Source organism: Phalacrocorax aristotelis, chromosome 4 (assembly GCF_949628215.1).
Source record: "Phalacrocorax aristotelis chromosome 4, bGulAri2.1, whole genome shotgun sequence".
NCBI lineage: Eukaryota > Metazoa > Chordata > Aves > Suliformes > Phalacrocoracidae > Phalacrocorax > Phalacrocorax aristotelis.
The window spans coordinates 29,414,768-29,703,125 of record NC_134279.1 but is presented as its reverse complement, the minus strand read 5'-3'; the positions used below and the strand labels follow the sequence as shown (position 1 = coordinate 29,703,125).

At 39.6% G+C, this 288,358-nt stretch overlaps 2 protein-coding genes and 1 long non-coding RNA gene across 11 annotated transcripts; 2 read left to right on the top strand and 1 right to left on the bottom strand.

The window, feature by feature from the left end:
- Positions 1–39,752: 39,752 nt before the first annotated feature.
- Positions 39,753–51,020, top strand: LOC142056925 (uncharacterized). Its single transcript, XR_012660477.1, has 3 exons — positions 39,753–39,971; positions 48,227–48,350; positions 50,783–51,020. It is a non-coding gene; the product is annotated as an uncharacterized LOC142056925 (long non-coding RNA).
- Positions 51,021–63,001: 11,981 nt separating this feature from the next.
- On the top strand, positions 63,002–166,876 carry RAP1GDS1 (Rap1 GTPase-GDP dissociation stimulator 1). 9 transcript variants are annotated; one of them, XM_075090785.1, is made up of 15 exons: positions 63,002–63,580; positions 100,998–101,108; positions 118,366–118,488; positions 123,132–123,257; positions 139,886–140,032; positions 148,119–148,247; positions 150,677–150,802; positions 154,362–154,505; positions 154,779–154,910; positions 155,310–155,444; positions 157,051–157,176; positions 158,171–158,310; positions 161,249–161,375; positions 162,735–162,863; positions 166,210–166,876. In XM_075090785.1, the coding sequence occupies exons 1-15, from the start codon at positions 63,577–63,579 to the stop codon at positions 166,335–166,337; spliced, it is 1,827 nt and encodes a 608-aa protein (XP_074946886.1). In that variant the 5' UTR covers positions 63,002–63,576; the 3' UTR covers positions 166,338–166,876. The 9 variants fall into 9 exon arrangements, with proteins under 9 accessions (XP_074946886.1, XP_074946894.1, XP_074946893.1 ...); XM_075090784.1 differs by having other exon boundaries at positions 63,360–63,580; positions 101,001–101,108; XM_075090789.1 differs by having other exon boundaries at positions 63,398–63,580; positions 101,001–101,108; positions 118,366–118,549.
- Positions 166,877–171,049: 4,173 nt separating this feature from the next.
- On the bottom strand, positions 171,050–259,478 carry TSPAN5 (tetraspanin 5). Its single transcript, XM_075090794.1, has 8 exons — positions 258,958–259,478; positions 194,001–194,051; positions 183,714–183,860; positions 181,630–181,800; positions 179,528–179,653; positions 176,318–176,365; positions 176,078–176,194; positions 171,050–175,527 (listed from the first exon to the last, which is right to left on the bottom strand). Exons 1-8 carry the CDS (start codon positions 259,036–259,038, stop codon positions 175,462–175,464), a joined length of 807 nt encoding a protein of 268 aa, XP_074946895.1. The 5' UTR covers positions 259,039–259,478; the 3' UTR covers positions 171,050–175,461.
- Between the last annotated feature and the right edge of the window lie 28,880 nt (positions 259,479–288,358).

Here is a 288,358-nt window from a genome sequence, read left to right as displayed (position 1 = left end):
AAAGACAAAAGTAGTTGAACTGCCATTAAGGAATGGAAGTTTTCCTACTATTCAGGAAGGATTGGGTAAAGTATTTAGACTGCCTGCATGAGGTCCAAGCTCCAATCATTATTAAGCCAACACATCTAAACAGTTTTTCAGTTTTTAGCACAGGTTAAATTGTCAAACTTTATTCTCTTGATAGTAAACCAATTTCTCATGCCTCTGCCATATTAATGTAAATACAGCCAGTGCTATGCTAAAATACTTTTAGAGCAGCAAGAGTCACAGGAGGGAACACCTCAGTTACGTTCAACTGAATGTAGTCTCTAACCACCAGGTGGTACAACTTAGCTAGCTCTACTTCGACAGGGAGCAACCAAGCTGCACTTAAGAGTAATACAAAAAGTGGCAAAAGCAGATTAATACCACTCTCCTATCTGCCCTGTCCAGAAACAACAGAAGTTATGTCTATGTCCTTTGGAGGATTGCTCCAGCAGCTGGTGAGTACTAAGGCATAATACTTAAAGACAAATTGGTCAAAGCCTCCCTACCTCCCAAACCAGACTAAAAGTTTAGAAGTGACAAAAATTTGCTATATTAGCATTACATACCACAGATTTTTCTTGGCCTCTGATATTGCAGTTTTTGAGAAGCCTTGATACAAAGTACAACATAGCTGCAGATACTAAAAGCTACTTCTATTAAGATTTCTTTATACAATCAACAATCTCTTCTTAAGAAATAACATAAAACAGTATTACAACAGTATTACCTTGTATCAATACTGCCTCAAATGAATTTAATCTCCAAAAAGCTCAACTAACTTGCATATTCTAATTAGTATCATGCTGAAAATAGTTAATGATGCTAAATTATAGCAATCTTTTTAAAAGGGTCAAATTTGTCAATCTGCATTTAAGCTATAAACATCAGGCATGAAAATGAATTGGTTTTGAAGGAACATTAATTCTGAAAGGTCCCACTTAAGAAAATTATTTCCTTGGGTAATTTTTTTATGTTTAATCAAGCCACCCAGTAAAGGATTATAACTGATAGCAAACTGCAGTGTTGTATCTCTCTTCGTATTGCTCTGAGCAGAACCCCCGTTTTCTTCCCTCAAGAGTTTTCACAGAGAAGACCCTTCATCAGACATAGTCTCCACAAGGAGCTATATAGGTACCTATAGGTATAGGTACACAATAAAGTATTGATTTAAAACTATGTTAAGACAAGATTGTTCCCTCACCGTTAAGTGATATTTTTATTAATGTGTAATTTTATGCCATCATAGATGTGTTCCCACAACAACAACTTCACAATATATAGATTGGCACCAGCAACTGCCCAGTACAAATTCTCATAAATTCCTAGGAGTGCTAGTTCATTAAAGACCTCTAGTTCATATACCCCCCACTTCCAGTGAACAAATAGCTGTCTTAAGAGGTCACCCCACTACCTGTTGAAATTCAAAAAGTTGATCCAGGAAAAAGAAAATCAAGCAGCCATACTGAATGATCCGCAACATAGCATTAATTTCTCAGCAAAATTCTACTTTTGCTCATGCTCTTCAGTTAATACTTATAATTTCATACTTTAAATGGCATAAGCAGCATGTTGATAAGTACATTAAATACTTGTATTGTACTTTTCACATTTTATCTAGGTACAAAATTAACTAAATCAAACAATGTTGCTGTGAAGAAAACATACAGTTACTTTTGTTTGGATAATATTTGGTCATGAACCTGATGGATTAGCCACTCCGGTTGCTGTCACGCAGAATACACTGTGGAGACAAATAGGGTCACAGGTTTCCACACAAGAAACATAATTTTTATTTTGTTTGTTTCTTTAAGATCATACAGTCAAAATGTTGCACTTCAACAAAAAAACAAACCAAACAAAAAAAACCCACACTGATATATGAAGTTCACTTCCCTTGACAGTATCTGTTCAGCACATGGATTTATCAATGTGAAAGAGTACCTATGAAAATTCATGTCACTGAAGATCATTTAGAAGCTGCTTGTAAATAAGCAAGTTCTACATATTAAAAGAAAAAGCAGTTTGAATCAAGACAAGATTTCAGGCAGGAACATGAATTCCACAAGAGTGTCTCATTAGGACGGTACAAAGAATAGGTAGCCTTGATAGCCGATGATAGAGGATTGGAGAGTGGGAGAAGATGGTCAGATAAGATCAGTCAGTACAATCATTGGCAGGAGATGTAATTTAATCTACCAAACATCTTCAGAGTACTATACCACAAATCTAATACACAGGGAACCTGAACTGAAACAGATCATCCTTGTACAGATTCAGGTAATTTTTTTGTCAGGAGGAGGAGTATTTAAACAGGAAAAAAAAGTTTTATGCAGATATGATTATTTTCAGGAAGCTGATAAAGAATTTTTCCCCATTTGAAGAAAAATAAGTCTGAATAACACCAAAATGCAATACAAAATTGTAAAAATAGGCAGAGTTCCACTCAGAACAATGATACAAACACTTCAAGAACACCAACCTCTGAAGCATATTTCTTGACCAAAAAGAGCATGAGATAAAAAAAAAATGCATAAACAAGTACAAGAAGATGAGCTATGCTGATGCATGGCAGATCAAACATATAAACATGACAGTGGTAGTTAATTTGCACATATAAGTGCTGTCACCTAACATATTATGTCACCCTTTCAAATCTGAGAGAGAACTCAATGAAACAATGATAGAAGAAATTCAATGGCAGCAAATAGTATTCATATAACATCTTTTTCAGGAGGTCTTGGGAGCAGGTACTTGTATAAACTGACAAATATCAGCGTACAAGATAAAGTCGTCAGACCACTTGCTTTCAAATAATCACCATCTGAAAATGACTAGTGTCTACTATTTACAAGGCAATAGAAAGCTCATTAATACATAATTGTTAGTTTTTGTAACTACATCCATTACAGTTTTACTGTTAATACTGATGCATTTCAGGTTCTATCAGGGGTCATTACAAAGCCTTTAGTTTGCCTCCAAATTCCTGTATCTATTTTTCAAATAATTGCTGGATATAAAGGCAAAATGTAGACTTTCTAAAAAATGTAGTTATTACTGTTGCTAATTCTATAGTGCATTAAAAAATGTTATGGTGATATAAACAATAATTAACAGAACTGTATTAAACAGTCATTTAAAAATCAGTGGTGCTGTCAAATACAGATATCTTTACAGACCAGGTGATTTTTCTATTTCTTAAACACTGAAAGGTAACTTTGCATTTGAACATGCCATTATGAAGCCACTGAAAAGTATTTATCAGTCCCTATCCCTTAACTACGAACAACCATGCTCCCTTTTCAGGTGCTAAATGTGAAATTGTTCATGTTGTCAACACAGTAGGAAAAAACTGCCATCCTTTCTAGTGTTATAAACACATCATAACATAAAGTCAGTGGCTTTAATCAACATAGAGAAGTTTCAAAAGAGCATATGCATTTTCACATATTCAAAGTTAAGCAGCAGAATGAAAATGACTCATGTAATTTTGGTCTACATCAGAAAAGCTGGCTGTTTTAAGAAAAAAACACAACAGTTTTTAATGAGAGAACAGAGGATCAGAGATGCATAAAGGATGGGTGCAAGAATGAAAAAGGTGTAATGCAGATTACCAAAAAAAATGAACAGAGGACAACAGCAGTGAGAGTGAACATGACTAGGAGTCAAAGTTGGCACATTTTAGGCTTGCAGACAGGTTAAAAAGCCCCTAAAACAAGCAGCAGAGCAATGCTAGAAAGGAAATTAATCATGTGCATTTCAGAACATGGTAGAGGATGTGCAATATATAGCACTGAGTTCACACAGAATGAGGAAGATAATAATGAAATAAAGAAAAAACACTTAGTGAACACTATCTACTCTGTACACCCTAAGGCAAGGTTCTGTGGAAAACATGGTGCCATCATGTAATTAAAGATTGTATCACAAACTATAGATACAACAAGGCCACACTGAGGCTACCTGCCCAATCTTAAATCAAAGCTTCTCAGACCATTTTAATGGCCTCTGTAAACAATATAAATACATACAAATATTCTAGACAGATGCTGTATATGATCTTTACTGCCAGGTAATGCGAGGTCACAAATACCTGGAACATGCTAACACAGTATGCTATTTCTCAAAACTTGAGAGGATGAATAAATTTTAGTATTTTCCTTAAGTTACAGCAACAAGCTTCTGTCACCTTTTTATCATGCACGACAGCAAAATATATCTCAACCGAAAAAAAATTTGATATTGCACTTCTCATGAGACAAAACTATTAATGCTCCCTTCCATGTGCCAAGCAGAATTAACTGTCATAAATCACCCCTACTGCAAGTAGAAAGCACATTTTTTTGTTTGCTGTCCAATTGTTGTATGTACAACTTCAAACATCACAGTTCTATCATTCATGAGTGTATTACTTCTGACAACCTCACTAATGGTATTTTTCACTAAATATATAAAAGCTATTCTATCCTAAAATCTAGTCAACAAAAGTTGTTTCTAGTTTTTAACCAAAGAAGATAACCACATTATTTTTATTTTTTTAAATACAAACAGAATAGACAATTCTTCTTACATGAAACGTAACTGAGGGAGATGATCATACCTTCCTAATGAGAACGGTCTCTGTTTGGTAGTAAAACAGGAACAAGCTCCAAAATACTTCTACCTTTAAATCCTGCTTCAAGTGTCACACCACTTACAAAGCAAATATTCACATACGTCGACATGGAATGAACATTTTCTAACAGAAATAAAAGTTTCACAGAAGTTTCATCAAAAAAATATGCTTCATAAAAAAATATTCTCTCAACACTAGAAAAAGAACTGGACAAAATTAGTATCTGTTCTAACTTATGAGGAGACAAACAATATACTTATTTAAATACAGCAAACAACTTCAAAGTGGATGACAACTTATTACAAAAAGCTAAAGAAACAAAAATCCTTTCATAAATCCTTTCATAATCATTAAAGTCCTTTTATAATAATTATGGTTAAATGATTTATCCAGTAAAGGAGAGAAAATACTTTGGGTTTTGGATTTTGTTTCGGGTTTGGGGTTTTTTTGATTGGTTTTTGCTTGGGCGTTTGTGGGGTTGGTTTTTTTTTGGCTGGAATTAGTTTGCCTCACAGTTATGAGTGCTTTAAATTATATTCAGCGACTAAAGCAATTTTCTCAAAGAAAAACAGTGGAATATCAATAATAATGCTGCTAACATTGAAGATACCTGCTTAACTACTCCAAAGTTTTGAAAGAAGGCAACCCATAGCAAATAATCAATGTTTATTTTTCAAAAATGTTTTCAACCATGGTGGCAGTGTAAACAGCAATGCTGAAGCTATAAGGAAACAAGGCTTTCACTTTCCTTTCCTGGCAACAGGATTATAAATGCATTTTATCTTCAGTCTTACTCCACAGAATTATTTCCAAAAAAATCTTAATTTATTTTGTACAGAAAATGTTCCAGTTGTAGAAAAAGAAACTGAGAGAGTGAAATTGTCACCTGGAGTTCTAGTGAAAACACTGATTAACAGCTCAGCATTGCTATATGTTATACTCTACCTTTTCTTTTTTTTTTTTATTAAATGGTCATCAGTAATTCAAGTCTCTGTTTTAGTCATACTTTCACGTTCTCAAAGCTGGTATCAGACAGAATAAATAACAATAAAAATAAAACCACTAAGTGTAAGCTAGCTAGTCCGAGGAAAAAGTCTAACATTATTAGATTTATCAGAAATGCCCCATTTCATTGAAGTAAATACGCATCTGTGTCCTGTATCGGACGACTTTGCCCGTCCTCCAGGTATGCCCGGAGGGCAATGTAGGCCATAATGACCCATCTGTTCAGTACTGGCAAGTTGCAAACTTCTAATGAAGACAGATGTGGGTCACCCTGTACAAGAAGGCTGCAGGGTGCTAATGAATCCACCTAATGGTCACTACCTGCCACTGCTGACTGATTGATGAGCAAAAGGGTTCAGCTTCAAAAGCAAAGACAAGTATTTCAGGTAATCATTAGTCTTACTAGGATATCCCTGTCACACTCCCTAATATGCACACGTACATTAGTGTTGTCTTCTCCCATTTAAAAAAAAAAAGGCTTCTATTTTTTTTCTTTGGAAAACCTGAAATAACCTGAACAGCTGAAACAAAGATCTTACAAGAAATTCATTACTTTCATTGCCCAGAGAAATAAAAGTTCCCAATATTCATGGTAATTTATAAACACACTACCTCTGACACTAACAGTAAAACCAAAATTCTAAAAGGAAATAGCTACCAGTGGAAAAACTCTACATTTACTCATACTTTCTAAATACGACAATCTGACAGCATATAGGAAGGAACTGTTTACTTTGAACTCCATTCACACAGACTACAAGTTAATTATTTTTTTTAATTTATTTTTTAAATAATGAATACCAGAGAAGCTAGTGAGGATTTGACTCAGGGAAGTCTCTCCAGAGAAAAAGGGAAAAAAAACAAAACCAAATCAAACCATCCTATAGTGAAAAATGTTATGACTTTGAGCTAGTGTGGGGTGAAACCTGCAGAGAACATTACCATCTGCCAGGATTCACCAGAATTTTGTTAATAAACAGCTGCAACAAAGCAAAGTCATGGCACTACCTAAAAGTATAAAGAAGTAAGAGGATGATACATAAAGTTAAAAACAGGAAGAACTATTTTTATGTAACAGCTTTTAAGAAGTGAATCTCTTGCTTTTACAATCAACTAATTTCTTTCCAAAACTCTACAAAAGAATCCACCAACTTAATTTCTGATATAACTCTACTAACAGGAAATAGAAAAACCAAATATACTAAGTGCTGCAAATCACCCACCGGGAAAGATTCTTTACCAGATATACCAGGTAAAGGTAGGTTAAAAAACCCAATCCTGTAGTAACTTTAAGCCAATAATATGCTGCATCAGTAGCCGGTCTCATAAAAATGAGCAAGACATCCTTCTCGAAGACATTTTATTCCTTGCCATGATCATCTGTTGAATAACTCTTAATATGTCCTGTAACCTCATTAAGCCTCTACATCCTTACCTGTAAAGCAAACATCAGGATCCCAGCACATTCATTTTGCAAGGCTCAGTACATTCATACAGGGGAAGATGGCAGGTAGGGAAGGGAGGCGCTGGCATTTTAGGAGAAAATGTATTTGAGAAGTAAGGAGTATGGTTACATCCTTATCCTAGGCTAAAAGTGAGCTTTTGGCTTGATAGAAGTAATGTAATTTTTATTATCCAAGTCATAACCTAGTAAAAACTCTCTAAGTTTCAATAAACAAAAGGTAACACTGAACAACTTTTAATTCTGAGTATTATAAGACAAAAACCAGCCTTTTCAACTTTGAAGCCAACACGTTATTTTTGAACAGAATTGGAAATAGTTGTTGTTAATCCTGGGTATGTATTGAACCTGCTTTTTAATCCATATTTTTAAAATCTATATAAAACTAATAAGTCAGTGACACTTGAAAAAAACTTACCTTGCATATAAGCAATGATTTCTAGTAAATATAAGAAAATTCATGCCTACTCTGTGGGGGTATAAATTGCAGTTTTGCCTAATATATGCCAAGAGACTCCAGTGTAAGTTACCTTTTCAAACAGATTTAAAGTCACAGATGATTTACTCTTGTTCCCAGAACTGAAATGATTAAGCAGCCTCAGCCTTTTGCCTGAGGCAACAGAAGCTCTTCAAGATCCAGTAACTCCAATCTATATGATCCTGAGAATCCCCTTTTGCATGAAGCTACTAACATTACATACAAGATGAAACTAACAATATGTGGTCAATTGATTTATAACAGATGCTTTCAGATGCTTTCACTGATGTATCCTATGAGAACAAACTAACAGTAGTGAGGTTACGGGGCAGGGGGGAAAACCCAAACCACAAACAAAACAAACCTCTGGGAGTGATGGGTACCAAACTTGGGTGAAGTGTAGCAAAAACAAAGTAGTTCTGTATTCATGGGATTATTCATAATGTCACAGGCAAACAAAAGCTATCACAGTCTAGAAATACACACTTAGCATATAAAAAGAAACTCAAGTGTTAGTATCATCATAACAGCATGTGTACAGAACATTCTGAAGGGGACTGCTTTGTTTTTCAGTTAGCTCACTTGCCTATTGAGGACCTGCAATTTATTAATAAGAAAGACTTACAATTCCAGTAAAATCTGGTTGTTAGGCACACAGTAATGTGTTCTATTTTTATCCATAATAACCACTTTCCCTTAAATGTGTAATTACGATTGAAAAAGTGTAGTACAGCTTTAAAAACTTATAGCCCATACAGAGAAGACTTTGTTAAAGATGACAGTGCACGGAAGTCCAACAGTGCCTACCAATTAAGTCCTCTCATCATCACACTTTTTTTAAAGGTCTTTTGGACGGGATCTCATTTCCCTATATATGCATGCTTCGCTCATGCATCATTCTGTTTGCAGAAAAGACAGACTCCTGAGTAAAATTTTTTTTAAAATGCTGTTGCATACTTAAATAGTGCAGCATGGCCATTAACAAGAAGGTTAGGATGCTCAGGAAAAAGTGCTGTTAGTATTTACAGGTTCAAATTAACTTGCAGACTGGTTTAAATGTGTAATTCTGAGGTAAAACTTGTGGATATTTTAAAAAAGAAGACTGATAAAAAGGTACCATTTTCAAAACACCTGACACATGGGTTCACACATCACCTGAAAACAAGTGATGGTTCAAAGGACACAGCTAGTGATCAGCTAGTTAGACATATGATGGGGGAGGAGAAAGTGCTCTAAGTCTTGCTTTATTTCTTCACATTCTACCCTCAAATCACACAGAAAAAAAAAAAAGTGTTGTACATTTCCTACCCTCTTACTCAAAGATACCCATCTTCACAGATCCAGAGGAATACAGCAGATCACCAACTTGTGTCAAATAGTAGCATAATATATCTACAAGGTACTAGTTTTTTCAACTATTTTTTTATTTTGAAAAAAATGAATCAGATATTTATCAGACTGGAAAAAGAGATGTCTCCAACACAGAGTCAGCAGTGGTGTTTTACTTAGTATATGAATATATTTTTAACCTCAGGATGTCCCAAATTTCATAGGACTACACATATGTTGGAAGTTCAATACATGCATACTTATACGTAAACAAAGTAATGAAATGGGAACTGAACTGACAACAAGCTTCAAGTTTTTAACAGTTTTCTATTAAGGAATTAAAGCTAATCAATTACAATGTCAGAATTTGCTTTTGGTTTTGCTATTGACAAAGTGTAGCACCCCTCAGCTGAAATGTTCTTTGTTTTCAAAAATAAAGGACTCTATTCTAGTAAAACCTTTCAGAAATATGAGTCTGAAAATAATCCAGCCAAAATCTACACAGAAAACATAAGTTGATCAAGTTTACAAGCTTGATTACAATAAAAACTCGTTCAAAAGAAGCATACTTACATAAATATGTGCTAGGCCAAAGATTTTTCTCTTGTGATCTTGATTGCAGATGGATTTAGAAATCACAATATTTCCTCTTTCTCTTCAGCAAGCTTTTGCATAGTTTACTAGAGTATGTCCTCTTTTGTTCTTTACCTTAACTAATACAGCTCAAATTCTTTTTTCTATCTACGAACATCGTCTAAATCTCTCATTAGTCTCATTGTTTTCCTCTAAACTGGCTCTAATTGGCCTCTGTATTTTTTACTCTAAATACGCTGGATGTAACACCATACTCCAGATCCAGTCTGCTCTGTGTAGCACAGCTAGCAACAATTATTTCATGTGTCTTGCAGGCTATACTTCTACATATGCATCCTAATATCGCATCTGGCTTTTCCCTTTTTCACAACAATGCTACAATTTTGACACACGTTCAGCTTAGAGATTGTTGTTCCTTGGCATTCTTCAAGGTATTCAGAACAAAGCTACCTAAAACCTATCAGTATTAAGGAAGAAATGAGAAGCTGACAGCACTTCTTCAAGCTGTGCACATTTTTGTTAATACTATATTAGCAGCACTAACAAGTGAAATCTGGGTCCCCAATCCGTTCTCTGAAATTATTCAAGAAAATGTTATTTTGCACTTGCTCACAGGGAGTTATTGCAAAAAAGTATCTTTAAAAGCCTAACTTCCTTAAGATAAAGTATCTTAATGATCCTAATATAATTGAAGAAACAGCTTTATGGACTCTTCACCACAAAATGGGAATGTAATAATTTTTAAAAAGTATCCAGATCAGTGCTTCACAGTCTTGGATCAACTCCTCTTCTTTTCTGAAATGGTATGAGCCCCTTGCTTCCTTTCCTACTTCCCAATTTTAAAAAAGCCTACACGTGGTTTTGAACTTATAAGCTACTTCACGAAGTACAGGTTCATAGCATTTAAGTACATATTTAACAATACAAAAAGTTGGCTATAAATACCTTAGGATCAGCAAACTGTTTGCACATTGATTGAAGTACCCACAATAAATTTCTGCAATAAAGATGTAGATACCTTCTTCACTGCATAACAATTACTTTCTTGCAATGCAAAGAAATCACTTATAACTAATTTTGGCATTTTATGAGGTATCTGTTGAAGCTTTATTTACATTTTGTATAGATACTAATACTTATTTTACCCAAGACTACACAGAAAACTTCTGGCATAACCAGCTTGCATGTCTCTGCTCTCTCAATCCTGCACATGGTTTCAGTGACCAAAGTCTGCAACAACCACTCGTTCCTCTACCTGAGGCACTAACTCTATTTATGGGGAAGGGCTCCGTGTAACTGGCTCTGTGGAACCAGACTGGTTTCGGCACAATACCAAAGCTAGCACCAAGCAAGTGGCACATTCAAAGATTTCACAGAATCACACAGAATCATAGGTGGGAAAGGACCTCAGGGACCATCTAGTCCAACCTTTCTAGGAAGAGCACAGTCTAGACAAGCGGCCCAGCACCCTGTCCAGCTGAATCTTAAGAGTGTCCAATGTGGCCGAATCAACCACTTCCCTGGGGAGATTATTCCAATGGTTGACTGTTCTCACTGTAAAAAAATTCCCTCTCATGTCCAATGGGAATCTCCCCAAGAGCAACTTGTGTCCATTCCACCACCACCCCCCTTGTCCTCTCCATGTGACTCCTTGTAAAAACGGAGTCTCCATCTTTTTTGTAGCTACCCCTTAAGTACTGGTACATGGTGATGAGATCCCATCTAAGCCTCCTTTTCTCAAGGCTGAACAAACCCAGTTCTCCCAGCCTATCCTCGTATGGCAGGCTGCCCAGTCCTTTGATCACCTTGATGGCCCTTCTCTGGACCCCTTCCAGCCTGTCCACACCCTTTTTGTATAGTGCAGACCAGAACTGTACGCAGTACTCCAGGTGTGGCCTGACAAGCACTGAGTGGAGCGGGATAATGACTTTTTTATCTCTGCTGGTGATGCCCTTTTTGATGCAACGCAGCATCCTGTTGGCCTTCTTGGCCACAGCAGCACACTGTTTGCTCATGTTGAGCTTTCTGCCCACCAGGACCCCCAGGTCCCTTTCCACAGAGGTGCTCTCCAGCCAAGTGGATCCCAGTCTGTGCTGCACTCCTGGATTATGTTTTCCCAGGTGCATGACCTTACACTTGTCCTTGTTGAACTTTATAAGGTTCTTGCTGGCCCACTCTTCCAGCCTATCCAGATCTTCCTACAGAGCAGCTCTCTCTTCCAGAGTGTCTACCTCCCCGCTCAATTTGGTGTCATCTGCAAACTTCATCAGGCTACACTTGATCCCCTTACCCAGATCACTTATGAAGATGTTGAATAACATTGGGCCCAATATTGATCCCTGGGGAACCCCACTTGTGACAGGTTGGCAGTTTGAAAAAGATCTATTTTCAGCTATTTTCACCCTTTGGGTGCGGCCTGTCAGCCAATTCCCCACCCACTGCACAGACCACTTGTCTAGGCCATAACGCATTAATTTCTCCAGGAGAAGGCTGTGGGGAACCGTATCAAAAGCCTTGGAGAAGTCCAGGTAGACAATGTCCACTGCCCGCCCCATGTCAACCAGGCAAGTCACTGTGTCATAGAAGGCCACCAGGTTTGTCAAGCACGATCTGCCCTTAGTGAAGCCATGTTGGCTTTTCCCAATCATGTGCTTCATTTGACTCGTGATGGCCCCCAGAGGAATTTGTTCCATAACTTCCCCAGGGATTGAAATAAGGCTGATGGGCCCATAGTTACCCGGATCCTCCCTCGAGCCCTTCTTGTAGATAGGGGTAACATTTACCTTCCTCCAGTCCTCTGGGACATCCCCCATTCTCCACGACTTCTCGAAGATTATGGAGAGTGCAGCAACCTACTGACAAGCTCTAACCTAGTATTTTACAAGACTCAGAAACTTTCAATTCAGCCACATCAGAAGGGGTCTTCACTGGGACAACACATTGTCTACTAAGCTCAATTCTAGGCTTTGAAACATGGTAGAGGTCTTCAAAGAAACGTTGTTTAATGTACAGGGTAACTACCCATGTCTTACTTAATTCTTCTTCAGAAGTACCTAGTCTATTTTTATTGAAGCTTAAAAAAAAGACAAGGCAATACATTTGCAACTATTTCACCTTAAAGAACTGAAGTAAGGCAGTTACTATAAGGCAGCAACCCCACTAGGATGCTACCAATCCTGTCATACACTGCAGGCCATCTTTGTTCCCTTTGATTTCTATTATTTTTCTATACTATGTCACAAGATCCTGTTTCATGGCACTACACAGCCCCCTGTTTCATCATGTAATCAATTGCAGTTGTACGTCATAACTTTATACTGAAGTACCAGAAGTGCAAATTTTCAGAAACATAGCAGATAAATACTTTGCATGTAAGAGCTGTACATATTCTTAGAACGGCAAAACATGTTGAAGTATATCCATAAGCCATTTATTTTGAAAGTCCTATTTACTTTAAAAAATAATCTTTTTTCTATTGGGAATGTATTAAAGAAAAAAAAATCTGTTGTCTGCTCTTTTTAAATACAACTGATTTCTTTTCAGGACATTAGTGTAAGCACAGAGAGCCAGACAAAGCAAGATGACGAGTGGATAGAAGGCACTGTAAAGCTTTGTATAGTTTGTATTTACTTGATTTTGTTATCTTTTCACTTTAAATATAAGCGAAATGAAATTTACAAGTCCTTCCATACTTTCAGAGATTTTTTTTTTCCTGCACTTTCAGAAAGACTGTTACAACTTTAGCTGTTGATAACTATTATTTCCCTCCCCAGCAGTCCTATTTTATTTTGCACCTGCTTTGGCTAAAAGATCCAGTTCCTTATAAAATTTGATTTTTTTTTCTTCCCCACCTTAAAAAGAGCAGTTCATGATGAAACAAGATTATCATACAGTAGCAGTAATCACTTTCTAAATTCAGGGACCAATCCTGCAAATGTCACTGCTACCTTTTATTTCTTACTCATAAAACTATTTATATGAATTTCTATATTAAAAAAAAGGAGGCAAGGGAAAATGACTGTTGACCATTAAAAAAAATAAATCAACTAAAATGCATCATACAGACATTATGCCAAAACCAAACATTCTAACCCCTGGAAATCCTAATTAAAGTGCAGCTTAAAATTAAAAAAAAAACCCAAAAACCAAACACAAAATATTTTAAGTCATTAAAACTCTCAATAAGGTCATTTAAAAAACCTTTGTCTTTCCCAGAAGGGATGCTATGACGAATACAGAGTTACAGCTGAACATTTGAACATTTGTGAACATAAATTAGCATGAGTTGATTATTAAAAACACTGCAATTTGCAGCCCGGTCTTTAGAGGAGAAAGTGGCCATGGTAACACTTGTAGGTATGTAATTCAATTCATCCTTTTGTGATCATTTTGAACTTATTAGTCACTCTTAACCAAATCTGACTAAGAACTTGCAGACTCATTGACATGAAATTCTCACCAGCTTTGTGAAAAGACTTCTGTGGAAAGGTATTGCTATGATTAATAGGCTGCATTGTAAACTCAAGTCTTATCAGAAATCTGTGGTTCCACAGGAAAGTAAGTGTTATGAATGCCTTTGCAATAGAAAAAGCATAAATTAGCATGTAATCTGGACACCAGCAAATCCAGTCCCAAAGCTCAGGGTTAAGTCTGGTTGCAAGACTAAGGTTTCCAGTTACTACACTGAATACCAGAACACAAGGCTGAGTTCAGCTAACTGTTCACATGACTTTCCCACACACGCCCTTTAACTGTATGTATCATGCTAGCTTAGGACAAAAAGATGTTTTTCACCTGGTCAGTTGTGCTTTCCAAACCTTAAAGAGCCAAGATCTCTTTAATGTAATTACAACACACTGTTCATCAACTTAAATTACTAGGATGTACTCTCAGTTTTAATTTTCACTTAACACATCTGTTAATTTTATTTTTACTATAATTTTTTATGCATTAGCACTTAACAGAAAACTGAAGAGAATATTGTCATCAGGCATTACATGTAATTTGAAAATGAAATAACATTCATCAATTCCTTATTGAACTTTATATGTAGAGAAAAAAAAAAAGCCCCCCTGCATTCTCTGTTCCTTCCAACATGCAAGAACACGGTCATCTTTTCCTTTTTCATCACTTCCTGCCTACAAACACCAGGGTTTTCCCTCCTTCCTGAATCTATCTAGTTTTCAGCATTGCTGCTTCTTCAGTAAAAGGAGTGCTAGGTCCTCTAAACTCTTTTCTACACCCTTCTGTGTATGTCATTGTTTTTGTATTCCTCTTATGTCAAGCTTTGCACACACAAGGAAGACTGAATTAGTTTATTAGGAGTTAAGGGATAAAGCATAAAAGAGCTAAGAAGGTACAATCTCATTTAGACCTCTTAGCACAGCACGCATCTGATCATATGCCAAGAGTACAGCTGCCTCCCACTAATGCAGTTCCACCCGTTCATGTCACCCCTTGGTCCTTTGGCCTTTGCGTGAGATAAGGTATTAACTTCCTCATTAATTATCACCTGGGAATATTCTAACTAAGAAACCTTGGTTCACAGTAAATATTTGCAAGACAACCTCATTATTTCAAGATAGCTCATCAGGCAGCCTTTGCGAGTTTATGCTATACTAAGACAAATAGTTTCAGGATATTTTGTGTAGTGATACAACAGTTTTAGTTATAATAGCTTTCAGTTGAAAGGTTGTGTGCTAAAAATATTTTTTTTTCCTCAGCTTTGTACCTACATACAAAGATTTTTAAAATTCATATGTCCCATAGCTATACTTAAACTTAAGTTCCTTGAATTCTAACAGAACTTTTCACAGGCACAAAAAATTGTTTGCAGCTTTCTCTCAAAACTATAAATGCTTCTGTCCTTTGATCCAGTTTAATGAAAATCCAATTAGTTACTTCTAGTGCTCACAATTTTGAGAAATGATGCTTGGTGTTCTCTTCTATCACTTAGCACCTCAAACTGATAGCATCTATCCCATTTACCTTATAATTCTTTATAGTGACACTGAGTGAAAGTAGAAAAACTATGAATATACAATGACAAGAGGGTTCACACCTAAAATGTTTTGCTGGAGACATGGAAAACTAGTCAAAAGAGAAAATGCAGTTGGATTTAGTAAAGCACTGATTTTTTAAAAATTTTAATTGCAATCTCTAAAAAATAAAAATATGTAAAGCAAATATAAAAAGAAAGCAGTTTTACATAAGAAAAAATATATAGAGAAGCTAAAGCAGTTGACTGTATCTTAAGCCTTCTCTCTGCATACGTGGCTAAAGGCTCCAAAATTATGCCATGTTATATGAAACACCTGAAATATTCCATTTATTCAGTTTAAAACATACTTTAAACCAAAAAATAGCACAGATAATTTATTCTAAAGTATATTTTGATGTATATTTATTGAATCTTGATGAATTCTGAGAGAAGTTACGAGTCATTTGATTTCAGTTTTGACATACCATTCCAAAAGTGCATTAAAATACTCAGGTTCACAATTTCTACAAAGTAGAAAAAGCTTAGACTCTTGAAGTATTTCACAGGATCTACAGTGAAGCAGGTGAGCAAAAAAAAAAAAAAGCTCATGAATTTTCATTCTTAATTAGTTCTTTTTCATTTTCAATACAAATTGCAGTGTTTTTTTCATCCTGCATATAAAAGCCTTACACCTGAAATCCAGGTATAAATTAGTTTTCAAATAGCAGGAAAAAGCTGAAATGCCATTACCTCCTTTTCTTCCTGTAATTACTCCATGGTACCATGGGATGAAGAGGTCATTTTTTTTCTCGCCTTCTTTTTTGTTGCTGATGTTTTCATAATGCAGTGCAGTTTCTCTTTAGAAAGTTAAAGGAAAGATTTATGAGTCTTCATTTTTAAATGCTTATCTAAATACATTTAGTGAAAGCCTATTCTCCTATTACAAACAGCTGCTGTTTGCAATAACTAATGAAAGCCTGGATAACTCACTAATGGGAGGGGTCCCATAATATTGTACAATTATGCTGTAAACCTAAAGAAGCAACACAAATCATAGAATCATTACGGTTGGAAGAGACCTATAGGATCATCATGTTTCAATAATGGCAAAATCATGTAGTTATTATCACAGAATGACTCTAACAACCACTCAATGGAAAAAAATAAAAAGCACACAGAAAAGACAACATACAATTTTTGAGATAAGTTACCCTAACACATGTAAAACAAAGCTTCAAGCGAGTTATGATGCTTTAATTATGAGACTTAACACTGAAATTAGACAAAATAGAACTATCTATATCACAAATTTTGAAAACTCTCTTGGTAGCAGCAACTCTCTAGAGGCCCCTTTTATGATTCATTTTAGGAAAAAGGCTTCAAAGGAAGTAACTTTAAATACACAAATAGTTTTTATGACCCCTTCAAATGACATTCCAGTAAGTCTGGTCAAGACACTGGAAAGGATTTAAACCATGACAGATGCTTGCACAGCAAATTAACACCAACCAGCCTACAGGTAACACATGCTGAAGTTTATTTTTAAAATTTCTCTCTCCAGCTTCTAATGAATTAACAGCTCTATCTGAAATCTTACACCCTAATCAGTTGATTACTTAAGTATACAGACATAAGTAATCTTTATTTTTAACTTTTGAATAAAGTTCCATAGACCGGGGCCTCTGAAGTACATGTAGAAAGAAACCCATCTGTTAGGGCACAAATATCAACACTTAACTGACAGTACAGAAAACAAAAGCACCTACAAGGCTTAAGAGCCTATGCCAGGAACAGGCAATTTAGGCATTTAAGGTAAGAATCACAAAGATGCAACGCTCTGCAGTCATAGGCTTAGAATTTACAGGCCAGAGTTACACACTTAAGTGCCTTTTATAACAAGCACAGATTGTTGCTTGCCTACAAACACAATTGACATCAGGCGCTATATTGATCAGACTGCTGCTTAAGCCAGCCAGCAGAGTCACTGAAAGAGATTCTAAAATCTTGCCCTTCCCAAACTTTTCATAAAAACTTCCTATTTCACTAAGTTTGAGAATTGAATGAACAATCTGAAACCTGAAGTATTTTTTGTTGTTGTTTTTAGAAGAAATTAGAGCCAGTAATTTATATTTGTAAGATACACAGAGGAGGAAGTAATGGTCATACCCACACTTTCTACTACCTTAATTAGCACTCGTACAGTAGTAGAAATATATAGTCTACAGTATCTTAATGAGCACCTCTACAGGAAGTTATAGACAGAAATTAGATGCCTTCCTGTTAACACAAGGCTATAAGCTCAACTACGTAAAATACTTCCCTACATCCTTTTTGACGATTAACCATTTGAAAATCAAGAGAAGGGGCTAAATTAAGGATTAGTTTGATAAAGATTGATTTTACTATTTACCTTGCACACATATCTCAGGATCTTAAATTCCATCATCACTTTGACCTTCACATCCCCAAAGAATTAATCCTTTTTCCATCAGTAACAAGCCTCACAGAGCACCTCTCCTAGCTTTGACTTGCTCAGGGACCTGCTTGACTGTATGCCATAGCGCATGGCTGTGAGTGGCCAAGGGGCTCAGGAGAGCTGAGCTGATTGATATTCAAGAATGCTCTCCTCAAAGCACATTCTAATGTGCAAAAAGGCTATCAAGTGTGGCAGAAGACCAGCCTGGATGAGTCGAAAGCTCAACCACGTTACTGAAATCAGACCATATTTTCTTACAAACCATCACGTGTAAAGTAAATTGGCTTTCAGTAAAATAAACCTTTAAAAACGTGTTCACTGCACTGAAACCATAGCAAAATTAATAACTGTAAGGATTATGTTTCCAGTGAAACAGCATAAATGTCTGCATATGTGAAAGGAAAGTCTTTATGAAGTATAAGAGTTCAGGAACAACAAGTGAGCCTGACTGCTGCAAACAGAAAGGCTAAAAACATAAGACAATCATAATACATTAGCATAATGCAGATAAAACTGAAAAAATTTAACAAACCAATTCTAAAGAATAAACATAATTTTGCGGTAAACAGATTAAAAAGTAAAATAAAATATCCTGGCACATTGTTATTTACTGAGTTACATCATATTACCCAGGTCCTAGCACTTCTTGAGGATTAAACTCAGTGTTTTCCAGCTAAATTACTAAAATGTATTCCTTTACATTTCAGGGCAGGTTAAGTAACAACCTAATGTAAAGGGAAGGGAATTAAGTCAAAGAATTTTCCAATTTCTTGGCCACATTTTTGCCCCATCTACAAACCCAGTTAAAATATACAATAGCTACCAGCCAAAAATAAAGTATAAACATTACTTACATGCTTGTAGTGAATCTTATACATAAGGGAATTTTTTGTTAGATATACCATAATTACAAGATAGACCACGCAGCGGTTTAATTTTATTACATTGCAAAGGCCTCCAAGCAGGTTTTCACCTCGTTTCCTCACTCACACAATCTCCACCCTCAACTCCCTCAGTCTCACTGTTCTCTACAAATAGCAGCCGTGAAGCTCACAATTCCATAATAACATTAGTTTGTTCCACTAACAACACTGTGATGGGTAATGCTGAAACTACAGTGAACAGCAACTTCAGTCATCAGCTAAGAGAGCTTTGAGGACTTACAACTCCAGTGCAGTCCTGCAGGTAGGAAGCTTGTGATTCCAGACAGTGTATTTCACTGGCGGTTGGGGGTGGTGGTGGGGTTAAAGTTTCTCATGTATTCATGTTAGATTTTTCACTTTAATTCCTATACAAAGCTGCTTCTTAAGTCATACACAACACATCAAGCAGAGCACAGATATCCCTCCCAGAGATGCAGTGATGACTGGCATAGAAAAGAAAGTACTGATTAATAATTTAGCTCCAAACTAAATGCTCCAAACAGAACACATAAAAATGGCAAATGTAACAGAATTCAGGTTATCGTTGTCCACACCAAGCAGTTACGGACCTCAGCACTACAACCCTGATCATTGGACCACTCATCTGTCCAATTACACTTTCTGCACACTTCTACACATTCATCTTTCAAGCTGTCAAAACACACATCCAGTTATGTTCTGTTCAGCAAATTTTATGGAATTTAGACCAGACGCAACAGTTCCATTTCATGTGAGGCATATAAAAATAAATCAAATTTTATGTTCATAGTTCATAGTATAATTTTGTTCTACTGTGTGCTCGTGTCATATTCTACCACCACCACCCCCCGCGCCATGTTGGGGCCTAAATTGCCAGTTTCCAACATTAATACATTTATCATATAATAGTCATGAGTTGTAAATGGCTGAAGGAAATGTATTAAGCTGCACAGAATGCATCTACTTTGACTAACAAAGGTCTGTAGAAATACCTGCTTTCACTTCATTACTAACTTTTCAGTTTCATGTTCAACTCTATGACTATGCAAATTCAGTCTAGACTATTAAAGGTCATCCTGTATTAGTTAAAATCACGCAAAACACTCAAACAGTAAACTATTGGAATTCATCGCAGTTTATAGGGTTTAGTATGAAAATCAATAGGCAGAGTACTTGAATCCACAAAGTTCAGTGCAAACCCTCAATTCCAAAACAAATATATTTTTATGATTAAAAAAAAAAGTGAACATGGGAGACTCCTAGTGAAGAACTAAGCAGGATTTGCATGTTCCCCAGCAAAAGCTGCTTTTGCTAGGATGGTACAAAGAAACATCAATTAAAAATACCTCACAGACATAATATTATCTCACCTACCCCAAATTACTCTCCCAATTGAATTATTACTTGCTTAAAGAATTAAAACCATCCTAAAAACACACCACACAAAAACTGAATTAACATGACCTGTTGGCTGAATGTGTCTTTAGAGATCAGAAAACAACCAGTTCAGCAAATACATTATATAACTAAAATGTCTCTAATTCTAAAGCCATCAACTTAATTCACAACAATTTTTTACATTATTTTTCCTTTGTTATGCACAAATAACTTCAGAATCACACACGTGTATCATCTCTAACCAGTGTATACATCCTCATGATAAAAATTCACAGGCTTACAATTTCTTTCTTAACATGTTACCTTTTCCTGGCAAGGAAGAAAAAAAGAAAATAAAAGTCTTCTTGCTTGTACGATTCATACGCCTTCACCATTTAAAGCAGTTTAAGACGATCATTATTATAAAGGAAGCTCAAGAGCTAAACTGAATTTTCAGAGTAAAAGGGTGACAGCACCATCATGTGGCTCTGTAAGGTACTATTTACTACTGGCTTAATACATGACAGAAAAAAATTATTATTGTCCAGATATGTACATAATGGACTTCTTAAAATTAGTTTAAATTGTGACAGATTAGATTCTGTAGAAATCTAATTTATTTTGAAATCTGTAATAAGGATAAGCATATTGAATTTTTTTATGTGGTTAATTTTGTGGAATTGCCTACTTTTTTATTATGATACTAATAAAGGAATAGCATGATATTATTATTAATAGAACAGAACATTTGCACAGCAGGAAAAGTCTTTTACATTCTAACCACACTGGTGGGGGCCTTCAGGAGTTGGACAGCCCTTATCTCCAACACCATCTATGATCTGGGAAAATCTTGAGCAGATAGCAGCCTCACATCAGTTATACTTAATTTCTTTGGCAGCTAAAAGCATGAGATGAACTCCAAACTGAATCCCACCCAGAGGAACATCAGCTGTAAAAAAAGAGAGGTCAGCTCATGTGTCTAGAGGAATGAGATTAAATTACCAATAATAAACTGCAAAAACATAAAGGCCTGATAAGGAGAGTAAAGTGTGCAGATTGTCATCTTACTAGGAGATGATTTAATATGTACGTTTTTGCTTCTGTTTCCTGGGGCAACACTTGACAAGTAAGTGAACTTTACACAGAACAAGAGTATTACGTCTAGAAACATATATTAAGCATATTAAACATTTTTAATACCATACTATTAGGTTTTGTGATAGTAAAAAAAGTATGTATTTCCATGAGGTATAAGATCTTTTATGTTTTGCAAATCCAAATTAAAAACAAAACCCAAAACAGAAAAGGCAAACGTAATCATTCTCTCATATTATGCAGATGCTGCTTTTTTGTAGATGTACCCTACTTACAGAGTAGTGAGCCTTACATGACTGAAAAAACATTTCAAAATTACGAGCAGCTTCAAATACCACAGGTGAATACACTGAAGAGTGAGGATTTTCTGATGAAAAACTGAAATCCTAAACAAAACACTAGATGTGACCTCTGCTTTTAAAACACTAGTCACACTATGTGGTCTTAAGGAAAATTATTTATTCCAACCCCTTGCTAATTCAAATGAGCATATGCTTCCAAATAAAAATAATACAAAAGAAAACTGGGCTATAGAAATACATCATCCAATCAGATCACTGGCATTTCTAGCCATATTCTAATATACACAGAAGAATGCTCAGCTCAGCACAATTTACTCCATTTACTGTAAAATTGAAAAGCAATTTTAACAGACATTTTTAACACAAAGAGATAATAATTTATATACTTAAACTTATGTACATAGTTGAGTATCTTGAACTGAAATCTCTGCTTACTAATCCCTACGAAGGTGTATATATACACACACACTATTAATCAACACCTCAATATCCAAAAGATCCTAGGCACCTCACAATCTCTAGACTGAACAGCCCAAAGACTGTAGGTTATATTATTAGGCATGATGCAGAAACTAAGAATAGAGATTTAGGGTTAAGAAAGAAACTGGTTACAGTAATTAGATCATATGGTTTCTCAGTTACGGTATATGCTCGTTATGACAACTCCATTTGAGTCAGGTTTTATGGCATGGTAACTCAATTCTTGAAGGCAAAACAAACGGAGTATATTCCTAAAAGGTCTGCTTGAGGAAAGATGGTACTTTGATCACTGTTTTTAAAATGGCATGCAGTAAGCAGTATTTTCAGTGTATGGAACCAGATCCTTAACAAGTAAAACATAATACAATTTAAATGCATCAAATCAGAACATGAAACTTAACATAGAATATTTTTTAAAAGTAGTGATATCTCCTTCTTTCTAAACTCACTAAATTTCTTTTTTTCTTCCCCTTGAAGGCAGGTATGATCTAATATAAAAATGTGAGAAAACAAGAACTAATAATAGTTCCCAGCAAGTGATGTGCATCAGTTGACAGTATGATTATGTATGCACCTGGATTAAGACAATATGAAACATAAGCTTCCAAAAGGAGAAATGACAAAAACAACAAATTGAGAAGTTCAGGAATATTATTAGTGACAAAACAGAGTTCACTATGGGACTCATTTGTGCTAAATATTGTGATTGCCTGAAACTTTCAAACTAGCCCACCATAAATTACATGTAAAGGCATGGGTGTTTTATGTTATTACTAAACTATAACTATGAGTTCTAAACATTTCTAAAATATATAAATGTTATTTTATTCTTCACCTTCATTTTAAACTACCAGGAAGCATTCATAAAGACTTGACATCTTATTCTGTTCAATTATACTAGTACCCTTTTTTTAACACACAATGAAACAAGTTAGACCATGATAAACTATACTTCTGAAATAGTAAAATTCAATATCTAAATATTTATAAATGTATATATATAAAGTGACTTATGGCCAACAGAAATGTTACAGTAATAAATTGCATTTGTAGAGATTAAAGCTACTCCCTTGTAAAGAAGACCCGGTTTAGTACACTTTTTCAAATTCAAACAATAAAAGTGTTGTCTTATATATACAGTCTTTAAAATCTGCAGTAAAACAATATAAATGGACTGTTACTTAACTTACTAACCTGTACATTATTCAGGTGAAGTATCCTATCTGTAATGGAATTAAAAAGCTTTTTAAAAATACTGACAAAGACTGAAGAATAAATTGATGCACTCTTAATAACTCTAAATCATCTAGCTCTTTATGCCAAGAAGTGTTGACAATACCAACTTCAAGGTCATTGTCAACTTGGTAAGTCATTAGCAAATAAAATATGGCTTAATTGGAGCAAACTCAGCAAGGAGCTGCATTATTTTAAGTGAACACTGCAATATAACTTGAAGAATTACTAATCGCCACTCCCGTTGACAATGAAATGGATGAAGAAGGTGCTTTGTAACTTTTTTCTATGACTTTCCCGTAATTAAATATGGAAATAGATTCTATGAAGAATTAAAAACCCCTGAGTGCATTAATTGAGGCACTAATGGACTGCCTTCCAGTGTTACAGCACACAGGTAGTTCCCAGCATGTTACCAACATTAGCTAATATATCAGTGTCAGACTCCAGCAGTAGCCTTTAGTATTGAATACCAAACTCTGTGAAGCAGATTTAGGCCGATTACACATGTTGTTTTAAAAGGATGTGTTTTTCATATTTGGAAGTAGTACCTGAAACTCTATGTGCATTGATGAAACAGCCTGAGTAAGACCTGAGATCCAGTCGCCTGAAGATGTATGCAGGTGTATTACGTACATACAATGCTTATGTAGTCTTTATAGCCATCTCACTAACCTCTAGCATAACAATTGTTAATGGTTTGGTCTTTATTTTTTAAAATAAAACACCTTTTAAAAATAACCTTATTTGCATACTTTTCATCTTTCCCAATACAATATATCACAAACTCCCTAACACAATTATACCATTGAGGGTTATAACATTTAAACTAAGGGAGTTCCTCTCAGCACAGGTCTCTTGATACTGCTGCTTGTTCAAACACTATTTTCTCACTTTATGACACAGAATTATTCACTTCCTCCAGCTCTCCCTCAAAACCATATTTTATGGGCAAGCAGCCCTAATCTGATGAGCTCCCTAGGTCCCAGCCTGATACACCAGTCCTTACACATTTTTAAAGCAACTGCCAATCTATCAAAGCATGGTAATACTCACCATAAAAGCAAGTGAAAATGAACAACTGGTTTTTAAAATTAACTCTGCGGTATTTATAGAGTAGATATGTTTGAATAATAAATAATGCAAATATTTCAGCTAATGCAATTTCTAATTGAAGACTTTGCAGATCTATATCTGTATCAGAGGGCCTAGCTCAGTAACACAACGCAAATTTGCGGCTATTCCTTGACATTACATGTGGGCACCAATCCACTAAAGCACTTCAGTATGTCCACAGCTTAAAATATGTAAGCAGTCCTACTGCAGTCAAATGCAACAGTTACATGTTAATAGTTAGATACGTAGTTAAGTGCTTTGCTGGACTGAGGCCTACATTTGTTTGACAGTGAAAATGTGCTTTGGGAATTCATTACTTATCTAAAATCTATGCCCATAGTAAGAAAAAAGCAGCAACTTGAGAAACCTTAGACAAGTGGATTGGGCTTTGAGGCACAACAAGGGAGCTCTGACCTAAAAGTAGTGGTTGTGTAAAACAGAATTAAAGATTCAAACCAACAATTACCACATATACTCTGTCACTTCTCTAGGGAAAAGACAAGGCCAAAACAGCTGTTGCAAGTGCTGAAAGAACACTCAAAATAGTTTATTATCCACTTAAGAACTTCTATATTGTATCTGTTTTTCATGTTGTTTCTTGTTATGCTGTTATATTTTAGCTTTGAAAACTCATTAAATTAAAGCTTATGTACTGTTTTTATTTAAGCAAATTTATATTGAATAAAAACATATAATCAGGCATTTGTTGCTAACAAGAAAGCACTGTCAAAACCCCAGAAGACAGAATTGTTTTCAGATTATTTGAAAGCCCTTTCTCTCCTGAGGATCATAATGCTTTAGTTTTATGTTGGTGGTCTGTGTCCCTGATACGCTTGATAGCTATTATTGCTCATATATATCCACATACAAAGTATTAACTGATCCCACTGATCCTGTAATAAGTATTAAGGGAAACATGCATTGGTGGCAGGTTTTCTGCTGTGAAGTATAACCTTGCAAACAAGTCCTTAGAACTAATGAAAAATTGCCCAATTCTAAGAAAACGAGGATGACAAGACTCAGACATGACTTCTACTCACAGCAGAATCAGAAAAATATCAAGAAAATTAAAATATTTTATTAAAACCAACAAATAGATACAGAACAAAAGGTCCAACATTCATTCATATGAATAGCCCCCAATGAATCACTTAAATGTTTTCCCCTCTAACCCTTAGTTTTGACTACTTTAAAAGTATGATCTCAAACTGTGACCAGTATTTCTATGCTGTACCCAAGTCCAAAACCTGACTAAACTAGGGCAATGAAATCTGAGATGACAAGAAAAAAAAAAAATCTACAAACAGAAACCAAGAGGAACTAGACAAACACAGACAAATCAAAACCACACAGGACCATACAACATCTCTATAACCTATTCATAAGAAAGAATGGTAGTTCGAGATTGGGCAATGACTGCTAAAATAATCTGCAGTAAGGAATGGACTTAGAAAAGTACTGAGCCACTCAAACACTGCTGTGGTTATGGGCCTGTTACTTAAATAGAAACTAATAATTACACTCTTGAAAGATGCCTATCTTCTCCCATGAGGGTGTTCATTATGTCCCTCAACAGACAGAGCCAAAGATCCTCTTTGTCCTCAAGTCTTACACTTTCCAACAAATTTAGGATAAAAATATAGGAGGCAAATTAAAGTTCTTAAATAGCCTTATGATTTTTTTATCCTTTTATGTAGGATAAGTACCTCAGAAGCAGCCAACCACCAGTCTTGAAAATAAATTAAATACCACCAGTCCTGAATATAAAATTAAATACCACCAGTACTGAATATAAATTAAATGAAAGCTGTCATGGTGAAAGATCAAGATATCTCAGTCTCTAGGACCCCAGATCTGACTGAAGCTTCCTGCTCTTCTTACCCAGTTTCTTTAAGCTCCATTGTACCAGTATTTGGTAATGTTTTTTTCCTATAACAACAGTAATAGTTGGTATTTACAAAGGAATTTGGTGGACAGTTCTGTACAGATGCAAAGAGTGAAATTCTTGTGCACTCACATCAGAATATGGAACAAAATAATTCAGTTGTTAGATTTTTAAGTGATGAAATGGTCGACATTCCTTAAAACATAAAAACATTTTAAATTCTCATGAAAAGCTGTCTTTTAGCACCACTAGTTAAATCTAGAATTCAACAAAAGTTTCTGAATAAATTATGTGAAAGAAATAAAAATTTTTAATAAAAACTGCAGTTGTACCTTCTGTGAGTTCTCTTGACCTTTTGACTCTTCCTTCTGAAAGCACACAGCATACAGGTAGCTAAAATACTATCTGAAATTGTCCAAATCCAGAAATCAGAATCTTACTTCAGACTGAAGTTCTCACATACCCAAACGCCTTTTCAGTATACCGTTTAATCTCCTTGCCTTAGTCCATTTGTATAAACTACAATAATTACAGATAACTACATAGATTCTACATATGGATACCTGTAGACTATTCATTTTGCTTAATCAGTGTTTAGAAAACATAATGCCTTGTATTTGTGCAACAGCATTCACAGAAAATGTGATTCCTAACAAAAATTCTGAATACTGAAGTGCTAGCATCAAATGCCTAGAAATGGCTGCAATCTGGATCAACTAAATGGCTCTGCTGCCCCCTAATGCATTACAGGGGAAAATAGTAATCAAAGAGAAGTGATGAATTAGTCTCTTTTTTTATTTTGGTTAATTACAAACTATAATTCGCTCTATGCAATTAGATTTGCTCAAGCATCCTCTTTGTCATAAATGCTATACATAGTTGATGTTGCTACTTCAGAATCATCTGTAATAAGGAACAGTGAACAGTATAGCTATTGAGGCTTTTCAAATGGAAGACATCTTTAATCTCTGATTTGTTTGAGAAGATATGACAGAAACATCAGAGACGACACTATTTATTACAACATTGTAAAAATTTACATCTCACAATACTAGAGTTATAAACCACGTGACAGAATTTGAATCTATCATGGCTCAGAATGGGTTTAAAGTAGAACCACTAATCTGTAGATCATGTCAATTAAAAAGAACATCTCTTCTTGCAATGTAGATTCAATAATAGGTAGCCTTTCAGCTCTAAAAGTGATTTAACAGTATGAACTTTTTTAAAAAAAGAATTCTTTGAATAAGCAGCAATTTGAGCTAGAACCAAAAAATGAAGGCAGCACAAGACGACTTTGGAGTAGAAATAAAATGGTAATCTACACACTTGGAAATTCGCATTTTTTTCCACAGATTGATCTAGACCCTTCAACCACTCCGTTAGCAGGAGTCACACAATTAAATTCCAAGTAGCTTTTGTGGAAAAAAAATTAAAACACCACTCTCCTGACCTACAACGGTACCCTTTAATTCAAAAGGCAAAACTGTCAAGAATGATGAGGAGATAAGCATTATAAACAGGAAATGCAAATACTGCAGCCAAAAAACTATCAGTAAGAAAAAGTGCTCAGCTGACAGATTTCTTTGCCAGATGCTTTAGATTTGGGACTCATTTTTAATATTAAAGTCACCAGATTTTACTGTAATATCTGACACAAAAATTACAAAAAACATAATTTATTAAGAGCCTGAAAACACAGCAGAACTATCAAAGCTGATTACTTTTTAAGTCATTGCTTTAGGAAAGTAACAAAATTATGATAAAATTTATTCAAGAATGTCTTTGATTCAACAGGTCTCACATACTGAAATCTTACATGAAATACTAGAACTTTGTTTACTGCAATAGTCCCCCTGTAGATTAGAAAGCACTGTCAAAGAACTGCATGACTTTAAAAGACAGTTTATGTATTTTATCTGTATTTTATGTACTTATTTATATTTTATATATTAATCCCCTTCTTATGAAGGAAATAAGGGGTGAGGATCTCTTTCCTTCAGATTTTTTTGCCAAAGAACGGGTAATTTATCTGAAATATTTGCAAATAAAAATGAAACAGTGACAAAGATGTATTTTTATGGTAGCATTCAGGTTATGTACCTTATTAGAATCACATTCTTTCAATTCAATTGTTTCTTGTGTGATTTTAAAAAAGTCATAGACATACTTGAATTCTTTGAATCGATTTTTTAATAGCCTTGTTATTTTACAAAAACAATGACTGCTAAAAAAAAAGCATAAGCAGGTTTCTCTGCAGCCTCTACACACTAACCCTCTCTAGTATTGCCTGCAGAATTGTTGTACACTTTTACATTACCTTTCTGTTCAAGCAGAAAAGAAAGCAATGACTCTTTCAGAGATACAGGTTTTTTGCCTAGTCTTTTAGCTAAAGTAGTGAAGCAGGTACTACATGAGACTTCACTGCATTAGTGTCCATATCCTCCACAAACATCCTACTATAGAGTCAGAAACCTAGTGGTACCAGTTCTATTTTTGTTATCCTAGAAGAAAATAGAACAGGACTATCTCTTCTGGTTCTTGGGGGTAAGGGTGTTTGTTTTATTTAAAAAAGAAAACCACTACATTGTTTTATCATTTTATCTTCAGTGATGTGGGAGTCATTAAAAAAAGTTACTTACATCTAATATCTGAATATAAGCTGGACCCAGTGTTATGTCTCTGAGGTGGGCAGTGTTTTTAAGAGTGCCATCCTCACCTTCCTCATATCCAAAAGCCTGACCAGGAGAAGGAATAGAGGGATCATCCTCCTTTCAGCACATTTTTATGGACTCTACAGCTCCCTCTAAAAAAAAAAAATATATTTTTTTTTAATTTATATATATACATTGTAAAATAGACTGTTCACACATGCTTACTCACAATAAATAAATTGAAAAATAGGTATCCAAACTGGATAACCCTGAAGTTTTTTCCAAAAAAGTGCGTTCTGCTTACTGTGGACAAAAGCTTGAATGTGCAAATATTCAATCTTTTTAGCACGTGGCATGGCTTAGCTTAGCTTTTCAGCATATTAGCATAACAAAACATTATCACAAGTGTTCTGTAAAATGCGTGAGCATTTTTTAAATAGGGAATTAACATTACACAGACATTTAAATCAGCATACCAGCTGACTATGCTCTTTAGACTCTCTCTGCTTTTTGCTATTTCTAGCCAACTCCATTGTAGGAGCTTGGTTATAGCTGCTAGGTCCTGGAGTAACTGCGTTGATCTCTTTGAAGCACTTCTCTTATCTGGCAGACTCTTGCCACCTTTGATGTTCTAAAATATATTTAAAAAAAAAAAAAAGAAAAACATCACCATAAATTAATTATTAACCCGATGACAATTTTATTAAAATAATTCTGATGCCTAGATGCATCTATTAAAAAAATTAATAATCTGTGGCCAGTAATATTAAAACACCGTAGATAATGATTAATTTTTTCAAAGTTGTTTCACTTTATTTCAATTAGGAAAAGTCATCACACGAAGCTAAAAAGCATTATTTCTCATATGCATCCTCCAATGAATTACTGTTTCTAAAATTCTGACATATTCTAGTCTGTATCTCAAAGAGTTTCAACAAAGTAAAATAATGAATAAAATTGTAGAGTAAAAACCAGAGGACAATTTCATTATTTACTCTATAATGGTAATGACCCTGCCATTGATGAAGACCTCGGCAAGCCAGGTTCTAAACAGCAATCTAATCAGTATCAGTTCCTTCAGTTCAAACATTTTAGTATCCTAAACACTTCAGTTATAACTGAGCTTTATGTACAGAAACCTCTGTACTTAAGTATATCAAACCAGAATAGACTGTGGTTTTCTTAATAACTAAGAAGCTACAGCATTTATTTATTCTTTTTAATATGGTTTTACAAATGAGCTTCAGGTAATTCTTAAAACAGTGGAGACAGCCTGTTGTAGAGGGAAGATGATTATATTTTCTCCTGACAAGAAAAATAATTACAAAAACAAGACTGAAATACTTTATTTCCTACTACTTTAAATGGGACACAAGACAAGAACTGCAAGGAAAACCTTAGGGATTTCCAGACAACTTCATTGTCAGTGCTACTACTACAACTATCAAACGTTGAAAATGCATTTTTCTGCATACTTTTAAAGTTAGCATCTTTACTAAATGTAAATTTTCAGATATAGCTTGCTTTATTTGTGACCAATGATATCTCACATCATAACACATTATTAATGCAGTGTTACGGCAGGTGTGATGGAAAACAGTGTAGCACAAGAATAAATTAACAGAAGTCCATAACACAATGTATCTCAGTTGAAATCTGAAGAAAAGATGCCATTCCGCAAAGCCTGTCATCTGCCAATTTTTGTAGCATATTGTTCTCACCACTACGCTCTCACAACAGACAGTGGTGATCCTCAGCTTCCACAATGAACCACCAACAATCAACGAGAAGTGCCAAACATAAGTGTCTTTTACATTTACATCACTAATTTCAAACTATTATGTCTAAAAACAGAGTAAAGGTTCTCATATGCAACATCATTACTTAATGAGTTATTAGATTTTTTCCATTATAATTTAAGCTGGAGGAAGATTCAGGAAAAAGAAGATAAATGAGGAAGAGCAGTGAAGACACTTTATGATATTCTACGAATGTGATTTTATCATTCTAGTACAAAATTTAATGCAAACAGCATCATCACCTTTTCCCACTTAGGAACATATATACCAGTCAGCCTGCCTTAAATGATTGTACAGTAAGGGAAAAAAAAACCACCCTAAATCTAAGTATACTACAACATATGCACCTATAATACGGATTTTTTTCATTGTCAGTTAGTCCCATGCTTTAAACAGTCTAATTCTTTCTGTAGTTGCATTGTTTTACATATTCTGTAGCTGTTAGTACTGCTACTACTTCAGAGTCATGCTATGCTCTTGGTGTATAAAGTTTACCACATTACACTTAAAAAGCTGAATACACATTTTTCTTCTTGACATAAGGACTTAATCATACACCTTAAGATGGGTTCTATTTCAAGTCATAAGCTTGGAGAGTAATAAGGAGTACTGCCTCAGGCAAACAGCATCCCAGACCAGCTTTCAGTAGCGAGACACACTGTTCCCACTCATTTATCTTTGCTAGCAGACAGGAAGAGTCAAAAATTCTCCCTGCAACGCCTAGAGGTACTCAAGAAAGCATTAGGAAGATCAGACTTCGATACTGCAAAGAGAACAGGATGCAATTGCAGCATTTTGTAGTGCAAGGATGAAGGAGTGAGAAGAACTTAAAGCACATCTCTTTCCACAGATTTCACGGGAGTCATGTCCAATTCTGATTTTTTTTTTATCCTGATCCCCACTTCAGGCTCCCTAGCTAACATACCAGCAGCCTATGTGGCACCAACTTAAAGCCACTGCCTCCCTCCAGCTTTGAGACCTCGCACAATTGCAACGGGCGGGTCAGGCTCCAGAGCAGGAGAGGGGGAAAGCACCATGCAGCAGCCATGGCACCCGCCTCCCCTGCTGCACCCACAGCAGTTGTACCAAAAAGTGTACAAACACCTGCTGCAGTCTTTGCCACATTTTGCTCCCATCACATAAAAAACACAAGAATGAGAATATTGGATCAAACTAAAAGTCCACCTTGTCCTGTATTACCATCTTCCTTGCTGATCTGCCGTAGAAAGGTAAGCATGCAGAAATCTTTCTCTTAATACTCACCGTCAGATTCCAGCAATCTACAGTTGAAGAACTTCCTACTAAAGTACATTTAATACCTCTTCAGAATTTATGCTTCCACGGGTTTGTCTGATCTTTGATCACATAACTATGTACCCTTTTGTTCTGAACATTGTGCTGGACAATTTCACATGATACCCCTCTTTTCTGCATTAGGAAGAAAAAAATAAATCAGTCACTTCTCATTCATCTGTCTATGAAAGTCAACACTACATAGATCAGAATTCTTCATCCTGGAAAAGATACAACCAAGATGACAGAAGTCTATCTAATGACTCCTTAAGAAAATGTCTTTTCTATCTATGATTATCCTTGTTGTCCTTCTTTGTATGTATTTTAATTTTACAATACACTTTCAGAAGAGGGGTAACCAGAACTTCAGGTAAAAATGAATCTGCAGGCAAACTATGGCATTTATGCAAGGGCATAATAAGGTTTTATGGTTTGTCTTCTATCCCTTTTCTAATAATCCCTAACAGCCTAGTTGCCTTTTTTTTTTTTTTTTTTTTTTGGATGACTGCTACTGTGCTTTGAGCTAGCATTTGCTTAGAATGAAGTGTTATAATTTTAAGTTCTCTCTCGTACCATAGGTAATTCAGTGTCCTTGGTTTTAATGGGGAAAATTAAGACTGGTTTTCCCAAGTGCATTTATCTGTACGAAATCTCACATGCCATTTTATTGCTCCATCATGCTGTATCATGAAGTCTTTCTAGAGCTCTTTATAACAAGATTTCATTTTTACTACTTTGAATCAATCAGTGCAGTGAGCAAACTTTACCACCTTGCTCATCCCTTTTTTCCAGATCACCTCCAGGGATATTAGATGGCAGAGACCCTAGAACAAATTCCTGTGAGACTCCCTTACACAGAAAAGCCAGCAATTATTTCTCATCTTGTTGTCTATTTGTTGACAGTTATTAAACCTTGATACATGGAAGTTCAATTTCTTTAAGCTCATTTGGTGAGTGACACCATTCAAAGCCTTTCTGCAAATCCTTGTATAATACATCAATTAAAAGAAAATTACTGCTTGTTTACTGGCCTTTTCAAAGGCCTCTAACAGGTTTGTAAGGCACCTTTTACAAGTTACACAGAGCCTTTCCCATTATATCAATCTCACCCACATGCATACAGCCCTGGCCTTTATCACATAAATTCCACCAAATGGCTTCATACACAAGTCAAACTTACTACCCCGACAGTTCCCAATGTTTCTGTTAAAACTCTTCAAAAATGTGTCATGTACCACCACCTGTTCTCTCAGTACTAACAAAACTGTAAGTAATAGTTTGCCCACCGTAGTCAGCCAGTGGTTTCATACGTAAGTATCATTAAAACTCTCTGCTCAAGGATCTTGGCAATTTCTTCTCCCAACAATACATTTCTAAGGAAGCTCTTTCAAAACTCATACAAAGAGAGACTGTACTGCTGGAGCCTCCTTAAGCTCCTTTCCAGCCAACATTCAGTATTCAGCTTTCAGCTTCCCCTGCCCCCACCACCCATGTCTTTGTTTTCTTTGGATAATCCTTTTATACCTGTAAAAGGATCAGCTGTTTGCCCTGTAACTTCACCAGCAGGCATCCTACCTGTGATGTGTTTGTACAAGGAATCTTAGTAGTTTCTATTTCTTTGAAAACTCATTCCTCGTAATAATTTTGACCTGCCCTATTGTGCTTTTAGATTTAATTTGTGAGTGTAAGGTTTCATCCTACTCTCGACACATTGTTTTACCTGGATTTTGTGTACTCTGATTCATTTTAATTGCTGTAGGATCCAGCTGATAGGTGATGGCCATTTCCCCTACAATTCTAGTATAATTTCTGTTAAAAGAGCCTACACCACTTGCAAGCATTTCACCCATTTGGCTGAGCCCTACCATTTCTTTGCGAAAAGCTTTATCATTCTATATAATTCCCCTTTTGGAAAATAAAACACACCACTTACTACTAGGGTTTTTTTCCTGTTCTTTCAAGAATGCTAAATTTAAAGTACTTTATGGCCACTCTTAGACTAGCTAGTCAGTAGTAACCTTCTGAAACATACCGCTCACAAGGTCAAAATTAGCTCTCCTCTTCTGCGGTCCATACATAATTTCTTTATTTTGTCTAAAAGACTGCTGGGCCACTCTGAGCACACTGCCAAGCCTGATGAGATCTCAGAACATAAAGTGTGGAGGGGTAACCAAAACCTTCTCCATAATTCTGTTTTTATGACCACAGCCCTCTTGATCTTCCTTGCTATGTCACCACTCCTACCAGTCTAGCATCGTATTTTGCTGCTGAGAGATGGCATTTCAGTTCAGTTTAAAATAGTTGTTGACAAAAAACAGCTTACTCGTGTGATATGACTTTAATGGGACAGAGGCAGGGGTACTTTGTTTGGATTAGGGGATTTGTTTTGTTTTACAAATTTCAACTAACACAAACTATGCTGTTGCTCTTAAAGAATTTGTATACTGACCAAGACCAGTTGATTGTTCCACCAATTTCTGGTACATTTTATCTCTCTAAAACCAAGCAGTCCAGTTCTCTTCCTATTTTTTACATCTAGAATACCTATTTAAAAAAAAATAATGAATACTTAGTTCAGCTGCCTATTTGCCTAATAAGTCTTATTACCATCTGTCCTATCTTTGAGGTTTTTGCAACTTCACTAACAAGAGGATATACCATGTTGACTTCTGCAATCTTGAACACATCACTTTTGCCCCTAGTCCTAGTTTAAACATTAGGGTCCTAATGCACAGTTGGGGTGTATGTTCTGATGGGAGGCATGCACACCTCAATGATAAGGCCCAACCATCTCCTGCTCTCTCTCACGCACGGATTAAGACAACATGATCCCAGATCTGCAAAATCTTCACACTCTTACATTTCTAGTTCAATAAACACAACATTGATCAACAAAAACAACTACTAAACATACCAAAAATAATGTCACTTCATTAAATTACAAGTTCTCTGTTTTGTTATTATTATTTAAAAATAAATAGATGTGTAAAATAGTCAAAATCTGCCCACCTTGGGAAGGTCTCTACCTTTGCTCTCATCATCTGAATTCACTTTTCTCTTTCCGAGGCAAGTATTTAACAAAACTAATGCACAATTCATACTTCTTTAGAAATTGTTCTCTCGTTAGTTCATGAGGGAGAGACATTTTTAGCTACAGCACAATCTGTAACTTCAAATGAGTAACATCTATGAAATATGACAACTATCTAAAAAGACTATGGCAAAACTGAGATTTTTAAACATCAGATAGCATTCACCTTCAGGGGCTACACTAAAAGAATCTTACTACAGAAAAAAGAAGAAACGAGAGGAAACAGGACACATGAGATTAAATTATAATAACAAATGGTATCTTCCTATATTTTTTTCCATTGTTGGCCAATTTACATGTAAGAAGAGGTTATTCTAATCAAATATTATAAGAATACTGCTGATTGTTGCCATCCTGAGAATAAGATTTCCAACTTTAGATAATAAAAGATGCATGGAGAGGGCTAATCTCCAACTTCACCCTCCACCTATTGTTTACCTCTAAAATTGTTACGGAACTTAAATATTTTAGAGTGAGATCGTTATGATCATGTACCCTAATAAATATGGTAAGTAGAAACCCTTGGATCAATACAAGCACACTGAAAAGAATTTTGAGATTGAATCTCTTTCTCTGTGAATAAAGCAATGCCTAAATGCTAATTTATTTTCAGCTGAGATTTTTTTTGTGCTCAGATGTGTTACTGTCTTCAGGGTCACTGGAGTAGTCCTCAATCTACTTACCACTTCATTTCTAAACTGCAGCAATGTTGAAGCAAAGGCAAAAGAAACCAAGAAAGTAATATACCATTATTCTGTATACATTTGACCATTGTTGAAATTTTCTTTCAGTAAGTCAAAGTAAAAAAGTTTAAAACTTTTAAAATTTATTTAAAGCAGTGTCATGGTTCAGCCCCAGTCAGCAACTAAACACCACACAGCCGCTCACTTACTCCCCCCACCCCTGTGGGATGGGGGAGAGAATCGGAAGGGTCAGAGAAAAAAAACTTGTGGGTTCAGATAAGAACAGTTTAATAATTAGAATAAAATAATAATGATAATAATATTGATTATGATAATAACAATAATGAGAAGATAATAAAAAGGAAAAGGGCCTGTCCCCAAGCCGCGATTGCTGCCTCCCTCCCCCAGCCAGCTCCTCCCAAGTAACACACTGGGCATGACGTTACATGATATGGAATATCCCCTTTGGCCAGTCTGAATCCGCTCTCTTAGCTGTGCCCCCTCCCCTCCCGGCTTCTTGTGCACCCAGCAGAGCATGGAAAGCTAGAAGAGTCCTTGACTAGTGCAAGCACTACCCAGCAACAGCCAAAATCTGTGTGTTATCAACATTGTTTTCATACCAAGTCCAAAGCACAGCACTATGCCAGCTGCAGTGAAGGAAAATAACTCTATCCCACCTAAAACCATGACAAGCAGAAATTTTTTTACCTAATCCTAAATATTGGTGTTACAGACTTAAGCATAAAACCACTTATAAACTTTATCTTTAATCCCACCATCACCAGAAAACAAAGAACACTATACTTTTAGAACAGCTTTCTAAGTAATCTGCCATAAAGGAGTTTAAAGGAGTACATAAAGTCATCGCATATCCTAGTAGTTGCAGATCTGAGGATAGGGAAAGGACTAATATTTATATCATTTGGTAATATTTTAGAAAGACATAGAGCTAGTTAATGCAGCCAAATAAAAAGTACATGTGCTACAAATGGATATATCATGTCATTGAAAAGTTCTGTAGTCATTTTAAGGCTTAGTGGAGATGGGAAAATTGAACTGGCTTCATACTATCATATTATTTATCTGCTAAACTACATCATCTTAGTCTTCATAATGAAAATTAGAAAACATTGTTACAAAGAAATATAAATACAGTAAAATACATTTACACCTCACTGTACACTAAATTCTATTGCAAATTAACTTCTGCTTTAGGCCATTCCAGAACTACTGAAATAATTTTTAACCTTAAAGAAAAGATGCTATTACCTCACTACTCAAAAAGGGCACACCTACTTCACAAGAGTGCAATCTAGCAGGGTGGGGGACATGCTTTTATGCTTTTTATGCAAAGCACAGTGACCTCCAAGCTAAGCTAAATGCCTAGGGCAACCCCATCAGAAGAATTGTGGCCAGCAGGTCGAGGGAGGTGATCCTGCCCCTCTACTCTGCTCTGGTGAGACCCCACCTGGAGCGCTGCGTCCAGCTCTGGAGCCCTCAGCACAGGAAGGACATGGACCTGTTGGAGCGGGTCCAGAGGAGGCCACAAAAATGCTCCGAGGACTGGAGCACCTCTCCTACGAGGACAGGCTGAGGGATTTGGCATTGTTCAGCCTGGAGAAGCGAAGGCTGCGGGGAAACCTTATTGCTGCCTTCCAGTACTTGAAGGGGGGCTACAGGAAGGGTGGGAGCAACCTCTTTAGCAAGGCCTGTTGTGACAGGACAAGGGGTAATAGTTTGAAACTAAAGGAGGGTAGATTTAGACTAGATACAAGAAAAAAACTTTTACAATGAGGGTAGCGAAGCACCGGAACAGGTTGCCCAGAGAGGTGATTGATGCCCCATCCCTGGAATCATTCAAGATCAGGCTGGACGGGGCTCTGAGCAACCTGATCCAGTTGACCAGGTCCCTGCCCGTGGCGGGGGGATTGGACTAGGTGACCTCTAGGTCCCTTCCAACCCAAACCATTCTGTGGTTCTGTGAACCTCGCCAAAGCACTGAGCACAGGTAACTGTACAGCTGAGAACTGCCCAGCATAGCACTACGTATTACAAACTCAAAGACTATACGATACAGACATCCCCCCAAATCCCCCGCTCTCCGCCGCCTTATCCCCTCTCCCGCTGACGGGTGACACGCATTACTGCTGCCTGACGCACCCGGTTACCCCGCCCAGCCCCCCGCGCCCGACAGCCCCGAGCGCCAGCCCTCGCTCTGCGCAGGCGCTGGTCACGGGCCTCAGGGGGCTGCCGTTGATGGCGGCCCTGGGCTGCCTCCCCCCACCCCGTTGGCCCCCGCCGCCTCCCCGGCCCGAGGCAGGAGGAGCCGCGCCCCCCGCAGCCATCGCGGCGGCCGCCGGGTGGCGCCTTCGTTCGCTGCTCCCGCCCCTCAGCGTCCCCGCGGTCGGGCCTTACGGTTTTGCGCTGAAGATCTCCACAGCGCGGCGTGGCAGGGGCTCCCGCAGCCTGCCCCGGCCCGGGCCGTAGCGGCTCTCCCCAGGCACCGAGCCAGGCTCGGCGGTGCCCGCTGCAGCCCCGTAAAGAAGCCGCTCCCTCCCGTTTCTGCGCTTCACGTTTTGAAGTGGTACTTGGCCTGCAGCAGAGCCTTATTCCACGTTCATCCTGCAGTAGCGGCTGCCACCATTCAGCCTCCTCATGCAGTCACAGTAAAGCAGAAACAAGTATGGGGACGGTGCTTTGAGCACAGAACGGCCTCCTCCTGTTTACTTTAATAGGTCTTACCTGGTTCTGTGTCCTCGTTAATGCCTATAGTAACAGTTGGAATCTCTCAGCTCAAGTACCCACATCCTACAGAAGCTGTAGGAGAGGTGAGGAGACAACACAGACTTTTGGAAGATAAGTAGCATGTCTCAGGCAGCAAAACTTTTGACTGCTAAGCCTCAAAAGAGGCTAAACTAGCCCCAGAATGATTATTGCTAATAATAATTATTAATTACATGTTGTGGTGTTTCCGTCGTTTGTTTCCCAAAAACTCTCAAGTGACAAAGGCTGATGACGTAACTTTTCACTCCCACACCAGTGACAGCTACATGCAGTTTCTTGCCTCACATCCACACGTAGCGCTGATTTCCAAAATGCTGATGACTGGCCCCAATGTTTGCTCTCGAAATGCAGCGCTCTTCAAACATGCCCTTTTTCTGCTTGGACCCCAGAAGCAGCTAGATGACTTGTTTCTTTGCACCAAGCTTACCACTAAAGAGTGCGGGTGGTTTCCTGAAGACAACTGATACCACATCTTCGTACATCCGCTCACACCATGGAGAAATGTAGGAAGACAATCGAAGGAGCACATTTTCTCCCTTGATGTGTGCATTCAGATGGGAGATGATACATCAGGTATTTCCGACTGCTGGAAAAGGGCAAGCATCGCTAAAGCAGTCACCTCCAAGTAGGGAATCATTCACACCCTATTTTTTTTCCATCAACCTACACCTTTTATTAGAATAGTATTTACTGAGGGCATATTAAGGTTCTGAGTCCCCTATTTAAACACACCTCAGCCTTTCTGGGAACACCTTTCTTACATTCACACAAAACTGGTGCAGATTCCTTGTGACCACAGCTAGCTGTGCAGGCAGCAAATTTAGCCTCCAACCTGAAAAAAACAAAAATCCAGTAATAAACCCGGAAGGATAAAATTCTCAATAGAATTATTTACACAAGGTTAAAAATATTTACTCGCCTTCATTCATACTCACAGCCAGAATTTCTTTATATGGTTTTCAACAATAGCTGTATAGAAGATTAAAAAAGAAACACACAACCACAAGAAATACTACAGAGGTAGCTGTAGATGGCGTATTTTCCTCAGGTTATATGCAGTGTGACTGAACTGTCCATTTCACCATTGCAAACATGATGCAGCAGAAAGCTTTCCCATTTCCAGTGCTTTCACCAAAGTATTTATAAATAATATTTTCAGGCTACTGCAGCTCTGAGATTAAACATATCCATACAGTTACTATCCACTCACTTGAAGAAATCATGCTTCATCAACCTCCATTCCAGAATTACATGCAATAAGGATCACTTTGAAAAGCTGCTACCAGTGGAAATCAGTAATGAAGCTCTTCTATCGTAAGTGATATTCTTCCTGTTTAGGTAGTATTCATGATTTTTATTGAGGTTACATATGTGAAATGGTAATGGAGCTCTCACATAAGCAAAGGCTTGAATATGCATGACGAGGATCAGAGTTCACCTGAGTATTGGCCTCTGATCCAGGACTGACAGTGACCTCTGTGCCAATAACTGCATTCAGTACACAGAAGTGTCTGCTTCTCTAATCATTTCTGGAGCAGGCTTCATGCAGCAAAAACTGCAAGATTCTGCTCTCTTCTTTTTCTGGTATCATCCTTATTTGAGCTGGATGTAGTCATATATTCCTATCTGAGGTTGGAAAGAAATTGCTGTAGTATAAAATCTTGTAAGGAGAGGAAGCCAATAAAAATAGATGTGTTTTACATCTCCAAAGAAAATTCAGAAGACTCACACAGGCATCCCCATAAGAAACAACTTCATAACATGAAACTAGCAGATAAGCAGTTTGTCAAAATACCAAAACAAAGAAGGGGCGGGGGGGTGGCGCAGAACCACAAACCAAAACACACCCTACATGTTTTTTGGGGTGGTTCACATGAGAAGATCCAGGCTTAAAATGCAGTATGAGAGACAGAGCCATTAGAGATGAAGGAAAGCTTCCTAGTGAAGAGAGTTTCATTAAATTTGTAGAAATTAAATAATGTAAATAGATATTTTTAAAATAAAAATATAAGTATTCAAAATTAAAAGCATTAAATATATTTAAAAGAAAAGAGATGCCAAAGCAGTGTGAAAAGGTGCTTTAAAATGCTGTGCTCCTATTTTTGACACACCTAAGATCATTCAGGCTCTGAAATTCATCTACTCTGAATTACACAATACAAAGATGCTGGCTAAAAATGATGTAGCAGTGAGAGAGCGCTACCTTTTAACAAAGGGCAGGGAGGGGGAAAGACAAGAAAAATGGGCTTATTACAACAGAAACAGTGAACAGAGAAGCTGAAGATCACCAAGAAGATAAATTATAAATGGTTTAAGATAATTTGGATGAAACAGTCCAGATTTCTAATCCCAGACCAGATGTCTTACCTTTGGAAATATTCCCAAGAGATGATTCTCCTTACCCTAGCATTTCTTTCTACATCCTGCTCCAAATTCTGCATCTGTTTCATTTTTCAAGCCTGTCATGTGAAAATATCTAACCACAGTTTTCCACTAGGGTTCTTTTTGCAGCTCAGACCTCACTCTGCTCACATTATCATCTTCCAATCTGCTGTGATATTTGTTGATTCATTTCCTTTCCCCATTTCAAAATATCTATACAGGTAGCAAGTTGCAGCTGAAACTGCTGCTACCAGCTGGGTTACTGCATGGACAAATTGTACATAAAGTGTTTGTCTGGAGAAAAGGAAACACTGGTCTGGCTGAGGACAGTTCTGATATAAAGACACACTTGTTCCAATGTTCTCCCTAGTTCCAGTACGGTCCTCTAATTCTTCATGCATGTTTTTCTGTTTGTCATTATTTATATATATTTCAGGTGCATCCAAAACACCAAATCCAGGGTTAAATCCTCAATGCAGTAAGTACAGTCCATACACATGAACATAAAGACTTCTGCAGATGAAGAAATGCCAATGCCATCAACGAAATAATTTTAAAAATAAAAATGTTGCATTGATTAATATGGTCCCAGATCTGCACTTCATACTGCCCCATTATGTTAGAAACAATTGCACAACATCCAAGACATGCCGTAGGTTGAGAAAGGTAGCATGTTGCATTACTTACTGAAGCTGAATATTGGATTTCTAAACTGGAAAAAAGCTAAAGAAGGAGGTTGGGGGTTTTCTTTGTTTTAAAGAAGAAGATATAAATAAAAGCATTATATTACAGCTGTGATTCAGGAGAATTTCTGAGCTTTCACACCATGCAATATAAACATTATATATTATAATTCTCCTCTCCAAAGGGGTGACTATTACCAACAAAATGCTTTGGAATGCATAAAGTTGTCTTTACTCTAACCACTTAGTATTTTCTGTTAAAATGGGTAGGGCATGCATCTATCTATCTTTGCTGTCAGTTAAGTGCCTCTTGATAGGAGCTGGTTAAAAGATGACTTTGTGAAGTATTACCATCTTTGGCTACAGAACATCATTATAGAAGGCTTGGTCCTTTGGAAACAAATTCCATCAGCTATCTCAAGAACAACAGTGAACGCTATAGGCCATGGATATATTTTTAGTAGTTCAAAGTTTCTAGCTCTACCCTCTATATTCAACCATGCATATGAAAGAAAGAATTACAGAGCTTTTTGCTATTCTCTCATCACACAAGCATTATTAGAAAATAAGTCTGTGACTATCAACCATGGGGCCTCTGATAAAAAGTACCGGACCTGGAGCTGTATTTAGTGGAAAAAAAAATGCTTAGTGGTGTCCAAGACTGCGGCAAGCAGACACTTCTCAAAACTACTTGAACCAGCATAATCTCCACAGCTAGAATTTAGTTGGTTCTATCTGTTGTTTTCCTTAGGAGCTGGACAAGTGAACATATACTGCTGATATAAATATAATCTCATCTGTAATATATTTTCCTTTGTTAATAAACTGGCAGCATTTTTTCACTTGGCAACTGAGAAACTTTTTTTCAAATTAAGTTCTATACTCTTACAGATCAGATAAAATGTATTCAAAAGGTGGTTTTTAAATATCACTATTTAGTATGTTAGAATTTATTAAAAATTTTTCATTATTATATGAAAAACAGCCATTTCAACAGAAAAAATGAATCTGTTTTGGCAAATACAACTATTACTGAGTTTTATTAAGCACAAAGAGGTTGACTAAGACCCACTGAAGTTTACCCTGGAGGCTACACGGATATAATATTTAAGGCTTCAGCAAGGTTGAATAGTAGAGGGGGAGGAGGAAGTTAGTCTCATCTCATTTATAATGCAATTAAGTGAAAAGCAAGTGTGATGAAATCAATGTGTAATTCCAAATTAATTGTTATAAATGAGACCAGGATCTGGCATCAACAGTTGCAAAAAAGCTGGTAACTGGATACAAAGTTTTTCAGTATTTGAATGCAGGAAAAGTAGTTGTTAGAGGTTAGCTTCCCCTTGACAACTGTTCAGCAGCTGGTGGGAACTGAGAGTGCTGTGTTCTTACTCCAGCTGCCAGTGAACAGCTGCCAGGCTCAGAAAAAAGCAGCATCACAAACTGACAGTGAGACAAGTCAGCAGATTCAGCAATATTATCCATACCCCGCACTGGCCAAAGCCATGTGGTTGCAGTTAGGATCACACCAGCCCTGAACTAACAAGCCCTCCTGATATTTCAGTGTTAGCCTCAGCTTGGGGCCACAGTGGTAGAGTCACATAACTTCTGGTTGTCTTTAAGAGCAAGGTGTGCTTCTCCAACATACGTTATGAGTATATATGGTACATGGGCCATTCTTGCCCTTCATCACCTTCCATCGTGATATCAGTGAAATATGTAGAGCATTTTGTTCATTAACCCTTCTGCTAAATGGGCATCCCCAAAGTCCTGGAAAACTGAATCTGTCTCACGCTAAATCTTGAGGTTACCAAACTGAGGCTTTAGTAAATCCAGCAAAATGGGCCTTTTCCTAGTAACTTCTTACTACTGGAGAAACTTAAACCTGTGGACAAGACGGGAGACAAAAGGAAAAAGACTTAAGCTTTCAGCTCCTCAGTGTTCTGGGCACACAGTGGTATCACTTCAATGCCACCCAAAATCCCATCCGTATTCAGAAGCAAAACGGATTGCTGAGGCTGAGCTTGGATGTCAGATGAGCTTCTACTACATTCACCAGCTGCAGGTTTGCCAGGCTACATCTTTCATCAGCCTATGCCTTTGACTCTCATGTTATGTGACCATTCACACCATCTCTATAGATAGCTATCAGAGCAGAATACCTGTGCTCTATGTTCACATTTTCCAGCTGAAAACAATAACCCAGACTCTAAAGCTGCAGAAAAATTAGGATCACCTCCTTTTAAAGGAAAAATTGGGATTTTGTCTCAGAACTGAAGCAGGCTGAATTCAGTATTGTTCACCAGGCCAAAAAATTCTCTTGCACAAGCCTGTGCAAATGCAAAGAAGAGCAAGAGTTTCCCCTACTAAAATAAGATCAAAGCATCCTACAACCTTTCTGTTTCAACTGTTGTGACTCTGAGGTGTTCTGTGGCACAAGAGCTTCCAATAACAGCTTGCCTAGTCATAGGTCAGTTTGGGAACATGATGACCCCTCCATGGCAGTGCGAGAAGAACAGGTGGGCTGAGGCAATGAATATATTTCCTTGAATAATATATATTATTGGAATGCTACTCTACAGCACCTACTTCTAGAATTCATACTTTGCTGGGTGTGCGTCCTGGACAATTGGAGTGAGATTTGTTCTCAGCCCTATACTTATCATTCTATTTTAGGAACTAAAAGGCTTATCCCTTCCTCCTTGCCTCATGAGTGGCTTTACGCAGCCTGTGGCCAGTTTCTATGGTAACTATAAGGACAGGTGGTAACGTACAGATGCCACATAGAACTGCACTTCCAGCAGAAGTCAGGAAGGGGTCAAGGCAAAAGGATGGATATATGCTTCTCAGCGCTTTTAGAAGTTGGATCTGCACCCCAGGGGTGAAGGGAAAACGAGGGTCAAAAGCTAAACACAAAGTCATTATGAGAAGGGGGGAAAAAAATCTTAAAAGATTGAAAACTCAGACCACAAAACTAAAAATCTAATTTGGAGTAGTAAGGTGGAAAGATGCGAACTATCTCCAGGAACAATATTTGCATCAGCAAAGGCTTGCTCTACAAAGACTCAGGCATATTGAAATAAGAAAGACATGCACAACTGGGGTTTTGTTAGGTTCTTCCCCTCTACTTGGTGCTGGATAAGTTTTTATTTAAATATAGCACTCATTATTAAACAGAAGCTTTTACTAAAATCCCACTGCTAATACCCTTTGGGATATTTGATAGCATGCCAGCTGTATTGTGAGCTCAGAAGGAAGCAATGTAGGCATTTTCAACAGCAGGCGCTATAGGCTCCAGAGTAGCATTCCCTAACCTCCCCCCCCCCGCGCACTCTAATATGCAGACAGTACTTCAGGAGACTCGTTTTCCTGTGGATTAGTCCTTCTCCCACCTCACTTATAAATGCTGGGCTTCTCATTCCCATTTGCAAGTCTGTAATGCCATTTGGTAATTCAGTCCTTAAGTACAGGCAAAAGTTATATTAGAAATTATTTGTGTGTTTGGGGGGAAGTTAACAGCAGAGAAACAGCAAGCCAGCACAACTTGCTTGTTTACTGTGGGGACAAAGGCTTGTGAGGCTCTAAAAGCTTTTGGTATGTTCTAGCTAGCAGACACACACACCTAATGGTAAAAGAGTCTCTACTAGTGCCGGCAGGAAAGTGGAAATTGCACTGGGGTGAATCTAGTGGAACGGCAAAAAGCTGACATTGTTCCTCTGAGCTCCTAGGTGGTGCCCTGCCCACACTCACTTCCATCCCCCCCACCCTTCCCCTGGAAAATAAAGTCTAAACCCTCCTTTTGTCTTTCAGTTTAGCCTATCTCTGTCCAACCAAACCACATTTCAATATTAACAAATATAGAAATAAAACTGTAATACACTGTGGATCTAACAGAACACTTGCCAAATAACATACTTTGCCATTCTACTCATATATATACATAAATTAAATGTAAATATGTCATATCCTCTTTTCCGCCTCTAGAAGTGTAAATTCTTCAGGGAATGGATTATTACAATGCATTTATGCAGTATCTAGCACCTTGATCTTAGCTAGGCTCTATATATGCTGCTAAAATACCTGCTTTGTAAACAAAGATAAAGACACAGCAGCGACAATGAATTTAAGATCTCTAACCCACATGCCTGATCTGCTGATGAAAAGGGAAAGGAATTTTTCTTGTTTTAAAACACACTTAGGTTAAATGTAAAATCTGAGGAATGACTGATTACTCCTATCAGCACTTTCCAGGAGTAAAGATTGTTCCTAAAATGCTAAGCAACATTGTGCCCTTCTATTGCTATGCTTGGAAAAACATATATAAATATATTACGTAAATATTCCCTCTGACATGAGAGCAAATTTTTACAAATATTTTCTGAATTATTTTTTCCTAGAAAATATATTTTTCAGGGTGCTTGACTTCATGTGATAAAAGCTTTTCTGGATTCTTCTGATTTTTTATTTCAATCTTAAACCATACCTACAGATATTGGCTTTGTTTCCCTTATTCAGTTTTCAATAAGATGTATGGATTTCTACAGACATCTTCACAAATATATAATAAAGCAGAACTAATTTCAATATTAAAAACCCCACAACAAAAAATTAAAAAGTCTTTTCAAATTCAAGCATAAAAAGACAGTAATTTTAAACATTGGGTAGAAAGGAGATGATACATTAATCCTGCAATGAAACATGAATTCATGCTCATGACTTCTTCTCTACTTCATGTTTACCTCTACTGATTTCTGGTTACCTTCTGAGTCTAATTTACCATGGACAACCACAGCTGCAACTAGCCTGTCTGAGTTTGTTTTCTTCTCCTTGAATTAATTTTTGCTTCCTCCCACTCATGCATTTGTGGCACAGGATCCCAGGCAAACACTTTTTGAGTTTTTAAGCTATCTTATTCAATAAAGTAATTTGACTGTCTCTTCCACTTAGCTTTTAGGAAGGATGGCTAGTCCATGCGTTACCTTCAGCAGAGCCCACAGTTGCTTCATAGCGCCTGCTCCCGCATAATGCGGTGTCCTCCCCTCCCTTGGAATTCTAGCCCATAACTACTAAATCGGTTAGCGAAATACGTACTGCTCTGATTCGTTTGGCCTTTTGCAAAACCTCTGGAAACTGAAAGGCTAGTGTGTAAGCCATGTGTATTGCATCACAGTTTATTGAATGTTCCTGCTTGCCTTAAAACCATAAAAGCCATCTGACAGGTATCCTATCCACTGTGTACAATATTTGTGTTAATGACCTCACACAGAACTTGCAGTTTTAGCTGCTGCACGTTCTTAAGTGCCCGAAGGCTATTTCAGCTTTGACCTTATACACAGTGAATCAGGGAGCCCTCAGATCCTTCAACACCTACTAGCTTCCTCTCCCATGTGGCTCCTTCCTCCTCTAAGTCACCAGAATGGATCTAGGCTTCCAGCAACCCCTTACACAACCTAACTTACCATCTCATCAGAGAAGTGAAAGCAGTCTTCAGCCTGCTCCCAAATAGAAAGTGAACTTTAGAGAAGAGGTTTTTCTAGGTTGGCACACATTCAGCAGAGCAATCATGGAATGACAGCTCATAAGTCTGGCTTTGCCTAAGCTAATTTCTCGTCACGTGCCTAAGCAGCACAGTCCTCAGGGCTCTATGCTGTGTAAAAGGCTTTACACATCAGGTGCAGTGCAAATGCATGCAGTCACCTTAGACCTAGCACTGCAAGAAGGCTAATAAGCTCTTTTTTAAAATCTTATTAATAGGGAAGTCTGATATTTGTGCGCCTGAGTTGCCTGGTAAGAGACAAGAGGGGACTTGGGCAAGGCTTCAAGCTTTGGCTCTTTGCCAACTGTGCAACGTTCCTAGGTCTCTATGTTGTGACCCTCAACACCCAAATTAGCCACATTTTTTCATTTGCAAAGTTATACTAGTTCTTTACTGCTCTCAGAAGTTGAGAGCAAAATGTGTTAGATATTATATTCTAGCATGCTGTTGACAGTTGAGCATGCCATCAAAAGAAACAGTAGTTACATTCACTTCCTTTTATTTGTCTGTTGACTTGAGGAAAGTGCTAGGATGACCTTTTCTTTTTTAAACCTACTTAGAATTAAATATTTGTAATCCAGAACCCCAAGTGCAATGAATAATTTAGTCAACAGAACTTTAGATACTGTTATAACATTTTGGATTCCTTCTGGCTAGATTTCCAACTATTTTATAAATTACTCTACTAGTCCAGGTATTAAAAAACATAAAGAACTGCAAGACTCTCTCAAGCAAGCCCATATCACATCAGTATTCATACAGACCAAGCACTCTCCTTTAGTATTCTCACTAGCACTTGTTTTGTCTTCTACTGGGGCTTTTAATCTTTAGCCTTAAATTCCAGTGAACAAGAAATTGGCACACTACCAATCTACTCTAGAATGCCTCAAGGGCTTTTGGCTATGTCAGGAACAAATGCCATCTCATACCCTTAACAGTTCAGATGAAATGTCTTTTTTCTTGCTTTCTAGTGCTAACATGTCTCTTGGCCAACCAAGATGGATGGGTAGTTCTAAGGTGCATATTACAGACTCATTTAGGCCGTGGATGATGAGATTTCTTTTCCTGCGGGTGAATTCTGCAGCACCCTCAGAGGTGAGTCACTTAAGCTGTCTACTGAAATCCCTCTTTTTGTCCATTACAGTCAAATAATCATCACAAGGAGTTTTCTCTTGAACAATAACATCATTTAAACTGAGGCAATCCAATTTCTTGCCTCTGCCTTCTGCAGATTATGAATAGGGTGTAAAATAGGAGCAAGATGGAAAAGTATCCTTTCTTACCTAAGTCCTTTTGATGTTTGAAACATCTTACCCAGAAAGCTAGCTCCTACTATGGCCTGAAATCTTTACTTTCTTTGTGAGCTAATTATGTAGTTCCTTCACCACTCCCAGCATCTTATCTCAGCATTTTCTAAGTTGGCCAGTAGTTTCCATGTCTCCTCCGTTTCCTGGAAAACTTTCTGGGTTAACAGTCAGGTCACTGAGCACCTCATCAATCTGTCTTACTCTTACAGATGGAGTGCTCAGTGATTTGGCTTCTACATTCTCTCAGACACTTAAACTGCATGTCTAACAGAGTTTTTATCTCCTCTGGCAAATCATCTAGTCCCTTCTGAGAGGCCTCCAATGCTATCTTATTTAGTTTTGCAAAATCTCTATTTTTTATGTTTCATTTCTTGGACTTACTTTAACATCTTTTGGTCACCTCCAACTGCACCCAGCACCTTCTGTTTGGGCTTACTGGGAATACTACCTTACAAATCTCCTTCCTGGAAATTCTCTGGCTTTGACACCAGCACATCAAAATTTCACCTACATCTAATGGAGAAAATTACAGGATCTCTATGTAGGTTGAATGCCCTGGATAGCACTTCTGTTGTTTCACATAGTGTAGCCCATAAAGGTTAGTGAAGAACACAGATGGGGTTAGCAAGGCCTACTGTTGTCCAAGTGTTAAATACCTGTATTCTATCTGTCATTAGCACAGTACCCAAGCAGCAGGCTAGCCGTGGAGGGCTTCAGCAGGCCAAGCTAATAGCCCAAATTTACTATGGTACATCAACACCCTCCTTACCTGCCAGTACCCTCTATTCTGGTAGCTGAGGAGTGTAGGAGTCATTACATGAGCTCTGCATCATGCCTGTGCTGTGATACTACTGTAAAGGCAGCTGTAGGGCTGCTTCATACCTCCTGTCTGGCACAAAGCAGCAGCTGCTCATCTGCAGAGCAGCATTTTTGTTTGGTGTCAGATGAATCTTGAGAAAAAAAAACAACCAACCAAGAAAACCCACAACACTGAACTGACAGCATACCCAGAAAGGAATGAAAATTGCACTAGTCCAAGGTCTAGCTCTTGTCCAGATGAGTCTGGATCAGTGCCTCAAAAATATTATTAGATTTTGGAAAAGACTGATTGAATTCTAGTTGCTCATTAGTCCTATAATACTACAAACTCCAAAGCATTCAAAACCTGAGGATCTTACGTTTCTGATATTGATAAATAGTTGCTTCTAGAATTGGCATGGATCAAATGACCACAGTTTCAGATTAACTGATGTGTTTGCTAATTGGCATCTATACCCAACAGTACATATAGAGACAATTTAGGTATTACCAAACTGGCAAATTAAGCATTAAACTGGCCTGAAGTTCAAGGACTGATTGAAAATTGAAGAAAGCAATAAACTTCCACCTTGTGTGACACTTACTTGTGCTCACAAGCACATCCATGTCCATCTTAAAATCAGTCAGGTACTTCAACTAGTCAGAAGGCTGTTGCAGTCTTATTTTTCTTTTAATTGAATAACTGCTTCTTCTTCTGTCCTGCATAAATTAATGAACAGGCTATAGTCCTGTGTCCAAATGCCATCCCTGATTTAATTCCATTTTTCTTCCTCCCTGATTTTTATCTCACCTCATAGAGAACCAACATGTGGTCTTCCAGCCTGCATTTTCAGGCTACACAGCAGGTCATACTCTACTTTTTAAAATGTGTACTCCATTTTCCTGTAAGGCAAAGTTGCATTTGCCTTTCCTGAACATGGGTAATTACACAGGGAGCTTACACAAGATCTAATGAGTAAGAGACATCTTACAGCTTGAAATTTCATGTTGGAAACAGATCGAGATACCTATGAGATGCTAAAGAGGAGGCATTATTAAGGATGTGTATATTTGACCACCTAACAGGAGACGAAGCCCTTGATTAATGCATATGTCCCTCTTAACTTGAAATATCTTAAACCCCACACTGTTTATGCAAAAGAAAAAAAGCAGATCCTTGATTACAGGCTAGACTGAAAGAAGTGCAAAACCCAGCCCATATTTATTGCCTTATTTCACTAAAATAGCAAGACTGAAAAGACTAAAGTAGTTGTTCTTTGCCACTTTCTGCTCATTTAGCCCTTTACTGCTAATGGATCAGGTTAATGCAAGTAGCCTCAGGAAGAATTTCATGCTGCATTTTGAAATTTTATGTATGATGTTTATTTACACTTGTTTTTCAATTCTTGCTTCTCCACACAGATTTTGTGCCACTTTAAGGACCAACTGCAGCAAGAGATAGAATCCTCCTGTGTATGTTTTTGTACTTATGCCAGGGCAACATCCAGTTCTAATAACCTTAATAAAAATTAATATTGGCAAAAGACTTACACTGAACTAGTAAATAATAAACTGTATTCGGTACTGACACAACTGAATTGTTACACAATTCTTCAACTTGCAACCATTGTTCATACCAAGACAATTACTTGATTTCAGCAATTACCTTCCAAGTGTTCTGAAAATTGTCTTCATTATCATTAGTACCAGAGTGCCTGGTATCTTTTAGATCATTTTCCGTCACAGTCCTAACTGTAGTATTCAAAGCATTTCCTCAGTGCTGTCTGAGGGCTGCAATTACACTCTGCCTGTGCCTAAAACCTCATGCCCAGTCCATTTAATTTCTCTGACGATCTCCTGTGAGGCATAGGTCTATTTCCCTCACTGAGCTCATTAGTATCTACTCCTGCTCCAGCAGGTAGATCTCAGACTTCCAGGGTCTTTTACTCGAAAGACTATTTTATTGGCAACTGTATACAAAGAAAAGGATTATTATGAATAAAAGATTAAAGGAAATCAGTGGTTATCGACTATTAAATAAAAGTAACAACTGCGTTGCCAGCAGAACTTTGTAGTGCAGATCTGACCTAAATGCTTGAACCAAATTCCAGAAAGAAAAGTGGGTTTACATGCTAGGAAGCAATTGATATAGTTAAACAATACCTATTTTACTGACACATTGATGTCTGCATAAAGGTGATTGCTACTGATAGCTACACATGTTTAAAGTATATCTTCCCCTTCCACGCTATAGATTTTATCAGCATGCCAGTTTTGTATTAAAAAATAAATCATATCTTTATTTACTAGATCAGGGTAACTACTCATAGCAGCACACAATGTTAGGATCTACTTTTTAAAGGTTTGGGTAAGATATAACTTAAATGAAGCACCTAGAAGGATCCCCCTTTCCCTCAGCTACAGAATACTATATTTTCCAAGATTTAATCATGCTGTGATAGTTATTGTGTCTCTGCCCAAAACAATAAGAAAATTCCTTCTGAGAGATATATCTGCATCTCAGTATATGTCCTTGATAAAACTTAAGCCTTTAGTGAGTTTTCCTCAATGAGATAAAATTCTATGTACATCTCAAAAGCATGGCATACTCTTGTGTTTAAGTGTTTGTTAGGTAGTATAAAATATGCAGCTGTCTCTGAATTGTGAAACACTACAAAAAGATCTCAGAGAGAAAGGGAAAATTCAGGTGCTAATTATGGGAATGGTACTAATTCATATAGGAAGAGGAATGACTCATCTTTTGTAAAAAATTATCTGAATGCACTCAGCCAATGCTGGCTTCATATCTGTCAGGCGTAGAGTATTTCTGGGAATCTAAAGAGCCTGACATTCCTGTCAGCTCCAACAACGTGTACTCTTAATTAAGATATGCATGCATCCATTGATGAAACATCATTCCTGTCAACTGATCTGAGGGCTCGTCCACAGAGGTAATCTATTCTGGAACACACAAGGGTGTGAATGTAACCTGTCCACACAGGGAGCTTGCATTGGACTGGTGTTCTATGGTAACTGTTTTATCATATCTTCCCTTCAGCCAAGGACAAATATGAAAACAACCGGTATTTTTCTGGGTTTTGTGAACTTGTATTAATATTTCACATCTCATTTACTTCTACCTCTCAATTTCAAAAAGATACTTTTTGTGGAACATCAGGAAAGAATGCAGCACTTACATAAAAAGCAAAGACAAAAATCATATGTTCCAATTAATTAAGACCCAATAGGTTTAGAACACTAATAGAAGAAGCAAGAACACAAAGAGAATGTTTAATGGCAAACATACATTACCTGTTATTACCATTATTAAATATGCAACACATTACCTGTAGTATTAACTTAACAAGCTTGCGAGAGAGTCGAGAGAGAGTCGAGAGAGAGTCGAGAGATCAGTACGCCGTTATTGAAATCAAAAGATTGGTAAGTTTTAATAGGAATTACATACAAAAAATTTGCTGAATCTGGATATGCAGGAGAGCTCACAAGCTCTGAATATTTGAAAGGTCATCCTTGAGACAGTTGCAGGCTAGCCTCCTATATGTCTTCTGCAGCCATTTATTTTAGATAGGTCCAAAGATCATTTACAGAATAAGAATCTTGTGTTTGTTTCCTAGAATATTTCTTATTCATTAAGCTCTGAGAAACGGAACACAAAAAATAGTTTGATAACCTGAACCTATAGGTCTGAATTTTCCTCAGAAGAAGAAAATTAAATGGAAATAGTGTATTGTCCCCATCCCTCCCAGTGTGGGTACTTCTACCTATAGCGCACATTCACTCTAAAATAGAAGCAGACAGCATAAAATGCCTGGAACGCAGTCTGTCTGTTCTTTTTCCTTTGTGATTATTTTCTTGCACTGTCTGTGATGTGATGCAAATGACAGTCTCAGTTTCAATCTGGAATTTCACTTTGGAAAGCCCGAGCATGACAAGTTAATTCTATTATACAGAACGTCTGCTGAACAGTTTGCAGAACTATGCTAACCAGTCCAAAATAGCACCTTTGATGTGTGCCTTTGCACAACAACCAGGCAATAGCCACCCCTTGCAAGGGGCCTACATTCAAGACCACCAAGAGCACTAGAACTGACCAAATACATACAATAAATATTATTTTGGTGAGTTATAGAAGGTAAAATTTAGATTGTTAAAGACTGGCCATCCTTGCCATCTTAATACTTAGCTCTACATTACATAGTGAAATAGCACAAGTTTTCTATAGATTTCAGTGGTTAGGAATAATTTCTTTTCCTCAGACTTGTTCATCACTGTTAATGTGGAACAGACTCTGCCCAGGGAGGCTGTGGAGTCTCCTTCCCTGGAGACATTCAAAACCCACCTGGACACGCTCCTGTGCCCCTGCTCTAGGTGTGCCTGCTCAAGCAGGGGGGTTGGACAAGATGATCTCCAGAGGTCCCTTCCAACCCCTACCGTTCTGTGATTCTGCGATTCTGTGTTTATCACATTTTTTCTATAGCTAACATACCTTACAGAAATTTCAAACTACATGCTGAAACATGATCACGTTTCTTACTAAACAGTTTTATACAAATGAAACTACCATAATTCAACATCTGCACTGAAGAATAGGAAACAAGATTATTCATGATTTTCAATAAAAACAAAAAAGTTCAAAGGCATGGTAATCACAAACAACAAGACATCAGTTGTACCATAATGCATGTACCCACATGCCTCATAAGCGCCCTGACGCTTAGCAATTACAACTTGCAATCTTCAGTAACGAGTTTAAAGCACTGCTATGTGAGATCCAATGGCAGATCTGTATGTCCACTCTTCCCTGAGCACATTGGTTAAACCACTTAGGATCATATAGACCACGTGTATCAGAAGATTTGTTTAAAAACCACAAACAAGCAAAAACCCCACAAACTTAGTTCTTCCACATTGTTTAAATTAGGAACTAATAAAGGGGGTGGAGAAAAACAGGAGCTGATGATTCATTCTGAACAGCACAGAAGCAAGTGAATTACCATCTTTTCCTCATAATCTCAAGATAACATCCCCAACCTTCAAGGTACAGCAAAGTTCCTTTTAAATAGGACTAAAAGGAGATAAGGCACCTGTGGTTGCAGGGCTTGGCAACTGTGAGAGGAGTAAAACTGATCCAGGTGAGGGCTCCATAGTGGGGCAGGACAAAAGAGATGGCTAGAAACATAGAAGCATTGATAAGTTTGATAGGAGAAAGAGTTTATAGTTTAATGTATTTAAATTTGGCATCTTATACTGGAATTATATGGTATACAATTTTAGTTTTTTCTCTCACATTCTAAAAAAATCAACAAGCAATTGTAACACATCATAAATGCAAATAAAAGTATTTTAATAAAGCATATTATTTTTGAAGATCAGTCATGCAGCTTTTGTACCCTCAGGTTAGTTGCATGCACCCAGGCTTTTCAAAGGATAAAAAAATCTCAAAACTTATTCTTCTCTTGTCCAAAAACACCCCATAAGATATAGCCTCTGTGTAAATAAAAGGTAACTTCACTGAGTTTATAATATAAACCAGCATGAAAGCAAATGTAAAAAAGCAAGCTCAATTTTATTCTTAGGCATATCACATCTGTTGGGATTATCTGCTTTGGTTTAATTGGAATTGTATCATTTTCACTGAAATACAAACACTGAAGAGCATGGCTAATTATCTTTTGATTTTCTATAATTTTATGGTGATGTCTTGTAAACCCAAAATCAATGTCTGCAATCCTGGAAAAGATTAGAAGTGTTCATTCTCCTTCCAGACAACATAATCCTGAGTCAGTAGAAATGCCTGGAAAGTTACAGTAGGTTGTAAGGACTCTATGAAGGGGTTACTTGAACTCATTTCCAATATAGAAAACGATAATTTTTCACATCACTGGCCAATTAAATGAGTTCAAAAAAAAACACCCTCTCATATCCTGGGGCAATGCAAATTCACAAGAAAAAAAAAATAGCACTCAGTCTTTGAAATCCAAAGTAGGAGATCAAAGGAGAACACATAACAATACCACAATGCAAATGAGTTTTTGCCTGGGAAATAAAAAGTTCTGCAAAAATGTCCACAACAGCAGAATTCCTAGAGCTCAGAGTTTTATAAAGCCAGTTATTAGGGTTTGACTCATCTTCTTTTTGATAACAGAAGGCTGACCCTTAGGAAGATATCTGTGCTCTTGGAGAAGCAGTCCCAGCTCCCCAAAGTTTGAAGCTTTGGAAGTGTTTAATTTCTGCTAAATACTGTATCTGAAATTCATGTGCTCATTTTGAAGTGATCTATCCTACCTGCCCTGCACAACACTAAATTCCCATTAAAATAAGAAGCATAAGGAACAGTAGAATTTTTCAGTCAGAGAATAAAGACCTGGATCCAAAAGCCTACAAGGAACCATAGTGCAATATCCCCTTACTTTAGGCGCTCTCACTGCGAGGTAAATATCCTCTATCTTAATAATGCTTCTAATTTGGTAGAGTAAGATATCAGGGGAAAGTATCAAATATCAAATATATCGCAGTGAAACTCTGAGGCAGAAGTTAGAGTTGTTGAAGATTCATGTTATTTATGTTTGTTCCCTCTTGTAAAATCACCCATGGACATTTTATTTTCAAGCCTTCCAATTTATCAGGGTAATATGCTATCAAAGCACTGATGACTAACTTTTCCCTTCTGAATAGTCCATTCACTAGCCACTGTTTGCTCTTACTTCCAGCTATTTTACGTAGATAAGCCATTTGTAATGCTGAATTTTGATAGCATCAGATCCCACAGGCATCTATGTATGAGCCCATATGGGATCTAGGAGGCTCAGCTTAGACTTCAGTGTACATTGATGTTGTCAGAATGCAGAGCTCTTGAAATTAACCCACGGTTCTCACTGTTAGTCCGGGAGGAGAGGCAGAGGTCACCTGGAGTTAGACAAGTGCGAAGAGAAAAGGAAAGAGGCTTCCCTACAGAATACTTATCCCTACAGAATCTCTCCGGAGAAGGTGAACTAGGAAAAATACAATGTATAGGGGACAATAAAAGAAAAAAAAAATAGATTAAGTTGTCTCTCTACATACTGATGTAGGCATAGCTCTCTGAGCAATTTTAAGCAAGTGTTTTGCATTAGAAAAGTTGCCAGATTTTTCAGACCTACATCTCCGTGTAATTTGCAGGTACAAAGCATACAGATTTGCACATACTTCATAGCACATGTGAATTACACTTCCAATTCCATTATTTTCATAAAATTAGCATGAATACACAGGCATACCCATAGGCCCTGCTCCAGCTAATCCCTGAATTATTAGCACGTCGCCAAGCAGCAGCAACTATAATGAGTGGCAGCAGCAAAGAAATGCCAGCCTTATCTTTCTGGGAGGAGCTCCAAAAGCTCCACGAGAAACTCGTCTTCACTAATGCAAACCCAAGAAAGGAGGGAAATGTGCTTTCACTAAGCAGCATTCTCACTGGGGCCTCTGCTTAGGACAACATTCACAGAAGCTTAGAAAACTTCCTATAATAAAACAGTCTAAAGATTCATGCAGGACAAACGTATCAAAGCAAACAGCTATTTTAACCATACTGGTTCATTACTTTTTATTATTCTTTAATTCTTTCCTGCTAATTGTATATTAATTAGGTTTGTGAAGAAAAAAAGTGTTTGAGGCCTGTTAGTTGAGAATACCAGAGATCTTTAACCGATTTAAAATGTTTTTACATTTAAAGCTTGGGTAGTTACCAGTTTCATACACACAGAAAAAGGACCATGTTGTGTCTAACCTCAAATGCAACCTCAGAAACAAAAACTGAGTAATGCAAAGCAGCAGTGAGATTACTTGAAACCTCTCCTTTCTCTTAAGTATCCCTGCAGTCCTTGCTATCAGGAATTGCAAGAAGCACAGCTGCAGTCAGCCCAGCAGCAAGAAGTTTAAGACTTCAAAGCTAATTTTTCAAAGGCCTCTCTGTTGTTGGCCCGCAAGAGACAACAGTGTTTGGGTTTCAATTTCAGAGGTCCTTATAACTAAAAATACTGAGACATGGGTACATATATGGGTGTCCCTGAATGCAGGCTAACATCAAGTAAGACTTTTTTATATAGAAACTATCAACGGGCAAATCACAGTATCATTTGGGGTGATAGGGAGGTCAGGGCCATAACCTAGAACTAGGAAAGGCATAGTAGAGAGTAATGGAAAACTGCCATTTAAATATGAAATGTCTTTATAAGGCTAAAGAAAACATACCTCTAAAAAAACCTTTCCTTTTAAAACATCCTTCTTTATATGCCCTCCCTCCCATCACCTCTCCCCCAGCTTCAGCTTGTGCCCTGTGATTGCAAGTCCTGTGCTGCTGCAGCCCTCCTCACCATGTCAAAAACCATTCAGAGTGCACCAAACCAGCGCTGCAGGCTCTGACTCCTACCTTCCCCATTCTCCCCCAAGGGAAATCGCTCCTGAGAGCAACCTCCATTGCCTGAAGATCAAGACATGTGGTAATTACCTTTGTTGCGATTTCCACCCCCACTTGTGCTGCTGTGGATAGAGTTCCCAGACATGACAAGTACCTGCAAGGTCTTGCAGTTTGTCACAATGCCTGACAAGCTAAATTAACAGCCATGGTGGGAAAAATATGCTAATGTATATACGCAGCACTAAAATAGGGCAATTTCAAATAAGCTCTAAGCTTCAGAATTGGAAAGCCTGATGAGTAAAAGCAGTATGCTAATACTGATTATTAGAAAAAGCATAGATCTAGCAGTTTTTAGAAGGAGAGCTATGACTGAACACAAGTGTACATGCTGCTTGTATGATACATGGGCTGCATCTATGCTAGTAAATGGTCATGCTCAGCATGCTCAGGAATGATCCCAAACATTGGGGGCACACCTGTACAGCTGCTGGAAAATGAGGTCTGAGTTTCATCATACAGACTCAGAATATGAGTCTGGCACAGACTTGCATCTGTCCCACAATATTCTTCACAGCAAGGAAAAGTGAAACTTTCCATTCTCGCACCTTCTTGTGTTGTGCCAGTTTTGAGGAACAACCCAGACTTTGGCCTAAAATGATGATGGAAATAATCCTTACGTGATCCAACAGTCTGGATTTGTACCTGGGGACAAGGTACAACTTGGACGCTGGGGAAAGTAAATAAATTTGTTTGGGCCTGGATTTTTTTTTTAACATGGACCAAACGTTACAAAGGCAAACAATAAGAAGTGGGGAACTGGGCTTAGTGACATTTTTCTAGTACTATTTTGTGAGAGAGTTAAAATTAGCACATCTCACAATTTTTGAGCTCTGCTTCTTCTCTATGTAGATTAATGCCCTTTTGGGGGAAAAGGGACATTAAGAAATGAGAAACTGACGCAAACATTGAGATATCAAGCTTTCTGTTGATGCAAATCCCAAGAAACCTGAAGAATCAAACATCTAGATTTAACTTACCAAGTAGCTACAGGCAGAGCAAAATGCTTCAACATCCTGAGAGTAGCTCTTGTGGGCATTTGAATGCATCAGAACTGCTATTCTGAAATTCTTAGCCTCAGTGAGCAAGCAAGCTTGCCAAGAGCTTGATACAATATTCAGAGAAGGTAACAGCCTCACTGCTGGTGCCTAGGTGCAGATTTTCCCTAATTCTAATTTTGGAAGAGACAGTCTTTCTCTAGACTTTATTCTTGATGCTACAATGTATGTATTTTTTACTGCTAATATAATTGTTGGTGCCTAGATTTCAACATTAAAAAAAGAAAAGAAGCAAACCTCATGACTAACAAAACTGAGACATTTGCTGATCCCTTCTTGAACACCAGCATCTTGATGGCCTGAAGCAGCACTTAGAGTTAATTGCTCCATCGTGCACCTTTTACACACACACAGGCAGACGCACACCCTGCCTTTGCTGTTATGCATTAATCACTTTCACAGCATAAGTTGCTATTCCAACCCCAACCTCCTGAGCTGCACCGTAGAAGGAAATACAAGGAAAAGAAGTTTGAGATTGAGCTGATCAGACCAGAGCTCATCATCTGTCTGAAAATTCAGTTTTCCTCTCAGATTTGCCCAACTGCGTGCTTTCAGCTATAGAAATCACAGATATTATTACAGGCTAAGTTTCTTGCAGTTTCTCAAATACAGTACAAGTTTTGAGAGCTTTGCTTTTTGAAAATTTGGGATTGAGAGACACACAAAACCCATGAGTTTCTCAGATTTCACTTTCCCAGGTCAGCCATTCTGGTATTTAAATTGCACTCACAGTTAGAAAGTTGTACCTTATGTCAAGGTTGGCGTTTTCTAATTTCAGCTTCCAGCACTTACCAGAAAAGCTTTATCATGAATACTTACACACCGGATACGGAAACGTGAATGAGTTATTATAGAACAAGGTCAGGTGTTCACTTCTGTATTAATAACTGCTCTTATCCCATGGAAAATGTGAGGCAGCTTACTCTCAGGGAGAAGAACATCAAGTGAGCCCTGGCAACACTCTTTCACTGTACACACTTTGTTTTCTTCCCATTCACGTATCACAGGAAGATCTCAAGAAGTAGCTTGAAGTTGTTTTCCATGTGCAAGTTCACAGATAGCCCTCCAAAATTTCCACCTCTAATTTTGCAAGAACTTAAATGTCTCAAGGTGCCAGGACTCAGAGGGTTGTCTGTGCCTCTAACAGGAAACAAGGGGTAAAGCGCTACCCACACTTCTGCTTTTTTTGCCCTTCCTTATGGAACAAGTTGTGACCGCCCATTCCCACCAGATGATCCAAATTCCATGAAGCTACAGTACCATATCATATTTCCCCATGTATCTGAGCAACCCAACATCCTCCTGTTGCTCATGTAGGTTTCTAACTTTGGTACAGAGGCGATTAAAAATATAGTCTTTACACACACCTTTGCACCAAATTAAATGATATAATGTATGCAAGAATACTTTCAAGGAGTTGCTCTGTCAGAGGTGAGGAGATGTGCTGAGAATTTGAAACTGATACAAGACACAAAAAAAAGAAAATTCATGAAGTAGTAAGCACTGGAAGGTCACTTTGGCCCAATTTTTCATTTTCTTGCAGGACATCAGACATAGCATTTGGGAGGGAAGAGACAGCTCTTGTTAATAACTTCGTAATTTCTGTAGGCTACAACTCCATTTTCACAGCTGCATTACAAGTGCAGAAGTGAGCAGCGATCTCATAAGCTGTTCTAAAGGACATTTTTATGAAAGAATCTTTCATTCTCTTCCCCACTACTGAAATTAAACCACCCCTGAAATCCACAGAATGTGCTTGTACAGGTTTCTTCTCAATTTCTATTGCAAATCTCACTGGTAACTTAATACGCTGCTTCTAGCTCCCAGTTTTCCTCAAGAACTTGTTTTTTAAATTCATTTTTTCCTTGTTGAATACATCAAGGGCATAATCATTTCATTGTTTTTAAATGAGATATTCTCACAGGCATCACTGCACACTTCACAGGTGCTAATCACCTTAAAAAAATCAGCACACTGATTTTGCATATTATCTTCTATAGAGTATTTAAAGCCTGAAGGCACAAAGCTCTTCCATATAGTCTCTTGGAGGTGGAAATTCCTCTCATGAATACTCCTCTCCCTTTTGCACTATACCACGAGTAGCCAGACATAGAGGATCTTGCATTAAACTGCAAGAACAGCAGGACTTCATTTGGATTTTTTTTTACAACCACCCCTTTGTTCTGTTGTAAACTTGCACCTAATTGAGATTGACAAAAATCACGGCCTCAGCTCCTTTAGAGTTTTTTCTTTCTCTCTTAGAATTCAATATTCAGTCAAAAGATCAAAAAGTCTCCCTAGTTTTGCACAGTTCTTTTGGATCCACTAGAAACAATTTTAATCAAAGATGTTCTGCAATGCCAGGACTCTGGCAATTTTTTGGAAAGCAGAACTCTTCAGAAGTCACTGTCCTCAAAATCCTCTGGAGCAGGTAGCAGTCTTACCTTCCCAGGTCTTGCAAAGACATATATGTGTGTGCATTTCATTTAGGACATGCAAGTAAATTGGTGAAATCCATGCAGTTTACAGATTGCTGATTTATCCCAGGTACCCAAGTGGGAAATAATATGGAATAATAGGTGGAACATCTCCTCCATGATCCCTCAGAGATGGATCAGTAAGAACAGTATTTCACCGCCTTTTTCCCCAGACAAATAGAGGAAACATTTAGGATGTGGTTATAGAGCCAAAACAAAATTTATTGCTGAAAGAAATAAGGAGGCAAAAACACAGGACAAAGATTAATTTCAGGCAAGATTTGAAAACAGGGGAAAGCAGAAAAATACAACCTTTCACCACTTAGACTCATTTAAGAATCCCTGTATTTTATTAGGTACTGAATTAGAGAAACCCTGCACTTAAAAAAACCAGTATGTGCTGGTTTGAATTTTCTGCAGTCACAGTGCAATGAACAGTAACAAAAGCATTTTAGTTGTCTATCCAGTGTAAAAACATGCTAATGTTCAGTATCATCTGGTCATAAAAATATATATATTCAGTGTCAAGTTCTGCATAGTGGGACAGTGGTTAACCCCATTGAAATGAATTGCAAAATTCCGCTGATGTCCTAAGGAAGGGGTTGGTGAATCATAGGGCTACATCAAAGCAAATGGACAAACCCCAGCATGTTCGTCTGTACTCCACAAAAGGGCTGACGAATTATTCTTTCCTTGTCATATCACGCTGCCCTTTTACAGGCATGAAGGCTCCCGGGAGCTCTTCCAGAGAGGAAACCCCTGGCAGCTGCTGACTGCTGGTGAAAGGGACTACTGGTGTCACTCGTGAAGCTGCTGTGGGGGCCAACTCACCCACAGCTTCTTTTTGCATGGCTCACCTGAATTGTTCCTGGCCTATCCATTTCTACACAGCAAGCGAGACCCTTCATCATACTCTTTGATCCTACTCTGCTTACACACACTTGAGGATTTAATCAGGTAAACCTGTGAATACATAAATACGGAAAGATTTGGAAAAACTGAAAATGCTACAAGAACCACTCAATTAATTTCAACCCGCCCCAAAATGGTTCCCAGTGAAAACGCTGTAATGAGGACTGTAACAGCAAGCAGTTCCTTCTTGTTCCCTGCCTTAGAGACTGAGTATCCCAGGGCAGAAAGGAGGGGGGAACACTGAATACAGAGATTTTTGTTGTTAAAAATGCCTTCCACACATAGTACCTTCTGCACGAGCCTTTCAGTTTTGGGTGTAAAACTCGTAACGTTGGTCTACAAAACGTACAGCAATGGGACTTCACCTGGTGGTTTCCTTCACCGATTCTTTTCCTCACACAGCCCACCTAAAAACCGCTTTTCCATCCAGCTTAATACCCGCCCCCCGCAAAGCGCTCGAGTCCATATTCTGAAATATGAATTTTAACGCCACGCTCCCCCTCTTTAAGCACCCCCTCTCTGGTAGCCGCTTGCACACCGACCCGGCGGCCGGGGGAGGGACCCCAGCGGGGACAGGGCCTTTGTAGCAACTCGGAAGAGCCCCGCGGCCCTGCTGCCGCCCGCCCCGGCCTCTAGCCCCGCTCTCCCTCCCCGGCCCCGACCGTAGGCCGCCGCCGAGGCGGCCCGCCTTCCGCGGAACGCTGAGGGGATGCCAGCACGGCGCAGGCACCCCTCCCGCCGCTGACACCTCGGCCCCTTCTCCCCGGGGGCCAGGACAGCTGCGGGGCGGCGGGAAAGGGGCAGTACGGCCTCAAGCGCCCGCAGCGCGAGGCGGGAGCCGTTACGCACGGCCCGACCGGCGCCCCGCAGCACCACGGCGCCCCCCGGCCCCTCGAACAAAGGAGGCCCGGGGCCGCGGCGAGGGGCGGGAGCCGCCGCTCCCCGCAGGGACGGGACCCGCCCTTCGGCTCTCTCCTTCCCGGCCGGGGGCGCTGCCGCCAGCCCCGCACCGCCTCCTGCCGCCGCCTCCCTCCCCCCGGCTGCCTGCCTGCCCGCCCTTCCCCGGCGGCAGCGGGCAGCGGCGGGGTGCCGCCGGGCGGGCGGGCTGGGCGGCGGGGTGTCTCCCAGGCGGCCTTGCCCGGATGTGCTACCCTGACTCATAGCCGCGCCGCACGCAGCCTCCGCGCCCGCCCCGCTCCCGCTCCCCCGCACACGCCTCCCGCGCCTCCCTCCGCGCCGGCGGAGAGGCGGCGGCAGCAGGAGGGGAAGGAGGACGAGGAAGGCCGCGGTGGCACCATGGGTAAGTCGCCTTAGCTCCGCGCTCTGTAGTCCCCCACCGCCGCCACCGCCCCTCGGCCCCCGGAGGCCGCCGACCGCCCGTCTCCGGCGGCTGGGGAGAGGCGACTGGTGCAACTTCCTCATCGGCCGCCTCAGCGCGGGAGGAGGGTCGGGGCGGCAGCGGGGCTCCGCCGAGCTCCCCTGCCCCTGCCCGGCCCGGCCCCGGCCCCTGCGGCGCAAAGTTTCCGCGGCTCCGGCGCTGCCGCCGCCCGGCCCCGCCCGCCGGCCCTGCCCCAGCCCGGCGCCCGCCCGCTCGGCCCCGTGGTGCTCCCGCACCGCGCTCGCGGTCCTGGGTCTGAATTCACAGCGGGCTTAGAGGAGAGAGGAATTCCGCGAGTGCCGAAGGGAGGTTCAGAGCAAGGAGTTACATAAGGCACCCCCAGGACGCTTTCCCAGTTACTGTTTGCATAATGGAGACAGTTGGGGTAATAGGTTTAGGAGATCGTCTTACGGTCTCCGTTCATTGTCCGTGGAAGACTCAAGGATCCTCGTATTTCTCCGGCTTTTAGAAAGAGCATTACTCAAGCCTACAAATGCAGCCATATTATCTCTGCCTTTTTTATCTTAAGATTGTAGATTAAGTAGTTTCACGCTGATCGCCGCTTGCATGGAGCTTCCAACAAATGCCGTGTGAATCTAGGAAGTATAGTATTTGATTCTTCTTTACAGAGTGCTCAATGAATTTCTCTCGCGTTCTCCACCTCTTCCTCTTGCACAAACTACAGCTCTCCTGCTATTAAACATCCACCGTAAAACAGATTTCCCAGAAATCTGGCTGTAACGTAGATCTCAGAGACGGGTAAGGAGTGCCCCCCTTGAGCTGCCAAAGACCCAGCCAGCTTGCCGAATGTGATGGTGGGATCTGGGTTGCAGATCCGAGGGCAAGGAGCTGTGGTTCGCAACCAGGGTGAGGAGGTGGCAGTTCCTGAATTCGGCTCAGGGGTTTGACATCAGCACTTCCTGTGGCTTCAGGTAAATCAGTAGTTTCTTTGCAGATTACACACATCCTTCACTTTTAACTAGAAGTTTCCATGGTGAGAAGCAGTTGCAGTGCCTCAGTTTTTCTGACTGTGAAATGAGGATAAGTACTTCTGTAACTCCTTTAAAGCAATGGAGAACCTTTGGAGAATGGTTCAAATTAGAAGCTGCCAGGGTCAGGCATGAGGAATAGCAGTCAGATTTTATCAGAATTAGGTAAAACCATAATGATGTAGAGAAGGTCTTTCCTTTCACGTGGGTGGAAAAGGCAAGACACCAGGGTTTAGTTTGCATATGTTTCCTGTCTCCGTTCACAAAGTAGGACTATTCATCTCATCATTCTGGTGGAAGTCTAGTTGTAGCTAACTGTTTTGACTTCCAAAAATAAAAACTTCAGGGTATCAGGTAAAAGCTGTTCAGAAAAGCTGGTGCAGAATGCGTGCAGCACTCCTTTTTAGGTGAGACTATGCTTCAGTTGCAGGCAAGTTTGTAAACAGTTTGAGAATCTGCTACAGCTTGCTGCATAAGTAAGAGTAGTTACAATTATTTTCAGGAATACTGAAATTATTTTCCTGATAGAATCTATCAGCACCCATCTTTAAAATCAAGGCAAAGGCTAAGTAGCCTCTGCAGCAGATCTTGTTGCTCCAAGGAGCAAGTGGCAAGACTGAAATCAGTTTCACCTTGGGTAGCAATGAATAATGACATTTCATGTTTAAGCTCATACACGCAGTGCACTAGCTTCCCTTATTCTGCTTACGGTATTCTTTTTGGTAATGCATTGCGTAAAAGCTGAAAATCCTTAGAATTAAATCAAGGATGAATTTGTTCTTCTTACAGCTTGTCTATCATTCCATAAATCATGCTCAACAAACAAGCATTTGTGGCAGAGACTGCAGTAACGTCTTACGGTTAAACATATGGTCTATTCTGTATTTATGAAGGTTGATATGGTATGAGCTGTTTCGTGTACTAATGATATAAAATGGAAGCCCAAGCAGGTATATTCTAATTCTAATCAAAAGATTTCTGTTGTTAAAAAGACTTCTTAGGTATGCGTGGATCTGCATTATCTTTACTGTATAGAAACATCTCTGCTGCCACTCTGGTTCCAAGTGTGTATTCCGCTGAAGACATTCTCATGGCAGTTGTTTCCTCCCAGAGGATAGTGATTTCCTCTCATGAATATCGGTTCTTTCCAAAATTATAATTTTTGTTGCTTGCGTTCATAGTTTTTAGAGTTCTGTCTGAGTACAGCTTAAACAACATTCAACTTTTGGCTTTGAAAGACAAGTTTCTTTAAGTACTCCTGGCAGTAGAGCTCTTTGAATACTTGAGATGACATGTGCACCACCAGTACTTTACTTGTGTTTTTATAAGAACAATTACAGATTTTTACTTTTCAGTTCTTAACGTAATCCTTCAGTTTCACAATGAATGGCCCCTTTCCCTAGTTAATTCTTGATTTTAACCTTGAAAAACACAGCTGGTATACTCATGCAAAAACACACTGTATCCAAGAAATTCTTTCCATTTTAGAGCAGTGGCCTGTGGAGGTTGTTGTAAGCAGGCTGCAGTTATTCCACAAACATAAATTAATGAAATAAAAATCAGGAATTTGGTTACATGTCGACCACTCAGCAGTAATCCATTGGCCCCAAAAGATGGAGAAACTCCACGTGTGAAAGTTTGTATGCAGAGTACAAGTCCTGATTGCAATTATTTTTTTTTTTTTTTATGGCACGTGTCGGTTTGTTTGAAGTGTTGATGTTATCGTCTGTAATAGTGAAAGCTCGTAAAAATATTCTTCCATTTTAAGAGTACTGGTTTTGTTGGCAGGAAATGGAAGGCAGCCTCTGCTCTGATAAAGATGAATACATACTTAGGTGCTTAGTTGGGCAACAAACTGCTAGACTCTTTTTACAATGCCTAGCAGTAACAGCACAATGACAAGATATATAAGGTACGCAGGCTATAACGTAGATGGATTTATTTAAGTGCTGTCCATTTAGCAACACTGGTGTCAGATCAAAGATTTATATTGCCCCTCTGCTCCTAATACACTCAATTTGTCTCCCAGTTTCCCTGAAGGATGACCACGTGCAATTATGTATCAAGTTTTGGGGTCAGCGTGGTCATTGTCAAACACCAAATGCACCCTGATCTGTGGTTCAGTTTGGAACAAGCCACTGCCTGTCCTCAGGACAGTGGTTCACGAAATAAAGGAGGCAGGTAGGTGTGAAGCTTCAGGCATGGCTGTGTGCGGTATTGCTTTTTGGGAAGTTAGGGGTAAACCTGCCTGCTTTTTGTTAAAAAATGTAATTGGTAGCCTCAGTCATGAGAGGAATGAAAGCTGATGAAAAAAAGTCTTCCATCTTGAGAGCTCTTTTGCTAGTTTTCTTACAAGGGATGCAAGTCAACCTAATAAACTGCTTAGAAAGAGATATGTCAGTTGCACAAGAAGATAATTTTTATTTCTTTTAAAGTTTTTGCTGAAACGATGAGACTTCTAACACCACCAGCATATTAGTTCTAGCCAGCTAGAAAACAGCAGGTTAAGCCAGTATAAAATGTTGTCTTAGCCTTTCCTAAAACTGAGACTGATTTTTGGCAAATGTCTTTAAAACACGAACACAGAGGAAACTGCTTTTAGACTGCATCTCTTTTGCTTCAGTAGTGTTCCTCAAAGTGTCCTGCTGGAGAGGTTAGGTTAGTTCTGACTGACCTTCCCTAATGAATACTGTTCCTGTGTTCGGGCCAATATTTGTGATCTTTTGTTATTACGTGAGACCGAAACCAACCAATTTTGTCTTTAGCCTTAGGTTAAAGGCTTCGTTCACAAGTATGTTTCCTGAGAACAGAATATTCAGAGGTAGTTTCAGAAGCCTGTGAGGAACATCTGGCTTTCTGTAGTGTCAAAATAGAAGTAAAAAGAGAAGAGGCAGAAGAACAGCTGAAACCTGAAGGAAACAAAGCGGTAATAATGGGAATGAGAAAGCTACCAAGACAAGAGACAAGAATAGAAGGGAACAAAAATCCCTTAAGGGAAATGCATGGAGGGAGAGAAATACTAGAAGCGGAGGACAGACAGGGATAATAGATGGATGAATGGAACAACAGAGAGCAGAAATAAAAGAGAAAGAAATGAGGAGTTCTACTCTGTGTGCCCCACCCTCCACCCTCCCCCCAAAAAAGGTTAAGAAAATAGTTGGGGTATAAATGTAAATAAAATCACATAATTTTTACCCTCTTTTTTTGTACTACTATTTGGCTGCTGCTGACAGCCCTTGAGAAGACTCATTATAATTTTCCATCTTCCTCAAGTACAGCTGATTTATTTCTAGAAGTTCTGAGAATTTAGTTATTTATAAATATGTAAAAAGAATAGATTAACATAAACTAGCATTTTTTTCAATGAAGGGGAAAATAATGTCATCACCATTTGACTAGAGAGAAAGCTATGAAGATTCATCAATGACATCTGTCAAGGAAGTTGGTTGTTATCCCCTCCTAACCCTGTCGCAGGATGTAGTTCATGCTTTAGGATGACAAAGGGACATTAGTGACCCAGTTACTTACATAAGAGAAAACCCACTTTCCAATGTCGACTAGTCCACCTGGGTCTGTTCACATGCTGTGTGTTCAAGAAAATGAGCACCCCTGCTGTCTTGATACTGTTGGAGGCATTACGTTTCAGATTCTAACTTGTTTCCAGATTAAAATAGATTAAGAACTACATCTAAACTTCTGGAAATTAGGGGTCTTAATGTTGATGTGTGTTTTCCAGCTAATGGAGAAGTTTTTTTTTAATGATAGTGTGGATTTTAATTAGACAAGAAGCTTTTGCTAGTAAGGGATTTTATAAGTAGCAGCTTTCACTGCAAGGACAATCTCCCAGGGCCTCTTTTTGTTAAATATGGTCTAGAAAATTGTTTGTATTTACAAATTTTAGTATAGTGGCAACCAAACGTAATTTGTTTTATTAGAATAAAATGATAGTTAAAAGCCACAGGCTTCTGAATGTTGAAGTTCATTTTTGTGGGAAAAAATAGCTGATGTGAATTAGAATTTACATGCACTCCAGATATGCCTAATAGAATTTGTAAACTCTCTGAAACAAATAGCTGCGGTTCAAGGAGCCTCAAAACTGTGCACGCAGCCTGGCAATGTTCGTTCAGCCTGGGAGTTGTGCGGTTCTAGTTTAGGGAGCTTTGAAGTTGTGCAGAAACCCTTGTGATCTCATACCGTTCTTACACTGTAGTTGAAGTTGATTACAAAGCTGGCACATATCCAGAAGAATTTGTCAAATCTATAAACCAGATAACTGCTGTTCGTTTAACTCCAGATAGAGGCCAGAATTTAGTGCAGGATGCTTTGGGACCTGCAATAAATACAGTATAGCTTACCTTTACAAATAGAAGTGTGTACTGGCAAGGCATGTGTCTTAGAAGTATCTCTGACTTGAAGCACTTTCAGATACATCTTCATGAATTCTGATAAATGTCAGGGAATAAATGTGTGTGTCTGAAGTAGCTGGAATTCAAAATATGCATAAATTTAGACAATATAGATGCTGTACAAAGTTGTGTTAAAAATTGCAGCTTAAAATAAATGAAGTGCTTTCATTTCCTGCTTTCCTTTTCTAGGTTAGGCACAAACCTCCTATAAAAATCACATTTTACACATTTAAAAATCAGGCAAAATAAAAAAAAAAAAGTATTTCCTTTGCAGAAGTATGATTAAGTGATCCATTTCAATATTAGGTCCTATTTTCCTCATATTTCACAGCTCTTACAAGCTTACTGCTTTCTAATCTTGTATTATAGGAACATCTGAGGCATAAGTCAATTCTGAGCTTTTATTAAAACACTGAGCTATTCATTGTGTTAGTGATAGCTCAGTGAGATTCATGAAAGTTAATCAGTGTTGTTTAAGTTCATCAGTTGGTTCCATCCACTGATACTTGCCAGCCTGATGGACACAATAATTTTGAAGAAATATGCAAAATTTGTGTATAACTTTAATTATTTGTTGACCCTTCCTATCAGTTGACTCAATTTGAGAAGTCCTTTCAGTATCTGATTAAATCCAGTTAAGCAGGTGCTTAAATTCACCAGAATTTAAGCCTTTGTTTCAGAGTTACTGGCTGTGCTCTGCAAATGTACTTTGGAGTAAGACTGGACGAGGACGGAGACTAGGTTAGAAGACCGAGAGTCATGGAGGAGAGCAGCTAAGCAGTACGGAATGGATGACCTGATGAGGACTGAACAAAACCTTGGAGAAATATGTCAGGGCTGTCAATGAACCTGTGGGGAACAGGCCTGTGTTCGGGAGGCCTGTGTTCAGGAGACCTGGGGAGGTGACAGCTTAGCATCTCCTGGTAGTCTTGAGTTTGCGTATCCACTGTCAGCCACTTGTGCATTCTTACCGCCTTCCTGATATACTAATATGGGAGCATCAGGGCACAAACCTTGCAGTTGAAAACCCTATCCTTATGGCGTTCTTCACATTTCAGTGAATGTCTTTACCTCTAGAATACATTAGTCCAAAAAAAAACCCAGATAGAACAGAATGCTCATCCTTCTCTTGTGCAGTGGTCATCTGTAGTTGGAAGGGAACTCTGTTATACCCAGCACTTTACAAACTCTGTTCTACCCCTTTTGCCCTTAATAATACCCAAACGGGAAACTAAAATAGTGTTGTACTATATACATTAATTCTGGGACAACGTTTTGTGGATGGAAGCTGAAAACTCTGCTAGCCTAGCTATTTAACATAAATATAACCATATTAATGGTCACCCATAAAATGTGACCACCTGCAAGCCTTTCTGGTCTCTAGGGTGAGTGGAGTGTTTGGCTGGGTAGGTCTGCGTGTTGCTGAGGGTGGCCTGCTCTCTGGCAGCTAGGAACTCCTTTTGGGAGTGTATTTAGAAACACTTCCTGTCCTTGACGTTGGACACAACAGTCCAGTGACTTAAACTAATGGGACTGTTTTAACATTTCTAGTTTTATTTGCAACCTTACAAGTACATGTCACTATTTACAGGGTCAGTAGTACACCTGTTCCCTTCTCTAGCCTTGCTAAGTTCACTCCTGTATCCCTTCTCTATGGATAAATTCCATCATGCTTGCAGTTGACAGCACCCAGTACCCTGCAGGCATAACTTGAGTTCAGTGCTGCCAAATAGCTACTTGTGCTACATGAAGGCTTTGGAACGATTTCCTTAAATCAAAATGCTGTTTTATCTTGACAGCAGGAGCAAAGCATGGGAAGAGAAAAGGGTTTTAAAACCAAAGCAGGATTGTACACATCTTTCTTATCTAAATCTTCCCTGTCCACAGAATGTTTAATTTACCCCTCCTGGGCTTCCAGAGGAACTGACTGAAGTCAGTCATCCGGTGTGCTTGGTAATAGCATCTTCATATCTCTGACCACTTCCTTCAGCAATCTTCCAATGTGCACGCTGGAGGTGACTGGATTGCTGGTCATGTTAGGATCCTGTTGCACAAATACTTAAGACACCCCTCCTGAATGCCAGTGAGCAGTTTAAGAGGAAATGCAGTGAGTGAATGTGACCATCAAGAGAAGTGGCAGCAGTAATGAACAGTTATGAGGTATTTCCACACACCTTTCTCTCTTTTCCCCCCCCTCACCTAAGTAACTAGTAGCCATTATTTTTCCTCCTTCCTCTCCTATGCTTATGTATTGAACTGATTTTAGGATCAGGATGTTATTAGATAGGGGGGAAATATTCTCAGGGAGAATATACAGATATGCTGGCTTCTGCTATATGGAATTAGGGGAAAAGCACGTAAATGTTGGCGATTGAGGGAAAGAGAGCATGTATGTAAGAGGTTGCTGACAGGCATTGAGCAGGTTCAGGGTTTTTGGGGTGTTTTCTTTTAAACCTTCACAATAAAAATTCTGTCACCTATTTACAGCAAGATAGTGCTTCAGTACAATCAGAGGTACGAATCAGTACATTTCCATGCAGCAGTGCCCAAAATACAGTGTGCGCTTTCCAGGCAAAACCCCACACTTCTCTAGCTGATGTTACAATGTACTGAGTTTCCATAAGTCTTTTCTATTTTACGTAAGAATCCTTTCTTACTCTTCGCACTCTCTTCCACAGCTATCCTATTCCTTCAGGCTTCTTTATTTCATTGCCCAGTTTTCTATAATGTCTTACTCCTGTCTACCTCCTCCTGTTCTTTTCCATCTTTCCTCCCATCTCCTACTCTCTCTCCTCCTTTGGTTCTGTCTATATTAATTAAATATCTGACAGCTTCTTCTGTCATCTACCCTTTCTACTATCTTTGTTAGGGAAAAAATTGAAAAACTGGTGCTCTACTTTCTAATTTCAAGAGCTGAAGTGATTTGGTTTTTTCTTCACTTAGATTTTAGTTATTTACAACCAGTTTAAAATCATGCTTCAGTTTTGTCTAGTGTACTTGTACAATAAGTTAGAATATGTGAAAAAATGTATCTTGTAGGAAGGAAATCATACAGAATTGGGCCCTATTCATCTAAATGCTATTTATACAGCATTCTTGTACCCACACAAAGCCCACACTGCGTACCACTGAAGTCAACTGGGATCCTACTTTTCCGATTCAGCTGTAGTACAACTTAAACTTTCCTGTTTTGGTGAAACCATGTAAAATGGCATGTGTCGCCCCATCCTTTCAGGGCATAGTAATATTGGCTCTCAGGTTTATAAAGTTGGGGGGAAAATAGCAGACATTGGACTGATTTTGACCATCGGAAGCACTGTTAAAATGTTTTCTATTCATAGGTATGATGCTATACTAACATACACCATCTGAAGGAACTTCAGCAATCTGGAGAAAGACAGACTTATATCCTGTGATAAAGAAAATAATTTGGTGAACTTCATTTTTTAAAAAAATTGATAGAACTATTTAGTTTATATAATTTGTTTTGTCAAAGAAAAAACCAGTTTAACATGGAGATCATAATATTAGAACATCCTCCTATAAAAGGAATAGTAAGCACGGTGTCATAAGCTATTAATATACATACAGTGACCTTTGTTCTGTCTTGTAGCAGCATAGGGAAAAAGAAAAATTGTGTTTTCATAAACTTTCAAACGTTTTCAGAAACTCACTTTGTAGCCATTAGATGATGGCTTTTGATGCCAGTGTTAGGAATCCTTCTTTGCAAGACTGCTACACATTATGCTTCTAATGACACGTGTATTAGAGTGTGGGCACCTAGTGCTCTGAAGGCAAGGATGGTGGAGAGAAATAAAAAGCAATTCAGTACACTACTTCAGAATGCATCTTCATCCCAGAAATTATCTGAAGTGCTTGTTTATCTTTATGAAGGCCATAACTTCTCCCTTTACGAGAAGGGTGAAGGCATCACAGTTCTTGGCTGTTGAGAACAAGGCAGAATTTAAGACTTATACAGTCTCTGTAAGAGTCTGGAAGAGTTCCTTTGTGAACATAAAATTTGAGTTCAGTGCATGTACCCAGTTCAAAACAGATGGCTGGAGAGAGAAATGCCCTAGGTAACACAGCACTTCATGTTAGCAAGGGGTGGACGGTTTTACTTTTTGTCTTTAAATTGATATTAGATAGGCTTTCTGATAAAAAGCAACAGCTATGGACTACTGGATTGTTTTTAGTCTACTTAGCTCTTCCAGTTCTGAACAGTGTTCTGTACTTCAGGGATCACAACAGCAAGGTCTCACTTGGAAGCCAGCATACTTAGCAACTATTTAAACCAAACTGCTTTCTTTTCTAAAATCAGAAATGGTCATCAACAAAACAGCATTTTTGGCTGTACATAAAGAACTTTCTGAATTTTTTGAAAGCTGGTTAATAAGCACATTTTACAAAATGAATTAATCTTTGGCAGGTTTTTTAAAACACAGGCTTTTCTGTTTGACCTTTTTTATGTCTTAAAAGATAAATAGATGAGCCTATTAATTTTATTTCCCGTTACACAAAATTTATTTTTTACAATCAGAAATATGCCGAGGAACACGCTTGCAGATTAAGATTAGACTCTGTTTGGGCAGACAGAGATGTAACTCTGAGATCGAGGATTAGATATCAATCTTTAAAATCCAGGAATTCTTGCAAGCTCCTGATTTTTTTTCTTCTTTCTTCTTCCCGGATTCATGAACTTCTTGCAAAAGCAGCCATTGTAATGATTTTGGTCACAATTTGGAATGAAAATATTTTTGTTTTAACAATTTTTGTTTTGACGCGTAATTGTTGGCCTCTCAAAGACCAGTCAGCATAGGTTTTTGATGGCTGCTATGGTTACTATATTTATAAAACAGTAAAAGCTTCTGTACTTAAGCTTTGGTCATGTAGGATGTGTTGGACTTCAGTGTTATTTTCTAACACTGTCGGAGGGTCAGTGCACATTTAGAAGCCAAATTCTGCTTGTTTACATGAGCATACTATTCTGCTCTGTATCTGCGTAACTAATTTGTCCCCAGAATTCAGCATAATATTTGCATCTTTTCATACTAGAATGAAACAGCAGAGGTTTCTACTGCTTCATCTAATGCAATCTAAGGGTAATGTGAAACCATTGGACAAGAAAGTCTGGTTGCTTTGACATGAAAGATCTTCATGCTCAACACAGAGCTTATAAAGAGGCATTAATTTGATGAAAGTAAAACTTATTATTCAGTGCTGAGACATGACTGCTTTAAATTGAATACAGCAAAATCTGGAATGACAGGTTTAAGCGTGTGTTGTAGTTTTAAATGACGCTGTATTGCAGTGCTTTAAGTGACCTGGTTGCAGAGCATTTAGAAAAGGTAATCTGTTGAAACCAGCTTTGCTGCTGAAGGCTCTGTGTAGTCAGATTATGGTTTCAGTTCCCCATTGCCCTGTATTATGCATAAAGTGACTGCAAATTTGATTTAAGATGGTAATTGGGCCCAAATTGTAGCTTTTATATTCTGTCTGGACATAAATGACCATAGGATAATGGGTAATAAAGTGATGGGTAATAAAATGATGCCCATGGTGCCTTCATATTTGAGATGACTTGAAGAAGTCTCGTTTTTAAATACTCATCATGGTTTAGTAGAATTAATGTTTTTAAGTTATGCATACATTTTTTGAGGCTGCAGTAGCTCACAGCTGTGGAAGCCAGGAAAAGCTGCAGATGTTTGGTACGCTGGAGAATTTGCGGCATAAGGGAATTAGGAGTTATATTCTCAAAAGACTAGTCGGTTCAGTGTATCACAATGTCAGACACAGATGAGGAAATCTGTCTTCTCATGCATTAGAGAGAAAAGGTAGATGTGCTGCCCATGGGTGACAGACAGTTACCAAAAAGATAAGAGCACTGAGCTCTATCATTTTAAAAAATTCCTCTTCAGAGGGATCTATAAACATCAGTTCACCTAAATAGCCATTTACGTGAGAGAGTGAAGGTAATGCTATGTTTAACTACATGAAAAGTGAAGCAGGGAAGTAAAACCAAACTTAAATTTAGTCCCCAGCAGCCTGTTTCTTTAAAAAAGTGGCAATAACAAGACCAAGACAGTAGATTGTAAAAAGATGTGTTCCTCTCTACTCCCATTCTCATGCAGGATTTAGAGTTCATGTATTGCAGAAGGCTCCTATTGACCCAGATAGGGAAATAGGAAATAAGTGAAAACCAGATTTTTACCTCGAACTCTGAAACGTGAAGGTAAAGAAGTAGCCTGACAAATGAAAGGCACGCTGTGCAAAAGAGATACTGGCTTGATATATGTGAAAACATTTGCTCCTGAAATGTGGTTTTGTAGTGTGACACTGCATCATTAAAAGAGATATCAAGGTGCAGAAGGTGCCGTAAGGACAGCTAGAATTAAAACCAGCATCTTCAAAGGCCTGTGTTCAGACCACAGCTCCTTATTCACCTCAGAATGTAAAGTTTCTGGGTATTTAGATAAATATTTCATTATATACATATCATCTCCTAACAGCTGATAGGCTGGGAAGTTTTTTTTTAATAGGCATGTGGAGAGTTAATACACTTGTGTAGTTCTACTAGTAAACAGTTCACAAAATTGCCTTATGTTCCATTTGTGTCATGTACACTCTCTTCTCACAAATTTTGACTTTTTTTAAAACCAGAATTCACATTTTTAATCTTTTTGTTTTCAGAGCTAGAAATAATTAATAATTGTTCCTCGGTATTAAAATATTGCTACAGAAAGCAAGCATCATTCAAGCTCTTCTTGTTTGCCTTTACAACTGAAGACCACAGTGGAAGGGAGTCCACCTTCTCTGATCTTCAAAGCTGTGCTCAGATCCTCCTGGAATAATATGAAGGACTTACCAAATGAAGATAATTTTGCATCATACTCGACAAGTTGCTTTTTACCCAATAGTAAGACTTAGCCTCCATGGTATTTTACAATCACAGTCTGTATTCTTGTATGAGGGAATTCAAGCAGTATCAAAAATACATACACTGCTGCATAAACGCAAGACAAGAATCTCACAAAAAAAAAATAACAGTACGTTAGCAAGAGAAAGGAGATAATTTTATACATACAAAGGAGTCCTTTCATACCTGTGTTTGAGGATTTTTCTTCCTGAGCCCCAAGCTGCTAAATGTTTTGTAGAACAAAAGGGTACTTACCTGTTTGAAAAGAAAAGGAAAAGATTTGTTACATAAGAGTTAGGTAGCAGAAATAGTCACATCAGGATTTCTCCAATCTGTGCGCTGCTAATTTTTAATAAGATCAAGCAGTTACATTTCTGTCACACAGCAAGACTTAGACATAACTGTAATATGCATGTCCTGCTTGGAGGCACCATAATAAGCCTTGTGGTAGAAACAGTGAAGGTGTTTTGAGCTGAAATTTGAACAGATTCATGGAACCATAGACGTACAAAATTGTCATTTGGAAGGATTTTGAAGGAGGACTGTTGCCAACACTAGAATCAAGTCAGCTGTGACTTTGTCTAGCTACTACCCAGAGCCTCTGTAGTCTTTGTAATGTCCCTTTAGGTAGCTGCAGGCCCCCTTAGCCTCCTCTTTGCCAGACTAAAGAAGCTCCCAACCTCCCCTTATGCGTCATGTGTTGTGGGCACATGCCCATCTTGGTAGCCCTGTCCTAGACTCTCTCCAGTTTTTCAGTATTCTTCTTGATCTGGGACACCCAGAACCAGACCAAGAATTTTGGGGCATGCAAATCCTTGCCAGGCATTGAGCAGAGCCTTGATCTGCTGGCCACACTCCTAATATAACCAATACAGTTTGCTTTATTTACCCTGAGGGCACGCGGCTGCCTCATGTTTTACTTGATATCCACTGTAACCCCCAGGTCTTTTTAACAGTTTGTTCCCAGCCTGCATTGGCTGATGGGGTTATTCTGCCTTAGCTGCAGAACTTGGTGCTTATCCTTGTTGAACTTCATGAGTCTTCTGTTGATCCAGTCCCCAGGTTTCTGAAAGGTGTCTCTGGATTGCTATTTGGTATGCCAGCTGTCCCCCCAAATTTTGTGTTGTCTGCGAAAGATTACAAATGCATATCTACCTTCAGGCTATACTGGTTTCAAAGACAAACTGCATACTCAAAATCCGCAGTTTAACCAGTTCACATAGGGCTGTGTGGACTCACATTTGACTTCTTGATACTAAGTAAAGCAGTGCTAAACACTTTATATCTGTGACTCTAGGAAAACTAAAAAAGTCTGTATACTTGAAAAAATGTCTAGGAGTTTTTGTTAGACTAGCATTGCAGCTGCAAGTGAACATGAGTTACTGGCAATCATTTAATGGAAGTGAGTAGAGGACGGCAAATCTTAATTTGTAGGCACCCAACACACTTAATGCAGCAGGATTACACTGATGATGAAATATGGGTTCTCAGGTGTAGCCTAAATGGGATTTCAGCTTTTTCTGTGCTACATTACTTACTTAGTTGATGAGCAATGCATTGAGATTGACTTGCAGGAGCAAGTAATGGAAAACCATTGGGTCCAAATCTCCCAGTCATTCTTGTGAGCGCCCTACTGAGCATGCCATAGCTCCCACCCTGCCTGCATGTCCAGTTTTTCAGCCTAAGCAGGGGACAGTGTGTACCTTAAGCTTTCTCTGACATGGAATACGATGAGCCAGAATGTGTACTTAGCTCTCCTGAGTCCCTCAGTTTAGTCACAGCCACAATCTGTCTGTCATGGCCCGTATCTGACTTAACTATAGAGGTAAAAACACCCCACCTAAATTAGGTTCATTTATCCCAACACATTGTGCTTTTACTTGTGTAGTATTATTATTATTGTTTTCAGCTTTGGTGATAGATGTTTATCAACTTGGAGCAAAAGGAAGCTTTTCCAAGGCAGATGAGTGTAAGCTAGCAGAGTTATTTGGTGGCATCTGCCACTGTTTTTATCCCTCTAGAGCTCCTATAGTGTAGACCTGAAATAGGACAATCAAAACTTATGCTCAACTAGATCAGAGAACAGTTCCTTTTGAGAGAGGCATTTAATGCTTCTCTAGTGGGACATAACTGCACTGTTTTTCAAGGGATTATCACAGTAGATTCTACTCACAGGGAAGATGAACTTCAGTATAAAAGGATGGCAATACACAGACATTTTCTGGGATATTTTAGATTTTTCAGTGCTAGTAGAGTTTGTTAGTTCCCTCCCTCTGGGCCCTTCCTGTAATCTTTCCCTTAGGGGAGTCCAGCTCTGATTACACATAGAAAGTGCTGACACAGAATAGGGGAGTGCTTAGTCTGAGAAGGCCCAATGTCTAGATGAGATGAAGAAGGAGCTGTGCATGTCCTGTCATCTGCTGGATTTATATGGGATTTGAAATTACCAGCAGTTGCCAAACTACTACTCATTGTACCTAGCTGCCTGTTTCAATGGGACATGAGAAAGGAGAAAGACTTCTTTTTGTCTTGTGCTTACAGCTGAAATACTAGCAATTTTCCTGATAAATATTGCTTTAAGGATCAGTTGCTGACTGTATTAATTAATATTACCTCAATAACATTCAATATGATGCTTTTGTGTGTTAATAAAATGGAGAGGAAGGATATTAAACCTGATAATGCTTTTTAAAATTTTTGTTCTTATATTCAGCTTCTGGAAGTAAATGGAATATGGCCGGCAACAAAGCTGCACTGATCAGCTGCCTGCTGATACAGAAGCATCCTGGTCTTTTCCTAATTTCATTAAAACCTCAGCATATCGACAACAGCTTTTGGCTTGTGCGTGATCCGCACATTTACTCTATGAAATGTATCTCTCAGGTTTCCCCCTGTAACCTGCAACAGTTTCTGACCTATTCTTTTCTCCACTTGACCTTCCTTCCACTTCTGAGGGACCAATTATAATTGAGAAAATGTTTCAGAAACAACATAATTGGAAAACTTAATAGGAGAGATTCTTCCCTCAACTGTGGTCTCTTTGTGGCTGGCATCTGTGGGAGTTACATATGCTGACCGAGAGGAATTTCCTTGGGGCAAACAGTATAAACATATGATATAGAGAGGACTGTGCTGTTTGTTAATGCTGGTGCAAGATGCCTAGTGGAGGATGGGCAAGGGCATGTTTCTGGAGTTTTTCAGACTATTGACAGACTGTTGCAAAGATTCTTAGTGTCTCTTGACTGTCAAGCAGTCCATAAATAACTCCTCAGTGCACTCAGTTATGCTAAAGGCTGCAGCATCCTCGCTACATGCAGGAGGTGGTCAGGAAATCACCTTTCAGAAAAATCATGCTGGGTTTTGACTTCTGGTCTCTGTGTCTCTGCCTTCTGAAGTGTCACCACATCTTTCAGCCCTAATAGCAAAAGGTCAGGCATTCGATCAGTAGCTCAGTCCTTCTAAGGGTCTGTCTAAGTTGGGTAGTTTACTGACATCATAGACCAGTGTAGCAGCACAACTGCAGTTAATAGTGATACGATTCTCTGCAACAATGATTGAAAGTGGCATAAAATAAATAACATGAATATCCTGAAATACTTACTGACTTACTGCAGTGGAAATTTCTCTGTAGACACGTGGTTAGAGACAGACTGCTTGACACATATGCTCTGGATTTTAGGTGCTGGTTCCCAGTGTGGCATTCAGAAACCTTAGCCAGGAGTTTTGGCTCTTGGAACGGTGCCTGGAAAATTCAGAGTAGGATCAACTACTGAGCTCAGCAGGAAGCCACCCATAATTAATATGCACACCATTTTCTGATCAGCAGAATTTCTGCCTTAAGCCCAGGGTCTGGAATTATTTCTTAGAAGTGGATGCTTGCACCTTTTCTATAAAAGCATAAACCTTCATTCCTCCTCCTTTTCAAATGTGAATGGAGGAAGGGGTGCCACTGGGTTACCTACCACCTTCACCTTCCGTGGGATAAGCACATGTTTATGCAGGAAAGAGAATAGTCCAGGCTTTTTCTCTGCCTGAAATTGAAGCTGTGCCTTCCAACAGACCAGAAAACCAGGCCTAATAGTGGTATGCGTTCATAGCCTATTAGTCAAGGCATGTTTTTTTAAAAGGTGGAGGTGTTTAGTTCCAGCATGTTTTCCTGTGACTGCTCATTTGTTTTATGCAATGACTATTTAATATAAAATATATCTCAATAGAAGATGTAGAAGGTATTTAAGTTCTCTCATGAAAAATACAAAAATCTGATTTGAATATGTTACTGGGAAATTGTATTTAAATCTTTTCAGGTAGAGGAGAGCATTTGGTTTGTTTTCATGTTTAGGTTAACATGCAAAAGGTGCTTTCACGTTTTTGACATCTACTTTCTGTTGGATGCTAGTGCCTTTCTCCAAGAATTCCTATGTTGCCTGTGTGTACAGGGCACATTCAAAGAAGGGCCAAGAAGAGTCTCTCCCTCAGAGATCCCGATAAGCCTAATGCATTAATTTGGTTAATAAGCTGCCTGAGAGGACTAGGAGAGTTCTGGATTTGGGCTTAAGCTGAAGGCATGTGGAACTTCAAAGGAAAAAATGTTAAATTTCTCCAGAATTTGTTGACAAGTGAATGGGACCATGGGAGGTAGGCTTCCTGTGTATAAACCTGATTTTTTTCTTTTCTCCCCTGTGATTTAAGGCTCAGTCAGGATCTGCTTTGTCATCAGAGGGATAAATGCCTTTGAGAGTACAGTAGACATTCTTATTTTGGGGGCCATAACATTTGCAACTGTATCCAATTGTTACAGAACCTTGCATCTCTTGTGAAACACATCCCAAGGACTTGTTTGCCCTCCCCATCTGCTCTTAGCTCTGCCCTTCATTCCTGAGACCTGCAGATTGTATGCAGAGCCTGACTCCTTTCAGTTTCTGTCAATATGACTTTTTACTTAGTCTGAAAGATGGTTATTAAGCAGTGAAAGCAAAGCACTCCTCCACTTTGCAACACACTCAGACCCTGCTTGTGAGGAAAACAAATGACTTGCAATTTAATGTAACAAGTGGCAGAAATAATTTGTCTTTAAAAATGTGTTTCTTTTTGGAAAAAAAAATCTTGATTGCCTTTTTTATTGAGCTTCCTACAAATACATGTCTTGGGAACATTTCACTTGTTTCTGGGATGTCCAAACACAGCTGATTGCAGAATGGAGAATTAATAGTTTAATTAAGAGTCATGAGATTGAAGACATATAAAGTAGCCTTTTCTTTTGGAGAGTTTTTTCTCCTGATTTGCACTGTCAGATTTTCTCCAAAAACATATTTTCAGAGGATATGTATTACGTCTTTTCACTCATTCAAATGTTCATCGTAGTGGTTTGAAGTAATACTTGAGGCCTATAACATTTGGATTATGATTTACCCAGCTGTGCATACGTACTGTAATGTGCTGCCTCAGAACATCAGTACTGTGTTTACTGCACTGTCACTGTTGTATAATTTTTACTAAATAAAGCTCTTAAATGCTGTGCAGAGGTTAATAATCGCTTATAACTGCAGCAGTCATGCAGACTACTAGTGGGTTTTGTGGAAAACTTTCTTTAAATTACGATTATAGTAAGCATTTCATACACCATTTTAATTTTGCCATGTGATTATGCAGTTTTGTGTCAGTCTTACATGAAAACTCAGTTGAATCCTTTTCCTCTGGAGAGCATCTGAGCCAATCCTACCACCACAGTGTTTTTATTGATGTTCTACATCCTATGCATTCTTAAGTGAGAACAAATAACTGCATTAATAGGTAAATATTTATCACTAGAGGGATTAACCACAGATGTCTACTAATCTTAGTAACACCAAGTTTAAGGAAGTACATGATACCTTTAAAAATAAACTCTAGAGTACATTTTGGCCCTAAAAGCTTATAGACAAATGATACTGACAGCCCAGTCTTCAAGTTACAATATGTGGGCACCACAGTCTGCCTACAAAGTGCATATTGTTGATTTGGGGCCATCTTAGTAATTTGTGCTAAACTGCTAAATTGAAGGACTAGTGGCATCAGACAACCTCACCAGCCCAGAAGCAGCGCTTTACAGGCTTGACTTAATTTCCTTTGTATCCTTCATTGACATTACAGAATATTAAAAGCCTCTATCTCCAAGGCATGAGGAGACTGTCATGCTGCTATCAGCCCTTCTATGGTTAAAGGAAATGTTTGAATTACAGGTTTTAACAACTGTGCTTTCAGGAGGAAAGGCACATTCTCATGTGATCATCTTTCCCCCTCTTCCTTCCTTGGGACAAAAATGTTTTGCCGAGAGTAACTTTAGTGGGAGAATACAGGCAAACAAGTACTTACCAGCATATGAATTTTTAATTGTCAGATGTTTGTAAATAAAGGGGTTTAGAGTCACGTATTAGATTTGCAACAATTCTCTTTCTAACAAACTTTCACTGAAAACCAAACAAAGCACAAATGGCAGGTCACTTCCATTATGAACTTCTCTGCACACATTCATCAAATTCAAACAGGGTATTTTCAGGGCTGAAAGCTTTCTTGCATAGTTTGTAATTATCATCTAGCTTGTAATTAAAAGTGGTGATTTTTTTTGTAATTTTGGGGAAAAATAAATAAAAACAAATTAAAAGGAAATTCTGAACGTTCTCTGGGGAGCAGCATAAACCACCATCAAGACTTCAAATCTAAGGAATGTGTGCCTTTTGGGTCATCATTTTGAAGTCCCCTAGTCTGACAAGATGCAGAGGCTGCAACTCAGCCTTCTGCTGGGATAGAAAATTGGGGGCAAACTGCATGCTTCCATAAAAAGGTAACTGTGGGGACAAGTGTAGTTGGTCAGCTGGTTTAGGATATGTATCTTGCTGTCAAGAAGGAAAATGGAACTTGCATGAGTGTTGTTGCATAACAGAATGTCTGATGTCTTTTTAATTGGGAATAGCTAAACTAATTTCATTTATGACTTTTTTTTTCTTTTGTTTTTAAGCTCTATTTTACCAGTGATGTATTATTTTATATTTATATCTCTATATAAGATGTAAAAAAATAGAATACAAAGTAACCTTTATAATTATATCAGAGTAAATATTTACTGTCCCTGCTGAGGTGTCGTTTAAGTGCGTTGTGCAAGCCCTCAGTCTTTCAATGTCTAGTGTTACATTCTGTGTCAGGCATCAGAGGTTTCTCACAGAGCTAACACATGGAGAGAACTATATCAGCACGGGACACCACGGTAGCAACTGCTATGGAGAAACTCAAGTCAATAGCTGGACCAGGAGAAAATGGGTTGCTAAGAGTTCTCTGATCAACCTTGAATTTAAAGGTAGCTGCTTGAAGATCCAGCAAACAAAACAATTTCTTGGCTTGGAAGAGGACTGTGATGAAATTCAAGTAAAGAAATTTAAGGAGCTTACCGTTCAGAAAGATGCACAAGGTCCAGACTTCCTCCTAGAATGGTATGCATTTGCTGGCAGGTACAACAATTTGTATCCCATAATCACATGCAAAAAGACAGTAGCAAAACAAAGAAAAGTTATTAACTGATAAAAATTTAAGATTTTAGACCAGGAGTACAAAAGCAGATTACATACAATGTTAATTTTTAATGACGATTTCATTTAATCTGCCAAGACACCTCTAAAAATTTAATGCTAAGTGAGTAATTATAGAACATGTGGAAACAGCATTATGTTCTTTTATTAGGTCTTTTATAGCCTTTCCTTAAAGCTTCACAGCTTTTCCTAGATTAGTCGCTATTTTTCCACTGCTCAGGCCTATTTTATTTTCTGTAGTAGATTGCTCTTTGGGTTCTAATCATATATGTTATGGCTTTGAAGATTGGAGTAACTAGTTTTAATTAAGGCCACAGCCAAGAGTTGAAAGAGAATGTTAAAGCAAAGATCTTTCTATTCATATCCTTTCCAAAACTCAATTTTGTTGGATTGCCCACAAATTAGTTAAAACAACAATTAAAATAGTCCATACTTTTACAGTTTTATTCCCTGTAGTATCTCATTACATGTTAGGACCTCCAAGTGTTTATGCCCACATGGAAGACTACTTACAAAAATACTCCAGGAAGAATGAAAAATTTACTCACAGGTAAGTAGTGACAGAATCAGGCCCTTATCTGACTTCTGAGCACTTATCCTACAGAGATTTAAGATACAAATTAATCCTATTAATTTACAGATTTTATACTTGATTCAGTTAAAAAGTGTTGAGGGATAGGAATGAGGAGGGAGTGTTACCAAACCACTTCTTATAACTGAAATAGCAATTTTGTCTCACTGTGTATTTCTCGCATACCAGACAATTAACTGGTCCTCTAGCAGAGGGTCTGGTGGAGTATTCAGTATTGTTTTACCTGTCTCTTTTGACTCAATATAGTGCAGCAGTGGATCACCTAGATTACTTCTGCAGTCTTGCAAGGTTGTGAATCCTCCCTGATAATCTGGCCATTAGCATGATTATTTTAGTAGTGGTTTTGTGTTGAAGGCTATAGACTAGGCCAGGCAATTCAGTGCTTTGTGTTTATGATGTATACAACCTTAACCGATACACTCACAGCATCACATGAAAAACTAAGTCATTAGGGTCATCAGAAGTCACCTAATACAGCCTTCTGTGCCAAGCTGGGCTAACTTTGAAGCTAGATGAGGTCACTCAGAACGTTTTGGGTTTTTTTAATTGGGTGTGGTTATTTTTGGTAAACCCAATTTTGGTTTTCCAAGGCAAATCTGAATATAAATTACAGTGTGGAATTTATTTTTTCTCTGTTAAATACGCATACTTTTTAGCACAGTGACTAGAGAATAAATCTATAACTGATTTTGGCACTAAAAGATATGTACGTAACATATACTGAGCGTAGTACCCATCTGTTGCTGAAATCTCTCTCATTGCTTAGAGCAATTCTCAAGATTTGTTTCCCCTGTGAAGATTTGTGTCACTGTGTAACTTGCTGTCTACTGTGAGTTTAATTCCCTGCGCCTACTCCCGTTCCGTTGGCCCTGAGCAGGCTGAGCAGATTCTTTCTATGTGTGCAGTTTTAGAGCAACTGTGCACCAGGTTTTCACTTTCACTTTGTGTTTGCCGAGTAAGGAACTTGGAGCAGCAGTAGATTGAACAATCCTAAATGTTAGAAAAAAATATATAAACCTAAGCAACAACCCAAAGCAAAACCTCAGCAGTTTACTTTCAAGGTTAGTTTCAAGTTTACATGCAAGTAAACTTGTTAGAACCTAGCCATCTGTACACTATTAGGTGCGTACTTGACAAAAAAAAAAAAAAGGTAAATAAAAAAGCTGTCAGATGACTCTTGAACATTCAAACGGCTCAAAGGCTCTTTGTGTGGTAATGTTGGCACAGCTCCTAAGTGACCAGATGGAATTTTATTAACACTCAACAGGACAAGGGCTGAGATTTTGTTTCTTGACTTACTATATTTGAAACACTTGTAGAGAATGTGTCAGAAAACTTGATATTTTTTCCTACTACGCAAAATTACACATATACCTTCCCTTAATGCAAAGATGTTGACTGCTTCAGAGGTTGTCGTTTCTGTAAGGTGGGTAAGAAAAGAGATATAAGATGTACAGTAATCTACATATCACAACTTTTTAGCAAATTTTAAAAAGGTGGGTTTATATACACAATTAGTGGTCATATAAAAAGCAGAATTTAGAAATAGGTGTTTTAATAAACAGCCTAATGTATTTTTATGCGACAACAAAAAATACCCAAGTATTAAAATAACCTTGATTTCTGACGTCAATAACCACTGATAGTAGTGATGTCAGATTTCCATTTAAGGAATCCGATAAATGTACAAAACCACGTGAATTTATGTGAATCCTCCTTTTCTGGCATCATCGTGGGTTTATTGTCTGTAAGAAATATCTGAAAACTGAAAATCTCTATTGTCTCTGGTAAATCACAGGATGACCTTCAAACCAGACAGCTTAAGAGGCAAAGGAACAAAATCTGTAACACACTGTGGACTCATTGTTTGCCCTGTGCCTTTTAAGTGCTTCCTTTCCATATTGAAGGTTTTCAGGGAACTCGTGATAGCTAGAAACGTGCTGTGCTGCAGATTAGGATTTCATAACGTCTGACTTACTTCAGGCTTCGCGAAGAACGCCGATGTGACATACAATTAGAGTTAGAAGTACTAATTTTGAGCCTGGGTATCTTATTCAGGCAAATTTCTCACTGTTGCTGGTGAAGGATGAGCCTGAGGGCTTTGTACAGATCCAGGTCCCATATTTGTTCAGTAACTCAAACTGGGAGCATAACTACAGTTATGACAGATATTGTACTGTGGACTTATATTGTATAATTTATATGTACATACTTGCATAGTGTAGGCCAAAGACCAGATCCAGAGCTTGTTGCAGTTAATGAGAGTTTTCTCAGCTTCTTCAGTACCATTGCCAGCCCTGGAACTTTGTATCCTCAGCCTTGTATTGCCTGAATTTAATTTGTTTGTTTATGTATTTATTTTATTTTTATTAAAGCCCCAGTTTATTCCTTTCACGTAGAAGACAATAGGCCCAGTATCATTACAAGAGGAAAAAGTATTTTTAACTTGTTTATTGAAAAAGCTAACAGTATATTAACTTTATTGTATAGATTAGGAATGTATACTTCAAATTTAAAACATTGTCTTGCATTACAGCAACTTGCAAATGTCCATTCAGGCTAACTTCTGGCATTACATACCTGTTATTTTGTTGCTTAACAAGCCATATTTTGTACACAACTTGGAAAAAGTATAAAGAATTGGGAGTTCCATTAAATTATGCAAGGAAAAAAATCTGTTTTTTCTAATATTATGATATATATATTAAATCAGTGTTTGTTCTAATATAGTAAGGGAAATAATTTAAAGGACAATTAAAAAATATTTTATGAAAGTGTTTTCCTCTTACTTGTTTATGTAATGTCTAGATTAGCATTTGCCATCTGTAGTCAGTTAACTTGAATCACATTAGGATCAAGACTTTTAGAGTAGGTACGGTCAGAAAAGGTTATATGCAGTAGCAGATGAAGATCATCCTAAAGAAAAGATTAAGCTGAGAGAGCTAACAGTTTTAAATGTGCTGTTTCTAGACTGTACTATTTCTGTAGATTAATTTTCTTCTGTTTGTTTTCTATCAGCTATTCTCTGTTCTTGTTGTCTTGACTTGACAAAGTGTCTCTTGCTAGATTAAAAATGCTTCAGGCAGAAAGCATCTGGTGGGGCAGAAGAGGAAGGAACAAGAAAGAGGACAAAAGAACATAATTAAACATCAAACACGAATGAAAAAAGAGCCAGGAAAGAGATGCAAGCCCTGCTAGTTGCGTGTGGGGGTGGGGGTGTGCACATGCACACGCAAGCCTTTATTTTCTATACTCCTGCTCTGTATGGTTGTCTATTTATATATAATAAATCATTGTAAGGAATGATAGCATTGATTGCTGTTAAGGTTGCCCTTTTATTTACTTATGAGATCCTGTTTCAGTCATTTACTGACTGTTCAGGAAGAGCTATGCCAAGTGTCCGCTTTAGGCTGTCCATTTTCATTTGTTTAGTGGGTTTTTGCTTTAGCAGTAGCAAGAAACAGGTTTGGACTGTTGTCTGAAGTATCAGTAATCATTTAAGAGACTATTTTGGTCCTGTTGTTTTTCCTCAAGAATTTTTTAATTCTGTGCATACGCTGGACAGTACTTCACGATAATCTGGTGACAGAGACCTTCTGTTGCCTCAAGGACCCTACCTCTTGTGTTGCAGTACTTGGAAGCCATGTCATAAATTAAGGTGGGGTGGACACGTATAGAGGAGAATTGGTCTGACAGTTAATAGTTGAATGTTCCCACAAAGAACTGGATCCTCCTCTCCCCCAAGGCACACAGTTCATGTAGAAAATATGGTAGGTATATATTTTAAACCAAATATATCCCTGGTAATCTCTTATCTGTTGTGGTTTAACCCAGCAGGCTGCTAAACACCACACAGCTGTTCACTCGTTCCCCCCTGCCCCCAGCAGGATGGGGGAGAGAATCAGGGGAAAAAAAAAAAAAAAGTAAAATTTGTAGGTTCAGAAAAAGATAGTTTAATAAGGCAGAAAAGGAAGGAATAATAATAATAATAATTAATAATGGTAATAGAAGAGTATACAAAATACGTGATGCACAATGCAATTGCTCACCACTCGCTGATCGATGGCCACCCAGTTCCCAAGCAGCGGACAACCCCCCCCAGTCTATGTACTGAGCATGATGTCCTATGGTATGGAACAGCCATTTGGCCAGCTTGGGTCAGCTGTCCTGGCTGTGCCCGCTCCCAGCCTTTCACTGAAAAGTCCTTGTCTAGTGTAAGCACTACTTAGCAACAACTGAAACATCAGTGTGTTATCAACAACTGAAACATCAGTGTGTTATCAACAGTATTCTCATACTAAATCCAAAACACAGCTACTAGGAAGAAAATTAACTCTATCCCAGCCGAAACCAGGACACTATCTCATGCTTTGTTGATACCTACCCGTGTTGTGTTGTGGTCTGCTTTATGAAGTGCTGAGGATAATTCATATCTGCATCTGAAGACTACAAAAGAATCCAGAATGTGCAGTAACTCTGGGACCTGACAATCAGGAGCTATCTCATTTTGGGAATCCCAAATTACCACACAAATACTTAAATTTTCCATGTGTCAGTTCTCCCATTCACTCATGGTATATTGATTCCATCATACCTTATAAATACCCTGTGAAGACAAGCACACTAATATCTTTGAAACACTGTGACATAACGCAATGATACTGATGTTATAATTGCCAATGAGAAAGGAAGTAATCCTTCAGAGAGTATTTTTTAATAGTATCTGGTAAATAAGACTAGAACCATATGCCAAGAAGGAGGATAAGACAAGACATTAAGTAACTGTTCTTTGACAGAGCATTTATCCTGAAAAAGACAGGGGTCCCTTGGAAAAAAACAGTATTCATCATGTATACATCTTGGCATGCACTGTATCATTTGGCAGATATTGTACAGGGTCAAATATATGTGGGTTGATTGAATTCTGGAGCTTCCTGTGTTTTTAATACTTGACTATGCAACCTACTATCACTCTAGCAATTTTTTGTTTGCAGTAGTATATGTATTTACTATATGTGTTTGTGTATACACACCTACCTCTAAGAGGAATTATGGAGATCTTATTATAAGGAATACATGCAGCTTTTGCATAGATATGTATTTTACTTATTTGGGGGATTACATTAGTAGTAGAATTTCTTTAACCAACTTAAGGAAAACGTGACAAGTATGTGTATAACTGGGGAAAAAAACCAATGAAACTTAAGAATGCAGAATGATGAGCAAAACGAAAAAAATCATTGAGATAGGCTGTAAAAGTAATTATTTTGTAAAGGATAGCCTTTGGGTTGTTTCTGTTTTCTCTTGTAATATTCAGTTCATATTTTCAAGTTGTTTTTCTCCCAAACTTGAGGGCTAAAAAAATGTATAGAGACATGAAACCTGATATTCTCAGGTATTTGCGACTCACTGAGAGTAATGCCTGTGGAGAAATACCAGCTAACACACGGTAATATTGTGACTATTGATGACCTGGAAACTGCATAATTTTAACTTGTTCTTCAGAGGTGGTGCAGGAGGCCGCCAAACCGAACAATTCTTTTCAATAGCTGGGGCTAAAAAGGCAGAATCTGGTTGACAACAGAAAAAGATAGCTTGTAGCTGAGGCTACAAACGGTGGCCAATTGGTTGGTTCTTTCATAAAGCCAGTTCATTGCAGCCTGTAGTAGTTTAAATCCTGGAAGAAACCTACTTCTTGGTGGCCACTCTCTTGTCCTTCAGCAGGGATTGAGAGGGAGACCAGCAGTGCTGAAAGAAAGGATACCTGCAACCTGAGCTTCAGCTCCCAAGAATTCTTCACGTGAGCTGTCACATATTATATTGCCGCAGATCAGACCCATGGGGGGCAGGAGAGAGGAGGAGCATAACTCCCATCACATCCAGCAAGCAGAGGTGCGCAGTGGTGCGCTTACAGAACATGCGTTCAGATCCTTAATTGTGTGTTTCCCTTCTTTTTTCTAAACAACCTGTTCAGTACATTTGGCTAGAGACAGCAGCGCCCACAACCTTAGTACTTCTAAACAGCATGGCTAGTAGCATAGGTTTTGACACAATCACACTATCTGTCAATGTGGGAACATTTTATCTATTAAATAACACTGCATTTTTGATAGCCACTTACACAGAGTAATAAAAATCCATATAAAACCATGATATACAGGTTTTTGTCTCTTGCATTAGCTATATTCTCAGGATATAAAAAAGTTGGGCCTTAAACAGGACTCGCTATTTGAAGGCTTAGGTTGTGATATACATTTTATAATTTTCTTTTGGTTTTGACATACATCTGTGCCTGAGCTGTTATTTCTCTTGATGGTGTGATGGTGTGGTTGGTACTTTTTCCACATAAATACAGCAGGAATATTAGGAAGATTGCTACTTCTGCACTACATTACCTGTACAGATTTCCTTGGAAGAGGTTTAGAGACTCCACGTAACCTAAGTGGGCAGATAAGAACTACACAAACTCCCAAGATGCTGAAGTTAGGCTTTTTACTATCTTGCAGCTTTTCTTTCTGTGTTACTGCTGGCAGTAGCTGAAGCGTGAAAGGACATTTCTGTTTTGTAAGGACACAGTGCAGGTGCCCTGCCCTGCCTTAGCCTTTTTCCCCATATGGGAAGATTGCTGCAATGAACTTTGATTTTCCTCTATATTAAAAATTCTGATGCTACTTTCCAGAAATGCAAGTAGCCTGAATAGTAATCTGGAGAGATAAATAAAGATTGTCTTTAAAAAACTGTCTAAAAAGTAAGGGAAAAGGGTGAGATCTATTCAGTATGGCTGAGGGAATTGGGGTGGTTTAGCCTGGAGGAGGCTGAGGTGGGAGACCTTATCGCTCTCTACAACTACCTGAAAGGAGGTTGTAGCAAGGCAGGGGTCAGTCTCTTCTCCCTAGTAACAAATGATAGGACGAGAGGAAATGGCCTCAAGCTGCGCCAGGGGAAGTTTAGGTTGGACATTAGGAAAATATTCGTCACCAAAAGGGTTGTCAGGCATTGGAACAGGCTGCCCAGGGCGGTGGTGGAGTCTCCATCCCTGGAGGTATTTAAAAGAAGGGTAGATGTGGTGCTTGAGGATATGGTTTAGTGGTGGACTTGGCAATGGTTGGTTAGCGGTTGGACTCGATGATCTTGAGGGTCTTTTCCAACCTTAACAATTCTATGATTCTATGATTCTGAAGAAATTAACAGATATGCATGAATTTATGAAATTAATATATTGATAAAAAAAGTCCTATGAACATGTGAGAATTAAACCAGAGGGCACAGAGGAAAATTATGTATTACTTAAGGTAGAGACAACAAGACGTTTTTCTTTCATTTGGCTAATCTTGATACAACACATAGCTTAGGATAAAACAGGCATCTTACCTTCTTTATTATCAGTTTTATAACGGAACACTGAATATAGCCACTGAAGTTTTGATTGCAGATGATGTGTGTTTCTTGCTTACTAGGGACCCAGTGAGAATTTAAAAGGCTTTTGTCTATCAGGAGTCCCAATTAGTATTTCCTGTTATGCTCTGCATGTCTCCTGGGTATTCGTAATGTAGTTCAGTGAAGATCAGGCACCTGGAGAAAACAAACTGTATGAAAATAAAATGGACAGTTATCCGTCAATAAATGTAATTCTTTACAAATTGGTAGCCATCTTGTATAGGATTTTGTCTGCTACTCCTAGTAACAGAGTACCAGAAAAGATCTTTCCATAAACTGAGAACCATATGTCTTCTTTAGCTGAAATAATTACTTTTTCTATCATTAGCTGATTTTTAAATGAAATTCATCCAGCACAGATTCTCTCTCAATCAATATATTTCTTTTTTATTTATGAAAATATCTATTTCATCCTTCTTTTAGGACCTGTTTTAAGCAAGACCTTTTAAGGGCTTTCCATAAATCAGGAAGAGTTGATAGGTTGATTTCACTGAATTTTGATCAGTTTCTTCAAGACGTTTCCAGATCTTCAGTGTTTAATTATGAAATGTAAAGATACCTAAATCTGTACCACATTTTCATAGGGAAGGGACAAAAAATCTTCTGAAATGTTGTTCTTATAGTCTAGCCTTTGCAACTCAGGATTTAATTAATAGGGAAAGGATCATTACCATGCAGAAACCAATTACAGCAGCTACAGATCAAGATATCTTGCAATAGTGTACTGTGCAATAGTTTGTATTAATATCTGTTGTTTATCTGTGACTACAGTGAGAATAATATGCAAAATTATTTTCAAAGATCTCCAATTTCCCCAAAGGCAAAAAAAAAAACAAACCACACAAAAACACACAACCAAAAAAAGCCAGCAAATGAACCAGAAAACAAGAAAAAAGTCATTTTAGCTAATCTCTGTTTCTGGTTATCTTTAGGTTGATCCTTTTAATTCTGCTTGTGGACATGTTAGCGAGGGAGTTCAGAAGTAGTATGAAAAAAACCCCACCACACCACTCTGTTTGCTTAAAATTAACCAGAATTCTACAGCAAAGTGAAAATTTTGCATTGGCGAGAGATTCCAAGTGAACTGAATACTGGCTGATGCTGCTTTGTTTAGGTTTCTATCCTGATTTTAAATGCAAACTGACTAAGTAATTGTCAGCATGTATAGGCTGACCCGATAATTGCCAAAAATAATCAGGTAGCTTACTGCTCAGGTGACAATGAGTCATAGTGTGTCAGTGTTTTCAGGTAATAAAAATGAAGCTCCATGAGAGATGGAGGTGTCAGAAGAACAGATGCTGAAGCAAATGGATAAATGAAAGAGTAACAACTCTCTAAGACCAGATGGTATATATCTAAGATTCAGAAAGTGTTTAAGAATGAAGCAGCTGAACTGTTGACAAAAATAGGCATTCTCATTAAAATTAGTTACTATGCTAGAGAAGTGGAGCAAATGTACCTAAGTTAAAAACAGGTTGCAGCAGGAGCCCTGCAGTTAATGATTTATCAGTATTTCCCTAGAACTAGTAAAATCAGCTGGGAAAAAAGTTAACCCACCTCAATGAACATGTTAGGACAGAAACAAACCAGCAGGATTTCTGTTTTTTTTGTTTTTTTTTGTTTTTTTTTTTTTAAAAAAGTTCCTCCCTGGTTAAGATGTATGGATGAATGGATTTAAGTGTTAATCTGATTAAGGGCCAGGATCAGCCTCAGGACCTGTTCAGCACCAAAGATGCAGCTGATAACAGGAAATACCATACTGGCTGTGGAGAAACGACAGAACCCAAAATCTTTTCCAGCTTGCTGGATCCAAACAGATGGTCCAGTAAAGTCCAAACACATCTGGGGATATTTGTTTGGCCATCTTCTTTTCTTGGTGAACCAGAGCACCAAGGCGCAATGTGGCAATGCGGCCACCTGTAGCCGAAAGTCAGTGCACTCAATTGTCCTGTTTCTGACAGTGAATGACCAGTAGCTGATGCCTGGGAGAACATTGGGCAGGGCAGGAACATGAGGTGGGCAAGTACAGGGTGGTTTTCTCCCAATTTCCAGTAATCTGACGTTTAGGAACTTCCTAATTGAGAAGTTTTATGCATATCATAGTATTAATATCCATGCATGGGCTTTAGTTTCCTCATGATTTTTTTTCTAATTGACTAAATTAAATGAATCTGTTTATAGTTCCAGCCTCTTAACAGTTCCACAGTTTAACTGTGGTGTGAAAATATACTTTCTCCTCTTTAAGTTTGTTGCTTGATAATTTCATTTTGATATTCTAGTTGTTGTGTTACAAGAAACAGTAAATAGTAGCTTTCTTTTCATTACCTTAGTCCTATTCAGGATTCCATACATCTAGGTAATTTTTCACCCTCAGTCATCTTTTTTTCCAAATTAGGAGTCCTTGCCTATTTAACTTTTCTAATTCTGCAGCATGGCATTTACAGCTTGAGGTGCCTAGAGTTGTATGCAGTATTTAAAATGTGGGTGCATCGTAGTAATTTTACAGCCATATGTATTTATAAGTAATTATACAACAATAATATGGCAAAATAATTTTCTAACTCCTGTTTGTTTCCCAACAAAGCTGTTGACCTTTGCATTGTCATAGACCATTTGATCTGGTCTGTCCTTACCAGGTCTACTGGTTGTGCATCCTCAGGCAGTTTAGATGACCTCCTGCTGGGGACAGCCCCAGGCTGCCAGTGGCCATCTGGCAGGGCAGCAGAGCAGAACAAGCACCCTGCAGCTCATGCTACACCCATGCGTCCTGGAGCGATGCTGTGTCTCTCCAGAGACTCAAGCAAACAGGGTTGCTTTCAGACTGCCCATTCCACTGGTGGCATAACTCACAGAAGGAACATCTCTAAGGACCAAAGAGGAATCTTACGCCAGATTGTCGCTTGGAAAGGTTACATACAGGAGCACCAGTCTTGCTCAAGCGATGCTACGTGTAAAGAGCTACCTGCAGATAAAACCAGCATGGCTACAGTACCTGTGCCTGTTTGTCAGCTACGACATGTTTCTCTGTGCCTTGAGATCCTTCTCTGACATTGCTGACTGAACGACACCTACAGGACAGTCTGTAATTCTCAGGGTGACTAAATTTCCACAGCAACCAGGCACAAGAGGACCCGGCAAGGAAAAAGGGAAATTGTTTACTTTGCCAGCACCTCCGTCTCCCAGCTCTGGCCTGCAATGACATTGTGTAGCAGAGAAGCAAGATGGAGCACAGGTTCACGTAGCACAGGCAGATCCATCTCCTCTCTGTGCCAGGTAATTACTAATCCAGTCTGTATGTCAGATACGGTTCACATTGGGGTTGTCCCAGCTGTGTCCTGGCAGCATGTAAAACACTGCATTTGCAAGGACCCACTCTCAGGCAGGCCCATCTGTCATTCCTGAGAAGAGTAAAATGCTGTGGGAATCCATTGAGGCACACTGGATTTTCTCTGCTATTAGAGAAGCACTGTTACTTCTATTATTTTTAGGAGAAAATAGCTAGCTAAGTTTCTCCTGGCATTACCTGTCAAAAATTAATTCTTTACCACTGGCCTCTGACAGCATATATCTACCTCCTGATCAGATGCCAAGCTTCAACATTTCCTGGCTTGGTTAAGAACAGAGTTGTTTGTAATGAGAGATTTGGGTGGTTTGACAGAAGACACTGTACACTGGGGAGCACTTGAGGGCAGCTGCTACAAAGAAAGGAGGGAGTGAGTGTTTTTTGGCAATGGTGTAAACATGAGGACAAAGTTCTTTTGTCCTCAATAAACTGTGTTTATTTTGGGTATTTTGCATGTCTAGGTAGATAAACTGCTGTATGGGACTAGGTATCTTTTGACAAGGTATTCAAGGGGAAGCATCTTAGCTTTTCCTTATGATTCAAGAAGGACCCATCCTGTGCATTCCTGCCAGCTTATTCAATATCCTGGGAACTAATCGGCTCTGATAATTTTAGGCCACCCTTCTGTGCTTTCTTTGGGGAAGGGTCTCTGGGGTCACTAAAGATCAAAAGCATGCTACAGATCTCACCAGTTGCTGGGCTTCCTGCTGCAGAAAGTAATTCAAGCCAAATATGCCTATTCTTCAGGCAGCCAGCTTCAGGATCAAGAAACCACCCCCACCTCCCCTCCACCTGTGGGAGGTTATCAAGGTTGGGGCAGTGACTTGGGAGGTAGGTGTTATATACCACAGGGCTCCTCAGGCACTGCTGAGTGTGATTGTACATTCAGTGCTCTGGTGGTGATGTGGGGTCTGCAGCAGAGTAGAAACACAGATGGTATCAGGAGGGAAATGAAGAGCGTGGGGTAAGGATGGCTTTGGATCTGGATGCTGCCCTAAATGAATTACGTGTCTGATCTTTGTGTCAGTTCCTAGGTTCTCAAATAATATAACCTCTAATAATATAACCACTTCTAGTCAAAAACAACTGTGGTGGGTCACTGGTGGATTTTCCATATAGGTTAGTTTGTATTGAAATTCAACAAAGTTGAAGTCCATACAAGAAAATTAAGTAATTTCTGAGGTACACACTTATATATTTAAGACATTTATGCCATAATAACACAAGGAGACCCATAAAATGGTATCATTCCTTCTGCTCAGTTTGGTGCCTCGTTGTTTCCTGAGAGGCAGTGAAACAGGCTCAGAGGTCTCTCAGGTTAATATAGCCACCATTCCTGTAATAGCAGAACTGCTTGACTTTCTTTTCTTATCAGATCTGCGTGTTCCAGTATGTCACATTTCAATATCTATTAATTTTGAATTCCTTATCTGTTAAGTTGCATGTATAATATAATAGTCCCTGTAATAACAACAGCATACTAGGTGTCAATCAAAAGATACAGGAAATATTAATATGTTCAAACAAACTCTCATTTCTTAAGAAAATATCTATACTGAAAAAAAGATTACAAATGTATAAAAATAAACTGTCCAGAGAAAAGCTATCCATCTAAATACTCAGCTAAAACATTCTAAATAACTTTTTTAACATCTGTCTTAGAAGATGGCTTTTTTGTGTACCTTGACTTCTTTCTGTGGTTTGGATGGAGATGCTGTGAGCTCAAGGCAAAATTAGCAAGCTGGTTCCTGTCCACAGAAGCTGCGTCCCTAGATTGGGTACCTTGTAAAACTCTTTGCAGTCTAGCCAGCATTCCTGCAGCCCTGATGCTAAACAGGGTTGATCAACTACCAAATTTTTACAAGATGAAGTAACAGTTGTTCTTTATAAAAAAAATTAGTGATTGAAAATAGGAATGAGTCACAGAAAAGCTCTCAGAAAAAAGGGTACAGTGAAATAAAATGGAATATTAAAGCATTCACTTATGTTAGTTTCTGACCATTTTTCTCTGTAAAAATGTCTCTGCAAGAGATAGGAAAAGTCTGGGAGAGATAGTAGTAATGCTGTGCCACCAAAAGCAATGTGGACTACTCTAGTATTTAAACCACCTCATTTTTATGAGTGTTTGTGCGGGAGTGGTTATCAGGGGAAAACAAAATGCAACAGTAGATGGAATGGGCCAGACAGGTCTGACAGCTCTTGCCAGACTCCACTTCCTGACTTATCAGTTTGTATCATTAGGATATAAGGGATTAAGGTCTGTGGGATTCAGGGCTTTCCGTCCAGATAACAGAACTAATTCTTCTGAAAGCAATCTGGTAAGCCAGGTATAAGTATGAGTGACTCCCTGTGCTTGGGGTCATCAACAAAATAGTTGATACTTCTGTTAAACTTCTGACTTGATGCCTTATAAACTCACGACCTGATACTACACTGCTGAGCCACTGTGCCATAGGGGAAATTACTAGACTCAATTTTATGTTTACCATCCTAATCTTGCCCCCTTAGAGCTTCCCAACTAATGGGAGCTTTCACGTGACCTTGCATATTGGCAACATCTACTTATGCACGTTTCCCTGACACTCAGCCAAAAAGATACCTTCTGCTGTTTTTATCCCGTGGGTTTTTATGTCTGAGAATCTGATCAGCCTATGCAGAAACCAGACTACTGGAAACAGCTTCTATAGAGAGAGAGGAACAGTCAGAAGGGTAATCAGGAGATGATCACAGTAAAACAGCAGCATTTTTGTACATGGAAGACAAGCATCTTCAGCTTCTTCATTAAAAGACAGGTTCAAGGAACTGTGAAACTGCAGAAATCAGGAAGCCATGTGTGCTTCTATGGTGAGAGCCTGCCAGAGCACCACAGCCTTTCCTCTCTGAATATCCCTGTCAGCATCGTCTCAAACTGTTAGGTTTTGTTCTTTTCAGAACAGCAAAAGAGAAAGAAAAAAAAAGATAACAAAACATCTGAATATGTTTAAGGTATATTTGCATATGTCCGAGATTCTTAGGTTTCAGAAGTAAATGTGTCTTTCAAAGTATTGACCCTGTTTAGAAATGAGCCCGGCTTTGACAGAAGGAATCAAACTGGGCAAATAAAAGTCTTTCCTGAAGGGTGTTTTTTTTCCTCTGTGCCTGCAGCCTTCTGACATTGTGCCAAGAGGTCTGTTGATTATACAGTATTCCTGCTTATGGTTTCTTCTTTTGCACAGAAGGAGCAAGTCTCCAGCTGCAGTATGTTTAGAGTTGTAAGCTTGTTAGAAAATCCAGGATTCTTGTAATTTATTTTAGAAACACACTTTATGGATATGGTTTCTAATTTAATTTCTATTATAATTTTAAAAGTACTTACAGTATCCAGTCATATATAGTAAAATGGCAATTTGGCACATATTGCAACATAGTTTCATAAGACATTTTAAAAGCAACATGGCATACCATTGCCACACGTGTTCAGTGATTCTTGAGGTGTGTGTCTAAACTTGAAGTTAAATGTCCCTGTACGTTAGTGGGATGTGCCCATGCTCGGTACCATAAAAAATAGAGTTGTTCATTCATTTCATTCACAGGAATGAAGTATTTGGATAGTCACATTTGAAAATTTTGCCCAAAATACATCAGTCTGCATATCGTATATAACTGTATAGTATTAAAATAGTCGGCTTTCCCAAGAAAAACTTGATATGGCACTGAGCAGAAAGGGTAGGTAGGAAAAAAGACTGGGGAGACCTTCCCAGTCTGTCATCGCATGGAGTGGAAGAAATAACAAGTATTTGAGGTAAAGCACTCATCTCTTTGCACTGTAAAATGAAATATTAAGTGGGAACTTGTCATTTATTGAGCACATGCAAGGTAGAAGAGGCTATAAGAGAGAAATAAAGTCTAGGTGTGCTCTCCAATAACAATAGCCTCTCTCCATAGTCTGTGGTGTGAAGGTGAATTTCCTACCTATGCATTTTCTTCTTCCCCAGGTTGTGGGAACCACTGTTTTTTATATACAGAGTAGATTTAGTTGTCTTACTATAAATGGTTGCTACAGTTTCAGAGCTAAGTGTGTGAGTATGCAGGGAGATGAGATGCCTGTAGGATGAAAAAGAATTAGTGCTGTATTAGAGGAAAACCAAAGAGACTAATATGAGGGGGAGATGGGTTAGGAAAGTATAAGAGGAGGTGGAGCGCAGGATGTTTAATTGTAGGACTGGGCCTGGTCATTGGTTACCGTGCACCTGTGTCTTTTGACATATTCGAGTGATATTTCCTAAAAAAATTATCTAAGCAATGAGACTTGGCAGTGCGTGTTCAGCTCTACTGTTGGTTAAGTGTCATTCAATGCATGTTGTGCAGAAAGCCCACTAGACAGTAACATATGTCAGTACAAAAGAAAATGATAAATCTTTTTTTTTCCCTTCCTGGTAGGTTGTTCCCAGAGGTGTCAGTTCAGCACAGCAAGGAGAGGTGGTAGGGAGGCAGGTTTGAGATCTCAAGGAGCGCAATCAAGTGCAGCTGCCCCAAAGGCTTTTACAGAGCTGCCTGCACACTGCTGGCTCTCTGCATTTAGGCGTAACGGGATTCTTGGCTGTAGTGTAGCTAAGAACATGTTTATTATTGAATAGACAACCTAACTGCCTGATAAACATTTCATGACAAATTTCATACCTAAATACCGAGCACTTCAAAAATGAAGCATCTTACTTTCAACTATGTGGGGTATCGGGCTACAAAAGCATACGCTAATAAAAATGGAGGTAGGACAAAATCCACAGCTTTGGCTGAGAAGCAGAGCTGCTCCAGGAGGAGTGAGATTCCACCCTCTTTGTGGGATGCCCGCTGTGTTTCCACTGGGCAGCCAGTGCCTTGAAGACAAATAAAGGGAAGTTCTTGCCATGCCTCCTTTCCTTTGCACCATCCCATATGTGGGTAAGTGAAGAGGAGGCAAAGCACAGCAGCTGCCAACTTGCCTATGAAGGGGGGCTTCCTACATTGGTGTGAAGCTCTGAGGCAGCACTGGCTGCCTTTCAGGCTCAGAAGATAGCAGTGATACATTGCAAAGAAACTGTACCTACGGTTCTGTAGGGCTTTGGTCAAGGTTTTTTGATTAGTCACTGGGGAACAAGAGACAGCTAGACACTATTTAACATTATTTGTGTTGAGTAACACTTTCTGCTTACTGACAGAGTTGGCATGGAAACTGAATTAGCACTCCTTTTTTAAAAGGATAGTCCATTCAGAGTGAGGTTAGTCATCAGCGGGCAAAACTCAGGCTGCAGCTGCTAACACTTTATACCTTACTCATGAATAGATGAAATACTCAAAATGGCAGCAGTCATGTTACCTTAACTTTTATGGGAATAAATGTGCATCTGTTGAGAATTATATTCTGTGGTTTGAGTGTTGGTTTTGGTGTTGTGTTTTGTTGTTTTTTGTTTGGTTTTTTTTTTTTTTAGAAAGAAGGAAGAGTTACCTAATTATCTGAAATCCACAACAGAACTTTCTTATTTCTACAAGATGCCTTACGTTTTATGCATCAGTAGAATTTAAAGAGCTAACACAGTTCATATAAAAAATGGTGCTTGTAACATTGTGGTAGAAAATGGCATAATACTTAAAAGGCTATAAGCTTAGCACTAGGGATCTGTGAATGTATAGCCAAGATGGAAGCCTACATGGCATGGAGAAAATGGCATTTTCAATTACTTTCCCTTTATTGATGAAAAAAATCAAGATGTGCTTATTTCCGTCATATTTTTCCCTACACACAAGGATAGAAGCAAAGAAACAGCTGCTGGTTTCCTGCACCAACTAGGCTGAGAAAATACTGATGGGTAAATTGCTGTTCAGTGGCATTTCATAAAGTGCCTGCTGGCATCCTGTTTTCAGATGCAGAATGATAAATATATATTTAAATTTGAAAAGTTTAATTTAATCTATAACCTTTGACTCCTGGCTTTTTGTATCCTCAGAATACAGACCATACATGCCTTCTTTATTGATACAGGATCTTGTTTACTTCACAGTAACTATTTACATTCAACGCTATAATGCTGTTACCAAGTTGATGAGGACACTGATTTCTCTTTTCCTTGTGTTTACCAAGCAGATAATCTAAGTGACGCCCTGAAAAAGCTGAAGATAACAACCTCTGACAGCACAGCAGATAGCTTGGAGGGATGCTTGGACTGTCTGCTTCAAGCTCTGGCACAAAACAGTAAGTTGTATGGACTTTTCAAAGTTTAAATCATATAATGAGATTAGTGAATCTGAGTTCACTGAGATTCCTCCCTACTGGAGGTAGTAAAATGTGGCAGAAAGACTGATTCAAGCAGTAGACTGCTGGATTGGCTGTTCTGGGTTTCGGTTTTTTTTAAACCCATCTATCTGTCATGTTCATCAAATACAGTGATGGTAAATACCTGGATATTTGGAACAGCTGTAGTCCAGTCCTTTTTGCAATATGATGAAGTAGCACGATTACTTTTGCAGTTGATCACTCAAGAAACAAAGAACAGGGATGGGTAGATAAGCCTGATAGGATGGGGAGAGGGATATGGGAGCAGCTTGCTAATTCTGGTTAAAAGAACATAGTTTCTTATTTGTAATGTATTTTTCCTCATACTTAGGATCACATATTTCTTATTGCCAGTAGTTTCAATTAGCAGAAATAGGCTGGATACCCAAAGATGGTCCAAATTTGACATGTGGTATGATAATAAAAATAACTTAAGAATGGAACAAGATGTCTTTTTTTACCAAAACCTGTAGAATGTGTGTCCCCACTCGCAGTAGGCAGAAAGGTATGGTAAATGGAGATGACAGCTTATAAGACTTTTCTGAGTTTAACTTTCTTAGCGCTTCAGATGGTGGCAGAAGAAAAATCTGTGTACAATTTCAGGTTGAAAAATTTGTCAGGATAGATACAAGCCATGATTAGAAATTCTGTATTTAAAAAAAATGTTGGTCCTTTGTAAATATCAATATACTCAAAAGTACATACTATCAATAAGTCTTGTTTCTTTCCCATGAAGGTATCCTATAAATCACAGCCTTTTAGCTTAGCTGGTATAAAACACTTCATGAGTTTTTTCACAATATAAGCACCACCCATATGAAGTCAAATATGGATTATAACAGTCTCTGCATTTAATTGTGGTGGGTTTTTAATTCTGATTATTTTGCAAGCAGATGTCAGCCAGGAAAGAATAAAATATTTGGTTTTTAGATCAACCTGTTTTTTGAAGATACTGAATCATTGTTCTTATGGGTTTATTTATAAGGTATATCCAATACTTTAATCTAACTTGCAGTTGCATTTGCTATTCCCAGTATTTTAGTTAAGTCTAATACTTAAATGATAAGTCGTAAAAAGAAGATGGTATGAAAAATTACAAAGTACTTAGTGTAAATAACAGAGTTTACCGTTTTGCATAGGAAGGTCACACAGCTATGTCACGGAACAAGTTTGGCAGATGCAAAATAATTTTGACCAATGCACAGCACACTTAAGGATGCTTCCTCGCAACCAGATTACTCTCTTCCATCTCAGCCTAGGGCTTTGCTTTTCCTTTCAAAATCTTTCTGTTCTAGGGTCGTAGCTGCCAGTTCAGATAAGCAGATTATTAGGATTTTGACCTCTCTTCTGGGTAGTCTAAAAAAATTTAGCTAACATCCCTCCACCATTTACTGTGTTCTTTGTGTGTAAGTCAGTAACATGATTATAACCCTGCCAAGATGCCATATGATATACATCTCCACATACTTTCAGTTGCCAAAGATTGAGGGCAACTAAAATAACTCACTGAAAATTCGATGGGACAGTTTATACAGCAGCTTGCTGGTGATTTAGGAGCCTGTATATCAGTTCCCTTTTAGGTGATTTAGACACTTCGATACCTAAGTTTTGCTGAGTATCTTTGGACAACAGGCTTTAGTTCACAAGATAGTCTGATGATTTAAAAAAAAGAAATCCTCATAGAAAGAAGATTTCTCTTTTGCAATAAATTTTTGAGAACAACAGTCCTCCAAAAGACTTCAGAGATTATGAGGTAAATTGCATGTAATAGATTGATTCAACAAATAGATACAGAATCAGCATTCTAAGCCCTGCAGTCTCTGAGTTATTATTGGGCTACCAATATGTTATGACCGTCCTTCCCTTGACCAAACAACCAACGAATGTCCTTTTTAATAGTTCTCATCCATCCAGTTAGTATCTTAGTATGGACTTGATTGATTGATTTGTTAGTGTGTATTATCATATATGTGATATCTAATATATCATATAGCTATGGGATAAACACTGTACCCCTGTGCCTGTGTATAAATTACTATATAATAATAATTAAATATCAGATTGTTTATATAAACTACATGTTAATTGTAATACAGAAATAGTTTAAGATTTCTCAAATAGTTATTATGCTCTTTTTTAGTATGTTCCCATCTGTATGATTATATTAATGAAGTATACATTCTGATTATAGTTCAGTAAATCATCATATTAGAGTAAAACTAGAAAAATAAGCCATGCAAGGAATGTAGTTTATTTTAAGATAATTTTATAGGACTATGATTTCACTGGGAGTTCATCGTGGTATCTAAGTCACAGAACTTAAAATTTTATTCATTTCATTAAGACTCGGAGATAAAAATATTACTTTATCTTATATAAAATTTAATATATTACTAATACACTAATGCAACCCACTCCCATCTACTGCCAGCCAAAAACTGGCAGTTAAACCCAGTGTTATTGCAAAACTGAGATTTTTAACAAAGGAAATAATCATTCCCACAGCTTCAGTTTAGGCATATTGCATGTACCTGTGATGCATCAGAGAGCATTACGCTGCTTTTAATGCAAACTGCATGCATGCAGCACAGGGTTGTGGTTGCTGTGGAAACTTAAATTCCTTACTCTCTAACAATACAGTGAGAACTATAGTTCCATTTACTTCGCATACGATTTTTAAACTTTTCATTATGGCAACACAGTGCAAACTCTACTTTCTTCCCATATTGTCCACCATATTGAAAGGGATGGCAAAGTTATGGTGAATATTATAGCTTTTAAGTTCTTTTTACGTAATCTGCTGCTTTTTCTTTTGTTTTTCACACTCCTTCTGACTGTTGAGCTTTTGACAATCCCAGGCAGGCTGTAGTGCCCTGGAATATAATACCTCCTCTCTGGATTTGTCACACCAATCAAATTAAGGTATACGCATGCACACGTGCTATACTACACAAGGGTGAATCAAATAGTTTGCTGAATGTAATAATTGCTAGTAAATATTTGGTAAGCCAAATTCAAATGGTTTTAGCTACTGTTTGTCTAGAGAGACAGTTGTATAGCCCTTCGCATCTGAGACTCTGGTCTGAAAATCCTGCACAGATGGTTTCTTTAGGAGACATTGTTTGGAGAGACATATATTCCTATTTATGCAGATATTTTACTGGCTGAGGCCAGTCATATATGGACTAGCTTGAGGTACTAGATTAAACTGAGGACTTCAGGATGAAAGAGGCAACAATGACAGGAATAACAGATAAGCATGCACTAGAAATGCTTTAGAATAATAAGAGCATACCTTATTTTGTGTGGACTTCCTTCAGCATTCCCAGTGAAGACAGCTGGCATAGCTGGGGACCTTGCACCCATAAGGCCTGCAGAACTGAAGACATACAGTAATATTAAGTCTAGCTTCCCAGCTCATGTAAATCAGCACAGCTCCTTTCACCTCGGTGGATCTACCTCATTCATGTAAGCTGAGATTCTGTCCACCTTACCTGTGAAAGGAAAACACGAATCCCTGACCTCTCTCCCCCTGCCAGTGCTCACCATCTCTAGATTGCTAAACTTTCCATAATTTAGGTTTTTAAAGTAAGGCTGAGGTGCATGATCCATTACCAATGTTAGCAGCCAAGAAATTGAATCAGCCATGTGCTGAATGAAATACTGGCTTCTACTGAATCAAGAGGTGAAATCCATATACTACATGTGGTTTCTTTTAAAAACTGTATATTAAAACAAATTACTCCATTGTCTGTTCTGTAGAATTTGGATTCTATCTATACAGACATGGTTTGATGCGTTACTCTCAAGAAAGAATTTTGCTAATCTGGAATTAGACTATTTACAGTACTATGAAGCCTAGAATGATCATAACAATCAGAAGAGGCAAAAACTAAGGAAATACTTTGTCAGAGAATGTAATTCTCAGGTTCTGCAGCTTTTTATTATTCAGCTTAAAAAACTTCAAGATTAACTGTGTATTACAAAATGAAATTTAATTTTGTGTTTAATATGTAATAGTTCCTTACATTATAATTCAAGACTTTTGACAAACAGGGGTTATTTCCTCCCCTCCCCCCCCCCCACCCCGCCCCAAGCAGGCTAGAGTAATAAACAGCTTATCTTGTAGCTGCTTTATAATAACGTGTGTAAAGAAGAAAAGAATTGAAGCCTGCAGAAAAATCCACAGGAGGAAACTGGGGGAAGGAGAGCTGTTGTAGGTGGATCTGGATGCGTTTTTCTCAGAGAAATGCAGTTGTGTCACCTCTGTGCTCACTGCGGAAGGGTCAGTGAGTTCCCTCCTGCTGCGCTTCAGGCTGCCCTCTGACCAACACACAGATGTCACATACTTGTCTGCAGCCCACAGCCATCTATCTTCAGGTCTTAGCCTTAGTTATGAAAGCTGTATATTTGCTCTAATATTTTTGCTAAGTTTCTGCCATATTTAGCAACTTTGGAATTCAAGGGTATTTTGTGGTTGGTTGGTTGGTTTGTTTGTTTGTTTTAAATGACAACTTACAGAGGAACAATATCTGAAATCTCATTCTTCCCCTATGCACAAGTGGTACTGGAAGTTACGCTAAAGATGCAAGAGAGGCATATTTGCTTTCCTGACCAACAGAAATTCTCAGTGCAAATACTGTAGAAAAATGGCAGTATTAAGCACGAGCTCCAGTAGCATTACTAGACTTGGTATATTACTGAATTTTTTTTTAACAGTAAAAAACAGCTGAATGTTGTCCTAAGATCCTCAAAGAGAGGTCCACGAGAAAGGACTGCCTGAGAAAAAGAAAACAAGAAGGAAATAGAGGTTTTCTTTTAAACCACAGGCCTTCTGAGACATAATTATTGCAGTAACAAAAAAAAATGTTATTGCTAGCCCAGACATGCTGCATTTCAGATACAAGAGGCTATAGCAGACATAAATAACCCAGTTTTGACAGATGAGAAATCTGAAAATCTGCTGAGAATGTTATTTTTGGCTCTGATATACTCAGTGTAAGAGGCTGAAAATGCCCACTAATCCCAGCCTTCAACTTCTGGCTCTGAAAAATGCCTGACATGTAATCGAAGTGCAAAGGCTAGCACATGCATTTGAAGCATCTTTTTACATACACTTCTTAGGTGGCTAAGAGTATGAGTTTACAAGTTTGTGTGTAAAAATGATTAAGCAAAATCACACCAATAAAGATAAGGTTAAGTGACATGGCAGGGCCCCATTTTGAAAAGGATTTAGAAATTTTGGAAAGCTCTTACAGTTCAAAGAAGAAGGTTTAAAATAATGCTTTTTGCCTTGAAGATGTGGTTGGCTAAGATGCTGTTTTCTATTTGTTGAGCTACGCATATATTGATTCAAGGAACCACCAGATGACACTTGAGAATTTTAAAATCATGTTTGAAACTGGAAATTTCAGCATTATTCTAAGGCTTCTTTGGCACGTCATTTTTCTCCCTATGATGAATGTAGTTTCTTTCTGCTATTTTGTTTTGTATATAGCCAAAGTATTTTGGCTATATACTGTAGCCAGGGTTTTTTTTGTTTTGTTTTGAATATACTTACTGTGTTGTATCAGAGAAAATAGCATGTTACAGACTTCCTGGGCAATTGGCTAGCAAGCCTTTGCCATCACTTCCTGCTGTTTCAGCTTTATGGTGTTGAGATCATGAGCTCAGCCCTCCTACATAACGCTTCTGTTCAGGTTTTCTCTTGAAAGTCACCAGTGGGTTTTCTGAAACACATTGGTTCCTATTTGATGGCATCACAGAGGAGGATGTGTTAGCATCTGGAGTGTTTAAGAAAATGTTGGATTTCTGCAGAGACTGCAGATTTGTCACATTCCTTCATCAGTGATGAAACTTTCCATCCAATGCCCTAAATCTTCTGTAGGCACTTGCTTTCAAAGGCATCTAGTTTCCTGTCTTCAATGTTTTGGTGGATTTCCAGTTTTCACAACCATATGTTAACACAGAGGTTATATTTGAGTTGGAAATTCTTAATTTTATTCTGTTCCTTATAGCTGTGGCTCCCATATGTTGTTGAATTTAGTTAGTACTCATGCTCTTCCTATACTTGATGTTCCTTTTTCTGATCTCTGCTGGCCACAGAAGATGGAACAATCCTCTACTGGAGCAGAAAAGTCATGCAGAAGTAGAGAGAAAGTTTTGTAATTGTTAAATTCAGGGCTCAACTAAAAAAAAAATCTGCTTCTCTGAAATTTGAAAATATATTGTTGTCGCTATTAATGCCTTTGATATATGAAAAAAATGAGAGCTTTACCCATTTTTATCTATTTCCTTTTTGGACATTTTTTACAGTTCATTGTCCAAACTCATTTATTCATTGAAGAGTCATGTAAGTGGGTATCTGCTTAACTTTTAGCACATGAGAGTGCCGTCTCATTTCAGTGAAATCTTGTACCTCTTTAGTACGCATAGGATTAAGGAATAGTCGTTTCATCTTTTGTTTCTGTGATCCTCTCACACATTAGTATGAAAGTAAAAGATGTGATGCCCTCCCACCCCAAACATAGAAAAAATTAAGTTGTAGAACCTTTTGTCCTAGGAGAGTTATTCTAAGGTATAAACGTTACCTAAAAGACTTTCATTTTTTTCCCATTGGCTAGACATTTTAAGCTTATTCCTTTCCATTTCTGAAGCATGGAGAAAAAGCTCCACATTTCAGAGTTTGCTCAAGTGGACCTGTCCTTAAACATCACCAAACTAACCTTTGTCTGGTTTGAAGAGACTGAGCAGAATAAGAGTAAAATGAGGTGACAATCATTTAATGTGGACTGTGACCAAGTAACAATGCTTTCACGGCTGTGAATGCTTGCATAGCATTATAGCTTAAAACAAAAGAATAACTGTCTATAGGCCCTATTCTGATCCTCACATGTAGGATTAACTTTTGGCTACTGTCGTTTCATATAAATAAAAAGAGCACTCAGCATCCCCGTAGATCTCATACACATTACTAACAAGCTGTAACAACACAAGCCAGTGCACAAGCACATCAAGGTCGCATAGCACAAGCAAGCGGGTAGACAATGTCAGTCAGATCAGTGGCCTATTAAGCTAACTGATAACTAGTAGAAGTAAGTCCAATGACAAATAGCATTTCCCTGCTCTCTCATTCCTCTTTGATCTTTAGCATCTCCCTTTCTTCTTAGGAGCAGGTGGAGTTTTGATCCTCCTCAGGTCTCCCCTCCAATGATCTCTGGGATATGTCACCCACCTGTGAGCTTAGACGGAGAAGGAGGCCACCCATCGATGTATACTGAGACACAGTAGACACATGCTTGCACGTTAGTCCTGATATGGAAGTGTCCCAGCTTGAACATTCAGATAAGCAACACACATTTGTGGTGTATATCCATGAAAAGGAAATACAGAGATGAAAGCCGGAACATCCTCCTCCAAAAAGAAAACCAAAACAGCATTATTGCTAATTGCCTACTGACATCTATCATTATCTGCTGAGATTAAAGTATTCTTTGGGAAGATGGTGGCCTTAGCCCATGACAAAGATTTTACTATTTTATCATTCCTGCTTTGACTTGGAAACTACAAAAATATTAAGAGTAGCACTGAGCTACCCATAGTACCTCGTACAACTTGTTTTCTTGTGTACTGGAGACATGACCTGGTGTCTGTTTAGCAACGGCTAAATCTTGATCCAGCTTCTTTGGAATTCAGTGGTGCAGGGATAATGTATTTAATGTCTACTCAAACCAAGGGAGGGAGAGGGAACAGAAATGAAAAAGGAAGAAATGAAACTAAGTGGGTGAGTAACAAGGAACAAAGTAGTGCATAAGATTTTTTAGAGGAAGAGGAGAGAAACAGGAGAAGGGAGGAACAGATTTAAAGATAAAATTTTTGAAAGAAAACAACAAGCTAAACGCAGGTACCTAAGCAGCGATGGTGCCGTGTCTTCATAATTCCCACTGCCTTCCACAACAGCTGCTTACGCTCAGAATCTCCATTGATTTAGCCCAGTATGTTATTGCAGCACACATTTAGAGCACAGAGTAATATTAGTAAAACAAATATAAAGAAAGTTCCTGATTCTGCCAACATTTACATATGTTCTTACCTTTAAGGACATAGATTCTGACATTCTGGTAGTCCCACCGAGCTCCAGAGGTATATTTCTATGTATAAAGCCATATATACATGGCAAAGCATTTGCATGTTCAGAACCAAAGTATGTACAGCCCCTTTTAGCAGTTCCTTTGTTTTGGGTCACCTTCAGTCTTGACTCTTAAATGACAGTAGGTGTCAAGGAAGGTGTTCTTCCTTCAAAGGTGTGTTTCCAGTTTATTTCTTAGTACACTGTCCTTGCTGAGTGTCATATGAACCTGTTTTTCTTGATGGGGAGTAGAAAGCTATAAAATTAAAGGCAAAAGCATGACGTAAGCATTTAGCTTTTGCCATTGAATTATGCTTTACAACATATATATTTCTATGTAGAAATCAACATAACATTTAATATAATTGGGAATATTTTGCATGACCAAAAATCATTTTGATTGGCTTGTATGCATAAAATCAAGTCTTATGCTAACATAAATGGTGATAATGGATTACAGAGGAAAAAATTTTTGGCAGGAGCATTTTCATATAGAGAGATCATTTTGGTGAGGAAATAAAGATAGTACATAAAACCCTGAGGAAGGTTTTATATTCTGCTGCTAGGGAAGGCTTCGGACTGCTTTTGCACTAGCGAGGATGGAAACCGTCTTAGTACGGATGCAGTTTCTACTGGCTCAAACGTTCCTTTGCTACAATACCTTACACTACGTGCCTCAGAAAGTAACATTACCAACAAAACAGACTTCTATTATTTTGATAGCTTTTGGCAGTATAGCTGCATCAGCAGTAAGGGTTTGCTGGTAGGAGGCTTTCAAACCAAAAACCAGCGTACTCATACAAGCAAGAATCTCTAGTCTGCCTCTGATGCAGATAATCGCTTGTAGCAGAGCCAGAGGTTCAAATTGAATTGGGCCAGCTCAGCCGATTAAGCTCATTGCAGTCCATTAAGTTTACCTGAGAAGATTTCTAGTCAAATGCCTTTCTGAAAGTTGGGGATCCTGATGGATATTTTGTAAGAGGGAGTTTTGGCTCCAATACTGTGTTATAAAGCATTCCTTCTTTTTGCTGAAGAAGGATGTTTGTTGCATCTTAGCTCATGAAGCTGTTGCTTTGTCATAGCACTGTATACACATAATTCAGAAATGTTTCATCATAAGTGCTGTATATATGATATTATTACAGTATACCTATTTAATTGGAACCTACTAAATCAAGGGGACTGCTTTTTACTGGACTGGCTCCTAGTAAACTGGCATACCCTAACGATACTGAATGGTAATCACTGCTGCTTAGTGGGATTATATTTTACATAAATTCCTCTTAATAGTGATGTGTTTAGTTAGTGCCAATAGTTAAATGATGTTTATCCAAGTGTTAAATTCCAGGTGCTAGTCATTGAATACACAGTGTGCCAAATAAAGATTAAATGTTATATTTTTTTCTTTGCAGAAGGCATCAGTGAATAGCAGTGCCAGATAATAGAATTGACAAATTTCTTTTTAGATTGCATTTTTGAAATGCAATACAGAAGCAAAGGAAAAGGCCTGCGTTTTGAAATGCAATAGAGAATGAAAGGAAGAGGCGTGCTTTTTACAAACAATTGTGTTTATAGATCATGCAATTCACAATTTCAGGTCTGAAATTTCATTCTTAGTTTTGTCCTAGTCCCTTATGACTTACAAATGTGATCTTTTTTAGGATAGCTTTTCCTTAAGCTACTTTGGCAGCAAAACTTTTTAAAAACATCCGTAACTAAAAAATTCCTTTGTCCATAGATGTACTCTTCCATAAGCACTGGGTCAAATTTTACAGCAGGCATTTGAGTTTGCTCGAGAGTACTCTTAAGAGATTGCTTAAAAGGAATATGAAACATTTCCTGCATATATAATGCTCAGCTTTCAAATCAGATTTGATTTTTAAACTAAATCAAATTTGGAAAAAGGATTTTACACTATGGCCTAGTATTTCTGTTATACAGACTGAAAAACTAAAGCATGAGGATACTTAAGGCTTTACCCAGGGTCTTGTAATAAGTCCAGTTAGTACAAGTAACAGAGACGGCAGATTAAAATGTCTCACAGTCTGAGTATAAAACATGAAGATGCTAGTGGATGACATTTGTACTAAGACGCCAGACAACGAACTTGGCAGCTGAGGCACTAATATCAAACCCTTTCAGCAACTGTGCTCCCGAAGTGGTTGCCTCCTGCAGAGGGTGAGTCAGAAAGGGGGAGCAGGGAACTTAACAGCTCAGGTAAATCCACCAGACTATGCATTAGGGCTCTAAACTAGATGCAGTTCAGGAACTCAGGGATTCTGAGACTTAATATTCTGCCTTGTGCTGTGACATATCTGTGGAAGTATTGATGTGCATATTTCTTCACTGAGGGCAAAGCTGGCCTGTATTTTTATTAAATTACTTCACTGGTACCTGCAACAGGCTATTCAAGGGGTGGGTCTCATACTGAAATTCACTTTTATTCTTTGGATATAGCTTTTGGAGAGTTTAATCAGTGGGAATCATGCAGCTACTTGGTTGATTAATCTGTCTCTCCATCTGTCCTTCCCTCCTTGTTAGAGCTGAGATTTTAATTACAAACGTCTGTGCACTATCTCAGATTCTTCATTAAAATAGGAGTTGAAGTTGCTCTGTTGCTGCTGGCAGAGACAGAACAGAGCAAACACTGTGATGGAAACGTTTGCACAGATAAGGGAGAATCTGCCCTACCTCCCTGTCTCCTAGGCATCTAGTTTGAAGGATAGGTGAGCAAGCAGATTGTACTTGTGGGGATTTCACCATGTGAGGAGGAGCATGCCAAAAGGAAGTTATATTTATACATTTATTTTTCTATATAACTTATTATTAGAGGTTTTTTTTCTCTGTAAAAACACGTCTTGATAATTGGAACAGCCTTTTTGGCTAAGGTATGGTAACCAAAAGCCTCCTTATCAGTGGTGCATTCTTTGTTGCATGAGAGCACATCATTTGTTTCACTGAGGTTCTTTACAACCCTCTCTTTCTGCTCATATAGTCAGACTAAAATCTCCATTTTGTGGTTTGGAAAATACAGTAGGAGGCTATGGAGAGAGAGACAATGCTTCTTGAGGGAGGCCATATATGGAGAGAGCATCAATACTTGCTCTTGGTCATGTGAACCTTTTTTACTGTGGTGGTTAGGAGGACACGCCAGTTAGAAAGATATCCCTTGCTCCCTTCATTCTACTCCCTTCTGCTTTCTGAAAGAGCAGATGGAAGGTTCCTTTCGTGATATATGTGGCTTATCATTATTTATTCATGTGTTCATCTTTCTCTTTCTGATGAAAGTACATGTAGGAGGAACATTATAAAGCCAGGGTAATTTTCTGCAGTAGTTTTGGGAGGTTTATAAAACATCTTTGCAGCCAGAAATACATACATTTTTCAAAAGAGTACATTGCAAACACAGTTGGCTTAAAAAAGAGGTCACTCACAAAGCTACTAATTTACAATTCTGTGCCTCATTTCTCATGTAAAGCTCCACAACATGAGAATTATTGCAGTGCTAGCCTTCACTACCATTGGGTCACATCTAATAGTGTAACTTAAACTCATTGTTCATAGAGAATGGAAATGGTGAACCTACAGTTTTCTTCTGCTAGCAAGGACAAAGTAGTAGCAGTTCCAAGAGAGTTGCCTTGCCTTTTCCTTCCCTTCCCCCTCCCTGCCATTTCTTTTACTTGAAGGTGGATGAAATGATGCAGAGTGGAGGAAAGAGTGACTAGAGAGGAGCAAAATTTCACAGGAAATAGAACTGAGAGGGGAGAGAGTGTATAATTTAATTTGAGACACTCATTGGATTTTTTTCCTGTAGTGATTTCTGCTACTTAATTAAGCAGTCTGATAGCCACGGTGCTCAGCTCTCCAGCTCTGATCTATGGCATTAAAGAATTTCCTGCCCACACCCTTTATTATTCTGACTTCAGGCACTGCAAAAACCATGAAAAGTGAGGATATTGACATTTTAATCACCCGGCTATGACATTAATAAGATGTTGGCACTATTTGATCTAACATACCCTTTGTCTTGATATCTAGTGATATAACGAGACATCTAAAGCTGCAGGTTTAACCTTAGAGGTTTTCCCCCCCTAATTAGGCTGCCATGGCACATCAGTGTATTATATTGTGTGGAAAAGGACTGTTTCTAAAGCAGCATGATTACAGTCCTAGTTTCTTTGCTTTAAGATAGGGGGCAGCAGGTGCTCTAGGGGTGGGTTGGTGCATGCAGACTGAAAATCAGGCTTTAAAAGAAAGCATTTGAAATCTGAACATCACATATAGCAAAACGATTTTGATGTGTGGCACCCTAAGGTCGGGCTACTTAGATTGTTAGGTTTCCCAAGAGACAAATTCAACAGATTTGAAAGGGGATGCAATTCTGATAAAGGAGTTAAAATGGTAAGCATAAGCCAAATTTTTAGCATGTGATTACCACTGGCTATAATTTCCTTTTTCTCCATTATAGAAAGCACGGAAGGGAAATTACGTGGTGGAGATTTTGCCCAGATCTTCCTTGCTTCTAGAAAAACTTTCGGTTTTACTTGCTCCAACTACAACTGAAATAGCAATTCTAAAGGTGACAACTGAAATAAGTTTTCAAAATCATTTAGCTTCTAATAATTTACTAGGAAGCCCAGAATGAAACTAGCATGCAGCAGCTCAGCAGCTTCATCTCCTTATAAATAATACCTCTTTTGTGCATTTACACACAGCCAGGAAGCCAAGCAAGCCTGCTCCAGCCTCTGAAGAGAACGAATAAAAGCAAGAACTGAGGGTTGCCTATGCTAAAGCCATTAGCGATTTCTTATTGTCCGTAAACCCCAAACTATTTCCCCTAGGCCTGGGCAGTGGTATGGGCACCAGCTCTTTGGCAACATTGGTGCGTGATCTTCCAGTCTTAGGTTCTGCAGAAGGAAAACCAAATAATGGTTTTTACAATCACAGTGAAAATACTGCTGTGTAAACACAACCCTTTGTTGTCCTCTCCAAAAGAGTAATGCCGCACACACTTTTCTTTCCTTTCTGTCCCTGTCAATGTCCCTTTGCCTTTTATGCATTTATACAGGACTCATGTTCCATGGAGCTGAGCAGAAGAGACAGAGGTGCGTGGGCCTTAATGGGTGGGCAGTCTAAATCCATGCCTCCTAACAACCATGCCACTCTCTAGTAGCAAGTGGAAAAAACAAAGGAGAAGCATGGCTTGATTGAGGGCAGTTATTTGCTTTTCAGAGCTGTCTGCAGCTGCAGTCCCCTCCTACCACAGTTAGTTATAGTTTCAGTGCATCCTGCAGAATAGGGTCTAGGACTGTGTAAATGCATGTGCACAGAGTCACAAGACTCTTAGCTCATATTTTGCTAGTAGCCATGAAGTAATTGTCCCATTTGGGCACTTCTAAGAAAAAGCCAAATTGCTTATATACCTATAGGTGTGCTGAAATCATCTTCAAAACCTCCAGCTTGGTGTTTTCTTCTTTAGCCTGGTGTTTTAACACTTACTACCTGAACTGAGTATACAGTTGACTCCTCAGACAAGTGAAGGGTGGCTGAAGATCCTCGTTTAGACTTCCCAGTTTCCACAGGGCAGCCCTGTGCATCGCTTGCAGGTGTAGCCCTCCTCCTTTAAAAGAATACAAAAATGTTAGATTCAACAAGGCAATTTGAGGTTTACCTATAAGACATCTTGTTCCAATTGAAATACCTTCTTTGTGGAAGCATTTCAAAAGTCCACCAAGAAGATTGATTTTCTATAACTAAAATGTCTGCCAATTACATATGGCTTAAGAAATTAATTTGTATATTTCAGCACATTTTTTTCCACCTTCTTTATTAGAATTTTAATGTGATGAACACAAAGTCCCTGAAAAAAATTGATTTATCCTGCAGATACAAAACAGGATAATTTAGAGTAATGTAAATGAGGATGTAACACTAATTTTATTGGCACACTCCCTTAGGATGCCTTATATGGAGGATATACTATAAACTGCCTGCAAGGATTTAATGTCATACTGTCATATCTCTATTTTGACACTAGATTAATTTGTATATTGGACCAAGTGTAAATTGCAAATATTCTGCAGAGGAAGAGCAGGGCTCAGGTAGACTTGGAGTAGACAAGCTGAAGTGCCCCATGGCATTTTTTACACCCAAGGCAATTAATGGCAAAACTGCCTCAGAGAGCAGTGTGGGCTGCATAGTTGGTAGCTATTCTTCTGCCTGATGTCAGAGTAATGTGCTTTTCCCCACAATTATGCTTCAGTACTCACTCAGGGTAGAGCAGAGGGGTGTCCCTGCCCAGTGATAGGAAAGGTACACTTGCTGCTGGTCAAATTAATCAGTCTTCCCTCTTTTGTGGCTAGCAGAAGTTTGGTATTGGTACTCAGCCTGAGTAACAAGAACCAGTGGGATGTTGGTTTGAAGGGGAAGGTATATGCAGGTGTGCCTCCTGTACTGCTTAAGAGTAAGACAAAAGTCAATGGTCTGTTTTCATCTATGTGATCCCAGCTAGCTGATTTCCCAATTTCCAACAGGTCTGTTAAGCCCACTGCTTATATTGCTACTCACTTGCTTATCTTAATAAAATAAATCAGTGCATATCTGCTACACACACTTGGCCTGGAGAAGCATTTAATTTTATTTTCCCACTTCATGCAGGATATATTTTGTTCTATTTATGTAATTTATGCTCTGCACAGTAATGAGTCCATCAAATTACAGATCATAAAAATAAGACTGGATACTGTGTATCTCAGCAGCGTGGCAGGAGAAAAAAATGCATTAATGTCTCCTGCCTACTAATGCAGGTTCACAGATACCTGCGTTTTCAATTTTCAATTCTGTACTTTCAGTTTGGAACTTAAGGGAGAAGGAGGAGCTGTCTTTAATAGACAGCTAAGATGTCTGGACCAGTCTTTAGTCTTGATATGATTTCTCTCTGAAGTCAAACTTTTCTTTCATCTGTATATATACATGGGAGAATATATCTACTAAGTATAGGCTATATGTCAGAACTTATAAAAAGCTTCCAAGTAAGCCGTAAGCTCCTTCACATTATATCTTCTGAGAGGATTCCTCAGTGCATTTCAAAAATCGCAGTTAACTAGATAGCAAACAGGTAAATAATAATTAGCACTTATATTATGCATGATATGTTGAAATTAATCCATCTTAATTTTATACCTAATTGTTTGTAATCAGAAGTCATCACTGACATATTGCAGATGAGTAGTCCTAGCCAAAGACCAGCATCCCAAGATGGAATTGAACAGAGATAGAGGCATAACTACAATCCAGACTTGAAGTTCTCTCCTTTTAGTCCATTTTCTGTCACCTAGACATCACTGGATGCACATACATACTGTATGTGAGCCACAAAACCCACACGAGTCACCTCTGCCAGGCTTGTGCTGCCTTCTGTTCAGGGCCAGCTCGAGTGGATCTCTCCCACGCTCAGAGAAAGCGGGGTTGTCCTGGAGCTGCCACAAGTCAAAAATCAATTTCAGCCCTGAGAAGGGGGAAGAGGAGGAGGAGAGAGAAGGTGGTAAGCCCCGTGACATGTCATTACCATTTCACAGGTGAAGCACAGCTGAAGAGTGGTTGCAAACTGCTGCTCTAGACGACTGGCTAGTTGTGGTGCACAAAATAGGCATTTACTTGTTTAGGGGGAAAACAGAGAACTTTGGCTTGAAAAAACTATTGGATTAGTTTAAGTCTCCTCCTTTGCTGTTCAAGATTATATAATATCCCTTCCTTTTCTCCCAGATTTGAAAGATACGATGTCAAACCAAAATCCACTGATTATTACTGTTGCTGCCCCGCCTGACTATCTTGATAGCTCTTATACCGGAGCAAGGGTGCTTCTAAGAAACTGCAGAAAGTCGTGCTCAGAGGCCTGTCTTCCCAGCTCTGAAATGTCTGCATCTGTTTCTCACTGTTACTGGCAAGCTCTAGCGATTTTTTTCATTTTAACTTGCATTTACTGTAAAACTTTTAAGTGATGTGAGGGGGGTTGTGTATGTTGTAGTGCTTAAAAACACCCCTGCGAGACAGGGTTGTTGAACAACAGACATGCATTCAGGTGGGTTTGTTTTGCTTTGCAAAAGTTGTCAATTAGAGCATCTCACAGCCATCTTTGGAGAATGCAAGTAACTTCCATTATGAATGGCTTAACGAGTCATGCTGCTTTCTTGAGTGATAGCTGCCATCTAATCATACTGTATGTCACACTAATATTCATCTCAAATATGCTGTTCTTTGAAAGCATTAGCGAAATATGTTTTAGCATCTAGTACCTTATCCTTAATTGCAGTTGAATCAATGTTAACTTTCAGTTTGTCACAGAGCTGTTGTCCAGCAGTGCTAGGTGGGGCCCTGTTATGGAACAGCTGCACAATTCCTCTCTACTACAGGCAGAAAGAGAAGTTTTGTTCTGAATCTTTGATATCTACTACAAGACACTCACTGTTATTTTTCCCTTTCCCTTCTACTGAGACTTTACTGGAGCTACTGTTGGTTAGCAGAGTGATTTAGAAAGATATTCAAGCTGAGTGTAAGAGGAGTCTAGACCAGGATCTGCTTAGCTCTCCCTCTTCTCCAGTTTCTGACTCCTATGCTGCATTAAGCTGTGTCCTCAGCTGGAAGGACTTCCCCCTATCATTGCTTGAGCGTTTCCAATAATTCATCACTTCAAAGTACCACTCCTTGATTTTTACATAGTATTTTAGGATGCTGCATATCACTCCATGACTTTTAGTCTTTCTACCAGTCTCTCCAGTAGTTTCCTTATGTGTGCATGAGTATGTATCTGTATTTACTTATATACATAGAGTCACCTTATAAAGATCAATTGATTAGGAATGGCAAAGTATTAAGTTCTATGAGCACATCATATATAATAAGTATGATCACTGAAATAGCAGTTGGCTTCTTATATGGGAAAATAAGTACTTTAATAATCACCTTTGAGAAGACTTAACTTCCCTTCTGCTTTTCTTTCTTGTCTTCCCCAAAGCAAGCTGATGCACAAGTCATTTTTGTATTTTTCAGATACGGAGACAAGTGAAAAAATCCAGAAAAGTGGAGTTCTTCAGGTGTTTGCGAGTCTGTTGACGCCACAATCTTCCTGCACAGCAAAAGTAGCTAACATCATAGCAGAAGTAGCCAGAAATGGTGAGGTTTTCTACAAGAACTTTTCTGCTGGAACATCTTCAGTTTTTCACCTCACTTGTCAGTATGTTTTACTTCATTTATGTTTTCATTTTGTAGATTAGACACCTTTCATATCTCTCCTTTTCACTCTTTTTGTTTTTGTTTTGTCAAATTTTGTTTCTCTACTTTGTAATATAATCAAAACAGCATTTGGCTGCTAGAATTTTTTTTAGTCCTTACTGTCAAGCTATTTAGTTTTAAGACAATCAATAGCATAATTTATTGGGCAGAGGTAGCATGCCACTGGCTTTATGAAATGCATATAGGAAAAAAAGGTGTGCATCATCTATGCATCCAGTTACACACAGTGCATGTAGTTGCACCAGTAGTATGTATGCAGGTGGTTAAGGGATTGTTTCTTTGGTCTGAGATTTGTGATAACATTATGACCATTATGAGGCCTTTGATACCACACAAAAACCAGTTACTCCTACCTAAAGAGCATTATGTGTGTTAGAGGAAAAGCCCAAGCTCCCAAATGAGAATTGGGTCCATTTTGGTATGTATTATATACATACAGTCATATAATGTAGGAGATTATCTAAAACTATTTAATTTTTTTTCTTTAGAAGTAATTATCTTAAAGCTCATCCAATACCCTGCATACTTTGAGTTCAGAAAAATGGCCTCATATTTGCAGCAGGCGCTACTGGCAGACCCTGTGACAAGGGTAGAGGAGGTTTGTGGCCGACTTCTCACTCCTTGATTTGCTGCTGTCTCAGCCAAAGAGGCACAGATTGCATTTTGCATTTTCCTTCCCCAGAGGCCAGGCAGAGAAAAGTAGGATGCCTCCTGACTGCTCTCTGCATGCAGGCCTGGCAGCTCTATCTCTCTCCCTCTGTAAACTCTCATGCCTCTTTGGAAGATGGCCTACATTATTGCTGACTATTTCCACGTTCTTTTTCCACCTTTTCTTTAGAATCACAGTATTACACATTCTTATTGATAGCTCCTGTGTGACCTCCTCCACCCAATTCACTGGTTTTGAGACTATGCTATATATGGATATTCAGAAACAACATTAACAAGAAAAGAAGATATACTTAGTTAGGTTTTATGTTTTAAAATTATTTAGATAATAGCCAGTAAAAAATGTAAACATAGATATTTAAACTTTCACAATAATAGAGATTCATGCAACAGTATCACATGCCTGTTCTGTACTTAATAAATTCATAGTAAGTATATTCAGAATGTTGCAGTCTACTGTGTATCCTCACAGTTAGTCCTTTTAGCTCCTACCTCAGAAGGGGGAAAGCTAAGAATAAAAACAATGTTCACAATAGCTTAACTGATTACTATGCATTGTTGCCTGCAAGATTCTCCTACAGAGCATTTAGCCAGTATAGTTCAAATCTGAATTAATACATGAAATGTCTGAATAGTTTCTAATACATGAAATGTCTGAAATGTATCCTTTTCCCTGCCAGCTTTTAAATTGTTGTATGAGTACACTTTTCAGAAGAACTGGCATTTTACTTGGTTCATCATACAAAACAGCTTTTGTCTTTTTCTGAGTTATTAGCAGGTGTAACTGGAACTTCTGGCAGCCCAGGTTAAAGTGAAGGTAATCAGAAATTATTTAAGGTGCCCATTGCTTTCAGGACTGAGATGACCTGGGTGTTTTCTCTTTGGATTCTAATTCTATTGAACTAGCTGCTTAAGAAGGAGAGCAGATAGCTCATTTGAATTCTGTTTTTTTCTTGGTCCTCTTATATAAGATTACAAGCATTTCATTGCACCTTTTTTCAACAAGCTTAAGGGTACTTTGAGAAATTTGTGTTATCAGCATCCTACAGATAGTAGGCATTAAACCCAGGCAATGGAACTGGTCATGCTATGCAGCACTGGCAGAGCTGGGAGTAGTGCCTCTGACACTGAATCTGGGCTTTATTGATAAAAGAGCATCTTTTTCTTCCCTGCTTCTAGTTTTCCTTTACCATCCCCCTCATCCGGTCCTACACACACATCTGGTCACATCAAATCCCTCTGCTTGCCTCAGTAGTTTTGTCCTGTTTCATCATCTTCTTTTCACCTCTTTGTGCTTTTGCTCTGTTTCACCTCTCCAGCTCACATGTCTCTTCCTCCTCCCAACATGAGCTCTTGTTAGTCTCTCCCATTTTAAATATCCAAACACACAAAACTCTCTTTAGTCCCTCTTGTCTCTCCAGCTACAGCCATTTCCCTTTCAACTGTGAGCATACTGAAGGCTCAGATGCACTTGCTACATGGAGTTTCCTTCCCCACTGTGGACTTTATAAAACCCTCTTCCGAGGTCTTTAGTCTCCTGTTCTTTGCCAGGTGTAGGAATGAGAACATCGTCTTTACAATCTGTAATACTAAAACACAATTATATTTCTCTTTCAAAATCTTGTCCTCCTTTGGTTTACCTTACTCTGTCCTCAGTGGTTCTCCTCCTAACTTCTTAAGCGATTCTTCACTGTTTTCTTCAAAGGACCTACTTCATTTCTCCGCCAGGTCACTGGAAACCTTCTAAATGACTCTTCTTGATTACCATCTCTCTCTTCTATTACATCTGTGTAATTTCACCTGCAAATGTAGTTGCAGTTACTGCATTTTTGTTGCTGTCTCACAGATCTATTTTGCTATATATGGGACCATTTTTTTTACCTCTTGCCCTTACGTGACCTTGATAAATTTGCTGAGCAAGTTTGCTCAGCACATTGCCTAATTATTTTGTTGCTGAATGGGAGACTGAAAGCTTCTGCTCACTCCAGATGGCGGGAGAGTAGAGGAAGCATTTCTTACTCCTTTTTACCACACAAGCAAGAACCTAAACACAACAGAACAGACTGAAACCTCTCAATCTTTTAGGAGGGAACAAGTTCCACCTCATGTCACAGACTAGGAGAGGAAAAAAAAATCTGACTTTGATGATGTAGAGACTATGGTAAATTAGTAAGTGCAAAGGAAAGTGATGAAGGGAGAAGCTGAGTAACAGAGAAAAGTTTTTATAGGCAATTAAGAGGGGAAGAGGCTAAGGGGACAGAGAAGACAGAGGGAGGAACATAAATTTAATAAACACTGAGATGAAGGTGAAAGTGGGTGATAAGAAAAAGGTAAAAAGTTACAAGGGCATGGCAAGACCAATTTTACAGAACAGATGTATCTGATATTTGTTCTGTTGATTATGGTGGATACCATCACCATTTATCACAGTATAGCACCTGTTTACATTTAAAATGTTACAGTATCTTAGGAAGGTGGATCAATTGTGCTGACTATTATCTTCTGTTGTACTTCTGCAAGTGTATAGATATTGCTGATTGATATACCAACAAATAGATGAAGTACAAAGTTTATCATCACGTGAGGATTGCTTACCTCTATGCAATTATTTCTTTAGCCAAAACAACACTGCAAGATTAACTACAGAAGATACAAGATTTTGTAGCTACAGAAGCATTAAAGAACACTGTAATAGGTGCAACAAATGGAGTATTTAAGCAGATGTATTTGTACTTCAAGCATTGTATGAAATCTTTGAGTTATTGGCATGAAGGGTTCTGTTGATCCAGAATCAGAAAACTTTCTCATCTCTTTTTATGGGGATTGTACACCCTGGTTCATTCTGTCTCATAAATGACTAAGTAACACAAAAGTAAACTGGTTTTGGAAGATACAACATAGTCTAGGCTCAGGAAGAGACATAGTTTGCAATTCACAACAAATCAAAACCATACTGACCGTTTGCCCATTACAATGCTACTTCTCTGGAGGGTGCTCTGTAGTAAACTATTGGTGTAGCAGGTGGTTCCTTCTGTAAACTTGGTTTGTAAAATGTGCAGCACATTGCCTGCCTAACTATAGCTCCTTCTAGAGACCAGTCCTTTATCTCTCTGACACCAGCATAATTCTCTATGAATTGCCTGGATGTGAAATACTTTGGTTCTCTGTGACTGGGGGACACAGTGGGAAGGACAGAAAGGCAGAGCGCTTCCCAGTGGATGGGTCCTCTGGCTTCCTCCCATGGCAGGAATCAGAAAGACTGTGGAAAGGTACAGTCCTTTGGACTCACATAATCTCTCTTGTATTTCTCATTCTTTGTTTTTCTTTTCCTTTTCTTACCTTCCAAATAAAGAGCATGTTACTTAGCTTTAATTCCTTTCTTTTTAATTTTTTTTTAAAGGAAAAGCTCTTCAGGAGTTCTAATTAAGGGAATAGAGAGTAAAAAATGCTACTCACGTAGGAGTATGAATGCTGTTTTAAGTCACCTTTTGTGTTATTTAGTGATTTTAATTCATGTTGAATTTGTTGGGGTGGAGAAGAAGGTTGCGAATTCACTATCCTTTTCAGCACTTCTTTATGATGCTAAAAACATGCTCAGTCTAAGCTATGTTAAATTAGTTTCCATGGAAGTCAATTAAATACTCTCAATTCTTTCTAAATTAATGAATAATGAAAGGAATGTAAGCCCAAATCCTGACTTGGACTTATTCTCTAGAAACTTGCATGAGAACTTATATTGTTTGTCTATGCACATGTGTGTTCTCACAAAAGGCCCAGTTGCAAGGCCAGCATAACTAGAATGGATGAAACCAAAAATAGCTGGCTTGCTTTAACAGGCTTTGCATTATTTGCAGAATTTATGCGGAACCCATGTGTGGATGCTGGGTTGATCCCTCCTTTGGTGCAACTGTTAAACTGCAAAGACCAGGAAGTATTGCTTCAAACAGGACGTGCCCTGGGCAATATATGCTACGATAGCCGTGAGTGTTGAAACATGCCATATTCTGTAGATGCTTTTGTAGGAGGGAGGGGAATGTTTTGGTGTTCTGTACATTGTGTTCTGGGCAGTCACTTTCCTCTTCTCTTGATTTTATTTATTTACCACATGGCTCATCTGATTCTATGGGACAATTGAATGTCACACTTGTATTACACTTTTGTGACAGAAAGATTAAAAAAACCTGTTTTCATATTGTGATACAACTGGATATAGAATAGAAAAGATTTGTGATCCTGGGTTTGGGTTTTTTTAAAATGTTAATGAGCTAGGTTTTCAAAGAGCAGGTACCACATACACAGAGGCCTGATCAGTTAATTTTTCCTCAGATAGAATGTCTCAGAAGGGAATAGACAGACTCAGAAGGGAACATTCATATTCTACAAGCCTCAAAGCTGTGCAGAGCTACATATGCAGTTGAAATGATGCCTGAGCTATGCTGCTGATTCTCGGAATTCTTATGTGGCCAATTAGTTGCTCCAAGATTACATATTGGTATTTTTCATAGCCAGGAATTGTGGCGGGTGGAGGTTGGTGAGGTTTTTTAGCTTTTTGTGGGCCAGTAAATTTTGCACTGCCAAGCAATTGATTTTTGAAATGCAATTGTGACTCCATGTGCTGATTACATGCATGGATATGTCAGTTACAAAACCAAACCAGTGGTTGCCGTGGTTTGAAAATGCAGCCTCATTATTGCTTACTCTAAATATTTTGATAAAAGCCAGTGCATAATAAATATGGTACAGAAGCAGAGACACGAAGAACATCTTCCTACGCACTTGAAGGAATTAGAAGCCTATGGATGTCTGCAGATGGGAAGTGAGATGAAATTGTAAAAGCATTTTGTTATCTTGAGATTTAGTGTCTTATTTCATATTGCAAGAAATTTTCTTTGTACTATGTGTTGCATTTACTATGAGTTTTGCTGTTCTGAATACTGTCTGTTGAAAAAAATTAATTAGTCGTAGCCGTTCTCCTTGCTACATTTTTTCAGCCTAGTTTGGAAATTTACATTTTATATTGTTTTAAATTACCTTGTCTTTGACCTCAGGAAAGTTAATCAGATTTTCCATGCTGGCATTTCCATTTACAGACAACTACTTCTTGAGGATGCTAATGCATAATTCTTTCATTTAGGATTTTCTTTAAGGTGACCAATCAACTGAACAGCTGCTTCCCCATGGAAACTTCAAGGAGAAGCTGTTGAGCTTTCTATAACATAATGTATTTACTATATTTTATTTCAGGACCATATGTGATATAAAGCTCACTCCCAGGTGGCACTGGTTTATTTCATATAAGTAAAATCTACCTAACTCTTCACGTCATTGTTGTTCAACCTACATTTTCTCATGAAATACAATAAGGACACATAAAAATGGTTTTGTAGTATCAGATCATGCCCTTGTACTTGGCACTGGTGAGGCTGCACCTTGAATATTGTGTTGAGTTTTGGGCCCCTCAGTACAAGAACAACATTGAGTTGGGGGAGTGTGTCCAAAGAAGGGCAACGAAGCTGGTGAAGGGTCTAGAACACAAGTCTTATGAGGAGCGGCTGAGGGCGCTGGGGTTGTTTAGTCTGGAGAAGAGGAGGCTGAGGGGAGACCTTATCCCTCTCTACAACTACCTGAAAGGAGGTTGTAGCAAGGCAGGTATTGGTCTCTTCTCCCGGGTAACTAGTGATAGAACAAGAATAAACAGCTTCAAGCTGCATCAGGGGAGGTTTAGATTGGATATTAGGAAAAATTTATTTACTGAAAGAGTGGTTAAGCATTGGAACAGGCTGCCCAGAGAGGTGGTGGAGTCACCATTATTTAAAAGGCATGTAAGCGTGGCAATTCAGGGCATGGTTTAGGCGGCGTGGTGGTGTTGGGCTGATGGTTGGACTTGATGATCCTAGAGGTCTTTTCCAACCTAAATGATACTGTGATTCTAGGTATTATGGACGACTGCTGGCTTTTACAGTGCAGGAGTTATCCAGTATGGAAGAGCTGTATTACACGCCTTGTGTTGCCCTTCTGTGTAGCAAAGCCGGCACTGATAGCATCTACAGCAGGCAGCGATGTGTTCTGTATGCCCTGTGTTGCTGTGCTCCTGTGGGAGGACGGTCACTGCCTTCCCTGTGTATTTGAATAAGATTAACGAATAAAGCGTAACAAAACGTCACAAAAATCAAGTTTAACATCTTGGATTTGAGCAGAAGAAGCTGTTTACAGTGCTTATTTATCACATCCACCCTATCTGACTTTATTTTGTATGTTATCTTAATGTGTAATGATTATGTAGTTATGTACCCTCTTCTAAATTCTTATTTAGGACAAATACTTTCAACATGCTTATTGGTATAAAATTTGATATATTTTCATTATGACTATTATTTTTCCCCTAACAAAGAACTTTAAAGTATAACAAAGACAAGGTGTGGAGGCCAGTAGCTCTAATAAAAGATGTTATTATGTATTGATAGTATTTTTCTTTTCAATGGAGACAAAAGCAGCTGTTACCCTTGTGGTAACTGGGACTCAAAGGAACTTGAAATACATCATTAGCTGTATTTTGCCGTATACATGAGTGGTTTTTTTGCTTCTACTGCCCATGTAATTATAAGAAACAGTAATGAGGAAGGTCTTTAAGTCCTAAATCAATGTTAGGCTGAAATTATGAAATCAAGCCCACATTGAATGGCTCATAGCAACACTCTGTTTATTGAAAGCCCCAGTTATCCTGTATTTCATCCCAGTAAGCATACATCACTTTGTTTAGTGACGGTTTGTGCAAAAAGGAGTTAATCAGGTCTCTATTTTTGAGAGAAGTCTGCATGGCACAGGATGAAAGTTGTGGGACAAATGGCTTTTCCTACAAGGAAGGCCTCTTAAAAGTGGCCTTGCAAAGGAGAAGGATTGCCTGAAATTTTTTCGTGATTAAATGAAAATGGCAGTGATTTCTCAGAGTTCACGGATCCCAGAGTTGCTGCATGAAGGCAAGACCATTTCCACCTAAGTTCAGGAGGGGCTGCTACTGGAAAGGTAATTCATGGCTAAGTCCTGATGATCGAGGAGGTTTAGTACCTTCCACAAGGTAAAAGGGGAATTACACACTTGCTGGGCAGAGACCTTACTAAACAGATTCATCTCCTCACAAAAAGCATGAAATGAAAACCTTGAGACTTACTGACAGATTTTCTTCTCTATTAAGTTTGAGGTGAACATGCACAAAGTTATTGTCTGGGTGCTCATCAGTGCTAGCCCCCTAAAATAATACTGAGTCAGCTGTTTGAGCATGGAAAATTACAAAGTATTAAATGCATTTCATAAACTGTTAAAGGGGAAAAAAATAGGTCAAATTTATTCCAAGCAGCTTAAAGTATTTATGTTGTGAAGAGATCTGCTTTATGAGAGTCTCTGAACATCAAGAATACAGGCAAATATAATTGCAAAGCAGAGTAGAAGGAAGCTTTGTTAGTACTGATGAGGCTTCTAGTCTCCCAGCATTCCTCTTGTATGCAGAGATGAAAGAAACAATTGAGGGGACCAAAAAGATTTTAAGTCAGAAGGAATGAATTTAACTAATCACAGTATGCAAACTGTTCAGTGCTGTCCTACAATTTAAGAACAGATACATTACTGTATGTTCTGGTACAGCCTGTAATTGTTCTACATGCTCTAGCTAGTAAACACCACATACACCTCGGCCCCCAAGTTTTCATCAAAGCAGAAATTGCAAAGCAAAGAAATGGAGACATGATCGCTCCTCCTCTCCCTCCTGCTTTCTCCCCCACTGTAACTACAGCCTGTACCAAGTACAGCTGCTTGTACTTCCGTATCCCCAGACAACGGATTCCTCAGCCTCACTCAGGGACAGAATGTTGCCTGAACTATATTACTAGATGCAAAGCTCCTAGCCCACACATTCCTTTCAACCACCGGTTATGTTTTTCACTTATAATCAAAGCTAAACTCTTAGGCATTGTCCAGTCAGAGTATAAGACCTGTCTTTCAACTGCTTCACCACTCTTTATCCATGAGTCAAACTATAGCTACTTTTCTACTGTTTTTCTTCCCAGCCCTCCCCACCATTCTCCCCAGCGCTGTTTCTGTAGTAAGTTCGTTCATTTAGGGCTGTTAGAGATGTACAGATGTTACAGAGTGACAGGGCATACCTCCAAAGCTCATCTACGGTCCCTCTGCACCTTGGTTCCACGTGCAACATGAAGATCTCATCTCCATTGTTCAGGAAAGGTTATGTTTAACATAACATGGTTCTTGCTAAAAAAAGGCAATGTCTTAAGCGAGAGCACAATGGTTAATTCTACTGTAGATAAAGGCTAAAAATTATTTGCTACTGTCAGCTCTGGCAGTTGGGATATTAAGTTAAAGATCGTCAGCACAATCCGAATTGCAGCTTGGGATTACTTCATGAACAGCCTGATGGCTAGTACATCCCTCAGCTCTCTCTGCCAGCTTCTTTCCCAATAAACTGGGAAGACTCTGGTGACTTGAATCATGTGGCAGATTGAGTGCCTGGGGGACAGGGAGACTGAGACCAGGGTTTTCAAGTTAGGCCTACCTTTTGTCAAGACCCACATGAGAATGTAGGAGAAAGAGAAAAACCTGTCTGTAGCCAAGTCTCTGACTTGCTCTGACACCCCACGCGCCAATGCAGTTTGTGTAGATGAAAGATCAGGCCAACCTGATGAAATTTTAGTCAAGAATTTTAATGGAAGATGATGCTATATTAAAATTGTAGTATTTTCCTAGCAGATAATAGCCTCATAATATTTTTTATCATTGATTTTGTGGTGCACACACTATCTTAATCTCAGTGATCCTTCCACAGGTAAGTTGTTACACACTTCAGTTTAGAACTGATTGACAAACTATTTTAATGTGTTTTTATGTAGCATTGAGCACACTATAGAAGCTACCATAATTATACTATAAAAGTGATAATTATAAGAGGAAGTGAAAAGCTAGCATATTTAGAGCCTGATTCAATAGCCATACAGACTAGAGGGAGTAATTCTGTTTGACTTTAGGTGAGATTATATTAGATTCTTACCCATTAGAAAATAATTCCTTCCTGCTCTTTAGAGCATCCACATATTCTGAACGCTATCAAAGGGAAATAAGCTCTCCATGTATCTTGTAAGGGAAATGAAAAATTTCCCATTCTGCCCTTCCATAATATTCATATTAATGGTAGTGCTTAGGGACCTCCTTGGGGCATCTCAAAGCTATTGCTTTTTGCGCCCATCCACACCTTGTTTCTTCATGAAACCACCAGCCTGGGTACATGTTCTCACCAACCATACTTCATGATATAAACAGCTATAGAACTGGAAAGAAACTAAAAACGCCAACTCATTCTATAAAGGCTTTCCACTGACAGCTGCTTATCTACCTTTTTCTGCAGGAAATTTACTGGATCCTTTTCTCATTTCCCAAGCTGTACATTGCTTTTTTATCTACCCAGCCTTACTTGTATTGATGGCAAGATTCCTTACTGATTTTCAGTGACGTGGCCTTTCACATAGACCCCGGTCTCTCCTGATCCCGGTGTTAACACCAGACCATGAACATTATACCACTTCTTGTTAAAAAGATCTTCCATGTGCTATAGGTTTTGTATACTCAGCTGCCCAGGATATACAGACCTCTTGCAGAGATCTGCTAAGAAAGGCAAAGTACAAAAATAAGAAATTACTCAATTGTACGGTTACATCTCCTCTCAGGAGATGAGGTTAATTTCAGGATCTAAAGCAGAAAAAACAGATGCTTAAGAATTAAACATACTGGAAAGAAGTCAAATTCCGTTTTCTTCAAAAAATGGCATAACCTTTTTCAGTACCATATGGAAAACTGGCAGGATCCTAGAACACAACTGGTGTTGATAATGGCACGCTACTGGCTAATCGTTTTTATGAAGGTCACCCTGATTCATGCAGCCAGGCGGCATCTTACCACAATGTTTCACTTTTCATTGTACTAGATCCTACCAAATGCAAATGCCATCTACTAAACCGTTTCCCAAGCACTGTAATGAAATTGAGACCAGAGGCTTTAACTTGTTGCTTGAAAACTGATTGTTTACAACAGCTTACAGAGAATTAAAATTCTAGTTTTTAATTCTACAGTGATAGTGTTAAGATCTGTCTTCTCTAAGGCACGTCAAAGTCTTAGAAAACGATAGCATTTTTACGTAAGAAGTCCTTGATCATGCAGCATTTTTCCCAAGCCTCTGCAGCACAAGTATTGCGTCAGCTTGAAACTAAGCATGTCATATGCATGCCAGGGCATACTTTCACAGTAATATTTAGTACGTATTGGCAGTTAATCATTAATGTTCTTAGGAAGCTGTTAAGCAATATTATTCTAATTTACTTAGTTTATAGTTGGCCTAAATGGAATCAGAATGATGAGGAAATCTTCCTAGAGCATCAGAAAGAGCCATTTGAGAGGTGCTATGAAAAGCATGAATTCTCATTCTCAGGCTATTAGTCTTTTTAAAATTTACATTCTAAATATTAGCTCTGCTGAAACAAGTGGCAAAATTCTCATGACTTAAGCCAAAACTTAACAGAAGCCCACAAAGGGAAAAAAACCCACAAAAACAAACAAACAAAAAACCCCACCAAATTGCCATAGATTTGCAACTTTTCCCTTCTTTAAGATTAAGGTATTAGGCCTGTTTTTCTGTTTGTTTTAAAGAGTATGGGTATGGTAGGTCCTGCTTATTTTCTGCAGTGCAAATATTTTTCTTCTTCTTGTTTTTTCCAGGAAGATTATTTGAATAAGCAGAATAAATTTATAAGAATTCTGTCAGTACAGGTACAAAGAAAATAAACTCTTAAGAAACAAAGCAGATTTTTTCTGATTCCTTACTTCCCCCCTCCAGCATTTCATTGACAGTCTTTAAAGTTTGTATATTGGTCGTATTCCAAAAGGCTGAGAGACACCTGCTTAATTTACAGTCAAAATAGAAGCCACAGGCAACAAGGAAATTAAAAAAAAGAAAAAAGAGAAAAAAGAGATGGAAAGTGTTTCCAGGGTCTTAAAGAAGGTCATGAGCAGACTTGGAAAGAAATCCTGTTTATTCACTAGATCTTGCTGCCACCCTAAAAGCAAGTTAAGGATTCAAACTTTGATTAAGGACTGAGCTAGCTCTTCATACTTCAAAGCTAAGCAAAGCAGGAAAGGCAAAAACTTAGAATTCTCCTAATATTTAAGAAGACCAAAGAGAATTCCTTGTCAGAAGGAAAAGCTTTTAGAATTTCAGTAACAATAAGTGAACAACAGAAGATACATAACTCACTCTTCCCCTTTCAATTCAACCTCCCTTTTCATGTCTTTTTTTCACTTCACCTTTTAAGATACTTGAAATTGTTCATATTTATAGATACTGCACAGTCACATGTTGCTCAGAAAACAAAGCTTGTTAGATCAGTGTCTAGACGTGGCCAGAGTGTCTAGCTTATTCTACTCTATTTAGAAAAGTAGACATTATGTGACTAGAAATATCAGCTGTCACTAAATCAGCAATGGTAGAAAACATCAACTGAATTGCCATGGAAAACAGAAGAAAGAGTCTGTTAGCATTTTGCTAAGTATTGTTTATGTATAATTGGGAATTAAGTGTTTACTAATTTTTTTTTAAGCTTGCAGCCATCATTCTCCTTTTAACTTTGTGTTTTAATACAGTCTAGTTATATCACCATAGCTTCTTAAATAATAAAGTACAATATAATTTTGTTGTACTCTGAGGTTCACCTCTGTAGATTTTTGCAACACTGTGCAGCATGCATATATGGCACGGGCCAAGCCTTTTATTTGTTTACATGATAGCTACACAGACATCTGGTTTTATACAGCATTTCATACAGTGCAATAACAGCATAGAGTTAACATAAAACATGCAAACCACATAAATTCAGTTATATTTGTTGCAGTCATATCTAAGGAATACTATGCTACTTTCAGAAATAGAAATTGGACAGTATTGTCAAAGAACTATATTAGTAAAATTTATCCCTTGATTTAGAGGAGCTTTTGAATGTCTCAGCCAGGAGACCAGGACTCTGTTTAGTTAGAGGGTTTTTATAGTACAGTTTGTACACTAATATAATCAAGAGATCGTGCCTACCAGAGGAAGTTGCAGCCTAAGTATTTGATAAAAGACTGTGAGGAAAGAGTTAAGTAAAACTACAGATAATAGCAAGACGGTTAGCATTAGCAATAACAAAGCTGTGTTCCTGCCACATGAGACATCGGCGCGAAGGAACAAAGTTGGTCTTTGAGCCTTCTTAACCTGAGGTTGCTGTGTGCTGGTTAGTTGTCCAGCCAGCAGAACAGCCTGAGGAGTCAGGGTGGATGCCTTGAATACCCTATCTACAGCAGCACTCATGTCTGTGAAGAGAGTCACTTACCTGAGAGTGTCCAGCTTATCACCCACATTTTGGCACCGCCTGGCCTCTTTAGTGCAGGCTGTGGTAATGCATGGGTAGTTGCCCTCTAGTCGAATCAACGGCTTGCCTTCTGCTAAGGAGGTAAAAGATTTCGTAAAACAAAACGCTTTGCTGGTCTTTCTCAGGCTGTATCCTACAACCTGTCAGATACAAGAATCTTTTACAGGTCAGCTCTTCCGTGCAGGCTTCTCACTAAGGAGAGACAGCCTGCATGCTGCTGCTTGGAGCTGCTGTAGAAGGCCAGGCCCTTTCACTTCCCCTAGGCCTCATGAACTGGGGCAGGGATAGCACCGACCCCAAACCCAAAACTCACCCCAGTTTTTCCTAGATCCCAGGGCCACTTGTTACTTTCTCACTTCTCTGAATAATTTTCTTTCTCCCAGGGCCTATTAGGATCCACAAATATGCTTTATGGTGTGGTTTCATTTTTTTGCTTCTTGGGCTTTTCCCAACCTACTCCAAATCCCCATGGGTTACACACTTCCTGAGACTGCTTGTCAGGCTGCTTTGGTGGAGACCCACAGCACCTTTGAGCTCCTTCCAGATAGCAGTACTGCTCTCACACAATACCAGGCTAAGCCTCTTGCCAAGCCTCTTTCAGCAGCATCCAGCAGAACGCCCCTGTTCCGCACCGGACCGTGACCGTGCCGTGCTCGGTTCACACCCTTGTTCTTCGAGAGTTTGATGCTGAGAGACAACACTCCACTCCAAGGCCTGGGATTAACAATTCTAAATTAACTGCTGTGTGCAGGTTTCTTCTGTTAATAGCATGAGATGCTATAAATACTTATTTACTAGTGTAGAAAAACTGCTTGATGTTTTACTGTATAATTGGATTCCATGATTTATTTCACACTGTATGAAATAGTAAGCATAGGCTGGCTTCAGTGCTGACTTATGCTCTCATAAACCTAGAGTAATTTGTTTGAATGCAATGGAATTACTAAGGAGTTGCACAGTTATAAAATCAGCTAAGAATCTGCTGTAAGCGTATTGCACATGGAAAGGAAGACAGAGGGGAGAGCTACTACATTCAGCTTTGAGTGCCTTTACCTGACTTAGGTATATCTAGTAGAACTTTTTCATACTGCTTGGCTTCTTTATTTTCAAATAAAATTTAGTAGTGGAAATTACTACATTTTAAAAGTAAAATCTCCTTGGAATCCAGAACAAATCATGTGCCAATACTGAGACTAGAAGCATTTGATGTAGTAGTATTTTGTCTTGTTGCTAATAGAAACATCTCTGCTGTTATACTGAAATCTCTGGTCCACCAGTAGAATTTGACTGAAAGTGAAGTATTGAAAAGTCTTGAACAGTAAAGTCATCACTGTTCTTTTTTCTGAAATCAGAAACACATGAGTTTTCTCATGTGTGTCTGGCATAAGAGGAATATAAAAAATAAGCAAATTTTATTGCAATTAAATCGTGGAGTTGAATCTGGCTTACATTTGACTGCTGCCTCAGTATAACATTAGGGAGACTGCGACACCGCCACATTTACCCATCCTTTCAAATGTTCTGCCGGACTCTATAGACAAAAGAAATCCCACGATACTCATGAGAGAGATTAGGGCTTCTTGCTGTTGGTATCCTATGGTCCACACATTGAATGTTTTATAAGAGTCTGCCAAAAATTCCCCGTGATCTCCATTTGGATACAACATTTTAAAACTGTATTTGTTACAATAAACCGGACGCATGAGAGGGCCGGTATGCTGCTGCAACAGACGTCATTAGCCAGCAAACATGCTGGCAATAGTTTTATCCAGAAGATCAATGCTATTTTCACTCCTTGAAGGCACTACATTAAAAGACAGTGTTCTGTTAGCATTTCTAGTTTACTGTTTACGTATTTACTATTTTAGCAATAATTTCTAAAAGAATAACTTGTAAGACAATATCCTCAATGCAGCTGGAGTTAGGGCTAAGGACAGTTGCCAGCAATTTCAGATGAACTGATTACAAGACTGTTCTGTTTATCTCTGAAGCAAGCATGACTAATTCAAGATTATTTTTTCTCCATATACCATAACTGTAGTTCTGGTAATCAGACACTTACTTATAATTCCTGAAGGATTTAAATAAAGGGGAAGGAAATTTCAGTACAGGATAGACAGAGCAAACCCCAAAAATATCTTCCAAATTATTGAAACATGAGTATCAAAACATAGTATGGCTGTGTCTTGTCCCTTGTAGACAAGTGCACAGAAGACTTGGAAAAAGCAGCAAACAATAGTAGTGCAATTTAATTACATGAAGCTTACTTTCCTTGAAAAAATAAAATTAATGCAATGCTGCTCAGTGATTTAAAAGCATGCAAAACAGATTCAAGAGAAAAAGTAGGATCAAGTATTAAAACTGAACGACAGCATTGCATTGAAAGTTTTCTCTTTACAGTGTTCAGACAGGAAAAAAACCCTGTAAACTCCCAGTTTATGTAATGGCAATGTTTTTCCTAATGTCTACATAGCTAATGGGGTTTACACTAGCTAAGGGTTTGCCCCAGCAGTGTTTTTTGAATATTTTCTCTTTCTATTTTCTTAAGAAGAGAGAAAACACGTAAGCAGGAACTTTCTTCCTGTGGAGTTCTACTCCTGCTGTTTTTTCCCCATGCATGGTCATCATTTTCTGTATGTCACATCATAATTTGCTCTGCCGCAGCCAGTTTGATATCACAGAATATTATGACTTCAGGTGAAAGAATGAGCAGCAGGAACAGATGAATGCCTCAGTACAAAAACCACACAAAGAGGACCTAATTAAAAAATAGAAGTAAATAGAAATAGAACATGTAGAAAGAACTCTTCCCCCCGCCCCGCCCACCCCCCCACCTTGGACTGCCGTAAACTAGTTCATCTTTAACAAAATAATAATTTAAAAAAAATGTTATCCATAAAGCACTGGTCTAACCTAAGAAATATTTTGGTCAAAAACAATGCAGGAATGGAGCCAAATGCAATAAAGATGAAGCACTTAAAGTAAAATGACAGTATGTAATTTAACTTAGTTGATCGTTACACCCAATTGCAGAGGAAAAGAATTAGAAAAGAATTTTAAAGAAATACTATGCTTTTTCCGTGTCACCAAAAGCTGCTGTCTGGGCAGCTTGGTTTATGCAAATGGGGTCATTGATCATATAAATCGTCCTTTCCTTCACTGAGTTGCACCATTTATACCAGTGCAACTATTTACACCAATAAAATTCTGTAGAACACAAATTGGAGAAAGGAGGAATCAGGTTTCCAGTTGCAAGACAAAACCGGAACATTTCAAAGTAAAAATCTTAAATTTGGAGCCCAAAAGATAATTTTTAAGAAATGCTATCATACAGTTTTCTAGCTCATTATCTGCCAAATGGGTCTATTTTTGAAGCCTACATATATAATAAACATTATAACAACACGGTGACTTGTGATTTCTGATGCTTTTTAAAGGTTAAATCTATTTTTCCCATTTTGAGTCTGCAAACCAATACAGGGCCCCTACTGAGAAATATCGTTACATAGCAAATTGTAATATGAAGCACAAAATTCACATTTCAGAGTGAAGGTACAGCAACAAAGGCACTCCAAGATAAAGTAACAAAAGCAAAGAACTCTTTGGAAAGCAGTGTCACTATGGCCATTAAGATGTAAAGATATGATAGGTGAAGGTAATATAGAGTGTTCATACTTTACCTTTTTTGTGAGGAAAAAATGGACAAGCTTTCAAACAACCATTCAGTACGTCACTATATGCTTTTACTTAGCCATTTCTATGCTTTTACTTAGCCATTATTTAACTGGCTGTGATGCCATCATCACCAGAATTGTAGCCACCTACCTAATTTTTACCAGCCTGTGGGTTTACTCACCATATACACACTTAAATAACGGCATGCATCTTTGCAGGACCACGATAATTTCTGAAGTACATATTACTTCTAAATTGTAGTTTAAATATTAGAGGTGAGAAAGAGAAAAGTTTGGAATAGTGGAGGAACCAGACCAATGTATTTTAAAACTTAATCAAAAAGTGGGTAGAACATGGGTTTTTAGAACTGTCTGAAACTGCTGGCTTTTTCTTGTGAAGACACAGCTCTATAGCCTAATAGAACGTTAGCAAGAAATGTTTTCGTCCCAATCTGTATGAGATGCACCTGCTTCTTTATCACTTGGATTGGCAGAGCTTAAACTTTATATTAAAAAACAGGCCCAGTATGAAAACAACAAACCTAATTTAAGGTTTAGATTAAAGAGCACTAGGTGACCTATTTGCAAAAATATTTTCTGATATCTGCCTATACTATAGCACAGCCCTTTGCGTGATGTAACTATTCCCAGAAATAATAACCTTACAGTGGTGACAAAAATCAAACTTTGGTGCATGTGTTTTAGAAATAACACATTGGCTGTAGATCGCTTATGCTTTACATTGTTTTCATACTTTAAGGTCACTTTAATTCTCTTTTCCTGTTAACCTTTTATGACTTAGTGGTTTGTTTTAGGGTTTACTAAACCGGGGAAGAAAACTCAAGGGAAAATTATGCAAACACATCTCAGGAAAAGCAAATTGAAACTACTCTAAGTGTTGCATTTTAAAGACCTACCAATCATATGCGCTAAAAAAATTTTGGTCTCAGACTTGAGCATCCTTTGGAGCTGGCACGGCTGAGCCATGGGGAAATTTGACAGGGCTCTTGTTCATAGGGGAAGTGTGAGCAATCATGGTAGTTTGCTAAACCACATTAAAACCCAGTTTTGCATGAAACCTTGAGCAACTCAGGACAGAAAGAGAGACTGTGCTGATCTTAGAGATGGTTGCATTGCATGGGACTAGAGAACATTGTGGAAGTAATAGCTCATTCTGTAATAAATCTTACTGTACATTTTGTAGGAAAAAATCCCTCTGGTCTTTTGGATTGTCATTCTGGCATCTTTAAACAATATTACGTGTACTTAAAAAAAAAGCAATACAACAGTATTGCCCTTTGCGAGCTGTAGTGAGGCATTTTTAAGCAGAAATGTGAATGCTTTCATTAAACTGTTCAATCACGGATCTCTTAGGAATAGCAAATGTTTATTTAAAAAGGTCACAGGAAAAAATTTCAACACAGGTTCTGGGAGGCTGGAAGCACGTTAAGTGTGGGAGTTCATAGAGCTGCTGAACTGCAAGGTAATAGTTGGATTGAGAACAAGACATGGCAACGTGCTGTGGTCTTGTTTTGACTATAAATGATTTGGAGCTTGGTGAGTATTCTTGTGTGCAAAATCTGTTTCTTAGCGACGGAGCAGGGAGAAGCAAGTCGGCAATAAGTACATGGAGCATTCTGAGTCAGAAATAGGCTTTTTGCTCAGGGATGCAACAGGGCGTCATAGCCTGAGCTTGGAGTGGGTGGTCAGGACCTTCAGAATTTTCCTCCTACATCTGGTACAGGATTCTTTGTGGCCCTGCATTAATGAGCTGAGTTAATCCATTTGGGCATAAGAAGGCAGCACCAGGAGATCCTAATTATAGCACTAGCCCAGGTCTGTTCTTCACCCAGGTGCCTAGGGCAGAGCAGCAGCTACACAGGGTGAGCTCTAGCATGGTGAAGAGGTGGAGCAACAAACTGAATTAAGGCATCTCTTTTATGAATCTATGAGCCTATGTAGTCATGTGAAAGTCTGGCACTTACAGCCTGCTGCCTACTTGGGAGGCATCCTGAACTTTTTGAGTGTACTACAGAGACAGAAAGACATTTCTTAGTGTAAGATTTGTTTCTGAATCTTTCTGCCTTACTTTTGCTGTCTGTACAGCGGAAGATGATTATCTACCTAAGAAAAATATTGTGTGGGTAAGAATTTTGTCATGTATTTGAAGTGAGAGACCATGATGTACTTAAAGATACAGCAGTTTTTGAGGTATAACTTCTTTGACAAACCAGTGAGAATAGAAGTAAAAGGATATATGAGTTAGATTTTCATTTGTTGTAAGATACTTTCACACAATTATTTTCACTGGAGTTGTGCCAAGTTCCATCCAGGTAAGGAACTTGGCTTGTAACTGGTTCTTTGGTTTTTTTAACCCTTGCTTCCAAACCCTCACCCAACTCTACCTTTATATTATTCTTTGCTTACATATTTCATACACAGTGCTACATCAAGACATGGGAACAAGCATGACACCTGATTCTTATCTCAAGCTTGATTTTATCATGGTTTTTTGTTTGTTGATTTCAGTTGCATTATAGTAATTTGAGGACCACATTCAGTCCATCTGATCCAGAATCAGCGATTCGGTTTCATTTTGCACACCTGTTTTGACTCAGAAAATGGCCGAGTCAAATACAAAATCATGTATTTGCATAACTTTTGTAATAAAAAATACAAGAAGAGGCTACATGAAACAGGATTCTGGAATATTCCCACCAAGTTTGGTTTTTTCTCTGCCGATTTGGTAAACATAAGCACTGAATCTGAACACCTGACTATATTGTCTCCCTATATTTTGGTGTAGGACTTCCTTCCATTGCAGCATTATGCCTACGTTTGTCACTGCATCAAGGATGTGAGGCATTTCTTTCTTTTATATTTCTCCTTTTTTTATAGTTCTTCCTTGACACAGAATCTTACCTTGAATTTGTTTGACTGTAAACAGATTCCTTTTTCAAAATGGAATACACATAAATGGAGTGAAACACAGTCCCCTGATGTCTTGATCACGTCCAGCGTGGAGACAGTCATGGCAGTGACTTTTTCCCTCTGTTGCATGTATCTTAGTTATTCTGCAAAACACGTATTACTTTGGTAATAAATTTAATATTTAAGATCCACCAAGAATTACCCTTTCTCCTTTGGCTCCACTCAACAAATTATCTGAAGTCCCTATATATACACCTCATATATATTGATATGTATATTTATATTTATGAAAATATATAGTGTAGGTGTATATACTATACTTACAATCCTGTTATATATATATAGTATGTAAGGGGTATATATGTCTTGTAAACAGTATTAACAACAACTGGAAAATTTAGAAACTTCTTTTTGCAGAGCTCTGGAACACTGTAGTGGAAAATCACATTATAAGTGTGAACAGCCTTGGTTTTCATACTGAACATGTTGCAGAATGAGGAAAACTTGGTAGCTTGACCTCCACGTATGATGAGGAGAGAGAAGAGTAATGAGAGAGTGGTGAATAACAAGGGAAAGAGGAGATTTGCTTTGGGGCCATTAAGAAATTGAAGAGAGGGGGATTTTTTCTTATTCTGCAAAACTTCTGCTTTAGTGATTTTCCCCCCAAGGTTTTGTTTTCATCCAGATTTTTCCAGCTGGTTCCAACTGTAACTCACTTGGAAGTCTCTCCTTTTGGAAGCCCTGGAATTTATGTTATTGACTGTTGGCTGTTGCTGATTGCCTGCTGGAAAAGCAAGTGGTATTGTTGATTACTGTAATAGAAGGCCAGTTTTTCCTTTATTCCTACACTGGTACATCAAATCTGATTTGTTATACAGAAACAGTTCCATACAAAGATTATGGTGTGGTATTTATGAAACCTCAGAGCATTGTAGTCTATTATAGATGCAGAGCAAATTTTTCTTCTAGCCATACAAAAAGAATCTGATAGTGGTATTAAATTTCAGGTATAGAAGTACAAAGAACATGCTGTGTGGCAGAGTGAGTGGATGAACAAGAGTTTGTGACTGGGAACTAGTACCTCTGCTTTGTACATTTAGTCCCCGTTTCGTTTTTAAGTAGCCTAAGCAATTTATTTCCTGTATTTCAAATTCTCGATCTGCATAACGGCAAAAGTAATTTACCTGGTCCACAAGGGTCTATGGACTAGGCTTTGTAAAGTGCTCAGAACCTCCCTCTGGCACAACCCAATGTATCTTAAGAATATGATTTTTCAGCTCCAGCGGCTCTGCCTCAAACACTGCACTTCTTTACAAAGGTATCAGTGCCAGGTGGTTAATCCCTTTTGTTGTAGGTGCTTTCACTTCCTTAGCTCTGTTACGCTAAAAGCTGGCCCTCAAGCGTCTCTCTAGATGAAGCTGACAACACTGGAGAAATGACTTCACTCTGTTTAAGAATTTTGTTTTGTATGATTACTGTTATGTTCGGGATTCTACGATGGGTTTTGGTTTCATTTTTTTTTAAATGTAACTCTTTGTTTTACAGATGAGGGCAGGAACGCAGTTGACCGTGCAGGTGGTGCACATATTGTAGTAGACCATATAAGGTCACTGTGCAGTAAGACAGATCCAGCCAGTGAGAAGCTCTTGACTGTCTTTTGTGGCATGCTGATGAACTATAGCAATGAGAATGGTAAACAACACCGAAAACTTGCTTTATATCTACCAGGAGAACAACCCCATCAAAAAAAGAAAAAAGATGAAAGTTAAAGTCAACTGTAGGTTTACATTGTGGATATTAACACTAAGTTATTCTGAAAAGATCAAGCACCTCAGTTCACATATACAATTTTCTGTTTCAGTAAATTTATGTTCCCAAAAATACTAGATATCTTCCTGATGCAGTTCTATATAGCATATCATATAAAGCTTAAAAATCAACATCTGGAATTTACTTCTTTGTCTAAAAGCAATAAATGGAGATGTATCATACCCATTAGGAAGAAACAGATTTACAGAAGTAAACTAGAAGGCTACATTAAGTCCTCTGTTTTTAATTTAGTATGAAACAACACCATAAGACTAATTTGTCACAGGCATGCAGTGTTGTCTTGTTGATGATTTGGGGGTATATATGCCAAAGTTTTCCGTAATCATTTTTCTCCGTGTGAAACGTGTATAAAACCATGTTGCTTTCTTCTGAGATAAATGGGAAATAGTTTATGTGTATGTTCAACACTCTTCTCTGTCTACAAATTATCAGTTTATGTTCTTGATCCCATTTAATGGAGGTGTTTAGGGGCTGGGACAAAAACACAAGATAGTATGTTAAATGAGAAATCCTTGACCACTGAGGATAAGAAAATAGTGTTCTACGCCAATTGTACAAGTATACTGATATTTTAGTACCTAATTTGCCTCACACAAAAGCATGGTAATATGCCAAAGCATATTTTACAGCATTCACACATTTCTAAGTTTTTCAAAATCTGAATCTGTAGGAGAACTGGGATAAATGAGGAAAGCCAAATAGAGGCTGTTCTCCTGACTTGTAATGGCACAGATTGCAAATGTAGTTAGCTAATCACATTGTTTCTTCGATCATGCCCATTTCCTGAATTGTAGTGTTTTGTCTTAGGAAGAAATAGCTTCCTTAATCTGCTTTATCATATCTTCTAGCATAGTTTCCTTGTATGTTTTCTGTGCCATCTCTCTGGAGCTCTCGCTCTTAGTGTTACTTATCCACTTCCAGATACCACTGTTGTATGCGTCTCATCTCTTTCTCTTGTTCTTACATTCTTTTTTTCTCCTCTTTTCCTAGTACTATGTAAGGATACTTGATTACAGTACTTCTTTCTTCTTGTCCAAATAGCAACTTTCTAGTTCCTTTATTTCATATTTTTTCAGGAACTGGTTTGCTTGATGACTGCATGAGTGTCACGTTTTATTACATTTCATAGTGTTAAGTCAGTATTTATTTGTTAAAATATGTGGAGCAAATAGATATTCTCACCTCTAAAATACCAGGGTCCTCTGGATTAATTAAGACTAATGAGTAACCAGTATATTTGGTAGCTCAAGACAGACCAGTCCAAAAGTGCTGTGTGGAGATACTGTATCAGTTTTGCTTCAGTGACTAAGCTCCCAGCACATCTTCCCTAGGGAAACTAATTATGAGATATATCTCCCAAACAAGCAGCTCTGAACAGTTTAACAATGATGAACATTGAATAAGTGACTCATTTCATCTAGTAAGATAGCTTATTCTGATGCAGTCAATAAAGGAGTTGCGTAGTTCAGTGACAACCAGGAGGATTCACTAGCTCCTCGCTACTCTGCAAAATGACACCTTTCACCTTGCATGAATTAATGAACTGACACAATATCCACAGGAGCCACTGGAGCAATGTCAGAAGTGAAAAATGCTGGAGTATTCCCAGCTCCTGGGTCTGGGTGCACACCACCATTCTGGCCTACCACCACATCAGGGAGGATTCCTGGGAGCTTACCAAACCCTCACCTTACCCCACATACCTGGTGATCTCCATGAGAAAGGACCTTTTGGTAGGGACCCGGCTCCTCTTTGGCCCAGCCCCCGTGGGTGTGCTGCGTAAGATTTGTGTCCTGTAGTTCCATTGTGAATTTGCCCACTGACTGGGGCAGCCACTGAATTAAACGCCAAATAATCTGCCAAATCCATATTAAAACCAAAACCAAACCAACAAGCATTAGAGAATGAAATTTTTAGAAGAAAACTCGCTGACCATACCTGCAGCATGTGCGTGGAGAGACGGGTAGTTGGCCTTTCTTGCCAGTTCTGTTTTAAGAGCCACAAGTAAAATTGGACCATAGTCATGAACTGCTCCAAAAATATTACTTGTGGACCATCATAAACTCTCAGGACAACAGTCAATGTCAGATATAAGCCCAAGACAACCACTTAATTCTACGCATTGCAGCATCAGGTGGATAATATTCTGAGTACATGTGGTACTCAGGTCTTTGCTGACCTGTTAAACATGAAAACTCAGGTTGTCCTGACAGTTAATTATGCTCACAGATTAGCGGATACCATTTTCAGGTTTTACTTGCAAAAGCTTGATCCTGAGTTCCTTACGAAGACGACAAACACTGCATTGGTTTTGCTGAAAGACGAGGAGTATAGGATTGCAGCCTAGAGTCCCAGATTGCTTTGTCAGTAGTTATGGAAACAAATTGGACAAAAATACAAGAAAAAATACTGGAAATGTAAGAAAGAAGTGTTTCAGTCTGAAATAGCAATTCTACCTTCTTTTTTCTTGTTTCTGTAATCTTTTCCTACTTAGCATGTTATGTTACAAAATTACAGGTGGGGACTTTGAACATTTCTCTACTGCTTTTAATGACTCCCACTCTTTTAAATTGCACTAGCTATCCAGATAAGGATGATTACAGCACATTTAGTTCTTAGTTGCATCTAATTTTCTGTGAACACCCAAATATTTTCTAATCCTTAGCGTTTTATGAGCAAAGAGTATACAAATCGTTTTATTTGATTCTAAACAGTTTGTCATTCCCAGTCAACTAAATGCCCTCTTTTTCCAATAGCCACTGCTTTATTTTTAATAGCTATCAACTACCTTATTTTTTAATGAGACTCATTCTTGAGTACTTTCAAGTTTTTGAATTAGCATAGGGATTTATCACATGAATTTTACAAAATGGCCACTACAGGGCAGCTACGAGTAATATTTTCTTTTCCTAAACAGAGCAAATTAATGGAGCATTCTTGTATCTCGTCTCGATTCTGGACACTCAGCTTGCAATTGTAACTCCGTTCATAACACTGTTGTCTAAGCTTTAAACCTAAGATTCCCTTTACAAGGTTCTTGTGCCATCTGCTTGTGTTCAGGAATTATTTTTGCCTGCTGTCTCTCAATTCTTCCTTTGCCTCTTTGGTATCTTACCATTTCATTAGTCACTACAACGTTAACAGAACAAACTTAGCTTTGGCATGTCTTGCATCTTTTAAGCTTATAGAAACAAAAAGTGTAGATTTTTAATTGTGTTGTGAAAAATAGAAGACTTTTTCTGATGGGGGACATCCCTTCACCTTCAGCCCAGATTATCTTGACCATCTCTATCATAATCGTGTTTTACTACCCAAATTCAAATCAGACACAAATAGCTCATCCCTGCTTTCCATTATTATTTCTTAAAATGCAAATCTGCAGGTAAGGCTAGGAATGAAACAACCGTGTCACACATGTTTGTGAATGTTTTTGCTCATAACTTAATCCCGAATGAAGCAAGTCTTGACAAAAACCTATAATAATTCTTTCCCAGTCAAGCTACGCAAACTTCATTGGGGGTACAGAGCACCCGTGCTTAAAGCTGCTGTTTTGGCACCTTTCAGTGGGTTCAGAATGTTGTTGTGCTTCTCCCATTCTGAAGACAGTTATCATTACATATAGTGCCAGTGTAGCTATGAATTTGCTTAAGACCAAGAGGCAAAGCAGGCTTGGATAGAGTGAAAAACTAATAACTAATCTAATAAAACTAATAATCATGTACAAACACGTAAAAGAGCTAGCGACATGAGTAGTTATTCTTCAGACCTCATAATCCTGTGGGCCAAGACTATTTACAGGTTAATGTGATCAGTCTATGAGGTAGCTAATTGTCTCAAGATTTATAAAACAAACCATAAAAGCATTTTTAAAGAAATGCAGAAATGATGGCAGAATTAGGCCAATTGGCTTATTAGGTAGTCAAATTGGAGATCAGAAGTTAACTGGCTATAGTATGCATGTATGAAAGTATACAGATATTTATATATGGCCATATATGTATGTAGATAAAAATAATTATGTTCATAGATTGCTTCCTTATCTCATTTCATATTCAACTTCAGTCTGTCATGGCTGTCTTTTCTTCAGTGCCTTTGTAAAATGTAACATTCTGATGTTAAATCATACAACTGCCAAGCCTTTCTTATTCTCACGAAACTCTTAGCGTCTGGAATGAATACTGGGGGCTGATTTGCACTGTTTACCATCTGCACAAGCTATGTAAATACACAAGAAATGAAAGGGAGATTTATGGCACCATTATTATGGTCTAACAGCAATATTTCAGTAATGCTTCCTTCTAAGATTTACCTTTGTTAATTTTCATGCTTGCCGTGGTTTTTGTTTCATTTACATCACAGCTAAAGATGTCTAGCATCATTTCAAGACCTAACTATACAAATGCAAAGTAACCTAAAGCATGTAAAAGCAGATAAAAATTATGTTTCTTATGATAATGAGATAATCAATACAATCACTTATATGTTATATGATGATTTAACTTAGATGTGGGGATGGCAAGCAGGTTTCTCTAGAGTACGACACTATGCCACCAATTTGTACAAAAAATTTTTCCTTTGGCATTATTAGTCATGGTTACTGATGAAACACGAAATGACTATTTGTTTTCTGAAATTCTGTCCAAAATTATGAACTAGCCTAAATCAACATTTTAAACTCAAATGCCCCCAATAAAGTTCTCAATTTGGGATATTCTCCCCAGATCTTACTTTTTGGAGTTTCCATGTGTGTCACCGAAGGACATGGAGCCATTGAAATTCAAGTTTTAGGTAGGTAATTCTTTGTGCTGGCGCATGTATTGATTGCCTTTTATCTACCTGTATATGCATCTGTACAGCATCACTGTCAGTGCGTTTCACCCCAAGAGAACACAGATGTCTTACTAGTGCAACATGTGATAGCAGTGTAAACTTTAAAAGAATCTCTTTTGTGGCTTTAAGTCATAAATTCAGGCATTCAGTTTTCCATGTTTCCTGCTCACTGTGCATCAAGTGCTGTTCAGGAAGCTGACAGAAATGCTGTTTCATCCTGAGACATGATGTTGCCTGGCTTCATGGCTCACCTTAGTCCTGTGTCAGGCAACACTGCTTGTAGGATGGATGCATGTGTCCCCTGAATTTCTCTCCTGCTCTAGTAGGGCCTTAACACTTCCTGCAATGAAAGGCCAACATCTGCAGTTATTCCAAGTTACGCAGTCTGCGGTCTTCAGGTTTTAGGTTGCCCAGCCTGAGGGTAGGTAGCTCAGTCCCTTCAGCTAAGGCTGAACCACTTAGATGTTTTTAATTTCTCTGAACCAAAAAGTGCTGTAGGCCTCCATACCAGTGAGAAGCCTAATACTTTTCTCTTAAATGTCTTCTTAATAGACTTTGCTGTTGTATTTACTAGAGAAAGAACCTCCTATGGTGGTCACTGTTGGTGGTAATGACCGATGTAAATAACAAGAATCTGCACGGCAAGCCCAGGCTTAAGTATAAACATTGCAAATAGCTGCTGGCAGCCTTTTATTTTCAAAGGTTTTGCTTCCTATGCAGCTTTGTGACTCACAGAGTTGTCCTGTCTTTGGCAGAGGAGAAAATTTATCCTTTTGCATACTGTGGTTAGGCATCAATATTTACCTTACTGGCAATTCTTGTGATTCCTATCACTGTAGACCATTCCTGTGCTCAGGTGCCGTCCTTCTACTCCAGGAAAATGAAACTGGTATGGAATCAGGTATCATACCTGGCTTTTGACGCAGTACATTTGTTCTGTCTTGGTATATTTTGTTTTTCCTTTTTTCCTAATTGGGAATTCTAGAGGCCCTTTAATCAGTGCACTCCATGCTCTCTTGAACGATATATCCTTCTATTTGGCTCTCAAGATTCCTGTTTCCTCTCAGATAGATATAGTTTCCCTTTTTCCACTTGTCTTCTCCTCCTCACTTTTTATATATTTTGTATTAAGAAAGAGACAGCAGGAAAAAAGCCCTGCTCAAAATAGAGGGTTAATGTTTCTGACGTGAGAACGCTTTGCCAAATTAAGCCCATAGAGATTAGTTGTCTCTCTGTCCATTATGGTTGGATAAAGTGATTTTAGAGTGACTAAAAGCATAGTCTAGTAACAAAGCAATTTCTTTCCACATAATTTTCTATGGCATCTGTGGTTTGTGTCTTTGTTCTCCTACTCTCCATGACTACCATTTTTCCTTTGGAATTTTTAAGTGTCTGCAGGGGACAATCACAAACCAAGGACAAATCCAGATTATTTACCAGTAACTTGAGTTCTCCTACACCATCATTTTCTCCACAGAGCCATTCCAGCTCCCCCCTCCCCAATTTTCCTATTCAGAGTTAGATTTTTACAGTCAGTTTGGAATGAAGTAGGAGGGTATAGTAGTGACTCACACACCTGCCAGAGGTAAAATGGCATTCAATGCATGCGCTAGCGCAATTTGTACTTACCTGAAATTTGACAACTTCAACAGCTCTTTGATGTCTGACATGGCGATCTCATAAATTTCTCTAAAGACTGCGGAATTTGTGGAAGAGGTAACCTTCCCCCCCAAAAAAAGGGAAATTCAGTTACTGGTAAGTAATACAGTTTTATTAAAGATGTCAAGCCATAAGGATTCCTGCTCATCCCCCAATAACCATGCCATTTACGTAGTGTACCAAATTGATAATCATTATGGAAGTATTTTACTCTGAGTATAAATGAACTAAACATTCCAGATTCTTTTCATATTTTTTATTATATGAAAATTTCAAACGTGCTTGGCAGAATCTTGAAGGCAAAGAGTTTTCCGAGAGCATGAGATGATACTAAATTTGCCAGACTTCAGTTGTGATATGTTTTTATCCCCCTGTAAAAATCTGCAATTTTTGTAGCTCTGACTCCACAGATATAAAAACTCCAACTGATTTCAGTTGCTCAGAATAAATTCCTTAAAAAAAAAAAAAAAAAAAAAAGGGAATTCCCCTGTACATCTTGACCCAAAACTAAATGAATTAATAACAAGTCTCTTGAATTCACTGATTCACTGGGCTTTGGATCCTCTTCTTTTGAGCCTGTAAAATTTCAACATAGTTAAAGTGCTTAGAAACAAAGGAAAAAAGATGCTTAGGAAAATTACTAAACAACATCTGGTGTGTTCATGTCTGCTTCATTCTACTCAACTGTGAAACAATGTTTTTCTTCTTTACTATGTTATAGGTAAAATGTGTAAGAGAAATATCGTTATAAATAATCCTTTAAAACAACCATGTTTCTGCCTAACCATCGAAGCATCTTTCTATTTGCAGACATCTAGGAGCAATAACTTTCTTACTTGTAAATACTATAAACTTTCATCCTATGCAAGAAATTATCAGAATGGCTTCTAAGGACTTTTCTTAAACCTTCCATTTTTTGTCTTTATTAAACTTTCTTTTTTCTCAAGCTCCTCATAATCTACATTGTGACTTCCTGTGTTTATAAGACTTCTCATGTTTATTTCAGTGCCAGTTTATATTCATTCTAATTTTAATTTTCCAGTTTTAATCTTTAAGGGAAAACAGTATATAGGAACATGCTCTCAGACAAATAATTATTTCACTGATGTAGTTGTGTTTGATTTCAGTCAGCTAGTCTCAGTGAGCTCAGAATCAAACCCAACATGTATTAGGAACCTGATAACCACAAAATTATCAGTAGCTGTGTAATCCACTATATCCTATGACCACATCAGGAGGGAATATTTCTGGGAATACGTCCCATTGCCGGGGCAGGGGGAATTATGAGTCCATATCTCAAGTCTGGACCAGATCCTAGTGTAGAAGAGTAGAGGAGACAGATATTTTAATGTTGTTGCTTAGCCTAGAAGTTGCTCTGTGTCAGAAATGCTTTTTTGGTTTAAAGAATAGTACTACGAACAGAAATGCTAACCGACTGTTGTACTTTCTTTTTATGTAGATACCCTGCAGTCACAGCTTATCAATATGGGTGTTATTCCTACCTTAGTGAAATTGTTGGGTATTCATTGCCAAAACGCAGCTCTGACAGAGATGTGCCTTGTTGCATTTGGCAACTTAGCAGAACTTGGTAAGTCCACAATATTAATCTCCAATTTACATCCGGTTTTTGTAAAGTTAAATCTCAAGACTAACAAAAGCCTTGCACTGATGCTTATTCCATTACTTTTGGTACACTCAAAATTCAAAGCAAGCAATTTCTGCTTATTGTCTCCAAAACCTATAGTTGTCTCTTTTTTTCCCTTTTAGTAACTGGTACTTAGTACAACCTTATGTTTTATGTTAACGTTCTTCAATGCAACTAAGCACATTTTAAATCACCTAAATAGTATTTCCTGAATGCTGCTACTTACTGTGAATTATTTATTAATAATATAAATAATGTATCCTGGTGTAGCTCCACAAAGTTATGTTGGGATTAAATTTGGCTCATGGAAATCTCTGAATGAAACTGAGGCAGGCACAGTTCATAAATCTGTCTATACAAAGTTCTTCTAGGTGTGGAGTTTTAACATGTTCTAGAGTAAATACTCACATGTATAACCCATGAACACTACTAAGTTGTAGATGTTATTTTTAGCAAGTCTGGTTACAACTTCATTTAAATTGAAGTTTGTGGTCCTGCTTTGATTCTATGTCTTTGCAAGTGGATTACGTTTCATGGGTATTCCACAAAGTGTAAACCAACAGGTTGTATGGGCCCATGTTTTATTATCGCTTGTGATTTAAACTGCTGTTCTTGTTTTGCCAACCTATTCAGAGAAATATTAGTCTTTTGAGTTTTTTTGCACTGGAGTACACTAATATAGCAGTTATGATATCATCCTATATTTCTGAGAAGACTTAGTAGTTCAAAATATGAAAAATATATCTGTGAGTTTGTACTATTTGGTGACCTGAAGTAATTCACAGCTGTCCTAAATTCATAGATACCAAGGCCAGGGAGAAATCATGTTATCTAGTGTAGTCTGATCACACACATAATGCCTTTGCTTATAGCAGACAAGTCTACTTAACTAAACCAGGGAAAGAACCATCAAAACAGCACTAAAGAAATGAATAGATCAGAGATCTTCAAGACGGGCACTCTGTGTTGTGTCTGCACAGCAGGAAGTATAATGCAAGTCATATCCTGGAAGTCCTAGTGCTAAAATACAACTAAAACCAGTATAATAGTTTTAGTACTATATAATATATATTATATAATAAATGGAATCTTCATTGAGAACTACACTTCCTTTCCCTCTTTGGAAAGATCCAGCATGGCCAGTTGAGTAATAAGAACCATGAGAAAGAAGCGTAAGAGCAGCTGCTTTCCATCCTGTTCCCAGATGCTGAAAAGATACTCGTTCTTGAAGATTGGCACCAAATTAATTTAGCTTGCAATACTTTAATCTCCCTTAAGGAATAGCGTAGTCAGTCACCTTGTAACTGTAATATTTTATTTTTGCCTGCAACTTAAGGGAATTTTATTGTCAGGTTGTCATTTTTCATCACTTAAGAGATAGCTGAATTCCACAGCTCCCTTGAGAAGCATTATACGAAACTCTTATTTTGTGTCAAAGCAGGGCAAAAACCCAATAGAGAGAGTGATGGTTCTGCTTTTAAAAATACTGGAAAGGTCAAAAATCCACTTAGAATATACTATGCAGTCATGTGTACTGAGATAAAACAATAATGGGATGTGTACAAAAGGGTCTAGGTCTGCAGCTGATGCTTTTCCCCGGTCCTTGGGGTCAATTCTACATTAAAATAATCGCTAACCATCCATTAGAGCAGTAGGAAAGGTGCTGGAAGATTTTCTAACTACAGATGGCCCTCAGGAGGTGGCAACTGGAGAATGCAGAACACCAGCCCTACCACGTGCATCCCCTGTAGTACTGCCAGTGAGGAGGAATAAGATACAGGCAATGGAGTAAGAGATGCTTTTGTTGAATCTACACTTGAAGAACCGCTATCTGCTGGCTACCCTCCTGGTAGCGAGTCTGTAAAGCTGCTGTATGCTATCTGGGCAGTATGAAATGACCCTGCAACAGCCACGCACAGGTTTCAAAGGAAATGTCACCATCGTGAAACCATGTACATTTTAAAGCATCCAATACAACCCTTCATGTCTGCCATAGAAAATGCAGTATATAATCTGTTAGTCGTCGTCTTAATCTGAGGGAAATCAAAGACTTAATATGTATTTTTGTGATGTTACCATTTCTATAGCTACCTTTACATTCCATTGGGCAGAAACAGACCCAACAGCCTCGATCATATATTTATATATTTTTAACAGCCTTAATCATAATTATTTCAGGTCAGTACATTTTCCGTAAATTGCTAGACATTTTTCTTTTCTCTTAGTGACAAGGACGAGTCTATTGTTCTTGTCTGTGAAGAGCACTATTAGTCATCTTACTGAATAGATCTCGTAACAAAGAGAAAAAAAATTGTCCTACCTTTTGATGTGGTTTGTTTACTTGATCCTGAATTTTTCCTTTTGCTTCACAGAGTCAAGTAAAGAGCAGTTTGCCTACACAAACATCGCTGAAGAGCTTGTGAAACTGTTCAAGAAGCAAATAGAGCATGATAAAAAAGAGATGATTTTTGAAGTTTTGGCTCCCCTGGCAGAAAACGGTGACAATTTGATTATTTTTTTTTTACCTTACACTATTTTTTATTCATTCCTTTACACGTATTTTGGTATATCAGTGTATTTTTCAGAGACTAAATGCAGAGTAACTGGCTGCCTCGCTCATAAGCCACCATGGTTGATCTTGTGATGACAGTTTCATATGATGTGAATAGGTCTTAATTGTCTGAACATATTACAGGAGGCAACAAATTGTTGATGCTAATTCAATTTGTATATGATTATGTTGTATTTTATTCCCTGTACCTGCAGTGGGAATATCAAGAGATGCTTTTTAGAGGGCTTTACAACATCTGTCTGCAAAACGCTGGCTCAAGCATTCGTAGTCCATTACAGCACCAGGACATCAGTCATTGTGTCATTTCCTGGGATCACAGAACCTCTGGCAGTTCCATTTCCTAGGGACATACTTTTGCAAGAGGCTTGTTAATTGCAGAGCTGAGAGCTGGATGCTCTACCCCTACTGTTCATTGAGAGATCACATCAATTTAATTTGGGTGTTTGGTGGCATATATTATGGTAGCCCCAGGAGACTTGAGTTTCATTCATTGCTCAAGCCAGGGCAGGAGGTGATGTGTGCCTGATCACTGCTCCAGGAGGTTCCTCCCAAATGAATTCTGGGTGGTTTGTATAATCTACCATCTGCCCTTAAGGGAAATAAGGAAATGACTTAACAGGTGGAGCTGGACTGAAGTGGGAATCAGTTCCGAGTATAGAAGACATCACAGTATTTGATGGCTCTATAACCTTGTTTTAATCACCTCAGCATTAAAGCTTGTTTGAATGGAATAAATTATTAGACAGACTTGTAAACTCTAAAGATTTATGTTTTATCCTACTCTGTTGTACAGACTTCTATTTAAAAAGTTATTTTGTCTTTTAGGAGGTATGTAAAAACAGGACTCCTTTTTTCAGTTCTAAAAACACATTTTGCCAAAATATATTAATTTGTCACATAATAACTAATAGTTACATGAGTTGATTATAGTTATTATATATATATGTTATATATATAATAGTTATATTAGTATATTAGTTAATAGCTCCATCCTCAGTGACTGACACAGAATTGGGTCTAACCTTTTGCAACTTTGACATATTTCAGTTCAAATGCTTAATTTTTCTTAGACTATGTTTTATGTTCACAATGAAATTTGGTAAGGTAAGTTTACTGCTGCCAAATATAATTCAGGTGCTTGCATGTTATGAGGTAGTCAGCTGAACTCTTCCACTCTGGTTAAATATTTGATTTCGCTGTGCTGATACTGTTTAGGTGCTTTTTGATTGTAGATAATTAGCAATAGGTCAGCAGGCAAAAACATCTAAACAAAATATTTGCTGAGTCTGGGTTTTGGTGGTTGGGGTTTTCTGAGATTTTGTTTTGTTATTAAGGACACTGGTGTAGGAATTTATATCTTAAATCATAGCACACCTGCAACTCAGTATTCTGTAACTAAGGAAACTCTATTTTTTAAACCACCTCAGTGCAAAAGTACCTATTTAAATCCCAGCTGGATATTTTGCATTCCTTAACAAAGTTCACAAGAAGGTCAGATGCTCTTACAGGAAAAATGAATTTCACTCAGGCAAAAAGCCTAGTGGCAACAAGAAACAGAGTCAGTCACATCCTTCACCGAAGGTAGAACACTCCTCACCAAACTGGCACTTTCAAACTATATGAAAATGTAGTTTACAAATATACATAGTATACTATAGTATATAGTGTAAAAAAAGTTTCTCTAAATTTATTAGCAACAAAGGAGGGCTAAGGACAATCTCCATTCTTTATTCAATGTGGGGGGAAACAGTGCCAAAGGGGGAGTAAAACACTGAGGTACTTAATGCCTCCTTTGCCTCAGTCTTTAATAGGAAGACCAGTTGTTCTCTGGGTACCCAGCCCCCTGAGCTGGAAGACCGGGTTGGGGACCAGAACAAAGCCCCCGTAATCCAAGGGGAAATAGTTAGAGACCTGCTACACCACCTGGACACACACAAGTCTATGGGACCGGATGGGACCCACCCAAGAGTACTGAGGGAGCTGGCGGAAGTGCTCACCAAGCCACCTTCAATCCTTTATCAGCAGTCCTGGCTAACCAGGGATCTCCCAGTTGACTGGAGAGTAGCAAATGTGATGCCCATCTACAAGAAGGGCCAGAAGGAGGATCAAGGGAACTACAGGCCTGTCATTCTGACCTCAGTGCTGGGGAAGGTTATGGAGCAGATAATCTTGAATGCCATCACGCATCACCTACAGGACAACCAGGTGATCAGGCCTAGTCACCGTGGGTTTATGAAAGGCAGGTCCTGCTTGACTAACCTGACCTCTTTCTATGACAAGGTGATGAGGGGAAGGCTGTGGATGTTGTCTACCTAGACTTTAGTAAAGCCTTTGACACCATTTCCCCCAGCATTCTCCTGGACAAACTGGCTCCTCATGGCTTGGACAGGTGTACTCTTCACTGGGTAAAAAATTGGCTGGATGGCCGGGCCCATAGAGTTGTGGTGAATGGAGTTAAATCCAGTGGATAACCCGTCACAACAGGTGATGGCCTTATTGTTAAAACACCATTTCATGCAGAAAGCTAAGAGAAATCCATTTGATTGCACATTTCTGCAGAGGTTTGTGACTGTGCTTTCTAAAATCAGCATATAAAAACTACCACAATCACTTTCACCTAACAAAAACCATAAAACAGCATCAGATGACCTGCTATTCCCACCTAACAGAAAGGGAGTTTTGGCATGTAAAGGAGCTTCCCAGTTCCAAGTTCACAGGGAGAAAAAAATAATCTGTTAAGGTTGTGTTGTAGATACAACAGAAAAAATATTGCTCCCAAGTCCTATTGCACCACATGAGAACATGTTTATCGCCTTCTCTGTTGAGCCTTGTTACCAATGACAACAAAGAAATTAGTTTGCCTCACCAGTTTCCAGCTTTTCTTCAATCTCAACAAATTTCTCTCCCAACCCAGCCTTTTGGATTTGGCTTTACTGTACTTCTCCTGCAGCCCTTTCAATGAATGGCAGAGATCATGGCTCAGCTAAAAGGAATGGGTAATTACTTGCTCTGAGATTTCATCAAGAAGTTCTACGTTTTATACTTGCACGTCTCCATGAAGTCAGTAGCTCTTCTGTACGTAACGTAGATGAAGAAATCCTAAGTTTGTTCTGCAGCACAGTCAGTCGTCTTTGGAAAGCCCAAACACAGCACAGTCATGAGTCAGCTGCGTGATGACTGAGATGCCAGAAGTTTACTGCAGAGAAATATCCTCATTGTTGAGAAGTGAAGAGCAGCTCCATGCAGCTTCAGCATATAGTTGTGCTCTGAAGGCAATCCAGAGCCAGGGGAGCGCCTGGTAGATGAATAGTAACAGAAGTTGGCCCTGAGAATATAAAATTTTAAAAATGCAGTTTTACCTACACAAGCTGTCAGCAAAACCATTGACATCACTACGTTTTTCCCCCCCAGTCTGTCCTGTCTGTGTATACAATAGATGTATTTAAAACCATGGTTCTGACTCTGTTATCCATGCTATTCTTTAGATGTCATTAAACTGCAGCTGGTTGAAGCAGGCTTGGTGGAGTGCTTACTTGAGATTGTCCAGAAGACTGTGGACAGTGACAAAGAGGATGATATTGCAGAGCTTAAAACAGCTTCTGATCTTATGGTTTTATTATTGCTTGGAGGTAAGTACAGCGTGACACTACTTTCTGCAAAGCAAGAGCAGATACCTGTAATGTCATTTGGCTGCAGAATTTTACTATTTATCATTTTTCTAATTAACCTAGAGGACCTTCTACCTGCCAGTTAACATTTTATGGGTCAGATTTTGTCCCTCATCCCATTGCAGGACTGGATTAAGTGTAGTGAAGCCAGCAGAGCTTTACAGATATAAAGAGAAGAATTTTCCCTAACAAACACTTCTTTGGCTTGCTGACTGTCTATGCTTTTTACCCCAGATGAATCCATGCAAAAGTTATTTGAAGGAGGAAAAGGCAGCGTGTTCCAAAGAGTACTTTCATGGATTCCTTCAAATAGCCATCAGCTACAGCTTGCAGGAGCATTGGCTATTGCAAATTTTGCTAGAAATGGTAAGAATATACCATAATAATTTCTGTTAATTTATCTGTGCCGTTCTATCATGCTCTGCCTGTACAGCTACAAACAGAAACTGCATACGTGGTATTGAGCTATACAGCAGCATCAGTAGTTTTATACTTCACAGTTCTGAAAAGCATTAAGCCTACTTTAAAAAAAACTGTCTCACATTTGTAGAGAGATACAGGGGCTTTGTGACTCCTTCAGTGTTTCTTATATCACTCTTCTAAATTCGTCAGGAGCACTGCAACTCCCATTGATGGTGGTGGTCAAATTCTCAACAATAAAAGCTAGAAAAGAGCAAGGAAATAATCCTTCTATTCTTAAAAAGCTCTTGTAAAAATCTTAGTAATAATTTTCCATCCACAAGTGACTTGTCTCATCTCACACAGACGGAAACTGCATCCATATGGTGGATAATGGCATAGTTCAAAAGCTGATGGATCTGCTAGACAGACATGTGGAGGATGGAAATGTAACCGTGCAGCACGCTGCACTGAGTGCTCTCAGAAACCTGGCTATTCCTGGTAAGCGTCACTTTGCGTTGCGGATTACCCAAGGGTGAAATCCTGTTCTCCCACTGCACCCTGCCAGGGGATGAGGGTGGGAGAACTGACTGACAGGCCTAGAGGGAGGTCACACTGCTGCTTTTCCTTCAGGCCCATCATCACTTTTGTGTCTTTCGCACAGCAGTTGTGACCAGCCGTTTTAAATACATCACAGGCCTATTAACCATCATTTGCCACTTTGATCCCACAGTATCATTTCCTACCAAGGAAGGGACAGCTTTGTAACAGGCGGGGAGCTGAGGCAGCCTCTGATAAAATTTCTCAATCCTTTCTGTCCAGAGCACTGCATTTTCTTTTTTTGTTTGTTTCATTTGGGATCTCTCTTACAGCTGAGAATCCCCACCAGAGAGCAGCACCCACTTTGTTGAAACTCTGCATCTTACTGTAACCTCCTCTGGCTTTGACAACTCACAAATTAGAGCTACAGATAGACTGTTAGAATAGCCAGCCTACTGCAATTAGGTGCTGTTTGTAGGCAACAAACTGAATGCTAATTTTCTCATTTTTAATAACTTAATTTGCATGAGTTTTGATTACCCCGGCATAAGGGCAGAGCACATGCACATAAAAACAAAGCAAGTCTGTAATACTTGTGTACGCTTTCTCGTACCAAGCCACAAATAAGTCTTTCATCCATTTAACCTTATTTTACTCTTTTCAGTTTTGACAAACAATAACTTGCTCAAAATGATCATGCACGCATAACTAAACCCTTGCAGCTTTAATGGTGTGCCATTTGCTTGCTTTTACTCAGGTGAGTAATTCCGTTAGCTTCCATCAGTCAGCAAGCTTCCCTCTAGCCTGTGCTCAGGGATGCCTGCCAGAGACCTACATAAGATTTAACATATATTGTTATAGAAAAATTAGCAAGAAATAACTGGCCTCAGTGATGAACTGCTTGTTAAATGCTACTCTAAATGTGAAGTAAGTACTTTTTCTAAGAACAATATTGGACCAAGTTTGCACCTTGCATATATTTCAGAGAGCTCCATGAAACTGGAGAACTTAGACTAGTGGCAGGGATGAAAGGGGGGGGGGGGGCAGTACAACAACTACAGGCTCCAGACATGTCGGGCCAGTGTTGTTTATGTTAGTACATACAGTATTATATTAGTAAAGTATTGGAACCAGGTAAGAGGTTATTCTGCTAATTAGCTGCTTTAGTTCCTTTGCTTGTGTGAAATAGAATGGTGTTAGGAATCAGGGAAATTTCCTCATATTTTGGGGTTCAAGTACTAGCCTGAGCTTCTGCTTCATGCATTTTGTGGAAAAATGCCTTTCGTAGACCAAGGGGGAGAAGTCTAGCCTTCAGTTTATGTTCAGGGTCAACACTGGAAACTGAATGTGCATGCTAGGAAAAAGCACTTAATTTCACACCTGTGTCTTAGCAACCGTGACATTTTTCCACAGTGCAGTATTGTCAGCACACACTCATGTTCCTGAAGTCTGTGTTCACAAGCTATTTTTCAAACTGTGTCTGAAAATGTGCTCCAAGACCGCCTTAGAAATAAACGTCATCTTCCAGAAATGTTCTTCAGATCATTCCTGTTCTTTATTCATGCAGTTGTAAATAAGGCTAAGATGCTATCAGCTGGTGTTGCAGAAGCGGTATTGAAATTTCTCAGATCGGAGATGCCCCCTGTTCAATTCAAGCTGCTGGGAACATTAAGAATGTTAATAGATGCACAAGGTAAAAATAAGCTTCTCCATGTTAAGTGATTCTCTTTGGTTCAGTCTGTGATATGCTGCCAAGATTCTTACAAGAGGGAAGCAAAGGGGGTTTTAAAATTTTATTCCTGAAGCCTTGGAATGTAATACATATGCAGAGGGAGAGGAATGTGGGTTGATTTTTTTTTCAGAACTAAATTGACTACCAGGGACCCTCAGAATAGGTGTCAAATGCTTGTTTACTCTTGTACTTCAGAACTCTCCTACACTGTCACATTACGAGTATGTATTGAGGCGTGAGTGTTTTAAGCTACCGCTCCTGTTTTGCTGCTCACTTACTGCATTTCCTGGCTGTACCCGGCTCCTTGGAACTGGCTAACGCGCTGCTTAATTGATAAACTGCAATTTCAAAATGAACAAGCACCTTCTAGTTTAAGCTTGTTCCAGGATGAGGATTTGTAAAATCAAAGTCTGTTAAAAAACAAAAGTAGTTAATGAGATAAATTAGCCAAGTGTTTATTTTTGACCCAGTCCTGCAGGTTGGTTTGGTTTGTTTTTTTTTTCCAAAAGATCCATTCTAGTTCTAGCAAAGCTACTGAAAGAGAAATTCATTGAAGACACTTACATGACTTACAGTCTAGAAAAGCTAATCTAGCTGACCACAGTGCTCCCCTTCTGGCAGCGGTCCCTTCTGGTTTTAAGTTTTTGAGCTAGCTCACCTGGGAGTGCGACATCGCCTGTGTTTTCCCTACTGTTAATCAATGCACAGGCCTCATCAACGGGGCTGATAAGGTGTTTTCAAAAACCAGATTATGAATGTTTCTCTGTATTTTGTTTCCATTTTGACTGGCTTTACTGTCTTCCATGCAGCCTAGACTTTTCCCACTGTTAATGCAAGCTAGCAAAGTTCTGCATAACAACCTCTTCTAGTCAGTAACTTCCAGCTTATTTTTCTAGCACTTGCTTAAAAAATGTGACAACTTTTTTGTTGTGTTGTTGGCTCCGGCATCATGTAGCAGAAGCAGCTGAGCAGCTGGGCAAAAACGTAAAACTGGTGGAACGATTGGTGGAGTGGTGCGAAGCCAAGGATCACGCAGGTGTGATGGGAGAGTCCAACAGACTACTTTCCGCACTTATACGACACAGCAAATCAAAAGTAAGTTAATGGTGAAAAACGTTGGCTTGTAAAAAATGTCTGTGCTTAGTATTGGTAGCCGAGGCCTCCTGTATGCAATCCTTTTAGAGAGCCAGGCTAGCTAATTCCTGTGTTACATCTCCTCTGCCTCTGGGACCTGCCGGTCAGATGCAAGCAACAGGTTTAACTGCTCGCTGGAACTACGTAGTTAAAAAAATAAATTGAAACGAAGCAAAGCAATTTCAGGGTGGCAGGCCAGTTGAAGGAACACTGTTAGGATTCAGGTGGCTAAGTATTGCCTCATTTTCATTTGGATTGTAACTCTCAGAAGTTCAGCGTGCCATATTTTCTATATTTTAATGACACTATATATGAAGAATCATTGTTACGATTCTCAGTTTTTCTGATCTTGCCTATATATTTATGTAAGATTGAGATCTAGAAATAGTCTGTCCCCTGCTCTTCACATAGCATATTTCAGAGTTTTAAGATTCAAATGATCGTTTCTAATGATCCGTTAATTCCAAATTCTAACAGAAGCTTGCTTATGCGTGGCAAAAGAAATGACATCAAGAGAAACTGTGGGACAGAGGAGTTCTGTCCCTCCTGTCACCTTTGCATCAAATACCTTTACATAAGCAGTCCAAGTCCACAGTCCTTGCTCAAGAGAGGATTAGGCAAAACATGGCCTTAGAAGGGACAAAAATATCTCCTCTGGCAACAAGCTATTTCAGGCTCAGACTTCAGTTAGTGTGGTCTCTGATATGAACACAGGCTGCATGACGGAGCTTAAATAGCAAGTGTGATTTGGACAACTCAGGCTTTAACAGTGACCTCTTCATTCATGCATGGCATTTGAGAAGTGAAAAACATTGTGGACCTGATCTATACCGAGCCACTCCAAAACAAATCAACAGGATTTACATAGATTTAAATCTTTGCTGATTTCTAATATTACTGTCTCTTTCTAATGCCCTTTCTCCGTTTTATTTTTAGCCTCTAAAACTGATCAGGTTTCATTTTTTTCCCCGAGTTCTCATTTTTTCTACGACCCCCCCCAGTCCACAAGAGACATGTGTAGACAGCATACGCCACCACAGACGCAAGTGTTTATCAATACTCTCTACAGGAAAACAGAATTCAGTCCTAAATACAGGCACATCTGTGATGGCGTCAAACAGATTAGTACAGAAGTTAACAATTATCACAAATGAACAAGTGTCATTTATGCACTCAAAGGAAACTTGAAGAGGAAAACGGAGCTGAGAGGGTGGGATTTTAATGCTTTTACTGCCCTCTAGGTTTGAATATGAGTACAACTGTATGATTCTTCACAGCACATTAGATTTGAATGCAGTTTTTAATTTTAAAGTATTTGGGGTAATATTTACAAAGGTGACAGTAGTTTAGAATATGTCTCATTCTAAACGATGGAGTAGGTGCTTGTGAGTTAAGCCATACTAGCACTAAACAAACCTGGCTGCTGTCGTCTCCGGTCTGTTTGGTACTGCCTTTTGGAGGGTGACGTTCACCTACAAAATAAAAAATTTTGACGTCAAAAGGGGCTGATTTATTCCCAAGGCTTCATATAGCCAAAATTCCACACCAATTCAAATAGAAATTAGCAGTTCCCAGATTATTCCATGAAGCCTCAAAACTGCTTTGGAGTTCCACCAGAAAAATCACAAATAATAAAACACGTCATTGCAAGTAAGGAAAAATATAAAAATACTTACATGCCTGCGTACATTATGTAATTCAGAAAAAATAGGTTTTAAATGTGAAATTCTTGAGTAATTAGGCTATGACTTGTGCCACTAGCATCTCCAGTATGATTTTCTAAAAATATTTCAGTTTTCAAGGATTATGATCATCTTGTGTCTGTTTCCTTGCATAAAGAATGTCACTGCATAGCCTGTGCAAGCACCCGAACACAGCTCATTCTGAACACGTCTCAGTTAATGAGTTTTGGCTTGTGGATGGAGTTAGAAAGGGATGTGTGCTTTAAATGGAAATTCAACGTGTTGATGAAAAAATTGAAATCAGATTCTTATTTCAGGAAATAATAGTTATTTCAAAACTTTGTGCACCCACAGAACAAAACAATAATATAAACCAAACCACGTTTCCTTGAACAATTTCCCTTCGGTGTGCCAAGTTACCTGATTTTCAGGCAAACATTTTGCAGCTAGTCATGGGACATAACGGTGAAAACTTTAGGTGCAAACTCACTTTTAAAATTATAATTAACAAGTAATCAAAGACCAGAAGTCTTGGTTCATCCTTTGTTACGTATCTAAGTTGGATCAAATTTGGGACTTGAAAACAGAATCCCAGCTGTGTATTTTTAAACTGCTTCAAAGCCATTTCACCCAGTCAGCATTTTCAAGTACACCGTTTCTGTTACATAGTAAGGTGTAACGTTTGTGGTCTCACCTTTCTGAACGTTTTGAAGAAACTCAAAATCCATGGAGAGAGAGAAAGGATTTGATAACTTTATTAAAACTATATTCTTCTGTCTTCTTATCCCAAAGATACGGTTTGTTGGGTGCTTTTGATAACCTGCTCTGAACTTCACAACATGAGGAGGGGAAGACCAGTCATCTCTGAACACCAGCTGAGCTCAAACACAACAGAGGGGACTCACTGTTAGGCAACCGAAGGCACACCACGAGAACTTGAGCTACACATTATAACCTAGAAGAGAGTTAGTTACACGTGTCTTAACTCAGTTGTGGTTAACTGGCCTGGTCTAACAGGCCCTATCTTTAAATTATCTGCTATTACTCTGCAATTATGAGACCCGCATGTATGTACATTTATCTATAAAGTGATTATATGTGCGTAAAGCCAACGAGTATCCTTACCCAAAGATAACACAGCACCCATTATAACTTTGTCATCTAATCCAGTTTCAATGCAATGCCGAATTTTTTCATTTCTACGTTATTTATTTTAGGATGTAATTAGGACCGTTGTACAGAGTGGTGGCATCAAGCATTTAGTAACCATGGCAACCAGTGAACATGTAATAATGCAAAACGAAGCTCTTGTTGCGCTGGCACTAATAGCGGCTTTAGAGTTAGGTGAGTATCCGAGCGGTTAACTCCACCTCTTTTCTTTCCACTCTGCGCCCAAGAGAAGTTGTAGAGGGGGAGTTGTACGAGTTTCTTTTGCAACGTAGGAAAAGCCTCCTCGTTCCACCTGCCGTTCAGTAGCACAGAAATACGTGACAGTTCCTGCAGACACAGGCAGGCAATGAGGCTACGCAGAAAATTGGAGATTGCTGGAAATACAGTGCCTGCTCCATCATGCTGGTGGGGGATCACGTGATCTAGAAAGGCTTTCAAATATAACTTTCAGATTTTGGGTAAAGCCCAAGGGCTAACAGTTAAGAAAAATCATACTTTAGAGTGGCAACTACGTGACCTGACTACATTCCTATACTGGACTGGTTAATCCCCTTCTGAGGGATTTAGTAAAGCTTTCACTTACCTAATTAGTGAGAGCTAGAGAATACAGGCAGAGGTGGATGATGCCCCCAAATATCTTTATTAAGTTCTTCATTAAGTATCTTTATTAAGTTTATTAAGAAATAGGTGCAAACGTTGCCATATGAAGGCAGAGGAGATTACATGTCTTGACCTGCCGTTATAGTACCTCAGCTTAACAGACAGGTAAATGCCCAACAGAGGTTTTGTTTACCTTAGTTAATAAGCAAGCAAATAGAATAATGAACTAAACGAGCAACATGACATATTTTTGCTCTCGGTTTCATCTCTTGACATTGTGTACTAGAGGAATGCTATGTTCAACATCCAAATCATTGCCAGTGCATCAGGGAATTGTTTTAATTACAAGGAAAAATGTTCCTATTCACATGAATCATCTAACCCTTCTTAGTCTTGTCTTCAGACATTTGAAGGTTTCAAGCCTGAATTCAGTATATAATGTTTCTTAGAAAACTCCAGAGGAAGTAATTCACACTCCAATTTTGAAAAGTTTTTCGGAGCCTTTGCAATGGACCCTGAGTTCCCTCTACCGTGGCATCAAGAATTAGGCCATCTGTATTTACTTGGACAAAATTTCCAAAAGCAAATTCAGGCAGTGGAAGCCTTGAAAGCTGAAATGTTGCAGGTGTTGGCCTAAATCACTAGAAACCCTGGTGGCTTTTCCATCAGCTCGCCGCACATTTAAGGTCGGGTTTTATCACTGAACTCTGATTTTTCTTCCGAGCAGTTCGGCTATTTTACATTTTTATAGCAAAAGCTGTGTTTCCTGTCATTATACCATCTAATACGTGCTTCAGCTTTATGCCAATGAGTTAAGTACCACAGCACAACTTTCCCTACGGCAAGAGATCCACGTTTCAGTAAATGGCTAACACAGAGAAGCATCAAAGCAAGCGGCACTTCCAGATTCACACATTTTCACTTGTATTTCAGTCACTGCTGAAAAGGATCTTGAAAATGCTCAGCTTGTTCAGATTCTACACAGACTGCTCTCAGACGACAGGAGCGCTCCAGAAATAAAATACAACTCCATGGTGCTGATCTGTGCCCTTATAGGATCTGGTAAGTATTCAGGAGGGGCTACTTCCCCAAGAGCTTTATGTATTTTAACTTAGTTCTCTCTTTCAGCTTGAACATACAACGTGTGCAAACACACTCTGGGACTGGTCCTCTGTTCACAATGTACACGAGGTTCGATCTACTATGACAATTTATAGCATTTACTTAGTGTCAAGAGAGAGGCTGTTAACTCAGTTTTGGATATCAACTGCAGAAATTGGACTCTAGCTTCTGCAGGATGCAGCTAGCTCAAACTTCAACTGACAGGAAAGCGATGAAAGGCATTTAAAACCGTACAGTATCAGGCTCTCATTGCAAATATGCAGATAACAAGAATTTTATTTTCACCTTTCGCTGCAAATTCCCTGTCACTGGAGTGCGATGGCTTTTTCTATTGGTCAACTTAGTCAAGTAAAGTGTAGTGAATTTTGCAAGGAGCCTCCTCGCCTGTAGTTTTAAATTCCTACAAGAACGGTTGGAAAAAAATAGAGGCAATATTTGCAAGGACACATGTGCACACAAATGAGTACTTAGTACAACACATAGGCTGTAATCCTGCTTTAGGAGGGCTCCTCACACTTACCTGACTAGGCGGAGTCCTTCCCTCAGCAGCTCTCTCATGCTCGGCCTGCCAGGCGCAACTGTTCATGGTTGCTTTGAAAGGTGAGGAGGACATGCTCTAACCCATGTCAGCGCCGGACACTAAAGACTAGTCTTTGAGCAAACCCTCTGCTAAAGGTCAGCCTGTTTTGAGGGTAGTGTAGCAAGCTGTGGTTTGATACTGCAACTCCCACCTGTGTGGGGACAAACAAAAACCAAACCAACAAACAAGAGAAAAGCAAGGTATTATGGGGAAATTGGATTTCCAGCTGAGTTTTCAAGAAGTGGCTACATTTCTTTCATTCAGTTCTTTAAGAAGGATTTACTCCATGGAAGGAGAGCAAATTTCATTCCATAAAGGTTTCCAAAATTTACAGACAACTAAGAACGGTTGAAACGCAGAGCCTGTCTGCACACGACTTGCCAAGTGCGAGACATGTGAAGGTTCTCCAAAGATGAGTTTACAGCAATTCAATTTAATTGATTAAAAGTTATCATTGCTAAGTGCACAATGTCTGTGTAAATAAAGATGTGCGTTTTTCCCCCTTAAAGAGGGTTCACCATGCCTACTCTAAGTCTGCTGTAAGTCCCAGTAAGCATTCACTTCAATGTTAAGACATGTAATTTAGTTGTGACAACCTTCTACAGCCATGTTGTGCTTGGGATTGTCCATCCATTTTAGAGCAGAAGCCTTCCTGCAGAGGTCCTCCCTCAGCCTCACTGTGATGTTCTTCTGTGTATTCCCACTGTTTCCAACTAAAATAACCATCCTCAGAAATTCTGCCTGAGACTTGCCTTTTCTCCTTCCCTGAGTCCTGTCACCTGCAAGATCGACAGAGTTATTTAAAGTCCAACACCTGTCTGTCTAATCCACCGGAGTAAGGAACAGTCTTCTCTTAGGGCTTTTTTTTTTTTTTAGGGTTATCCAACTGGCAGAGTTCAGTCTGCCCCCGCACTCTAAGCTTTGCCTAGACACAAGGCGGCTTAGCCTGCTCCCAGGCTCCCAGGGAACAGGCAGCACATTACTGCAATACGCAGCTGTAAAGTTAAGGCCCAGCACATGGCTGACCCCAGTGTTCAGCGCTGCTTCCTGATGACTAGACCTGTGTAAAATTAGCAAGTACATGAGAGGAACAACTGAGCAACCCTGGTATTAACTTTTAACTTTTGTTTGTTTCTGTATGTTTCTGTATTCTACTATAAACCGATCTGTGAGCCATTTTAAAGTAATTGACCCCAGTATAGTTCCATAAAAGACTAGAAGTGGTTGCACTGGTTTAATTATTGGTGAATTTAATCCTCCGGCACCTGCTGTTGTAACTATCCTTTGTTACAGGGTATCTGGCATCACATTTAACTCGATATTGCCAACAGCTGTGTGTTAAGCAGTAAATAGGTACATGGTTACATGTGATTTTTGCTGTCTGGAGGTTGCTCTTGCAACTGAGTGAACAGATGGAAAGAGGGAAAAATGAGGACAGTGGAGAATGGGAACATGTGACAAAGAATCAACAAAAGCAGAGCATTCATAGCTAGCACAGTCACCTCTGTGTGTGAGGGTCTCCAGGCTCACAGGAATCTGGCTGGTAAGCAGAAGTATTTAGCCACTGTAAAGCACAGTAAGTTCCTGAAATTCAGTTCAGTAACACCCGCTTAAACGTGATGATATCTCAGGAGAAAGAGAGCAGGAAGTGCTTACACAGCATAACCACCCCAACAGCTTCGCTGACACCGCTCTGTACGTATGGGTTCCCAGGTGCACAGCAGCATGAGGGTTAAACTGCTGGGAAACTGAAAACCTGTGAACAAGGAGGGAGGTAGCAAGGGAAACAAATGTCTACGTTTGCTATAAAGAAAAAGAAGTAAGTGTGCATAACATGCAGCATTAGTAATCTGAAACAGACAGCTGGGATTTCTCCTGGGAAGCTCAGGGATTAGGCCCCCCAGTGGCACCTGGGAAGCAAAAAATATGTACGTAGATGTTTGTGCTGAGTACGAGTTCACTAGAGCAGCCTGAACAGGGCACAAAACAGAACCAGCTGCTTTGGATCTCAGCTGTGAGATGTCGAGAGTACCGGGCTTCGGGAAAACTCATCAAGTTTAAAAACAAAAAAGCTCACCTTTATGGGTTGTTCCCAACCTTTCCTTATTAGTGCAAAGTACCGTGCAATCCAGGATCGGAATTGTGAAACAGTGTCTCTCAGTTCCAAGGCAAACAAACGCTGCGTACGCAGGCACCATGTTGAGCAGTGTGCCATGCGTTGTGTTTGAGCTGAGCGGTAGACAGAGCGCTAACAGTGACCGTCTCATCTCACCCACTTCACACACCCCCACAAACAACTGGTGCTGATTTGATACAGACGAATGACATAGTGAACCTTTCAAGGCAAGCTCACTTGGTCAGGCTAGTTTAAGGAACAGAGCAGAAAAACATTTTCACTAAAATCACTTCCTAAGCATCTGTTTTGGACAGCAGTCAGGTGGGTTTTCCCAACGGCTACGCAACAGCTTCCTCCTCCATCTCTGCCTGAAGTCTGTGGAGACTGCGCATGCCCCCAGCCCCAGAGAGCTGTCTCACCATCCACAAAACCAATTAAAAAAGCAAATAACGAGGTTACGTGTACACACACATTTTTGTGCTCCTGCGTGTGCAGGGCTCAGTAGAAAAGTTTCCCATACTCGCCAAGCTTTTCCATTCTTTTGCCCGTCTCATACAAAGCACCGTTTCTTTTACTATTTCTTTTTCCAGAACCTCTTCAAAAGGAAGTGCAGAGCATGGCATTTCTAGAAGTCGTATCAAAACTCCGCAGCCACGAGAACAAAACTGTTGCCCAGCAGGCCTCGCTAACAGAGCAGAGACTTGCTGTAGAAAGCTGAGGAAGGTCTTCTTTCCAGTGCATCCCATCACAGATTTCACCTTTGTCCTCTGTCCTGCTGCCACTCCTGCTATGTTTTCCACTGTATCACTCGTGCATGCGTGTAACGTCCCCACACAAATTGATGAACTGCTGTAGGTACCCATCCAAAAAGGTTTCTACAAATTCATAGGTGGTGTTAACATGAACCCGTCTCCGCCCGTAACTGTTCTACTTGTATTCTTGTTGCTTGGGCCACATAGTAGAATGTGCATGTTGTAGTCCTATGATGATGTAGAAGTGGTACTACACAATGACTCTTTCCTCACGCCCCCTAACTGCATAACAATGTACTACTAAATTAGGGACAATACAAGATGCAGCAAGTCCAGGCTAGTGTGCTGACTATAGGATTAAGAAGTAAATCTAGCTCCATTTTTGGTGCTTTGGAGATTCGGGTTTGAATGCGATGTACTGCTGTTCATTCACTGGTCTTGCCTATTAATGTCAAACTCGTGGTACCTAGAGGTAACAAATAAAAATTTCAGTGCTCTCACTTTATCCTGTGGTTTGTCCCTTTTTGTATTCACGCGCAGAAGCCGCGACCACACCACCACACGCGGGTGAGGAGCCCTTTTCGTTCCTGGCTCTGGCCCCAACGCAATCACTGCCTTTCAGCTGAGCAAACACAAAGGAAACAATTCCAACCACTTTCACCGCGTGTGCTCACACAGAGGCACTGTGTGGTTTAACAATTGCGTGTTTTAACAGGAATACACTACGCAATCCTTATTGCGGAAAGCCATGTGGGTGAGAGCGCTCTCAGGCTTGCTTGGGATTGGGTTTTTGTTTGTTGGGGTTTTTTTTGTAGATGGATTTTTAAAGGCATATCTTGCAGCAACTTCAACAGAAGCCCATCAATTGAGAAATGCAGCATGCAAGAGTCTTCCTTTTCATCCTTTCCTAGGTAAAGGAGTTGGGTAATTGCCAGTTTAAGCATCTCACAGCTGGTCTTTTGTAGGTTTGTAACACACCAGCAAGCAAACCAGCAGACAGCTCTGGCAAAACAGGGAGCAGCTGGGATAGCAGTTTCCAGCAAGCCAGCATGTTATTTTTGACTGTTCAATACCCTTGTCTAGCTTGATCAAGCCCACAATGCACAGAGATCATTAAGTTTAAGGCAATTTGATGTGAACTCGGCACGGCCAGTGTTGAAGTGCCACAGCCTCACAAGTTTCAGGCTTCTTATCTATCAGCTGAAGAGGCAAACCCAGAGGCTAAGCCATGCGATCCCATGCCACCTGGTTGCAAAACCACGGCTTTTGACCCTCCCAAATTCACTTCCCAGCTCCATGAAACCACTGGCTATGCCGCAGGCACTGCAGTGGGAAGATGCCAGTCAGGATGGGAAAAGGATTATGTACACAAGTGGGGTGTGAAAAGAAACTTGCCTCAAATAGTCAGTTTAAGCTCCAGGACCGTACCAAAACCCAGGAGATGCTACAGGAGCATTCACACAGGAGAGGTTCCACGTCCATTTATTCCAGTGCCAGAACACAGAAAAAGCCTCTCATCCTGAACTGTTCAACAGCTTCTTACTTACAAAAAAAAAAAATCACATTCAAAAGACATTTGGGCATTAATAGCGCAATAACGTCACTGATAGAGTGTAGAGCTGTGAACAGAGACCAGGACACCAAATAACACATAGCCTCTGCATGGCTGAATGTAACCAGTATGTTTATAATCACAGTCCACAGTGGACCCACAAAAGCCCAAAAGTTTTCTCAGGCATGGAAATAATTTCCGTTGACTCAACCGGTTCGCAGAATACATTGGGAAGACCAGTTATCAATGATTTACCTGGTTCTAGAAAGGGACTATTCCTTCTGGCATCGGTCTAAGCTGCAAGTGCTCGCACGAGCTGATCATAACCAACAAAGTTGTGACACCAACAGAACTCCCATTTACCTGGTTGTTTAATGGCCTCAGGTGAAGCATTAGCCATACCCTTATTGCCAAATTTTTATTAGGGGTACCACTGTTAAAGCAAGCTCAAACAAAGTGATGATACCCTCCTATTTTCAGATGGTTTCCCTGGATGGAGTATCAAGGGACTTATATTTCTAGATAAAATCTGTGCCAGGCCTATACACAGGAGGGAAGTCTGCATAAGGGCAAAGATCGGGGTACATCGCGGTAGCAGGTAGTTGAAGAGACACTATCTGTCCACACAAATGCTGTGCTGCTCTGAAGCATGCTGCAGCCTGCAGGTCATTTCTGTGTAGCTGGTAAGTCATTTATCCTCTGAGCCTCTTTTAGTAAGAGGCACGGGGTCTAAGGACATTAATATCACGTGCATATCACTACTTACTTGACTGAAGTGAACCGAACACATTGACTTCAGTGACTGAATTGAAAATGCTGACAGTAGTTCTGATTAGGTGTTCAGCAGGTAGATTACACCTAAGCAAAGCTTGACATCTGCTGCTCAGCCTATTCTTATGATGGTGATACCAGATGTGGGGCCTTTTCATTCGTCTACTGCCACAGCAAATCAAGCTAGGACAATCACTGCTGCTGCACCCTGCGGGGCGGGCAGCGCCTCCCTTGTGCGTTCGGTTTGCCTGCATCTGTATGACTTTCACAAGCCTAGCATCACACCAGTCAGGAAGATAAAAAGCACGTATCTGTTTGTACATTTCACAGTGTGGAAATACAAGGAAAAGTTTCACTTTGGCTAAGGCACAAACCCCAGCGATGTGGGCCTTGGATCCAGAGGACCCATTGGTCAAATGAGACCACATGGCCCAGAAAAGGTCATTTATTTCAAAAGCCCTAGAAATGGTAACCAGCCACAACTTCAAGAAACAGTATGCAAGTCTTAAGAGTTTGACAGAATGCAGGTAGCTGCCGCTAGTCTCCCCCTCCCTCTTGAAAGTGGCTTATCCAAGCGTCTCGCCTGTATTGCATGTTACAAAGATTTCAGCAATGACTTCAACTTTGCTTCTTTTTGCTGACTTTTGTTCTTCCCCCTTCTCCCCCCCGGCTCCATATTTGCATTCTGATATTGCCAAATCACTTCCGTGCGTTCAGATAACTGTATATGCCTGAAATACACAAAAGGCACTGGACTTCAATTTAGATATAGAGACGTACTTTTAAGTCAGTCACGGTGGTGTTTTGTGGACAAAACTGGAGGGCTTGAGATACTGAACTGGATGAGCTTGCACTACAGGTTTTGAAATACTAAAAATTGGGCTTCTTTCTCCCATCTAAACAAGCACAAGACATCATTACCCATTTTTACCTGCACAACAAAATAAGCCAGCTCTCTCTGCTTCTGTTTAAGGACACGTTGCACTTAGAGAAGTGACATTCCCACCTCCCTTTGCAAAAGTTTAATTAAGTCTTGACAAATCCCCTTTGTGCTGCTCCCGGCAAAGCAGCAGCTTCCAACTGCTTCAGGGTCTCTAAAATGACTACGGGGAGAGCTCCACCAGTTGTAATGACCAGCAGCCACAGAAGCCTGAGGAACACCAAGACCTGTCAGAGAGAAGCAGAGCATGTCCATTAGCCAGAGACTTCAGCCAGGGTTGACAGTAGATACGGGATCTCCTCACATGGGGACGTGCTCTTCACATATTTGCTTATTATTCATTTAAGGGCAGGCGCTGGCTCCGTGATAATGTGTTCTGTGACAATGTGTTTCGTGACTTAATTAGAACAATATTCTACACTGTATATGAGAGACTTCGGATTTATTTCCCTGTCAGTTTCGCGGAGGGCAGGCAGGAGGTCTTCTAGAGGAATTTTGTATGAACGTATCTTTGTACCATTAACGTTAAGTGCTACATCAAGAGTACACATTCACAACATCATATTTCACGCAATTTTATTTATAAAATTGTAATTATCTAACAAATTGCATATAAAATGATTTACTTCAAGTAAATACAGAATACTGCACAACTATTAAAACTATTGTATTGTCCATCATAAGTGTATTAAAACATTCCTAAAAAATGCCTCTATTAAAAAACAAAAACCCAAGAACACAAGTAGCATGATCAAGACCACTTTCAATAGCTTTAAATGAATTACTAGGAAGTTGCGTTAACTTCCTAAGTAGACTCCAGTTACATCCATTGAGATCGGCATGTGATACAATACCACAGTCTAATGCTAAAGATGACAATACATTATGCACCTGATCTATGCTTTTCTCCTAGACTGAAGGTAACCAGTCCGAAATCAGAAAACTAAAGCTCAAGTCAAACTCTACTGGGCATGCAGTTCTGTTATAGCAATACTTCCCATCGGTAAGTGTAGTTGGCTTTTACAATCAATTTTACAACTGATAAAAAAGGAACACAAGAGTACATTCATATAAAAAGGAATGATACACAAAGGGTAAATATCGACACCTTGCCGTACACCCCAGGATGAACCAGAGAGAAATTCAACAGGAACTAATCTGCAATATACGTATCAGAGATGGGCCTGAGTCACAAAACCCCAATCCCAATCTCCCCAGAGCTCGAGGTAATATCAGGTCCACCTCTACTACGTACACAGCGTGAAAATGAACGCACATATAGATGGAGCTTTAACACATTTATATGGCCGAAACACAAACGACAGCTAGCAATGCTGCCTGGTGCACACTAGGAGTTACAACACTTAATTTTATGCTGTGTGTTAAGGGAGACAGATTTTTTTTTTTTTCTTTTTGTCAAGTGGCAAGATTTGGAAGCTAATGGATCCAAGGGGGTAGCTTTGTTTTGTTTGCTTTAGACAGTTTTGTGACCAGTTACAGATATCTGGAAAAGTTTCAGAGAGAAAAGAAAAATGAGAGGGAGGAACTGGAACCTTCGACAGTGCTTGACACCTGTTGAGATCTGATCTCCTTCCTAGGTATTTGCAGAACTGCCATTTCAATGCACCCAAAAGGCACACACAGCAAGAAGGGAAACAGCATCAAAAATTCACACAAGAGTTTCTCTTGTAACCCTCACTGTTAATCAGAGTCAGTTTTACCAAGGGCATCTCTAAAGCAATAAAAAGACAGATTAACATCCAGGACAGTTCTTATAGCACCATGTTTAGTCCTGCTGCAAATGATGGCAACCTCCCTTAAATGGTAGGGGACCGACCCTCCATTTTACAGCCTAAAGCTGTTCTAATGCCAGGTGGCAAAGGGAAAAGGCAAGGGAGATCCCGCGACCAAGCAGAGCCGGACCGGCTGGCCAGGGTCTCGCCTCCCTCGGGTGCCCGCTGCACGTCCGCCGGGGAGACACTAGAGGGCAGGCGATTAAAGCACTCCCGCCTCACCTCCAGGGCGAGGTAAAGCCTGAACCGCCGCCACTCGGTTTTCATCAGCAAACTCCCACGGTGGACACCTTTCATACCTATAATAAACACTTTTAGGGTGAAAAGCAGTCGTGTGCAAGAATCGTTTTATCTGCATGCTACTATTTACATTTCAAACACTATTTACACACCAGAACTACAATTAGCATCTCTCTCAAAGGGGAGAGAAGGCGGCTTTCAGGACAGAGTACACTTGAGCAAGCATCTCCACGGCTTCAAACTCTAAGGGCCACAATCGAAATTATGGATTTTGAAGCAAAGAGATCCTACTGCTACCGAAGCAGACAGAGACAAATGAAACATTTGTCCATTAGGCTATTAGTAAAATTTAAAAACCAAAACAAACAAAAACCCCAAAAAAACCCACCCAAAACAACCAGAGAGATCAAACAACAGAAAGCCTATGAATACAGAGAGTATTTAGAAAGCAGAGGAGCCCTTTGGCAGGGCTCAGTGGGGAGTTTGGAAATGGCTTCAAAGCCAGGGCTACTGCTGAAGCTACCAGACCTCTCATTAGCAACGCCACCATCCCATATAAATCGCCCAGCAAACAGAGCTGTTTCATACTCCACGAGGGCCATAAGTCTGACAACAAATTGCTGAACACCTACTGCACATTAAAAATAATCAGACTGACCTCTGAACTCACATCTACCCTATCACCACACCAGGCAGGCCAGAAATTGCCAAGTCGTCATACCGCCTCTACCGTATCTTATTGCTTTAGAAAAATGTGCCCAGCAGTTGTGCTCTAGTTGCAGCTCACCTGAAGTTTTCACAAAATTTTCTGGAAAAAAAACCTGCTTGCATTTGGCAGGCTCTGACAATAATAGATTGATTTCCAAGGCCTCCCACAAGCTTCCCGAACTGGACACCTAAGCTGCTGAGTAGCTGCCGATGGGGCATTTGTAGGACATCTCACCCGATCTGTAGACAAAAAATGTGGGATTTAAATGTGCAATATAGGCAGCTAATCCTGAACATTCAGTATGCATCCATCAAAAACTGCAAAAAATGAGGAAAATAAGAGCATCTCTTGGGAACGGGGAAGGGGGCAGGATCAGCATCTGCAGCAATAAAGACAAGCTCTAGAAAAATAAGTTATTTAGTGGTTTTTATACGAACAGTCAGTCATTCTGGGACTCAGAAGTGTTGCACATTTGTGTGTACATGTGCAAGTAGTGAGAACAAGACTTGCTCACCTCAGAGTGTTTACCTTCCTATCAGTCTGACACTGCCAACAGCACGTCCAGCAGACGAACTCAGAGAACAGCGTGACAAGACAGAAGGCCAATACAGTACAACTGCAGAAATTCAAGTAGAAGAATGAAGTTGCCTTCAGAAGCCCACAGCAGCAACAGCAGTATTCAAGATCAGTGGCAACAAGGAATGTTTCTGTAATATAGACCTTTTTCTCTTTTCCTCCAAACCAAAAGTACTGGGTCACAATCAAGGCTCTTGGGTGGAGGGTTACTTCCTCAACCACACTTCCCTGATTTCTCCCCACACCATTTTGTCTCAATGCAGCAACGCTGGTGCTAATGATCTGTCTGTCCTGCTGCTATCAGGCAAAACTGTGTGCCCATTTTAGGAGGGGAAACAAACACCAGTAACTCCTCAAGCTGAGGAGTGGCTAAGAAAAACATAACACTGTGGTGAGGTGGAACCAACTTTATTAAGGACAGTGAATTATAATTGCTTTCAAAGGCTTTAAAAAAATTTACTCTGAGTCATGGCTGGCCTTTAACAGCAGATACCAAAGGATATGGAGGCTGCCTGATACAGAGCCAGTCAGTGGGAGTTAACCAGAAGAGGATGAGGTAATGCTCAAAGACAGGAGGACAACAGCACTGTCTGAGGCATCTGCAGGGTGCCGGTGTGCCTACCAACCACCAGCCTTCAGAGAGGAAGAAAACACTGCTAACTAAAGCACAGAAAGGCAAAGTGTGCAAGGGCACATATACTTACACGCTTAAGACTCATAGGACCTTAACAGGTCATCAGACCAGCCTTCTATCCATCCCCCAGAACAGGGAAGCTTTGAAAGCAATGCATTCATCACTTCTACTCCACGTACTTCATTTTAGGAAATTCCTCTAAGAAGGATGCTAAGCTCTTACAAAGAGGTGCGACACACCCTTTGCCACACTGTCTGACCAAAGCAGGAGCTGAGAGCTCACAGCTTCCAGGACTGGTTCTGCAGATACTGAGAAGGGTCATACAACAAGCTAAATTTATACAAAGTGCAATAAAACTACCCAAGCCATGGTCAGGTTTGTAAGTTCACTATTCTTAGTGAAGAAGAACGAATCAAAAACTCTAAGCTGGATGGAGTCTGATGTAATTCTTCTTCCATTATTTGTGCTTTATTCCAAATTCTACTCTCTTTTGTCCAATTCAAAAGAGTCTGTCTTGGCTGATCCTAGTAAGCGCTTCTGTTTTAAAACTTTCTTTTACTCCACTGCTTCAAGAAAGCTTTTTGATGCATTTGGAGCAACAAAGGGAGACATCTCCATAGCAAGGATTTGTTCACTGGAGGTAAGCATTTACTCTGGCAAAAGCAGTTCTCTCCAACTTCCAAGGGAATGAGCTATGATCTTTCCATAATCACATGCATTTACCAATAAATAAGTTTGGATTAGACTGTATTAAAACATATGCACAGATTTAAAGCACTGGAGTGTCACAAATTCTTACTCCACAGCTCATGCAAGTAAAGAGAATTAAAGAAAATAAGAAGAAAAAAAAAGAACCAAAGCCTCAGCTAGGAACAGACCAAGAAATTATCTTAAAAGAAGTTTTGCACAAGTTTAGCAAAGCACTAATATTAGTGAGATCCCTAAATACCTTAGGTTACACTAAATTCAAGAGAAACAAAAGATTTAGCCATATCAGATACATATGTTTTGATTTTTTTTAAGTTAATATATAATTCATTCTTTGAATAATATTATTCACTTGGACCCAACATCCACACTGCTTTCATACATTTATACAGTTATATCCCATCCTTGCCTTAAGAAACTGATGTCCTAAGGTATGGCAGCAACCAAAGGCTCTACAACCCTTGTTTGTCAAATATAAAACTCATTTCCCTTTACACAAGGGTGGAGAAGGAAGAAAGATGTTGATAAAATTAGGCAATTCTCCCTGTGAGCTTGCCGATTCCAACCTCAAAGTACTACAGGGAGATGGCTGGAAGCTTGCGTAAAAAAAATTTTTCCCTTGTTTTAAAAACAATTTTTTTACTGTACAATAGATGCATAGAAAGTTGCTTCCTGCTTGATGGGTTTAGGCCTGTAGCTATCTTTAGCTGTGAAAACAAGATTGTTCCTTTACAGAGTGGTGGTGAGAGAGACCATCTCGGGAATATTTGGCAGCTATCGAAGAGCTCATGACACGAAGAATAAACAGCATATCCACAGATTACAACGATGCAACTCTGTCCCACTGAATACACCAATTTAAAAAAAGTGTCCACTTGTTACTCAGGATCAAGAATACAGTAGAGATTCACGGCTCAACAGCTTTCAAACTGGTGGTTTAAAAGAAAAAATTGTCAGTGAGCAGCAGATTATAAATAGCCCACTCTTCTCTCCCCCACCCCAAAGAAACATGAGTTCACTGCAATATCAGGAACTTAGACTTGAGACTATTTGGGAGAGATGGCTTCCCTGTCACCCATGTCCATACAGCTTGGTGTCGGAGCGACACACTGGAGGTTTCGGAGGGTTTCTGTTGTCCAGTGTCTTGTTGTGGTTACTTCAGCAGTTTTACCAGCTGGCTCTGACAGCCTCAATGTCACTAACCAAGTTCTGGGCTAAGCATATCCCAAATATCTGGAAGAAACAACAGTTTATTCACTTGGAGGATCGGACAACTCTTTCACACAAACTCTTTAGGTTATACAGAACTTTGATATGAAAGTAAGCAACAGAAAGTTAGAAATCAAATTAACAGTAAGTGTTGGAAGAAGGAAAAATATAAAAACACTCCTGTAACCCCAGTATTTTTTATAGTGCCACTGTGTTCTGGGAAACTGAACAGTTCTAGACTTGCTTCCCAAAACAACTGTAAAGGCTTTCCACTGCTCATTTAAGCACCAGCAGAAACAGTAGGTCTCTACAGGCTTAAAGATCTCTATATAATCTTTATCTAACACAGAATGTTAGTTTTGACCTGCAGGCAGCTGAAAAGAAAAAATGCATCCCTACAGATAAAAATTCAAGTACTCCTTAACACGAGGAAAGCCTCGTGCATTTAGCTCCCCTCACTAAAACCAATGAACCTGACACTGTATTTCCAGTTCTCACATACAGTTCCCCCCAAATATATTCTATTTATCTGTTGTTCTTCTGTGTAACTCATTACAGGGAACAGGATGTTTACCTGCAGTAATGCTATCCCAATGAATATACCGGCAACTATGGTAAGATTGTCCTGCAACCACTTCTCAAACTGAGGGACACAGCCTTTAGTGTAGATAACAATCTGCTGATCAACTTCCTGCCAAGGAGAAGAGGGAAGAAAACAGAGATAATTACATTCAACTATCCCATCAGTAGAATAACCTGCTTTGCAAAAGGAATTTAGAACCTTAAGATACCACATTAAAAAAAAAGTGCTTACTGGTTTTTGCCTTGCATCGTAGCCACACTGAGTATTAATAACATCCTCCTAGGAGAGAAAGAGACAGACAGAAGAGAGGTAATTGATGACGTGTCTCCCAAACACCCTCTCCCAGCTCCCCAGAGTTGGTCCTGTGTGCAATAAGACAATCACCCTAACTTTGGTTACCATATTGCTTTTTTAAAAAACCTTCCTCTTCCATTCAGTGCTATCGATTATTTGCAAAAAACAAAACCACGTGGTCAAAAAATATTTTCAGCTGGCAGGGCAGCAAGCTGGGAAAACTGGCCCCTCCACCTGGGTGAACTCCATGTTCCAGATGCAAGCATTCAGAAGTCAAAGTAAAGGGATTAGGGAATTAGGGAATTTTCAGTGAAAGAATCTTCTGCTGAAATGGTTTTGCCTATATTGAAAAATATGCCAAGACTATGGTTAACATTTTCTGGGTTCAGTCTGTACAGCATTAAGGAGGGAGATGGGGCAGTTCCGTTGCAGAAGCTGCAAGTTCTTACCGGGGATGCCTGTAGAAATATCTACAGTACCTAGTTCCTTCCCAAAAACTAGGGACAAAAAAGAAGAGATGGGGTAATGTGTTCTTACTGCCTGTTCTTACAGGAACTTGATACCAATGAGGAAGGAGGGGTTTTTTTCCCTACTGCCTCTGTTTTAGTACTCCCAAAGCGCAGGCAATAAAATAGGCTATGGCAGACTTTTCCTAGTGAACAAGTGCTATCAACTGGAAGGTGAAGCTGTATTTACTCTATATACAGAGTTATTTCAGGACAATAAAATGAAGCAACTACTTTTGGTGTCAGCCACAATGGCAGCAAAATATTAAGTCACTGGCTTATATAATAACCGTGAGCAGGAGGAGGAACTTCTCAAGCAAGTGAGAAATTCAGTCAATCTTAGCTAGGTGTACTGAACATCATGATTTAATGAAATTGTGGGAAGTGAGAAAAGCAGCCAGGAGAGAAATAGATTTCAAAAAGCAGCCATACGGAAAATGATATCTCCTCCTATCAGCAGCTAAAGATCCTCTTAAGTGTTTTCCTCACTTTGCAGGAAGTACATCAACAGGTTACATCCTGTCAGTTGCCCAAGCTGGATTTCCTTAATGGACCTTTAAGATTCGAGCAACTTGTATCTTTTAATGAGATGAATGCTTCTGTTCCAAGATCTAAAAATAACAGTGCCACACACTTCCAGACAGTAAAAGTACATAAGATTCCAGAGGGATTTAAAGCTTTCTTCTTTGTACTGAATGCCTACTTGCTTTATCATCAGTGTCTTCTCCCTTTAGCCTTAAAATTTGTTCATCGAAAGAAAGCATGAAGAACGAAATGGAAATAAACTTTTCTAGGTCTTCCCTGCACAGGAATTTGGAACATTCCAACCTGCTAAACCACAGCAAAGTGAATTATAGGAGTCCAAATTTGTTTTAATGGAGTCTTATTTTGGCCTACCTTAAAGTTACCCCTTCCTGATTCAAGCTAAACTAAAAGCCAAATTAAAAGTCCTGTTCAGTAAAGCATCCACATAACTTTTTGCATCAGTCCAACACTGCATCCTAATCCCAAATGGGACAAATTTGCTTTCCCAGCGAATTAACCTGTGTTGTTTACTGCAATTGAACCAGTCACAGCTTGGTTACAATTATATCCATTATATGCGTGACTTCTAATATTTTTAGAAATATTATTATTTTTAGTGTTTATTTTGAAGACAATTAAGCATGTTGCTTCCCTGCGATGAGTAAGAATGAGGCTTATAGTTACATTTCTGGTTGCTGCATCACCCCCTAAGAAACTGCATAACCACATACACATAGAGAGAGATAAGTTTAGCGTGGATTATGTATTAATAGGATTACCTTGTACTGCTGTCACTGGTTTGGTTTTATAACAACTATATTTTTAAAACTGGGTTGTGATGACCTCTTTGTGTGGGTGGGAGGCCAGACAGGCAAACAGTAGAGGGAATCCTAAGCATAATCTAATGCTTGAGCCTAAGCTACATTTCGTTTTAAATTTCATTAAAATGTTTTCAGCAAGGTTTGTGAGAAAGATTCAAACTACTGTGAAGACATTCACTGCAAAGGAACTAGAATGCAGCTTGTGCAAGTGGTGGTGCCTTATCAAGAGAGGGGAGAGCAGCAGTAGCGACTGGATGCTGGGAGCAGCGACTGTGTCGCATTAGCAAGGCAGGAAGCACCTGAGGTGCCTGTTGGCAACTTGCCTAACTTTATTCAGTGCTACAGACTCATATATTTAAGGAACTATAAGTCACTCCAGGTGGAGAAAAAGCCACAGCTGAACTACTAGATAATACAAGCACTCACAGGCTGCTTCTTTTAAGCTATATGAAAGTCAAATGTACACAGTGTTAGCCACATAACCGTTTCCATGCACACACCCATCCCTATTCCAAGCCTTTCACTGCCAGTGAGCTGTGTCCCTACACTTTACCCATCATTCTTGATCATGCCTGTACCAGTAATGCATGGCTCCAACATTTTCTGCTTGATTATCCAGAATTATAACTATTGAAAAAGATACGAAAATTTACCAAAGAGCTGTTCCCTCAAGCAATTTCTGACCTTTCAAGTCTGATCTCAGGTGACTGTAGGACAAGCAGTAATTTTAAAGGCTAAGAAAGAGCATGTAAAAACGTCCATAGCAAACTCAAGATTCTAATGCAAACATACGTCAGTTCTTCAGGGCACAGACTGTGTCATTCATTGCCATACCCACCACAAGCTGGGTCAAACTGGTTGCAGCCTCTGGACACTTCATTAAATAATGAGTAACACCTGCTTTAGAGGGTCTGATCTTAGAGTTGCTGTTCTTTAGGGCAGTGAATGAAATATCCTGATGATATTCAATTGAAAGCTCATAGCCTTCAACTCATTAAGGGCTTCTGCTTTTTATACTTGCTAAAATTAGTATGTACAGCCAAGCCCATGGTTCTCTCATTCTAATAAAAAGCAGCAAACAGCTTACAATGAAGACTTAAGTTAGCTCAGGATTTTTGCTGACTAAAGGAAAAGGTAAGCTGAGGTTAAGCTGAGCTGCAAGTACAAAAACAAACCAATACAGGTTGGTGAGAAGGCAATGACCATGCCTGACTTCCAGAAAAAAAGAAAAATCTTAAAGTGATTTAAAAAAATCAAAGCAGCAAACCCATCCTACCCTCTTGACTGTCACTTACGGCAGGGTCTTTAGTGCAGCAAGAGAATGGCACACCACAGCGCTCTCGACTTGTGTTGGAATCTGTGCAATTGAAGTAAATATTAAGGTTCCAGTCATCAGCTCCAAAAGCCCCACAGCACTGCCACTACAACAAAGAAAGGAGAGCTTCTTGACTTTCAGAACAAACAAATCTCAGTAACATGCATCATCGCTGCCAGCTTTCCTCTAGCTTTCAAAACAAAACCTGAGATTCCCTCTGGTTTCATTGACTGGTTTTGTTATTAAAAGAAGAGACCATTCCAAACCTGTAGGTTGTTCTAAAATTATCATGCAATTAAAGTTCACACCCTACAACATGGCTCTCTGGAGAAAAACCCATGGAGCGAGCTGATAAGCCTATACAACACTACAGAGTTGCACAGGCCTGCAAGCTCAGGTCCCAGGACAGTAGAGCCACGAGTATGATATTCAGTCCAATCTAATGTGCCCTGGGTTGTCAACAAAACTAATCAGCTCCAAGGGCTACACCGGTATAGGTACTCCTTTTGCAAGTTTGGGGTAAATCTTTGCCTGGCTGTACATGAGACGGTACGAACACATTTTTTTCCTGAGCATCACACATTGCACAAATAACATCTTTACCAAAGGCAGAGAGAATCCTTCAAAAAGTATGCAAAATAGCAGGCTTAGTCTCTGGCAAAACATGCTGAACACAAAGAACTGTTAAATCTTGCTGAACACACAAAGAATGGACTGAAGATCAGTGGAGCACTGATGGTTTACAGCATTTAAGGAGCTAGCCCAATGAACACATCTATGTCAACTTAAAAATAAAAATTAAAAAAAGCAAAGAGACCACATTTTTAAAAGCATTGGGATGGCAATTCTCTCTTTCTAGATGTAACACAGTTCCCTCTGCAATATCTGAACACGTTGCTTTCAAGCATTATCTCTACTAGCTGAAAAAGTAGCTTGCTCTCCAGACTTATGCTGTCCTTGACTTATCTGCTAAGACTACTTATCCAGTTCGGAGAGCAAGTTTTATGTAGTGCCTGCAAAATTGGACTGTAGCCTTTTGGCTGCATGTAAGTGGACCACTGCTTTCAGACTGTGGTGACCTCTGACCTTCTCCCAGCTGGACAAGCCTCAAACCAGTTTAAGGATCCACATCCTGTTGCTTAGTCACTTGTCATTTCCCCCCACCCCTCCAAGGCATATAGAAGCAAATGAAACATTGAATTAAAATATTTTAATTGCAGAATGTACAAAAATTAGCAAACATTATTTCAACCAACACTTAACCATGTTAGCTACACGGGGCCAAATTCAAAGAGGAGTTCATCAGCACAGGCCAGAATTGAGTACTGGAACAAGGTGGTAATAAAAAAATAACTTGTGTGCAAATGTCAGTGCAAGACTCCTTTATGCATGCTGATATGTTACAGATCTTAACCCACAGAAGCGTGTGCGTCTTCTGCCTCACCCTTCCCTCTCAAGTGCAGATGTAGCAACATTTAGAGATTTCTGGTGAGAACCTGAGCTGCCCGCTTCATTAGGCTGATTGCATTAAGTCTACTTAAAAAAAAATAACACTGTAGTTCCACTCAGACCAGCTAAACATCTCTGCCATTCTGCAGCGTGGTGTAGCACCTCTAATGTTGCTAAAACTACACCAACATTCACCTCAGAACCAAATTAAGCTTAGAAAATGATTATTTTATTTTAAAACAGATACGATAGCTCCTACAATAGAATATTTTGAACACCCCTCCCCCCAAGAATCCAAAAATATCTTTATACACATATGGAATATGCTCCAAAAAACTGAACACAAGACACTGATGTACATTTGACGCATTCTCCCTAAGCTTATTCAAGAATAAGTCACCCCAACTCTCCACCTTGTTTCACTCAGCCATACATCAACAAATAAGCCGCTTTACAGAACTTCTACAAACACACAGCACCTTTGAAAAGAGAAATATACATATATGTATTCCAAAGTATTATATGCTAGAGTATTTCTGTTTTTCCTTGAAGAAACTGAACAGTTGGGAAGTGAAAAATAGACTAGGTATTTCTTTAAAGTGAGATTTACAAAAAATAAACAGTCCAACTTACATATTCCTGTGTGAAGTCTATGAGGTTTTGCAAATCAATGTCATCTCGATACGCTCTGATGTTGTTGTTTATAAAGAAATATAGCTGGTCCTTTATCCAGTCTTTGAAAACAAATGCTAGAACACCAGCAGTGAGCTCCAAGAAGAAAATAATTCCAAGAAACACAGAAAACTATGAAGAAAAAGAAAAAGGTTAAAATTATTTTGCTTTATGACCAAAAACTTGTTTTTCAAGGCTCACAATTATGTCCAGTGCTAGGGCCTTACCTGTTTCAGTGCAAGTTCAAGTTATTCCAGCACACAGGAAATTTTAAATTAAAAATACACAATTTTTAATTAGGGCTGTAGTACAAGAATCTTAGTTCTACTCTAACAATTAAAATGCCAACAAATTCAAACCTTGGACATTCCACTGGGATTTTCAAAGACGTCCAAGAGAATTCACTGTAAATGTCAACAGAGATGGCTACTTACCACCTATAGGGGCTTCTGAAAACTCATCCTAAATTTCTATGTAGGCACTTATATTTTCAAAGGCATAAACAACCAGGAGCACCAGCGAAATGCTTTCTAGGTTACTTTTTTCTTTAGACACCCTCATTGGTAAAGCTTTGCATAAGCAGACAAAGCAAAAATTGGTTACAGCAGAAATTAATTAATGACTAAGTCAGAGCAGAATGTCTATGGAATGACTCACATCCACATTAAAACCGAATGAGGCTTCTATGATTAATGCAAATGCAATGGATGCCAAAGGCATTACTAATGATCTGCCACTTTCTCTAAGCATCTCCACTGAGTCTACACTGTTTTAAAACACACAGGGGTCCTCATATACTGGAAGTCCATCCCTTTTGCAACTGTGCCTGAGTTTCATTTTAATATGTTCTCTGTGTTTGTTCAGATGCATTTTTAATTTCTCCTGCAGCTGCTGTATAGGAAGCTATTTCTGGTACAGCAGATGGGTTCATTTTAGGCAAGCTAAGAGAAGCAAGGAAGAGGAGAAAAAAAGTGTTACAATAGCTCCCCCTGCCTTTTTTTTTTTTTTTTAAAGCAAGACAAGAGCAAGCTAAAACTGTCCCAAGCTGCTTTATAAATGCCTCAAGAACTGTAATTCCCAACTGCCTCCTCCCCTTATACAACATGTCTGTGGGAGCCAAATATGCCTCTTGAAGGCATCTGTTTCGCTGGAAGCCTTTTCACATATATAAAGAGTTAATGGTTATGAAGCCACAACTACTACCCAGGCTGTGCCCACTTCTGCAAGTTGGGGTGTGGTGGAGGAAAGAATATTGAGTTTTTATTATAAATTTTAAATTTAATCTAAACTGGAACGTGATACTGTTGTCCTCATCTTCAAAGCCCACAGGAGGAGAGCTTTCAAAAACCAGAATGAGGCTACTTAGCTAAAAGAGTTTTGAGTACTGAGGAATGTTTGTATATCAGCAGCTCCTTCCCCAACTAACAGTCCAACCCAGAGTTCAAGACAACAACTTCTATTTTTTCTTTACCCATCCTGGGCACATTCTCCCCTTCTCCCTCTCAGGCCCCAGCACTGACAGTAAGTAATGAAGCCTTTTCAAATTAGCAGTACAGAACTGAGGATATCAGCAAGCAACCCCTCGTAACAGTCCTATCTCCTCTGTACCATGAGGAGCACTTGCACAGCAGAAATCACATGGGTCACATTCAGTGGTGTATCTACATTCCTCATATTTCATAGACAACTTGTTATGGACTCAAGGTTCAACATGCAGATTCTTAGCAGAAATTTCTCTCTTTTTGTGACAAGAAAGCAAAATATTAGGCTATATCTATATGAAAAGCAATAGTTCTATGTTATGATTCCTACCGTCAATATTTTCGAACCTTAAAAAAAAAAAAGAATCAGTAAGCACCAAAGACTGAAGACCTGTAAAGTGTTAACAGTTAAGCAAAAGCAGTTCACAAAACAGTACTCTCACATCAGAAAATACCTTCCACTCCCCAAAAGACATTTTCAAATCTTTACACAGTTAAGCAGGAACAGAGAACATGACTTATGCTATGTAACAGATGAATGCCCCAGTTGCAAAGGCTACTTACAAATTTGAGAAGAAAGGTATTTTCGCGCAAAGCTCCAATGCATCCTGCAAATCCCAAAATGAACATAACTCCTCCTACCACTAGGAAGAGCCAAACTGGATCAAAGCCTCCCAGGTCAGTAATGGAGGAGATATTGGACAGCACGCCCTGAGGAAGAAACAATGCCAAGGGATAACAAGGATGTTCAGCTTTCAGTTGCACAAATTCTGCTTGCATTTTTCTTTTTAAAAAGGTAGAAGACTATAGCAAATAAGTGTTTGGCAGTACAGGAAGAAAACACAATTAAGAACATCTTTACATGCAAAAAGAGATAAAAAGGGTAATTATTTACAATATTTCTGAGCCAACATGTGGAATGAACAACAAAATGTGTTTCTGAAGTCCTTTGCAACAAACCTACAGGGCATTTTGCTGCTTCTGTAGTTAGAAGGGTTAGCCTGCCAGAAAATCAGAATAGATATTTGAACAGAACTTACCTAAAATGCATCTCAGCACAGGTAATAAGATTGAGTTATCATACACATTGTTTATATAAGTACAGTTACACATGTTATGACAGAAAAGCAGTCAATAGGAATAACATCGCTTTGAATTTTGCATTTATGCTCAGTATTTACAACAATTGACAGAAATTAGAAGGGAGCTCCTAGGTTGCAGAATCTTGCAACAACAAATTTTACACCAAATTCTGATAAACTAGATACCTGGCCAATTCAACTTCAAGCATCTACAGTGCCAAAAACTCAGTATATAAATAAAGTACAGCTACTGACTAATCAGTTAGCAGGAAAAATTTGAAAATAACATTAAGTCTCCTAGTAGGACATAAGGCAGTTTAAGGACTTGTCTTGGGAGATGGTTTGCACTAACTTAGGTTAGACCTATCATATGGTAAACCACATATGCTGTGTTTTAGACATGACAGTCAGCACAGTCTGCTTGTAATGCCATTGCCCCCTCAGAAGCAGAGCTTGGGTTGTGACGCCAGTAATCCTGAAGAACCATTTTATTTTTCGGAATACATTTTAACCAGTTTGTCTGATGTTGAACAGATGGGTCATATCAAAAAGCAAGTACAGAGTCTTCCTTATTCCAGTGAGTTTGCACAGGAACAGTTACAGTTTCCTAAACCCTTCTGGCAGCAAAAAAGCTGAAGTATCACGATTTCTTCATTTGCCTCCCCAGTGCTGTAGGTCAATGCAAAGCACTCCGCTGAAGCAGATATTTCTCCATGGGTTTCTCAAAGAAGTCTGAACCCAGGCTGAGGGCTTCAGACTACTGCTTTCCCTACTAACTCCTGAATAAATCTGTGGCTTGAAAAGCAACAATATAGACCTTTACCCCTACAGTTCCTTATTTACAGAATTAAGTTCTTCATGCTTTTCCTTTTCCCTCTTCATATCCCCTTTGCTTCTTTGAAATAGTCCAAAAACAGCAGTAGTTTTGAAGGAAGTTATCACAACCTCATTTCCAAAAGCTGTTAGTAACATTGTTAACAAACAGATGACTGTTCATAACTGTAGCTTTAGTCCCGTGATTTTTTTTTCGTTTAAATATACTCAGTTAGGACCACCCAGAACATATAAATAGTCATGTAATCAGTATCTCTAATACCACACTAGACATAGTCTACAAGCACTTCCATATTTTCCCAAGCAAAACCGACACTGAGCAAGTAGTAAATGAAGACAGTACTCGAAGATTTTTAATTCAGCAGACAGCAATAGACTGGATAAAATATGCACATGAATTTCTCCAATACACACAGCAAGGAGCCTTGGAAAAGGCCAGCATGCTAAAAGCAAAGGAAAAACCTGACTACAACCCAATCCTAAAGTACAAACAATAAACCAACAGCATGAATGACTTTCTCAAACTGGATTCCTCCCCCTCCTGCTACAGAAGACTATTGCCTGACAGAAAGGGATGAAACAATTTTTAAAAAAAACACTCATCACTTTCCTCCTACATTACATATAGTACTAGTCTCATTGTCATTCATTAAAAAGTCAAAAATAGACGTAAGGCACATATAACACAATGCTGCTCAGAGCTGGTATGGCTATCAAAGCAGACCAGTTGGCACATCCCTTTTTCTAACTAACTAGTGATGAGACAGTACAAGCCAGGCTGAAATGAACACTTACCCCAGCAAAAGTCACTCATCTAATCTCTGGTCTCCCTCCAGGCTCCAAATGCTCAAGGTAGCTATGATCTGACATGTACTGAAATAGACCACCACAAGCTTTATTTGCCATTGTTTGCTGTCCCTGGAAAGCACCTTTATATGAATCTTCTGCTCGTCCACATATGGCAATCACAAGCCTAGCTTGGATAAACCCCAAATAATACATCCCAACAGTGCAAAGCACATACTGTGTAATTCTCATTTGTACTCTGTGTGATCTCTGCATATGAATCCCAAGTTATCAGTATTCTGGAGAGACATCTCAGGATATACAGTCTTCAGAGAGGCTTTAGCAATAAAACAATGCCTAGCAGCAGGAATGACAAACAGACAATGCTCTGTGGTTACAGCTAGAGATGCACAGAGGTAGTCCGACCAAAGACTGCTGCTTACTGATGAAATAGAGTTTTCCGGTCTTGTTTCTTCCTGGACATTTACAAATAAGCTCTCTGAAGAGACAGTGGTGCAATACTTTAAAGAAAAGCATATTTTATTTCAAGCAGCAGGGCAATGACGGGGAAATATTATCTGTTAAGAACAACTAAATGTAGTCCTATAGACACATACTTTTCCTATCCACCACAGGTTTCTATAATGCCTACTACCACAGTATTCAGTATTTTTCAGTTGTAATGGCTACTTCTGGGAAAGTTTGGCAGAGATGTGCAAACACCTGGTAGTGACCAATTCAGTCTTCATCCCATCTTTAGCCAAAAGCAGAAGGGAACGTTTCCAGAGGTGCTTGAGCAGAGTATCAGGAATCTCATATTCTAACACTGCATCCTCCAGTGACATGCTCTGAATCCTCAGGCTGATCACTCAGTCATAGAATATACAGTGATTGTTTGTCAACTGATGTCTTTCATCAACATAAGACCTAAACAAACCACCTGTAAATCTTTTAAAGTCATACTTTCTACAATGCAAAATATTTTTCTCAGCAACACTACTGCAGTAGTCCGCTCCAACCTTTACTGCTAAATAGTTGCAAGTACCACTGATACTTTAGCATCTGAAAGGAGGAAATAATTTTTTTCCTAAACACACATTCTTATTTTGGAAGTACAGTTATTTTTCTGGGGTACACACACATCACTTTCTTGGTAGTTTAGGCATGTGTGTTATCTTTATTTGGCAGTAAACACTTTGTTTGTGTAAAGCTACATACTCTAATACTTTTCACAGTGGCGTCTGTCCAGGGCTTTGCTGTAGTCCCACAAGGAGAGCCAGTAGGACATGCTCCCTGGCTGATCTCCAGCTCATCTGTTTGCTCTGTTACCACACTCTCAATTGGCTGCTCTTTGTTACAGTGCCTGGGTTATTAAACCTTTTAATCCTCCACAAGTCAAAATTTCTTTGGGGTAGTGAAGCAACAAAAGCAGCACCCATAACTGAACTAAAATCAATAATGATGAAGTTATGAAAAAAGTTCCTTTATTTGTGAGATGTACTTCAGCTCAATCACTAGGATACAATGATGCAGGCATGGAACAGGAAAGACTGACCCCATGTTCCCACCCCACTCCCAATTCAGGAGAGGAAGACAAGTGAAACAGTAGGAACTGCTCTTTTCTCCAACAAAAGGGTGGGGGGGAAGAGGCATTGGTGGTGCCTTATGCCAAACCAAGAAACATGAGACAAACAAGCCAGGCCTGCCAGAAGCTACTGCAAAACTGGAATCTTCTCCTTACGGTATGTGAGCACAGGCAGAAAAAATAGTCTATGAGAGATACCTGAATCCAGTGACAGATCCTCTGTTGTCATGCTGGCTTTTTCCCATGGCCACAGCTTTCCGCTCTACAAGCTAGATCTTATGCATAGCTCAAGAGAGAACAAGGCAAAGGAAAAATGCTGGTCTTGAACACAATAACTCGAGAAGGCCCCTCCTGATATTATAGCTGCACAATTATTTGCCTTTATCCCATCAATAAAGAATGAGAAAGCAACAATCACTTAGAAAAGCAATAAGGGTGCACCCCTCACCTGTCCTCCACCTTGTTCTATTTAAGATCGTCAGGACAATTTGTGCTAGTTTCCAGATTTCACAGGCACAGTAACACACTGCAGGGCAAGAAAGAACGGCTCCAAGCGAAAATACTCAAGGCAGCAAAAATTTTGAAAAGATGACCCAGTAATAAAAATTCAAGGCATCTTGAGTCAGAGACAACTTAGGAGACTTATCATCCTAAGGATCAAAGAGGTGATATGCTGTGGAAGTATATGGAATTTCACCCACAGGAGTGCATGTAAAACAGGACTCAACACACGAGTCCCCACAACAAACAACACCCCAGAGGGCTATTAAAAAGTGAAAAGAAGAAACCAACACCAGTAAGATAGGAGAAGTCAGCTAATTTTCTTCCATTTCCTCCAAGATGGGAAAAAGCCTTCTCTGTTGGAGAATCTTGTTACTTGGGGGACGAAAAAAGCAGATGGTCAGAAAAAGATGTCAAGCCCAGGGAAATGGTTGAGTCACCATTCCTGGAGATATTTAACAGACATGTAGATGTGGTGCTTAAGGACATGGTTTAGTGGTGGACTTGGCAGTGATAGGTTAATGTTTGGACTTGATGATCTTAACGGCCTTTTCTAACCTAAATGATTCTATGATTTCTTCTTTGCAGAGGATTAGCCTTTCCACAAGCTCATCTGCAGGACTTAGAAGCACTGGCAACAGGAACGCATGGGGGTGATGGGAAATAAAAGGATTTCCAAATGTATGATTTTAAAATGGAAAAATGTCTCTCCTTTGTTAGTCATAAAATCCATGCAGTTTCTCCACGCTGTGCATCTGAATGAGCAAAGGGAACAGAACAATAGTCATTGAAACATGCTGAATTAATTCCACTCCAGAATTTTGTCTCTGCAAGCAAGAAACTAGGTGGGGGATGTTTACAAATAATATTTCCTTGATTTTTGTTGCTTTTGCATTTCGCACAGCAAACAACAATAGCAGCAGAACTTAATTTTTCAAGTGTCTAGAAGGAGAACTAGTCTAGCTTTCTTGTCATGACAAAGCAGAGTTCAATAGGTGAATAACTGGCATAAATACATGCAAGATACAGATTTTTACATTTTTCAGGATTAATGGTTGCAAGGTGTTGGAACACTAGTAAAATTATTTAAGAGCCTGTTCAGATAATGCATCTTTATGTACTGAAATTTAAATTAAATGTAAGAGCAAATATTAGTATCCCCCTCTCTCCTCCCCAGTCCTGTAAAATCCACACAGTCCTGGCTTAGAAGCAAGATATATGTTTTGGGTATCCTTCAGCCCATAAGGACAAACAGGATATGTGCACAGTTTTCTTGTCGGCAATTGTTTTTCAAAGGACCATGCAATAGACATGTAAGCACAACAATTACGGAGTGACTAGCGTATCACTCCCTCTTGATGGCTGCCACTCACTGGGACAATAAAAGAAGTGAGATTTTTTTCCTGAAAACAACCACAGTTTTCATTTCAGGCCAAGGAGAGACACACTTGGCCTGGCAAATTGTGACTTTCTGTGTAGGGATTTTAGCCTGTCCCAGAACAACCAAAGCAATATAAATCACTTTATATTGACGTGTCAAAGGTTCAGCTTAAAACTTGAGATCCAGTTTTAGTGGTCTTGCTCAATAAGAATACTATGCTGGCCCACAGAGGTACTATACTGATACTCCAGACTACGTACAACTTGACTTCTGAGCTGAAGCACCTTCTAGTTACACTGATTTAACAAGAAAAGCTTAGAAACAAAACTTACGCACTTAATCAACCTCTTCCACTTCTCCCTCTTTGTTTCAGTCAACATTATACATGAACTAAGTCTAGCTGACAAATTTTGCAAGGGTCTGCAGATTTTTTTCCCCCCACTTTAGTATCTCTACCTTTGCTACCTCCTACTTAAAGTATACCCCAAAACCACAGTGCTTTCTTTCTAAAAACTCTCTCTCCATGGTCAGTCTGATAAGGTCTCAGGAGACATAATAGCAATTCATCACTTAGACTCACTACTCTTGAATGTAAGTCTTCTGCAAGTAGTGAGGGAACCAGGAAGCTTATTTTCCCAAGTACTTACTGGCATCATACCATGAACAAACCCAATTCCCAATAAGACCACATTATCTAATATACACAACCAAGGAGGTAAATAGACATTTTGTAGGAGTCTATTTTTTAAAAGTCAACAGAAGAAATTACTTGAAGTGGTTAAAAAAGCCAGTGAAATATAAACATTTTTCCCTTGCTGCTGAGCAACGGTACTATATGATGCTTGGACTCAGTACAGATTCTATATGTTAACAAAGTTCATGTCACTGGTACAGGGTGTGGGGTGGAAATTAGCTGCCATGGGTGAACTTTTTTATGGTGCAATCCCAAGCCTAGCATGCCTGAAAACACTGACAGATTGTAAACTATATAGTGCATCCATGTATAGATAGCTTTATTCATCCCCTGAGTTTACCGCCCCCACCCCACCACCCAGCTCTCTTTCAGGTTCATGACTCAGAATGCTAATTGCCCAGTTTTTGTTTAGGGCTGGCTGACTGGCTGTCAAGCCAATTCTATTGCCTATTTGACAAATGAGCTCTTTTGCCTCCCTGCAAAGGCTGTAAGGAAGGTCACAAGACTCTATAGTGTGCTTTTCTTCTTTACAAAGTTTGAAGGGGAGAATTCAAGCCAACTTAGCAAAAAAGAGAAACTAGCCACTAATCCCACAAATCTATCCCAAACTGTTTTTAGCCAACAGCAAACAGGAGTCCTGTAAAATGTGGATTATTTCTTTATATCCTGCATTTTTAATGTGGCCTGGCACACTATCTTTTTATCTTAAAAAGATTCTGTGAAGCAGCAAAAGCATATACAAGTTGATGGCCAGGTTATAAATCAACACAGCTGGATATAAAGCCACACAATTCAAGATAGAAGTAAATCAAAATCCTCCCCCCACCAAATCAGTTTACAGTAGAGGAGTCCTTCTGAAGACCCAATCCTGAAAAAAAAAAACCATTACAAATTTATGTTTACACATTATACAGTAGTAGCACCAAGCTCAACTTTGATAAAGACTTAGTTCATGGGACAGCAGCAGTCTTCACAGATTAGCTGAGGTTGGAAGGGACCCCTGGAGGTCATCTGGTCACCTACACCTGGCTGCCTAGGACCATGACCAGACTGCTTTTGCATATCTCCAAAGAGGGAGACTCCACATCATCTCTGGGCAAACCATGCCAGTGCTTAATAGTCCTCTCAGTAAAAAAAAAGTGTGTATATACATATAAATGTGTTTCAGGGAACTTGCCATGTTTTGGTTTGCACCCATTGCCTCTGTCACTGGGCACCACTGAAAACAAGCCTGGCTCCGTCCTCTTTGCACTCTCCGTTTAGGTACCTGTATAGATTAAGATTCACCCAAGCCTGCTCTTCTCCAGGCTGTACAGTCCTAGCCCTTCCTTGTAGGAGAGATGCTCCAGTCCCTCAATCATCTAGGCAGTCCTTTGCTGGTCTCTCCAGTATGTCAGTGTGTGTCTCATATTGGTGAACCCAGAACTGGCCCAGGTATGGCCTCACCAGTCCTGAGTAGAGGGGAAGAATCCCCTCCCTCAACATGCTGGCAACACTCCTATTACAGCTCAGGGCACCATTAGCCTTCTTTGTCACAAGGGCACAGTGCTGGCTTATGTTCAAGTTGGGGTACACCAGGACCCCCAGGTCATTCTCTGCAAAGGTGCTTTGCTGTCTTATGGTGTACCATTAGAACAGCCCATAGCACTTAGGGAATACATCCAGGCTAGTCTCAGGCAAGCAGCAGCCTAGCTAGAGAAGTGTTTTTCAGTTAAGTTACAGATCTCTCAAGACTTAGGCTTCATCTACTTGGCCTTTGCCTCCAACTCCCCAGCTGCAGCAAGAACAACTGTCTGGGATGTAACTCATCCACCCCCCATGAAGTTGCATGGGGCCAATGAGTATCTGGAAATTGATTTTGCTGACTGCAGCTTCTGACCACTACCTGTCCTCTAGAGAGCTGAGTGAAAGAAAAGTCTCAAATTGGATTGACACAACTCCATTTTTCCATAATTCCCGCTACAAAAAATCAAGTCTGTGATAAAGAGCTCTGCAGAACAGCTATACCTATGCTATGTTTTGTTTGATACAACCATGAACTGAAATAGTCCACACCAAGCACAGCAGGACGCAACAGTTAGAGAAGCTGGGGAGAGATGCTTATTTTCAAGGAAAGACCTGTGTTTTAAGACAATAAACAGTACCTAAATTTCTATAGAAAAACCTATTATATACGGAGTCTGACCTAATGCATATTAAACTCTTGTACATGGTGTTATTTGCTTGTCTTAAAAACAACATGGCATTTTCTCCCACTTTCAGGATCTGATTAGAAATAGTTTAAGATGACTTGATAACAGATGTCCAAATCTCAAGTAAAAACATGACTTTTGGCTGCTGGCTATTGGCAATTATGAATTGAATGCATTTTCCGGGGGGGAGGACGACACACGGGATGGAATGGGACAGGGTGCTTTCCCATATAGGAAATATGTGAAATTTAACAAACTTTTTTTACCTTTTTTTTTTTTTTGCCACAACACCCTCTAGCTGTAGGACTGATATATTTTACATGTCAAATACTAGACTGTAGCTGTTTTCCCTTTACCTGCTCATTCATTCTAAAGAGGAATTATTCGTGTTACCTACTGAAATGATACAAAAATGTTAAAATCTCTTGTTGAAAGACACTCCAAAAATGAAGTTCTTCTCTGGGGCTTAGACATAGGTATAAGCTCTGTGAGTACGCTCAGAGTGTTAGATAACATGTTTTTACATCTTTGCTGAATGAAATTTTGAAAAGTCATAGCACTTCTTTCCAAGCTTATTCAAGCCATCCAACATGATTATCATATGGCATGTAAATATACATATATATATATATATAGCTGCATACAGTGTGAGTCAATAATATCTCATTACTACTTGTGATTATCTACATCCAAGGCACATGCACAGAGCAATTAGAATTTAGGTTAACAACTCACTTCTGAACCAGCAAAATTTGTCCTGCATTTTTAAGTGGGAAAACTCCAGTGCTTCCAACGTGTTATGCGTTCTGCTGCAAGCACCTTAAGTGAACATCGATTTGTAACTTACTCAATGTTTTCCATTAAAAGAGGAAAAAAAACCATTATGTCGCTGAATATCATAGCATGATGGTTATCAGCTAGGTTTTATTATTTTCAATCTTTTAAACAAAGAAGAAAAGGAAACCCTGGCTTTAATTTTAGCTGTTTTCTTTTAGCAAGGCAAACTTTTCATCCAGTAACCCAATACATACTGATTTGTTTCATATATTATGTCTTGATATTTTATCTTCTTCCTAACTTCTGCAGCAAGCAAACTAAAAATTAAGCTCTGGTTCACAAAGGTTCTCTTTCCCTGACACTCTTTCTTCCCATTTCCAAGTTGATTTTACAGTCTTGCAAGAGAGAGTGTTCCAGTGGACAGTTTTATTCACACAAGAAAAACCAACAGGTATTCTGTCTCAGGTTTGGCTTGGGTTTTGGAGTTCATTTTTGTTCGTGTTTCGGTTTGTGGTGGGGCTTTTTGTGTGTGTGTGTGTGTGGTGTGTTTTTGGTTTGGTTTTTTTTTTTTTTTTTTTTTTTGGTCTAAGAGGAACAGCATTTAACATGCTATGTTAAGGCAAAAGCCAAGGAAGTTTATTTTCAGGGAGCTGCCCTCTGAGACATGTAGGCTCCCTCTCAATTCCTGGGGACACATGCAGCAGAGACACACTGCCAATACTGCCTTCAGTAGAGTGTTTCAGTGTGTGAGCTGCAGTTCGAGCATGCATGGATTGAAATGGTTATTTTATGTGAAAGAGTCAGCCATGATTTCTTGCCAAAGCATTATTGGGAAAGACGCCAAGGATCTTCCTCTAGGTGAGCTGAGCCAAGGTTTTATTTGACACAGAAGCTTGATTTTGTTTCAGTAAAAACTGTGTGTGGACACAAAATATGCAGCATACTACTATTCTAATATTACATCAGAAAAAGAGAGAGAGAAAGGAAAAACATGGAATTTGGTGCTATATTCAACTTACCTTTTCATTCCATGCCCACAATCCAATCCCAAGAAATGCTATGCCAAGGAACTAAAGGGGAAAAAAAAAAAATCAGAGCAGGAACTATAAATTTATGGATTATTATTTTTTTAAAAAAATATACATATTGACTCATTCTTTCTGTTGGATTATCAATTTTATCAGGGCTGTGGGGGCTTACCAAGAGTTTTAATATACAGATGTCGTCATTTATTTTACAACTCAACCATTGTAACTGGAAGAATTTAAAACCTGCACAGCTCATTCAGGGATGTTCCACATAGGAACAGTAGGTGCAATAAATGTCACTTTCTCAGCATCAAGGAAGTAGGATTCTTTCTTGTTTTGTCACACTTAAAGCAAACTCCACAGTCAAGCAACACATTATTTTAGTGTTGTATTACCACCACCTGCACGAAACAACTGTTCTTGCAGCTCTCTCCCAGTGAGAGAAACTGATTAAAAGAAAAGTACTGAATACACATGTACTACCAGTTTTAGCCACGTTGTCCACAGAAACACAGAAAGTTGTTTAAATATAACTCATTATTTCTGAGGAAAAAAATAGAAGTAATATTGGTCTAAAAGGTTTTAAACCCCTGAAGCCAACATTTTATAATCTTTCTAATATTGAACGTTTCTGTTTTTCATAAAGGAAGTTACAGTCCCTTTCTCCTCAAGGGACTCAAAAGCACCAAACAAAAGGCAGTATCACTCCCCCGTGATGGAAAAGGGAATAGCACCTATGGTTTTGTTATATGCCTGTATTCTTCATTCCACTGTATATTTTAGAGTGCATTGTTTCCCTCCAAATACTACAGGGTTTCCATACAAAACCCACACTAAGGATCAGTGAAACAAGCAGAACAGGCAGAATAAGCACTCCGTCTCCCAAAATCAACACTGAGTATTTGGCATGATACAGCACCAATCATGTAGAATACTTAGAAAACATATAGCAGGTGTCCCAGTACATATCTAAAAGTCCATCTGTCCAAGTTACGTCTCTGGTTTTTAAAACCTAAGTGCGGGCTAAAAAGAAAACTATATTCACTCTAGTTTCGGGGCATATAATGGAATGTTGCTCAAACATCAAACTCTGGTTTTCTTTGTGATTTCTCCACACTGCAGTGTACAGATTTAGTCTGGCACATAGTATGCCTGCTCTTGATATTTGCATAAACAGTTAAGTGTTCTAATGATTTTTCCTTTGCAAAACAGGACAAAAGTGTTTTTCTGTTGAAAAGTGGGAGGAAGCAGGAATATCAACTTAAAAAGCTTTCCCAGAAATTATTTCAACAGCTTCAAAGCAAGATTCCATCTTCCTTATGGCACTTTTTTTTTTAAGTGGCAATTTTAGCTTTATACTACAAGAATCTCTGTAAAGCATAACTCAGTATCAAGTGGAATATGCTCACTGCGATAACCTGAAGTTCCCTAACACCCCTTGCATCTCTCTGACATTCTCCTCCATGTGTGCTTTGCCAGATGACCAAAGGACCATGCATGATACATCCAGCCAGCTCACCCAGAAGCCCACCTATACTAACTAGGAATTAAACTCCCCTTTTTGACTTGAGGAGTCATGACTAAATTTAACCAATACTACAAGCCAGTATTCTTCAAAGGGAATTGTTGCAGGCTTGACTGTATTTTAATACAAGATAAATGGAAGTTTTTCCTAGATGGATAAACAGAACTGCTGGTCAAGAAAGTGTTATTTCAGCAGCCTTAATTTTCTATAAAGTACAAGAGATGGATTTGAGAATGTCAGTACAGCCTCCTGTGAGCCACCACATGAGCCAAAAAAGGTCATCTTACCTGTATCGAGACTGCTCTTTTTCTATGGTTATAAAGTTTGCCAGAAGACTGTGCAACCCTCCTGACTGCAGTGATTATTTGAAACTTGAGATAAAGTGGTACAAGTTTCCAAATCACTTTCAGACAAAAGCAGTTAAGTTTTTTTTTTTTTTGCAGTAACAGGCTCCTTTCCTTCTTTCTTATGCGGCCAAAGGCACGAAGATTGAAGGAACAGGAGTGAAGGAAAATCAATCGATCTATATATATATACACACACACTATAAAAATCCATAAGCTGCATTTGGAAGGGGCAAATTGTTATTTGTAGAGAAGTACAAAACATTACATTCTGCAAATAGCAAAATACGGTTTTGAACAGAATAAGCATGGAAAACTAGAATGAAAGAATTTGATCAGTGCATACGAATGTAACTTAATAGCATACACATCAGCTGCAAGCCTGGATGACATTCACTAGCTTTATTAAATTTAATCCAGTCAAGGATCCTGATCCTTCACCAGAAGTTGAGACTTAAGGGTAAAATTACCTCATGGATTGCAGAAGGTAGCTTAGAGTAGACTGTGTGGGTCTCAAGCCAGGCCAAGCTCATCTCAATTTACAGGTTGGGCAATGAGACTGCACTATACTAAGCTGAAGCACCTAGAAACTGAGATTGTCAAGCTTCTGGCCAGCCTATCAAGAAAAACCAGGAAAAGTCTGAGAACTCAGTTTCAAGAGGATCAAAGAATTACATGCTGCTCAGTCCTCTCCATATGCCAAAATGGAAATCTCTGTCCAGTTGCCTTTTGAGCAGCTGATTGACCGGGAACAGTGGACAAGATCCATTAGGAGAAAGGTTCAGGATGGAATCACAAACTCTTTATCTCAGGATGCTGTGGAAATCAAAAGCTTGACAGCATTCAGAAAAAAGGGTTAGATAAATTAATGAAGGATCCACAGCTATCGAAAAGTGATTTTTGATACAGCTTCTGGCTCAGGAAGTTTTTACACTGCTGCTCATCAGGAGATATCATCAGGAAAAGATCACTGTATGCATGCTTTGTTGCTTACGTGCCTCTTTCCTTGGACAAACTCTACTTTCATTACTTGAGACAAAACGATGAGCTAGCAGACCACCAACCTAACCCCCTACAGACATGCCCTAGAAAGGCCCACCCTTGCACAAGCACAGCCTGGTATGGGGATGAAGCACACAGGAATGCTCTCAGTAATCCCCACTGGCAGAAGACAGATGTTCACAGGGAGACTCACCAGGATTAACTCCGGATTTTCTTGACAATTAGGAAAGAATATCCTGCATAGCTTAAAAAAATGTTGAAAGTGCTTCGCAAAAATCCTTCTGTATTTTTGCTGTTAGAACCAGAAGTAAAACAGGACACATACCCTGATTATCTTGCAGCCCTTCTGCAGATGCCTTCAAGACAGCCTTGTTCTGCTTGTTTGTAACCAGAAAAAAAACCTCTTCACATCTGAAGCATGTGGGGAGAGGGTGGGGTGGCATACACAATCTCAGTTAAGTCTGGAGAATTTCATTTACATCCATTAAATTATTCCAGTGACTAAAAAGGTGGAAGTTTGCCTCATTATCTACCAAACACTCTACAGACAAAAAGTCTCAATTCTCCATGGAAGTCTAGTAAGACCATTTAGCCTGATTACAAATGGTCACCAGATCTGGGGCAGAGCTTATAAAATCTTGATATTTTTTTTTTAAACAATAATTTGCAGGAGAACATAAAAATGTTCCTCTGGAGTATTACAGCCTTACAAAAAAAACCAAACTTGTGCAGCACTACTTTCTCAGCCATAGATTTTCTAGTCACAAACATCAAACAAATGTGTTCAAATTTCTCTTCTATAAAAAATTATAGGTATTTAAGAGTAGAATGTGTAGCAGTACTTGTCCTGGTGCCCTACTTGTAAAGTTCACATGCAGTCTTCAGAAGTGGATTGGTAAATGTTCCAGGCTACATGTATCTTATTCCCAGTCTCGCCTGCATGGAGGAAAATGATTCTTTGTTGCTAGAGCTACAGCGTCATACAGCACAGCATTTAATTTAAAAGGTGCTGGGGTAAATACTAATGCAAATACTAGCAAAACTAAAGTGATCAGACATTACTTCACATAAAGAATTTTTCATCTCAGCTGACATTCTTTAATAACTTCACACCAGTTTTCAACCAGAAGTACAACAGCCACAGGCCAAGCAGTAAAAGGTTGGTTAATGTGCCACATGCATAAAACAGTGTATGTCCATTAAAGACTTGTGTGAGAAGGAACTATAGCACAGCCACCTAATTTCACCTTCACTACGACAATACAAACTCACCAGCAGAAGCACGTCAAAATCGTCAGAGTTCAGAACCAGAGCTTCCTCACAAGAGCTTTTCCTTTTTTGAGCCTTGTATTTAGGCAGTGTGAAAACCCCTCCCACCAGCCCTTGCTTTGAGGTGCCACAGGAACTCTGCCCACAGTGTTAGCAAGGAGACTATCAGGATTCCTACAGAGAATTTGATGTTTCTTCCCTGGCAATATGCTGTAGGTTATTCACAGACCAAGAATTCCTTCTGTGTGATTGAAGCCAGCACAGCACGGGAATGCAAGGTACAGTATTTTACTGACAAGCACAGCAGTGATCAGAACAACATGAAGTGTAATATTTCACATCCTGAAATACAACCAGGAAGCACAGGACTTCTGAGCTTTGTACATATATAAAGCAGCACTGACAAGTTCCTAACTGACTCTAAAACCCCAGATGAACAATTTTTCCCTAAGTACTTCCTCTACAGCACTCTGTGCTCAGACTCACTCAGAGGTATTTCAAAGTCAGAATACTCACTGCCTTCTCTCAAGTATTTTATGCCAAATCAGTCTTTTTGTTTTCTAAGCCAAGGCAAAAAGGAGCTTTGTGTCTGTGTCAGAGCACAAAGGATTTTGCTGTTATTTTTGTTCCTTAAGTAGCCCTAACAGAGAAAGGGTACCAAAACAGAAATTATAATGAAGTTTCACACAGTTTTCTTCTCCCCTTCATGCCAGGAATGTGGGACTGTGCTTTAAATACATCAGCATTCTTTCAACCAAAATAGGACATCCTTCTCAACTCTCTAGCTTTTGCCTGGACCAGTATCACACAGAAGGAACGCGCCAGAAGTCTGCCCTGTTCCTCCTTCTATTCGTCCCAGTTCCAATAGCTTTTCCATTCAACACAAACTGTTACAGCATGTCATTCTCACGTGGCTAAGTATACATGGTGACCATGGGAAAGGCAAACTGCTCAAAGCATACATACGCATTTACATATTTATGCTAATGCTGACAAAGAATGCATTCCCCTAAAGCCCTTTTTTGTTTGCCTTGAAAGATTAACAGCAGGAAAACTCCATGTACTACAGTCAGTGAACGGAGATGCTGCGTAGGTGACTAATTACCATTTTGGTTCACAGCAACATTCAGATATAGACTGAATATAGACTAAAAGACGTCAAATCTATTTCCATGTTATGAGCAGCTTTTAAAAAACATTAAACTACATTTCACATATGACTGTCTCAGTAATACCTTTTCTCTCCTGATACAAAATGCACACACATGGAAGAAAAAAGATCTCAGTTTCCACATATTTTGCTCAGCTGAATCAATAACACGACTGATTTTATAGAATCATCCAAACTAGAGAAACAGACCTGAGAACACAATGAGAAAAGCTGTCTGCTCCATCTTGCAGGACTCTGTGTGATGCTTTCTAATGAAAAATTAAGCACTTATGAGCCCAATTTTCAAATTTCAAAGCAAGGTACTGTGGCTGTTAATGTATCTTTCATTTTCATCAGTATGGAGTTTTCTGTTTTGTCTGAGAGGCAAGCAAGATATATATACACACACACACACTCCCTCCTCCCCCTGCCCCCCCAAACACAGTCAGTTGCCATTATTTTATTATTGCCTTCTCCAGTTCTTTAATTGCAAAAGCAAGACATCTGCTTTCTGTTACTGTTGCTCTATGTATTTATTTTATTGCTTTCTGGTGGTGCAATTGTAAGCACTGCCAATCAGCTTGGAACAAGAGTCCCTAAAGACTGAAGTCCCTCTCCTCTTGTCCACAGAAATTGATATACTGGAAAACAGAAAAAGGAGGGTGATTTAGACCCTGTTTCCCCTGCTCCAACTTTTGAACAACTCCTCCTCTTAAGCCTAGATAAAATAAATTTAACTCTTTCCAAGCTCACAATGAGACACTAAACTCAGTTCCTGCTGTCTAAAGAAAACACTTTATTTAGAGCTGATTTTTTTTTTTTAAGCACACAAAGCTTACACATAGCAGCCACTTTGTAAAATTCTTCAATAAAAGCTTTTGGGACTTCAAAGGTTTTGTTTCTGTGAGACATAGCTAATAACCTAAAACTAGTACCTTTTTCCCGCCATACAAAAATCAAAGACCTTTAAGGTAAATACCCCACCACTACCACACAGAAACATTTAAAAAGTCTAGAGTTGAAGCAACATCACCACCATTCACTGTCACTTTGGCATACTCATCTCACACAGATCCTATCCCATCTCTTCTACTCTTCTTTACACTCTCTGTTGGCCTTTGTCTCACCATCATCTCTTTTTCTGCTCTCCCTGAGCTCAAAAGACTATGCGGTAGGCCTAAAAAATTCTGCTGTGCACAATTCTCCACGGGTCTCTTCCCTGCCTTCTCACTTCTGAATTACAGTAAGTGCTCTGTGTGCCTCTATTTTTCCTATCCAGCCTTGTTCTCTTCATCAATACCACTCCATCTCTGGCTCAGTCCTCTCCACTGCAGCTTCTCTGCCTGAAGTCAGTTTCTATTTTTAAAACCATCCAAAATTTATGTAAGTGGTGTTTTAGCATGAAACAGTATGAAAACAGTATGGGCTTAACACACAACCACAAGCAGCAAAGTGCAAAATGAAAATAAGAGAAGTGGAAAAAACCAAATCTGAATTCCCCATCCTATATAAGTATGCTAATCATGTCTCTTGGCCAATTTGACAATGCAAAGACATAAGTCTTCTCATTCTGCTTACAAGTAAGAAAAAGTATGAAGGCAAAGAAACCATGGTCTGCTTCAAGCTGGGGTGAAACAAAGCATCTGGAAGCAGTATTGGAAATGGGTCATTTTCCACGTCTGTCTTGCTGCCCAGGGCTAGCAGCTTCCTACTCCAGAGGGCAGCAATACCTCCTCCGACTCTCCTCTTCCTACCGCTGTGCCGATCTCATTTGTCCCCAGTCACCCTACCTGAGCTTCAGGCTATTTAGGTGCAGCCCCACCACGACTCTTCGTATTCTTTTTCTGAAGCTACCGTTCCATTAAAAGCAGAAGGTTAAAAAAAAAAAACAAACCACACACACAGAAAAAAACCCACAAAACACAGCATACATTAAATCCTCATTATGAAACTGATACAGAAATGTTCACTTATTTCAGCTACAAGCAGTGAAGTAACATCCAATTCAGGCATTTGATACAGCAAGCAGAAAGGATCTGAGCTAATCTTTTTCCTTAGTAACAAATGGGCAATTACATTGCCTACACAATTGATTTAAGTAGCTGAGAACCTAAGAGTGCAGAGCCAGGAAACACAAACAGGTAGGATTGTCAACACAGAATGATACTCTGAATGCTCAGCATTTGCTTTTCAGAAAGAAGTCTCAGCTCCTAGCTGTGCTTGTAGCTTAGGGAGAGGGAGTCCCAAAATCGTCTATCACAGCTACACAAGCTGCCACATTCCAAGCCATTTCAATGGGCTATAATACTCAGACATCCATTATTTTCACTTCGCAGAGACGCGAACGCATGCGGAGAATGAGGGAGGCATGAGAAGAGTGAACTAGACTGGATAGAGGGGCACACCAAGTGAACACCACCAGCTTTACAGACAAACCTGGGCCAAACGGTTTAATGTCTCTCCTACTTTAAAATAGCCAACCCACAGCATAGGAAAGAGTGAACACAGGCAGACAGTGAACACACCCAACCTGCAAGTGCACACAGAACTTTTTCCAGCAAATTCTACAATAGCTTTATTGTCTCTTACCTTCACCAAATGCTCGTTTCTGGTTCTTTTTTTAGGGGTCCCCCACAGGAAGATGTTCAAAGCCATTTACAAAGAAACTGGTACCACATATATGAAAAAATCATAGCTTGAAAAGGTAGGAAGTGATTCACTGCAATTTAATGATGTGTCAGAAGCCAAGCTCAGGCATCCAAAATCCTAACCCTCATATGGTGTGACTGTACAGCCTACCATGCTTCTCCCCAGATCAAATCCAACTCAGAAGTATAAACTCTGTAATGGCAAATATATGCTTATATATGGCATATGTTCATATATAAAATAAATCAACTTCTAATAGTCGCTGCACCAAGCATTAGGGGGATGGAGGGAAGGAGGAGGCACAAAAGGGGCTGTGGTGTGTTTATTAAGAGTTTTTTGACAGTCTAATAACTCTTCATCTTAAAGACACAGCCCAGAGCATACAGAGACCAGTGCTACTTTGTCAACACAAACAAAAGCATAACATCGAAAGTCATACCAGCTGTGTGCATGCATGCCTGTGCATATCTTGGTTTTTGAGAGATGTGTTTTGGCTTTATTTCTTTTCCCCGCTAATTAGACAGATATCAAAATTCTTTTCCAATACCCACGCCCAATTACTATCAGCAATCCAGATGCACAAAGCCAGATTACAAGACACATGTTCCATAAATACTGAAGAAAATTCTTTGTCATTTTGCACCTTGTAGTCCTTGCAATACAGGGAAATGTCTCTAAACACAGTAGTGTTTTTAGCTTCTGTCAATCCTCAACATCTCCTATGTCCTACACTAACTGCCCAGAACTCAAAAAAATCAGATTATGTATTAAAAAAATGGTTCTGTGGACCTCTTAGAGCAGCTTCCAGAGGTACCAGAAGGTCTGTGGACCAGACCTTTAAAAAACTCTGTTCCAGACAATAAGGTCATTGAGCCCTGCGTTTTGACTTGCAGTGCATGGGAAGGTACTGTATATGGCCCTGATGTAGACTACACAAGGTTATTCACAGAGCCAAGCCAAATTTTTACTTATGTTAAAATTAACCTATGCTTTATTAGCTATTTCATGCTACAAGATTTCCTTCTAATTTCCAATAAAAGTAAAATTTGCAGGAGTTGACATCAATTTGTCATTTCTGCAATGACGCTTCTTGGCAGGGAGCAAAGCAAACAAAACCATGATTTCAGTTTCTTTTCAAAAGTGACACGGAACAAAACTAGAGACAACAAATGGCCAACAATGTTGTTTACCTGAAGGTTTTATTCCTAGGTGTAAGTTTCACAGTTTCGCAGTGGAAGAAAAAAAAGGCAGCTATAAAACGGCTGTTTGTCTAAATGAAACAGACTGCTGACCCTTTGTCTAGTTTCTAGACAGCATCACAAGCACCTCTATTTGTCATTCTCAAAAGAGGCATCAGGGGCTTGACTAAACATGTAAGCAAAATGTTATTCACTTCTGTAAAGATGCCCCTTCAAATCACAGTTGCTTAATGTGATAGGGCAGTCTGGGGAGGTTTTGCTGCTGCTACCTTTCTGGACTTGTGCTGGAGATACATACAATGCTATAACTGCAATTTCATTTGAGGGTGTTAAACTTGTTTTAAGAATAGATGCATTCAAGAAACAACCATATTGTAAGATTTCCCATTTGCTATGACAGAGCCTGTTCTTCTCATATAATTTCAGCTTGACCAACAGTATGAGCAATATCACCTAGACCGCATAAAATGCTCATTTGCTAAGTGCAAACTTTTATTCCCAATTTTGTTGCCACTTTGATCTACATTATTTCTGTAAGCTGTAGTTCCTGACGGTCCATTAGCTTTGCCTACTGTTACACTTCTCTGGTTTACACAAACACTAATTAGCTGATCCCTCCTGTTGACACATACCAGGAAAACAAGGATTAAAAACTTTCTCTAAGGGATGTGGAAATATAGTTGTAGAACATACAGATGGCTTCCTAAGAGAAAAGCTATAAAAAGTGAGTGATTCTGCCTCACTAAGGTCCTTCTGCCGTATAGCTGTACTCTTGCAGCCAGTCAGTCAGTCTTTGCCTACCACTCTTTCAGGATGAAGGTTGTGTTCTGGTATTGCGATGACTTGGAAGGGAGAGTGCATGTGTCAACCAGATAATCTCATTTGCCCCCATATCTGTAAAAGCAGAGCAGCTACTTTTAAGATCCCACCTTGTTTACTTGTAGATAGCCATTGCCAAGGAGGACATTCTTAAAAATGCCAAGGCCATTTTTAAGAAAGCATTGGAAACACTAGAGTGAACTTAAAAATAAAGCCTTCATGTCACACCTCAGTTTCCAAAGAGGTTTCCACATTTAAAACAAACAACAAATACTACCAAAAAAACCCCCAACCACCGTACACAGAGAAGTGAATTTGGTTTTACTTTCTACATTCTCTCATCATTTTAACTTGGTCCAGCAACTGCAACTCCTCCTTATGTAGGAAAATATTTTCTAATTTTCTGCTCAGTCCCAGAAGGGTTTTAATGCACAAGGTATATGAGCAGCACAAAGCAGCCATTTAATCATAAAAATATGAATACTATGTAAGTTACCATGCCCAGCTGGACATTGTTATAAAAGAGAAGCAAGACTTAGTTTTTACTATTGAGTGCCAGCAGTAAAACTGATTTAAACAACTGTAGCTGTTTCCCATGGAACAGTCGCCCTACATAGAATCTCAAAAGGGACCTTTGCAATCCACAGACTCTCAAGCTCCAGCCCTGCAGGCAAAACCCACTACATTTGGCTTGAGCAACTGGAAGATAACACGACTACGAAGAGCTCTGCCTTTGAGAATCCGACAAGATCTTATTGGAACAGTGTTGCTTTGGGCACATTACACAACAGCAATGTGTTAGGGCACAAACTGAATAAAGCAGACCTCTGTCAGACTGAGTGGTTCAGAAAGCCTCCTGACCATGCCTGATAGAAGACTTCTCATCACCAATATTAAAGGCAAGGATAGAAGGAGATCAAGTACTGTGTGCTCTAACAAACCTGTGACAGAAACAAAGGCAAAAGCACAAAACTGGAAATTCTCAACATTGCTTAAAAGGTTTTGTCTTCTAAAGGAGTAACTCCACACTACACCTAACAGTTCATTCTAATGATGCATTTATACAGCAAAGAAGGTGTATCTCAGCTGCTAACCAGAGATGAATAATTCCTGCTAAAAACACCAATGTAGAGGAGGTACCCTGGTGGAGCAGGGGTAAAATCTTGAGCCTAAGTGTAAAGGAGAAAGTGTGCAGCATTGAACTGCTAAACCAAGTGCAACCTCCCGGGCTGCACTGCAACTGAATCCAAGCTAGCAGAGAAAATAAACAGTTTGCAGCACAAAAGCACAAGCATAACACTACATAGAAAAGACAACTTAGCTTTAAAACATTACTGAAGTTTTTCCCTATCTGAAAAACATTGCTTAAATTTTACCCAAAGGCAAGAGTGTTAGAGTTTTACTTTCCAGCCACTGTGACAAATACGCTGGCAACAGCGTGCTTTCCAAGAGGATGATTTGGAAAGGAAACTCTTAACATAGCTTCTCCAGCTTTCAGCCCTACTTTTATTTAAGAGCAAGTATATTTGGAAGCCAATCCTAAACTCGAGAAGTAAATGCAAACAAACAAAAAAAAAAAAAAATTGAGCAAGGAAGACCAAACATCTTTTTCCTGTTTCTCAATAATTTTATCTATTGACATCTTTTTGAAACAACTGAAGCTATTTGTATCTCAACTAACATGCCCAGGAAAATCCAGAATGTTCTGCTTACTGTCTTCTTCCCCTTCAAAACACGTCAGCCTGGGAAACTTCCCCATTAACCTGTGCTGTAGTTCATCAACTACAAGGACATAAGAAACCTTTTAGAGGATTAATTATTTTCCCTTAATTGTATTTGCATACTTTTAGATATTTCTTCATTTGAAGACAGTAAGAAAACTTTAAATTTGGTCCTCCCCGCCACACAACACTACAATTAGTCCTACACTGCACTACGCAGAGAAAGAGAAAAGGTCTTCAGCAGTACACAACTGTAGAAACTGTCACCATGACTATGGAGCTATCAGCAAGAATCCTTCACTAGTACCTCATGTCCTTTCCCTCACATAGCGAAGAAAGGTGACCACAAACGAACTGGAACAGTAGGAGGACTGAACATATGGGACATACAGATGGAATGGAATTTAACAATCCAGAGTATCATATACTTAAAGACTAAGGAAATATCTGCTATAAACTGAAAATCTATTCACTGGAAACACAACAGAAAACAGCCTTGGCGTTCTATGCATCAGTCTGAGCTAGCAAGTTGATGGAATATGCAGAAAGGCAAAATATGGTTTTGTGACATTTAATAAAACATTCTCAGAAAGAATGCAATTGCTATCTAGAAGTGTCCCTCCATTCCATAGCTTTACAAAGATTAAAATGGCAAGCACCACTAGTATGGCTTAGCCTGCTAAATGATTGCAGGCTCTTCTTTCAAATGTCACATCAACACTGGCACTGTCCAACCACACGTGTCTTAGCACATATTACAACCCCTGTATGAGACCCCGCTGTATCCCATCAATACTCAGCAATGAAACTGGTTTCTCAGGGTTTTTGTACACAGACCCATAACACTTAGCATGCAGGCGGGCCTCTTAGCATAAAACTGCAGGTTCATTAACTACTTCAACCTAAAGAATGCTAGGAATATGAGGCATCCCAGTGAGTATACACTTAAATCCAAATACAAAAACAGAGGCATACAAGATGACACCCCTAACTTTTTAGGGCATCAGGTTTTTTTATCAGGGCACATGTCTTCAACAGCTCCTTGTCTGAGCAGGTGCAGGGTTTTCTAGGATCAGGCCCATAATGGCTTTGCCCTGAACAAAACCACTAATACACTTTCAATTCAAACCTTCATTTGACCATCTGTGGTCAGCCCTTCTCACTTCCCTGGAAGCACAACACGCTGTGATCCAGATTCAGGGGGGGTTCCTTGGTGTGTGCCATTTAGATCCATCTCCATAAAAATGACAAATTAATTCCATGGCATTTGGTACAGTGCTGACCCCTATTCACACAGAAGGCATGAAAGGAGCCCAGTGTAATATAACTGCATTCCCGGCGCCGCTGGGTCATTCTGGCTGCACTCATGTGACCTTTGCTTGGTTTCTGTCACTGCCAAATGGGCAGAGAACAAACAAGTGCAGGGTGGCACGTCAGATCCTCTTCTCCTGATGCACCAAATCAAGAAATTATACTCTACAGCAGTCACCCTCAGGGCATTAAAAAGAGAGAGAAAGGAGATCAGTGTGCGTGAAGACCAAGAGACGTCACCAATAGCTTCCCGTCTTTCCTTCAGTTAATACAGTAATTAGCACTACCAGCTCTTGCCTCAGGCAGAGCAGAAGGAAAAACTATGTACATGTTGAAGTAATATGCCCCAAATTAAGGAAGGGGGTTGCTTCCCTGCCCTGCTCTTACAGTCAATATATATGATGTTTATATAACAACACAGGACAACAAATCTATCCCATAGTTTTCCACGTTGTCAGTGTAGTCTATCACCAACTTGTTCGGTGTTCCTACTTTTGCCTCTCCTACACAACTCCTGACAAGATGTGGATCTCTGAGGATGTGCTACAGGAACTTACAAGCCCCATTTTGTAAAATGAGCCCCTGCACTCTCAACCAACATAATCACATATATGCACAAACAAAGAGCTTCTGATCAGCCATGAAGCCGTGTGGAGGCTGGAGCTGTGAAAGAAGCAGCAGAAGGAGAAAACCCACACTGCAAAATGTTTCCAGTGACTAAGAGAGACTGGTTTTGGCTGCTGGCTGAGCCAACTGTCTGTCCCCATAAGACTCTGCATCTATTATCAATAAAGAGGTATAAAATAGAACTGAAAACAAAAAAATAACTTTTTTTAAAATATTGGAAAAAATTAGGAATCATTAGTTCTCCAGGCAGAGGACATAAAATAATCAGGATATACAAGCATATTAAACAGTTTTCTCTGATTTCCCTTTTGAGTTTAACAGTAGCTGAGAAATACTGGAAGCTTTGGAAAATTCTCCCCATAATTATCGCTAACGTCCATAGCACCTAACTTGAGAACCAATTTGTTACCGTATATGTAGTTAAATGGAGAAGTGGGGGGAAAAAACAACCAAAACATAATGGGAAACTGGTAAGCTTTCCTTAATTCAGATGCCACCAATTCGTATCACAAAATCAGTATGCTAAAAATAGTACCACTATATTTGAAGCCACCTGCTGCATCTCCTCTTTAAAAATAATTTTCATTTTAGAAATTTTAATGAGAATACCTACCAGCCTTACCAAATATTTTGCTTTGTCACTTTAAAATGCGAGCAAACAGTTCCACAACTGAAATAGTTTCAACTCTCCATCTGAGAATAGCTACCTGTATTTTTGTATTCTCTCATGGAATGCATCAGTCCAGTTTACTTTTTAAAATGGTTATGCCCCTGGCAAAATTAAGTCATCTTACAGATCACAATTTTCCTGAAGAAAAAAGGATGTAGCAAGTATACAGATTCTCTTCTCTTCATTAGGTCAAGGGTTGCCTCAGTTCTTGGCTCCCAGTAAATATGAAATGATTCGATCCAGTTTGAGTCATAAGAAAATACTCATATGCTTAAATGCATCAATTTCTTTCTCAACAATTTCACTGATCAAGGTAACACACACTTAAAAAGACACCCTGGTGCTCTTCCTACTTCTGCCATATGGATCAGCAATAGCTGTGGGAGCAAAACCAAAGACCCTCAGCTCCCCAATAGCTTGTTCTATACATTGGAGCAAACTAAAAAGAACGGGGTTTGGAGTTGGTTTTTTGATTGGTGTTTTTTTGTGGGTTTTGTGGTTTTTTTTGTTTGTTTTTTTTTTTTTTTTCTACTTCACTACAGTGCCACACAGCCTTTCCTTAAGTCAGGGCTGAAAACACTGGAAGTTTGCACTAAAGTAAAAGGACAGCTACTTTACAGGTCAATCTCAACTGAGGGAAGCAATACAATTAAAAGCTCAGATTAAGCTCTGGCATACACTTTCTACTTAATTCCACTCTTCCAAATCCCATCACCAAGGGCTTTCCAAGTAATCCAGCCATCCCATTACTCCCAATATACACAGGAAAGGCAATAATACAGATAATAAAATTATCGTGCGTATATATGGATATACTGGCCACATGCATGTATGTACTTGGAACTTTGTAGAAAAGTTCTCCTCCCCGATACACAGTCTAAGTTAATGAGAAATAATAGTAAATGCAAAATCAGAAGTCTGGTACACTTTTGTACGAATAAGATTTATCATATCAGAATATTTCTCTGGCTCAATGACAAAATATAATGAGACACTAATAAAAAATACTTCCTGTACCTCAGACTCTCCTCCCCCCTTTCCCTTTTTTCCCTTTCTTTTCTTTAGAGTGTGTAGCTCTGAGTTCTTCCTAATATGTACACTGCAGTTAAAGTCACAAATTGGGATTTTTCTTCCCACATTCAATAAACTTGAAAGTTGCCCATCTGAAGAAGTCCCCTTGGAATTACACTAAACTACTGCTATTCTTAGCATGTACAACACAGCATGGTAAGCTGCATGGTAAACATCCAGGTAAGTTCTTGTTAGCAAGATACCTCAATTCATAACAAAAGTTAACATACCACCCTGTCATAACTTGCAAATGAAATAAACAGGTACTATCTTTTCCAGTGGTATTTTTAAGAAGTTGACGAGGTGAGCTGTGTTCAATGAGTGATGTCTACAATGAGCATGACCCTGAGCTTGGCCCTGTTCCTCAAGAAATTATGTGCTTCCATTTTTCCATACCTATAGTAAAATTGCCAACGTGTAGGCACCTGTGCTGCTGCTGCTCAAGACGAGCGCTATCTGCCACAAGTCCTGCACAACCTCTGCCAGCCCCAAAGCAGTATCTTGGGTGCCCTTCGTTTTCTGAGATGGTACATTTTAGTACTCTGCATAAGCAATCAATGCCTTCCTGACCTTATATGCAGTACAGCTCATCTCATGATTTAGAAATGTTATTTTTTTAAACAATGCATCTTTGTTGTGCCACAATTTTCTCTTTTAGATTTTTACCCTGAATTTGCACATTAGAAACTTCTTTCATTCATTATTAAAAGAATAAAAATCCAGTAACGTTGTCATGTTATCAAACCTGATCCAGTGTAACCAACAGTCCCCTCATAGATCCTTTCCATACCTTTAAGAAAGAGCACTGAGGAATGCCTTACAACCAAACTATATAAATTGTTACCATTCAAATTGTAGAAAAACAGCTATTTTTAAAACTTTGAATAATACTACCAGTATTCATTTTGCACAGAAAAACATCCCTTAGGGAAGTAAAATTTTTTCACCCCAAGAGCCAACATCAACTGGGTTCCCCTACTGAAAAAGGAGCGCCAAGAAAATGTTCATACAGGAGCAACCTCATGTTCCCTCTGTTTACACAAGAGGAAGAATTCTGCCAGAGGCATACATACAAGCTCAAAGTCACCAGCGTCTTTACACAAGTCAAATTATCTGTGCTGTGTGACGCACAGCTCGTTCAAAGAGTGGTCACTGAAAAGTGGATCAGGGATAAACTCATTTCCATTGACATTTCCTAGCAATTGCTCAATTCCATTCCACAAAAAGAAGGCTGCAACTTGGAAGATAACTAATAAGGATCAAGAATTTACTGAATTAGTAAGGAGATTTCTTCACTGAATTATTACTGAATGAATTCAGTACATCCTTACATCAAATTACAAAAAATAGGACACACACTTCAGTGAAATTGTATAGTATGGGTGTTTTTTTTAATTCCATATATATTCCATAAGGGGGGATTAGGAGCAATAGATTGGTATCATTATAGAGAAAAAAAAACAGCTTATGGTAATCAGATCATAGAATCATTAAGGTTGGAAAAGACCCTCAAGATCATCAAGTCCAACCACTAACCTATCACTGCCAGGTCCACCACTAAACCATATATCCTCAAGCACCATGTCTACCCTTCTTTTAAATACCTCCAGGGATGGAGACTCCACCACCTCCCTGGGCAGCCTGTTCCAATGTTTGACAACCCTTTCGGTGAAGAAGTTTTTCCTAATATCCACCTTAAACGTCCCCTGGCACAGCTTGAGGCCATTTCCTCTCGTCCTATCAATCTTTTACTATATTTTTAAAATCATAGAAAAACACCTAGCAAGCGTAGTATTTCTCTTGAAAAGTTACTTAAAGTGTAACACTTAACACTTAATATCTAGTTCATTGTATATCATTGCTTTATTCTATTACTGAAATTACTAACTCTGACAAGCCCTCTGATAAAGTTACAGCTAAGGTTCTGGTAAAACTGATGTGAAAGAGAAAACCACTATAAGACAAGGAATACAGTATTTAATTGATTTATATTTGACTAACTGAAAACAGAACTAAAAATAAAGCCTATTTCATGTTCCCATGTCCCGTCTAACATTTAGCATGCTTTACACAATATTCAGAAGTATTATGTATTGGTATTAATTTTTAATCCTTTTCACTATTAAAATATTATCCGTCTACCAAATTCAGCCAACTGGGGATTAGTCCAATAAATTGTAAACATGTTTCCCTTCAAAATAAGAGTAGCACAGGCAACTCTGCACTTGCAACAAGTTTAAACAACATGAGAAAAAATAAACTTCAAGCTATGATTAATTTCTTCTTCTGTAAATCTTAGGTAGATAATTTAACACAAAAAGGAGCACAGTCAGTTCTGTTGTGTTTATTTTCTTTTTATGGTCAGTTATAGCATCCAGGACCAAGGCTGTTGCTTCTTCTGTTTGAGAGTTGCTGTTCCCAAACATTTGTGTTAATTTTCACTGTGGTATGAAACACAGAAGATGGCAACTGCATAAGGACAAGAGACTGCTGCTGAAATTCCAGAGGAGCTATAGTAACAGTGGCTGCCTGTACTTGTATTCTGCACCCAAACTACTATACCTCACAGCCAGTCCAGGAGCTCCTTTCAGTTCTGGGTTGTTTATCATGACCTACCTTGGTCCCAAAGCACTGCGCTTGGTGGGGAATGGCTGTTTTTAGAGAAGGGTTATGAAGTTTCCTCAATTTAGATGCTCTCATGCCTTTCATTGGGAGAGGGCTGATGAGCAAAATGCATTTTGTTTTGACATATAGATGAGGATTCTCTATTTTTAAGACCATCTAACACATTACAAAGTGAGAGCTACTCAGTTTTACACATGCAAAGATGCATGCAGTTAAACTGCAACTTCTGTGCAGTGCTTATACTGTACATGAAGGGTAAGAGTTCACTACCATTACATAAACAAATGCATAAAACTACACTCATACTGCTTAAATCCTTATTATGTCAAAGGAACTTGAAACAACTTTGGAAGATGAAATCAGCAAAAAGAAGATTACCATGTATGGAAACTGTTGCATGCTTAGCAAAATTGGATGTTGGCAGCAGTGCAATGCTACAGTTGCCGATTAAAAGCCTTGGGCCTGAACTACAAGTTACTGTTTTCTTCACCTTTCACTGACCTTACAATAAAAACAACTGCGAAAGCATATATAAACCTTTTTTTTTTTTCTTTTTCAGCAGTAGTAACCCCAATGAGAAACTTTTATTAGTGTTTCCTAAGGTCACGAACTTTTATTGACATACTAGACTGCTTGCCATGTAGTGTCAATAATCTGCTGATTAAAGGTCTCGAGTCCCACAGACACAAAGGACCGTGACAGCTTGATGACCTGCTTTATTATAACCTGGTGTAAGATACTCCTCTAAATTAACATTTTCTCATTCCAAATTAATCTTCAAATTTATGAGAAAGTTTAGAAACAACACCGAAAGACCTGAAGCTATACATTAGATGATGAACCAAAAGAATAGAGATGGCAGCATCACCACCACGAAGTCGATGAGAAGCATGACATTCAGCTTGACAGGTGTCCTGGAGGTCAGGAGAGCCTGGGAAGCGGCAGCCCACAGTGAGTGTTGGGTGACTGGGCACTGAGACAGCAGATACAACACTCAAGTTCTCGCCATGGTTCTGCCACTGACCTGCAGCAAGGCCTTGCACAGGTCACGTCCCTTGTGTGCCTCAGTTTCTCCCTATCATCTTCTCTCTTATCTAAATAGATCGAATTCTTCAGGACAAGGCCTGTCTCAAAGATGATGGTTGAGTACAATACCATCCCTATTGTATAGGCTCAGCAAGGGTAGAAGTGTTGATGAAACACTGGTTTCTTAGGATTTGGGGTTTACAACAGGTTATTACTGGTTCACTTCCACTTTAACATCCCGAATGTACAAGACGACAGAATGTGAAAAAGCATTTAGCAAAGGTGTCATTTTAGCAATACTGCTAACACCCATTAGGTTTTAACCATACGCTATTACAATGGGTTACAAATCCACTGTTTGATAGATTTTAAGAAGTCTAAAAGACAATATTGAAGGAGGGAAAAGGGAGATAAATGCAGCTGCAATGGATTGGCACTGTTGTCATATGGTAAAAAGATTTAGGACAAACCCAGAGGAGATGCAAGAGAAATGCAGAGGCCCTACTTTTCTAGTGGCCTGTCTTAAATGTCACTAGAAAATAAACCTAAAAGCAGCCTTATCAACCATTCACACCTGACCAACTTCCATCAGCATCAGGATATTAAAGGCTGTTTTGATACCTTTTAGTCACAGCAGACAGCTATACTTTAAAAGATGTGATTACCTTGTCTGACAAAGCCAGACTTGGGGTTTTTTTTGTTGGTTTGGGTTTTGTGTTTGTTTTTTAACAATAAAAGTCTGAGAGTCAAAGGACAGGGAAACGAAAAATAAAGCAAAGAACATAAAAAGCAGGGTAGAGGCGGGTTCATGTGACTTGTGCTGTCTAGTTCTTTTTCTCCCTGCCTGTCCTAATTACAGTGCATTTAGGATCAACACAATTAAGTCTAATAATGACACAGAGGATCCTAAGAGAGCAAGGGCACTAAGCTCGTTTGCTACAAGCTGCATGTCCCTGCCCTTGCCTGTGTAATCTGAAGTACTGATTAGACCGAGAAGTGCCCCGTGTAATATTTTTTCCACCCTCAGGCATCACAAATAAAAACCAGGGAACTCCAAGCTGGTAGGAGCTGAGACCACAGATGGAACCCAGACAAGTCAGTAAAAAGATACCAGCAACAATGTGAAAACAAAAGAAAAGAAAATCCCAAAATTGTGCAAAAGCTCCTATTAACATTTCTCCCTGTGGCAGTACCAGCTACCCATTATCTTGTCTGTTCCAGATTTCCTCCTCTTTTCTGCACATCCACCCGGTTCTCAGAAGAGGAGAAATTCCACTATGAAACAAGGCTTAGAACAAAATCCCTGTCCTGGGACAGCAGTTTTCTTCCATTTCATTTCCACTGCAGATTGCATTCACTGCATCAGATTATTTTAAAAACAAACAATAAACCCAACAAACAAGAACAGAAACTAGTTCCTATGTGCCTTTAGGCAGCAACTAGCTTTAATCTGCGCCTGCAGAGAAACTAAAAAAACAAACATTTAATGACCATCCAATGCCCTGCAACATGACATCTTATGAATTTACTGTTCAGTGACAAAATGTTCATTCTTTAAGGTTCTTTGACAATATTAGCAATGAAGACTGCAAAACAGAACTACCTAGAGTTTTCCACATGAATTGTCCACTTCAAGCAGCTACTATTAATTTCATATCATTTTAACTGAATATTTGCTGTGCAGTCCCAATGGTTACTGTGTTTAGAGGATAATTTCAAATTAGAATGTTCTTGGTCTCTTTATGTTGAGGGCTGGGGTTTTTTGTTTGGGTGGACTTTTTGTTTTTATTTATTAAGAAAAAAAGTAAGTTACACTTCCAAAGCATTGACTCTGCTCATTCAAATACTTTTACTGCTTCTGATATAGTGTCAGTAATCACAAGACAAAGTAAATTTTACATTAGAATTGGCAGGGCATATCAGATACATAAAATAACAATTTTTAAAAGCTTAAAAGCTTCTATCATGTTTGCTAGGTACCAAGGCAAACCTCTGCCAAGTCTTGCTCCACTTGAAAAAGCAACAGAGTAACTATTTATTCAGATATTTAGCAAATTTCCAAAAATCAATAATGGCTCTGAAGCAAATCAAATAATGAACAGCAGCTTCTTCTCCTCCTTTCAGAAGAGGAGCATAACTAGCAACAAAAAAAATAAGTCTGACAGCTGTCTGTGTGTCCTTTATAAAAAGTAAACCTGGCAGATGTTAGGAACACTATTCTAATTTTTTCATGCTCCAATACTGCACTTCCATTATGTACTTTAGGTGTTCTTACAAGACAACCACTGCATTTTGATCAAAAACGTAGTGTCTGTGTCTTCAGGGAAACAACTGTGCAATTGAAACTATTTTGACTAATGTCAACACACAAAGTAAAATTCCTATTCTTACAGCAAAATCCACCCACAAGTTCTCTTGTACCTATTCTGGGCCCCATTACTTCCAGCAAGACTAGCTAGTCTTGAGCGTTTTGTAGGAATTTGAATTAAGCCACTCTTACAACCATGTTTGGGGAAAGGAGTTTTAGTGAATCTACTAGGACAACAGTGGGAATGAAGAGAAAAAGCTAATTAAGCGAGTCATTACAAATACCTCACTGCCAAAACGGAAGAGCATGACAAGTAAGTTTCCAGATGCCTGTCCTATGTCTCATTCAATATTTTTGTTAACAACAAGGATAAAGGAAAAAGCATATTTATTAAGTTTTCCTATGGCAGTTAGAATGAGACTTCAAGTTTAAAGGAGTACAGAGATCTAGACAGAATGAAATCATCCGTTCAGTGGAGACAATGTACAAGGAGCTACTCGAAAGCTGACACAGTCAAGTGCAGAAGCACAGTGCAGAGAACAACCAAGCACGTGACAATTCCTCACAGAAAAGGATCCAGTACAGGATTACTTAAATGGCTGATGTTTGTTAAGGCTCTCATTGCAAGTAAATTCTGCCCGGATTTCAAGGTTGCAGATATATACAAAAACACACACACACACACATATATATATATAGCACTCACATGTTTCTCCAGAGGATCTCCTGCTTCCCATGTTTTTTCTCACTCCAGGTCAGTAACAGCAAAGTACCGCTGCAGTTTCAGCCACAGTAACTATGTGCTTCTCTGGCAAATCCAGTGTCATACACTATATCCTTACTGAGAGGGCATAATTTAAAAAATTAAAGATTAAAAGTAAGTGTTTTAAAGACCTGTGGTAAATCTAAGCTGAATGAGTCAACAATAAAAAGCTACTGTACAAAAACCACAAGCTTCATACGGGAGCTTAAAAATTAAGCAATATAGCTTGCAAAATACAGAGAGTAATCCCTACACTATATTTAGTCCCTGTAAGGCTTAGCTGGGTGTTACATCTAGTTTTAGGCACTTAACTTCTACCAAGACATGGATCATTTAGAGTATCTAAGAAAGCAAAGAAATGATTGCTGGCCTAAACAGAATGAACAGGCTTAGGATCTTTCCTTACAAACACAAAGGACAGCAAGCTGGTAATAGCCTTTAATGGTTGCATACAGGAGTAACCTGTAGTCTGTGTTCACAACACAAACAGCAATAGGCTGATATTTAATCAAGGGGGATTTAGACAAGATACCAAGTAAAGCTTTCTAATAGGACAGTGAAACACTTCAGCTTCTGATTACTGTCTATCCTACAGCTTTCCTGTGGCCAGAAACACGAGTACTTCAGCCTTCCTGGTATGATGCATTACTAACTTGCACTCCAATTCATGTTTTCACTGAACTTCATTTTGCTACTGGTATACTTGTAGAGGCCCTTTTTATTAACCTTTATGTCCCTAGTTACTTTGCACTGCAGCTAGGCTTTGGCCTCCTTGATAGCATCCCTAGTGCCCAAAGAATGCTTTTAAGCACCTTCTGTCTTGCCTGTCCTTGCTTCCATTTCTGCTATGCTCTTTTTTTCTATATTTGAATTCATTAAAACTCCTTGCTTAGCTAAACAACCATTCCCCCGAAATTCTTCACCCTCCTGCAGAGTGGGACGAATTATCCCGACCTCTCGATAAGCTTTCTTTAAAGATGTCTTTCAAATCAAATTATTAGTTTTCTGTTATCAAGTATCAACACAGAATAAAAGAAGTTGATACGGCTTCAAAATCTTTTTTGTATCTTTCTGAGAGTCAAGTGACAAGTTACAAGGTGGAGTTAAAAATTCTAGAAAGGCAAATACTGCAAAAAAAAAAAACTTGCAAAAATAAGTTGTAACCAAAGCTATTATAGACCAACTTACAAGCTGTCATCGTAATTATTTTGCCATCTCTTACCCTATCTCCCACACCTTCAATGAATACGCATTCTTTGCTTTTGAGCTGAAAGCCTTTTTTTCATGTGGCAAGAACAAGTTGAAGGTATTGAAAGGTTTTGTGAGCAAGACAAAACCGTACAAACTGAAGAGACTAATGTAGAGACCAGATTCAGCAGTATACACTAAGGATAACAACCCTGTACACCTCAATGCTCTCCGTATTATTGTTTAAGGTTCCATATTTTTTCCTCACTATAAAAGACTTAATAAATTTTTACCATTCTGCAAATGATCACTTCAGAAAACTGATGATCCTACTTTTGTCCCCAGGTTGGAAAGGGAGCTAGTTCACTCCTCCAAACTAGCATCTTCGTGATGATGTAAGTGCCTCTGTCTTACAACTGTGACAGACAATAGATCTGCTTAAGGATCACAGGCACTAAAGGCCTCAAATTGTTAAATACATTTTCATGGTGTGTAATTCTCATCTCAACTACCTGCCATTCATAAGCTTTCTCTCATGAACCTTCCACAAAATACCATGGTCTAGAATAGAAGAAATATTAGCACACTTTGCTCTGTAGCAGCAGAGACTTTTTTTTTTTTCCCCTAAGATCTGATTCCTACTGCTAAAGGGGGGCAGACAAGCTGCACCAGTTGGAAAAATCTGAGATAATATGCTAGTGCGAAATGCTGGCAACTATTACCCTCATCACCATAATATCAACATCGTAAACTCTAAATCTCTTCAGCCATTTCCCCAAAAAGGATCAACGGAATATAGACTCAATTTGTAAGCAGCACATAAGATAAAATTTAACATTAATATTTGTATTTGGAACGTATCACTGCTTTACACCCTAATTTGTTTCTTTTGCATGCAGTCCCTACTTCCATTAGAAAGTTACATCACAAAAAGCTACATTTAAATTACCAGGAGAAAATAAAAGCTAACTCTCAAACACAAGAGATGCCTTCTACAGTTACATTTATAACAATGATCAGGAATTTCTCCTCACTTGAATAAAAAAGACAATTTATAAAGAAAAAGCATTTCATAGCCTGGTCCAAGGGCAAAGCAAAACAAGTTGAAAAAATGTTAGAATAAGTAGTGTTGAGGAATTTCTGTGATATTAAGCAATTAAAAATATATATGTGTGTACATATATACTCATATATAAATATACATATAGATGTGCTCATTATTCTAGCATAGGCCAGGTTAATCCAACATTCATTAATGAGAATTTGTAACAGTCTCTGAATAGGGGGAATAATAACAGCACCTTTCCAGACAGGATTTAATACTCAAGAACCTTTTAAGAGGAAGAGGAATGACACCTTTCCACACTACTCCAGAAAAGGAAACAGAAACTTCTATCAATTTGCACTTTGACTCGTATTCTCCACACAAGAAATAAATGCATCTCCATCTGCTCAGCAGGAATGTCAGTGGGGTTTCCTACCTATTAAGAAAGTGACTGGCGTTCCATTCCTTCAGGTAACCACCACACAACTCCTTTTGATTAACAAGGAGCAATACTACTTCAAGCCTTAAAGCCTTTCCTCAGGTCTCAATACTAGAAAATTCAAATCCTCAAAACAGTGAGGTATCAACTCTGGAAGGTGTTTTATGGACCTCATAATAATTATGTTTTTTCACAAAGCTCCTGCTACCCATTGTCAGCTCTAGCTCACTAGTTATTCATCACTTGAGATTCTCAGTTTTGCTTGGCTCATTAGTTTTCATAGGCAAAGAAAATGAAAAAGCAGTAGCCCAAAATTCTCATAGTTTAAATTATGACTTTAAAAAAAAAAAAAAAAAATCAAGTGCCATATCCTGAAGCCTTGATATTTTTCAAGGCTTGCACTGGCAATGTCAGAAACCACTTTGCTGTGACAGTATTTTATCACTCCATCTTACTGGGGAGCTGATGGTTTTATTAACAGATAAGAAAGCAATCTTGTTATGCCTAAGAGATCGATCTTCTCTTGAACTTGTACAGCACATCTTAAGAAGGGCAAACAATTGCCAGTATAAGTAATGCCAGTCTCAGCATCACAAAGCTCTTTATAGGACATGTACAATAACTAAATAATTAATAAGCATGTAATTCAGATGTGTAACATGTTAAGCAACAAGGGAAGATAAGCAATTTCCATTTTATGTTAAAAGGTCATTGCCACAAAAGCTGTAAGAGCAGAGAGCTCATGTCTAGAAGCTCCGGAAAGAGGTTCCTGGTTGCTGGATCCCTAGTGATCCTACTGCACTCCCAGGTCTTGCAGCAGGGTCCATAAACTGATTCAGGAGAGTTACAACGATTTCTGTGATCAGAGCTGTCTTACTTCCAGCCACAGGCGTCTCGGAGCAAATAACACAGATTATAATGCATGACACTAAGACACTGAGCAGACAAATACTCAAACAGTAGTTCAGGAATCCTTTAGGGTAAAAACCAAAACAAGTGTTCTAACTATTCCTAAAACCTAACAAGTAAAAAAGCATTTATGTAGTCTCACAAATACAAACTACATGCCTTTGCCACTTGATTTATATACAAACAGTACTTAAACAAGAATGACCAACTCAAATACAGAACAAAATTCATCTCATTCCTAAATGGGCTTCACAAAAGATGCACACCAAAAAAAACCAGACTATGAGACTTTAATGCAATATTTGAGTACTCATTTGTCCAAGCATGAGTCAGATCTCCATATAAAAGAAGGACAAGACTAAGAACACTGGAGTCATTTTCATACGCTGAAATGAAGTAGGTCATGGAAAAAAGATCAGGAGCAGCTCTCCATTATAAAAGGAATGCAGTTATTTATACCATTGGTTCAGAAATACTGATTCTGATCATCTTGAAATACCACTGAACAGACGTTCAATAAAAACCCATCAGTCCCGACAAATTGGGGAAGAAAAAAGAAATATTACGAACAGGAAAAAATGGCATACAAAATAATTTTAATAAAAATAGGCCTTGGGCCTAAATAGGCCCAAGACTGAAATCTCACTGCCCTTCCACAGAATACAATATTTAATCTTTGAGTACGTACATTAAACACCCATTATCAGTAACACTGCTTTGAGTAGATACAGATAAAAACAAGCGAGGCAACAAACCTCACTGAATACTGTGGCCAAGGAAAGAAGTCATGGGGGTTGATGAACAGAGATACTAAGAACCATCAAAAGAAACTGCAATTTTATAGCCAGGACCTCTGAAGCAAAAAGGGACTGTATGCCAACTAGCAAGCATCTGGAGGGCTTCAAGGGTAATCCACTAGACAACTGCACTAAAACCAGCCATGCTGTCTCACACAGGTGAGCGAAGACGGCACCCTGCTACTATCTCATGAGCTGCCAATTCACAATGATTCTACAGTTAACATTCAGGTCATATACTGTCAGACTGTTCAGAAAGGAGCTAAAAGTTCAAATGGATAATGTAAAAGAACATTTTAAAGTTTTACAGCAAAAAACATATTAGACCTGAACAATAAGACAATTTACTATCCTGCAAGGGTCCTAGAAATTCAACAAAATGTTTCCCTTCCAGGTCAAGAAATCAAGAGGTTTCTTTGATGAATAATCATTAAAGCTACCACCACAGAGTAATCAAGAGCCCAGTTGCTCGGAAACTTGCTTCAAATGCCAGAGATCCTGTTCTGTTTAATTTCTCAATTTGTCTGAGCCACAGGCTGAAGCTGATCTGAATCTCTTCTGCAGACAGAACGAGGAAATTAACCACATTACCAGTCAACTAAACAATTCCATACTGGAACAAGGAATTTAGGGGAATGTTTTCCCCTAAAAAAATTAGACACTTTCTTGGTAAACTTTAACAAATCGGCATTTCTTAATTAATAGATTCTCAGTAATCTGGTTGACCTTAGAAAGGAAAATTTTCCTTAATCTATTATTGAAATCGTTCTATTTGGTAACCTACAGAAGTTAAAGAGCCTCTTCCCCCCCAACCCCAAAATCCCAGAATATTTCCCCCCCATCTGTGCTTTCACAGGTGGATGCACGGTTTCCAGGATCCTTGCTTGGACAGATACAGCCCTGGCAAGCAGAAGCCTTTGATCAGCTTCCAGCTGACTGCTCAAGAGGATTTGTTTAGGGCTCACACTGTTGTGAAACAGCATGAAAGACAGTTACTCTGTGCATAGGGTCACATAAGAGGCACTCATTTTCAGTGAGTAATGACCTGGCTAACACAAGCTCTCTCTGCTACTCTGCAGCCCTGAGCTGCCCTTGCTATGAGGAACCTTCTTGTAACTTACATGAAATTGTCAAGGGCCAGACTGACTCATCTACCACTGAGAATAAAGTGTGGTGTCCCAGAGGAACTCAATATTAGTACTTATCCAGCTGAGAAACTGTAGTAGCATTTACCAAAGTACTTTTGCTGCTGTATTTCCTATAATTACTTCTTCAAACCCTAATCTGTTTTGATTGGTATAGGTCCATGGCTAGCAAGGAAGCTATCAATGCTTCCTTTGGGGAAAGCAGGGATACAGCTCCACATACAGAGGCCTTTAAATAAGAAGCACGCTTTGCAGACAAGTTGGCTGGTGCTCAATATATGCCTCTATTTTTGGTTAGCATCACTTAAAATATTGTGTTAGTGAAATTCTGTCCCTCCCCACTTTAACATCTCCTTAATCGTGGCCAGCCTACTTAACATCAACTGTATCTGAAACCCTGCCCTGCATATTACTTTCACTAGCAAAAGCAGAAATCAGCCCAAACATGATACAAGTAACAAGCCAGTAAAAAAAAAAAAGCTTCTCTCTGTCCCTTCCTCCTAAGATGATGCCAGTCAAGGAGCAACCTGTGGCTTGTATGGAGCTGGCAAACTGCCCTTTAGACACAGAAAGCAGATGGGTTATGAGCTACTGGATACTGCAAAGCTTAGACTTAGAGGGGAAAAGAAAGGACATTGTTTGTTAAATCCACCCCTGAAAATCCTCAACAAAAGGCAACTGTCCTTGCTAGCAGGCAGTTCATCTTGATGCTGGATCAATCAGGGCCACTGGTGGTTCAAAGGCTGTTACACTGATGCCTCAGAAGTAGCTGTCCAGCTCATTCCCAGTTGTAAAATCTCTCTTCCAGCAATCTGCACAACTTCCCAGTCCACTCAAGAGTCATGCAAGAAACAGCCAAGATGACAGCTGAAGAAATGGGGATAAAATCTTGGATCAAGGCCAGCAGTTCCCAGAAAACAGATCTCAACTCTGTACTCTATTCCTCCAAGGCAAGCTACAGGGCAACATGCAGTAACCAATTTCTTCGGGGAATTTTAATCACTTCAGACAGAGGTTGGGAAGAGTAAAACACAGGGAGTCCATGGAGGCAAAGAAAATAACCCTGAAAGAGGCAGATGTACAGGCAGGTGATATTTTCAGCTTTATTTCACTTGATTGGACAGAAGCAGACATCAGCTGGGTCTTTTGTCAAGAGAAAGGGAAAACTAGTTATGACAAGGCAAAGGAAAAAAGTAACCTAGACTGAAGAACAAATTCACCCAAGAGTTTATGTGAGGCTAAATTAGATCCCTATACTATTTATGAAACAGAAAAAGACTTAGATGACTGGCTAGTTATGAGTAATTATCACAGCTATTATAAAAAGATTTGTTAAGAGAATGTTGGCTGTTATATAATTATCCTATGGGTCACCATCTGTCTTTAAGTCTTCATAAAATTAAACATATGTTGTTTTCACCAACTGCTGTAGTAGATTCACATTCTCATCCTGCTTACATGCTGCAACATAAGAAGTCTATTCATATCACTGGGAATATGTCAGAGCCAAATATCAAGTAGTGCTCTGCTAGCAGTTTCTTTTGAAAGCCAGGCCACTTCCTCCCATGTTCAACTAATAACTCAAGAGGTCTACATGCTTGCTAACTCATCATATATAGCTTTGCTTGTTGCTTTGCTGCAGCTCTCATTTGGCAGCAGAGTTATGATCTGAAGTATTAAGGGGTGGTTCAGGTATTCTTAGCTTTTTCTTTCTTTTTCCCCTCTCTCTCTTTTTCAAGTTCTGGAAGAGGACAACTCAGAACTTTAACTGCTCGAAAAGTTCCTGTCTATAAAACAAGATCTTCTGCAGCAGGTTCCTATTCCATCCCTTTGGGCAAGGTGTTACTAGTGAGAACTCCCAACACTGCTCATAGTCAAAGGTATATATTCATTTTCCTCCCAATAAATATTGCAGATGTGGGCCAAAGGGTTTCAGAATTATTAGAGATGAAAGAGAAAGGAATAACACATTTAGCACCTTACTTTGTCTTCCTGCCAGCAGGTCAGCAAAAGTTTGAAGATTACTGTCTGAGTGGTGGTACAAGAATTGTCACGTAGAAATGTCATTTTTCAGCCCACTGGTGGGGAATGGTACAGGCCCAAGATTTTGCACAATTCAATATATCCCTCCCCCCAAAAAAAACCACACAAACCAGTTTTAAGTAGTCACAAATTGTGCTGGCTGTTTACATACGCCTTGCTATTTTGGGATACCAGCGTAAAAAAAAAAGCCAAAACAAAATTAGTGGTTGAATCAAGGAACTGCATGGAAGAGCTGGCTGAACTCTCCAGAAGCAAGATCACATACGTTATAAAATATTAAATACAATCCTTTACCCATACCTGCATGTCATTTTCAACTCAAGAGCCCTCAGAAACAGACTATGCATCAAAACATGAAGCAAATTGGTGCTGCTGACAAGTGAAAGTTCAAACCAAACCACATTTTATCAAATAAAGCCAGACCTTTGCATCAAGTCTACATTTATATTTCATTTTTTTTTTCCCCTTAAGTGCAGGAAAGTTGATACGATTTGTCATATCCACCAGGACAGTTATTACACAGTTAGCTGAAGTGGGCTGTGCCTCTTTCCAAGTGCTTGCAGAAGTAGCCATAACCTCGGAAATTGTACAGCTAAAGTAATCAGATTTCATTTTTTAAAAAATCGCAGAATTACCATTTTTTCAAAGTGATGAATGGCAATTAAAAAACTGCCAGATATAAAATAATCTAATTAAAAATTGAATAAACTGCTGATTGGGTACTATATTTGAATCATTAACATATTAGAACTGATGACAAGTCCTCCAAATTTAAGCCTAAAAAAATGGCCTAGAAGCCTTTAAACAAAAATGTGCAATGCAACAGACCAAAATTATATAAATGAAAAGAAACAGTAACCTGATTCCAACACTGGACCCTTTAAGCAAGGGTCACAAAATGTTTCTTATACAGACTCACACATGCTAACCAGCACTGGGGAGGGTTATCTTCACAAGTCACCAGCTTCAGGTCTGCGAATTACACAGTGCTTACTTTGTGCAGCCACATGGATGATTAGGAATTATTTTTAAAAGTAGCATTCCACTCAGTTAAGAAGAAAGGACACAAAGTATGTGGCAACAGCACACAGCCTGTTTTTGTTCTGCAGGAAGAAAAGCAAATTACAAGTGGACAGCACAAGGGTGGCGCAGGAGCTGTCTGGGCACTGGGCCTGCAGCAGGTGGGTGAGCAAGGCACACTCAGGCACTCTCAGGCTACCTGTAGTGCTTTCCATCCAACACCAATCAGCTCAGAACACTATAGCTTCTTTTACTGACACCAGGTGGCCTAAGACCACACAGTGCTCACCTCTCCTTTCCTGGTGCAGTCCAGCAAGTCTTGCTGTGTCAAGTACAGATCTGGGTGGTAAAGGGAGCTACTGAGTGGCTCTTTTATCATCCCTTCCTCTCCCCCCCGGCCCCAAGCTGTGGAGATGTGTTCTTTCATGGCAGTCCCCAGACATCGGCCCAATTAAATCAGTCTAGGCTTGGCACTGGGATACTTGGCCTCAAGAGACCCTTTATTTATGGCATTGGGCAGCACAGAAGGGATGAACTGATCAGTCCACCATCAAGAAATCTACCCTGCTAAAAGCAGCTTCTGGCAAGTCTCCATGAATTCTTTCTCTCTTCTTGGATCCAAATAAGCTTGTAATTTGTTTGCATTTCACCACTCCAAGAGTGAATAAAGAGAAAGGCAGGAGTTGTGGAAGAAGTTTTTCAAATCCTTTCCAACCTTCAGCATCCCCTGGTTAGAGCTCTTCAATATCTAACGACAGAGTAACCAGGCAGGGTTTCATCATCCAAACTGATTATATAATAAGTGTTTATGGTTCTATATCAATAGTACTGTAGCTGGGGGGCAGTGGGAATAGCTGTACATCCAGTGCACCCAACAAGCTGCTTCACAGTATTACATCTTAAGAACCCACATACAAAGACATTTACGATGCTGTAACCCAAAGGGCTAAAATAGTTCCACTTGCCAATAAGCTGTCTACTTATAAAGCAAAAAACTCCACACCCAAAACCCCAGAGACAGGATCATCTGTGAACTGACACACTTTTTTCAAACACCTTTGCTACTAATGCTAAGTTTTCCCCATGTTAGTCCCTTTCTGAAAATGCATCATTTCTAAGATATTTTAAGTTAACCTCCCCTTTGATTACAAGCTGAATTCAGAACCACAGCAGTAGAACACAGCATCCAGAGCAACAGCCATCTCTATTTAAGGCATATCATAAAACCATTTGAAAGTTTTTCAATTAATGAATAATCCTCAAACTTGCTGAACTTTTCAAGTCACATTCCTTATAGGCTTTGTTCTCTGTTACAATCACACTGCATTCCCATAAAGCAAAGTCTCTAAAAGAGAAACCGTTGTGTGAGGAGAGGAATTCAGGAAAGCCTATTCCCCTGCCTGCTGCTGCTTCCTCTCCCCAGCCACAGAATCTTTGCAGTATAGCAAAGCAGCGACAGAGTGGTCTGGGGACTGCCAGCTTGGGCAGCTCCCCTCACAGTGATAAGGAAATAGATACTGCATGACCTTTGTCTAAAAACCTCAGTCTCCAGTGCTGATACATATACTCCAACTTGATCAATAAGCACAGGACTGGAGCACTGGAATATTTCCAATGGATGAATTAAATAATCTTAAGTAAATGAATACCAGGGAACAATATTCAGATTCAGCAACAAATCCATTGTTAGAAAAAAGTTATTTCTTTATCACTAGCTGCTATAAATATATTTTGATCAGCACCTGCTTGTTGATCTTCAAATTGCTTTGCTTCCCTACAGACTATCCAAAGGAGGTGGAAAACAATTTCTTTGAAACACAACCCAAGAAAAAATTACAGCTTTGAATCTCAGCTCTTGGGAAAGGTTTTAAAAGCATTCACCTAAATTTACTATTACGCTGTTATGTAAAGTAGGCTTTCAGTAGCCTCAGTGCCAGTACGTCTCCCACAATAAAGCAACTTCTAGGAGGCTCAGAAGTACGGCTTCTAGGAGAAAATATTAAGATAATTTCACTCCAGCTGATTAGAACAGCCCATTCACTACAAAAGCAAGAGCGCTGGCCTTTTCACATGCAGGTAGCTCTGCTGCTCTTGTATATGAAAAACAAGTTCCACCACATCACTCTTCCCAGCAGTGCTGCTTCCTTCCTTGAGGTCCACTGAAAGCATGAGCAGCTAAGAGCTGTTAGCAAGGGTGACAGGAGAGCTTTGCAGGTAAAGAAAAGTACAGCTAACCATATCTGAAGAGGAACTCAAGATCATGGATGAACTAGCAACAAAAGAACCTTTGCAACAAGAAGCTTTCCATCTGCTGCTTCAAGAGCATAGGGTCATATTTTATTCCAAGTCCTCACAGGAAGAGCACAACCCTAAGAACAGGGCAGGAATGCAGCGTTTGAAGTTGATCAAGGAAGCACTGGAAGGGAGTGACTCATGAGTGAGCACACATAAACATCAATCTATGCTCCAAGTACAGGCAGAACAGAAAGATCACACATCATCACACATCATCATCAGTAGGTTTGGATGCCCCTATCCCATTCAAAGAGCTAATAAAAGTGAAAGGGCTGTGCACCAGCTACATAGTTTCTCTTGGCAATGTTCATGCATTTACTTCATGTACTACATACTTTATCAGAACAGGTGATAAGGTAAACATTGGTACTGCTCAAGAACCTTCCAAGTTACTAGCAGACAACCACATTGCCACACTTACAGGTCAAAAACTGTGCCAGCTAAACACTGTATGGGTATATTTAGATCTCCAAGCCCATCTCCTGTTTGCTTCTTTCAGGGTGTGTGATCTTGCACTTTGTCCGAGAATGCAGGGCAGGTTATTCTTGACTACTACAACAATTCCTTTCTTACTATAACATCATTAAGGGTAGTGAGACACTGGAACAGGTTGGCCAGAGAAGCTGGCCTTCAGCAGAAGATATCCCTGCTCATGGAAGGGGGGGTTGGACTAGATGATCTTTAAAGGTCTCTTCTAACCCAAAGCATTCTATGATTCTATGATCATGATTACAGGTCAATAATGTCATCTATGCTGCAGTAAATTCAAAACACCAATTCTCTCCTCCCTGCAATACTGCTAAGGATAATGTGGTATAAAGGTTTGAGGACCTTCCTGCCCTACTTCATTCAGTAAACACACACTAGTCACTGTGCAAGCCAAAGAGAAATCAAGCAGTAATGCAATCCTAAAAAAAATTCTGCAGAAATTTCAGGTCAAGATAACCCAAACCATACTTGTTACTCTGCAGGTCAATCACTCAAGTCTACTTCTAAGGTATAAAGTAAAAATACAGGTCACATTTGAAAAGCTCAAAGCAGGTTGCAAAACAATGCTGAAGTGCAGAGATTTACATGGTATGGAGAACTGCTGATCTACTGAAATGATGCAAGCCACAAAATGAAAGCTCATTGTATAATTATACTAATATACAGCAATTTACTCCAGACAAAAAAGGATTATGTAGTCCTGCAGCAAGCAACTTGCATTAAATGGAGAGGAAAAAAAACCAACTGAGGACAAGCAGGAACTACAAGTAGCTAAAAAGCAACTGAAGCAAAATAGATTTGGTACTCCTATTAAGAACCACAATCTTCAATGAACTTGTCAAACATCCATCAGTTATCACATATGCATGCAAAACAAGCCTCTAAGTTTCTACCATTTCAAATTCACAATACCATTGCATTTAGCTTGCAAGCAAAACTGTGACAGCAACACAGAGAAGCTCCTCTACGTTCTCTTACAGTTGATCCTGATTTTCCTTTCAAAGGTCACACACATCCACATACTGACGGGCTCTCTGGGCAAGGGTTATGCAAATCATTTTTCATCAACAACAGATCTTAAGCCTCAGATCTTCCCTCCATTGCTCATTCCTGTTCCACCCTAGGAGAAAGGTTGGTTCTTCTTCAACACACTAGCACTACTCTTACTTTAGCTGTTCTCTAAACTGGAACTATGAATTATGTAGTTTATGAAGGAAACAAAATAAGACTTGAAAACAAAAAAGCTTTATGTATGTTTGCAACCTATATCATTTCACCATTTCAGTTTAGAGCACTGTCAAGCCAATATTTATGTCAGTGCAATTAATGTCACCTATCAGCAGATGGTGAATCTGTTACCAAGACAGCCAGTCACTTCATATTACACCTAGCTGAAACTCACTGAAATTTTTCTGAAAGTAGGAATGCTCCTCAAAAACTGAGCATCATTAAAGGGGGCAGGATTTTCTATTTTGCTCTGCAGGAGTTACTGAATGTAACTAAACAGCAGAAAAAACAGTATTACTGTACGAAGATTTGCATCTTGAGAGTCCTAATAACAAAGTACTTTGAATTAAAGCAGCAGACATGTCATTCACACTTCATTGCTGTCTTGCAGATCCATTCTGCAGGGACTAGAACATACTTGACCATGATCCAGAAGCAGCACTTAAGCATTTATTTTGCACATGCAGCACTTAGCACAACTGAAGTTTTGATCAACAGATCATAGTCATCAGTGCTGAAGAAAAAGAGAACCAGCACACTTGGGAAGAATGCTTATTTTCTGCTTCTCATACTACCACCACATCTCAAAGCCCTTCAACACCCTAGAGGGAACTCCAGTGAGGACAGCAATCTTTTGCAGCAGGCACTGCCACATGTAATTCAGTCCATGCCATGGGGCCCCACTAACACTACAGCTATTGTGAGAATACATTCCCACATCATCAGTGCCAGTCTACACCAACATGGGACAGCAGCAGCCACTGCTTGACACTGCTCTTTTAGATGGCCACCAGTTTAATTTCCTCAGGGCACATGGTTTCAAAAACCTTAAAGAAAATAGTTTTAGTAGTGGTGCGAAATCTTAACAGATTCCAGAAACTGCCTGTGGTTATGCTACAATACCCTCTTCCACATTTCGAAGTGTCTAACTGACTTTTCCACGGTCCTTATGGATGTGGACTAGGAATACAGCTCATGGAAACAGTCTGCAGAACTTCATTTTGATATTCCTTATCAAGCTACAGTAGGTAACAAACAGAAGGGAAAGCAAAGGGAAATTATCCCACAATATAATCACCAAGGTAGAAAGACATTTAGAGTGACTGCTTCTTTAAGTACACACCTGCCCCTTCTTAATCAGAGATGTAGCCCAGATCTTCAAAGCTGAACTTTAAAAAAAAAAAAAGAAAAAAAAGAGTTGGATAAAATTTCCTATGCTCATGTCATTAAATATATGATGAAAAGCATAGGAAAAATTGAATTCAACTGTAACTTTCATATAAGTGTGAAGCATCCTAATGTTGCATCAGAGCTGCTCTGAAATTTACACTGCACTGTAGAACAGCTAGGATTATTCTAACATACAAGGACAACTCCTCTACAGGTTTTTGGCTTTTATTATGACAATTGAGTCAAATAACAATAACCAGATGCTCCAGTTATATAATGGGCTCTTAAAACATTTCCACATGTATTTTTTACAACAGTTGAGACCTTGCCCTAAGTGACACATTTGGTTGTTCCACAGCAGAGCGTACCTATACTTTGCCTTCATGTATACAGTCAAATACTGCTGTACACAAGCACCTCAAATACATTACTCTGGAGTTTTTATACTTGCATACAAATGGGCTGAAAGCAGCAATGGGTGCATACGGCACATGCTGTTAAGCAAACCCACACTAAGTAAGTGAAACAAAAGACAAAGCATTAATGATCCAACAGATGGAAATGCTTAATGCAGAAACAGAAGTTACAGCCCTATTTGCAATTGTCACTTCGACCATCACAACCTCCTTTTACCTTCTCTCAGAAAGTGACCGAAGAAAGGGAAGCAGCAAGCACTGGGTTTGGGGAGGGGAGAGGATTGAGCATTTAAGAAGAAAACAGCTTATAACAGTGTTAACTAATATACCTACAGAACAGAGACTTATTGTTGACAGGGCATGTTGCAAAATTTGCCACAGTCACTGCTCGCAGGCTTTAACTTAAACCCAGATGGAACTGCAAGAAAGATCATCCCTGACAGATGCTTGGCCTCTCCATTTTTGCAGTTTTAGTTGATGTATACATGGGTGTTAACAACTGAGTAGTCAAGGCACAGAGTTTTTACTCTTCCACAGTCAGTGGGGGAACAGCAAGCTAACTAGCAGCTTCTCATGAATGGTTTATCCCCATGCTGAGTGTTTATCACGCAAAGGGGCGGTTCAGCAAGTTAACTGGCTCAGGCCATGTCATCTAGGTATTTTACTACTTGAAGAGATCTATGACAGAGAGATCTGTTTTTTTCTTTCCAGTCCATAGAGCTGAAAAGCTACTTTAGATATCACGACTGTGGGAGAACTATGTGCTTTTCTTGTTTTGTGTTGAAACCTGAAATTGTTTGCCTACTATTGAGTCTAGCTGTTGAGAAAACCATATCTGATAAGCACAAAGTCAGCCAAGGAGATCAACAGTTCCACTGGCACACAGCTCTTGCAAGAGGTCAAGATCACATCAAGTACAGCTGCTTTTACAAGAACTTGAATCAGTTATTTCAGTTACTTGAAGGGATTCTAAAAATAATGCTTGTCTTCATATTTGGTTTCAATTTGATCATGTTCCTTGGTAACTAGTGAAGAGGTACAGTACATTACGTAGTCTCAATTCAGAAAAGTTGGCACGTGAAGAGCTCAGACTTGTGATATCTTTCATTATTAGCAGTCAGACATCTTTTTGATCAAGTACAGGTAGGTACAGGTACTTGTGAACAGCAGCTGATGATGGTAATGAACATTCAGAGCAATGTCAGTTACCTATTTTCTTTCTGCTATGTAAAACTACTTCATAAGTCACATGGCTACCTGGGGAGATGACCACCTGATTCATTTGCAGAACTCACCACACGGGATCTGAACCTCTCAACCTCAAAAAGAGCTTTTTCTTAAGGAAAATCATAGTTTCCTCTCCTTCACAAAATATGCTCTTAGGAATCCACCAGAAAGGATAGTGTAGACATGGTACGTTGGGACATGGTTTAGTGGTAGACTTGTATGCTGGTTTTGCCTGGGATACAGTTCATTTTCTTCACGGTAGCTAGTATGGGGCATGGTCTGGATTTGTGCTGAAAACAGTGTTGATGGCACACAGAGATGTTTTCATTACTGCTGAGCAGGGCTTACACCCTTTTCTGCCTCTCACCCCACCCCACCAGTGAGCAGGCTGGGGGTGCACAAGGAGCTGGGAGGGGGCACAGCTGGGACAGCTGACCAAAGGGATATTCCATACCATACGGCATCATGGCACAGCGTAGGAAGCTGGGAAAAGAAGGACAGGGAGGACATTCAGAGTGGTGGCGTTTGTCTCCCCAAGTAACCGTTACATGTGATGGAGCCCTGCTTTCCTGGAGATGGCTGAGCACCTGCCTGTCGACAGGAAGTAGGGAATTAATTCCTTGTTTTGCTCTGCCTATTGAACTGTCTTTATCTAAACCCACAAGTTTTCTCACTTTTACGCTTCCAGTTCTCTCCCCATCCCACCAAGGGGGAGTGAGTGAGTGGCTGTGTGGGACTTAGTTGCCAGCTGGGGTTAAACCATGACAACTTGGCAATGTTAGGTTTATGTCCAGTGTTGGACTCTATCATAGAATCATTTAGGTTGGAAAATACCTGTAAGATCACCTTAGACACCTTGGGCTTTGTAAGGCAATATGAATTTGACTGAACTGCCACTTCCCCAACACTAACCAGGAACAAATTATAAATAAAAATTAGGAATGTGTAGATATGTCCCAGATGACATCTAGTAGCGGTCTGAACTTCACCAGGTCACACACGAACATTGATGCACGTCATGTCCTTGCAACAGTGAACTTTCCAGAACTGTGACTGTACTTGCCTAGACTGAAAGCTCTGCAGTTCACCACCTTCATACTCTGCACAAGAGTAATAACCAGTAATAGCTGAGGCAGCAGCCACAAAAGAGCCACTCCCCCTCTTGGCAAAGAAGAGCTCTCTTCAGCATCACAGATTCATGGCTTTATCATCTAGAATGCCTTGCCACTGCCAGGTAGATGCTTTTCTAGACTGTTGGAGATGACTTGGTTATGTCTTCATTCTGCTTCACTTTCCCTTTACCCTCACTTCTTGTATTGAAGGCACAGTCTTACTTTCAAGATTTCACATTTTTATTTAAAAAACAAAACCCCCACACTTTAGCAAAATTTTTGAAGCCTTACAAGTGCCTTCACTGCAGTTTATTTCCAAAAGGTGTTTAGCCTTTTGAAAGTTATAACCCTTAGGGAAGGCAGTAAGCATGCATTATATCCATATTACTGGCAAGTATTGACAAACAATTAGTTCTGCTGGATTCCAAACCCAAAAGCAATAGCAAACAAACCAAGCTCCATCCCCTAGCACATCCCCTTATTTTGCTCACCTTTCTAGAAGGCTCATGATCATACAATGCTACTGTTAGCTACCTGCTCTTCCCTCAGGAAGGGGCTGAATAAAAGCGGTGCAAAATAAAGCTTTGGCAGGAAATCGTGTTGCTACATTGATTTATCTCATCCTGCCACTATTCCCTTCTGAATACACTGTGGACTAAGAGAAAAGGAAAGTGATCAGAAGAACAGCCACCAAGACCTGAAACAACAGCAAGAAAGAAATAAATTATCAACTTGTGAAGATGCAAACAAGCTATTCATTTCCTAAAGCACCTGCACACACATGGGGGCAGGATCGCCTACCCACAGCAAGCCACAGCCATACAAACCACACAGCTGGCAGCACACAACTCAGGCATCAGCAATGTATGTAGTCAAGAGACCTGACACCACATGCTACATGCTCAGTTCCAGCAGTTCAGAAACAACAGGATAAGACTCAAATTACAAGAGACAGAGCTTTAAGTTACCTGCATCATTAGTGATTGGTCCCTACATGGCAGTTTTTGAAGCTGGTCTAGAAAGACTAAAGGGGAACCGCGCGGCAAAGCTAAGAACTCATCCCTCTGTCACACGCTACCCAAAGCTCACAGATCCGCCTTATTCTTTCTCGTCCAATTTGCTCAGTATTCTCAGAACTCAACATCACTCCCCACACCATTCTCATTAGTTAAGCAGCCAGTTCAAACAGTGAGCCAGTTACTGTTGAGTTCTCTTTCATCACTCAGTAAGATTCAGCATTACCAATCCCAAAACCATTCCTACCATCACAGCTTCAAAATTAACACTGCAACAATTGCAGCTATTTCTTTTAGTGTTGCAAACAAACGTTGGGCTAAGGAAAAGAAACACCAAAAAAAACCTGAGAAAAACCTACAACAGCATGACAAATTGAAGACAATTATTACATTTAAAAAAGGTTTCCCACCGCTCTTAACCTACTCTGCTAACATAAATACCATTTCCTGAACTTCACTCTAACCCTGAAGTCTGCATAATTGTTTCCATTCCAGATAATTCAAAATAAAACACTTCTAGAAATATGCATCTGCATGGTGCTCAGCAAGGATGACAGAAACAATCATTTATCAGTTACTCATTCAGTTTCTCTTAGTATGGGAACATATATACTAGTTTTACTAGATAAGCCATTACAACAGAGATACTCCTACTGAAGAAGTTATAAATACATTGAGGAGTTGCACAGCAGTGTGAAATACACCCTTGTGCTATTTTGGTTAATAAATATGTTTTTGAAAACTCCACCTCTTTCCCCTTTAAAGCCTTCCACCTACAAAAGAACAATGCTTCAGACAGGCAGTAGTCTACATACAATAGCTGTTCTCTACTATACGAGGGCATTTGTTTCCTAGGAAACAAGCAAAAAAGACAAAAAGTATCCGGTATGTTAAATATGCAAATAAACTAGGTCACACTAGTCATATTTCACACAATGGAGCAAAGAATTCACAACTCGTTTTATTTTGGAGTACAGGATTAGTTTTTCAGTAACTGATCAAAACTAAGTAATCTTTATTTTTTCCACAGGCACCTCTGAAGTAGGCTGCTTTTTAGGAACAAATGGAAGATCAGCAAGGAAGGGCTTTACTTACAGCATGAAAATACATGTAGTTTTAATGCTAAAAAAATATTCTTAATGCAACTGTATTTCAACTAGCCAGCTCTTTGCATAGCCTACCAAATTCTGAGCAAAGCAATACCAACAGCAAGTCACATCAAACCAAAGCCTATTATTCCAGTCCAAAACCTTCCCAAATTCTAGGCAAGTTTCCACTGTGCTCATCTATAGCCTATAGGAGAGCTCCAGTCTTAGACTAATTGGCTTCCTAACAGACAGATGAGGCCAAGCCTTGCTGCAGTAGGAAGTAGAGGAAACAGAACACAGAAAACTACCCTTTTGAACAATACTTTTCAATGTCCCAAAGGTAATATCAGCAGCTGTTTCCCAAGCACCCATGAAAAAACAGAGAGGGTCCAGGGAAGGGTGAGCAGGTCAGTCTCAAAACAAAACAAAAAAACAACAAAAAACCAACCAGCTGGGGAGGTAGGGGAACAAGCCCCAAAACAAGGTACAACCAAAAACCCAACAGTTGCATGCCCCATTCACTCTTTAAAACTCACCAATTCCCACTGGCTTCCAGGGAATTCTTATTTCTGAGAAGAAAACCAAACTGCACAAGTACAACAGAGTACTCTTAGTAACTTGCTCTTCATTTTTACACTTAGAATGACATTTAAAGAACATGCTTGGTCAGAAGGAGATGCACGTGAGGAAGGAGAAGACACACACACCCCCAAGAGTAGGGTCCTGCACCTGGGGGAAAACAACCCTATGCACCAGTACAGGTTAGGGGTTGACCTGCTGGAAAGCAGCTCTGCTGAGAACCAGGAGTGCTGGTGGACAGCAGGTTGATCATCAGCCAGCAATGTGCCCCTGTGGCCAAAAAGGCCAACAGTATCCTGGGGTGCATTAAAAGGAATGTGGCCAACAGGTCAAGGGAAGTTATCCTCCCCCTCTACTCTGACCTAGTGAAACCACATTTGAAGTACTGTGTCCAGTTTTGGGCCCCCCCAGTTTAAGGACAGGGAACTGCTTGAGCAAGTCCAGTGGAGAGCTACCAAGATGATCAGGGGACTGGAGCATCTCTCCTATGAGGAAAGACAGAGGCCTGGGTTTGTTCAGCCTGGACAAGACTGAGGGGGGATCTCATCAATACTTGTAAATATCTAAAGGGTGGGTGTCAAGAGGACGGAGCCAGGCTGTTTTCAGTGGTGCCCAATGACAGGACAAGGGGCAACGGGCACAAGCTGGAACATGGGAAGTTCCACCTAAACATGAGAAAAAACTTCTTTCCTGTGAGGGTGACAGAGCAGTGGCACAGGCTGCCCAGGGAGGTTGTGGAGTCTCCTTCCCTGGAGACACTAAAACCCGCCTGGACACGATCCTGTCCCCCCTGCTCTAGGTGTGCCTGCTCAAGCAGGGGGTTTGGACAAGATAATCTCCAGGGGTCCCTTCCAATCCCTACCATTCTGTGAGTTTTTTTATTATTATGGCACCTGCACTAGTACCCACAGGAAACACAGTCTAATCAACCCAAACCCAGTGTCACAAAACTCAAATCTCATGATCAGCCTGTTTGAAGGCATGGCAATCACCTAGCACAGTATTAAATGAACAAAGCATCTTGTGTTGTGAAAGGGCCATGCCAGCAAGCTTAAAAACTGTCAGCTGAATCATACCAATATCAGTTCACAGAATAATGAATTCTACACTGTAGCTATGTACTCCCTCTCCGACACTGAGCTACTGCTAGAAGAGTCTCTTCAGTTCATATTAGACAGGGAGCTGTAACAAAAGTGCAGTGGTGATAACAGAGTGGGAAAAATATTGCCTAAAAAAAAAAGCCACCCACCAATGCTATTTATATTGCTTCTACAGTCTTTGCAAATCACAGTGTGACAGTAGGCAATTACAGTCTACCAAGTACTTCAGGTACTGTTCCTGTTTACTGATTTTCTAGCCTGCAGAAAAGACTAGCATGAACATCAAAGGTGCTCCCATGAACTCTTGACATCTATTTTGTTAGGTGTGGTATTAAATAGGAAGAGGATGAAGATATGCTGCTTAGTCCTCTTCCTTACCTTTAAAGGATAATAAAGGTATGCCAAAAATTCAGGTAAGTGTTATTTAATCAGCCAGGGAAGGACAGGGAGGAGCTTTACACAAAAGCCAATCTTCTGAGCCCACAAGAAAGTCAAACCGTTCACAAAAATGCATTCAAGGATTACACAATGTCAGAACCAAAAAAGAAGTGAGCACCATCAGCTGACAGGAATGGTACAACTGCTGCAATTAAATTTATGAGTCCTCAGCAACCTTTTTTGTTATCTCAGCACACCCTGAACTCTTTCTACCAAAATATTCTTAGGTTGATTAGAATTAAGCATAACTTTATATTCCTTCACATCACCACCAACAGCAAACCAGTGCTTAGAATACTTCTCATTCTCTCCATGGAGAAGGTTTACTGTTTAAAAGAAAAAAAGAAGGAAAAAAAAAAGGGAAGAGTCAACATGCTGTTACAACAGTGACACTCCAGAGGAGCGGCCGACAAAGATCAACTTACTCAATCCAAACACTAGTTGGCAATTTCACATCACAGACCTGCTATGGTTTGTACCAGTTGTGGTGGGATTATCAGCAAAGAACTACCCATGCTACATAAGTACCCTGCCACTGCTCCTCAGAAAGGCTGCTGCATGGACGCTTGCTTTCTCACTCATCCTGCTGTATGGCACATGGAAATACATGATGCCAGCCTACAGGACTATTCATGTGGCACCTGCTAATAGCACAACATTTACCAGACAAAAAGAACAGATACATTTTTTCACCACACATGCATTTGTTTGCTTTCATGTAACAATTTACTTGCACAATATTGTTCTCTTGCCCCATCACCAAGGGACTTTCAGTTGCCTAACCAGCATGGTAAAAGGAGCAGCATGAGCAAGTCCCTGTCCTGCTACTTCCCTCTCTCCCGAACTAAAGTCAATTATATAAATCACAACATTTTAATGTAACACAGCTGTGGATAAAAAAGTTCGAAGCTTAAGCACATCTTGTTTTAAGGTTTTCACAATGCAGATTATTATGTATGAAAAAGTGGGATAGCCTATGTATTCATTCAGGAGAGTTACACGAATTACCACTGGAATTTGTTCATTGCTTCCAGATTTGGGGAATTAGACAAAGAAACACAGTAACAGCTTGATCCTGAACACCATTCAGATCCCTTCAGTGAATACTCCCACTCTCCCTGTGGGTAAGGAGTCACCAGTCCTCCTCACCTAACCTTAAAGTAGGATAATTCTATTCTGACCGATGGTTATGGAATATAAATTTCAATTACCATAACAAGTAGAATCTGCTGTAAGATTAACTCATTTGTTAAAAGTTAAAGGCTAAAGAAGTTACTGGGAAAGAATTTTTTTTCCAGGGAGGGCTCTTTTTTTTTAATGAATTAGTAAGACAGTTCACCCAAAGGTGGGGGGAAGAAACATTTTTCCCCACTGGTCTTGGAAGTATGTTCACCTGAGTGTTAAGTTTAAAAAAGGGGACCTTTTGATCCTGTCTGCCATTATAAGCACTACACATTAAAACTGTAATTAAAGATATGGGACATTAACCTTGTTGCTCTTGCATCTCATTACTACATGCATCTGCATTAGGCATTACTGAAGATGTTTCAGATACCCAATCCACGGGGCAGGGTGGGGGGGGTGGACGACACACCAAAACACCAAGCCCCAAGAACCAGCTACCCCCTTTTCAGGCAGTCTGGCAAGGCCCTGTTTCGTTAAGCAGCAAGGAAGCAATTAAAGCACTCAGCAGTTGATTCCAGAGGTATTTCATTCAAAGACATTAAAATAAATCTGATTACAAAGGTAGTAATGGCATTTTGTTCTTGTTAAGTCCAATTGGTAGACAGAGCAGCAATTCCACTGTTGGTCCCATGGTTATTTCCAAACATTACTATATGCTTATACGATTTCCATAATTGCTATCGTACTTAAAGAAAAAAATGAAAAACTGGGTAAATTTTCAAATAGCACTTACATGATTTAGAAACCTCTAATTAACATTCAACATGGACTTCATTGCTGTACTAGCAATGAGAAATTCGGGCCACAGCTTATACTACTTCTCAAAGTTTTTTCAAGTCCTCTTTCCTCTAAATTAAGCCTTTGCCAACTAGGACCCATTTTCCGCAGTACACAAAGGCAGTGCCACTGATTCCAAGTAAGACTCTAAGTGCTTGAAATCTATCCTTGTCCAGCTATAGCCTAAATAACCCTGTAACAAAAAAATCATGGCCGCACTTAGCTTCACTAAAGAAAGAGCTCTGGAAAAATGTTGTCAAGACTGTTCCCCCCCGAACCTACTCAGGAGGTGCAGATAATCAGACCAATACTTTTATTAAATGCCCCAAATGACCCAGTCAGAACTTAAAGCTCACAATTACATGCCAGAAGACAACTCAACTTGAAAAGACTTCAGTTTGAAGAAAGAAAATGAAATGGCTAGAAAAGTCTTCATGGCTTAACTGGCTCTCCTGAAAATTAAAAGACCATGTGAAATTCTCAGAGGTATGAATAAATTTACCCTCAAATTATGGTCTTTAAACTATTTTCCAAGAGACAATCTGATTAAATCAAAGATGGTGGCATTGCCATGGAGGCTTGCATTTGAAGCCAAAATTTTAACTACATTAAAGAGAAACCATTGAATCATTGCACAAATCATGGAGAACCTCCATATCGACAATCTAAAGAGAGCAGTGAATCAGAGGAGTAGAGGACCAGACAAACCCTGCACTGAGGACTGACAAGCACATAAATAGAAACACAAAGGAACAGTTTCTCATGTCTTACCTGATTTTCAGGGACTAAAGATGAACCGTTTACTGAAATGCTTTTCCTTAGGCCTGCCTTCCAATACTGACAATGCCCTGAAGAGAAATCCATCATGACAGAAGCTACAACACAAGGGGATGCAAGTTTAAGAAGGACTTTTCCATTCCATGGCAGGGGGAGAAAGAGATTTCAAGGAGGATTAAAAAAGCCCGACGACTCAAACAAAATATTAGTCAGTTTAATTTTTTTTCCCTACAAAGATGTTGGAATTCAGGCTTTGGCTGAAAGAGTGAAGAGAGATAAGAGGACCAGCAAGGATGTGAGTGGTTGCCCTTACAGAAGAACATTCAGCACCATTGGCATGAGCCAAACACTGGTGCCCAATAAGCCAAATCAGCCTATGGGGTCTAGAACAGAAAAAGACAGAGCAGAGGTTGGCATAGTTACTTTAACAAAAGGATGGATAATAATCATCATCATCATGTATCACCTACAAGGAAGTGGCCTCACATATAAGCACACTGAGCCAAAGAACATCTGCTATATCAGAGACACACAGGGTAAAAACAAAACAAACCCCCCGAAAAGCCACATACCCAGTTAGGTCAGGAAGTCTACATAGCCAATTTTGTGGCATTCCATCCCACCATGAAGCAGCTCCCTCTCTATCCTCTGGGACTTAAAGGCCCCCTGTATGAATGTTGTAAGACACCAGCCTTCAAGAAAATAAAAACCCAAAGAAAACACTCCATTCACTGCTGTTCCCTCAGTCACACACACACACACACAATGGTTCTGCTGTTTCTAACACTCTGCCTACCTTCTTGGGGAGACCAGAAGAGGAATTAGCACTGTATCTTCAGCAGCCATAAAAAGCACAAAAAATTGTCCCTCTTCTCCAGGCAGTATAAAAGGGAAAAAGACTTGAGCTTCTGATGAAACCCACATTGCTAATTCCTTTCTCTGCAAACTGCTCCAGTCACTCAAACACATAAAACATCTGGAGTGACTGGATTGCTGCTGCTATTCAGCCCAGTAGTAAAAGGCTGTGACTGATACAAATGCAGAGGAAATTCTTGAGAAAAATAAGAAAGTCAAGTGAAGATGATGTAGGAAGGTCTGATGTGCCATTGCAGTGTCAGCCAAGAGTGGCCACGGGAGACCTTTGTATTTTAATTTATACTCTTAGTCAGGCTGAGGAGCAGCAGCTGCTGCAGCAAGAGCAGGGAACACATGGCTGTCAGCAGAGCAGACAGGAGGGCACTCCTTATGCCTACTAGCCTGTGGACAGAAGAAAGATAACAGGAAAATATTTCCTCAGCAGGGACCCCTCACTGCAAAAAACTATTCTGGTTGGCAAGAGCAAAATCTGTCCTCTTCCACATGACTCAGCAGTACTGGTATGGAAGAGAAGTGGAAAAACAGAACCAGGAAAAAAAATACATGTATATACACATGTACAACATACCTGTATATATGAAAAAATACACATCCTAACATACATTGCTCACAATGGATTTATTAATGGTAGTAACAACCACATTTTCTAGCAGTTATACCTTTGGGATTATACCTAGTCTAAAGCATTCAATCCAGTTTGCAGGATGTGCCTGTTTCTCATTCAGCAAAATCTATCATATGAAAGGTCAGGGCACAATGCAGAACACATACAGCAAGCAGCAAGGGAAGAGCAGAGGGGGAACAACTCTTCACTGTTGCCAAGAAAACATGAATTAATCCAATTACTTCACACACACAGACAGACACCAAAATAAAAATAAAACCTGAAAAAACCCACACACCCAAAAAACTTAAGCAAGCCCACACTATTAACCAAACAAAATAACACATCTTTCAACGTTAAGCCTTAAAACATTTTGTTCCATTGTCCAACTGTTCACTGAAGCACTTCTAAAACAGATCCCCATACAAATAAAACAAATTTCAGGACAAACTGCTACAAAACTGTTTTCTCAGACCTATAGTTTGTTTTTCTTTCTCCTGTAAGATTCCCTATAGCAATAGGAACTTAGACTAAAAAGTTGATTACCTGGAAATCCAGTTCGCAAAGAGATCAGATGGTGGACCTGGGGCCTGGGAACAAGGACTTACAAAGGCATTCAGAAGCACTCATTTATTATTTCTTAGTAAAACAAAAAGTAGTAGTAGTCACCCACATCACTTATGTTCTTCCTCCCTTCCTATGACTACTATGCAAGTAAACAAGAAGGGTATCACGTTTTATTGATCAGATTTCAAATGCTGTAGTATAGCGTGAGATGCCTTCTATAAATTTGTCTTTATTAAATAATTTGCTTGGGCTACAATACAACCTTAGGGATTTAGGGATGTCATGCTTATACAGCACTGATGATTCCACTGTACTGCCTGGCCATTGACTTACTCATGCAACCCCCCAAGATCACGCTCATAGCACAATATTGGTCTCTGCTTCAGAGACAGCCTAGGCAGCACTCCCCAAAAACCACAGATTTGCTTATGGACCTTCTCAGGGCCCAGATGAGAAGGGAACGTTCCACCTTTCCTTCCAAAATAATGGAAAAGCACTACATTTGAGCTTCTATGTTAAAGCTAACTGCTGGAGTCATCTTAAACAGTAATCAGAGGGAGGAATAATCTGGTGCCTGCCTGAGAATACCCTTCAGATTCACCTGCCCATCAAAGTTCTATCCCTCATATACTATTTTATTGCTGAATAAAGGATCCACCATAATCAATAACAGAATTAAATAAGGGTTTTGGGGGTATAGGCTTTCTTACTTCTTCCATTTGGGAGGCAAGGGGAAGAGAGGACAAGAAAGGTCAGAACTGCAGGCAATTGCAATCCTACATAAAAACTGTCAACTACCTACCTTGCTGTTAAATATGGCCTGGGCTGAAAATGGTTAATTCACTATAATTGGAGGAGCTGTGTAAGGATCCAACTAGGTCACCATCTGGAAACTTACAGCTCCCTCTTCCCAGCAGCAAGCTTTTTCGTCTGTGACATCCAGCTGTAGTTGCCTTGGACTGGTACACTGACTTGACTTTACACGCCTCCAACATTTGTAATTCAACCATCTGAACTACTGAAAAGGAAGGTATCCAAAATTTGTTTCTTAATAGTATTGTGTGGAAAAGTCAGGGGCAGGGTATGGCAGGGAACAGAGAAAAGGTGTTTCAAACTACATTCTTCAGATGAAGAATTTCAATTGTGGTTTCACAGAAGCTAAGCAGGTGAACATGAAAGTTAAATGACTCTAAGCTGCAGAATGCTTTATTACATGCCTGTTAGAACTTCACCTCTCCCAAAAGTAAGCCAAAACTAATAGGGAAAAGGTACAACTAACAACTGGATGTCATGTACTTCAGAAAGTTAGAGATTCAAGGACCAACCAGAAAAATTCACAAGGAAAAATCCATCTAGGGATACTAAGTACAAAGATCCTAATTCTGGCTCTGAAAGACTGAAGATTCAGAGCGTATTCATTAAGAATTATCACTATCTACCTGCCTTGTTCATACACTTTTTCACCAGCTGTCTACCATTGGCTGCTGTTCTAAGGACATTTACCTTAAATGGACCTTTTGTCTGGTCCAGTAGGATCAGTGGTATGTTCTCTTTGTTGCATTTCTAAAAAAGTTCTTTGAGAACTGCCTTGACAGTGACGCCTTATTTGAGTTCCTTTCTATATCAGGAAATGCTTCAACCCAAATGTAATGTTACATGTCAGAGAGAGAAGAAGCGGAGCTTGACTAGAACACCTCACAGCACGTAACCCATAAAGGCTTCAAAACAACTTTCTGTCCAGCCCTGAGCAAGATTTCATTCTTGCACTGTATCCAAGAAAGCTCCCTTTTATTTTAAATGCAAAATGCCCCTTATTAAAGGCAAAACACTGATTTATTAGCGTAACTATACCTGAATTTAAATTAATGTTTTAATTCTTCTATATACTCTTATTAAAGTAACATTGTCTCTAGAAAATTTCAGAGCCACCTTTAATAAAGCTCACAAAATTAATTCCAATACTCACTTTGAAATACAACTTTCGCTCGCAGTTTCTTTACCGATTATTATAATTTGTTGCAAACATTTCACCAACAACAATTTCTTAGCCTCACCCTATCCTCATTCTCAACACTGAGAAGTCATTTTGCAATTTTGTAACAGTTTACAGACACCATGAAGTCCAAACTGCTGGCATTATCTCAGGTTAAGTCAGAAAGAATAATTTTCATTAGAAACACATTCACCCCAAAGCTCAAGGGAGAAAGCAAAGAGCATGCCTGAACCACCCTCCGGTAAAGCACAGTAGAAATACCATTCCAGGCAAACTCATACTAGGTCAAACCAGACATCTTTATCTGTATTAATGGTTTAGTTTCCATAACTACTGTAGTAACTGTCGGTCTGCAGATTTCAACAAACCTTTCACTTCTTAGGCCGTTCCTAACTCAGCCTGGGGTTGACCAAAGGTATGAGACCTTGAAAACAACGGGGAAATGACAACACATCCACAGACTTAAGAGCTAATTAAGATGAAATATTTCCAAGGGACAATACATTGTTCAGTCTACAGTGGGTTTTTTCAGATTTGGTCTGTCCTTAGAAGTTACTAATTATGACAAATATTAATTGCACGGTTGATGTTTGACATGGGCATCACTCAAAATCTCACAGCTTTAACTCAAGGCAGTTAAATCAGTTGGGTGTTCCAGCAGCAAAATGGTCTATGAGTTTCACCAATCACATCCTCACCTGAGTGGAGTTGTTCTCCTCCCACGTCACTCTTTACCAGCCCCTCAGCTGGTTTATAAAGCCATGTTTTACACTGCTCACCAAAACACAAACTGTTTTAAGCTCGTTTTGCTGGCAAAGACATAATCTTGAAACACCCTCCTAGACAAAAATGAACCTCCAAACTACCTTTGAATTGCATGCAACCCCAGCCAGAAATTTAAGAATTTCAGAAAGATGCCTTTTTGTCACATCTTTCACACCATACAGAACACGGCCCATTAACATTAAAAAAAAGGGCTTTAGGTATCTAAAAGATGTCAATGCACACAAAGTTAACAGAAATTGAGAATACACAATCTTCAAAGAAACATTTTTCAATTCCTTACCATTAAAATTTATCTTCAACTTGTTTAGAGTTGTAGGTGCACTGGCATACTCTTTCTTCACACACTAGAGAAAAAAGAGCAGGATTCTTTCCCTTAGGGAATTTACTTGCACTGAATCTAGTCAAAAGGCAAGGCTCAGCACATCTCCTCCAAAACCTTGGAGTAATTTTTGGCTCTGTAGGTTAATGTTGCATTTGAAGATACATGACACTCTAGCAGATTAACAATTCAGTGCAATAGCTCAAAGAAGTTGAGCTTGGTTGTACGATAAGCCTAAAAGCAAAGAATGTTAATCTTGCCCTTTTTTTTTTAAACCATCAATAAAATCAGTTTTACATTTCTTTAAAGCCTTCCTTAAAGGCAAAAGGAAAGGTGGGTTTTGCTGTTTACTTTTAATAGTATTGAAACCATTAGTTACAGTCTGTGCTCATACCATCTATTCATAGTGCGTTACCACAAACTGCTGGAACAACATAACAGTAAAATAAATGCAATATTCATCAAGTTCTGCATTTAGACAGACTGTTTTTACCTTTTCTCTATCAATCACCAAAGCATAGACACAAAACTAGTCTGAGATGTTCAGTTTCCATTCAGCTATAAACTGATTTTCAGCCTTGATTTATATATATAGTTTCTTTTATCCTTTGTTTACAGAAATTCTTTTATCTGTCACACTAGCTTACTCAATAAGGCAACATTAGCAGTAATGGAAGATATTTCATGGAGAAGCCATTATCTTTAGCCAAATATGTTGTTAAAGTTCAGATGCCATTAATAAAATGTGGTGATTTCTTATGTGGCTAATGGTAGACCACGTAAGTAGTGGTACTTAACAGATGAGCATTAGTAGGTCCATTGGACACAGATTTATCATTAAGCTTCTGCTGCTATGTACGTACCTGGTGGAAGCAGGATCCAGTACTCAATACAGTACTATGCATCGCTAGTTATAAAAACTGTCAGCAGTGACCAGCTCGCTCCTCAGATCTGTGGCAAGGCACATAGCCTGCAAAAACCACTGTTAAAGGGATATTTCAGCACACGTAAAGCTATTTCATACAAGCACTCCACTACTCTACAACTAGAGAGAACACAGTTACAATTGTCTGCTGTGGATGAACTCCATGTGCTTCAACAGCTAAATTCTCTCCATGTTAACCAGTATCAGTCATGTATAGCTCCTATTATTATGGGGAAGTTTTCATTTAAAGGATCAAAATGGTCAGACAGGATGCTTAACTGAGCCACAAACTAGCAGAAACACTGCCTGATAGGCTCCACTGTTCTCGGTCAGAGCTTTTTGGTTAGATTAGTGTATCACCTTTTTTGTCAGCTCTTTGCTACTGAGGCAACCGAGGTAGTTGCTCTAGTTCTTTTGAAAAAATCTTTTCAGTGTTTTGTTTGGGCTTTCCCACCCCCCTCTTTTTTTTTTTTTTTGCAGGGTGAGGGGGGTTGGTGTTTGGTTGGGGTTTTGGGGGGTGGTTTGTTTGTTTGCATTGGGGGGGGGTTTGGTGTTTGTTTGGTTTTGGTGGGGTTTTTTTGTTTGTTTCTTTTTTTGAAAAAAGAAGACATTGCTTTAAAACCAATTATGCAGCTGCCACCAAGTGATTCCCATTGAAGTCAACAGGAGCTGCTCTTACTCAGAGGCCTGTAACAAGGGCCCAAGCATTTACAGTGCTGAAAGCCTTTGTGCTCTATACCCTAAAGTGGATGAAGGCAAGCTATGGAGGGGGCTCATTCAAAATTAATACTACATCAGGAAGCAGAATAGGGAAAGGGAGGGCACTTAATTGATCCACAGTTTGTTTTCTGTGAATTCTGAAATATCTTTATATACATGTTTGCTTTGGTTTGCCTCTTTGTGTTTGTATTTTTCAAGCTAGAGAGTTTTTAAACTAAAGTTCTATTAACAAAACAGAGTGAAATAATGACAAGAGAGCTCCTGAAGCAGCACTCTGATAACAGTAACTGCAGAAAAATATCTACCCAGAAGGCCACATGGAGATGGAAAAGAAAGCAAGGCAGGTTTTATTCAGAAAAAATATTACTACCTTCTTATTTTTAGAAGATTACATTTTCAAAGTTAAATACCTTCTGCTTTATGAATAAGTGGTGTATTCCACTCCTGGCTCTTTCTGTGAAAAGTCACAGGTTTCTCTTCTCTCCACCATTTATATGTAAGTCCAATCCCACCTCACAATGCAGACAAAGTCCAACCTTCCAACGTATGGAGGCCTTCAAACTCCCCAAGCGAGGAGTCTAATACTGCTCACATGAACAATTTTTACAACATAGCTACACGGAAATTGTTCTACCTTGTTCTATAAATGTCATCTACAGTCATTTCAAGGACACATTACAGTGGCAGATGGGATCAGGGTAGCCTGTTGGAGTAAATGAAAATCTGACCCTAGTACACTAAGGAGATTTAAACAAACAGCACTACTCACTGAAGTTCTGAGAGGTCTCCAAAGACACAGAAAAGGAGTCCCACCAACCCTCAATTTAAAACACCTCGGACTTTACAGTCTGCTTCTAATTAGTATAGCAGCAGCAACAACCACCAGCTTCAAGTAATATCACTAAGACCCTGCGCTTCAACAGCAACACGCCTTCCAACAGTTTCCAACAACAGACACAGCACATCCCTCAAATCTTTGCTGACCATGCCAGTCTCTACCATAGCCTCATCTATTCCACCTCATCTGATTTAACACAGCTCAGTCCTGCAGCAACTGTTTATGAAGCTAAAATGTGAAATTCTTTAAATCAGAGCCAGAGTTGTGTGTACAGCTTTGGTATTCACCAGCCTTATAGTTTGACGCAGCAACTAAAGAAGGATTATATCTGCAGGTGTTATTTAGGAGGTCTGGCACCAACACTGAGGCTTGCTCTTTCAAAAGGAGATGCTTGCACATTACACTGAAAAAAGGCACATGTGTATGGAAGAAAGTTGTTTGTCAAGTAGGAACAAGTGCCTTATAAAATGGTACAAAAAAAGCCAGTGCTGGTTTTTTCACTTCTTCTCCCTTTCCTGTGGACTGGTGGCTGGAATCCAGTAACAGAGCCAGCAAACTGCCCTGTAGAAAGCCCTCTCAGAGCATGGCAGTGACCACACAGAGGCTTCTGTGGGCTAAGAGCACAGAACCCAGCTGAGCTTTTGATTACATGTGACAGGAGGAAGAACAGGCACAGACATTAGAGAGGCACAGAAAGGGCTTCCTTGGAGAATCGAACAGAGAGAATAGACTCTACAAGTTGGAGTAGAGCACAAACTGAAAGGAGGGCAAAACCAACAAGAATCAGCTATTTACAAGAGTCATGGTAATTTATCCAGGCAGTAATCAGCTTCAACTGACAAGAAAGCCACAAGTAACAATGGAGTTGTGTATATCACTGCTGTCATTTATTAGGCATGACATTTAAAATATATATGAAATACTGGATGATAGTGAGTCCACTGGAAATCCCACTCATGCACAAAGTTCTGGGATGGGGAATGTTGAACGCAAAAGCTACTGTTGCCCACAGCTGTCCTCTTGCCTCTGTCAGAGGCTAGCAGCTCGGCAGAACAGCTGATAGGGTCATGAATCTATGGGGCATAGGAGAGTACCTCCAACAGAAGACAAAAACAGCCAGATAACAACAGCCACAACACATTCACCCACTACAGTGGCAAGAACCCTTCTGTATCAGTCTCATCAAGCCTGGTATTGGTTTTCTTTAATATGCAAAGCTATTAACTGCATCTTCTCAGGAGCTACTCCCACTTCCACATGTGTAACAGTGGTTTAGGAAAAATGAAGAAGAGCAGAAGCCAGCAAGGATGTAAACCATGTGAAAATGTAATTGGCTTGTGTTCTTGAGTCAAACACCCTAGTTATTGGCATGGAAAAGATCATGCAGAATAAAATATTGATTCAGATGCCACTACAAACCTTTAGACTACCCAGGAAGCTGTTTTGTCTCTCTTCAAAATAACAGGACATCTTGTAAGAGGAAGGAGACTGCTTACATGTAAAAAGAAGGCAACATTTTTACCCAACACTCAGCCCCACATAGCTGAAGTGGGAGCACTACTGGTGACCATGCTAGAACTCCCAGCAGCAGAACAGTGGAATACAACCAGAGGAAGGTCACTGCAACAAGTCCTCCTTTCCATGTAGCAGCAGGTAGATAGGTTTCCAGTCTCTTCCAGTCCTGTTTTTAGGCACAGAAGTCAATGAACTTCTGCTCTAGCAAGTCAGGAATTGATTTGTTTTTTTAAAACAGCATTATTCTATATATACACATATATATACATGCATTCCTAAATTTTATATATGTGTATAGAAAATATGTAAGTGTATTTCCAACATTAAATGCATACTAACCTTTGTTTGCAACAAAGCCATTAAAAAGGCTACTACTTGGAAATGGATAATCATGATGAACTCTCTTCAGAGATCATTTGCCACCCCTTCCAGTAGGCCACACCAACAAAGTACCTTATTACAGGGAGTAGCATGGTGTTTGAAATAACATTTATGAGAAGGAAAAGAAACCAGAGAGGTAGATGGAGCTGTCCACTTAAATTCAAATTAAGTTTACGCTACAGTAAACTTGGTAGACCTATCACTGCTTTCTTTCTCCACCATCACTGAGCAACCAGGAGAAAACAGGTAACAACCATAAATCTTACTAAAATAAAGCAGTTTGAAGTGCACTGAAGGAGCATCCCATGTAGCAAATATGTCTACATATCAGTCCTCACCAGACTGAGTTAATTATTAACACAGCATCATGTCTGATGCCTTCGTGTACTCCACAGTCCAAAACCTCTTTACCTGGAGTTGAAACAGGCCATGCCTGTACAATCCCTTTAAGTTGATCTATACAGGGAAAGGAGGAGACAGTCCTACCATCTTCCCACACTTCATTCTTGCAGCCAAACAGCAAGTCAATAGAAATTGACCCAGATGAGAGCTCTCAGTCAGATCTGGTAGCTGACTGCTATCAGTCCACTGAAGCTGTACTAACATATTTGGTTCTGCAGCCTTATGCCAGCCTCAGCCATTTGCAGTCCCCTGCTCTCATTTTGACACCAGAATTTGCAAGGCAGCACACCAAAACCAGTCATGAAACCACTGCCATAACCAATGCAGGAAATAGCCCTGCTCTGGAAACAGGTCCTCTCAAGTCGTTCGGACAGGAAAATAAGATTGAGTTAGACTATTAGGAAAGCAGCAAGACTGCACATCCCCCTGGATGCCCACAGAAAGAGAAAGAAACAAGAGGATGTTTGTGATATCAAGCAATATTGCTTAAAAACTAGATTTTAGTTATTTATTCACTGCAATCATACATATTTTATATAAACACATTTTTATAGCCTTCACAAGAGTCATATGGCTGAATTTTCAGCTAGAAATAAATTAGATAACTCACTGGAAATCAGGGATTCTAATTTTAAAATTTTTTCCTCTTCTTTTAATTATTTAATTATTGTTGGACTGACTGAATTCATGCTTATTCCTTTAGACATATACCCATGTAAACTGGCAGTCAGGAAGACAATTTCTACAAAATGCTATCTTCTACCCACATGGAAAAGGGAACCTTACTCTTCTTATATTTCAGTGGCAAAAATTAAAATTAAAAATCTGAAACTCTTGCTTTGTGCATAGTGTAATACCCCTATATGCTCCCAGCTGAGAGTGGCCCAGGATACTTGCCAACCCTTTTCCTCATTAGCTGGTAGGACCCAAGGTTTTCAACAGTCACCTTTTCCAAATTCTCTTCTCCAGCCTGAAAAACTAACCACATGGCACTGCAAAGACAAACTTCAGAGAGAATTATTCCACAAGGTGAGGCCGTTAACTGAAGCATGGCATGAAGCACAAAAGCTTTTCCGTATGTCATCTATGAACTTCTTTCCTCAGTGTCTCTGCTTTTATATATAAACCATACACAGCACATAGAGGGAACACCCTTCAAGCTGTTTTAAATCACAGCTGGTTGGAAAACAGAATGCAGCATAAGAGATGCAAATCAGTGAGAGGGAAGCACAGAGAACCTAGCCTCAGAAAGGTAAATACACGCCCTGCGCAGGAGTACATAAAGCAAAGGTGTCCGACAGGGAGAACCTGCGATGCAGGCTCTGACAAAATGACAGCTAGCAGGTGGATCTGCTACAGGTAACACCCCACACATGGTGCTGCTGCATCTTTGCTTGGGGCACCAGAGCTCAGTTGAGAGTCTGCCCTCTCAACACAGAGAAAGAGAGTCCTGACATAAGATTATGTTCTGTCATTGAAGATTTGCCTAAATCAAGGTAAATTAAGTTGGACTCTTATTAAATGTAAGCTACTAGTGCTAGGAAACACTCAGTAGGCTGAATTATTGCAAGCATCTTTGCAGTCTCATTTACATCATACTCATTACCCTGTAACAGCAGCTTACTGGGGATATGACAGTAGACACACTCAGGTTGTAACTCATTAACACCATATTCAGGAAAATAAAACAGAAGCCTCTATGAACCCAAAATATTTCTTATATTTAAAGGCATCTAGTGTTCTTTTAATTCTTTCTTTGAACACAATACTACAAAGAAGCACCAAACACGTTTAGAAATAATTTTACTTGCCAATTGAGGAGAAAGAATATCTTTAGGCAGAAGTTCCTACAATCCTTTGATTTTTCCATAAGAAGTTTTACTGTTGAGAAAACCAGATGGTGACAGGTATGGAGAAGGTATACAAACTGGTTTCATAATATGTATTTTCCTTGTTGCAAAAAGAAAAAAAAAATATTCCATCGCCACACATCAAGAACTTCGCTTGAAATTATTTTCAATATTATTTGATATAATGGAGCCTTCACTAGGAGCTGAGGGATTTTCAAGCCCTGGAAGAGGCATATTGATTTTTCCCAGTTCTGTGGGAAATTGACAGTTCATTCATAAGATCCTCCGTGTGTGCTGAAATACTTATTCTAAATGCTGTCCAGAGGAAAGCAACTGGAAAGTTGAAACATGAGCTGAAGAATCTGCTGTGGAGATTGATGTGTATTAAAATAAATAGATACTGCTACTGCCATTTGCCTCTTTCATTTTAAATAGCTAAAGGAGTAGGATCTGACTGTTTCAACATCTCCTCAAATCAGACCATCTGGAGGTTATATGAGATCATACTGAGTCAGAGTTTGATACCAAATCAAGCACCCCAACTGCAAGCCTCAGTGTGTTAGTGACATTTTTAAATGCTAGTGTAAAGGAAAGGTTGGACTGCTCTAGATCTTTGGGTACATTACAGAAGGCGCTACACAAAACACCATGCCAACAGTGACATGCACCCATACCAACCCTTATACCTGTGCAAAGTCCTGCTGAAATCAGTGGTAATCTATATCCATTGTGATCCACCAGGGAGGATGTTTTTTGGCAGGAACAGCAGCACAATCACAGAAATGGGATGTTTTCCAAACTTGCAGAATAGTACAATGGAAAAGAAACAAATTAGGCCTCCAACCAGTAAAGAATAATCTATGTTTTCCTGGATTTTGCCCTGTAAAACTCTAGTGGAATGTAATTCAGCACATTGGTAGAAATAGATAGCCTTTTTTGTTTTAATTCTTTCTTTATTGTACTGCAACAATATTTGCCAATTTTTAATGGGAAAGAGATGGAAACTGGTACAAGAGAACAAAGTCACTACAAAATGCAAGCTAATGAAATAGATACTTAGAAGAGTTTAAAAAATTACCATACTGGAAGGCACTTCAATAGTTAATGCTGATAGTGACTTCTGGGTCATCGCTAACAGAGCTGGGTTACTTTGTGAGCTGTTCAGCTCCTTGCTCCTGCCTACATCAATAAAACAATTACAGTCCTGTTGACAGGCTACTACCCATGCATTTGAGAAATGTGCTGCATATCTTGGGCAAAGCAAAGTATGAAGGCTGATTCTATCCTACAGCACTATGGTTTAAGATCAGAATTCCCTAACTGGCAGAATTAGGTCAGGAGATTTCTCTTGGTCAAAAACATTCTCTCTCACCTCCAGTTTTAATTGGAAGCAAAACATTATATTCTAAGTGCTTATAGCAAATTTTCACAGGTTACTGCCCTTGATTAATGGAGTATAAACTGTTAAAGCACCTAGTCTGGGCATTTAACAACACATCAGCTTCTTGCTCCAAATGTATAACTTGTAGTGGCCCCAGTGCCAAAACCAGTTTATAATGCATTTTCAACAAGAAGTCTATTTGTAGGAATGGAGCTCAAAAGAAAAGGGAGTGGTGTTTCACTAACTGTAAGTCCACGTTTCTTATCCTCTACTAATCACTAACTATTGCCTCTTACAGAGTTTAAGGAATAAAGAATAAATTGAAGTTCGTTAAATAGTACTTCAGGATTATTGTAGTCTATGGAACTGGGTCTTAGAGAGTGTTCTTTAAAAAGAGATTACAAACACGCTTTCAAAATCCTGTTCACTGGAGAGGACAGAAGTTCCTTACATTCTTTTTTCCCCACTCCCCACACACACAAAAAAAAGAAACACAAAAAAAAAACCAAAAAACAAACAAAAAAAAATCCCATAAACCAAACAACCTTTACCCCCACAATTTCCATATTAAAATTACCCTACATCTATTACACTATCTGATATAAGTAAACTTTTTTTTTTTTCAAAAACATGTTTTCTGCATTCCCATTTGGAATAAAAGCTTTCTTCAGTACAGCTCACACTTGCTTTTCCTGTGTGCCTATTATATCATACCCTGTAGTCGACTGTGTACACACAATAAATACGCCAAAGAATTTATCGTAAAAAGACTGTCTTACTGCATTAAGGTAGCATGTCTACCTTCAAATTCAATGTTGCAGAACATGGCTCTGTTGCCTTTATTAAGAAAACATAATCAACATGCAACAAGGGGAATGGGAATAGGACCGATGATAACTTGTTTTCACACATACAAATATTCATAAAATGTTGCAGAAATATTCTGTTGGAGCTGCCTGTTTTCTGGGTGCCATTCATATGCATCCGCTTTTCTCCAATTGGAACACTAAAGATTCAAAATCAACTCTTCATACTTTGAGACAGATGTGTCACCAGGTAAAACTTACTATGACAATTCAATCAAGGTAGAAGATTGGTAAATACATTTACAAATTCATCTTTAACACAGTAGAAAAGTATGTAAGCTGCATTTGATAGTTCCTATAATATTCACTTGAAGTGAGTTGACATCAAACATGAGAATTCACACAATCAGTTTTTTCTAGTTCTTGTGCCCTTATGCTTCTTCAATCTTTTATAAACAAGAAACAGCAAATAGCTTAGAACAATAACATATACCTTTAACACTAAAAAAAAAATTTACAGACACCTGGTTTTGGCAAAACAAATACTTAGGAGAAAGGAAGCAGCTTCATCCATGTTCCTCATCTATTTCTTTTTTTATAACCAATGATACAGACTGCCACAAAGTTATGAGGGAAGACAGGGCAAGGAAAGTTTTTATTCCAAGAATGACCTCTACAAATCTAAAGCAAGTTCCTGGGAGCCAGCAGAGTTACTCTATTTTTTTATACGCATTTAAGAGGCTACATCTGCTGAAAGAGATACTGAGGAATTCAGGAATCCCAAACTCACAACAATGCATCTATTTCATCAATATGTACATCACTGCCTTGCACTGTTACAACACAGTTGTGTATTTTCCCAAGACATGTTTGGTTCTTGCCATAGTTCACTTTCCGGCGAGACCACTTGTGAAATGCTAAGTTATCTGTGCTACTAAGAAATTAAAAAAAAAAAAGAAAGAAACAATGACCCACACTCAAAAACAAGAAAAAAACAACCAAACAACATTTGATCATGAAAGCGGGGAGAGAGTGAACAGCATGCTTCCACTCCCACTGCAAGGGCATCTTTCCAATGCAATTTTTTAAAGATCAAATGCTATAGAATGGATTTGAAAATTGCATGGAACAAGCTTCACATCGGGGTTTGTGTTTTTTTTTTTTGAGAACAACTGTGGCAAGGGAAAATTACATAACCAAAACTTCCTCATGGATATCTGAAAACCAGCTGACATCAGAAACTGATCTTCTGCTCCTTTGCAAACAAACTATCAACAATGTACAAAATTTAATAAACAGTCTATCTGTTGTCCCTTAAAGGTCAGTGCACTTTTCCAACACTTTTCCTGTAACACTCGTATAACCTTATTCAGTTTTCTTTCCACTGTCTTCCTGTAATTCAGAAGACTATTTAGACTCCCATATGGTTGCCATCAAAACCAGCAGATGCCAAGCCAATTAAAATACAAATTATGACTTGTAATATGCTGATATATCATAATCGCAGCGTATCTCACAACTTACAGTGAATCATCAGATAAAGCAAAGGTTTCTGTCTGAGGCATCAATGCTTTCTATACATCCTTCCCATGAGGCTAGGGTCAGTGGAATCAAGTGTGTATGGAAATTCAGAGTTAAACAATAGTACAGACCCAGTTCCCATCAAGCACAGAGAGCAATTTAAAACGGTTCTTGGAACTAAAAGTCAGCTTAAAACTGTCTTGCAAAAGTTGAAGAGGAAAGAAGGGGAAATGTTTCTTGCCTTTTGGGAAATAGGGTGGCCTACTTTTACTTTTTGCATTGTACCTTTGACACCATTTTGCCTGGAAGTCTAAGGTGGAAGGCAGGGAGGATGCATTGTTTGTTTGCTTTCTTTTAACTACAGAAGAATGTTTTCTGTTACCTTATATTATGGCTGCAGCCCTCATGTAAATCGGGTTACATTATGGTTTACTTAGACAAAGACATAAAGGCTCATAAAAAACACGCTGCCTGTTCCACCAGCCTAGAAAGGCAGCAAGCGTAACATGGTGCTTTCACACAGGCATTATGATGGTCAAGTTAAAGCCCAGGTGTGTGCCCTAATGAACAACCAGCAGAAGAATGGCAGCTGAGCAATGGAAAGGGAAACATAATACTGAGTTCTAACTTTTGCTTTAGATGTATTTGTGCCTACTTGGTCTCAGTTCCTAAATCTTACTTTGGCAAGTGCCAAACGAGCTTTCCTCTTCCACAAGAACATTGTGGTCTCATAAAATAAGTTTTTCTGAGCAAACACTCCCAGCATATTTACCAACTTTAATACTGAATTTCAAAAAAAAATTAAGCTTGCAGATATACCTAGAACATTAATTATGTATAGGTTCAGCAGATAATATTGTCTTCTACAAGAGTATGAAACACAGACAAGAACATGTTCTCTGGGGTGGCACAAGGTCGAGAACTGTCTCCTAAAGCACACGCTGTCACCTTTAGTTACAATTACATATACAGCATTAGAGTGCAACTTTCCCATATTCTTTATCCCAATAATTCAGTTGTGTTTTTTAAGGAAAGAACAGACCAGCACAAAAACAAAAAATTGAGAAAAAGGCCTGTTAATTTGTCTTGCTATTTTCTGTGGGATATAAAGCCTCCAAGTTTTTGTAATATCTTCGGTTTAAGCAGCACGTACAATCATTCCTCACACAATTTCAGCAGATCTATAATATTCCAGTATTCCTCTGTTCAAGGCTCTGACTCAGTTCTCTTTATTTTTAGTCTGTTGTTTTATGATGCAGAATAGAGAATACTTTCCTATTTGTTTATATTAAAATGTCAAAAGGTTAGAACCACTGTATAACAACGCTCAGGTAGAGGTTTTAATAAAGGTGTCCTAAATATCTCCATGTTTGCAAAATGCGTGCAGAGTGTCATGGGGTTAATACGATGACCTCTTCATCATTTCAATCTGTTTACAATGACTACATTAGTGGCTATTTTTCATTATCACTTTCTGTGAACAGCTAACCAAACTTGCAGCTTTCATTTACAGCTTTTCTGGCCCTGTTTCATGACAGACTATTGAAGGGTTTACTATTAATTCAGTAAAAAACAACATTAACATGTATTCTACAAGAGTAACTGTCTATGTTTTCAGTACAAATCATGAGAGACATGGTAATAAATGCAGGCTTCCTCACAAAGAGATTACAAGAGTTTAGTCAGTTCTTCAGAACATTATAAAGTGTTTTGTCTCTGTGGATTTCAAGAAGTTTAGCCAAAGACACAAATGAGACTATTAGGATTTTGCAAAAGGGGAAATCTGTAAGCAAGCAAATGGCAGAGTGGGTGATATACTCAGCTCTTCAGATTAGCATTCCAGCGGTATAAAGTTGTGTGGCCCAGCGAGATATCGTTTAACCCATTCAGTTACAACAGAGGAACATCTGCCACCATGCAAAAGCTATGCTGCATCAGCCTCAACAACACAGGAATAAGAAAATGACTAACCACAATACACCTAAAAGATACCACTTCCCCACTTGCACCATCCACGTGCACATTCACCTTCAGAGAATAAGATGAAGGAAATTACAGGGTATATACCTTCTTATAGACCTGAAGGAGCAAGGTAGCATGTTTATGTGTATTTCCCCATAATCTCCCTCTTTTAATCCAAGGACACCGTACACAAGTGTTCCTCGCGTGACTCTGTTCCCTGCCAAAAAACGTGTGTGTTCACAGCAACATAAGCTCAGGGGAATCAAAACGAAAAAACAGAAAAGTGAAAAGATCCATGGCAAACTCAACCACTAAAAACTGGGCAAATAGTACAACAAAATCAGCTACTGTAGTGTCAGGATACTATGAAGCTTGCAACCACTCATCTCCACGGGTCAGCCTTGGGCCAAGTAAATATTGACATAAAACTGCAGTCAACTTCACTCTAACAGCTTACTTTCTTGATTAAGGAAAGGTATTTCACCATAAAGGAGTCATTAATCAAAATTTCCATCCTTCCAAAACATCCTCTTCAGGCGTCTTTACTTTCCAGGAACACAGACACCAGGTTACCTATGAACACCTGCTAGCCACGTAATCACCCTTCTCTGTTCTCCCCAAGGTAATAATTGCAAGCGCAGTACTGGTTAGGTTTCTCTCCTCTATTCTTCCCCACCTTCATCCACAAAACTTCTAAGTGTTTTTTCCCCCCATTCACCGTTCTGGTCCAAAGAAGCCACCATACCAGATATATGCTCGATTTGCCTTCAAAGCCCCTCAAAAGCACATTCACCCTACCTTTGTGCATGTTTCTCACTGCTAAAAGGAATATCTCATTAAAAGAGGGGGAACTGTACATGCAAGAGCCTTAACCCAACTTTAGCAATCTATGCAGTAATATAGCCTCATCATACATATGTGTGTGTGTGTGTGTGTGAGAGAGTATGTGAGAACGCTCACCCCTTCCCCTGTGTGCTTACGAAATTTGGCATATACACCCAAAACCAGCTGCTTCTCTTTCAAATTCAACACACTGAGAAGATGCTAGAAATACTATTATACACAGGCTACATTTCACTATACAGTCTGCCTACTCTACAGCAAGCGCTAGAATGGTGCAATAAGATACTGTGCAGTCAGGAGACCAAGCAGCTCAGCCAGGAATCCCTGTAAATGCCCAACCAAGCCTCCCATGGGCTTGCACTTTAGGGATGGGAGGGAATACTGTTTCCTCCCTCCTCCATCCTATTATTGCCGCTACTACTACTACGTGGTAATAGCTAATCATAATAAACCCGTGCTGTATACAACCTCATTATTGTGTAATCATTGCCTTAAACAGCACTGTTCAGAGAACTTGAGCTGTGATGTTTTTAAATATTATTTTTTATTTAATAGGGATATCAGCACGAAAACATGCAGATCAATTCCTTCTTCTCCAGGCCTGGGTGTCTAGCCGATCCCTCCCCCACCACAAAGCAGACGAGGGGGAAGGAGGGAGGAGGAATAAAGGGGAGGGGAAAAAACAAAAAAAAAAGAAAAAAATGCAAGAAACCCTCTTGGCACCTACAACAAAAGCAATTAGGAGGGCCGGAAGGGAAGAAAAATCGGCAGCCCCCGGAGGTGCAGGAATGCAGCGCTCCAACTTGCCCAGGGAAGGGCTGGCCGGGGCCGGAGCCCGGTGGGCAGGAGGCGGCTGCAAGGGGGACGCTGAGGCAGCGGCGCCCCCCCCACCGCCACCCCCCTGAAAGCCCCATTCAAACCCCCAACCGCCGGCCTCGCGCCCAACTGTCACGCACGACCCCGCGCTCCGCTTCTACACGTCCCTCAGTTTTCATTTCTGGCCGTGCCCATCCCGGGAGCGGCGGCAGGGGAGGAGGAGGAGGAGAAGGTGGTGGTTGCAGAGGAAGGCACGAAGCGCCGTACAACCGGCCCACTTACCCAGAAAATGACATTGAAGCCGAAGATGAAATATTTGATGCAACAACTGACTTCAGGCCCCTTGTAGTGCTTCCCGGACATCCTCTGCGCTCATGAAGACACTTTGCCCGCAGCCAGGGTGAGAAGCGATGAGGGGAAAAATGAAGGGAAAAAAAAAAATAAGGGGGGGGGGGGGAAACAGAGGACGACTAGGAGGAGGGGGCTGGGGGCGGCGCGGCGGGCAGGGCTCAGCGCCGGCTGCGCGCCGTCGGGAGATGCGGCAGGAGCGGCGCGGCGGCGGGTCGGCTCCGACTTGCCGGGCGCCGGGGACGGCCGGCGAGCAGCTCCCACCTCCTCCTCTTCTCCCGCATGGAGGAGGCCCCGGCTACTGCGGGGAGAGAAGGAGAGAGGCGGCCGGCAAGGAAGGAGACGCCCGGGCAGAGGCGCGGAGCTCCTCGCCGCCGCCACCACAGCCAAAGCCACAGACCGGCGGAGCTCCCAGCTGCCCGCGGCCCTCTCACACCAGGCTCCCGCCCTCCCCCGCCCCCACAGCGGCAACAACCGCCGCGCGCGCCGCGCCGCGCCCCGCCCCGCCCCGCCCCGCCTCGCGAGAGGCGGAGGAAGGGAGGGAGGCGGGGAAAAGCGCGCCACTGGTCGCCTTGACGGCATGATTGGCGTCGCGCCTGGCCAATCCCAACTGCAAGGCTGCCTGCCCGAGACGCCCTGGGGGCGGGGCGAGGGCGGTTCCGCGGCGGCCCCTCTTGTAGCTGCCACCCGCCGGCTATGGTCCGGTGGCGTGGGGATGGGGCTGCAGGCGGCCGTGGGGTGGCTGTCACGGGGGATGATGGAGGGGGGCGGGGGGGGGGGGGGGGGGGGAGCTGTGCCCGCCAGCCTTTGTGTGCGGCGGTGAGGGCGGGGGGCGGCCGAGCGGCTGCCGCCTGTCGCCGCCGCCTGGGTTACGTAACGGAGCCCGCGGCCGTTGAGGGCGGGCCGGGTGTGAGGGGCCACACCTGTCGGCGCTGAGGTAAACGCCGTTCGGTTTGTGTCGGGTGCCCTTGAGGAGTAACGGCACCGGGCAAGCCCGTCTCCTCGTTAGGGGTTTGTAAGTCAAAGTCGAGATTCCTTCCCTTCTTTCTCCGTCCTTCTTTGCCTCCCTCGGCAAAGGTCCCCGGCAGGTTGCCCCAGCCGTGGGGTTGCACAAACCCCAGAGGTGCTAGGCCGGGGAGCTCCGTCCCTCCATCTTTTGAGTTAAAAATATTGCACAGGCCGGCCAACGCCGAGGCAGCGAGGAATAACACAGCCTGGCCAGTGCGAGGGAACAGCGGACAGCCCGCCATAGCACGCACAGGGAGAAACCCCAGGAGAGCAGCGTGGTTCTAGGTTGGCTGCAGCAATGAGAAGGAGCAAGACCGTAATTTCTGTGTGGAGGCTATTCTGAATGGGTGCCTTCAGATCACCTCCCACATGAACGCGTATGTGCTACACACACAGAAACACCTAAAGAACTATTGTACAATGTTTTCTAGAGTTTGTGTTTTAACATACTCCGAATTTGTATCGAATCTGCCAACTGTAAAGTTACATTGCTTAGTTGTATTCATACACTATTTGGGGTTCAGATCCACGTGGTCTGGCATTAAAAGTGTAATTAATAGCATTTCTTTGCTGAAGAATATAATCGTTCCAATGTTTCACATCTTCAGAGTTTCCTGGTCAGGCTATAAGTGCAATACTTTTAACTCAAAAGAGGCAAGACTTCTCTGTAATAAATAACATTTCTCATCTCTGCAAGGTTGCAAGATAACACTCTTCAAAAGTATCATACTGTTAGAACTACAAAAGATAGTCTTTGGTTCAAGATCACTTCATATTGGTTATGGGGCTTTGGTCGTGTCTTTTTTGAGAGAGGAAATATTAATCTGTCAGGTCTGGTAGATGTTGAGAAGAAAAAGCATCTGCCGAAATGGATCCATGTAAAAAACAATGTTATTGGTGTATGAGAAATTAATGCAACATGTCTACATGTCTAAGGGGAGAGGGTAGAAAAGGGTGAATAATAATGTGTAGGTTCTGTACCAATTAGTAGAAGCACATCACCACTTACAGTAGGGTATGGTAATAATGTATTATATTAAGGTGCTGTTTTTACAAGTTGCTTCAAATATTGGTGACAACCTGTACAAACATTTACAGTATTACTGTCATAACACCCTACTAACACCACGTGTTGGCACCCTTTAGCATTTTAATGCTTCACAGGCAACAGCAAAATATTGCAGAGTAATATTTATTACGATAAATTCAGTAACAATCTCTGATGGTTTACCTATTAATCCATTCGTTCCCAATCAACAACTTAGAAAGAAATGCAACCTACATCAATTCTAGCATCACATTACGTGACTTTACTTGCTTTCTCAATTGAGAATAGTATTATCATTGCCAAGTGTCATTTTAAAGTCAAAAGTGTTTCACATTGTTCCATCATCTGATCAGCTTAAGGAGAACTTGGGACATCTGGTGTTAACGTTTCAGCTCCTCGCTTGAAGAGGGTGTTGAACAGCAAACCCTGCTCTTCTTAATTCACTTTGTGTGTATGGGTCCTGTGCAGCCTCAGAAATGAGCAACCAGACAGCAAAGGCAGCAGAACAGCTTTGAGGTCGGTAATTGATCTTTCCTAATGCCAGCTGGAACAGAGCCCTTTGCACCTGCAGCAGCCTCTCTGGTTTACAAACACGTTTTGTCTCCTGTCCTAAACAAACAGGGACAAAAATTCCCCATCCTTTGGCTTTGTGCCATCTCTTGTGGATCACTTCTTACATGCTTTGGCCACCTAGGTCTGGCAGCTGAGCAAGATGGCTGGGACAGCACTTTAAATTCACTGTCAGTTACCAGTCAACACTGAGTTCCAGCATGGTGCTTTGGCACAAAAGCCTGAGACAATGCTAAGCAGGAGCAATACCACCTTTCCTTGCAGTATGGCAAGACAGTAATTCAAATTCTATTAGTTTATAATTCATGCGACGAGTCACGGGAGTACTGATGGACAGTATTTCAATGACAAAGCGATGTTTCTAGTAGTACAGTGCTTTGTAACACTAGGCAATGCTTTGATTTACTACTGACATCGGAGAAAATGTCCCATCCGAATGATTAAATCTACTTCCTGTCTCTAAGATGTAGATATCAATGGACTTCCTCTGACTAAAAACTGGCCAAGTCTAGTGCTAGTAAGTGCAGGAAGTTTAAGAAGTTTGTATCTTAAAAGGGGTATAGTTGTGGACTCTGAAATTTTTACTCCCCACCAAGTGAAAAGCTCTCATCCCAATTCCTCAATTCAGTCATTTCTTAGATCCAGCACCTCTGTCTTTGTGTCAGCTCCTGTTTTTTGATCTATGAATTCTTTGACATTTTCCAGGGAAAAAGAAATGCAAGCCTGAGTGACTTGAGATGAGAAATGGCTAAGCAGCACATTGAAGGCTGTAGTTCCGTGAGTTATCACATTGCTAATCTCACCATGAGCCACATTCAGTGAGAAAAAGAGTTGTGGTCTAAGAAAAGTTCATTGCCTGGGTCCCTAAGTCTAGTTATTTCCTAGACACTTCATTGTAGTTGAAATTTGTAGGATAGCAGTATTTTTCCACAGGGAAGCCATAGAGCTTTTTGACATACAACAAGATTTATAGAGTCAGATTTTTGTCGATTTAATTACCAGCTTGTAATGCCATTAATGTTCATTTGATAGCTTTGCAACCATGAACACATTTGTTTTCTGCTTAGCAAATGAGTGACCACTGATGAGGGGATGTTTTTTAGGTTTAAAAATAGTTCTGAGATAAGAATTTCGCAGGACCAAACTCAAGTGGGGATACAAGTTGTACTGGCCCTGGTGGAATTGCATGCCATCTCCCAGCTGCAAACATGACTTCAGAATCCCATAAGAATAACACAACTCTTTTCAATTAATTCACAAGTACAAGTACTGACTAATTACTGTTATGGCTAACACTGGTTAGTGGCTTTCTGGTGAGTACTGAGCTGCTTTTTCAGTACAAAACTTAGCTCCCAGTACCAGATAATAATATCCTCTTGCAGGACCAACCCGACATCATTATAATCTGAACAACAACAACATTGTTGTTGGGATGATTCACCAAGTGTTAAGCATGTCTGTACACATACAGAGTTAGAGGGCAGGATCCAAATCTAAGGCATACCAAATAATAACTGATAACCAATTGAGTTATCTCTGATTTTACTTTCTCAAGAGAACGTGTATCTAAGCCTTCATTTTCTGTCTCCAAATTCTGTACTTTTGGTGTAAGGATACATTATTTCATGTGTTCTTAAAGTAAGGATAACTATATAAAGAAATTGCAAGTTGTATTCCCTCCAGTTCCTACCAGCATTTGGCAGGTTTTGGAACAAAGGAGATAAGAGCTACCAACCAGACGAAAATTACTGAAAGAGAACTACCAAGTACCAGCAATTATGGTCACAAAGTCTGCTCAGCCGAGCTCTACTGCTTCTAGTCTGCAAGCTGGTTTGTTCAAGATGAGCCCAGACAAGTCTTGCAGCAGTCTAAGCAGATAGACATGAAGACGCAGCCTCAAAAGTCCCTTTGAAACAATCATATGCAAAATGAGATACGCAGACCGTTAGTGCTAGAAATGCTGCTTTGAAACCATAGGGAAGAATAATGCACCCTGCTATTCCTTTCCTGTAAGAGAAGGAAGAGGCGGTTTTTGTGCCAGGCACCTCAAGCCAGGAGCTGCTACCTCTGCTGCTTGTGAGAGGAAGGGGTGGGAGTGGAGGCACGCTTCCTCTCTCATGCTGTGCGGTCAAAGGCAAAGGAGCAGCCCAGGCTGCAGCTGCACCATGGTGCAGCTTGGGGAGAACATTCAGAAACACAGCTCTGTTTCTGTTGTGCAGTGCCCCAGCAAGCCCCTGTGTTGGAGATTTTTACAGAGCTCTTTCTTATTAATTCCCCTGACAAGTCTATACAGCAGTGAAACGGGAATAGTATGATGTACCTGGTCCAAAGCTCACAGTGACTGCAGGTGTGGTTCCAAACACTTTTACATCCAAACTGGATCCAAAGTGCATTAACTATACGGTACTTCTTACAACCATTTTATACACAAGACAGCAATGGGACTTCATGAGATAAAACATACGCATTATTCTACAAAAGAGACACAGATTTGCAGTCCTGAATTAGGGGTAGCTACAAACAGAATGTGGGCAGTCAGCTCCCCTTCTCTTACTGGTGGAACAGGACCATGGTTGTTGAAATGAATATAAACTCAGACTCCAGTAAGTGCCAGTTTATCCTTCTAACTTAGTAGTGCTAAGGGCACTGGTCAAACTCTGCAAGTTTCAAAACCGTTCCCTTCCCAAACACAGACCATTGCTTGTGTATACCTGAAGGTTCTGATGTAATTCTTGAGAATGCTCTCAAGAGTTCTGCAAGTGTGCTGATAATCCCAAAGAAAGGTGGTCAATATGTTTAACCTGATTTCCTCACAATTTTGTGGCTTGTTCTTCATACATACCTTCTCTGTTCACATCTGACAACAGTTACCACATCGTAGGATCAAAGATAGCAGTTTCCTTTACCATCAGTATTGACACTTTTGATTTCTCAGATGTTACGCAAGACAGCTGCCACAGCAAACACAGCACTTTTAATAGTACCAGTGAACAGGTATTTTACAGCAATATTCTGTATAGTTTATTTGGGTGGGCCTGCTTAGGAACAAGGTAAATAAAATACGGTTTTTTTTAAACACTCCCAAAAGGCATAAATAGCAGTACTAGAGTCATTACAAAACCATGCTGTGTTGTTAGGGCTTTTTACTTCCCACAGTGTCATGGGAGGAATACGCAATGCTACATCATTGGCAGACAGTCCTCTATACTCAGCAATAACATGCTGTTTGTGACAGGATTAAGTAGCAGAAGATAAGACTCAAGCTAGCTGCACAATTTCTCTGTTTGGGAACTGGAAGACTTCAAAGAGCAAGTAAACTGGGTCCAGACTTCGTTTCTGGACTTCTTCCAAGTGCAAGGTTACCTTTCATGAATAGCCTGCACATATTACCCTTCAGGCACCTTTAAAAGGAAGGCGCTTCAGAAAAATATACAATTTACTTGCCTGCAAGTCCAGTAGGGGGAAATTTCCAAGCCTTTCTTACTCTCTGCTGTTATATTAACAAAACCGGAAACCATCCTGCAGATGAGAACAGGGTGGCCACTGATATTCTTGTTGGGTTGAACAATTACTTTTGAAGTCTGTTTTTTCAGAGGCATGTTGTTTGCTGCACGCTTCAGTACCTATGTTTCACTGATGGGTGGAGTTCATTTCAATTTCCTGCTCTTCTTCTGCCACACTAATTATACCATCAGCTTTTTTTGCTGTCATGGTGCTTTAAGAAAATTGAACTGTGAGTGACTGAAACAATATTTGGAAAACAAAAGAAATCCCACCCCAGACCTATTTCTAGATTCATCTCCACCTTACCATTTTATGTACCACCATCTTTAGGCATAGCTTCACCGTATCTTCAGCCTCTCACAAAGCTGTTAGAGTGCCCCAAGATTCCAGGTTTGATATTTTAGATTATACTACCTTGCAGGCAGGGAATATGCCTCCTCCTTGTTCCTGCACGTGACAAGTACAAAATGCTGGTGTTGCAACAGCAAAACAACTAAAGTAATTTTAATTTAAAAAGGTACCTCTCTTGTTTTGAATTCAAGCACACAAATATATCTTCAAACACACAGTCTGGACCCAGTAAATACAAATAAGGGATCTGAAAATGTGAAGGAGGCTGGTAATGGGGAAGAAGTGATATCTTCAAGAAACAGATGCATACTTTGTCTATTCCTCTTGTCTGCTTTCAGGCAGGAGAACATCTGCCTTTTGAAGTAGGCCTCCTTGCTCTGTATAATGTATCAGTCTGCAGTCATCAGGAAAGTTGACGTTTTTCCACCCAGAAGTACTAAACTTTTTGAAGAGGCTGACCATGAGCAAAATATTTTTTCTTAAAGGAAAGCAGATATACCTGCCCAAATCACAGTGACATAAATGTCACTGTCTGAAAGTTTCACACATTTTATGACACCAAATTCACCACACAAAAATATGTGGCTGCTGTGTCACGACTCCTCAGGCATTTCTTATGTTATGTCTGAGTGATGAACTGTTATATGTGTCACAGTTATGCATACACCTTTGAAATAAAAGACTCAATGAAACTTGTGTTACATGTGTAATGTAATGGAAGAAAGAACAGGAGTCGGGAGCTTTTTCTGTCTTGCAAAACACCTATAATTTTCTTAGATCTTAGCACAGCTTTCAGTAGGTTTGAAAAGTTTGAACTATTCATCATAAATGTAAATTTGCAAAAAGTATCAGCTTTTTAAAAACGTTAAGCTGTGAAGGGGGTGGGCAGAGAGCTTACAACGAGTCCATTGTTCTGTTCTGAGCACTGTCACGCCGAGCTGAGAACAAAACCGAGAACCGGACAAAAAGGATGTCCAGCCATCTAGTGGTAAATCACGCCGACGTGCAGCTTGCTGATGCCTCCCTTCCATGGGGGTGCTCACAGGGCCTCCACAGGCTCTGCAGAGGGAGAAAAGGACGTTTCCCAAACTTCGATAGGTGCAGGACTCGGCAGCAGTGAGCCATCGAGGGAGCAAGCTGAAGTGCGTAGGATCCTGCAGAGAGAAAGGTTGGCAGGAGAAGCAACTGTATCAAACACAAGGTCAGCTTTTGCTAGGCTGACAAGGAAGAGCCCGCAGTCAGCGTTCCACACTATAGAAGTGCACCTCTTTGCAGTTGCCTGCTCACAGTGCTTACTCAGTCAGTCTTTTTTTCTGAATATATCTGTGTCCTTGTGAGGTTGCACTCGCCACCCTGCCTGCACCTGCACAGCAGTATTCAGGGAAAATTTTGGGCAGTTTTCCATAGTTCTACAGCAGAGAACAGCATGTCCAGAGATATGTGCAACAGAATGGCACAATACATTCCGGTCCCACTTCACACAAGGAAAAGAGAGGCATAAGCCAAATCGTCACAAATGAAACAAGAATGATGCAATCGAACAGCTACACACAGAAAGCCATATGCTTAGTCCAAGCTGGGATAAAACTCTTACCTACCAAATTTACTGAGAGTGAACTGCTTTATATCTTCTATATGGTTACAAACTAATAGAAAAATCTTTATCTCAGCAAGGCCTGAAGAGGATCAGAATAGTAAATCATTAAATAGTTCAGGGAAAGAATTAAAAACATACAATGTGTATGCCTACATACCTGTTGATGTTCAGCCCTGTATGCTCCTGTTCCAAAAGTGATTGCAGTGCTTAGAAGCCCATGTCTCCTCAAAAGCAGTCAGGTGCAAGTCCTATGGGGCCTAGTATGCAACTTAGGCACGGAGAAGAGGCAGGATATCCAGTGGGATAGCCTAAGCAGTCTGGGCATTAAATGACCATTAGTTTCAACATGAATTGAACCTGAGTAAAAGCATAAAGCCAATTATCTGTTTACCCAACTATAGATGTGTGTTACTTACAACAACCAAGATTAAAGATAATGCCTCTCTTACACAGTGACAAGCAATTGATTTCTATCTGTTCCTGTTAACCTATGGAGTGACAGCATGATATTAAATTCCCTATTGCTGCATTTTACTCCAAGCTGTTTTGACTGCTACTGAACTCCTTTGAAATGTCAAATTTTGTCCAAAGCACATCCCATTCTTGGCTTACATACACATGAAACTGCATTACAGGTGGTACTCAGCTACAAAACACTGGCCAAAGCACAGTCCTGGTTATACCAGGCATCGCCGGATAAATACGGATTAGTTCTGCAAAACTCCAAATAGTTACTTTGTGCTCTAAGTGAGAGTTTTTGTAACTGAAAACAAAGTATCATTCCAAGTAGTTACTGCAGCATGAACTGATTTTAGCAGACCCATTTGTTCTTTATCAGAAAACATAGTACTGGAAGGAGTACAGAGGATAATATTTCCCTTGAGGTAGAGGATATCTGAAGTCAGCTCAGTCAGTGTTACTTGCTGACAGCCACTAGCATAGAAAAGAAATACAGCTGTTTCCTGCTAGAGTGATATCAGCTACTATATCTCAAGCCCTCACATTTATTTGCGTAATGTTTCTGTTACCTACAGTGGATAGCTAAAAAAACAGGGGGGGGCATATCTGGTCACAACTTTTAACTAGTATTTGCCACTGATTCTCCTACCAAAAACTGGAAAGTAGACAGGGATGCAAATTCATCATGAACATTTTGTCAAAGTTCTGTCCTAAGGAGTGCTTGGCCGTGGAGAGGTCGAATCTCCCTACAAGCAATTATGCTCATATTTCATCCAGTCTTTACCAAACGTGTGCTCTCACCTGGCTAACAGCAGAAATGAACTGCCCAGTGCCTGCAACATTGTGTTCCCCAGTGGGATGGCTGTCTCACGCCATCTGGCTTTGCCCCTCTCATTTCACTGATGGATCACACATGATATTTACACTCAATCCTACACTGCAACACTTTCAGAGCTGCCTGAAACCACAGACTTTAGAAGGAAAATGGGCAGAAAAGCTGTGCTTTTTACTTCTCTGTTTTACCCACTAGGAAGCTGAGGCAACAGGTAAGCTTTAACAGACTTTCTTACACCATCTCAGTAAATCAGCGGCCAGGTTTGCTGCCTGTTCCTGTACTCAGCAGGCAGTTAAGAGGCTAGGGCAGAACGCTAGACATGAGCATCCTGCTTCAAAATCTCTCAGTCTGCTTTTTCTTTTTTCCAGGTGAACAGGGCCTCCTCTTTGGGATGGAGTAGCATCCAAATCTGCATTCCTCTGCCATACATTTTGAATATTCATTGAAACAGGGTTATTTTTTAAAGACTTGAAATTTGAATTTAAAAGCTGCTGACTTAAGAGAAAGGAGCGCAACAGAGATGGGATCAATGTTCTTCGACAGAAAATATGGAAACGGCACCTCCTTCAATTTGTAAAACACCCACTGGGGTCAGGGTGGGGCAGTCTGGCAAAGAGTACAAATGTACACAGTCCTGCAGCCATTTGGGGCTGTCTGCACTCAGAGCACCACAGCTGTCTTACTTTCTACTACTCTGCAGGTTGCCTGCTGCGCTCTGCAAACACACTCCTCTCCTGTGGTTATTTTTGAAACAACTCCTTAAAACAGATGTCCTCTTACATGTCTCTTCCCCACTACATAAATAACAGTTTGCCTCATGATCCTGCCATCCTTTTGAAATAAATAAAAAAAAAAAAAAAGAGGAGGGGGAATGAAGAATACCCCTTCCCACTGGTGATTTCTATTGTAGCTTTCATGGCACTGTTACTCTGGGTCATGTGTTGCCTTCATGCCCTTCTTAAGGTGAGCTCAAAGGCTTTTTTCTTTCTGACCGTCTTTCCTACCCTTCCCAGGAGTCTTCCTTCTTTAGTCCCTTTCCAGCTCTCTCCCACTTCTTCTGACTTCTGGAAGCACTGCAAACACCACAAGTCTCATAGAAACTTCCTCTTGAGTAATACTACCAAGGAAGGATCCACACATACCAGTTACTATTTGTCCTCCTTGCATAGTCTTCCCACAGCTAGCGGTACTATTGCTTGCCACCCGTGCATGCCTGTTTTGGGCATCCCAGACTCTTCCCTTGAAAGGAATAATTCTTATCACTGCCTCCTCCACTTCTCTTGGCACTACTAGCATCAGTATATTCCTAAAGCCAATTGAATGCATACAGAACGGGCTAGCTTGAGATGGATGGATGCTGATGTGTTCTTGTGAACCTGATAGCACCAAGCCAATAACACCAGCAAAAAACAGCTGATGACATCACTAGAAAGAGCTGACCCAAACTACCATGCTCCCTCTTGGTCTTTCTTTAGAAACCAAGTCTGGCACATCGTTGCCAGCTCTCAGAGGATCTGCTCCCACAAAGCAGCAAACCCCAGCTTGGACTTCTGGCTTCCAAAGAACATGCAGGGAACAGCCTTAGCTCCAAGATTATGTAACGTTTCAACATTTATTTTTAGTTATTGAATCTAGGGGATCAGCCAAGCAATCAATCAGCCTGTCCATTCCAATTATTGAAGTGTGTGCTGAGTTTTGGAAAAACATATGAAGTAAAGTATCCTTGATAGAATGTTTGGACTAAATGTCATTATCTGGTACCTTTTATGCACAGAGAGACTGATTCTGCTGGCCTTGCTCACCGAGTAGCCAGGAAGTATCCTTACAGGTTTAAAGAAAACTGATCAATAAGGTACTTTTCATGAGCAGAGGAAGCAAGTATAAGCCTGTCACATCCCAACCCAAGAGGAGGAGGGAGAGCAAACAAGGTTCTAATGATCCCCTCAGACTAAACAAAGGTGAAATGACACCAAACAATCAATTAAACTTTTTATTTCAATGCAGAAGTAACTAACTTGAAAAGGCAACTCGAGAACATGGAAAAGCATTGACAGTGGGGGTTCTTATTAAGAATATTTGTAAAAGAAAAGATAAATAAAGCCCGGGGTGGGGGCAGAGATAGGGGAAGATAGGGAGATATCACCACCCTTGGATCCAGCACCGATGGTGACAGACATGATGATCCTCTGGTGGTGGGCACACGCCAGTCTCTGTTGTAGTGTCTTTTATAGTCTAAACCCTGGCTTCAGTAATGCCCCCTGTGAGCTTATATGGTTCTTGTTCCAGAAGTTTCACAATCTTCTGCGCAGGTGCCATTGTGAAGGGTGCTTGCAAGGGTCTTTCAGGCTGTCATAAGCCCTTTCCTCAGATAAACTTTGTATGACCTCTGCAAGTTGCCATGCGAGGCCCAGCAGATCCTGAGACCACACGTCCTCCGACATGCCCCCCACAGACTGTGTCCATCAGTTTCCCACCTACAGTTCACTATATCCCACTTTACAATGTCTTTTAACTCTTTCAGTCCCTTACAAAGCCAGAGGAGGTAGAGGCAGAGGAATTACATAGGCCTACGAACCTTGAGCCCACACATGAAATCCTAGCTCCAGACAAATCAATAGGAGTTCTGCATTTTTGGCTGGGAGTAGAGAGGTTTTACTACACAGCTTATTGGGCAACCTTCCTACCAAAGTACAAAACAAAACCCTCTATAGAGCCAAGGGCTTAGAACAAGAGAAGAATATTTTCCTCTGTAGCCAAGGCCCTATGTACAATCACCAGTTACCCCACTGGAAGCTAAAACAGGATAGGATAGTCTATAAAACACAACATCTCAGAGACAGTCCTGGTGGTGTAATAGCATTCCCGAGTGGCTGTTGTAGCACTGCTGTCAACAAGGCCTCTGGAAAGCCAAACCAGGTTTCAACAATTACTAATGCCACTCAATTATATTTGCTTCTTTCTAGGTGACTGAAGAATTATCAGACTGTCCTGTTTCCACTCCCCTTTGCCTGATGTCTCTGAGAGAAAGGTCGTACAATCTCGGGCAGAAGCTTTGTTACTGGTGGCACAGGAATTATAAATAGACCATAATGTAGGGACAGGGTTTAAACTGGACTCATGAGGTTCAGAACAGCTTTTTCTGTTTGTATCTTTTTTTTACCTGCTTCTGTTAACAGCTGTGCTCCCCCTAATGCTAGAAAAGGAAAATAGCATTCTACTATTGAGCGCTAAGAGAAGATTCAGACACACACACGTACACAGGCCTTCTACACCCTGTAGAGGTTTTTAGCCTTATATGTTACATCTCCCAGCATGATTTGGCCAACAGAAGAAACTGAGAATGCGAGCATTACCCACTAGGCACAGCTCGGTGCTATGCAGTAAACTATTACACAATTGCTGTTTTAACATGGAAAAGGGATCTCAGCTGTGTTTTCAGGAGGAGGTTATTGGCCCAACTGCTCAATAGTGGGAAAGGGAAAACTTTAGCTGCCAAAAAAAAAAAAGAAATAAAAAGAAACCAAATCCAAACTCAGTGCGACATGAGCCTGGATATGCTCACTAAAGTTACACAACAGGGTTCCAAATAATAGGTGTGTTAAAAAACACCCCCACCCCACACCCAAACATGAAACCAACATAAAACAATGTTATTGGAGGAGATGAAGTAAGATCAAACATCCTCAACCCCACAGAGGAGCTGTGCTGGGGCACATACAGGCTCCAGCCTCCTTTTGCTGGCACATGGAGCCAATGGGCAGTGATACGAACAAGGTTACACAGAGCTAAAAGGACGCGCTGACAGAGGGTCAGGTCATATAACATGAACACATTTCCTCTTCATAGGCTTGTGGGATAAGGGTGAGGTCATGGAGCAAGCCTCTGGCAGGACCGAGAAACACTTGTCTAGCTGTGATACGGCATTCTCGGTCAGAAACGTTGAAGCTTTTAGCATGTTAGTGGGAGAGCAAAGGAAGCAAAGGCAAGTGAAGGCCTCTCAGTGTCCTTACCCACTGCAATGGGCAGGGGCTTAAAATCCCCGACATAGCTCTTTCAATTACAACTCAAAATAAATAGCTCACTGTCAGCACAGCATAGGAGAGGGGAGAAGAGTGCTGACAGGACATTCTCTTTAGGTAAATAGGTTGAGGGTGGCAGACAGTAGCACAGGACACCTGCTGTTGCTGGCTCTCCACCAGCTCTAGGACATGCTTTCCCATCCTCAGCAGGACAGCACCTCTCCCTCCCTCCCACCGCAGCCCAGACTTCACCTCTCCCATACAGCCATCCTGGCAGCCCAGAGGCTAGGCCAGGAAAACTCATCCAGGGTGGACATGACACCATGCCTCTAGCAATAGAAAGAGCTTGCTGCAGGTCATTTCTTTCTTCACTCTGCCACAAAAGCCTGAGCCACCTCCTGAGCCCTACTACCACCAGCTGAGAGGGGAAAAAAAACCCCACCAAAACCTAGTGCTGTTTTAGTTAATTTTAAGCCAGTGAAAGCAGATTATTGCTTAGCAAGCCTAATCCATGCCTGCTCTCTAAATACCAAGGGAGAAGTATGTATGTTTTCCTTTATATAGCAAAGAAGAGTAGACTAGGGTGAGGATCTCTTTAGGAATTATGACTCAGAGGGCTTGATGACAGCTGTCCAGTTTGATCCTTTTTCTTTCAAACTACAATTGCAGCCAGAAGTTGAAATTCTGCTGCCCTAAAGCTCTCAGCACAGCATGGTGAGCTGTGTGCTATCAACACTCCCATCCTGCAGGCTCACTCACACATTACAAAAAAAATAATATTCCTGTATGTCAGAAGCAGTAAATTTCAAAAGCAGCAAAGCCAACAAAAAATCATGGAAACGTAGGTGCTCATGACAGCTGGGACAAGGGTTTAGCAATACACGCCATGCTGACTGCATCAAACCATGGGCAACAGATGTACTTTGACACCAAATCCTCTTTCTTCACATTTAGGTGTATTAACTCTTTGAGTAAGGGCTTCCTCCCACATACCTATTTTCTGTCTCCCTTAATGCATGGCATTCTGCCACCCAGAGAGCAAAATATGTTCACCTTCTTCAGGTCACAGAACTCCTCCAGCCATGCTTGAAGCTAAGCAGTCTCCCAGCTGCCACCACTAGAGTCTCACATCAGTTAAAGTTGATTAAAAGGCAGCAGATATCAAAGTCACATCAAGCAAAACAGATCCATTCCTCCTGCAAAAAGTTATACAGGGAAAGGCAAGGGCAGGCAATAACAGTCCACAGATCTTCCAAAAGCATGTGGCATGAGCAGCAGAGCTGTACTGAAGTGAAATCAATGCAAGGAGGCTGCTAGGTTGCCCACATCCCCTGGAAATGGGAAAGTAGCAGCTTCATCTGCAACCATTACCTGTCTTGGCCCTCTGGCAATAGAGTCAGAGAGAAAAAAGCAATTCCTGCACTCATTCCCCTTCTCTCTTTCCGCAAATGGCAAATACTCAAATTTTCAGACTGCTCTTATACCCTTCCATGCTTCATCACAGCAAATATTTGCAGGACACTCAGTGCTTCTGTGTTTGACCTGTTCTGAGCTGTCTCCTCCTTAGATCTAAATCCACCCTCCAGCCTCTTCTGCTTTGCAGTCTTTGTTTTTCTATTTGCATGATTTGCTGGGAGGACAAAGGTGAGGCTCTCCTTAGCCCCCCTGCAGTGGTGAAACCTGACAGATTTAACCCAAAACCATAACTTCTCTATTGCTGTCACTGCAATGAGAAAACAGATATCTGCGCTTCTTCTCGGGGTTTTCATGATAGATGCATAGCAGATAAACTTGTCCTACCTGTACTAGGTTGTACAACAGTTAAAATACTTGAGTCCCTTCAAATTTGATCTACAATTTTTAAATAGCATGAGTACTATCAAAATGGCACCAGCATGGCCTCATAGGTCTATGTATTCCCTAAACAAAAAAGCTTATACTAATCATGCAAGACTTAAAAATCAGTTTCTGATACAGACTGAACAGAGTTAATGGAACCAGCAGCTGCATGGATCCAGCTGCTTTCAGTCCAGATGCCTTGTACTAGGGGTGGACACCTTTTTTAGAACAAGCAAGATCTGTATGAGTAACCCTTTGATAAGCATCACCCGGACTGGTCTGAAAAGAGCTTGGTAATGTTCAGTTTGTTACAAAGAGCCATGGAGAGTTTCTTGCAGGCTGGCAGACCAAAGCAGTGATTCTGATGAGAATGAAATAATAAGCATCTGGGGCTTGATGGCATACAGTGACAACAGAAAAAGTGCAGATGGGTGCTACCGTCAATAACAAGATGCTGTAAGTGTTGGTAAGTTTGTAAGTGTATTTCTTTAAAGGTAGATGTATGCCAGAGCAGTACTAGTCTGCCACTGAGGGCCTTGCTCCCCTACAGACATCAGCATCTTTCTAATCGTCTTCATTGCAGTTGTTTTATCATTATCAGCAAGGCCCACAAAACCATGTGCAGAGCAGCAGGCTGGTCAGGTTATCTGGCAGCCTTAAAGCTGTTTCTTTCTGACAAATACCACATGTCCTGCTCTAGCAAGGGGCTAACCCTTACTTGGAACTGTAAAACAAGCCTAGTGGTAAATAAAGCTAAAGTCAGATCCAATGAATACACCAGGGAAGCCTGGTAGTGTCAGGCAGCCAGGTGACTTTGAAACCTGGACTTCCACAAAATACTGACAGCAGCTGCAGATCAGATCTGTTATCTGCTGTACAGCCCCAGACTGGCAGGAGCCACGTACACTGTAAAAGTGGGCCTTGTCTTTGGTTGTGAGAAAAGGTGTGTTTTTAGTTTATATCATCTAAGGCAAGATAAGTAATGCAAGGTAGGTGAGAGAGCAAGCCAGCTGTATTTTTAACATGAGCTAACAGGATGAAAAAACTGATTGGCACCATGCAGTGCTTAGTCCAGTGTGACTCATACCAAAAGTGCAAACAGCTCTGTCCTTGATAGGATATGAACTATCACACACTACTAACATCTTTTTTTTCCCCCAACCAAATGTGCATCCATAAAGTCAGAGGACAGGAAGAACGTCCTTCCCCCCTTGGGTAAACCCACCTAAAGACATGGAACATCTGTTGCTATGTAACTTTTTTGTGAAGTCATTTCCTACGGCAGATGTATATTTGCAGAAGGCCATCCTGTAACAGATACTGCAAAAGATTGCTGGGGGGGGGGGGGGGCAGCAGGGAATCACTTTTCTCTTGGGATTTCACATCCCTTTTCCATCAGCATGACTGAGTTTGAACCTGACTGGTTGCAAAAAGAAAATAAGCTCATCCGTTCACAATACACTTGCATTTATTGTTGTATATTATATGTTTCCAGAGTCCCTTAGCAGCAACAGCAGCCTCCACTGCAAGAATGCCTAATCACATTTAGGGAAAGTTATAGAGCAAAAACAAGCCTTGCACTTTGGCCACAGTCCCTGAAGTCAATGAAAATTTGTTTACACCCTCAGTGATGTCTGCCAACAAAGGAACAGTTCAGATTGCTTTAATAAGATGTTATGCACGAGTCAAAAAGCCAAAGCCCCACTTACAGTACCAGAAACCTAAGGATCAGAAAGCAAATCCTCTCCCTTATTATCAGTTCAGAGGCTAGCACAGCAGGTTCAGCAACAAGCACAACTGAGCACCATTAGTGCCTGCAAGACTTCCGTTTTACCTCCTTGCTTGAAAAGATGCCTTGTTCCACTGCAAGCCTTCGTTAAAGCTAACCAGGCTGAGCTGTCAGCATGACTCAGCAGCAGTCGCATCTAGTTTTCACATTTAGCTTTTGAATCCTGTGCACACAGTTTACCACTACATTGCAGGTCTCTCTTAAGAAACTTTATCTAAGATAAAGACACTAAACACAGCCTATGCATTACATCTAGGTTCATAACACAACTAGTTACTTCAGTTAAATATGAGGACTGAAATAAAATGCAAACTTGGTGTATCTATAAATCTTATGATCTCTCCACCCCCAACTTTTTTCAAAGGAAAGTAGATTATAGCTGAAATTTTCAGTTATTTAAGCTTGTCTTCTATCAGTTCTTAAAAGATTTGTATCCCTTTACCCTTGGAATGTAAAAAAACGTGTATTAAAGAGCTATTATGTGGAATGGCTGGTATTTCTGTAAGCTTAAAAAAAGTTTAATAGATTACAGTAAAAATGTGTGAAAGTTAATTTTATGGAGGCAAGATGAGGGATATTCATGAAACTTCCCTTACTGGTAAAACTTATGCACAAATAAAGCACAATGAGTTTGTAAGTATTTCTATCTTCAACTAAATTTGTCTAGGAAGGAGTTAAGTTTTTCAGGAGGCAACACTATACATCAAAGTCTGACAAGACATTTCTTTGGCAGAGAAAAATTAACAGTTTGACATAGGAGAGCTGTAGCAATTACACCAGGGTGAGGCAGAAAAGGAAAAAAAATAATCAGGACATCCTCAAACATCCCTCTTCAGCCTTTCTTCATATAGCACAGAGTAGACAAAAAGGATTCAGCTGACAGCATTTATTCCTTTGAAGGTCAGCTTTAAAAGAAAGCACTACTGTAGCTACCTCAAAAGCTTGTGAAGCATTTTTAATGGAGGGGGGAACCCGAACTCTGGAAGAGGGCGGCATGAAGACACAAGCATGTGCTCACCCGGTGAGCCGTCCCCATGGAAATACGCCTCATGCTTCAAAGTGAAGCTGCCCTGTACCCAGGCCAGGTTGGTGCAGTTCTCGGGCTGCGGACCCCAGAGAGAGAGGAACATCTAAAGCTCCCTCACCATGACAGAGAAAGATGAGTTTACATGATGAGTCATCTCTCTCCCATACCTCTTCTGTTTGACAACAGAGTTCAGCCAGCCAGCACTGACTTCCCATGGCAAAATGCCTGACATGAAGAAATGAAGCTGGCTTTGTTTAAGGCCATTTCATTTATTAGGTCACAAGGTGTGACAAATGCACTCAACCCTTTAACCAAACTAGCAGTGTTTTGGTACAGGCTCCAAAGGAGGTAAAGACCTGAGCCGTAGTCACACCAAGAACTCCTGTAATTTCAATCTGTTCTCTGCGAGCCCCCAAAGGAGCCGACTGGCACAGTGAGCATCGATGCACATGAGCTTGGAACAGCATATGGCAGGTGGCTTTTCCAAGATTCATTTACCAAGGAACAAAGAAAGTTGTGGGTATGAGGAGTCTCATGCCTACAATTTCCATTGCATGCGACTCAACTAGAAGCCAACCACTTCATTCCATAAATATGACAGCCTAAGTGAGCCTTCGAGCTCTCCCTGCTAGGCAGTGTGGCTGCATGGCAGTGATCTCCCCACAGAGCTGGGATACCTCTCAAGGTTGCTCATTGAGGCAGAGAGACCTTCCACCAACAGCAGATCTTTGGATAAGTCCAATCTGAACTGTCCCTTAATTGCAGCTGGACTGCTCACCAGGTGACTTCCCAGGGACACCTCTCACAGTTGGATACTCCTTACCTGGGACTAAGAGATCTTTCCTTGCTCAAGGCAGAGAGATCCCCTACTCACAACGGATCCTCATTAAGTGACTGATAGCATGCTGAATTAATACTAATGAAACATTACTAGTCAATGTAGCTATTAAATATTAATTACTATAAACTTTGTGTAGATAATTCATTAGACATAAACCATTGTCCAAGTCTGAGACTAAGATTGGACCTAGCTGCACCTAAGCTCCATCAGGGGTTTAGAAAGCAAGGGGGTCCACTCAACCTCATGACTCAACATTAGGGTCTTCCTTACCCTTTTCGTTTTTAGTGTCTGTGTGAACCATTCTAACTTGACTCTAATGCAATTCTCCTTTGAACATTTCTTCTATGCAGTAATTAATCAAGTGAACCCTGCCATCAAACTTATTGAACCTTGATAAACCACTGTTAAACTTTGTTAAATTACATTGAATTTCCTGAACCCTGTCAAAATATTATTCTACCTCAATAAAATGTATTGCTGCTTCTCTCGAGTGAGGTGCATTCCACTCATTCACAACACAAGATTCCCAAAGTAATCACGAACTCATGGGGCTGTCTGAAAATAGCTAACACAACAGGCACAAGCAGAGGAGAGACAGTTCCTCTGCAAGTACACACCATTTGAATTTGCTTATTTTTAACAAAAGAGGTCTTACAGCAACAGAAGAGTGAAAAGCACACAGTAACTGAGGACAGCTCTGCCAAGCGAAATCTGGACTTACTGATCCAACTACCACCAGGGTCAAAAGATAAGGTTCACATTTGAAACAAATCTGGTCCCCTTTATGAAGTGAGGTGGACTTGGAGGGGGGCAGCTGGTACTGTTTTGGAGAAGTGCTGCTAATCATCAGAAAGAGTGGCTTCTTCTAATCCTAAATCATTTTTTGTTTCTATAATTCCATTTTTTAAGGCACAGTCTGCTAAACTGCAAGACTTATTTACATACTGTAACTGTATGGTTTGCATTGCCCTAGGTGGAAGAAATTAAGTTGTTAATAACCAGATTTCCAGTACTCAGCAACCGAACAATCCAACAGAACGGGAGATGCAAACTAAGCTGTAAACAGGATTGGTAGAGAGCATAGTTTAAAAAAAGCTAAAGCAAAGATCAGTATCTCCACCTTCTTCTGTTCAGTGGTAGTTCTGGCATGTCTGCCACCAGACTGAATTGGAAGGGGAGGCTCAATCTGAGACAGGTTTGTTTGTGGAAACCTACTATGGAGGTTGATGCCAATGGAACTGCCTTCTCGCAGTGCATCGCTATGCTGGAAATTCCATTGCCATGAGAATATATCTAAGACCAATAATATAAATTTGTTCAGAAAGGGACTCGAATGAATGGAGACAGATCAATCAGTATCTATTAAACATGATGGTCTAGGTGCGGGGGTTTTTGCCAAAAGTTGACAAGGTGTCCCAGAGGAAAGATCACACTGCAGATCTTTCATTTCTTAAGCTGTTTTCTATTCATCTGTCATTAGCCACTGTTGGAAACAGTGCACAAGAGTAACTCAATATTTTAACCAAGTGAGTAGATAGGAGGATACCTTTGCTGTCAGCCCCAAGTTTAAAATAAGCATGGTTAAGAATACCGTATGTGCCAAAGGCAGGCAAACAGCAGAGCTCCTGGCTCCCAAGTGAGCCAGAAAGCAATTTTCTGCATGGACCACTCTAAGTAATACGAGTATATTTTTTGTAGCTCTACCTGCAATAATGAAACCCCTGTGTTTGGGGGCTATTTTGTTTTTTAAACTGCCTCCCAAAGACTAAACAGGCCCTGGATTTCACCACATGGAAAAAAAACAAAGTGTATTCCCTTTTTAGGGACATTTTAGTCTACGGAACATGAGTTTAATGAGAAAAAATTCCTGTCAGCCCAGTCTAGTGTTATAGTTACACACAGTTTTTTCCTACTTATACTATTACTATGGGTTGTAGATAACAAACATTTGTACAAAAATATCACGTTTTTGTCCACCTGAACTGAAGAGAGAGCAACAGTCACAAACTGAGCACTGAAAACCAATATCAACACTTTCAAAAACATCTACCGTGGTTTAAGAGTTACCCTTCTAATCAGGAGAGCTACCGAAAACTGCTGTAATTATGGCATTTCCTGCTTCTTTGGACTGTGGCAAGGCACAAGAATATTTAATAGTTATTGTACTCTTGCACATCTCATGCCACTAGATGAAACAAAAAATCTCTCCAAAGGGCTCAGTGCAAAAGCCACCTGGTGCCACATCCCCCTGCACCTGAAGTCTATTGATTCTTCCAAATGTGGTGTTGGAGTCCCTCTCACTGGGGCAGATGTGTACATGAAAATACAGTGAAGGTATTATGTGATCCTAAACACATGTCAGGTAAACACAACACCAACTGTTGGGAAGAGGCAGGCGCTGTTGGTTTCTACCTTGCTTTGCCTGTGCTTTTTAGCACACTTCCTTTTGGGACATGCTACCTACTGCCGTAGTGCAGAACATCTACCTCCACAAGCTTACCGCCCGAAGTTTCCCATGTTAATATTTTATTACTGCTTGTGGGCAGATGATAGCTGGAGGCCAGCACCTGGAAAGTGTGCTCTTGCAAGTATTTGAATTAGTATCCAATCATTTCAGCCAGGAAGGAGGTGGGAACAGGCCCAGCTGTTAAGTCTTTCCAGAGCATATCTGGAAATGATACACACACCTGGTGAAGCTCTCAAACACTCCACTGTGTGCGAGCCACAGCCTGCTGCAGGGAAATACACAGCCACATTCCCCCAGCAGCTCAGCTCTGGTTTGTGCATGGAAGGGAGAGTGCCCCAAAACCACGGGTGGTACTGGAGTCAGAGAGGGAGTTTGCCACCCAGCTGGACTGGAGCCGTTCTAACCTGTGCCCCTGGCATACCATCTCCCTGAGGGAGCACATCATCCTGCTAGATCTTCCTAATATCTGCCAGTTTTGTGCCACTGAGGAGTTCCTTTATCCAGAGCAAAATTCTTAACCCACACACTCCTATCCCTGCCCCTTTTTATAGCCTCTGCAGCAAGATCTAGATCACAATAGACCGTCCCCATGTTGCTTAATGACACAAAAGGAACTTTGCTGAAAGGAAAAAAAAACCCAACAGGCTAAGTTTTTTAGGCTGTCAACAACTATTTTCTGCATGGGTAAAACTGTTGTAAGTACAGAAGAGACCAAATGAACTTGAAGCCACAGGGCTGAAATTACTGGAAAACGAGAACTCAGTTGTCAGTGTTCACTGGTATTTGCAAAAAAAAAAATCAAGTCTCACTAAATGACCGAAACAAAAGGTTTAAGTAGCAGCTTATCCGAGTTGTTTCCCCTTCTACAAAAATCTCAAATTTAATGGAATTCTCCAACTGTAAAATATCACAAAAAGAGAAGACAGGTAGGGAAGCCCATGGATCGCATTTTCTACCCCAGCACTCCCCACACAGACATGGAGACCTGGGTGGACTTAGGCAAACTATGAGGAAGTCACAGAAACTTGCTTTTCTCTGCCTTTCCTACTTTCATGTCACCCAAGAGCCATCTGCTAACACCTGAGGAGCACACTGGACTAATGCTGGCACAGGCTCGGTACAGAGAGCAAAAGCCTTTTATTTTCTGGTTGAGTACTGACGTTCACACAGGGACTTTGCTGCACAGAACTGCAGGCTCATTTCCCTCTCCCCTTTAGTCTTCTACAATTAGAAGGCCTTTACAGTCAATCGTCTCAAGCTCAAGGGAGAGCTCACACTACAACCTGGGAAAATATGAACTGCCCTGTCCAAAACCGTTTCACAAACTGACCCGTCTGCTTTAGTAAGGGAGCAGCGTGGGGCAAATCAGAAAAAGCTGAAGCATTGCATTAATGTAAGCAACTTATAAAACTTACGCACTCACAGAACAGCTGATGCATCAAAAGGATTTGATGCTGATTGAGGATGAGTTGTAAAACTTGTTCAGTCTCTATCGTGTCTGATTTCAGGTTCAACATCTGCCCAAGGCCCAGGGAACTGCTTTGGCTCAGCTGCCTTCAATTTGTCCTCATCACCATTATTAATACTTGCTTCCTTGCTGGAATTAATGTTGGGAAGATACTTGCTTGCTGAATACTCTGGCACAAAAACTACAGTATGAGTCATCCATCCCCTGATGCCATTACAAGGTATGGAACAGCTCACACACACACTATGCCTCTGAGATGTTTTGAAACTTTTCATCCAGTAAAGGACTTTTTATTGCTTACAGCCCAGCAGCTGTATTTTAACTAAGCAAAAGGCTACCTGGGAAAAGCCCAGTGCTTGAGCCACTCTGGTTGGCACGAACACGCTCTACACACAGGTCCCCTTGTGCAGGACAGCACTGTGCCGCTGCCCATCTCACGCAAACAGCTCTTCTGCTACTTTAGCCCAATTGTGCCAATCGTAAAAGCACAGCCTACACTAGCCTCTGAAATACGCAGAGCGAGGCGTAAAATATTTCCCCAAAAGGTTGATGTTCTGAGGTATTTAGGCTCAGACCTATAGAAAGGAGGAATTACAATGCTTAGGACAAAACCTACAGGTTTTAATAGCATTTTGGGCTGATCTTAGATCCAGCAGGAGCCATTCCACTGCCCCAGCAGCTCAGTCACTGCTGACTAAGATTCACTGTCCTTTGGCACACTCCTGGGAGCCTCTAATCTTCCTCTATCTGCTGCTGGCCACCCTCTGCCAAGAAGATATCCACAGGCACAAATGAAAGGCTGTCGTAACTATGTGCATTCTCCATTTTAATGTCACAGCTCAGTTTTGGAAAAAACCTAAATAGAAGCACCAGGCAGCTAGGAATCTCTTTTCTTCCTTTCCAAGCGAGCCAAGCCCAGCTGCAGCCAGCCCAGCCGGCATGCTGTTCCAGAGCAGTACAAATGTTTTACTGCTCTGGTGTTGCCAATACAATTATCATTGAGCACAGCTCAACAACACTGGGGAAATCCTTAGAAACTGTTATAAAACAGGCAAAAATAAAGCCTCTCAAAACTGACAACGTGACCAAGAAACCATGTTTTTTAAGCCAGAAGTATACTCAAGCATAGTTAAGTCTCTGTACAAGCCTCCTTACAAACTCTAGGCCCAGCAACTGCAAGGCACAGCAGCCAGGAACAGGACAGCCAGCAAGCGTCCTCACTGCAAACAGCTCCCACAGCCCAAGTGTTTTATTCCCTTCCTGACAGATGCCAATTCTGCTGCAAATTCCAGTAACTGCTTCGTTTAGGGGGCAGGAGGCAGACCTAAGCTATTGTTGAAACTCACCAATATTATAATGAAGGTACACACACCACAGCATTTCAGAAAATCCAAGTCTCAAACCTAGAGAAACTATAAAAAAAAGAGATGAGTAGGACTGAGTTGCCTCAAGGTATTTTTACTGGAGGTGACCCTACACCATACACTTCAGGGCAATTAAGACACAGCCTTAGGAGCATAAACGAAGGTTGTTGGGGTTGTACTCAGAATTAATCACGTTCTGGCAGAACACCTAGAATGTCGCATGAATACTCGTCCTGGATTGTATCACAATATTGAAAACCACCGAAGTGACAGGGTTAGTGCAAATAACGTCAGGTGCAACAGAACTGGGAGTGTTTTTACACTGTAATGCAAGTATAGTCAGAGGAGATTACCTCCTCAGAGGGTAGAACTGAAACCCTCACCTGTCAGTCCTGGAGGTGACTGACTATCTGACAGTACCCGTAGCAAAAGCTTACAAAATACAACCAGCTTCCAGCTTCTGAGAGAAGTGTCTTGACCAGGGTGGCCCCTCAGCAAGAGCCACCACTCCCACCACAGGGAGAGACTGACTCGCACATCCCTGCACAACCGCAGAGGTCTGAGCAGCACAGCGTCTATGAGGAAACAATGGCCAAAGAGAAGCATCAAAACTGTTAGAAAGTCAATTCTTCATTTTTCATATTTCACACAAATATGAAAGAACCATCTGACCTGTATCCAAACAGGCAGTTTGCTTTTATTTTCTTTTTTTTGCAATACATTCCCAGAACAGTGCACTGCTGATGCAGCTCATGGCTACTCTGCACCACTATTGCAAACCCCCAAATCATTAGTAAATCCCCAGTTTAATGAAGGCAAAATAGGTCATATGGATTTCCCTCAAAGTCACATTCACAAACTTCAGAGAACATGAATTTGGGGCTACCTTTGCAACAAAGGAATACCAGGTCTTTGCAACAAAGGGAATTGACCTTAACATTATACTAGTTTTCAGCCAAACCTGTTGGTGGTTAAATCTCACCTTCAATTTTTATTTCTCCTCAAAATACCTTTTAACAACATTCATGGCCTGAGAAAAATCAAGTCTCAGTTCTGCTCTTTATCCCCACCTCACCCCCATCCCCCAGTTTGTGCATACAGGGAAGACACACCTCTGCTGATGAATTAAGAGAGGCTTAAGAGGCCTTTTAAGCTTTTTATTTTTTACCCGACAGATCTGCAATGCATCTGTCCCCAGACGGCAGCCCGCAGATATTTCTCTCTTGCCTTTAGGGAATGAACTCAAGGATGAACTTCCCAGGACCAGGGATACTCTGAAGCAGCATCTCCAGCTCTGGAGGTCAGCAGTCACCATTTCCTCATCAGGCAGAAACACTCCCATTTCAAAGGCATGAGATGAATGGAGGCCATGTAGCAAAACCAGTTTACAGCAGAGTCAAACATCTACTCTTGTATCCAAAAAATATTCAGTATTGTGTACAGCTGTGCAACAATATACCTAGAGCTCCCTTCTGGCCTTAAAGCCCTTAACAGATAGCATAAACAGACTAAACCCCTCCTACAAGTTCGAGGCACCATCTCCAGCTGTTTAACATCAATGGTGTGGCACAACTGGAACACAGGAGCTCCTCTGGGATGACCTGCACTACTCTGCTAGCTGGTACCACTACACAAACATTTAGACTACTCTTTCCTACTGGGGAAACTACAGTAAACAAGGGAAAAGCAGCCAGCAGTATTTTTGCAATCACATTACGTAGGTTTTGTTTAGAACAAGGCTGATCTCTGGGTGAGCTGCAGAAGCCCTAGCTGCACACACTCCAAATGAGAGTGAACACACATTTCAAAGCGGTACCTACTCATTTACCTTTGATTTGCATTTCTCTACACCCCATACAGAGTCAAGAAGCTGAGACATTCAGTTCCTCAGAAGCTTTATTTTCATTCAAGCTACAGAAATAAAGTAGTACCTTCCCATTTCCCATTATACTTGCTGCATATTTGTACGGCTCAGGGTGAGATGCACTAGGATAACTACCCTGTACATACGGAGGAAGATAAGGCTCAAAAACTAATTTTTACTTCAGAGGATGCCAGACCTTACCTATAAGGCTGGCTCCAATTATTTGATAACATTAATAGGCACAACATAAGGAAAGCAAATTCATCTAAACTACTTACTGTAAGCAAAATCCAATAATTCATTACAGAGAGTTATCTAAAGAAACCTTTTAGAAATAACAGTTTTCTACTTTTAAAAATAGAAAAAATAGATGAGTCATTTTTTCTTTATATGATATTCACACACATGCTTTCAAGTATCATTTTCACTATTATCATACTTACATGACCAGAGATAAAAAAGTAAAAATACCATATGCAGATTATTATGCCAAAGTAGTCACACAGTCTTTATCTGGGTTTAGCAACACCTGGAATCCTCCATGGTATCGTAGTGACTAGATTCAGTGTAATTCTTCCATTTATTAAACATGTTCTAATAAGGCTTGAAAAGTATCAGGATTAGAAAAGTGGAGATGGGAAAAATACAGGCAGTCATAAACCCCACAAATTCACAGCTAAGCTTGTCACAGGCTCAGTACTAGCAGGGAATTAAAAAAGATCCAAGTTATGGTATCGGTTTGCCTGCTAACCGAACAACAGACTGATTTCAGCTAGGATGTTTTTATATTTAAGGCATCACACAAAACAAGTTAATGCTAGGAAGCATAACAATCATCATGTGCTCAGCCACAATTCACATTTAGCTCTGGACATCAGAACCTGCTTTATTTCGGAATAAGAAGGCTAGCAGAGCATCCCATAGTCTTTTGGAGAAGTGCCAGCCAGCCACCAGGCAAGAGCAGAAGTGACCATGGTTTTAATCACCGGGGAAGGAATTCAAGTACTTATTAAAGGCTTTGCTGCAGTGCCAGCACTGGACACCTGAAAAAAGTTATGGTGGGATACTAAAACTCTAAGAGCTAAAAGACAGAAAGTCTGTTCAAGCAGCTACAGTGGCAAGTGTCCTGCAGAGAGATCAAAATGGAAAGCCTTCAAGATTTAACAGCTTCTGGAGCTTTGAAATGATAATGAGAGGTCCAGCAGGTGCATTCAATAGCCAGGACTGGGACTGGTTCTACACTGCTTGCTAATACGCTCTGCACTCCTGCTCTCCAAGTCTAGCTTGACTAGAAAGGTACGAAATGTCTCAAAGTGAAATAGGTATAAACTATTTCCTTACTGGTGATGTTGTTTTCATGTGTCTGCTTCTTGCCTAATATGAAAAGGCACAAATTTTCCATTTAAAAAAGTTAAGACCTAACTAAAACCTACTCACAAAAAAGCCTTGCCAGAAACCATTGACTGTTCTTAAGAGGGCAAAGGCATCTAGAAGTTAAGTGCTAGGCAGGCTGAAAGCTCTATGGGTTTAACTCTTAAGCTCAACTATTTGGTTTAATATGTAAGTGCAGGATATTATTAAAATCTATTTTAAAAACCACCAGGCCCAGACTCAAAAGTAAAGCTTCTTGGAAACATGGGAGGTCACCTATATCAAGAGATCATGTCACTTTGCTAGGCTGAAATGCAATGCTTTTTTGCTTTTAGTAAGGGTCCCATGGAGCCCAAGCATTTCTGTAGGCAGGATGGAAGTTCTGAGCTCAGCCCAAGCTTTGCTAAAAGCTACTGTTCCAAGGAACATCACAAATTAAGTTTCCTGAGCTAGAGAGGCAGCCTGAAACACAAGGCGACAGTGCAGCAGGACAAGCAGAAAGTGACAATGAAAAGCATTGCACAGCCCAAGACTTACAGTACACCCAGAAGCTGTTAATTCACAAACATTCCTCACATTCTACCCCTTCTTCCCAGGCTGTATTTCAGCACATTCTCACACCTCTTTCAACACAGCAAGTTTCTGCTTTCACTCCTTGCTCTGCTGGTTTTTTACCATATAAACCCACTTCTGAATAGATGCTTCAGATATTCTTTAGCTTTCTCAGGCTTACTAAAACCACACAATGACAATGGCTACCCATTTAGCTGGACATTTAATGACACCAAGTATTTTGTACAAAACTAGATACCTATATTCAAACATCTACTGCTTTTTCCTTTTATGAGCCTGTGGCTGTTTTATTAAAACACGGAATTGAAAGCTCTCAGCTTTCTCCCACAGTATAAGAATACAAACTATACCACTATCATCAGAAGAAAGTTATTAACACAGTGCAGATTTGCAAGTTGGAGAAAACTATGTTCATGGTCACTTGCTTCTAGCAATGAACTAAAGACAGCTTATATATTTGATAAAGCAAGTATGCCATTTAATTTTTACTCAGGTCTTTTAGAAACATAGCAATTGTTATTTGAGCAGTGAAGAGCCTCAAATCAAGCTACTGCAAGTTTTCATATAACAGTGCAAGTCAGGTGGCTGCTTAAATACGTTTGTTTTGTTGTGGTCTCAGATCTTGGAGCCTGAGCCTATCAATCACCTTTCTAGATGGACAAATGCTGCTACCGCGAACAATATGCCAGTCAGTCTTGTTGTGAAGTTAAACAAAACCAACTCCATACACCTCTCAACAGCACCCAGTTTAATCTCACTCTTCACAAAAGGGCAGGACTGCCTGGGTTTCCGATTTATACTCATTTTAATGAGCCTTGCCCCTGAGCTCCCAAGTTACACACACATAGACAATCTAATGTTACCACTCAGGAAACTGCTTCATCTTTACCTTCCCATGCATACAAGCATTACTGGTTTATTCAAAAATATCAAAGCCTTTATAAACACTACTCAGCTTGAGGCTGATGATATACAACAGAAATAGTTTACAGAAATTCAGTTCAAAAAGCTTACTTTAATTGCAAAGATGATTAGCTGAAGCAGTAAGCTGGGAAACAGGCAGGGACAGCTATATTCTGCTATGAACAGTCCTATTAAACAAACCTGACTTGCTTTGCACACCTGCAGAATCAGGGCAGGTAACCAGTTGCACCAGAATCCACAGAAACCAGTGCACAAACAGTAATCGCTCTCTCCACATCCAATGTCTGTCCTGGTTAATGACCAACACTGAAGGCATAGTACCATTAGATATAGAAGCCTACTGTAAGCGTTTCTATTAGAGAGACATAAGAATGATCCAGAAGTTAATGTAATACATTTTTGGTACAGTCAAACACA

What these genes read in the sequence shown, in the direction of transcription:
- RAP1GDS1 (XM_075090785.1), top strand. An exon ending in GGTTTTATTATTGCTTGGAG is followed by an intron (nt 154,506 to 154,778) that starts GTAAGTACAGCG and finishes TTTTTACCCCAG; the next exon opens with ATGAATCCATGCAAAAGTTA. An exon ending in AATAGCGGCTTTAGAGTTAG is followed by an intron (nt 161,376 to 162,734) that starts GTGAGTATCCGA and finishes CTTGTATTTCAG; the next exon opens with TCACTGCTGAAAAGGATCTT.
- TSPAN5 (XM_075090794.1), bottom strand. Translation starts at nt 259,038, where the DNA reads ATGTCCGGGAAGCACTACAAGGGGCCTGAAGTCAGTTGTTGCATCAAA. An exon ending in TGTGGGCATGGAATGAAAAG is followed by an intron (nt 183,861 to 194,000) that starts GTAAGTTGAATA and finishes TTTCTTCCTCAG; the next exon opens with GGCGTGCTGTCCAATATCTC. An exon ending in ACGATGCAAGGCAAAAACCA is followed by an intron (nt 176,195 to 176,317) that starts GTAAGCACTTTT and finishes TCTCCTTGGCAG; the next exon opens with GAAGTTGATCAGCAGATTGT.